Here is a 217,709-nt window from a genome sequence, read left to right as displayed (position 1 = left end):
GGAATCTAAATGTCTGACGCCAGAGGAATAGTTAAATAAAGTATGGTACAACCACATGATGAAATGATACAGCCATTGTCATAAGCATGTTTGAAAAATCTTTAATAGCCAAGAAAAATGTTCGTGATCAAATGTTAAATGATAAAGGAAGATATCAAACTGTACATCTCCATTTTTTATATATATAGCAAATTAGACTAGAGAAAAACATCCGACTATAGCAATATTTATCTCTGAACAGTGGATTACCAGAGATTTTTATTTTTTTGTTATACCTATCTGTATTTCCTAAATTTTCTACAATATATATGTGCTGTTTTTTAGAATCGGGACATGAAAATGTTTAATAAATGATCAAAACTGCTACAAGAAACTAGAAGTGTGAAAGAACCCACCTTGAATTTTCAGTTCACTTATAAATGTTTGGTTTGTTATATGTAATAACAGAAAGACAGTGCCCATGGACAGACTATTTCCTGCTTGAAAGTGCAAAATCTTGGTTGTAAGAATTTAGTTCCTGACAAGAAGGGTTCCACATCATAGTCTTAAAATCCCTAATTAAAGCAAATGCAGAGATGAGATCTGAGAGCTGAAGAGTGTCAGGAACAGAGGATATGTTGATGCATCAATGTATCTCAAAATGCATAGGATTTCTTTAAACTGGGAACTCTTTATAGTTCTAAAGTATATATATTATTCACTCATCCACTCAATAAATATTTGCATGATGCATATTTGGATCTAGACTTTAACATAATGTTGGCATTTTAAGAGAGATGAGTTTGTCGTGATTTTTGGCAAAAACAAATGCATTACTTCTAAGGTTTATGTTGTGACTTGGTCCGGTGTCCAAGCCCAGCGTATCCGCGAATATAATCACACCCACAACCTTTCTGGGGAATGTAACTCACTCCTCCTTGCCCTTGCAGCCAGGAAAGATTTCAGAGTATCCTTTTACACTTACGTGGAACTGCCTACCAAGATATTTTTATCGTATCCTCAAAACCACTCATCTCCTTTTCATTTGCCTTTTATACTTATAATAACTTTGACTCTTTCCTCTTTCTGAAAACAAGGAAGTTCCCTTGATATTTGTGTATTTATTTTGCTAGGAAACAAATTGGAATTAAGCCCACGTTTCTATTCAGTGTCAATAGAGCTCATAAAGAGACCAGTTTCCCCCTCGGTTTAGGCCTCTTGGTCAAATTTACTCAGCTTCCCAGTCAGCAATCCATCCCACTCACCAGTGCTGGGCTCCTCCAGAGAATAAATAACCTAGGCTGGGAGCTCTGTGACTAATCGTGTTTGCCTAGCCCTCACCATTCCCTCATTAAACAGCTTTTAAAATTCAACGTTCTCTGTCTACCAGTGAGTAACTGAAACACAGAGACTCCCCATCCCAAACTCCAGTCTAAAATGGCAGCTTCCTCTTCACCCGTTCCCCGGTGGTCTGCATGGATGCGTGTGCATGTTGTTGATGTGCTGTGTGTCCTCGCTCAGCATTTGCCCAACTGGACAGACACTCTCCTTTCTGTCTCCATCAGTACTGTGTACGTTCTAATGCAAACCCTCAGCCAGCAAGTACATAGCAAATAGGACTATGGAGGATTTTTATGCTCTCAAAAAATGATGAGGCCATTTACTTGAGGCAGCTAGAGACAGACAGTAGAATGGTGATTGCCAGGGCCTGGGGCTAGGGGGAATGAGGAGTTAGGGTTTTTTTTGTTTTTTTTTTTAAGGTTGGCACCTGAGCTAACATCTGTTGCCAATCTTCTTTTTTTTCTTCTTCTTCTTATTCTCCCCAAAGCCCCCCGGTACATAGTTGTGTATTCTAGCTGTGAGTGCCTCTGGTTGTGCTGTGTGGGACGCCACCTCAGCATGGCCCGATGAGCGGTGCCATATCTGGGCCCAGGATCCGAACCGGCGACACCCTGGGCCCAGAAGCAGAGCACGTGAACTTAACCACTCGGCCACGGGGCCGCCCCAGAGTTAGTGTTTAATGAGTGCAGAGTTTCAGTTTGGGAAGATGAAAAAGTTCTGGAGATGGATGGTGGTGATGGTTGCACAGCAATGTGAACATACTTAATGCCACAGAACTGTACACTTAAAAATGGTTAAAATGGCAAATTTATATTATGTATATTTTACAATTTGTTTGAAGCCAAGTTGATACAAGGTAACAAAAAAAAAATGAGGAGGAAAAAGCAGTCCTGTTTCTCTCGTGAAATCCAAACCTCTCTTATCTAGATGCTGCCGCTTAACATTCCAGATGGGTGAGCTCTTAGATTTTCAGAGTTCCACACCAGGTCAACTGGTGAAAGGAAGCTGTGAAGAAAGGGAGAGAAAGGAGAGTTGGATGCACGCGCAGCCCACGAGAGCCTATAAGGAAACTGCATAAAGGTGCACTTGGGCTCCAGAATTCCTGCAGGCTCGCTTTCCCGCCACTGGCTTCCCAAGTCCTTGCTAGGCAGATGGCTTTTTTCTGTGCTTCGTCTTGTTTTGGGATGAGCATCCCCCTCCCCAACTCCAAGAGTTGATTCTACTTGCCCATCAGCTTCACACTGCAACTCTGCGTGAAACACGTAGTCTGCCCCCTCCCCACCCCTGTCCAGCCCCTCGGAATCCCGCCCCAGCTGTGCCCTCCACTTGCCTAAATATCAGGGGAGATGGATGAGACAAGTAAATAGCGGAGAGCATTCGACTCTGCAGTTTTCTGAGCCTTCTCCCCAATTCCTAAGTAAAATTCCTAAAGTAAAAATGGAATTTTTGCTGGAAGAATTTTTAAGTCGAGCAAATCTGCCACATTCCTTAAACGACAGCTGTGGAAAGTACAGCTACTGTGTTGTTATGCAACATTCAGCCCATATTGGCACAACCGAGCACATGGATAAAGCATGAAATGCTTTCCCTGTTTTCCATGTTTTGCCACAAAATTCTGTTCAGAAAAGTCTGTGACTCTTCACTGTCTGTCATTTCTGTGGGCTGATCCGGAAATTTAGAAAGTGCCCTTTCAGTTAAACTTCCTCCCCAGTGTGATGAGAGCAGTCCCTCTCTCTCTCTCTCCCCTGAGGTAACACATTCCTTTCTACCTGAACTAATGTTTACCTGCGTATACTAAAGCAGCAAAGACTACTATTTTTATTTTGCATTTTCAAGGGATAATATGTAGGGAGAAGATTTTTCCATCCCAATTTCCGAGATAACCGAGCTAACTAAAGACCCACTAATCTATAAAGACCAAATTCTTCCATTCAATTAACATTTTACAACTTCCCTGCTCTGTGGAAACAGCATTGGTGACACTTGTCTGTATGTGCAATCTGTTTAGGTGTCACACTGCTGGAAATTAACAGTAAAGTGTTACTTTAAGTGAACTAAAACAACAAATTTTGGACCTGAAATTATAATTTATGCCATATAGGTCTGATATATCAAAAAAGGGAGAAAACATTCAGAAAACTACCCACAATGTCACGAGATTTACTCCAATGTAACTAGGCTATCCTCCACAACTGGAAAAACAAAAATTTTTGTTTGTAGGAAATCGACTTTTAAAATATTCAGAATGCCCCTTCCTTCTTGGAGAAAATCTTAATTGTTCTTTTAGTTATGGGTTTCTAACAGATTGAAAGAGAAAACTGGTAAAGAGAGTTGAAAAGATTTTTCAGACTAAAAACAAAAGATCAACAATGCCAAGCCAAAATATTTTCCAAAGCCAGGTTCTAAGAAGTGAACTACGTCTTTCAAGATCCCCAAGGATCATTCCAGATTGAATTTCATTAAAATAAGCATCATTTTGACAAAAATGTTTATTCAATAATGGGATTGCCAAACCCTAAGCAATACCCATTCACTATAACAAAATTTCAGCACAATAATACTAATACTTAAATGGTACTTGAAAATTCCATATAGGGTATGTGATGAATATGGGAGCAGCTTGCTTTATTTAATACACTAGATGTATTCCTGCAAAGATGAAGGTAATTTAAATTTTTGTAAGATTAAATCATATTTTTAAAACTGAGCAATTCTCCATCTAAAGGAACGCTTTGGTAAATCTCATAAAATGAAGCATTTTTTTTTTAAATCATAACCTCTTAACTTCTGTGCTTTTTATATCTATCATTTCAGACATCAGATTTTTGTAAAGGGAAGATTCCCCCGTAACACAACCCTCAGACCTTGAACATGGCCCCCGTAGGAAAGAGTTATTGTCCTTGAACACCTGACTACTAAAAATGTAGGACACCCACATTGTGGAGAATCATACTTATATAGGAAACTTCATGTGGTCTAACAGTTTCCAAAGTCAGATTGAAGCAAAAGATTGAAAATAACCTACATGGCCACGAATAGGGGCACTGGTTACAAAAACTGTGGTATGTCCCTACAGTGGAATCCTGTGCATCTGTAAAAGCGGAATGAGGATGCTCTGTATGTACACATATGGAAAGTCCTCCAACAGAGAGTGTAAAGGGCGGGGGGAAGCAGGTGTAGAACACTGGGGATGGAAAACTATCCTTTGTGTAAAAGGGATGGGGAAGGAATAGAAATCTGCGTTTGCTTGTATATGCATTTTTTTGAATCCCTGGACTAACACAGAAGCAATTAACAACAGTGGGGACCTATGAAAGGAAGGGAATAGGCAGACAAGGAAGGAGTTAGGAGAGAGGGTTTTCACCACATATTTTATACTTTTCAATTTTTGAAACATGTAAATGCATTACTATTTGAAAAAAATAATTTTTTTAACTCAAGATCAGATTAAGTGTTAATAAATCATGTATTCTCTACATATTCGTGTCCACCATGGGAGCCTTTTTGCAGCTTCGCAACATTAGAGTCATCTGCTTTGCCTAGAAGCAGAGCCTGAGACAGGGATTCAGATGCTTGTGCTTGAGTGGAGGACTGCTCTCAGGAGAAGCCTGTTATGGAGTGGGGGAAGCAGGATAGGGTGGGGAAAGAGTCAAGCAAGGATGTGATCTCAAGTAAAGTCCAGAGCATAAATCACACCACAAACTGTCCCTCCTCAAGACTAATGGGCCATCTTTTTGTTCCCCAATAGCAGTCTCTGGACCCTGGGGTGGTGGACAGGGGGCTGTAACCTCTCAGGCCATGTGACTGCTGTTCAGGCAAAGGCAAGTCTCCAGAGATGGGGCCAGCTGTGAGCAGTTAGCAACCAATATTCCCAGCAGCTGGCGGATGGGTGCACAGCCGGGGAAGGGACGTATCGGTGGGGCACTGGCAGCATCCACTGCATCAGGGGTTCTCAGCCTTTAGTGTGCATCAGAATCACATCGAGAGCTTCTTAAAACAGATCACTGGGCCCCAGTCCTAGAGTTTCTGATTCAGTAAGTGGAGGGAAAGGGCAAGAGGAAGAGAGGGGCTCTATAATTTGCATATCTAACAAGTTCCCAGGTAGTGCTTCGCTGTTGGTCCAGGGACCTCACTTTGAGAATCCCTGCCCTACATCATCTTTGACTCTTGCCTCTCATTTTCCTCTATAGCCAATCTCAGTACCCTCTTATCTTCCTTAGAATCATCTCCTCAATGTGCTTCCTCTCCATTCCCATTGCTGACATTCCAGTGCAGGTCCTTACTCCATCAAGACCTAGATTAGGGGGAGTTGTTACATAGACAAAAAAGGGCAGGACCTTTTGTGAGTTACCTTTATTGTCTGTCTACACTGATTAAAACCACAGAGTAATTATCCAACTCACTTTAATTGTCTGCAAGTGCCACAAGGAGGGCTTGACGTGTATAAAGAGTGGAAGAACTGCTGCAATTCCTTACCAACGATCCGCATGCTAACTCTATTCTTTTCTGGAAGGATTTATAGAAGTCATCTTGTTCTATAGTTTTCATGGGGTGGTGGCACTGTGGGGCAGAGGAACGGCTCTCAGAACTGGGTAAGGATGGGTCACTGATCTCCTCCAAGCCTTTTACTTTATAGATGAGGATACTGAAGCCCATTCTTAGGCATATGCTTAGAGTGATGCATACCCCCTTGTCCTGGGAGCATCCCGGCCTGGGATCCAGAATGAGGACTGCAAGTTGGGGCCTTTCACAGCCCAAAAACTTCAGCAGCAGCCAGTTCACCGACTCCAGCTCCATCTCCTGCTTTCCAGGTTCCTCATCCCCAGGAAACAATGAAGCTAACATTTATTGGGCCCCTGTTGTGTTCAAGACAATGTACCACAGCTATCATATATATTGCCTCTTTATCTCCCTTCCACATCTCACCAAACCAATGTCAGGACTAGAGTGAGGCAAGAGGAGGGCCTAGTCCCAACCCTGACCAGGACCACCACTTCAGGGTGGGAACAACCACCTCTGGGGATGCCCTGGTCCTGGTGTCCCTGAAAGAATCAAATCATCTCGAGTGACGTTATGCATGTGCTTATGACAGCAGTGTACACCTTGAAAAGTGATAGTGTTGTGCAACATTAGTCAATGAGAAATCGCCCTTTGGTTCTAACAGTCACAAACTCCTTTGTGAAAAAGAGAATGGTGGTAGCCACCCAAAAAAGCTGTCTGTAGGTTCATTTTCATCTCCTCAACCCTCTCCTTACGGTCATTTGGGAATGGAGGATTCTTTCTACATGGTGTCTCTCCCAAAAGGAAAGGGTGGGCGTCTTTTTCCAGTGGGAAGATTTCTTGCTCCTTTGATGGGGTGGCTTCCTCCAAGCAGTTCCCTTGTCTAGACCCGTGCCATCCAGTATGGTAGCCACTAGCCACATGCAGCTATTTCAGTTTAAACTTAAATCAATTAAACAATAAAATTAAAAATTCCACTCTTCAGTCTCGCTAGCCACGTTTCAAGTGCTCAATAGCCACATGCAGCTACTGGCTACAGTATTGGACAGCGCAGATGTCAACATGTCCATCATTGAAGAAAGTTCTGTTGGACAGTGCTGGTCTAGAAGCTTTCCTACACTTGTTTTACTCAAAATCTTATTTTTCCAAGTCACCTAAAAAAAATAATTTCCTCCTTTATACAGAATCTGGTTTTTCCTTTAATACCTTCCTTTAATTCCTCTGTGACTTTTAACTGCCTGAATTCACTTTAAAAGTAAGCTCATCTATGTCAGTGGTTCTCAAAGTAGAGCCGAGAGATCCCTGAGGGTCCCCAAGACCCTGTCAGGGAGTCTGCGAGGTCAAAACTATTTTCATAATAATAATGAGACATTATTTATCTTTTTCACCTTCATTCCCTCCAAATGTACAGTGGATTTTTCTAGAAGCTACATGATGTGTGACATCACAGAAGCAGATATGATAATTCATGTGTCTTCTATTAAGGTAGACATTAAAGAGATTTGCAAAAATGTAAAAACAATGCTATTTTCTCACTAAACGTTTCTTGTTTTGGAAAATAGCTATTTTTATTTTTAAAAATATTTATGTTGACATGTAATGGTTTATTAATGTTATCTTTAAATGAATTAATGAATAATTTTAAATATGTTTTAATATCTCATGGGGTAAATATTTAGAGTTATAACCCACACAAACAATAGCTCTTTGGGGTCCTCCATTATCTTTAAGAGTGTAAAGCGGTCCTGAGATGAAAAGGCCTGGGCGCTGCCAAGCTCTGTTATTGGTGTTAATGCTATCATTGCTCATCTTTATTTTCACTCTTGTTTCTGACATATACCCATCACCAGCTTCTCCCGTTGTTCCCAGCTTGTCTGTGGCAGCGTTAAGGAGGCAGTCAGCTCAAATCCCCTGTAGAATGAATAGGAGAGCAAGGGCCCTGCTGTCTCACTTGTGGATTAGCAAAATGAGCATCTTTCCAGGGAGCGGAGCAACAGGCAACAAGAATGAGCTGCAGAAATGTCCCTCCCACCCCCTAGCCCTTCTCTCTCCCAACCTCCCCTGCCCCTTTGACCTAAGAAAGGAGCTGGAGAAAAGTCCAAACCTGAGAAAGAAAAAAAGCTAAGCCCAAGGGGTATGATCCCAAGGGAACACTGGGGTGACCAAGGTTTGCATTTGAATCAGTGGCTGCTAATAAGATTGGTATTAAACTATTAAGAAATAAATTAAGGAGTGGGGAAATATACACTTGTATATTTTAGGGATCAATTCTTTTTTTAAAAAGTCTAAGGAAGTATCTTTTTCACAATGTTTAAGCTTCGTGAGATTTATTTTTTTACCAGAGTCGGAATCATACAGGAGGAAGCCACATGTAAATATACTTTCAACTGCTCTGTTCCTGTGAGTCTCAGAAGTCAGGAATGGTGGAGAGGTAAGGCCTCCTTAAAAAAAATAGTTGGTATCTGAACAGATAATAAAACTGAAGAGCATAACAAAGTAATGAATATTAATGACGTAGAAAAGAGAAACCTAGAGCCTGGAACCTAGTGTGCTGATCTGAGGGAAATTATCAAAAGATTGGATAAAGTTATATTCTTTTCTGCTTGTTTTTCTCTGCTGAGTGGGAGTAAGGAAAGGAACTAAGGAAGCTGGGAGGAGGGAGGGGTATTCTCCCGGTAGACAAGGTTCTCTGAAGTCCTTAGCTATGCCTCCTCTTCCTCCTCCTTCCTCCCTCCACCCAGTCTCACCCCCTCAAATAACAGCAATAACAATAACAGCTACCACGTATTAAGGCCTATTGAATATGCGAGGTACTGTTCTAAATACTTTTGATGTCACAACTCCTTTAGTCACCACAAGCCTATGAGGTGGGTACTCTCATGGCTGAGGCAACTGAGGCACACAAAGGTAAAGTAATTGCCCAAAGTCTTTGCACTTCTGAGCCTAAGAGTTCTAAGGACAAAAAAAAAAAAAAGCATAGGTTTTGGTGGGGCGGATGGTTGTAGTTTAAGAAAAATGTGCCATTTGAACCTAAGATTTTGTCCTTCTTTTAAGATTACTCTATAGTGTATTTAAAAAAATTAGGGGCTGGCCTGGTGGCACAGCAGTTAAGTTCCCATGTTCCACTTCGGTGGCCCGGGTTCACCAGTTCGGATCCTGGGTGGGGACCTACGTACTGCTTGGCAAGCCATGCTGTGGCAGGCGTCCCACATATAAAGTAGAGGAAGCTGGGCACGGATGTTAGCTCAGGGCCAGTCTTCCTCAGCAAAAAGAGGAGGATTGGTGGCAGATGTTAGCTCAGGGATAATCTTCCTCAAAAAAAATAATAAATTAATTAAAAAATAAAATTAAAAAATTAAAAAATAATTACTGGAAAACCATTTAATGTTTATACTATTTAAGGTCTTAATAGAAAAGGCCTAAATAGAAAGGAAAGAGAATGGCGTCTGTAGTTCTCTTTGCTGCCCACATTTAAGACGAGGCTAACTTCTGATGTTCAGTTGCCTCTTCTGTAAAGTTGGGGTAAAATACCAACTTCTTAAGGTTGCTAGAAGGATTCAATGACAAAAGTGCAAACAGTGCCTAACACCGCCTGGCACATAGTAGGTGATTAATAAGTAGCAGCTGTAGCAATGGTTCCCCACCCTCCCCTTAACTTCTATGCTTTACTTTCCTCTGTGTTGGGTCCCTTCCAAGGCAGACAAGCTCACCTCTTGTGGTGGCAAGATGGCTGCCAGCAGGTCCAAGCGGACACCCCATCTCCTCAGCAACTTCAGCAGGAAGGCAACTAAGAGTTACAACCAAGGTGTCAAGAACTGTGAAGGCTCTGAAATTTTACCACACTTGCAAGCTAACAATTTAGCTTGCCAGCTAACAATTTAGCTTGCCACGGATTCATGGATGCTAGAAGAAGACACAAGACCCCTAGGTCAGAGATGAAGCATAGTTTACTACTCACAGCAATAGCCATAGCTAGAGTGTCAGCATTTTTGTGTTGTTCTATTAGGTTCCATTAGGTGCTTCTGGGACTTGGAAGGCCTGATCCCTTATGATAGCACAGCTTCTCCCAGACCTCTCTTTTTCTATGATTATTTTTCCTGATTGTAAAAGAATCTTTCATAAGAACACCTGCAGCCTATTGTTCTGGTGTTCTGGGGTAGTGTATTTTTGTGTAGTGATCACCTGAGAGCAAGTAAGTTGAGACAAGAGAACAAAAAAATATATTTAAAATTTAATATATTTAAAATGTAAAAGACCCGGTTCCCACACAGCAATACAAAGAGGGCCAGGTGACACCTGTACACATATCGGATTGCGTTACAGGAGAGGAACCTTGAGCTCTATGAACCCAAATCTTTTATAATGGTCCAGAGATAACTGTCATCTTAATTATACTGGACAGCAAGCATGCCTGTTCTTTGCTCTGGAGGGAGACAATACCTCAGTCTTCCGAGATTGTTGGCTATACAGACCTCCTTGAAAAGGTAGTCTGGAACAAAGGGTATTCAGTGCCTCACTTGCAAGATGTGCAGAAACGCAAGAGACCCATGGAGAGTTGTCTCCCAAGACAGAATTCCAGAATTGAGTCTCATCGGCTTGCCTTGGGTCACATGCTCATTGCTGAATCAATTGCTGTGGTCAGCGGAAGGATTGCATTGACTGGCCAGGCCTGAGCCATATCCCAGAACTGGAGAGAGGGGTTGGCCCCAAGGCAAAAACAATACGGTATCACTGCACCTTCCATTTCCAAATGTGACAGGTGATAGCAAACATCACTCTGTGGCTACAGATCTGTGAAAATGCCTCTTGACTCATAGAGAAGGATTCTATTTTGGCACTAGGACCACAATATTGTAGCGCATTACAGATGTGCATCAACAATAACTCAGGGCAGCACGGTAGTAATACCAAAAACGTAAAGTTAAAACCAAATAACATGAGATGACACCTTGAAGACAGTACTCAAAAGTTAAGAATTTCTCAGGACAATCTAAGAATAATGTTTGACTGTAAGATAGTTTGAGGACAGTTACATTGATAAAATGCTAACGTTGTGTATTTAGCTCACCAAATTATTCCTTGTAACTTCATGGTTTAGGTGAGTTCTCTTTGAAGGTCCCAGTGGAATAATGAGCATCACTGTGTTGCTCACCCCAGTACCAAGGTCTATTTCTTTAACACTCTCTTTGAATTTGCCAAGGTAACCATCAAACAAAGCCTGGATGACCATATATCTGGCAAGGATTTTATGAATATGGTAAGAGACTATGACAGATGTATTCCCCAACTGTATAGAATCTTTGATTATCTCATTATGTCAACATGTTTTTGTAAAAAAACAGACAAAAAACAAATTTGATGATCAAATTTAAGAAGCATGTTACAAAGTTAAACACATTTCTTTATTGCGGGACTTCTCAATGCCTTTAAAGTATAAACATGTACTGTGAATCTCCACAAGAAAGATATAAAATGCAGGATTCGCCATACGTCTTTGACTGAAGAACCAGTCTTTTTCACAGAAAACCTAATAATAATTCAATGAAACACTGGACAAGATAAACATTAACAATCCTCAATTGGAGAATCATAATTCTATTACTTTAGCCTCCACTGAAGACCTAATAGAAATGTGACCAGTGATCCTTACTTTTTGATATAATTAAGTGACAATGTGAATGGGACTAAGTTTCCCCAGTGGATTACACAATTCTTTTTTTTTTTTCTTTTTTTTTTTAAAGATCTTATTTTTTCCTTTTTCTCCCCAAAGCCCCCCGGTACATGGTTGTGTATTCTTCGTTGTGGGTTCCTCTAGTTGTGGCATGTGGGATGCTGCCTCAGCGTGGTCTGACGAGCAGTGCCATGTCCGCGCCCAGGATTCGAACCGACGAAACACTGGGCCGCCTGCAGCGGAGCGCGCGAACTTAACCACTCGGCCACGGGGCCAGCCCCTGGATTACACAATTCTTGACAAATTACTGAAACTTTAGTTTGCCTCTTAGTTCTTTTACCATAACAGAGCTTCTAGGGTTTCAAGATGTCTAACTAAATGTCTCAAAATTAAACATGATTATTACAGACCAAGAGAGACAAAGTGAAAACTATCTGAGCATTGGCATTTTCTTTAGGCTAAAATGCACTTTTTACAGAGCGTGCAGCCATAAAACCAGCATTTATGTCAAACGAGGATTAATATTATCATATTGCAGATACACTGAGGTACTTTTAGCAATTTTGAAAGGCAGTTTCATATTCCAAACTGTAACAGAGTGCCTAAGAAATCACACCCATCTTGCTAAAACCAGTGTAATTATGAGAGTACAAACAACAACTAAATATCTTTGACACAGCCCTTTAGCTGTCTCGTAATACTGAGACATTAAGTTAATGCGGTCTGCTGCTCTGAAGAAATGTGGATTCTGCCCTTGCATTCTAGTTTGAGACCAAAATTGGTAGCATAAAATTGAGAAGTAAATGAACCAGAAAGATGTCCATATTTTTTGTAATAGCCTTGCCCTGGAGAATAAATCGCCCACTGAAACAGTAGTTAGCTATAGAAAATGAGCAAATCATAGGCTCTCTAAGGCAAAAAGGACCTTAGAGATCATCTGGTATTATGTAGACCACGTTGTACAATTTATTTTTTGAAGGCAATAAGTTTGGCAACGGGAAAAAGATGCCTCAAGGTGGATAATGCCTTATTACCCTTATTATTTCACATTACTTGCCAGTCTGAGACTACTCCAACGATCGCACGCACTCTTCCCAGACTTGGAGTTGGGAGCTAGCAAAACAAAGAAGCAGAGACAATGGAGAATCCATTTTGGTGGTGGTCGCAACGGCAGTGGCAGCAGTGACAGCCACATCTGGATAGGGCAGAATTCAATGTCACTGGTGTAGTGACACAAGCTGTGGCATCCAGCGTTCACTGGAAGCAGGAGGAATGTCACACCAAGGTGTGATTTTTGGCAGTCTTGGCTGCATCACCAATGTCTGAGCTGGGTTCCAGCCTTCCTGGAGACAGGTGTGAGTTAGCCAAAATCTTTTCATTCAGCCTTTTCTGCTTAAGTCATCCAGAGTTCGGTTTATTCTTCCAGAGAAAGGGAGTCTGAGTGACGGTTTTATAGGTGGTCTCATAGAGATGTGCTAGCCTGATGTTTCCATGGCAGGCACCACTTGTCAACGCCAACCTACTGATCAGATTTCAGTAATAGCCCTATCTTTCTTGTTTGCTTTACAAATATCACCCAACTGTAGGAGCGCCATGTTGCACCTTCGTATATTGACCACAGGAGAGAAGACTAGAGAGGTCTAGGGACCAGGTCTGAGAGGGCTGTGAATGTCAGGCATGGATTTTGAAAGTTGCCGAGCAGAGGGATAGTGTGACTACAGCCATGCTTTTATCAGCTAATGATGTATAGAATTAATTGAGAGGAGGAAGGCAAAAAGACCACTTGGGAGGTCATCACAATAATACACATAAGGTGCTAGAGGTCCAAATGTGCTACCGCTGGAATATCCTTCTCCCAGTCAGCTGAACAACTAGAATTCGCCCTCCAAGTCTCAGCTCAGATGCCAAATCACTCAGTAAGCCATTTCTGAACACCAAGCTGGGCCAGGTGCCTGTTTTTGTCTGCTGCCAGACATTCAGGTGCATTCCTCTACATTAGCTCTTAACACATTATCTTGAAAGTATCAATTTATTTGATAGTCTCTTCAATAAACCTTACTGTTTTTCTTTGCATTCTAAAAACCTAGAAGCTCATGGCATGGCCAGAAAGGACACCCAAATTTGGTCTAATTACAAACTTTCCCATTTCAGTAAATGGCTTCTGGCTCAAGCCGAAAACCTGGCAGTCATCCACGACTGATACATCTCTCTCCTTACCACCAACCACCTCCAGGCCCTCTCCCGCTCCAAGCCATCACTGAGCCATGCCTAGTCTACCTCCAAGATGCATCTGGAAAAAATTCACTCTTCTCCATTTCCAGTCTACCATTTTGACCCACATGACCATCATCTCTCACCTGGATGATTGCAATGAACTCCTAACTCACCTCTACTTTTCCACTTATGTCCGTCTTCCATCAGTTCTCCACAGAGCAACCAGAGAAACTTCCTTTAAAGCGTAAGCAGATCCAGCCAATTCTTGTTGTTAATGGTGGTTATATTCTGCAAAGTTGCTGTGAACACTGGATTAGCAAATACTGAAGCATTGCTCCTAGGGGAAATACAGACTTGGGTTCTTGCAAGCCTCGGGTCACAAAATTTTCACCAACTGATCAATACATAACCTTGTTTTATGTGCATTTCTGTTGAAAGACACTTCATTTAATATATAATAGTTGATTCATTAACACTGAACTCACAGCCAACAGCACTATAACTCATGCCTGAACAAAGCTTATCTGACACACATATTTTCTCCTTAAAGCACATCATAGTGTTTTTGCACTTAGGGACACTGGACAACGCTTCGGCACTATGCTTGGGAGCTATTATAAACAACAAAATCACCAACAAAAAAGCGCAAAAAACGTGGCACTAAATAAACTGCAAAAAAGACATTTGTTTAGAGTATGACAGCTGGAACAAGAAGGCAGAGTGTTGCCTTATTTGACCTCAGCTAGGAACGTGTACGTCGGGCAACCAAACTTTTCGCCACTCTGTGCTTGTCCAGGAATGACCAATAAAGCACTGTGAGTATTTATTTGAGGGTTACAAATAAATTTTAGCCACTATCAGAATTCGCAAATACAGAACCTATGAATAATGAGGACTGACTATATGTCACTCCCCTGATTAAAACACTTCAGTGGTTGCCAGTGGTGCTTAGGGGGAAAAAGCAAGGTTTTTAATATTCTCTACAAAGCCCTGCACAATTTGCCCCATCCCTACCATCTTGCCCACACTCCCCATCATATTGCTCAGCTTCCTTGTGGCAATGCCGTAATTCGTAACTAAATATGTGTTCACGTATTTGTTTAACATCTCTCTTCCCTACTAGCTCTAAGTTTCATGAGAGATAGGACTATGCAGTTTTGTTCCTCATTATGTATCCCGTGCCTGGCACAGAAGCCAGTACACAGTGGGCAGCAATATTTAAATGTCAAGAGGCCAAGAGAAGGTAGCTGTGGCAGACATTGTTTGTGCTCTGCACCATGTCCCCTTAGCCCACCTCTGATTTCCACTTCAGCCATGTGGACAGTTACCATGCATGCTACGAGCACCTCACCTCATGACCTTCTATGTCTCTCTGGCTTTTTATCTCAGGACTTTTTCCAAAGCTTTTCCCAAGGCTGTTTCTCCAAGAGCAGTCCGTCCAGAAACACAGTTGGGGTAGGGGGATGCAATTACTGTCCTGGAGAAAACCCTTAACCAATGGAGAATGAGAGTGGATAAATCCTCCAGAGTCCCCCAACCCTGGGAAGACATTTCTGAGGTGCATTCTACACAGTTCCTCAAAGGGTCTTCAGAGCCATTGAGCCCAAGTTGTCTGCAGGGATAAACAGCTCAGTAAGGCACAAGTAATTGGTTCTTTCTGCTTCCTGAGATCATCTCCCAAGAAAGCTGCCCACACACAAGTCCATTTTTCAGGGTCTACTTTCAAGGGAACCCAAACTAAGACAGTAGTGGACATATGTTCTGCCTAGCATCTTTTGAACAACTTCCTTATATTTGGGGAATTCTCACATTAGGTTCCCATATCCCACGTTGCTTTCCTGGCCTCCCTTGCAGCTTGGACACAGGTGTCTGTCCTAAGCTCTGCCAATCAGGTGCACCCACCTGAGACTTTGATTCAGAAGAGAGCAGGGTGAGAAAGCAGGCATCACATGGAATCATTGTTCAGGTGAGGATGGCAGAGGGTGACGGAAATTCATTGAGCAGTGTTGGCCATGACATCCCATGCAGCACAGCCATGATATGAACCTAGGGGGTCTGCACCCGGTGATGGCAGCAGTAAGAGAGCAAGATCTCTACTGGAGCAATCCAGTGGTATAATTTGGGTGTTGTTCCTAGCCATATAACCTCCAAACCAGATGCTCCAACCCTTCCAAAGGAGCTTCTCTGAGCTACCAAATGGTCTATAATAAATTATCATGGGCCTAAACTAGCTAGAGTGGTAGAGCAGAGCCTGGCTAGTTACTCACCAAACCTCTTCTTCCTAGTAGAATGCAAGACTACATTTCCCAGCCTCCTTTGCATTTGGAATTTGCCATATATCTGAGTTCTGGCAGTGAACATGAGTGGAAGTGATGCACCCATTAAAAACCTCCCAGGCATCATCCTGCAGCCTTTTTCACCTCTGCCACCTGGATCCAGAGGATGCTGAGGCACAAAACCACAAGGGAGAAGGAACCTGGGTCCTCAATAACATTTATAGGAAGTCATAGGAAGGCCACCTATGACTCAAGAACAGCCCCTTGGGGATTCATGGGAGTGATATCTAGGTTTCTATCGTTTAAGCCACAGAGACATTAGAGTTTATCTGTTACAGCAGCTGGCGGTACCCTAAGGATACAACTGGGTTCTATTGTTTCCAACAGAACTGAAACAAAGGCTATGGCAAATTCAGGACACTGAAGTTAGTTCAGTAAGCTAAAGAATAGAGAGCAAAGGAAAGGGTAGCAATAGCTCAGACTGGAGAGAGGGGCAGAAGTCAGATGAAGGGACAAGGCCTCATAGAGTTTGCTTTATTAACTGCAGACTCCAATGTCAGCCTCCAGAGAGTGCAGTAGGAGAGGCATATAATATGCTCATAGTATCCACAGGATTGTTTCCTCCTAAACTGCTGATTATACTTCTTGGCCAAATAAATTAATAAGAGACTCTCAGAGAAGTTGATGTAACTTCAGAGAGAAACCCCAGAAACAAATAATGAGTAGGTGACTAAGATCTTTGGAGTAAAGATACATTATTTAATGTGAAGAAAAAGAAACCTGCAAGAAAACTTCTGTGGTCTCGTGAGGCAATGACTAAGTCAACAGATACAAAAGTACATCATAGGAGTCCTTCCACATATTTGTGGAAGGTCTAGGAGGAAAGGCCTTCAGTGGACTTGCTAAACCCAGGCATTCCTATAGGTACCCAACTGTGAAAGTAGAGGAAAAGGCTTGAAATAAGCTAGAATTAGTTGACAAGATCTTAGGGAATGTGTGTAAATCAACACAGACTTGTTTCTCTGTGTTCCAGGCGGTGTATAGGCATTGGTAAAGGACAGAAAAGGCTGGTATTCAGCCAAGTAAAGTCATGTTATTTGGAAGCTCTTACCTCTTGTACGCCCAGCATGGATGCCTGGAGTTCTGACTTTTGATTGCAACAAGTTACTGCGACATCATTTGGCAAACACCAGTACATTCTCCTTGTCTGTTTGAAAATAAGCCAAATGTCAATGGTAATTTACCAGTGAGAAATGAAATAGGGGAAACCAGTAAATGATGGAAAAATAATGAGCAAATAGGACCTAAGGTATAAAAGACTTTTGCATAAGGAAGGGGAGGAACCTACTAAAGTGAGGGAAATTCTATTTAAACAGATTATTTGTAAAATACTATCTATGTCCTTCCTGTTCCCAGAATTAGGGGCTTCCCAGATATACCCACTGTGATATTTTTATCTTACTTGACTCTAGTAAAGCTGTGTTATTGCATTCTTTCTGTTATCACAGGCATCATCTTCCCTCATTAGTTCATTCACAGGTTTTCTTAATAGTACTATTGCACCACATTTGGAAAATCCCAGTGCATGGGCAGAACCATCAAGTCAAGCCTTTATATTTTGTGAAATCTTCATGAAATGCCTTCCATTAAACAATGTTCACTGAAAATTATACCATTATCAAGATCCCTTGAGGAAAAAGATAGTAGACATCCTGGTGAAAATGGCAGCCTTCCCTAAGATACTGAGATAACCCTATTATTTGCCCTTTGTGACAGTTCATGCTTGCACCAGGAGCAATTACACTCAGCAAGAGCCACTGCAAGGATTATCTCAGCAGACTTGCATTTTATGTAGAAGTGTGACTAATCATCCCCACCCTCCTGTCTCCTCTGGCAACAAAAAGTGTGACCTATACTTCAGGGAAAAGCTCATATCTAGCTGATGTCTGGTTTAAGGAGTGTAATTGGGATGATTGATTTGGAAATTGTAAGTGAAAAGTGTTAGTGTTTGGATTACATTTACTTCTTATAAGGTTCAAGTCCTCATTTTTTAAAATCTGAAATCCTCATGTCACACTCCAGAAGCAACTTCTTCTATGTCCTGTCCACATACCTTCCACCCAAGCCAGATGTTTATAACTCAGTGTTCAAGCTTGATTGGTCACCTGACATCAGCATTTACCTTCATAGAAGTCATCTGAAGCCCCTTAACTGGAGACAGAAAAATCACTTTAGAACTAAACTTCTTCCAAATTTCTTCCTCATCATCTCATTCTTTTTGACAATTCTATGATGCTGCACAGGTTTGTAAGAGCTTCCTATAAATTATTTCACTTGTTCCTCTCTACAGTTTGTAAGCAGGTAAGGTAGATCTTACTTTTGAGGAAACTGAGATATAGAGGGCTCCAGTAATTTGGCCAAAGGCTCACAGATAGAAGGTGACAGAAAAGAGACCCAGACCCAGAACTGCTGTTATCTAACCCAGTGCCCCAACCATTATTCCTCTCCTTCCTTGGCCATGATCTTCCATAAGAAACCACCCTTGTGGCTCCTGATCATTTCTTGGGCCTGAACTTTCTTGGGCCTGCTGTCTTTGAGGTTGATGTCTCGTTGGTCCTACCTGTCTCATCTCTGACCACACGTACAAGTGTGTAGCAGATGCTCTTAGAGCCTTGCCTATATCTCCTTGGAATTTACCATGCCTATACATGCTGACCCAATGATTCCAAACTACAAGCAGGTGTGACTCTGCCTGGGGGCTCTCTTGGACTACTGGAGCCCTCTCAGTCTGTGTGCGGGTAGCTAACATGCCAAGACACTCAGAAACAGCCCTCAACCATTGGCTGATGGAAGTTGGTGGATACATTCCTCAGCTCCCTTACCTCTGTGGTAGAATACGAAGCTATTCTACACTGTCTCCCATTGCTCTCCAGGTGGATTGAGCCCCACTGCCCACAGCAGTATGCTTCTCAATAACCACCCCTCTGCTGGCTTCTTTCCCTTCACTGTCTCACTTCCTACTTCCCTACCAGTGCTTCCTGGGATCACCTCCCACATAAAGTGCTTGCACTCAAATCCTTCTCTCAGGGGCTGCTTCTGAGGCAACCCAAACTAAGACAACCTGTATGTGTTGTCCCCTCATCTCAACTTGACTTCCTGGTTGGGATTTCCAGCCTTTGGTATGAAGAAGCAGTTCTACTCAAAAATATTCTGTTGGTCTCAAACAACTACTTCCACCTTGACTGCCAACTTCCAGATTGATCCTAAGTACAAACATTCCCATGCCCTCCTCATATCCTGTATACAGATGCTCTAAACACATCTGCTGTCCCTGTACCCTCAGCCAATAGTGCCTCACGCCTCCATCACCAACACCATAGCCCCATAAATTACTTGGAATTTGACTGGATGGATGGATGTGGTGACCTAGACAGATGAGGGTGTATTCTAGACAGAGGAACCTCATGAACAGAAGGCAGAGGTGCATGTGTGAATGTCGGACTATCAGGGAGTTCTGTATGTCTAGAGAGTTCTGTATGTCTAAGGAGAAGAGAGGGCAGGCGGTGACAATGAGGGGTGCAGAGATTACCTCTAGAAGGACCAAGCACGCCCTGTGAAGAAGTTAAAATTTTATCCTGAAGTCAGCCAGTCAGCCCTAAAATGTTTCAAGTAGGAGAGTGCCAAGTTTAGATTTATATTAAGAAAAATTACTCTGAAGATTCTGTGGAGGTAGATTGGAGTAAAATCTTATCTTAAATCAAATAATGGATGTGAAAGCACAATATAAACTGTGGAGATGATTTGCAAGTGAAATATTTTGAGTCCTGAGGTAGATTACCCTAGGAGGCTTTATTTGTACAATGTAATGCCCTCCTCTGTTCCCCCCTCCAGCCTGGTCTGGGATCCCTGACGTCAGGAGGCAGCAGTGGATTTATTCCATCCACATTTATTCAGTACCTGCTATGTTCCAGGCACTGGAATTGTGTTGGGGATGAATAATACACAGCCCCTTCCCTGGCGGAACGCACTGTGCAGCTTCTGAAACTTGCAGCCCCTGGAACCACCCACATGTCCCACCACAGGCCTAATTGCAGGATTTTGCAGTAGCCATTTCAAGGCTTTGATTACTCTGATGAAACTGGTGTGAGACCAAGAAGGGGGAAAAGATGGGGCCAGCAACACATGAGGAGAATATACCCGACTACGACAAGTGAGAAGAAACAGAGAAAAGAAAGAGGAAATGGTGTGGCCGAATGTGGGCATACTGCACACCCACAAGCACTCTACGTACCTTGTCTTATTCGGCTCATACAACCACCCTGACACTGAGGTACTGTTATCCCAGGTATAGAGCATACATCTGGGAAATGGCAGAGCTGGAATTTGAACCCAAAGTGGTCTGCCACCAAAGCGCATGCTGGGAACCACTACAGCTAATTTGAGATTCAAGCAGGCCTCTGCACCTAAAGGCAGAAGGACCAGATGGGAATGTAGGAAGAAAGAAGGGCTGATTGGAAAAGCTGAGGCAGGAGGTGTCTTGGGGCAGTCAACTCCAGAGAGGAAGCGTGGGGTGGGGATGGGTACGTATTGCCATAGACTACCTTTTGCATGAAGACAACAACATACTCGAGTATGAATTACCCAGCTGTCCTCCTGCAAAATGCCAAAATTCCTAAGACCACACACAACACTGGTGTCTATTAGTTCTCACTAAAATCAGTATTATTCCTTTAATTTTGCTGTACATTCTAGATTATTAGCCCTATATTTCCTAATAAATTATTGAGAAGTAGACATATACAAATAATGTTTGCATGGTTTTACATTAACAAGACTTGAGGATTTCATCATTAAAAACAAATGTTTACTGCACTTGTATCTCTTTTTCTTCTAAAATAAAACATAATGTAGCTGAACCTAAATGAGAAATATTTAAAAATTCAGTGACAGTTTTACCAACAGTAGGAATAATAACTAAATGATACATTGCTTTGAATGAAACAAGAGCATTTGCTAACTTTAATAATATGAAAAATAAGTTCTTTTTTTCCATGGATGATACTACTTCTCTAAATATAACACAATGCTTTTGCATTGTAATATTCTGTATAATAGCTACTTTATAGCTAATATTAATTTTCTAAATATGACTCAGGATACAATAGCTTTGTGTTTCAATATTCTTGGTAATGGTTGGTTTATGTCAGAGAGAATAAAGGTTATTATTTGATATAATCTCTGCATTATCATTTTACATACTATTTTTGATTAAACGTTCCCTTCCAATATCAGAACTGACCTTTTACAGAAATCTCTACACCAGAGCAGAAATTGATCCCATAAGGCAAAGGGATATTAAATAACAGAGCTTGTCAGGGATGTACTATTGCATCCAGGTCTAATGTTTTGCTGCCTGTGGATGTTGCTATCTTCCTAAAGTTATAATTAACATTCAAGTGTGACCTCATTAAAGCCACTGATAGGGAACACAAGTCAGTAAAGTCAATGAAAACCTAGACATATATCAATAGTCATCTTGGCACACTTTTCACAATTTGTGTCCAAAAAAGGGAAAAAAAATCAACAAGAGAGAGTTTCAAACTTAATCTTTGGCTCTACATTCTTAATACCCCCCCTCCTACCTTCACCCTACAATGGATTTGCCTAAAAAACAGTCTAGAAATGGAGAAGGAACTTGCGCTGGGTGTTGTCTCTGTGCGTTTTTCTCCTCTATCAATCTTCGCAGGCCTGCAGACCTTCATTTCCGGTGTGTTTCCCCAGGCTTTAGAATGTTTACATGGCCCATTCCATGTTTCTTGCTCTAGGGAGGTAGAGAGGTAGACTGACTAATTTTAGAATGGATAAGAAGGCTGTTGCACAAAATGTAGAAAATGAGAATATTTAAAACTTTTCTGAAGAAAAAATCTGAAAAACCAAAATTTGATCTCATATTGTAAAGTTTTTTAGCTAAAAAGCGTAAATATTTTCCATAACCTCCAGAGTGACAAAGAGGAAAACACTGTCTTGATTAAAAGTTTTTTTTTTTTTTAAATATTATTGGGGAAAAAGGAACTGTAGATTCTGTAGTAAATACAGATTGAAAGGAGTTGATGACATCATCTGCATGGGTTTCCCTCACCACTGACTCATCACATAAGCAGCGAATTTCTCCCATGCTTGTCTTTCCATCCTTGTCATAAGAATTAAGCCCTGTGTTGGCCATCTATGTAACAGCGATGTTTTCATTCTTCAAATGAGCCCAGTTATCTTTGAACCATCAAATGACTAAAGTCAGAAGGTCAGTCAAATCTTGCTCTGAATTGCAAATAAAGTATTCTTTTCTGTAACCCCGCCCCTCTCTTATATTTTGTGGTGCTTTCTATAGCCTGGTAACTAACGACTAATGTTTTTAAATAAGAGATGTATCCGGATCAATTTATGGGTTACTAAGCATTTTTGAGCTACTAATAGGCTCAGTGCTCTGAAAGATGATGTGAAATCTCACTACGCAAAGTGGGTCCACAGACCAGAGGTATCAGCATCCTCTGGGAGCTCATTAAAAATGCAGAGCCTTGGGCCCCTCCCCAGACCTACTGGATCAGAATCTGCATTTTGACAAGATCCCCAGGGGATTCTCATGCACATTAAAGTCTGAGAAGCTCTGGTATAAAGACTGAGTAAAAATAGTTCCTACACAGGCACCGGTGTGATGGGACCTTTCTGGAGGGGATCTGGGGGGAGCCTGGAGAGAGACTCAAAAACCCACCCATTTGCAGACGAATATCTTAAACAGGGGTCATGGCATTTCACTCCACAATCAGGGATAAGTTTTAAGAAAAGACAGCTCCTGGGAGAAGAAGGGTACTGACTAAATTCACACATGTACCTAGTTGTTCTAACTCCACAGCTCTGGTTTTTCCCACCACTTCCGCTTGTCTTCCTACAGAAGACAAGAAAGACCTATACTGGGCAAATAGGGACGAACTGCGGCGCCTGAGCATTAGGTCCCAGGGGCTGGGCCTGAGGTAGCTGCATCATCTACCTGCTCACTCACCCCAATCCCTTTTGAAACACATACCCCAAAACTGAAACCTAGTAGGGAAAAAATAAAATACTGCTTTCTGGAGCCTGGATTTCTACAGCTGAATTCTGAATCTATCCTCCAGAATATACACACATCCTCAACAGGATTGAGCATGCTTGCTAAGAGGACAGGCTCTGGGCTCAAGTGCCAGCTCCATCACTTACTGTGTGGCCTTAAACAAATGATTTAATTGCTCTAAGCCTCACTTTCTACATCTGTAAACCCAGTTATAGTTAGCTCCTATGTCACGGAATGATTGTGAGGGTTAAATAGGTTAACACAAGTAAAGCATTTCTAGCAATGCCTGGCACATAGTAAGAGCTCAATAAATAACGGCTAGTATTACCATCATTATTATTATCATTGCTATTATTACTAGAGGTCTGCTTCTGATTTAACATTAATTAGCACTCCCTGGGTAGAGTTGTTCAATCAGTTCCATATGCACACCATCCCCAAATGTTTTTCATCTAATCCGTAATTATCCGTGTTCTCAGGAAATGGATTTTTGTAAATCACTGTGACAAACAGGACTAAAATCCAGTTGTAAAGTCTCGATGCCAGAACATGCCCCTAGTCTGCCAGAGCACTAACGATCAAGGGGCTCACCCAGCATGACTTAGTGACTCCACACTGTTTGCTAGCCAACTCCTCTTCCCTAAGTACCTATAAACCACTCGATTTAATAATTCATTCTAGAATTTTCAGTGAACTCAATTTCCAGTTTTAGGTTGAAGTTTTTGGGAAATTTGGACAGTTTCCCTTTTCCAGTCTTTGTGCTCTCCTCTTCCCCACAATTCCTCAGAATTACCAGCAGCAGCTCACCAATTTCATCTGCATTTGTCTAAACTCTCTCAGATTGTCATTTTTCTGTGTCAGAAGATATAAATCCATTTATAGCAGCTTGTGGCCCTCTGATGATCCCCTCACTTATCTCTGCCTTCAATTTCTCTCGACCAAATGTGTCCTGACCTTTCTGCAATCTCTCTATTGCTCACCCACATGACCCCATCAGACTCAAGCAGTCAGGCTAATCTCATTTATATTCTTTGTTAGCCAAGGATAAATTGAAAAATGAGTTTTCTTTTTTTGGTCAAACTTCGATTCATTTGAGGTTAAAATAGTTCTGATAATAATTTTACAGGTCTGTGTTTGTTCTTTCATAAATTAGAGAAGGTTGGATATGACTTTGGGCCCAAAGCTGGGGACAGAGAAGTAATAAGTAGCTCCACATTCTAAAGAGAGCCATGAACTATTGGTGCCAGTCACCCCACAGAACGGGCCCCACCCCTGTCAATCATCACACCAGGGTAGGGGGGTAGGCACAATTTCCTCCAATTCCTATAAGTTGAATACTGGGGAAGGAGTCGAAGAATTCACAAGGTAATCAGTCTTCATGTGGGAACACATTGTGGTAAGTGGGGTACACCATTGCTTACCCCTAGGCAAGGCAAAGGGGTGCCTGCAAGAAGCATGGGCTGCAAAACCACGATGAGCTACCACTTCACACAGGATGGCTATAATAAAAAAGACAGACAATAACAAGTGTTGACAAGGAAGTGGAGAAATTGGAACTCTCATACACTGCTGGTTGGAATGTAAAATGGTACAGCCACTTTGGGAAACAGTCTGGCAGTTCATCAGAAGGTTAAACACAGAGTAACCACATGTCACAGCAATTCCACTCCTAGGTATATACCCAGAAGAAATGAAAACATGCTCACACAAAACTTATACATGAATGTTCACAGCATCATTATTCATAATAGCCAAAAATAGGAACATGCCAAATGTCCATCAGAGGATGAATGGTATGTTCATCCATTGATGAATGGTATACCAGTGGATGAGTGGTACATCCATATAACAATGTTATTCAGCCACAAAAAGGAATGAAGTACTGACACATGCTACAACATGGATGAACCTTGAAAACATATGCTAAGTGAAAGAAGCCAGTCACAAAGGTATATTATTCTATTTATATGAAATGTTCAGAACAGGAAAATCCATTAAAACAGAAAGTACATTAGTGGCTTCCTACGGCTGGTGGGAGGGGAAGGGGGGGGAATTGGGGGAATGATGGCTAAGCAGCACAGGCTTTCTTTTTACGGTGACAAAAATGTTCTAAAATTGATTGTGGTGATGGTTGCACAGCTCTGTGAATAATAAAAGCCATTGAATTGTACACTTTACATGGGTGAACTGTATGGTATCTCAAGAAGGCTGTTACCAAAAAAAAAAAAAAGAAGTAGCATGGATTGGCCTCCCCTTCTCCAACTGGATACTTGCTGAGGGACAGAATCTGCAGGCCCATCCTAGTGAACACATCAGAGCACGGTGAGGGAGTGTTGGGAGTTTGAAGACTTAGGCGAACACGAAAACTGGTGCCTGTTTCTAGCCTGGAGGTATAGAATGGGGTAGGGCAAGGTGGATGCTGGAACAGACCACCCCAGAGCAACAGTGAAGCTTGCTGGCAGTGGACGTGCCTGCGTGGCACAGTTTGGTAAGGCAAGAATGAGTACATTTCCTACAGGCCAAGGAGACATTGAGGAAGAAAGTATCTGGGCTTATTCATGCTTAATCATGCCAGCATCCCATTCAAGAGGGCTGCCTACTAGATAAAGGACCTGCAGCAGCAAGAGCTTTCTGGCCTGCACCCAACGGTAGTAGCTGAGGGAGAGGGAGGAAAAAGAGGCTGAAGCAGATCTCCGCCGAGGGGCACCATACAGTGGGGAGGCCTCCCAGGACTGGAGAGACAGTACTTCTCAGCCTTTACTGTGCCCCTGTGGATCATCTGGACATGTTGAAATGCAGGTTCTGATTCAGTGAGTCTGGGAGGGGGCTTTGCACTTCTATCAAGATCCCAGGTGATCCGGATTCTGCTGGTCCATAAACCAACTTGAAGCAGCAAAGCTCTAAATCACTAGTTCGCAAACTCTTTGGTCCAGGATCCTTTTGTACTCTTAAAAATTATTGAGGTCTCAAAGAGCTTTTGTTTACGTGGGATATAGCTATTGGTGATATTTACTGTATTCAAAATTAAGACCGAGAATTTTTTATATTTATTGATTCATTTAAAAATAACATTAAGCTCATTACATGTTGGTATAAATAACATATTTTTATGATAAATAACTGTTTCCCAAAACAAAAAAATTAGTAAGTGGCATTGTTTTACATTTTTGCAAATCTCTGACTTAGCAGAAGACAGCTGATTCTCACCTCTGCTTCTGCATTCAATCTGTTGCAATATATTGGTTTTGTTGAAGAATATCTGGCCTCACGCAGATAGGCAGTTGGAAAAGGAAGGACTATTTTAATAGCCTTTTCATGTAATTACGAATACTCTTCTTTGATACTACCCTAAAACTCAACAAGAGATCGTCTTAAAGCTTAAGAAGTTCTCAAAGGTTAGTTGCAATGTGCAATCTGAAACCATAACAATGAACTTGTCATGCTCTGCTCCATTAAAATCCATTGGTCTATCTTGCACTCTGAATGGATCTTTTACCCATACATGGTTTTATAAAATCATGCATTGATAATTTGAAAATATTGGTTCACCAAGTTATGCAGATGTTCCAATGTTGACACATTTCATTATATAACCCCCCAAAAGTCACATTTGTTTATAACATCACCACTGATTTCCCCCGTCAGCTCACCAGAAAAGTTTTTAAGAACTGGGAAACTTCCCTACTCACAATGGTAAGTACAAGTTTTACAAAATTTTAACTTTTGCTTTGAAATCTCAAATTTTATAATTGACAGCAAATGCTGTCAGTTGTTTTCCTTGAAGTGGCAGGTTTACTCCAATCATTTACAAGAAAATGGCTGCCAAATACCTAAGTCTAAAAAAACCATAGTTTGTCTGTCAGGCATTCCTTCAAGTGAAAATGATTTTCCATGAAAATCAGTGGCTAGTTCACCTCGCAACTCAAACAATCGTGCACAGAATGTTTCTTGAGACGGCCATCATACTTCAGTATGCAGCCGAACTGCTTTACGCAGACTTCCCATTTTGTCACACAGAATATGAAAAAGGCATGTACTCAAAGGTCAAGATTTAGCACAACTAGTAATTTTTACTGCTTCATTTAGGACATTCTTAATTGAAATTGGACTTTGTCTTGTTTTTCTGTTTTGGTACCAAGAGTGACAGCAATGAAGAATACCAAGACTGCTAGTACGGTTTGGTGCCACGGCTTTGAAATATGCTAAGGCACAGGCAGTTTGATCCACTGTTGCTTTCGCACTATCACTGCAAATGTCAACACAGTGAAAAATACAAATAACATCTTAGTATTAATATGAAAATAATTTTGATCTCACAGACCAAAGAAAGGGTCTCTGAGAACCACTGCCCTAAGGAACGCACCGTGTTCCCCATAAGAAAGTGAGAATTTGGAAGGCTGCCACCAGAGGGTACAGAGGCCTAGCAGAGTGCACCAAAGAAGTCACAGCAACCAAGACAGCAACAATAGCAGCCCATTAAGTAAAGAGACACTCGTCCCTGCTTTTGGAAGGATATATTTTAGAGCTGGACCAGGCCACTTGAACACAGCTCAACCTTAGGCTTGGGAAAGGAGAAGAAATGAGTTTGAGATCAAATTTGAAGTTGAAATGTTAAACTGGACTGAACTTCTAATAATCAAAAGTGACCAGGAAGTTATGGAATCTGCCCAAGATGTTATTAAGAAAACGGGAAGGGCAATAAGACAGAGCACAGTTGGAAGCAGAGATTAAAGCTAAATAAAACACTTTCATGTTTCTATCCCCACTGAGTAGCAACTCTTCATTAAACAGTTATGTCTAGTCCCTCTTCCATTTATAATGCATACATATTTGAGCTAATTGAAAAGCTCCCCATGTGACATGCCATATTCCTTTTCTCCCTTGTCAACATCATATCATTCATCTATTCAACAAAGTTCGATTGAATGCCTACTGTGCCAGGCACTGTTCAAAGGGCTTGGGAAACACCAATGAAAAAAACAGATGGATATTGTTGGTAGAGCTTACATTTGTAATCGTTAGTTTTTAAACCTTTTTTCAAGTAACCACGCAGGCTCAGCTGCAAAGCATGCTGGGATCTTGGAGCAACATAGTAGGGTTCAGTAGAGCTTGGCTAAATATTCTGAGTGGTCCATAAGGCTGATCTCAAGGAACATGGTCAGCAGTCTATATCACAGTGTTCCAGGACCTGTCTAGCTGGCTCCAACTGCCAAGGTTATCTGATAATCTAATGAGCAGTAGCCCAAGAGCAGAAGGCTCTGGGCAAAATTAATAAGAATGGCAGCATCTTTATTTCAGTGGGATCCAGGAGGAACTCAATCTCAGCCAGTAGCTGGAGGCACAGGGGAGAAAGTCCAACTCCTTCAAGGAAGTGGGCCTAGTGAGGGTTTGGCAGGATAGGGTCTTAGTCAAATGAGCTGTGTTCACTTGGGAACCTTAGGAGTTGGGAAAAACCAGCTTACAGGCTAGAGTGGACACACCAGATTAGATTCAGGACAAAGGGCAGTTCAATGAGTATGTGGCTACTACCTGCTGTGCTCTTTGAAGGGAGTGTTCCAGAACTGGTTTAAGACCATCAAAGGCTCCACAATATGAAAAGACATGTAATGTAGAATAAAAACAACACTAAACCAGAAAATAAGTATAAGGAAGTCCAACAAAGTTCTGCTTTTTCCCATGATGTCTTCTTCAAAGTTGTGTCACTATCCACTTCCTTCAAATGTGTGTGTGTGTGTGCGCATGCGTGTGTATACACGCGTGCACATTACAGTGTGTGTGCGTGTACCATAATCTCGTGTTTAGTCTGTCTGTCTCAGGAGTCACCTATACTGATCTGTCCCCAGCCTAATAAAGAACATCAAGGACATACAATGGAAACTCCAAAGTGAATCACAGACATTCGTGTGATTAACCTTGAACAGGCCTTCAATCACATTACCCCCTCTTATTATGCCCTCAGCCTATTCCTTCAGCTCTCTGACTTTATTTTGGCTCAGCATTTCCAGTGTGTGATCCAGCCACTCTACTGCTCCAACACTCAGTGGTCCTATTTCATTCCTTGACTTTCCTTTCTCCATTCATGGTGCTCCCTTGAGACAGCTCTTTCAGGAATGGTCCCCCTCAATTCCTCTCCAAGGCCCCATTCATATCCCCTGAATTTCTGGGGAGACCTAACTGGGCACCATCTGGCTTCCCACTCCCCACCTCGGCCTGGACCCTGGAGGAAAGAAGTCAAGCAGATAGGTCTTCCCTTTCGTTCTCTACCTCTCTCCCCAAGCAAAAGTCATAAGGACTTGAGGGAAACACAAAGGCTCTAGTAAATGGTAGACCAATAAAAAAGAATGCTAATAACCTTACATCTAATTATCATAAAAGTCACAGAGCAGGGCTTCTCAAACTGTTGTATGTTATGCCACGTGCATCCTAGGGTGCTTGTTAAAAATGCAGATTACTGGGCTCAACTCCAGGCTTTCTTAGTTTGAGCTCCCCCAGTAGCAGACCCTGAGACAAGGATTCGATTGCAGAAAGTTGATTTGGGAGATGGTCGCAGGAAACACTAATAGAGGAGAGTGAGGAAGTGAGACAGGGAAGGGAAGACAGTCAATAAAAGGTGCACTCTCACACCAGTTACTACTGTGGGCGACTGGAGCTTAATCCCACTGGGGAACTTTGGAAACTGTATAGTGCATGCGTCTCAGAATTATGCCAGTGAAGAGGAGAGGGAGTTGAGGTGTTTGGACACTAACTCCCCTCAGTCATTGATTGAAGCTGCACTTGGGCGGCGTTAATTCCCTGACACTTCTGGCCTGCAAAATCATAGCACTCTGGCAAAAAGAGGCAAGTGCTAGGAGTTGGGAGTCAGGCTGGGGTACACTGAAATGGTAAGTGTTGAAGACATATGGGCAGGGACCCGACATCATCAGCTACACCAACTAAATCAACATGTCTGAGTGTGGGGCTGGGATCTACATTTTGAACAAGCTCCTTGCACTACGGTTGGAGAACATAGAGTATTGAGAAAATGTAGTCCAAGTTAGATTGGATTTCTAATTTCCTAATGGCTTCTGTGAATAAGAAGGCACTTCTACCCTATCATCCTTTCCTCAGCAAAAAAAAGAAAAAAAATCCAATTTTAGTAAGCCCTCCTTTTCTTGTGATGAAAGCAGAAAACTTGAGTCTACCACTCACCATTATAATCACTGGGCTGAATTTCTATTTTGTACCAGGAGAGCTATTTTAGACAAACCCTGTGAACTTAAATAGGGAAAGTGATTCATTGGCATGTAAGGTCCATTTCATGTTGATGTCAGAATGAAGAAATCAGATGGTGCTAAATGTTCTCTCAGGTCAATACTTGATGACTTCATAGCTTTCACCAGCGTTTTTAATGGTTCGACATTTAGCACTCAAGTCTAGGAGCTTTTTGCCAGCTTTGTGAAGGGGGAGGCAGGAGGAGATGCTATTGAAAGGTTTTTTCAAAAGGTTAGTTAATGCACTAGGGCATGGTTTTCATTACATGATCACATAACACTGAGTGGCAGAACATATAGTGGGCAATCTAAAAATAATTACTGCTCAGATGTCGATTAACCAAGGGTTGGCCACAAGCCGGGCTTTGGAAATGTGAAGCTGGGGGCTGAGAGAGCAGGTTCCTGGGACCCCAGTCTTCGATAAGGCTGCAGGTTGGGAGAGGATAAAATCAAATTCCTGCTACTGAAGTTCTCACTCACTTTCCCTTCCTATTCTCCATAATCATAAGCTACTCCATGCCCACAGGAGCTGCAAAGGGCTAAAAAAGGGCCATCATAGTCCTTCTTTGCTACAGTCAAGAGCCCTCTTAAGTAGGTTAAATATCAATGTAGATTATCATTAATGCTTATCTGTGGTGGGTGCCATGCTCTTTCTATAATACTGCCCTTCCTAGAAAAGTGCAGTGATTGAGCAGAGACCAAGGGAAGAAAGAGAAACTAGCCCAGGGTGTGGAGCTGAAGGTTCTCCTAAGAGAATCAGTCACAAACTCTCGGGAGAGGCAGGGAAGTGGGTAATGTAACTGAGGCAGGCATCCTGAGCTTCCACTCACTGCGAAAGCACTCACCACACTGTCACGTCTTTGTCTCTTTTCTTGCCTGTGTCTCCTCCCTTCTGCCACGCCCACTGAGAGTTCCCTAAAGGCAGGGCTAAGTCCTAGCCACTCGTGAATCCTCTCTGCCGGGTATACAGTAAGCCTTTTGGTTAAGTGAATAAATGAATGATGGTTACTTTTAAAAAGAGACTTGTAGTGCCAGAACGTAAGGAAGAGCTAAAAAAGAGAGAAAGAGAGGAAGGAAGGGAGGGAGAGAGAGAGGGAGAGAGGGAGGGAGGAAGGGAGGAAGGAAGGAATCAACTGAAAGAACTCCCCATGGCCAAAGCTAGGACAGTTTGAACAACAAAATAATAAAGTAGTATTGGATTGGAACCCAAAGTATAAAATAAATATCTATGAGTCCACACTGATATCAATAAATGTTTGATTAAATTAATACAAGGGGGAGAAGAAACAAATCTTCCATGCAGAAGAATTCCAAGTAAATTTTGTAGGTACCCTCCAGGGGGTGGAGCATACCTCCCTGCTCCTTAAATGTGGGCTGCACTGAGTGACTTCCCCCCAGAGAAGACAGTATGGAAAAGGGGAGAAAGAAGAGCACCTTTGCAGCAGAGAGACCTGACAAACACTACTTTAGCCAGATGACCAAGATTAACATCGAAAGCCATCCATGATGTTGATAATATGTACCCAGGATACTATGTGATGAAAATGGCACTTCACCTCTGTGGCCTTCCTCGCCAAGCCCATAACTCCAGTCCAATCATGAACAAAACATCAGACAAATCCCACTAGGTGGGCATCCTAGAAAATACCTCATCAGTCCTCCTCAAACCTCTCAGGGTCATCACAAACAAGGGAAGTCTGAGAAACTGTCACAGCCAAGAGGAGCCTAAGGAGACATGACAACTAATGTAGTGTGATACCCTGGATGGGATCCTGGAACCGAAGAAGGACATTAGGGAAAAACCAAGGGAATCTGAATAAACTATAGGCTTCAGTTAATAATAACGTGTCAATATTGGTTCATGAATTGTAACAAATATATCTTGCTAAGGTAAGATGTTAACAATAGGGGAAACTGTGTACGAGGTAGTGGGGGAGGGGAGGGGTATAGGAATTACCTGTAGTATCTGATCACTTTTTCTGTGAATATAAAACTGTTCTAAAAAATAAAGTCTATTAAAAAGAGAGAGAGAAGGAAAGAAGGAAGGGAGGGAGGAAGGAATGGAAGGGAAAGAAGGAGATACAGGGTTTAACTCTGCTGTAGGCCATGGGCAGGCCTGCTACAGAAAACCTGTAAGTAACCACAAATGGAAAATTCCTAGGGCCCACTGTGCGGGCACAGATAAGAGGCAGTTGCCCCTGTGGAGCTCCACCAAGAATTTCAGGGACCAAACCTGGCCTTTAGGCCTGAGTGAGGGGGCTTGCTGAGTGCCAGACTACTGCTTTATATGGTCATACGGATTGCTTCTGGATGCTGACGTAGGTGGAGCTAAAAAGGCAATGGGCCCCCAACTCTGGGTTCCTCTGGTCTAGGGGACTTCTCATTGTTTTCAGGCTGCCAAGATCACTAAGCAAGAGAAGTGATAAGGAGCTGCATCTACATCCCTGTGTTCTTGTCTCGTATATATCATTTGCATCGCTTATTAGCTGCTTTGGGAGAAAACAGAAGTAAAAGCAAGTTCAATGTGAGCTCGTTGTCAGTCTCACCCGTCCTTGCCACCCAGACCAGAATCTGGCCTAGTTCCTCTGTAATCGTGGACTAGTGTGGACCTGGGGTTGCCTCACTCAGCGAATACTGCTCTCTTCTTCCATTCTGAACATCTGGCCTGCCCAGTGAACTATCTTTTGAGAGCCTTCTGGGTGCTGGCATGCTTTCCATGTTGTTACATTAATGCTACCATTTATGCAGTGGGAGTTATCTTTCCCCACCTGGAGATGAGAATTTGAAGTTCTAGGAAGAGTTGCGATCACACCGTTAAGGGCAGAGTTCATCTTTATTCTTCCCTATTGTGGGGACAGCAGAGTAGACAAGTAGTGATCACAAGAGACCCCAAGCCCCTGGTGGTCTGGGAAATTCTCCCATCCACAGTTCTACTTCTTTCTGCCCCAGGATCCTGGGTAAATCCCAGGTCAATAAAATAACCTCATACAGTGATTAGCATAACTATGGCCAAGAGTCAGAGACCCTCGGTTTTATTCCAGTTCTGCCATTGACTAGTTAGAACATTCCTCAGTGCTCACGCTGACAGACATTTCACCGTGGTAACAACACAGGAAGTGCTGACAAATTGGGCATGTCTTTGTTTCATTCATTTTGATAACAACTCACATTTATATCACAATTTGCGGTGTTCACACAAACCTTATCTCACTTGATTTTCAAAAGAATTCTCTGATATAACCAGAAGAAGAGTTGTTGTTGTTGTTGTCTCCTTGAAGCCAAGGCTCAGAGAAATTAGGCAACTGGCAAGAAAATAGTGTGGCAAGAAAGAGAGTAAGGGTGCAGGTAATTTAGTAAACGGCTCCTCCTGACACGTGTAGCAGCAGCTTAATAGTGTTTCCTAGGCTGCCCTTCCTGCTCCTCTTATAAGTTCCATCGATTGGATTTTTTAAAATCTCAAACTCTCATAAGTCTACAAATTGGGGTCACAGTTAAAAATGAAGAAACAGGTTCAAAGTTTCTTGCCCACTATCATACAGCTAAAAAGATCTCAGCAAATAAGAATCCAGACCTAATAAGACAAAAGAGCTCCTGTTCTTCCCTCTCAATCACAGTCCTTTCCTAAAATTACATTCTCCGTGGGTGACCTCCTTCACACCTATAACATGTTAACCATCAAATCTGTCTCCAGCCCGGACTTCTGAGCTCCAGATCCATGTATGCAACTTTCTGCTGGAAATCTCCACTTGAGTGTCCCATGCACACCCTCAACATATCCTAAAGTATACTCATTAGATACCTCCCAAACCTGCTCCTCCTTGGGGACTTCCAACTGTAGTTAATAGCACCTCAGTCCAGTCCATTGCACAAATCAGAAACATGGAAGTCCCATGACAGTCCTCCCTCCCTCTCACCCCCACACTCAACGGTGAGCCTTCTCCATTCTTTCTCCTAAACATGTCTCCAATCACCCTGCTGCTTCATCCCCCCAGGGCCACTCAACCCTTTATTCTTTATCCTTTCTCTTCTGCAACAGATTCCCCAATGATCTCCTCGCCTCGAGTCCCCACCCCCAAACTCCTCTCTGCCTGGCAAAGCGGCCTTCCTGTATCTGGCCCTGCTTGGCTGCCATTCCAGCCTTACTACCCTCGCTTTACCTCAGGCACACTGTGTTCCAGCAAATCCAAAGTACGTCCAGTCCACAAACTGCCATGCACCTTCTGCTTGGAATGCCCTGTCCCCACCTTCAAGACTGAGTTCAACAAGCACCTTCACTTTCTCTTTGAAGCCTTCCACTCCCCAGGGAAAGCTGCTGTCTCCTTTGTAACACCATTGTACCTTGAATTTGCCCTTATTGTGGCCCTTTTCGGAATTCTTTGCTTAAATGCCTTCCCTCCACCACTATCACCATGCTGGGAGATCCTTGAGAACAAAGACTAGGCCCTACTCATCCTAACCCAGTGCCCAACATGTAGTAGGCACTCCGTAGATGCGCGTGGAATGTGTGCTGGAATTCATCACTGAATTTTAGAATCACTGATGGAAACTTAGAGCGAGTCTAGTCTACTCCAAACCTTCATTCTATAGATAATGATAGCAAGGCTCCGAGAGGATGTGACTTGCTGAGCTACATAGCTACTTGGCAGCAAAGGTAATAAATAGATTCAAATCTCCTGAACAGATTCACTCCTTTATCAGCTCTCTTTCCATGATTTCTCACTGCCTCTCAGACTCAAAGTAGAAAAGCCATTATGCCTGTCAGTGTCTCTGTTTCCACTCACAGACAACGGAAATTACTAATGTCTTCCTTTTCCACAGCATAGGGATTTTATTTAACTATGGTTGAATGCTGTCCGTAAAAATGCTTTGACTTCAGAGATGAGATACACCACAGCCGAGACTCAGCGGCCCACCACTTTGATTTCAACTTCTCAGTTTACTCTCTCACTTCCTCTATTGACTTTTCCTTCCATGCAGCCTGCAGCACAGCAGAAGCTGGAGGAGAAAGAGATTTGTGATTTCCTCTTCCACTCCAGCTCCACTTAAATAAGGAGAACGGTATTGTAAATAAAATAAGTCAAAAGTTCCTGTATGGCAGCATTAAAAATATTGCCGTTGATTATAAGTTCAGAATGAGACTAAAGGGAGGTTCAGGTTTGGAGTCTTGCACTGGGAGTGACTATGACACTGCTCAGAAACTCCACAGCCATCCATATGTATGTATATAAAATAGCCTGCCAAAGCTATGAGATTTTTTAAATTCTGACATTCTTTAAAAAGGGGGAGGGGAGTTAACTTGAAAAATAGCAATGTCATAAAAGACAGAGAAAGGCTGTGGAAATGTTCCAGATTAAAGCAGGCTAAAGAGACATGACAACTAAATGCAACATCTGACTCTAGACTGGATCCCATATAGGAGGAGAAAGATTCCAGAAAGGGCATTAGTGGGTCAACTGACAAAATTGGAATGAGAACAAATTATTGATACAAGTGTGTTGTATCAGTGTTAAATTAGATAAGAGACTATCCCTATTCTTAGGAAATACACATTGAAGTATTTAAGAGTAGAGGCTCAGGATGTATGTTACTTACCCCCAAATAGTTCAGAAAAACATTGTGTGTGTGTATGTATGTATGGAGAGAAAATTAGAGAGAGAGAGAGAAATACAAAGGAAATGAGGTAAAGTGTTTATAGAAAGTGAATAAGTGAATCTAGGTAAAACATTTACAGATGTTATACTATTTTTATTCTTGAAACTTTTCTGTAAGTTTGAAATGATTTCCAAATAAAAGTTTTTTAAAAATCATGTGTGAACAAGACTTTTCAATTGTGATATGTAAGAAGTTCGATTTACTATATTTCTCTCTCTCTCTCTCCCTCTCTCCTTATCTTCAGTAATCATGTCCCTGGCACTAAGTTAAAAGTTATAGGGATTAAAAAGAGAAATAGGCATAATTTTCTCTTTAAACAGTTCATTTCTAGTTCAGAAGAGAGGACATAAACACATAAAGAGAGAGAAATAATAATGAGCAGCAAATGCTGAAGGCCAAATGGGTAGTAGCAACAAAAGCAAAGGCAAAATGGGATTTCAGGGCTTTAAGAGGAGAGGGAATTTGTATCAGGTCTGTGAGTGGGGGCTGGGTCTGGAAAGGACACCCCAAATGGAGGGTGCTGTGGAGCCAAGGTGTGGAGGTGGGAAAGCACACCCTGTCATGAGTAGTATAATTTGAGAGGTTCCATGTTGGGGTGGTGCAGGGGGCAGGCAGAGATTAGGGTAGGAATGTAGGTTGGGGCCAACAGGGCACACCTGGAAATGCCAAGGTAAGGAGTTTGGACTTTATTCCAGAGGCCAGAGGTCAGCAATCTCTTAGAAGAGGCTGACCCCTCTTTCTTCTGGACAACACAGATAAAGCTGGGAGTGGGCTGTGCCAACGAATACGCAAAGACACCAAGAAGCCTTCAATACTTAGGAACATCGCCCTCATAGATCCCACCAGTCAGGAATCCATTTGAAAACAGAACTATCTTTTGGGAGCGAATTTGATACTTATTGTTCACAATTAAGTACACTTTAATCAGATAATCGTATGTCTTGCCTTTAACACCTGGCTGTTTTCAGCCATGTTGTCAACCACACTGAGGGAATGGAAATTCTTAAAGGAGGACAGAGAACAGTAATTTTGAAGAATTGAGTGAGGGAAGACTGAGAGGGCAGGTATATTAGTCAGGGTAATTAATGCTAGCTGCTGTAACAAAAAAGGCTCAGTGATTTAACATAGTAAAGTTCTATTTCTCATTGATTCATGTCATGATCTGGTACAAGCAGGACAGCTCTCCTTACTAAGTCCCCTCCAAGTGGTGACTCAGGAATCCAGGCAACTTCTGTCTCATGATGCTGCCATCTTAAATACATGACCTCCAAAGTCAACATGGAAAGGAAAGATTGAGAGGGATGATCACACCCGGAGTGTTGTGTCCGGATCTGGAGGTGATGTATGTCACTTCTACCCCTGTGTCAGAGCCTAGTCACATGGGGTCAACCAGGCTGCAACAGCCACTGGAATATGTAGTTGTTTGCATGTGCCCAGGGAGAGGAAATGAGATGGTGAGTTTGGGTTCCCCCAAGGATATAGGTGCTAATAGTTTAGGTAAGAGATGATCTCAGAACACCAATAGGAGGGTAGAAAAATGAGCCAGAGGGAAGGAAGCCAATACAGAATATGTTAATGAGCATCTCTGGGAACCTCAGGCTCAATCCTACTGGGGCCCACTGGGAAACTATATAAAACAAAGCCCCGAGTTCTTCCACCTGAGAGATGAGGAAGCTGAGTTATTTATCCACCCACTTCTGTCTTTCATTGGTTGAGGGCTGTTCCCTGGGAAATTAATTCTCTGGCATTTCTGGCAAGAAGGCAAGCATGCTCCAGTGGCCAGAGAAAGTCCTCAGGCAGAGTCACACGTGCCTGTGTATGATGCCAGCAGTGTGTGCTGAATGCTAAATGCATGTGCAAGGGACATCAACAATGTCTGCTACAGTGAGCACCGACCCGTAGCTTCTAGCATCTCTCTGCCACACAGATAACCCTGAAAGAAGTGCCCCCGGGAGGTCAGAGTACAGCCTGAGGCCATGGCTAAGGGGTGAGTCCTAGAAATGCGTTTTCAACAAGCTCCCCAGATGGGTCCAAGGCAGTCCATTTATAAATGAGCTTTTGGAAATACTTCCCATTCTCTGCTCAAACTTCCTTCATCTCACTTCTCTTGCAAACCACTAGTGAAACCACTGTCCATAAGATCACAACTAGCCTCCCACTTAAAATCTCATTGTCTCCTCAAGTCCTCCACTTAGTCGTTTGACAAATGTTATTATTTCCTTGTTGAAACACTCTTCTTCTTTCTGGGACCACCCTCCCCAGTACTTCCCCTGCCTTCCTGGGTGCTCTGTCTGCACCTAATAACCAGAGTAGTTCACTCTTTCTTGGAGGCCCACAATTGTTCCTGGTCACCACACCTAGATTTTGAGAAGAAACCAGGAATGGTAAGTGGATTTATTGGCAATGGCTGCCTGAAGCCATGTGTTGAGAAGGGTTCTGAGGCTGTATGTTCAATTAGCTATGTCAGCCATGGGTGTTGGCATAGGGAGTGGCATCCTGAGTTTAGACATTAGTCAGCTCTGCTGTAGATCTTTCTCAAGTTTCCATCTTACATAATCCCCTTGACGATCTCATCTACTCCCAAGGCATTAACTATCATTTCTATATAGACACCGCCTAAATATATATTTCTATTCATGATCTCTCTCAGGCGTTCCAAACCCACATTTCCAATGCTTTGGAGGACATATTAACCTTGATATTTATTTTCTAATTGCAATCTCTTTCATCTGCATTCTCCATGTCACATGATGACTATACCATCTTTCAAGACACCTCAACTTAAAACCCTGGCAGCATCTTCACTCCCTCAGTATTTCCTCATCACCTTTCCCTATGGTGTGCAACAAATTGTATTAGAATTAGTTGTTTAGTCTCTGTCTGCCCCCAAAACACTGTGGATTCACTGAACAAAAGAACCAGATCTAATTCATCTTGCACCTTCAGCTTCCAGAACTGTTTCTGGTACAAAGAAGACAGTGAGTAAGTGGCTGAGGATGTATTACGTATTTACATATATAGAAACAATGTATGTGTGTGTATACATAAATTTAATGTATAAATTTTGTGTGTGTGTGTGTTTTGCTCCTTCTGTTTAACTCTCCCACCCTTCCCACCTCACATCTCTAACAGATCCCCAGACTCTATCCACTCAATTGCTCCACAAAGACATCCACACATGCCAGCTCCATCCCCATCCTCATTATTTGCCATAGGCTGAGTCCCCTGGAAAACAGACTCTGAGACAGAGATATGAGTGAGGAAGTTTATTAGGAACACCACCTGTGGTGGTGTGAGGGAGTTAGGATTGGGCAGAGGGAGGAGTTGGGCTGCGATACAGTCATAACAAAAGCCTCAGCTTCTAGGGATCTCTAGAGACAGAGTGGCCCTTCAGAGATTTCCCAAAGTGGGGAAGGTGTCTGGGCCTGTATAACCCCCGCTCCACTGACCAATCATTGGATGTAAGCTGCCGTAGAGAAAGAGCATGATTTGGGCTAGCGTGCTCTCTTCAGGTGCGGGCAAGGCCCAGAAGGAAACTCAGCTGACATCCATCAGCCACAAGCATTTCCTGCAGCTGGGCTAATGAGTGCCTCAATCCTGAAGTAGGGATCGAGGAAGCACACCATAGCATCCACTAGTTCATGCCTCTGTGACTTCGTGCCTCCCCTACTCAAGGCATTGCTGAGCAGTTTCACTGCCTGCAATCTCTTTTTTCCAATCCATCCTTGCCCTGCCACCTGGACTAATTTTTCACAAACCAATCTGATGTGTTCAAGAGTCAAGGTACATGTTAGAGAGTCGACACAGCTTCCTTTGCAGTATGTACAAATCCATTTGTGTGGGTAATGGGAGAAGCAAAAAAATATGTGCAAAAATATGTTTGCACATGTACACATAGAAAAGCATCACTGGGAAAATCCATAGAGACAGAAAGTAGGTTAGTGGTTGCCAGGGGTTGGGGAGAAGGGGGGATGGGGAGTGACTGCTAATGGGTACAGGGGTTTTTTCGAGGCAATGAAATGTTCTGGAAGTAGACAATGGTGATGGTTGTACAACCTTGTGAATATACTAAAACCTGCTGAACTGTACACTTTAAAATGATAAATTGTATGGTATGTGAATTATACCTCAATTTTTTTTAAAGTATCTCAGAGTTGACATTAGAAAGTGATGGCAGTGGGGCCGGCCCTGTGGCCAGGTTGTTGGTTTCACATGCTCTGCTTCAGCGGCCCCGGGTTTCACAGGCTCAGATCCTGGGCACAGACATGGACAGCTCATCAGGCCGTGCTGAGGCGGCGTCCCACATAGGACAACCAGAGGCATTCACAACTGGAATCTACAACTATGTACTGGGGGGGGCCTTGGGGAGAAGATTAAAAAAAAAAGATTGACAACAGTCGTTAACTCAGGTGTCAATCTTTAAAAAAAAAAAGTGATGGCAGTGATTATATCAGGTTTGTGTCCTTTGTGTTGAACGGGCTTTTCAGATTTTTCTGTAAGTGAACATGTTTTTGAATATTAATTTAGGAGGGATAACAGTTCTCCTTTCAAAATTACTCTTCTGCTTTAAAACCTCGAAACTTCATCCTTACCAGCAGAGGGAAAGACAAACTCCTTGCCCTTCTTTGTCGCCTCTCTCCTCTTTGTAGGCCCTACCTACAGAAATATTTCCAGGGCCAGATCAAATCTCACTTCCCCAAAGCTGCAGTTGAAATGTCGCTCTCTAGCTCTGCTAACACTTTGTTTGGCATCTGTTTTCATAGCATTTATTACAGGCTGCCATTTTAGAAATAATTAGCTGTGTATTTCTCATTAGGCCAATTCACCTTTGATTCCTCTACCATATACAGCACATGGAATAGATATTCAATAAAACTTGGCTTAATTTTCGGTTTAAATTTTTTTCTTTTTAGATTTTATTTTTTTTTCCTTTTTCTCCCCAAAGCCCCCCAGTATATAGTTGTATATTCTTCGTTGTGGGTCCTTCTAGCTGTGGCATGCGGGACACTGCCTCAGCGTGGTTTGATGAGCAGTGCCATGTCCACGCCCAGGATTCGAAGCAACGAAACACTGGGCCGCCTGCAGCGGAGCGCGTGAACTTAACCACTCGGCCACGGGGCCAACCCCTAATTTTTGGTTTAAATTTTTTTAAAAATGCAAATCCACCTTCATTCACTTGCTCAGCCAAGGAGTACTTACTGATGGCATACTGTGTGTCAGGCAGTAGTGCCCAAGTCAGAAAATGTCCTTACTCTCATGGAACCTATTTCTTGATTTTTATTCATGTATGACATACATAGAGTGTGCACAGCTCTTAAGTATACGCCTCAATGACCTTTTACATATGTACATACAAAGGTAACCACCACCCACAGCAAGATATAGACTATTTCCAGCACCTCAGTCACCCTCCCAGTCAGTATCCTCCCACCCTAATGTAACTACTATTCCAACTCCTACCACCATAGATTGGTTTTGCCTGTTCATGAATGTCATAGAAATGGAATCACATAATATGTTCTCTTTTGTGCCTGGCTTTTGGTCATCATAATTTCTATGAAATTCGTCCATGTGGTGTGTGTAGCAGCAGTTCATCCTTTTTATTGCTGTGTAGTATTCCATTATAGAATATCCCGTTGAATGTTCCACAATTTATTTATTCATTCTCTTATTGATGGACATTTGGTTTGGTCCAAGTTTTTGCCTATTATGAATAATAAACATTCTTGTATATGGCTTTTGATGGACATAAGCGCTCATTTCACTTGGATATAAACCTAGGAGTGGAATTGCTGGGTCACAGGTAGCTTTGGTACCTATCACCCAACAACCTTCCCGAAAGGATTGTGCCAACTTACACTCTCGCCCAAAACATGGAAACAAGCAAACAAATAAATAAGGAAAACATCTGATAATGAAAAAAATGACATTGAGAATGAAGATCAGATGATGAAGTTACATTGATTCCGTGGCCATGCAAAGCTTCTCTGACAGGGTGAGATTTAGCCCGAGGCCTGAATGACAAGAAGTCAGTGGTGTATGTGTCAGGAGAAGAGCAGTTCAGGTAGAGAGAACAACAACTACAAAGGCCATGAGCAGGAAGATGAGCAGAAAGGAGGCTAGTGGCCTTGGAGTAAGTGGGGAAGTGAGACAGGGAAAGGAAAGGAAGGCAGCAGATAAAGTGTGTGTTGTTAAGCCAGCTGCCACGATAGGTGACTGGAGCTTAATTCTGTGGGCAAGCAATGGGAAAGGTATAAAATACATGCTTCAAAATTATCCCACCCAATATTTATCCAAAGAGCCTGAAGTCAGCAATCCCAAAAGTCCTATGCACCCCAATGTTTATTGCAGCACTGTTTACAATAGCCAAGACGTGGAAGCAACCTAAGTGCCCATCAACAGACGAATGGATAAAGAAGATGTGGTACATATATACAATGGAATACTACTCAGCTGCAAAACAGAACAAAATCATTCCATTTGCAATAACATGGATGGACCTTGAGAGAATTATGTTAAGAGAAATAAGCCAGCGAGAGAAAGATAATCTGTGTATGACTCCACTCATATGAGGAATTTAAAACTATGGACCAAGAACAGTTTAGTGGATGCCAGGGGAGAGGTGAGGTGGGGGGTGGGCACAAAGGGTGAAGTGGTGCACCTACAACATGACTGACAAACATTAATGTACAATTGAAATTTCACAAGATTGTAACCTATCAATAACTCAATAAAAAATATATATATAAAACAACAACAACAACAACAAAAAATTATCCCACCCAAGAACCAAGAGAGCTGGAGTATTTATGTACCAACTTCCATGGTCATGGGTTGAGGATTGCTGCTGGCATGGTGGTGGTGGGGAAGTAAATGTTAATTTCCCAGCACTTCTGGCCTGTAAAATGACCTTCCACAATTCTGGAAAAAGCTATCAGGTACAGGGATGCAGATACTAGCTGTTGGAAATTATCCAGAGCCCATTAAACTGGATAGCTACAGACCAAGAGTGTACTGACAGCATTGCTATGCTTTCTTATGTTAATTTTACCTATTTTCTATTTAGATACTCAATCACACATCCACATATCTAATATAGGTATTTCCTTCCATAGCTGAGATCCAATATCTTCCTCTTTATCTAGGCTCTTAACTTCATCCTGTTGTCATTGTCCTTCTCCTTACCCTTTTGTCCCACCACCAGATCCTCGAATTCACCCTTCTCTACCATCTTAAATGTGACACGAAGCCCTTTGACCACCTTATTCCCATGGCCAGCCTCTCTGGAATATGTCTATCATTTACTTTTTCTTTTCTTGGATTCTCATTCACTATGCATTCTACCTAGCATGGTGTCTTACCAATAATAGACTCAGTATATGCGTGAGGAATAACTATTGGAGGGGGATCCATAACTGTGCTGATTTGGAAAGACTTCAAATTTGTGTTAAATCTCAGTTTGATTTTTGCTACTCCCTGCAATCCTCCCTATCCTTAGGTACTTCCTGGATGTTTTCCTGACGACTAAAGTCTCACTTTATGTATCAGTTATCAGTTGCCACATAATGCTGTGTAACAAAACACCCCAAGACTCAATGTCTTTAAACAATAAGCATCTATTTAGTTCACAAGCCTGTGGGTTGGCAGTTTAGACTAGGCAGTGCTTCTGATCTCAGTTGGACTCACTCATAGGTCCTGCACTTGGCTGCAGCTCAGCTGATCTAGGATAACCTCAGCTGCAATGACTGGGGCATCTCAGCTTGTTCCTCACATCCCATTTTCAAGCAGGATAATTGGGGTGTGTTCCCATGGCAAATACAGAAGAGCAAGCAATGAAAACATTCAAGGTCTCTTAAGGCCTAGACTTAGAACTAATCCACCATCACTTCCACCACATTCTATTAACCAAATGTCAGAAGGCCAATCCAGATTCAAGGGGAGGGAAACTATACTCTGCCTCTTTGGCAAAAGAAATTCCCAGGTCACATGGTAAAGGATGTGGATATAGGAAGAGGTGAAGAATCAAGGTCATAAAAGCAATCTGCCGTATTTTACTATTTGCCTTTTGACTTAGAAGCTCAAAGTTCCTGTGTCTTCAAACACCCAAATAAATATAAGCAGCAGTGCTTTTTTGGTTTGAATGGTTAGACGTTGCTTCAGTTCTCCGTTTCTGTATGTGTAGACATCAAAGAGAGAAATACAGAAAGTGTGATTTCAGTCATAAATATTCCGACAGACTTTAAAAACAGGATTGTCAGTCACCAACTAAAGGTCGATCTTGAACAGAAGTTAGATAAAATCACCTACAATCTTAGAGTTTCTTTCTTTTATTTTGTATTGGAGAGAGGGATGCTCTTCCTATGTCTGGTATCTTCATTGGAAGAGAGGCCGTCCAAGGAGTGCTTGTATTGTGTGTCATTTATCAAAGGGAACAAAGGAGCTGCCACTCTTACAGCTGTTGCCATGGCCATATCACATTAAACCAGGATAGAGGAGGTTACTGAATCAGCTTTTCAAACAGAGTGTCTCCTCGTGAGACGCCTCTGCCAGTGACATCAGCGGGAACACCAAGTACAGAGTGTCCACTGGAGAGAATGTACAAAATATTCAAGACGATGATGATCCTGTGAATCAAATGGCCCTGCTGTGCCCCGCTCAACACTATTTCTGTCCTGTGTGAGGTGTGTCCTGAATTTGATTTACTATCTTTAAGGCCATTCACCCACAGTGTAGTATGTGGCTGCAGTGATGGGCTCAATTAGGACCTGAAAATCCACTACAGTGCAATTGAAGCATAACTATTAGACACAGATATAAAGCTGTGGAGAGGGAGAAGAAAGTGAAGGCAACTCATTCTTAATTTCCTGCTTAGGGAAAAGGAACAACGCAGAATGGTGATTAAGAAGCCAGGTTTCTGAAAGTCTCAGATTTGAGTCCAGGCTCTGCCATTGCTGGCTAAATGAATTCAAGCAGATCTCTTGTCCTCTTTAAACCTCAGTTTCTTTATCTGAAAAATGGGACTACTGTTGAAACAACCTCAAAGGTTTAACAAAGGGGAAAAATCCATGTGTAAAGCAAGATGCCTGGCACAGAGTAAGTGCTCAATAAATGTGAAGTATACATTTTTAAACTGGAAGGGACTTAGGAAGTCATCCAATCCAAGCCCCTCATGAAAAGCAGCCACAAAGAAGCTAAAGGAGTCCCCCTCAGTTACACAGCTAGTGGCACAATCAGGGCTGAAAACCCAGGACATTCTAATTGCCGTGCCTCTGTGTTATCCCTCCACTAGCTCACCTTGTTGCGGCCTGCGGCCCTGCCTACCCTCTTCCACAAAGTGAGGCTTCAGTAAAGAGCTGGAGTTTTCCCCCTCTCTCCTGGATAGCCACATCTCAGGCACAGGAAACTCTGAACCGTATGGAATTTTCTACTGCAGCACTCACAGCCTGCTCACTTTAATCTGCTGCAAGTGTCTCTGGGAAATAAAATATTGGCAGGTTTGTCCAACAGCTGCTCAGCCTAGAGACCACAGCTTATTTTGGTCCATTTATGTTAACTCATCTGTCTTAAGCTCTTTGTTAGTGACTCACCGCATACTGCTACCAAAAATATACACCAAAATCCAAGAATCATTCATATGAAGGGCAAACCTCTTCCTTAAAATACCACATTTCTGCCGTCTTGTTTTTATGAAGTTTTTCCTTCCTCCCACCTCCACATCACATTTTCTTCTCTCCTTTCTTCCTCCTCCATCTTTGATCACCTTCAGTGATGTGGAAGCTGCATGGTGTGGTCAAGAGAATTCTAGAATGGACATTAGAAGACCTGGTTCTGGTACTGGCCTGGCATTCTTTAGCTGTAAAAGATGTAGCAAGTCACAACTGGTATGCAACTCAGTTTCCTTATCTGTAACATGGGAGGGTTGTATTCGCTTTACAGTTCCCACCAGCGTGAACGCCAAGAACTTCCTCATTACTTTTCCCTTCGAAAATTCAAAGCCTTGAAGGATTTTCATCTGCCTTGTAAACTGCCTTATAAAATTAATATTTCCAATTTTCTATTCATTGCAGGTAAAAACAACCTAATTAATATACATATTAGAATCAATAAACAACAACAATAAACAGGAAATAAAAAATTTTTAAGGATTAAATTGACTTCTTTAAGATGGCTGTTGTTTCAAACACTGTGCCCAGACTTATCACAGGAAAATATGCCGTCTTTGCTAGATTCGGTGAAATATTAAAAATGGTTCACATACTATGTCATATACTTAAAAATAGACAGAGGTGGGAAGATACACACCAACTTCAGGATGATGCTAATTTCCAGGGAGGAGGAAAAGGAAGGAGATAGAGAGAGAGTCTTCGAGTGCATCTGTAATATTTCACTTATTAAGATCTGAAGCAAATACAGGAAATTGTTAATGTGTTAAATCTGAGTGGTAGATATGAGGTTGTCCTCTATTAATATTATTCTTTCTTTTTTATATTTGAAATATTTCAAAATTAAATATTTTAAATTAAAAATAGGCTTACCAACTGAAACTCATACATTACTGGTGGGAGTGTAAAATGATATAACCACCTTGGAAAAGCGTGGCAGTTTCTTAAAAAGTGAAATCTACACCTACCACACGACCCAGCAATTCCCCTCTTAGGTAGAGGCCAAAGATAAATGAATACATACATTCACAAAAAGACATGTACAAGAATGATTATAATAACTTTATTCATAATAGCGCAAAATAGGAAGCAGCCCAAATGCCCATCAATAAGTGAAAGAATAAATAAATGGTGGTATAGTTGTACAATGGAATACTTTAAAAAGGAGAGAACTCCTTTTATCCCGTGATATGGATAAATCTCAAAAAACATGCTGAGCAAAGAAGCCAGATGAAAAGAATACATACTGCGTGATTCTATTTACGTGAAGTTCTAGACCAGGCAAGATGAATCCGCAGTGACAGAAGTCAGAATGGCGGTTGCCTATCGTGGGAGGAGTTTGCCTGGAAAGAGGCACAGGGAATTTTCTGGATTGAGGGACATATCTGGAAGAAATATCTTGATTGGGGTGGTGGTTACATGAGTGTTTGCATTTATGAAACAAAACTCTTCAAGTTGTACATATGAGATCTGTGCATTTCACTGTACATAAATTTTACCTCAACTTAAAAAAATAACTAAAGACTATAAACTCACATATGCTATCCTCATGGACTTGGAGCTCTAGGGACCTCAGGATAGGAACCAGCCCTGGCTTAAGGACCCCTGCAGTCATTTTCCTCTCTGAACAGTATAGGATTTTACTTTGTTTATTGCTCTTCACTCTTGTTACAGATAAAGTCTTTCTCTGAGGCTATCTTTCATAGGCGATGTGGTATGGTGGAAAGAATATGGGCTTTGGAATTAGCCAGAGCCCTGGGTTTGAGCCTTTGCTCCATGGCTCACTGGCTGAGTGACTCTGGGCAAGGAAGTGACCTCGCTGGGTTTATTTTCTTAACCGTACGCAGGAGAGGATGAAGACTACTTCCCAGGGTTAGTTGGCAGATTAAATTAGATCACACAAGCAAAAGTGTATTTCACACAGCCGGGCTCAGCGCAGATGCTCCATACATTCTGGTTTGCTTTTCTTCCTTCCTTTCCTTTTTATAGACCCTCCACACAACGGAAGTTTCATATCTCCTCCATCAGCACAGTTCAAATCCTGAGGATATAGGGAACAGCTTCCTTGTTCCTCCTCAAGCGTGACAAGCAAAAGCACCACCCTTAGGTCCTGGCAAAAGGGGCCGCTGCCCTGGGTCTCGTGATTTCGAGGGTCTTGTTCTGACCCTCCCCAAGCCACATCCTTCCCCACAGGGCAGAGTCAGAGCCTATGCCCCATCTGGACCACATTCTGGGTACACAGGACCCCAGATTATGCTGCCCAAATGGCTAAGAGCTGGCTTCCACTGCGAGCGTGGGCCCCTTCCTTGGTTCGTCTTCCCAAGAACAGACTGTGTCATAACTGTGCACATCCCTAGCTCCAAGAAGCCATCAGAGGGCAGCTATTTGGGGCTATGTGGACAGAGTTTCAATATGCAGGCAAGGGTGTCCGCTCACACTGTGCAAGACCCTTCGTGGTGATGGGAGGATCCCAGGGTGGGAAGACAAAGGGGGATTGACCTCTGGCTGGGACCAGAAGTCAGAAGCTGGCTCACCCTGTTCTACCAGGTTCTGGTACAGAACCCTGAGGAGTCCAAAAATTCTAAATCTAAACCTGACCTTCTGGATCAATATTGAGGTACGTTAATCAAGTTTGGATGATAGAATATCTTTTACAACTTTTAACGTCTAGACGTAGAGTTCATGGGCCTCCATTTGTACTCTTTCCCTGGGCTTCACCAATGTTAGGGACAGGCCTGCCGAGGCCATCCCCCTCCCCAGGCCTTCACACTTGCTGTTCTTATGCCTAGAATGTCCTTCCCCTAGATGTCTGCTTGGCTTCCTTCCTCATGTCCTTCATGTTCCCCGTCCTCTCTCCCCTTTTCATTTCTCTGACCATCATGTTGAAAATAGTTCCCCAGCCCCCATGCCTCTATGCCCTTGCTGTAATTTATTTTTCTTATTACAATTTGATATTATATTTATTTGTTAAATGTCCCACTCCTCCATTAAAGTATAAATTCCAAATCATCAAAAATTTTTCTGGCTTATTCACTACCATATTCCCAGCCCCTAAAATAGTGCCTGGCACATAGGTGGGGCTTAGCAAGGTATTTGTTGAATTAATGTATGAGCGAGTTAATGAATGGATTTCAATTCCCGCGCCTTGTTCTCTGTTCTGGTCCTAATGTTTTACAACATAAAGACCAAAACCAAAAAAAAAAACCTTTCTAAATAGGCCAATTCACTTGCATTTCAGATTTTATTTCAGTTTTAATAAACCTGCTGAGCACGATCCTCCATTCTTCCAGGTCTCCGGCTCTATTTTTGCCGGTACGTCTGTTCTTATTACAGAGACCTCCGGCTCCTTGACATCTCCTACTTTATCTTCATCTATCAGCCTTCTGTCTCCATCTCCTTCCCTTTTCTGTCTAGAACTCATGGCACATCATTTCAACCATTCTTTTGCCAACACCCTCAGGTACCTTGCCCTTTTGCCAGGCAAAACCCTAACTCTGGATCAAGTGAAGGAACTTTTCCATGTCTACACTTCAGCTATATCAGAGAATAATAAATTAACAGGGGTAGCAAAATGATCTAAAAATATAATCATTTCTTTCCTGGCCAAAACTCTTGCCTACCAACTATTGCACATTCTTTACATGGCTAAAATTAAATATGCAAGTCTTCTGTGGCATTTAATTAGCAATCTGGCAGAAAGCAAATGCTGCTCTACTTTCATTCACAAATTTTAGTTTAATTACATTCCATACCCTTTTCCAACCCAAGATAGTTGGGTTCAAATCTCTAGTTAAGACAATCTAAGGTAAATGTTACATCACTTTTGAAAAGCTTGACACAATCAACATGTTCTCTCTCTCTCTTTTTTTTTTTCGGCTAGAGTGACACAGCTTCCTTAGTCCTATTTTGTAATCTCTTTATAGAAATTCTAGATCTCTTTCCAAATACAGTTGTCAATAAAAAAGCAGAATATAATATCGTGTGTATACTGTGATTGCTATTATGTTTAAAAATATAAATGCGTATGGGCAAAGAGTAGAAGGCAATAAATAGAAATGATAGTAGTAGTAGTATTAGAAATTTTGTTTCTTTTCTCTTAATATTCTTAAATGTTATAATATTGGTTTTACAATCAAAAGTCAGGACAATGTAGGGAGGAGAGAGAGAAAGCTGATTTTACTGCAGAGAGGGTATGATATCATTGTAATATTCAAATTTCTTTTGAATTTCGAATCAGCATTGGTTCCATTGACACCTGGAATTGGCCATCTCTCTGACCTTTAATAAATGTCCTAAATAAATCAAAGTAGTCATAGTAGGACAATTATGACCCTGTGGTTTTAATGTCACATACATTCTACTTATTACAAATGTCTTGCCAGCCATTTTTTTCAATCTCAGAATACAGAGAATTTGAGCTATTTTGCATGATCCCACAGTCTGGATCAAGTTGCAAGAAAAAACTACTATAAACTCTTATGAAAAGACAACTATATTTTAAAGATTATAAATAATAAATGTATTACTAAAATTACCTCATAATATGTACATATTGCTTTTCCAAGGACAAAAATGGAAGCACAGAGCCCAGAGACTCCATTCTTGCAGGGGGAAACAATATTGCTAAAACTGAAGTAAGTCTCTAAACTTAGAGAAAAATTAAGAAAGGGCCCTACCATTCCCTTCGGGTCCGGGTCCAGGTCCACAAAAAAGTCAGCGTTTCAGTAAACAAATGAGATGAATGATCCATTTATGATAACACTAATTTCATGAGGTTACTTTCTAATAAGAACAAAAGTAAACCCTAACATAAATGCATCTTGCTAGTGGCTTCCCCATGAATAACACTGCAAATCAATAATTATGTTCATTTCCTAGGGAACACCTTAATTATCTTTCTACATTCTTGCATAGAAATATAGACACAAGCAAAATTAAATAGAGAACATTTCAGCATCCCAGTAGATTCACTTTGGATATATCTTTCTCAGCAATTCTACTACTGTTATTTAAAAAATTTTTTTTCAAAAAATTCCTCTTTTATTTTAAGGAATCCTTTGAGAGGCGGGAAGACTAATTTGGTACAGTTTAATATCACTATGCTTTTCTTTTCACTATGCTTTTTTTCCTTCTCCTTCTTCTCCCCAAAGCCCCCTGGTACATAGTTGTACACTCTAGTTGTGAGTGCCTCTGGTTGTGCTATGTGGGACGCCACCTCAGCGTGGCCTGATGAACAGTACCATGTCCACGCCCAGGATGCAAACCAGCGAAACCCTGGGCGGCCAAAGCAGAGCGTGTGAACTTAACCACTCAGCTACAGGGCCGGCCCCTGTGCTTTTTAATAAAGAATGATGGTAAACTATAAACATTTTAGCTGAATTATCAATAGTAGCATGCCTCTACTAGCGTTCAATTTACTCCAGGAGCAAGTTGTTTATTGTTTCATTTATTTATTATATTCCTTTATTTGCTACCAAAATTTGTTTACAGAAATAATGAAAAAAGATTGAAATAAAAATTAAGGGCATAGATCACAGAACAACATTTGTAGACGCAGAAGCAACTGAATGTGCCACCTCTTTAGCATGATACTGTAATCATTTCTTAGGTGGCTTGCTTAGACTCTGTTATTAAGTAATAAAGCACGAGCAGGGTGAAGGATGATGGAATAATTCACACTTACCATTTTGTGCTATTTGAGCTCAAGTCAAGGGACACCTCTGCCACTAAATGTGTTTTATTAAGCAACAATAAAGAGTCTTGGGAGATTCTTTTGTAATTCTTGTTTTTAAATAAGAGCCAAAAGAAAAAGAATCATTTCTAACAACACAGAAATCCACCAGCACTTTTTTACATACCTACCTTTAAAATAAAAGGTAAATCGTACGGAGGGAATGAAGCTAGTTCTGGGGGAATCATGATGGTGATTCTTCAACGATCTGTGGTGCGTTCCTAGGGCACTGGGGTTCAGTGTGGGCTGGTGTGTTGCTTTTGGGTTCTTGCTGCCTTTGGGTTTCTGTATTTGGAGGGCAATAAAAGGAGAATAACCTAAAGTGCTTTTATCAGAGCTCACCTAAATTGTTGAAGATAATATGTGGAACCTCACAGATGAGTCAGGGGAAGAAAAAAGGTTAAGGGCCACTGGTTTAACTGTTTCAAGTGCCATATGATTAAGTCTCTTAGGCCAATGTTTCTTAATTTACCAGCAAAGTTCCTTTAAAGGCACAACTCTTAAAACTCCACCATCACCCCACCCACCCTAGAGTCTGCAGCCTTGGTTCAGACCAGACTCAGTGTCTTGGGCAGGCTGCCCCAGAAGCAGACCTGGAGCCTAGAAGTTGAGTGGTTTATTTGGGAGGCAATCCCAAGAAGCACCAATGGGTGAGTGGAGGAAGTGAGTCAGGAAGAGAAGGGAGCCAATCCAGGGTGCATTAATGAGCAGGTTACTTGTTTGAGCATGGGGCTCAATCCCATTGGGGAACTTCAGAAGACAGTGTAGAACGTAAGTCAAAGTTTCCTCCTTCCCCTGAACTCCCCCACCCCTAACCAAGGTCAAGGAAGCTGAGGTATTTAAATTCCAACTCCCATTTATCATTGGCTAAGGACAGTTCTCAGGACTGTTAACTGCTACTCTGACCAAGAGAGAGTTGCAGGTGTTTGCAGTAAGACACCAATTGGCTTGTACAGGAATCGTGAGTGTCAAGGAGACATGGGTGAGACCTGAACAGTCAGCCGCACTATGCAAGCATAAAATTTTTCTCAACTCTCATAATTTGTTATAAAAATTCACACCAACGTTGCATCTAATTCCATTATAATCTCCAAGTTAAAGTGATGCTCTAGGAATATGAACCATATTTATCCTGTGGCTTCAAATACCTGTCCCTGACATGCTTTGAGAACCTAGGATTAGCACAATCCAATTTTGAGGAAATTAGGAGCAAAAATAATCAGCTTCCGGCTACATCCATTTGGGCAGAGATGGGGAGCAGGCAATCTTGGCAAAACTTCACTATACAGGCTTTTCTAGGGTATATACTGAGTCAATGCCTCCCACTTCAATTTTCCATTTCCCATGGAATTTTCCAATTCTTCATGGAGCCCCACAGAGTCTCAGTTTTTGCTGGGCTCTCTCTCAGAAGTTGGGACCTCCTCTTGACTGTGCACACACACTTAGACAGCCAATCTAGCCCATCCTTCAGTAGTTCTTGTATTTCAATTCAGGTACCTGATCATCCATCAGCCTCGGTCCCAGACTCCAGTTCTGACAATTATCTCATTTCCAAGACTCTGCCTACCATGTGCCCAGCTCTAATAGCCACATTCTGTCTTGGTCTCTCCATTTGAATTACTATCTTGGTAATCGGTCTCCTTCCCCAATTCCTTCCAGTACAAGGGCTTTGTCTTGTGCTCATCGGTCCTTGTTATGGGTTGAATTGTGTTCCCTTCCAAAATTCATGTTGAAGTCCTGATGCTCAGCACCTCTGAAGGTGACCTTATTTAGGACATAGGATCTTTACAGAGATAATCAAGTTAAAATGAGGTCATTAGGGCAGGCCCTAATCCAATATGACTGGTGTCCTTATGAAAAGGGGAAATTTGGACACACAGACATGCATAGAGGGAAGACAATGTGAAGAGATGCAGGGAGATGACAGCCATCTACAAGCCTCAGAGAGAGGCCTAGAAAAGATCCTTCCCCCATGGCCCTCAGAAGGAACTCTGTTGACACCTTGATTTCGGACTTCTAGCCTCCAGAACTGTGAGACAATAAGTTTCTGTTGTTTGAGCCCCCCAGTTTGTGGTGCTTTGTTGCGGCACCCCTAACAAATGAATACAATCCTGTTCCATACTCCAGCAGGCTGCCCTACTACCTGCTTACCCTAACTGCCTTTCTACCTAGATTCATACATTTCTCCCCTCCCCAGCTTCCTTCTAAATGCATTCAACTCATTCATTAGAACTCCCAGGTATCTCCCCTTAAACTCCTAGTGCTGGTTGCTTGCCTAGAATGACATGTTTTTGCCACCTCCTTTGGATGCTGTACTTTATCTGACAAACTTGATCTCTGTTTTCCCAACACTCACTGCCCTGCCCCTAGCAGGTGGGCCAAATCCCAGGTTCTAACCTTTCTTAATCTTCCCCCAAATAACATTGGCTAATGACATACGCCATATTCTATCACAGAATTCTCCCTCCATGCAACATTGACTATCAGAGAATACTGGCTTTCTATGATTCTAGATATTATTGCTTTCTCCCAGAGCTTTATATCTCTAAAATAAAGTGTTTCATGTTCATATCTTGACAAATTACAAGTTGCTTCCACTTCTTCGCTGTTTGGGTGACCCTCTCCTTTTTTTGTTGTTGATATGAGTTGATTAAGTAGACCTAAATCAATGTTGCTCTAAAATTAAGAGACACTCTGGGTAGCAAGTACCGTCACTAAAAAATCTTTATAGATATCAATGTTTTTTCCTCCAGTCATGAGAGTGAGAGAGAATGAAGTTACAAAAATGCTCCAAGAACATACATACCTACAAAAATAAGACATAAAGAAAGAAAACGTCAAACTGTGACTTCCATTGCCAATTTCTTGGCATACCACAGCAATGTTACTACTATTTATATACCCATTCATATAATACAGGGCTAGCCTTGAGATAGCACTCCCTTTGCTAAATACGGAGGGATTCAATAGGCCATAGTATATCATGGTTCCATCTTTGTATTTTTTCCATTCCTTTTGCATTCTTATCAGTGTTGTCCTTCTGAGATTTCTGTGTGATATTACAAAAAGTAGGATGTAGATTATTCAATGGTTTTTGGCTATAATACAATGTGCCAAAACCAATTATACCCTGCTTTTTCACTGCCCCTTCCTAAGGTACTCTCTTGGCGTTACCCAATGATAGTGTTCCCTAAGGATATAATGCTTTGAACTCAGTGTTCATCGAACAGGGGGGTTTATTGTCTCTTAGTGGCCCACTGAAATCTGTGATGAGGTATCCTAAGGGGAAAATTAGAAGATGCTTGAAATCATAATTTTAATTAGACTCTTGTTCTGAATGTTCTGAATGGTTTTTCTAACTCAGCTTTAAGGTTTTTATCAAGTCATTCTCAAGATTTCTGTTTGGGTGAAATAATAGCATCATACAATGTAGAACTGAATGGAAGCTTAGATCTTTAGACCAACCCTCTTCTTATACAGAGGATGAAACAAGCTCAGAGAAAAGAAATGATTTTCCCAAAGTGCCAGAACTAAGTAGCAGCAGGGATCCAGAACCTAGGTATTCTAACACCTGGACAAAAAATCTTTGGTCTACACGTAGAGTAGATACATTTGAACATAACCAACTTTAGGCAAAATTGTTACATTAGTGAAATTTATCTTCTGAACCTCATGCCCTAAGCCCTGAGATTCTCCTTCCTCCTTGAGAAAACTTAAATTTTTCTTTCCCTATCCTCCTTCCCAACTCCTATCAGAGTTTACTTGTCCTGGGTCGTAAACTCAGGAGCTTCTCTTCTGTGTTTTGGGTGTCATAATTTAATTAAGTCACACGATAGTGAATGTCATATGGCTTCATGCTAAGCTTTTAAAATATGGATTCCCATCAGCGTAAGGCCAAGTTCATGGGATAATTGAAGCCATGGATTAAATATTATGATTCATCTTTACCAACCATCAAATTATCTGAAGAAATCAGTTGTGGAAAAGAGTGATGAAATCTTTGCCCCTTCAGATCCACTCTCCATCCCTCTCTAACCAGCTCTGTGCTGCTGGAGGCTGACCTGTGTGGACTGCATCAATGGGCTCCCTTGTCTTCTGGCTTCCAATTGGGTCTAAAGAATGGGGAGCATCAACAGGAGATCAGAGTGCAGGAGCAGGAGGTTGGGGTATTGATTCCCTCAGCTCTGCCTCCACAGGATCTCTACAGGTTGGCTGCATCCCTCTGCTGAAGGCCACAGCTACTGTCAGATGGCCCACTCCATACAGCTGGGTCCCAATAGCCACTCCCTCCCCTTGCTCCTCCAGGCCCTAGAGGTGATAACAGCTTCTCAATACTACTACGTCCAGGGTAATGCACTATCCCTTTCTGGTTTCCCTAATCCCTGCTGATGCTTGATGCTTTTGTAAGTAGTCCCCCTATCAAACCCTCTGCAGTTACTCAGTTTGAATGTGCCATCTGTTTCCAGGTGAGACCCTAACTGATAGTCAAACAGGACATTAAATAATTTGACTAAGTAATTTAAATATTTTTATATTATCACAAACATGGATATATATTTTTTTTAGTTTTTTAATGCTTTTTGGTGAAGAAGATTGGCCCAGAGCTAACATCTGTTGCCAATCTTACTCTTTTTTTCTCCCCAAAGCCCCGTTACATAGTTGTATATCTTAGTCGTAGGTCATTCTAGCTCTTCTGTGTGGGACACCACCACAGCATGGCTTCATGAGCAGTGTGTAGGTCCACGCCCAGGATCCAAACCAGCAAACCCCAGGCCACCAACGTGGAGAACACGAACTTAACCACTCGGCCACAGGGCAGCCCCAAACATGGATATATTAAAGAGCGAAATACAAAATATGAATTTATTGTTCTCTGCTAAAGGGCATCTCTGGAAAATTTCAAGGCACACTGGCAAATGTAATCCTCTTTCCTTAGGGAAAATTTATGATAACTAGAGCTCAATTAGAACTTTTGCATTACCACTGTTTTCTGGTCATTGGCTCATAGTGAAAGAGGAAAAGGAAAGCAGAAAAATGAAGAGAATTTCATGGCAAGAAGTCACCTAACAAAAATGTTTTCAAATTATGCGCTGAGCTTATAACATTTTCCTTTAAAAAAAAATCTGGTATTCACATTTAAATTTTTTTCCTTTTTATATTCTACTCGCAAATACAATTTTACGAAAATGCATAAATGTGATCATACTATACTCATCTGAATTTTTGGTGCAGTCTTTTTTTCTTTTTTTCCTGTTCAGCTTGGCTTCCCTCTCCCTCTTTTACCTGCTTCTCTGGAATATATCCCCCTTCCAACTAATCCATGATAGCAATTTAGTCTCTATCCATACATGTTTTCTCCAACCTCACATTTTACACACACACACACACACACACACACACACACATAGCTGCACATATACATTTCAGGGGTTATTTCAGTCATTGTTTTAGAAAGATGGGATTATATTATACATGCTTTTCTTCATCTTGCTTTTCTCATTCAAAAATACCATTTGAAAATTTCCAAGTAAACTGGTATATCTTGCAGTCATTTTTCTTAGCTAATTGCACAATATGCCGTTGGCTGGATATATCATAATTTATTCAATCATTCCCTATTGATGGGCATTTACTTTGATAACCACCTTTTGCTACTACAAGCAATGTGTGTGCATGTATTCACAATTGTTGTTCTTGATTTCCAAGAGTCGGATACCCTGAAAAGGGATGACTAGGTCAAGTGGCATGGATATTTTTAGTTTTAATAGATGCTGCCAGATTGTCTTGCAAAAAGCTGTAGCAGGTCAAATTTCTTCCAGTAATGAATGAGAGTTCCCTTTTCCCTGCATCCAACCAGCAATAACAATTATAGATTCTTGTAAATTTTGTACCTGTTTCTTGAGCAATGTCTTATTGTTACCTTAATTTGCATTTCCCTTTGCTAAGAGCATCTTTTCATTTGTTGTTGACCATCTGGATTTGCACTTTGGCCTATTTTTTCCATTGGCAGAGAAATTATATGCATAAGATAGAAATACAGAAAGCTTAGGACATATAATTGCAATTTTTTGGTACTTATCTTCAAATTGCCTATTCTACAACGAACAGTGTTGCAACACAAAGTGTAAGCTGATCTAGATTTTTAAATGTTTTTCAATTGTTCAGGAAAAACATGTGTTCCTTCAAGAACTTAGGTTAATAAATTATTTTCGAGGGGCCGGCTCCCTGGCTGAGTGGTTAAGTTCGCGCACTCCGCTGCGGCGGCCCGGGGTTCGGATCCTGGGTGCGGACATGGCACCGCTCGTCAGGCCACGTTGAGGCGGCGTCCCAGATCCCACAACTAGAAGGACCTGCAGCTAAGATATACAACTGTGTATGGGGCGGGGAGGTGGGGGTGGGGGGGATAAAGCAGAAAAAAAAAAAAGATTGGCAACAGTTGTTAGCCCAGGTGCCAATCCTTAAAAAAAAAAAAATATTTTTGAGTGAGTTTTGAAATAATTGCTTCTTTAAATCTTTTGCCATTTTTACATTGAGTTAAAAAGTTCTTTTTATTAAGTATATTATAATGTCTGTCTGCTGTTGCTAACGTTTTTCCAAATATATTATTTTTTCATTAAAGTTACAGACATTTTTACAATTTTATGGAGTCAAATATACCCGAGCCTGGTTTTGGTTAAGAAGGTCTAACCCACCCCACCTGCTATGTGTAGTTTCCTACATTTTCTAACAGGATGTTTATTATTTTATTTTTAACATTTAAGTGTTTAATACATCTTAAATTTATTTATGTGTACAATGTATAAGGTCTAATTTTATTTTCTTCCAGATGCACAGGCCTGCCCCATGTATGAAATAATCTGTCCTTCTCCCACACTTCTGCCTTCTCTTCTTACAATTCTCCATTCTCTCCCACAATTCCCTGTCCCTCCCAAAATTCTCTAGTTTCTCCCACAATTCTCTGGTTTCTTTCTCAATTTCTTATCTCTCCCACAATTCCTTATGCTCCCATATTTCTCCATTCTGTCTCCTAATTCCATCTCTCCCACAATTCTCCATTCTCTTCTACAATTCATTGTCTCTCCAACAATTATCAATTGTCTCACACTTCCCTTGTTTCTCCCAGAATTCTGTCTCTCCTACAATCCTCCATTCTGTCCCACAATTCTCCATTTTCCCCACAATTCTTTGTCTCTCCCACAATTCCTTATATCTCCCACAATTCTTTATTTTCTCCTACAATTCCTTATGTTTTCCACAATTCTTTGTCTCTCCCACAATGCTCTGGTTTCTCCCATAACTCCTTGTCTGTCCCCCAATTCTCCAATTTCTTCCACAATTCCATGTCTTTGCTGCAATTCTCATTCTCACTCACAGCTCCTTGTCTCTCATACAATTCTGTCTCTCTTACAACTTTTTGTCATTGCCACAATTCTCAATTATCTCCCACCTTCCCTGGTTTCTCCCACAATTCCACGTCTCTACCACAATTCTTTATGTCTCCCACAATTCCTCATTCTCACTCACAATTCCCTGTCCCTCCCACAATTCCTAATGTCTCCCACAGTTTTTTGTTCTCTCTCACAATTCCCCCATTTTCTCCTACATTTCTCCATTTTCTCCCACGATTCTTTTCCTCTCCCACAATTCCCCATTCCCTCCCACAATTCTTTCTTTCTCCATAATTCTCCCATAGTCCCTTCTCTCTCCCACAATTCTTTATTCTCTCCCACAATTCCTCATTTTTTCTCACAATTCTTTGTCCCTCTCACAATTCTGGTTTCTCCCATGATTCTCTGGTTTCTCCTACAATTCTTTGTCTCTCCCACAATCCCTATATCTCCCACAATTCTTTTTTTCTCCACAGTTCTTTGTTTCCCATAATCATTTGTCTCTCATCCACAATCCCCTGGCTCTCCCACATTTTTACAATTTTCTCCCATAATTCTTTGGTTTCTCCCATGAGTTGCTAGTTTCTCCCACAATTCTTTGTCTCTCCCATAATCCCTTATTTCTCCCCCAATTTTTTTGTCTGTCCACAATTCTCCCTCAATTCCTTATGTCTCCCACAATTCCTTGTCTCTCCCACAATTCCTTTTGTCTCCCACAATTTTTTGTGTCTCTCACAATTCTCCCACAATCTCTTGTCTCTCCCACAATTGTGTGTCCTCTCCCACAATTCCCTGTCTCATAATTTTCTGTTCTCAAAATTCCCTCTCACATAAGTTCTTGTTTCTCTTGCAATTTTCTGTTCTCTCCCACAATTATTTACCATTACTAAATTCTTATACATCTTGGAATCTTTTTCTGGACTCTTTTTTTCCATTGAACTATTTGTTTATTCTTATTTCATTTACCACATTGATTGAGCCTTATAATACATTCTCTCATTGGGCAAAATCTTTCCCCTTCTATTCTGATATTTCAAAAAAAATGCCTTCACTCTTCTCAGACATTTATTCTTCCACTCAAGAAAAAAAAGATATCTTATTCAGTTTACTACAACACACAAAAATTCATCTACTGGCATTCTAACTAGAATTAATTGAATTAATACATTTAGTTGGAGAGAATCAATTTTTTTATATTGTCTCCTTCTCCAAGACTTGAAGTATCTTTCTGTTTGGTCAGATCCTGTTTTATGACCTTCAATTCAAATGTATAAGCTTTTTCATGGCAGCTCTGAACCTTTCTTATTAGTTTTCTGTTATGAATCTCATGGGATTTTTAAAAAATATTATGAATGGAATAGATATTTTTCAATTTCCTTTTCTAGGTACTTATTTCTAGAAAAGAGAAAAACTATTGATTTTTAAAATGTCTATCTTCTTATTTCCACGTGAGTGAATTGAAGGAGTGAATTTTGTAGAGAGCTGAGGAAATAACACTCCAGGTGGAATGAACAGTAAGAGCACAGACTGAGGAGGGGACACGCTTAATGAGTCAATAAGTAGTAAAAAAGATCACCATGGCTGGAGGCAGTGGGCAATGGGAACAGTGGTAGAAGACACATCAGAGACGTAGCCTTGGGCAAGATTATATAGTGCCTTATAGGCTGCATCAATTGTCTTGCTGCATAACAAATTACCTCAAAATTAGAAACTTAAAGCAGCAATAAATATTTATTATCTCATAGTCTCTGTGGGTCAGGGATTTGTCAATCATTTAGCTGGGAGGTTCTGGTTCCTGGTCTCTCTTGAAGTTGCAGTCAAGATGTTAGCCAGGGCTGCAGTCATCTGAAGGCTTGACTGGGGCTGGAGGATCCATTTCTAAAATGGTTTACTCACAAGAACCCTGCTACAGACATTTTTTATTTCAATCACTTCAATTCCTACTTAGTGCCTGAAGTAAAACCTTAAAATGTGTGTATAGTCACTTTTCTCTGACTATATTTCCTTGGCTCCTGTGCTCATTTTGAAAGATGTGTTTTGAATATGAACCCATCTAAATGTCAGACCCTGGCTACAAATGTCACAACCCATGTATATTTCTAAAGCCTCTAAGTGCTCTCTTTTGGAAACACAATAGCATTTATGAGATCAAGAGGACAGTGAGAAAGGAAGAATGAATATTTTAAAGCAGGAAATATGAGGAGCCTCCAGATTTTGACAGAATATCTTTGATGAAATACTGTGTGTAACTCCTACTCTGTTGCAAGCATAATAAAAGGCAATATCTCTCAGTCTGGAGACTCTATTGTATCTACCTACTTATAAAAGGGGAGGCCTCATGTAAATGAAATGGGAGCAGACTTGGCTGGAGAGAATTACTCCATCCTCCAAGAGCTTAGTCTCTTCTTTCAGAATTCGATTATAAGTTTATTCTCAGGCTGTGACCCTACAATTTGCATAAGTTGTTATTTAACATTTTTCTTTTAGTTTTGTTAAACGTATTCTTATTATGGGAAGTGGAGTTGCTCTCAATAGTCAACTTTCTGTGAACCTTCTCCTAGTCTAACCTGCTGGACCTGGCAAGTATAAAGAGCTCCAGGCCCAGGAGATAAAGGCAAAAGCCAGGAATCACATGAATAGTGAATCAGTCAAAAGTCAGAGAGAAGGAAATGTCTCTGATGAAAATTAATAAAATTCAAGAAGATATCCAGGATCCATCCAGCAGAACAGATGCCAAGAAAAAAATGTCCCTGCAATGAGAAGGATTTCTAAAACTTTCCCATCGACCACAATCCTGTTTTTGAGAAGAGTGGTTCATTAGGTTCTAGCAAAGCCTGCATAGTGTATCTCTTATCATCATCCGATTTCTTCTCTCTGTAATTGCATCCTCATCAGCATGACCTTCTGATAAATAAGATGGTTTATAGGTATACTAGGGAGGGAGTACCCTGGAGAGAAGACTCTGTGGTTCAAGTCACTAGAAAAGTCTACACTCCTCTATAAATTAATAAAATTTTCATTCTAGTTCACAAACCAGACTCCTGTAAATTTTATTTTATGGTTTGCTGGGACCTGACTGCTTCCTAGAGCAGGAGGAAATAAAGTGTCATGCTATTGTTTCTTTACTCTCTCATTTTATATTCAAAATGAAAATCAATACACTAATGTTAAAAGCACTTAAAACTTTTTTAAAATCTTAATAAATATAAATGGAGAAGTCTGAAATAGGAGAAAGTCTGAATTGTAGGACACTGCTAATGAAACAAAGTTTCGTTTCATACATATATACAATAATCTAACCTAACAAACTTTTTGTAAATATGAGACATGTTCAATTTACTTCATTTAATAGATGATTCATGTCTAATCAGCAAAATCCACTTGCTCATGAGTGATTATACTAATACATGGAGTTCTTAACCCCTGGTGAATCCCCTGGTATTGAAGGGACAATCTCACGTGTATCTGTGTGTTGTAGGTAGTACTCTCTGTGCTGCAAGTGAAAAATACTCAAACTAAATTTGTTCCAGCAGAAAGAGGAAGTTAGAATAAAGATTTCTCGCAGAACCCAAAGTCAGAAATGTGAGTAGCTGAGCCTTAGAAATTACTAGTCTAAGAGGCACACTTGGTGAATTCTATCATTCTTCTCTCTGCTCATTGTCTTTATTCTTCTCACCTGTTGCAAACTGACTTTCTCCATGTGATAGAAAACATGACTAGCAACTACTTCAGAGCTTTACATGTTACTTTTTCAAGTGTCTAAAGAGGGACTGGCTCCCTTGCCCCTTTCCAGTTCTAAAAAGTCTTGGACTCAGACTCTGATTGACTTGACTTGGGTCAGGTGATTATCACTAACCAATCAGATGCAGCCAAAGGTTAGCTCATGTTATACCAGTACTTGGGCTCCTATGATAAGCAAGTGGAGAGAAAGGCAGTTTTCAGAAGAAAGGTGCTAATGAGATAATCCCAATATATGTCTGCGACCTTGCGTATAGGTATTTTCTTGGGATAGATCCATAAATTCCATCAAATTCTCAAAGGATCCTGACCTCAAAATGTTTATGAACTGCTATCTTAGTGCAAATTATGTTCTTTAACATTCTCCCACACCAGGGCAGATGAACATATACTCCTCTCAATGTTTCTATACTACATTATTACTTAAACTTTCTTCAAGATTGTACAAAGTAAATACGATAAAATTTCCACAAATTCTAAATTATTAGAATCAAACCAACAAGGTTATCATGCCAGACAGACAGATTCCATAGTCAGTCTGTTAGCAATGTTTGATTGTTTTTCTAGTTATATTATTCAGTTTACTATATTTGGAGGTACCAATCGTGTCTTTGATTAAAAAAGAATCGTCATTATGTATCTTTGATTGGTGTCTGGAATGATAGTTCCAAGATTCATACTAGTAAGAGATGGAACATGAACTATTTCAGAATGAGAACCAAAACTCAGCTAAAGTCCCTTCCTCTGTCTTTGATTACTCTTAATACATTTGATAGTTAAGGATTTCTCCCAATACCTGAGCTTCTTTGTAAGGTAATAACCTCTGGAAACTGCATCAACTCTCATGATCTCCTTATTCAGCTTTTGTTATACAGTCCACAAAAAAGTGTGTCTTATTGATAAACTTGGCATACAGACTTGATAAAATAAGTAGGTATTTTTTTTGTATCCACCTAAAATTATGTCTAAAGAATATCCAAGTTAGGGTAGATCATATTATATATGACTACACCATTGGGAAGCATTATCTTCTAATTAGCTGTATTAGCCCAATTTAATGTCCTCATAAACAGACAGAATTCTGAGATTTTCAAGCATATAGCTAAGGGATCAGTAGATATGGAAGAAACATTTCCTTTTTCGCCAATATTCAAGACAATTCGCTAAAGATTATCTATTTGTGACTGGTAATACCTGTAATATTGTAACTAAAGTCAATGGAAAAATAGAAATCAGGTTGCAAACTGTTTTGATAGATGTGTATCATTAAATTGGCAACATGGAGTAGGAAAGAGAGATCTGAAGTGAACTTGATTTTAGACCTGGTAAATTCCATTCTACTTTCCTGACCTAGGTATATGCTTTAACTTCTTTGGTCACCAGCTCCAACTGAACCATCTTCCAGCTGTAACATCCTAAAATTTTATTTCTATCAATTAGATTAGATTTGGCAGCAAATAACGAAGACCCAAAATAACTGTGGCTTACACAAGGTTAAAATTTGTTTCTTTCTCATATAAAAGTTGAGAAGTAAGCGATCCGGGACTGGTATAGCAGCCCTGCTTCATAAAGCCCTCAAGAACATAAGCACCTTACAACCCTAGGGTGTAGCCCTTATCCTCATGGCCTAAAATAGTGGCGAGAGCACCAATCATCATACCTGTGCTTTAGGCAGCAAGATTAAGAAAGGGAAAATAAGATAAGAGGCAAAGAGCACACAGCAACCATCCTCTAAGGAAGATTCTTGGAAACTGCCACACATCTTTTCTGCTAATATCCCATTGGCCATCCTGAGTTGCAAGGGAAACTGGGAAATGTAGTCTTCATTGTGGGTGGCTATGTTCTCCACTAAAGATGGGGAGAATGGTCACTGTGGCACTGGGGAGCCACATACATCAGCTAAAATATCAACACTTCTAATAGGGTACCAGGAAATCTCATTGAATATTTAGCAGTAGAGTTATCCATGTCCATAAGAAGTTAAGACCTTTTCTATTTCAATTTACTTCAAGAAATATTTCATTGCTTCCCTTTGCCAGTCACTGTGCCAAGCTCTGGGGTCACAAAAATAAATAAAACAGGCTTAGTCCCTGTTCTCATGGGGCTTACATTAGGATGGGGAAGGTCAAAATAGTAATTATAAGTGTGACGATTGTTACATAAGAGAGAGAATGGGGTGCTTTTATATTTGTGACAATTTATCCACCAATATCTCTAGACTCTCTGGACAGGGGAAGAACATATCTGTTACCCATATTTGTCACAAAGACCAAAAAGGAGTTTTCTAGGACATTAACTAGTTCCATGCTCCCCTATCTTCTTTCTTACTCTTTCTAGCAATGCTGGGAAGTGGTCTGAGTTCTCCAGTTTTCCATGGAACTTTGATAAATTACTGGCCAGTTTTTACCCTGAGAGTCCAGCACATTAAAATCTGTGTTCATATCAACACCTAAGAATAGAGCAATAGTAGTGCCAGAGATCTTTAAGAATGGGTTTCCTGAGTTTATATTTATGGAGGGAAGCAGCCTTGGGAAAGATTGCATCAAGAACTTTACAAGTGGGACCGGCCCAGTGGCGCAGCAGTTAAGTGCACACATTCCACTTTGGCAGCCCGGGGTTCGCCGGCCCGGATCCTGGGTGCGGACATGGCACCACTTGGCAAGCCATGCTGTGGTAGGTGTCCCACATATAAAGTAGAGGAAGATGGGCACGGGTGTTAGCTCAGGGCCAGTCTTCCTCAACAAAAAAAAAGAGGAGGATTGGCAGCAGATGTTAGCTCAGGGCTAATCTTCCTCAAAAAAAAAAACAACTTTACAACTGATTGGACATACTTGGGAAATTTATATCGTATTGAGGATCCTTCTTTATTAAATACTATCCAATCAGAATTTGCTCTTTCTGTTTTTGCTTTCTTTTAACATAATTTTCTTAAAACCTCGCCAAATGTATACTTGCCATTGATCATTCACTACAAAGCAAGCTGTCTACAATATTCATGTAGTCTCACGCATGTATACAGATGTGTGCAAGAACATTATACAGGGAGTTGCTCAATACCTGTAATTTATTGAGAGAATAGAAAAGGAGCCCTTCAAAAATAAAATAGCAGGTTTAACAGAGCTGTATGTATAGGAATGCATTAAACACTTATATATGGAAGTATAATTTTTTAACAATGAGGAAAGTTCATTACAATGTTCTTCATATCACTTTCCTTCAGACAGGCTACTGACACTCCTTTGGAAAAATTCTTCTTTCTTTCCCCTTAAGCTGTCAAGGGTCACATGGGCCTAGAAAGCATTTAACCACTGTACTCAGTTAAATGGTGTCCCCCTAATATTCGTGTCCACCTGGACCCTCAGAATGTGACCTTACTTGAAACAGGGTCTTTGCAGGTGTAATTAGTTAAAATGAGGTCATACTGGATTAGGAAGGCCCCTAATCTAATGACGGGTATCCTTGTAACAAGGCCATGTGAGGACACAGAGACACACAGGGAAGAAGGCCGTGTTAAGACAGAGGTATGTGTTAGAGGGATGCGTCTACAAGCCAAGGAACGCCAAGGATTGCTGGCAACCAGCAGAAGCTAGGAGAGAAGCATGAAACAGCTTCTTCCTCAGAACCTCCAGAATGAACCAACTCTGCCAACAACTGATTTTGGACTTCTAGCCAATAGAACTATGAAAGAGTAAATTTCTGTTGTCTACATATGACAGCTGGAACTGTTGTGGACATCTTACAACTGTGATGGGACAAGCTTGAGGACCAAACTAATTCTCTGAGAATGGCAGAGCAAAACTATGGAAAAAGCCTGGGCTTTTAATGACATTGTCAAACCACTGAATTAGTTAACCTTGCTCTACCCTTAGTCCTCTTGTTATATGATATAACAAGTTCCCTTATTCCTTAAGCTTCTTTTAAGTTGGGTCTTCCTCTCTTTGCAGTCAAAAACATCCTAGTTAATAAGCCTCTCCTGGAACAAATATAAAAGGTCGATACTTTAGCTTCATTTCATGTTAACCAGACTTTTGTTTATTGCTCTAAAAGCTTAACCACTAGGATAAAAAGATGAATAGAACTGAAACTCTGAGAAGGGAAAAATCTCTTATACAAAATAACTTGAAGAGAGGAAAGATTATTCATCCTCAGTCAAATGTTTTTGGGTAGATAACAATGACATCAATGGTCTTGAATTATTTAATACTTTGTTCCACAGTGTCATTTATGAGCAATGTCTTTTGCAATTCAAGATTTAGAAGCATCTTAACTTTGCATTTCATTTACCTTGATCACATATATTTCAATCGTATATTTTTCCATGTTGGCTATGCTTCAATTTCTCTTTTCAATTTATTAAAACTCTTCTTTGTTGAACCTGAGCAACATACAACAGGACACATGCAAAATACAAAAGTAGACAAAATGGAAATAAGTAAACAATCACCTCCAAATAAATAATCCACGATCTAAGACATTAGTCTTACTATACAAAAAGTTAATAAGGGAAGTAAAAAGAGCTAAAAATGACCAACAAACTATGGCAATAAAACTTGTGAATAGTTTTATGAGAAGAAAAAATATATTAAAAAGTATTTCTCTCTGAGGTGAAGCTATTATGACATTAGCGGGCTTGGTGAATGAGTTTAGATGCCGAGAAGCTTGAAATAGTACCAGGGAAAAGCACAGTTGAACAGCAAGGGCTGGGAAACTAGAAAGAAAAAGTAAAATGTAGCCAAGGAGGAAAGTGAGATCATAAAAAGCAGTCTATTTAAGGTTCAGGTCTGAAATTTGTAGAATTAAAGTGAAACCTTTCCATTTCAGGGACTGGAATTATGCTGAAATGGATTTTGATAAAACTCACCATTTAAATTTTATGAGTATGACTCCATAATTGCTACCTATCTATTATATAGAATGTACGCACAGAATTCTGCTGGCTGAATTAGTCATGACTCACTGGTATGTTTTTAGAACATTTAGATACATTGGTTGCATGAACATTTCGGGCAGTGTTGTTCAAATGTACCTCAATCAGAATACTTCAGTAGCTTCCACCATTTCCAATTAAGCACTAAAACATTGTGAACTACTTAAAACATTTCATAAAATATACTTTAGTGAATTATGTTTCATGAATTCCAAATGAATTTAGCAATAGCCTAACTAATACAGTTGTTAGGCACTGTTTTTGTTTTGGGGCTTTTTTGTGTGTGTTTGAGGAAGATTGGCCCTGAGCAAACATCTGTTGCCAATCTTTCTTTTTTTGCTTGAGGAGGATTGTCCCTGAGCTAACATCTGTGACAATCTTCCTCCATTTTATATGTGGGACGCCACCACAGCAAGGCTTGATGAGTGGTATATAGGTCCATGCCCGGGATCCAAACCAGCTAATTCCAGGCCGCCAAAGCAGAGCATGTGATCTTAACCACTATGCCACCAGGCCAGCCCCTTAGTCACTGTTTTTAATGTTAATAATACTCCCCTTCAGTAGAAATAAATATTGACTTGGTTATTTATTCATTTGCTCAACATTTATCAGCATTGCTCTGTGCAAAGCCCTGTGGTAGGCCATGTGGAGAAGGCAGCGATTCTGCCCATTCTAATATCACAGCTAATTTGAGAAGATAAAACACATACACCAATGACTATTATATGAGACAGGAAGTGGTAAATGCTAAAAGAGATGTGGATGTAAAGTTCAAGGAGAGTGAGAGTATATTGCTGTCAGAGAGGTGTAAAAAAGGTTTTGTGGGGGCCGGCCGCATGGCGTAGTGGTTAGGTTCAGCACCCTCTGCATGGCGGACCAGGTTCGTAGGTTCGGATCCCAGGTGCAGACCTACACTACTTGTCAGCCATGCTGTGGTGGTGACCCACATATAAAGTGGAGGAAGATTGGCACAGATGTTAGCTCAGGGCTAATCTTCCTCAAGCAAAAAAGAAAAAAGAGGAAGATTGGCAACAGATATTAGCTCAGGGATAGTCTTCCTCAGCAAAAAATAAAATAAAAAATTAAATTAAATTAAAAGTTTTCGTGAAGAAAGTGCATTGATGCTGAATTCATTCCTTCTTTCCAGAAAAAGTTACTGGAAAGGTCCCAGCCCTCGCAGAAGTTGCAATCCAACAGGGAAGACAGATGATGAGCAAATAAAGATTTGAGAGTGGAGTGTTCCAGGGAAAGGGAAAGAGCTTGGCGAAATCAAGAAATAGAAATACGACCAATGTGGGCAAAGCGTAATGAGAAAAGGGGAGAGTAGTAGGAGAGGAAGTCAAAGGAGTAGGTAGCATTCAAATCATGTAAGACCATGTAGGCCATAGAAAGGAGTTTGAATTTTACTCTAAGTGCTTTGGGAAGCCACTAAAGGGTTAAGCAGGAGGGTAACATGATCTGCTTTGCATTTTTAAAAGATAATTGTGGCTGCAGGGTGGAGAAGGGATTGTAGAAAGGTAAGAGTGAGAGCAGGAACACTTCTCAGGAGGCAACTGAAAGAATCCAGGTAAGAGATCATGGTGACCCAAATACCAACGGTAGCCAGGGGGCTAGAGAGAAGTAGAGAGATTCAAGATCTACTGTGAAGATATAGTCAAAAGTACTTCCTGATGGATTGCATGTGGAGTGTAAAGTGAATAAAGGAATTAAGGATGACTCCCAGGCTTTTGGCTTATGAATGGTGGTGACCTTTACTGGAATTGAGAAGGGCTGAAGAGAGAGTGGGGCCGAGGGGAGAGATAACCTGATCATGTTAAGTTTGAGATATCCATTGGACAACCAAATGGAGATATCAAGTAGACAGTTACATATACAAATCTAGAGCTCAACAGAGGCATAAAGGCTGAGGATATAGATTTGTGAATTATTAGCGTATAGATGGTATTTAAAGACATGGACCTGGATAAGAGCAATTGGGAGAAAGCATTGATAGAGTAGGACAGAGACCTAGGCCAAAGCCCTGGGGCACCTGAAAGATGGATAACATTTTGATAGGCAGAGATGAGAAGGGCATTTAACAGGAAGGAACAAAGTGAACAAAAGGTCAGAGGCAGGAAAGTGCTTAGTAGGAGCAGGGAAGCATGGGTAATCCATTTAGGGAGAGCCTATAATAGATACGAAGTCCTAGGTTTGGTCCACAGACTTCGATGGACAATCATAGAAGCGTTTAAATCTATGGAGTGATTCTGCTCCTGATAATGTCCAAGCAGCTCCTTTGTGACCACCCTTCTCTAGATAACAACTATAAACCCTGGACAAGATTTTTCTTTAAATCAAACCTGAAGACACTGGAGAGCAAACAAAAGCAGGCAGATACTGGAGGGGGTCAACACTTGAAGGACAGTATCGGCTCTTTGTGAGTTTCCCATATTTATTTTATAGCTTTTTGCCTGAAAGCAAGTTCCAGCCTTTACCAAGCAGGGCAGCTAGACCTGCAGTCTTATTGACTTGAAGAACCAGAGACAGAATTTGGAGCAAGGTTGGGGATGGAAATCTCTGAACGGAGAAAGACAGAAAGGGAGTACTTTAAGTTCTGTATTTAAACTTTGCTTAAATCTCTGGCTGATCCTGGAAATACACATGTTCAGGGCAGACTCCAAGAAGGCCAGGTAAGGTTTAACAAAAGAAAACTGAACTAAGATTTCAGCTACTGCCCACCATGAGGGAGACACTTTGGAATTTGAGCTCAGCCAAGTTAACTGCCTGCAAAAACAAACAAAAAGTTCCTTTGGAGGAACAGAACATAATCCAGAATCTCTCAAATGTGTTATTTACAATATCTAGGATACAATCCAAAATTATTGGACATATGAAGAAATAGGAAAACACGACCCATACTCAAGAGAAAAAAACAATCAATGGAGAGAATCAATGGAGATGACCCAGATGTTGAAACAAACAGATGTAAGGAAAATACGCTTGTAATGAATAAAGCTGAGAAGTGAACTCATCGCTCTGTATCGTAGAAGAAAGAATCTTAAATCAATGTATGATATTAATTTGAGGATGCAGAGGCCAGAGATGGGAGAACAGTAAGGGAGCTTTGATGAGTGAGTAGTTCTATAGGTATAAAGAGAGGAAAGATGGCAAAAAAATTACTTTGAAAAGTATCATTTGACTGACTATGGGAAGAAGTGAGAGGAATCAGAGATGACACTAAAGTTTCAAGTATAGTTGACTGTACCACCAACAGAAATTGAAACGTCAATAGAGGATATAAGGCTTGGATATTGCATGACAAATTCAGCTTCTGAAATATTGAGTGTGAAGTGTTAACATAATATCTAGGTGGAGTAACCAACATGGAGTTCCAGATTCAAGATAGAGCTGTGCAAAAGATCAGAGGCAAGGCTAGGGGGAGCGTGATTTGGACTCATTCAATACAAAAGTGATCATTGAAGTCCCTGTGAAACTAGATTGGACTTCCAAGGAAAAATGCATATATCTATTGCTATTGCTGCATAGCAAATCAAAACTGCTTAAGACAACAACCATTTAGGTTAGCTCATAATTCTGTGTGTAGCAGTTTGGGATGGGTTTAGCTGGACATGTATATGGTCTCTTACGGGCTCACTCATGTATCTGCCATCAGCTGCCAGGTCAGATTTGCTGACAGTTGTTGGAATTATGTTGAAATGGATTTTGACAAAACTCACCACTCAAACTTTATGAGTATGACTCCATAACTGCTACCTATCCATTATACAGAATATGTATCTTTCAGGCCTTATCTGAGATGGCTCATCTCTATCCCATATGATCTCTCATCCTCTAATAGTCTAACCTAGGTTCACACGGGTTCCAAAAGAGCAAGCAGAAGTATGCAAGACCTCTTAAGGCTCAGACTTGGACCCAGTACCACATTACTACCATCTCATTCTGTTGGTCAAAGCTAGTCATCAGCCCATCCCAGATTCAAGTAGTAGGGAAATAAACTCCACACCTTGATGAGAGAAACTGCAAAGTCACATCACAAAGGTTCGTGCATAGAGAAAGGGGAAAAATTTATGTCCATTTTGCAATCTACCACATAGTCAAAGAACTTTGGATTTGTACACTCATGTTCATAGCAGCATTATTCACAATAGCCAAGAGGTGGAAGCAACCCTAACCATCCATCAACAGAAGAATGGGTAAACAAATTGTGGCATATACATACAGTGAAATATTATTCAGCCTTAAAAAGGAAGGAAATCTACATGTGCTACACATGAATGAACCTTGAGGACATTATGCTAAGCGAAATAAGCTAGTCACAAAAGACAAATACTGTATGATTTCACTTATATGAGGTATCTAAAATAGTGAAATTCATAGAAACAGGAAGTAGAATGGTGGTGGCCAAAGAGGAGAGGGGAAAATGAGAGTTGTTGTTTAATGGGTACAGTTTCAGTTTTGCAAGATGAAAAAGTTCTGGAGATCGATTGCACAATAGTGTGAATATGCTTAACACTACTGAACTATACACTTAAAAATGGATAAAATGGTAAATTTTATGTTATGTTTGTTATCACAATAAAAAATATTTTTTAAAAGATAAAACTTTGGACGTGACTCATATTTTGGGGAGTGGAGAAAAAAGAGAACCAAAGGAGACAAATTTTGCCCAGTCTGAAACTAATGGAAACCAACTTAGTAAGTGGGGTTTGAAAACGGTTCTCTACTCTTCTGTCTTTAAGGACTACTGTCAGATAAAGTGTTCTAGAATTATCCTTTCCTCAGTGGAAGAAAAAGGAGAGCAATCTGCTCGTCTAGCCCTCTTCTAGCCCTCTAGCCCTCTTCGCTCCAGGATTCTAGAGTTCACACAATTTCTCCAATTATCCAGGCTTATGCTATCATGGTAGAAACTCCAACCCCAGACCCACCTTCTTTTCTCGTTCATGCCAGCCCCATCTCCTGGTCCTGGACCACAATTCTGGTCTCTCGGCTTCACAGCAAATTGATTATTCCCTATTAATGATACAGTCTGCCTCCAATCCTCAGAACCACAGCCCCATCTTACTCCCAGAGAGCAACCATCCCTGGGAGAGTGATATATACCATAACTGGAGTGGTTCTAAAGTTCTGCTGCACTCAGGGATTTGTTTACTGTGGCCTGTCCTTTTGCTGCCAGAGAAGGACAACTCTTCTGCCATCCCAGATGTCCACATTTGCCTGGTTCTGTCTTGCTCCCTCCTTGCTCACTCATTACATTCAGGATGTCTTGTGGCCAAACCCGGAGTCCTTCTCAGTTGAAGCTGCTGCAGATGTGAAAGTCAGGGAAATGGGCATCTCAAGAGCCGAATGGGATCCCAAAGTTCAGTAAAATTTAAAAACCACCAAAATTCCGTCCATAATCAAATTTTCATGATTGTCTCAAAAATAGACTTATAATTGGTTTGTTAAATTAGGACCCAAATGAGGGCCATGCACGATATCTAGTCTCTTTTAATATAAAGCATTACCCTCTCCTCCTTTTTCTTCATCCCATTGACTTGTTGCAGAAACCAGATCAACTAAACCTGAAGAATATTCATTCTATACATTCTATATATTTGTCTATTTGCTTGCTTCTGGTGTCATTTAATTTCTTTCTCTAGCCCCCTTTTTCCCAAAAACAGAAGTTAGCTCTAGAGCAGCACAGTCCAATAGAACTCTCTGCCACAGTAGAAATGTTCTACAATGTGCACTGATACTGTTGCCACAGGTGAAAATTGATACTTGAAATGTGGTTAGTGGGACTGAGGAACTGAACTTTTTAATTTAATTTAATTTTACTTAATTTAAATTTAAGTAGCCACATGCGACAAGTGGCTACCATGTTGGACAGCACAGCTCTGGACGCGTAAATTCCACTTAGGTTTTTGGAAAGAATACTTCATAGGTAGTACTATGTGCTTCCTATTGTGTAACGGAAGAGGCTTAGTGTTTGGTTGGCCCACGTTTTTTGATGCTAAAATTGATCAGTAAGTTCAGGTGATGATAGCCTGATCCTTCCAATTTCAAGTTCCCCATCCACCTTTCATCTAATGGCTCATTCATTTACAATTGTTGCCTGATTCAGTTCTTTCATTATGAGTTTCAAAACGGTGCTTTTCTAAGGCTATCACTCCTTCTAACTTTATAAGTCAGAATTCTTCTGTAAAGAACTTTCATCAACTAACATTGTATGGTTGGCCTGACATATAGTTTATACAAGAAAAGGCATAATAAATTATTAATCATTTCTCTTTAATTGCCATTAATTGCTGGAGAAAAAGGCAGGTGTCTTGCATCTATGCAAAGGTGCTGGGATTTTATCCTGAGCTATGGAAAGCCATTGTGGGTTTTAAGCAGTGGATGTACAAGGTGAGAGTTTCATTTTTGGAAGCACCCTTTGGCCATAGAGTGGAGAAGGAGCAAAAACCAGGAAGGTTCTCAAGTGATCTGTCATAATCCAGGCCAGAGATGGTGAGGGCCTGAACACTAGTAGGGGTGTTGGAGTAGGAGAGTTTGACAGAATCCAGATTAGAAAGCAGAATCAACAAAATCTAGCTGTCAAATAATGTAGGGGGTTGGGGATGAGAGGGAGTACGGTAGGATGACAGGATGAACCCTAGATTTCTACTTTGGTGAGCTAAGTAGATGATAATACCACGAACCACCTTGAGAAATACGGGGAGAGAAGTAGAGAGAAATTGTTTTCTAAATGAAAAACTAAATCGGCCCAAACATGGACCTTCCTGACAGAAGAAAAGATTTAGGAAGCTACAGCATAATGTTTTTCATTTCAGTCTAATAAATAATAGTGCATACTATAGTATACTAGGGGGAAACTGCTCATATAGAATCGTCTGGATTCCAGAGATATATAAATAAAAATCAGGGATTATTTTGTTAGCATTAGTATTTAATCTGAAAAAATTAAATTCTAGGCTCTATTCCTAATTTATTTTTAAACATATTCCAAATTCCTCTCTATCATTTTTTTCCCTATTGCTTACAGAGACATACCTACTATTTCAGGAAATCCTTAATAGTAGATATAGTGTTTTCAGAAGTGAAAAACGCTATGCAAATGTATAAGCAAAAATCTTCTCAGTGGTTGTATTAGTTTGCTGCAGCTGCCATAATAAAGTACCACAAACTGGGTGGACTAAAACAACATAAATATATTGCTCACAGTTCTAGGGGCTGGAAGTCCAAAATTAGGGTGGCAGCAGGGCCATGCTCCCTCCAAAATCTATAGGAGAATCCTCCCTTGCCTCTTCCTAGCTTCTGGTGGTTTGCCAGCAATCTTTGGCATTCCTTGGCTTGTAGATGCATCATTCCAATTCTCTGTCTTTACACGGCATTCTCCCTGTGTCTCTGTCTTCACATGGCCGTCTTCTTATAAGGTCACCAGTCACACTGGATTAGGGGCCCACTCTATTGAAGTAAGACTTCATCTTAACTAATTATGTCTACAATGACCCTGTTTCCAAATAAGGTCACATTCTGAGGTACTGGGTGTTAGGACTTCAACATATCACTGTGGGGACACATAATTCAACCCATAACAGTGGTCTAGAGGCCCATGATGAACCATGGAAAGGAAAGGTTTCATTTGAAAATTATCTCCTTTAGCATCCTTTCAAAAGCCTCATATTGCTCTTTGGAGAAACTGAAACTTATTTTCACTTTTTCAAAATGACATTCACAGAATCTTGCTGTCTCCACCAAGGTGGAATAAAATAAAGAATAAGAAAGCGGTATGACATGCAGATATATTTAATAAAGATACTTTTAAGTACTTATTTAATTGTATTTTATGGTACATTTTCCTGAAATTTTTTGAAAGAATTAGAGTGAAAAACATTCATTCTTTGTCAGAATGAAACACTAACTTTTGCTAACAATACCTATTGTTAGAATGAGACAAGATAAGGTACGTAAACCATTTAACAGTTTGCAAGTACTCAATAGCTGTTAGCTGCTATTTATATATTTAGTATTCTTAGGATTGCAACAATGATTACAGAGGTTAACACATGTGAAACACTTATAATAGTGCCTGACACATAGTATGCACTCAATAAATGTCTAGCTGTTACTGTCAACATCAGCATCATTATATAGGATAGTAAAGTGTCCAAAACTGTCAATGCTACTTCAAATTGGTTTATTCTGGCTCACACATGAAGACAACATTTGCATAAAGTTTCATTAGGTGGGGTTTCTTAAAAGTTCATTTAACCTATAGAATTCATCCCGTATTTAGTAGGCAATTATAAGTTATTTAAATTCAATTTCTTTTTTAATAAAGAAATTCCTTGATATTTACACCCTCCCAAAGCATTTATTTTATTTACTAGTTACCAGGAAAATGGCTTAAAAATAAGCTACTGAACTCATAATTGATGCGTTGTTTGATGAAAATGTACTTCATTTACAAACATGGCATTGTTAATCCACAGCCAGTTTCTCCAGCTACAGACCTAACTTGACACTGCCTCATTCACACAATTTTTGTGACTAAAGCTGCAGATTTCCCAAGCATAGAGATTTGGGATTCAGTTGGTGGTCACGGAATAGAGTTCCATTTCATTCCATAGCTTTTCCCAAAGTCACTTCCCCATTTGAGGTCCGGTTATGGGCTGGTCTTAAAAAAGTCAGGATATTTTTTAAATTGTCTTTCCTAGCTGCAGACTCAAATCTACATTCAAAAGCATAAATATAAACTTAAAAAAAAAAAACAATGTAACCACAATAACAGCCATGTTCTAAAAGAACAGTTCCATAAAGTCTTGGGGTTTTTTTCATAGTGATGAGCAGGAACTGGTGGTCCTGGGGTTTTTGCTTCAAAATGGTTTGTGGACTGAAAAAATTTGAGAACCACTGCTCAAACCAACCAAAGTAAATTGATAGTTATAAAACAGGAATGTTTAGCCTCTGAAGGAATACTTTATATTGCTATTTTTGGTTAATGTTAAAACAGCCACTTTTAATATCAATTTGAGAATGAAATTTTAATATATTATCTCCCTCTTATGAATTAGTGTTTATAAACAAGAACATTTAGTGGGTCTTTTCTGTTCTAGTAAAATGAAAACTGAAGGAAAACAGTAGCTTATTAAAGCTCCAAGAATGGCTTCTCAGTTCCTTGTCAAGTCTCAAAGCCCCATAATTTTTCCTCTTCAAACAACTCTGAAACAAAATGACACCTCTAAGGATTAAACATTTTGGAAACCAATAAAAGAAAACATTAAAGCATGTCTGACACAGACCTCTTCTCCATACTTCCCCGTTCCTCCCATCCTCCCTACATGAGTCAGGTAATGTTAACTTTGAATCATACATTTGTTAGTTTCTTTTGAGCATTGCACAAACAAAGTTTTGATCATAGCCTATGAGGCAACTGACCTGTAATCATTTGCATTTCAACATATGTGGCTTGAAAACCAGAACAGTAAGTTACCCTACATGCTCTTTTATTTGAATTCCACAGGAAGTTACTCACACTATCATTTTTTGTGATACAAGAGTGCCCTAAAGAAATAGCTCATACCATAACAAAATGTTCATACAACAAATGGAAAGAAGTAACTTTCAAGAGTGAAGTATTTGAATTACCTTGTATATGCAGGAATACTCCTTTCTGAAGCTGATAACAATAGCTCCATTTATTGAGTGCTTCCTATGTGGCAGGCACTGTGCTTAATGCTTTACAGACGTTATTTCTATTTAATCATCGCAACAATCCTATTCGGCAGGTGTTATTATCCTTATTTCCAGATGAGGAAAACAAAGCTTATTTTGCAAATATTTATTGAGCAGCTACTATATGCCAGACCCTGTTCTAGGCCTTCAAGTTGAAGCTTAGAGATGTAAAGGAACCTGGAGTTTGGACACGGGCCTCTCTCTGCTCGTATCATGTTCTCATACTGCCTTACTGGGAAGAATGTTAAACATTTCAAGTATATGTATCATAGCATGTCTTCCTCTTAGTCTCTTATAGATTTTATTAGCATCTTTCATCACATGCAATTCTAGAATCACTGAACTTCATATCTGGAGGAGAACCTAGAGAAGATCCTTACATTTTCCAGAATTTGAATTCTCTCAAATAAGATATTCAAATAGATGTAGAAATTCCTGTTGTCTCTTAAGATGTGTGTCAATCAGGAAAACATTCTTAATAATTTTTATTTAGGAAATTTCAAAGAAAAGATGAAATTCATACACATGAAAGATATGTCACCATGTATTTTGTTTAATTTCTGTCTTATGTGAGATAAAATTTAAGCCTAAGTTTTATCGCTTTGGAAAGAAACAGTTAAATAGTCTCTAGTGATTACTTTTTCTTTTTTTGTGAAAAATAAATATGCTTCAGATAATGTAAAGGGAAAAAACGTTTTCAGAGAGGTGATGATGATTACGCTTCGTGTTCTATAGTGGTGACAAACCTATATGTAACAGAGCTGTGAATCTTGGATGTATGTGAGGTAGAGATTGTGCCATGAGCCATAGTTAGTCATCTTGTAACTTTTCCAGACTGATGTAACTCCATTTTTTGAACAAATGTTATTTTGTTAAGTAAATGCCCATTTAAACTTGTATACAAAGGTTATAATTATAGCAGGAAATTGTTGGGGACAGAGGAGGTTAAATCTGGTTGTCTGTCATACATCAGGAATGATTTCTTGGAAATCTAGTCCAGATTTTCGACTGAGGTTTGCTGTTGCCCTTTGCTGTAGTTTCAAGTAATAACTTTCCAATATTTTGGTTCTGACTGGAAGACTTATGTGTGTGTGTGGGGAGTGGGGGACATAGAATCAGTAGGTAACTGGATCGGCCCTTTCTGCTGATTTTGCACCCAGAAGCCCAAAAAGACAGTGTAATGTGAGGATATCACTGAACACTATAGGAGTTGTAGGAATACATAAAAGGTTCAGCGTTAAAGGAAAGCTCTAAAGAGTGCTGTCCTATAGAACCATAGTACCAATCTTGACAAATAAGCCAGATATATATGTAAGTATACATTTTATAGTAGCCACATAAAAAAGTAAAAAACAGGTGAAATTAATTTTAATGAAGTATTTTATTTAACTCAATATTCAAAATATCACTTCTACAGGTAGTCAGTATAAAAAAATTATTATGAGGGGAAGGGATGGGGGAGGGCAAAAAGGATAAAGGGGCACACACATATGCTGATGGATAAAATCTAGGCTATTGGTGGTGAGCACGAGGCAGTCTATACAGAAACTGATATATAATAATGTACACCTGAAATTTACACAACGTTACAAACCAATATGACCTCAATAAAAAACATTTTTAAATTATTAATGAGATATTTTACATCCTTTTTTTGTACTGTCTTTGAAATCTGGTGTGAACTTTACACTGACAGCACATCTCACCTGTGGCCAGCCAACCTTCTTTTAAGTGCTCAAGAACCACACGTGGCCAGTGGCTACCATATTAGTGCACACAGAGTGATCTCTAGAGGCAGCTGTTCTTTGAATAACTACACTTAGAGTTTTCGTTTCTTAAACAGGAAAAAATATTAATCCTGCTCAGGGCAATATCAGCTTCTATATTCAAATAACTCTTTTTGCTGCCACCTACAAGAAAAATTGATTTTTTGATTTTCCCAATTTCTCCCAGCCGGAGAGCACCACTCTTGGATTTAATAAAAGAAATAAACGAAAAAAGTTTATTGTTAATTAAAAGGAAAAAAATTGCTTTCTTTTCTGGCAAAAAAGGAGAATAGCATTTTTCTAAATCGATTCACAAATACTTATCAAGTTGATAAGTCCAAGACATCTGTGCTAGTGGTTCTTTAGCCCATTATTAACAGTTCGTTTAATGCTTAATTCCTGCAGTGTGGCCACTGTTCACTTTACTTTTACACATCAACTAACTTTGTTTTAAAAGTTCTTTCTCAAGTTCTTAAGGTAAAAAGAAATGAGTAAAAGTTGATACTGAAATCAACTTTTCAGTATACAAAATTTGATTTATTTAAAAAAGGTTAGTACACTCTTTGAGTGGAGTAATTAGCGCTGGACAGTGTTAAATACATAATCATCATCTCTTTTCAGCTATATATGATTTTACTAAAGCAAGAATATTAATTGGAATAATTGATCACTATTTGGGGGACTAATTTACCTTAAACTAACCAAATTGACTAACTTCTTTTCGCTATAAGTAATGGTAATGTGGCTTTGCAATGTAAATGAAAGATAAATTAGGTACTTTGTATGTAAATGCAAAAAACCCCACAACTCCTTATCTTCAAACTTTTGCAAGCTGCTTTTACCCTCAGGAATTACAGAGACGGTGCTGCCAAATTAGCTGAGTCTGGGTGCAGATTGGATCTGCAGCACTTGAATCAAGCCTGTTGGGGGAGGTGACAAAATCACGAGCTAAGTCCTCCCCACCCCCCAACCCACAGACCACGCTGAGCCTGCCCAGATGTTGCTCAACTCTGAGCTGTCCCTCCCCCCGCCGCCCCCCTCCCCCCCCCGGAGTCCAAGGCTGCGGGAGAGGGCGCGCAGCGAGGATTTCCGGCCGCCTCCTCAGGTTCCCTAAACAGATGGAGCCTCTTCAGGTGACCATGAGGCTCCCTGGCCTCGAGCCTGTGCCAAGGGGCGCGCCGGCAAAGACCGCAGAAAAAGCCCAACACCTGCCTCTTTCCGGCCCAGCGAGAAACCTTGCACCGCCCGCGCAGCCCTGGCCGGCTAGGTGTGGGGCTCTAATCTCATCCTCACACCTGCGTTAGGGAGGAAGGCGAGGGCTCTCCAGGTGTTTGGGTCCCGGGAGGATGAAAGGGAGCTGTTAAAAGGCGTGCACCAGGAGCGTAGCGGGGGACGCGATGTGGTGGCCGGGCGTGGGAGGACCTGGACGCCTGGGCCGAGGCCTGAGGGGATGAAGGCACTGGCCGGCCTGGAGATTTCCCTTTACTTTTGTCCTTCTCCTTGTAGAGGGGTTAGCCAGTGGCTGTAGTAGCTTTCCACTCAGCCCGGCGACTTTTACACAATTCTGCCCGGGCGCAGGGAGCTTGCCACCGCACCTGGCGCAGGGAACACGAGGTCGAACCCTCTCGGGACCCACTCCAGACGCCCAGGCCTCTTCCTACAAGCTCGCCTCGTCTTGGGCTCCGTCGCCGTCTGGGGATTGGGTTTCCCTAACCCAGGGCTTCCCTATCTTGGGCAGGAGGAGGAGTTAGAACCCCTCCCTCCCTCCCCCTCCTCGACCCATGGCCAGCCTGATTTTTTAAAATCTAATCTTTTATTTAAAGTCAACAGAGGAGCAGGAACCCCGGGTTCCTGCCAACAAGATATTTTTAAATAATTCCCTAACCTCTGCTGAGAGAGGCAGCCTTAAGGAACCTCCTTGTTTTCTCCTTCGAGAAGATTGACGCAACAGGGAGTGGGGGGACTTCGAGGGTCAAGGCTGAAGCTCGAGGGCTCTGAGGACTAGAGGGGCGACTCATGCAAGACGAATGAATTCCAAATATTAAAAATATAATACAAGAGCGTCAATTTGGAGAGTCTTGAATCAAATCGAGAGCCGAACCCCCAGGGTGCTCCCGGGCATGAAGCCTTCGGTGTCCCTGTCGTGGGGGGTATGGAGACAGGTCAGGTGAATGCCCAGCGTGTGACCCTGGAGAGGGCGGGTCCTGGTCCATTACGGGATGCGCCTATAGACTCCGCGCGCCTATACGCACCCACGTAGGACTCAGGCCGAAAAGACTCCCACGCCCCCTCCCGGGGTCCTTGGCACCAGACCGTGCCCCCTGCGCCTCGCTCATCTCCTCCAGCTGGGCGGGGACCCCTGTTTCTCTCCATCCCCAAGGAGCCTCCGACCAGCTGAGACCCGTAGCAGTCAAAGGCACCCAACCTTTCCCCACTCCTGCCTTTCCCCTCTTCTTTCCCTCGCCTCCCTCCGACACCCCCAGATCTCTCGGGTTCGCCCTTCCCGAAAGTAGGCGAGGCCCAGAAGCTGGGGCCCGGGCGAGGAAGGAGGGAGGAGCGGAGCGCGGCGGCCGGGGGCGTGTCCCCCCAAGCCCCGCCCCCGGGTGCGCGCGGCGGTGGCGGCGGCGGCCGAGCCTCGCTCTGAGAGACAGGTATCGCTTAGGCGCCATGTTGTGAGCGGAAGTGGGGGAGCGCGCGGCGGCCGCTGTTCTGCTGGGAGCGGGCGCGGGAACCGGCGGGGGGGGGGGGGGCGGAGCTGTAGTCCCGGCGGCGGAAGGAGGAGAGGAAGAAAGGGGCGAGACCCGGTGCCCGGCAGCGGCGCGAGGCTCTCGCTCGGCGCGCGGACGTCTCCAGCCGGGCACGCGGCGTTCGAGGGTCGGTGTCGGCGCCGAGCCCTCTCCCGGGCAGCCGCCGCTGCTGCCGTGGGGCTCGGGCGGCGACGGAGCGGGGCCGGCCGCGGGGCGGGCGGGGAGGGAGGAGGCGGTGAAGGCGGCGGGCCGGGGGGGAAGATGCCGCTGGCGCAGCTGGCGGACCCGTGGCAGAAGATGGCTGTGGAGAGCCCGTCCGACAGCGCTGAGGTGAGTGCAGCCGGGCGGCCGGGGCTGGCGCGTCCCCTCCCCTCGCCCCCGCCGGCGCGCTCCCCACCCGGGAGCCGGCCACTCGGCCCCTTCCTCTGCCGCTCACCTCTCGCCTCGGTCTGGGATTCCGGTTTGGGTAGTTGAGGTTGGTCTCTTTGCCCTTCTGTTCCTCCCACCCGCACCCACACCTCCCCTCCCTCGCTCGGGGGGCTGTGGGGTGGCGGCGCGTGGGATTCGGAGTGGGCGCTGCGCTGTGTAAGGAGCCGATTGTGATCAACTTTGCGTGGGGGGAGCGGCAGGCGGAGCGGGGGCCGGCCCAGAGTTGAGAAGTTTGGCCCTGCCGGGTTGGGGGCTTCCCTGGACCCGGGTTACTTGGGGCGATGAAGAACTGGGTGGGGATGGGGTTCACCGGAGAGCAGGGACTCCCGAGTCTGGCCGGGGGAGGGGGTTGCTGCGGGGGCAGGTACAGCCCAGGGCAGGGGTGGCGACCTGGGGGGGGGGGGTTTCGGGTAGGGGTTGCAGGACAGCCCAGGGGTTTTGCCTCCCCCCATCTGCCGCAGCGGTTTCTGCTGCTGCAAGGGAAAAAGTAGAAGCCTGAGGTCCCCCCCACCCCCGTTTCTGAGGTCGCTGAGCTCGAGGACCCCGTCCTCGTGAGTTTAACTTGAGTTTCCTGTCCATGGAGGTAAGAGGGTGATATTCAAGGAGACCAGCGGCCGCCGTAAAGGGCTTTCTGGTTCTCCTCGCCCGGGATCCTGGTGACTGTCCCTGAGACACCCTCCCGAGTGCCAAAACCCAAAGAATATACCCAAACAGGGCAAAGCAGAATTTCCCCGGACACCCCACGGCACCGAGCTTTTCGCAGCCGCCCCTGTCCCGGAACCAACTCGGGGTCTGCGAAAATAATCCAGACAAGACCCATTCCAGGGCATCAGCGCTCCTCTCCAGAGTGGAAAATCAATTCCTGATGGTGGCGCGTCTGTGATTCTTCCTCCTGGACTTTTTTGCTGTCTTCTATCCGCACAGCGGACTTTGGGGGATTACAGGATGATAGGCTGCGTGTGTGTAATAGTTACTGAGTGAGTGACCCCATTTCTGGAAAGCATGACTGAAACGCGGGGGTGGAATGGGGCAGGCTCCGATGAGTGGTGTACTTGGCGGCCGCCGCTGCCCTGCCGGCCTCCGCAGTGTGAGAGGTGGATAGGGTTACTGGTTACGTCAGTAAGACCGAGGCTCAGTTTGATCTGAGATGCGGGACACTTGCATTGTCGGGTATATAATGGAAGAGGAGGGGGATCCGTGCAAATCGCTTTTCAGTTTTTTCCTGCTCACCTCCACTGCTGTATAAAATGTTTACTTGCTCTCCCTAACGCAAGCAGAGTTGCAATAGTGCTTACAATGGGTGCTTAGTATTTTGCGACTTGGATCGTATTTTCCAAACCCAAACGAAACGCTGCTCTTCAATAGAAAAGACATTGATATATGTTACCTAGATTTTTTTCTTAAGAGGAGTCATGTTTTGAAGGCTGGCAGAATTAGGAGAATTTCATTTAAAATTATGTTAGCCGGTCTAATACTATAAATCTTTTATAAGAAACTCAAATTTAGAATGTTATTCATCCTTCGAATGGATAGTGTGAAAAGTAGTATGCCAGGGGGCTCTTTTCATTCATTTTTTTCCCCTCAGAAATTTTTTTGCATTAAAAATATAGCTAAAAGATTAATAAGATATGTTCTCAAAGTGCTGACCTTGTGGAAAGAAATTGAATTTGCTTTGAACCTGATTTTTAGATGCAAACCTTAACATTTGCAACTCATAATCATCCACATTTCTGCTTGGCACGTATCAATGTGCAAAAAAAAGTCATTTAAAATTCTACCTTATCCTTTTCTATGTAGCATACATTAGGATAAAGAAGGCACAAAACTGATATTTATTTAGCACTTATTATATGGCAGATACCGTGCTACATGCTATTTCATTATGTTTCCTTGACCCAGCAGAGTAGGATTATGATCCCCATTGTTACAGATTAAGAAACCGAATCTCAGAAGTTAAGGGCCCAAAGATTATAAATAGTAAATGGCAGAGCCATAATTCAAAGCCAGGTGAATATAATTCGTGTACTTTGCTTTATATTACAGTAACTGCTTCAAATCCTTTGTGGAAAAATACAGGGTATAAATAAATAAGCCAGTAGTTAGAGGTCATGTATTTTTCAGAAACAATTGTGATATTATAAGAGGTCTCATTTGTTAAAGCAGTTATTTTGGTTACTGTCATGGTTTCCAGAACCTGGCAGATAGGACTCCACACTTTGCCATTTTCAAAGAATTTTCTTGATATTCTGCATGAGGTATGTCAAACTGAGCCAGTGTTGCCTAGATTTATTAAAACTAGATTTTAACAAATTGCCTTTAGATATTTTGTTGCCTTTGGTTGTTCAAGTGTTTCAAGTAAATTGCTTCTGATACAAATTTGGAAATATTGAAACCAGTAGGGAAAAAGTTGAGAATTTTCATTCAAAAGTCTAACATTGGGCTTAATATTATACCTCTCTCTCTATATATGTATATAGTATGTAAGATTATACATTTCCTCCCCAGTAAGTTCTTATCAGAGAATAATTGTATTTTACGAGAGTCAAATCATTTTTTAAAATAGTCATTTACTTGAGTAAATACATCAAAAATTTTCTCTCCAGGCTAAAATATTTCAAGGTTGGTCTCTGTAGGAATTTACATTTATGGTCTCACCCCAGTAGACTGTGAACTCTTGAAAGCAGAGACTTTTTTTTTTTCCTCTGTATCCTCAGCACTTAACACAGTACCTGGCACATACATATTATGGACCCAGTGGATGTCCGCTGAGTGAATTATGAAGGTCAGGAATAGGGTGGTTATCAGTCTTATCTCTGTCCTTATCATTTTATTCTTACATTGAAATATGAACAATCTTAAAAGACCTGAGGACCTCACCAGAAGTACAGGCAGTTTCTTCATTCCTTTATATGGCCTTCCTGCTTTAAGACCTCACATGAGTCTCATGGTACTCAAAACAAAAAAACCCTTGTGGTTGAACTCAAACATGGGTCAGAACAAGATAGGTTAGAAGTAGGCCAGATGTTTAAAGAAGCAAGTTTAGAATAATAAAAGAAGTACTATGTAAGCAAAGTCAAGATTGGTACAAGATTAAAAAACAAAGAGCTTCCTAAATAGTTCAGGTGAGTTCAGAACTCTTTATTGAGTTATCCAAAGATGCTGGTATGTTTTTGAATATTTGTCTGTTGAGGAGATTGATATCAAGGAATTGTGGCTATTCTGTTCTACAAATTCCTTGCCACTACTGTCAGGGACAACATTTACTGGATCATAAGCCTGACCTAAAGTGACACTTTTTTCTTAGTTTCAGTAGAGTAAGGATAAATGATAGTAAACATAACTAGGAACAATTTTCAAAAGTAATAAAATTAAGGATGTTATTTTGCTTTATAGAAATGTGTTGCATAAAAATAGCCACCTCAAATTCCTTTAAATAACAAGTACTCATAATGCATTGAAAAATAACTATATAAATATTTTCTTTATAAAATATGAGACCCTTGTGTTGGAAACCATCTTCAGTGGATGTGCAGCCATCTTTAACCTCAAAGATTATATTGGATTCTATATTACTTCTACTATATCAATATTAACTTTCTTATATTTCATCTGTAGGGAAAAACATTCTATTAAAGTATGATCATTGATTTTGAAAAAAATGTTTTATTAAGTTTCTTTTCCTTTTCCTGTTTCATTTTTACCACCTTTCAGGTTTTTTTCTTTCCCCCAATTGAAGATCTGAGGAGAGGACAGGTATTGTTACATGTCAACTGTCAAGTAACTGTGACACATTACTGAACACTTCATTGTTTTCAGTGATTATGATATAGGATGTCAGTTTTTGTTAAACTGAAATTTAGGAAAGTTTGCTTAATTTTGGCAGCTTGGTCCTATACTAATGGGTTGATCCCAAATGTGAAACTTCTTTGGTACATTTAAATTTTAAGATAAAGAGGTAAACTTATCTAATGAGAGAAACAAGTATAGGCAGACTTTGCCTTTTCTTTAGTATGTTTCTGGAAATCACAATGAGTATATCTGATTTTTATATAAGAAGAGTGGTATAATTGGGATGTGCATTCTTCACCAAGGACATGACATTTAGTAAATTATAAAATGATCAAAAATATAGCAGGTCATTTATCAAAAGTCCAAATTGCAGAAGAATTGTTCTAAAGATTTTTTAAAAATTTACTATCCACTAAAAAATTCATGCCATTGTGATCATTGACAAGACTTGCTCTAGAGTTCCGTGCTCAGGGACCTGTGATCTGCCAGGCTGTGAATGATGGGTGACGTCAAGTGGCCCGATTTGCCCGGTGCAAACTGGATGATGCTTTAGAGCCAGTGGTTAAGCTTACGGTGTACAACAGTGACATCTTGGTGGTCTCTTGGTAATGCATGAGTGTGATAGTGTTCAATTGTTTATATGTTTTGGTGGATAACAAGTTTTAAAGAATTGAAACGCAATTGTGCAAATATGTGTATTACATATCCCATTCCCCAATTCACATAGAACAAAACAAGCATTACTTGACGTAAGATTACTACTTGACATTAGATGCCCCCCCCTTTCAGAGTTGATACAATTTCTTGTGTCATTAATCTGGAACAATTACCAGGTCTCAGATATACTGGTTTATTATATTAAATAAATTGGTTATTTAATACCAAATAGCATGAAAGCAAAGATAAAACAACTATAAATCTTAATTTTTAAGTTAAATGTGTCGAGTTAACAAAACGAACACAAATACACAGTCATGTATTGCTTAACGATGGGGATATGTTCTGAGAAAGGTGTTGGCTGTTGTGTACTACACACCTAGGCTCCATGGTACTAATCTTAGGAGACCACCGTCGTATATGTGGTTTGTTGTTGACCAAAATGTCATTATGCAAGCATGACTGTATACATTTTATAAAACAGATTCAGGATAAAATCTGTCCATATAGAACATAACTATTATTTAACACATTTGGCCTATTTTGACTAAATACATTAGTTACTAGCAATTAAATATTTCAATTTTACTTATCTCCTTAAAATTTAGGAGGCACTTTGTTGGATAATTTGGATGTATGGCAAAGTGTTAAAGAACATAAGCTTTGGAGCCATAAAAACCTGGATTTGAGTCCTGGCTCTGCCACTTAATAACTCTGTAATCTTATGCAAGTTATTTAATATCTCTATGCTTCAACATCCTAATCTGTAAAACAGAGGTGAAAATAATATCTATCTCATGGGGTTGTGGTGAGAACTAAATGAAATGATAATATATGTAAAGCACTTGGTTCAGCACATGGTTTGTTTAATAAATAATAGCTATAGTGAATCATCTCTCTAACGGAACTGTCTGAGGAAGTTCTGTGTTTTTCCTCTGGGGTGACTTGTTCAGAATCAAGCAGAACAGTTAAAAATGATTTGCTTGATTGATCTGTTTAAACAGAGCCATTATAATATCTGAATATAATTGTAAGAGTAAGGTCAACAGAGATCTCTTGAATCTTGTCCTTTTTTGTGTTGTTCCCCTCTTCGATATTGTCTTTAAAGGGGGAAAGCACATAAAGAACATACTGAAGAATATATGTGGAAGAAGGAAGAGAGGAACGTATGTTCACATTTCAACATTGCTCAAATTGGAAGGTGTCTCACAATCCATGGCATGTTGTTGTTTAATTAGCAGTGGGTTTTTTCCTTAGTGATATTTAAGATCATAGTATATCTTACACATGATGTCGTCTTATAATTAATGAAATATGGTACATCCTGTAGGTCAACTTCATGAAGGAAGTATATCCCTGAAGAAATGGACAAAGTCAATATATAGGGCCAATAAGTACGATTTTAACTTATTTTCTGAAGCATACCAAAATAAAATGTGCACACCTTTTTAGATTTTAGGATCAGTTCTGTTAATTTCATTTTTAGGGACAGAACTTATTACGGCACACCTCCTTCCTCATTACTCTAAACACATTTGTTCTTGTTATTTGAATATGCCGTGAGTAACTGGGTTTTCCTGTTCAGAAATATAATCCTTTGGATTTGGTCTGTTATGTGTTATTGGTACTTAAGGAACTTTAAATAGTACATACTATTTTTAACTGAGAAGTCTCTGGAATGTTAAAGGTGTATCTGTGCCCCAACAACCATCTCCCTCCTCCAAAAAAAAAAAAATAGGAGCGTGGCATAATCAAGTAAAATTGGGAATTGTGGAGTTAAACAAGATTTGACCAATTTCTTTACTGCATAACTTCTTAGAACTTTCAAGATGATGATGTACATGATGAATCTGCAAAAAGGATATAGCCCACAGCAGTTGAGACTTGATGTCAGAACCCCTTTTTCATGAACCATCTATTGAGGTCTCAAAGGACACAAGTGCTTTGCAGAACACAGTTTTGGAAAGTCTGATAAATACAGTAACATGATCCAGTATTGCCTGGAAATGAGCTATTGTGTCTAATTGTCTGTATCAAAGCTTCTTTTTTTTTTTAACTGTTGAGAGTTTTTATTTCATTTTGCATTGAAATCTTTCTAAATTAAAATTGTATGGCAATTTTCCATGTGAATAGTGGACAAAAAATTTAAGTATAATAATTTAAATAAAAGTTTAAAATAATTTAAGCTTTTTAATTCAATGTTCTGAAAATTGATGGTCATATTCTACCTTAATATAAGCTAATTGCCCCTACTAAATGGCCCCTACGCTGACTTGCTTTGTACCTTATACCTAATATTCATAGTTTTTGAAAACTCTCTTTTATCATCTGCTACTTTATGCTGCTGTCATTCTGCCTACCTCTCCCATTCTCCTTTTTAAATTAATTGCTTCTAACTTGCACTTACTAGAAAACAAGTAGCTAGGGTTAATGATATTTTGATGCAACCATTTCTAACTTGGGAACAATGTTACTTCATCTTAAAAAAGCAATTTACACTTACAGTTTACCAAATAATGTAAAATAGCATCCTCCCCCTTTTTCTGATCTCTGCCCGTCATGTACACATACCTCTGGAGTCAGTGGTATTTGATGGGCATATTACCTACTCATAAACAGTGATTTTTATGCTTCAGCATACCATAACAGAATGGCTCAATTACTAGCGTTGCCTACTCTGCATCGTTACCTTCCTATCTCAAAGGTGTCAGCTAGAAAGGAATGCGAATGAACTAAAGAACAGGCAGCCACAAGACCAAAAGCTGGCCTACTGCCCCACCTGGAGTCAGGTCTCCACATTGTCTTTTGGGGGTTTTTTTGTGGTTTTTTTTTTTTTTTCATGTGATAGTTCTAGTTTCCTGAATATTAGATACCCTACATTTATGTGTAAATCCAAAGGCACCTTTATATTTCCTGTTATTCTTCTACTCTATTAATATAAATTGAATTACAGCAACAGCATAACAAATCAGATTTACCCATCTTAACTAATATATTCATGTTTTCTTACATACCTTAAAAACTAATAATGTTTTATCTACCATGTAAATTGATTTTTATAATCTTGCATATGACGATGACCTCATCTTCAAATCTGACCTGGTCATCTAGATTTCTGTGAGCTTGCCTGTAATCCTTTGGTCCACAAAGCTTGTTATAGGAAACTTGGTTCAGTCATTTGATATGTGTTAGAAGCAGATGTCAAATGATAGCCTGAAGCAAAAGATCATTTTGACATTAATAGATTGAAGTGCATCTCAAGCGCAGTGTTCAGGGAGAAATATTCACTCCAGAAATCTTGTAGAACCTATACTAAAAACCTAATTTACCTAGAATGTTATTTCAGTTCTTCACATTTAGAAGCAGAGGAGTCTACCTGAAAACAATAGAAAATAGTGGGAAAGATTTACTTAAAAAAAGCAACTTCCCTTTTAGCACCATTCAGTAGCCACTAGTCACATGTGGCTATTGAGCGCTTGAAATGCGGCTAGTGTGGCTGAGGAACTGAATTTTAAATTTAATTTTAATTTAAATAGTTACATGACTATTGGCTACCCCATTGAACATCACAGTTCTAGATTATAGGATTAGTACAAATTGAACCCTTTTTTCCTACACAAGTGTTTTTCAACCCTACCTTCTGTTATTTGTATTTTGAAATTAATAGGCTAAAGCTTTTTGTAAATTAAAAATATATTTAATATGCTTTTAAAAATTATGTTTAATCAGCTTTGCCTTGTCCCTCTTCTACCCTGAAGATTTTGATGAGCCCTCCTGGGTGGTACATGCCCCTCAACTCACCATTCTGTACTCTCTATAGCTTTACTAGTTTTACAGTGACATTTCTCATTCAAGTGATAACACTGAAGCATTGGGGATATTTAGCTTTACATTGCATTATGTAAAAAAAGTATTGCATTACGTTCACTATACTGTGCTGATTAATACTAGAAAAGTAGATTGGTACATCTTGGAAACTAACATTTAGTGAATGCCCCCTCTGACTAGACACTTTGTGTATATCAACTTGAATGAGGTAGATGTAATTATCCTCAACTTACAGGTGAGAAAACTGAAGCCTAGAGAGGTTAAGTAACTTGCTCATGGTTGCACAGCTAGTAAGTGAAGGAGACAGGATTCAAACCCAAGTCCAACAGATTGCAAGTTCCATTGACTTTCTACTAGACTGCCCTGCTTGAGTTGAGAACAGCATATAGGTGAGTGACTCAGTCTGGATGAAATCTCCTGCAGAGGAGAAAGGTTACAGGTGGTTTGTATAAGTAGATATTTTTATGGGAATGTATAGGTAGAGTTAGAAAAGTTAAATCAATATTACTCTCCAAATACAACATGGGTTAAACAGACTTTTGTGAGCTAGCCTGAGAAACAGCATTTGTGACATTCTATAGGAAAATGTTTTGAGATTTATAAACAGCTATCTAACAAATGAACATTTGAAACAAAAACTGCAGTGTTTAGGAAAGGGAGGCTGCCTAGGTGTTACTTAACAGCTCTCCGTACGGAAGCCCCTGGGTGTGTGCTTGAGTAACTGTGCTGTTTGTTAATTGCAGCTTATTAAATCATTACTTCTTTATATTTGCATCTTCTTTTCAGAAAAGTCCATTTAACATTCCCTCAAAGTGCCAGAAAACAGGATCTGGTTCAACCTGAAAAGTTGCCAATTATCTTGCTACAGTATCAGAAAAGGAAATTTAAAGAAAAGTTACACAATCATTGGTGTTTTTTTTTTTCTTTGGGTTTTTAAACTGTTAGGTCAAATAGCCCTAATTAATCTCTTTTAAAATTGAGATAAGATATACATACCACAAAATTCACCCTTGTAAGGTATACAATTCAGTGGTTTTTAGTATATTCACAAGGTTGTGCAACCATCACCACTATCTAATTACAGAACATTTTCATCACCCCCAAAATAAATCTCATACTCATTAGCAGTCACCCCGTATACCCTCCTTCCCCTAGCCCCTGGCAACCAGTAATCTACTTTCTGTCCCTGTAGATTTGCCTGTTCTGGAATTGCATATTAATGGAATCATACAATATGTGGCCTTTGTGTCTCACATCATTAACATGAAGTTTTCAAGGTTCATCCATGTTATGACATGTATCAATGCTTCATTCCTTTTTATGGCTGAATAATATTCAGTTGTATGGATCTACCACATTTGTTTATACATTCATTGGTTGATGGACATTTGGGTTGTTTCCACTTTTTGGCTATTATGAGTAATGCTGCTATGAACATTCATATACAAGTTTTTATGTGAACATATGTTTTCAGTTCTCTTGGGTGTATACCTAGGAGAGGAATTGCTGTGTCATATGGTAAGTCTATATTTAACATTTTGAAGAACTACCAACTTGTTTTTCAACTTGCTTGTACCATTGTACATCCCCACCAGTGGTGTATGAGGGTTCTAATTTCTCCACATGCTCACCGACACTTATTATTGTCTTTTTCATTATAGCTGTCCTAGTGTGTATGAAGTGGTATCTCATTGTGGTTTTCATTTGCATTTCCCTAATGACTAAGGATTTTAAGGATCTTTTCATGTGCTTATTGTCTACTTCTGTACATAATTAATTATTGTGTTTATTTCCTTACTGAGTTTGGAGGCTTGACTGGAGTTTTGCTCTAAGGCTGTTATAGAAGATCCTTATCTATGTTATGTTATATACATAGTTCTTCTCTGAAAACTTGGTTTCAATTTGTGCTTTTAAAAGATTGTCTTCATTTTTAGGTGTGATAAATACAAAGCTTTTCCTAGAACAGTGATTTTTCCAACTGGGTTAATAGAGTCCCACCTTCTATGGAAGTACCTTAGGATACCTCATCACCTGGGCCACTCCTTCTCCCAACCAGAGCAGAGTTCCTAGACAAACAGAACAAGGGGTTAAAGGTTAATTATGGAAAGTTATAGAAAGAAAGCAAAGATTGAGGCAGTGATAATTTTCCTTAACAGTCTCCTCAGTCTTGTTATACTATTCTATAGTTTCTTATTTAAAGCAAGAGTGCAGGAATTAATTGAAGGTCAATACAAACAAAGGGTCTAGAATCTTTGAAATTAAATATAAGTCAACAGGTAAATCAATTCTTTTCAAGAATCCATCTCTTAAATAAAGTGAGATATATAGGTGTTCCATTTAAAGAAGTAAAAATGCAAAACAAAAGCCCTGTTTGCCTCCTTTCTTTCAAGTTCCTGCTGGCTATTGGTAGAATTCAAGAGGAATAACTATCACAGTGGATGTTGATAGCAGTAAAGGGGGTTTCTTAAAGAGAGAAATGTCACAGTCAAGTTAAAAATAAGATTTGCCTTGGATTATTAAGAAAAGGAGCTCCTAAATGAGTTTTCAAGTGATCTTCCCCCCTGGCTGTTCTGAGTGTGTATAGTGTAGTATTAGGTGATAATGAATGAAATAGAGTTCTTTCCTTTGGAATATTATAGTCTAAAAGTACTGAGGTGGACAGGCAGTTGAATAACATGAAGCAGGCTAAATTAGCCAGGAATAACATAAACAACCATAATTGAATCTTTAGGGGAAAATTATGATCCATGATGTTACGGCAGTTTTTCATAGTGCATTTTTAACCATAATGTGGAAAACTGGAAAATAAGTGTTATTACCTCTGACACTCAATTTAGTTCCTTTTAACACACACATACACACACACAAAGAAAATAAATGTTATTTTCAACATAATAATGAGTCACTGGGAGGACACTTGTGATTCTGCCAAGATGGAGGAGCCCTACTTCTCCAGGGTCCTCCTTTGCAACTAAAACACCTTAGACATAACACAACAGATAAGCACAGGAACACCCTGAAAGGTGGAAATAAGAAGGCACACTGCACACAGACTCTAGGACTCAAGGAATGACACAGATAGTGTGTTCCATGAGTTTTCTTATTGTCTCCCATATATCCTGGTCAGGGTGCTGTTAAAGCCTCCAGCCTGGGACCACCAACAGGCATAGACAGAAAGGGCTCTAAGAAAAGCCTGTTTTCTTTAGCCAGATGACTGGGGAAAGGGTAGCCTAACAATAGTAAACCTTTTTGGGAGTACCCACCCTCCTATAGCCAAACGCCAACAGAAAAACCCCACCCTACTCCAAAGAAGCAAGTGGCAGTGCTCTGATTCCGCCACCCAGTGGAGTTGGCTGGACACATCAGGGACCTAATCTCTCATTCCTTGCCTAGCAAAAGCAGACAGAACTTTGATTCCCCCTATTGTGGGGGCAGGTGTGTTTAGCAGGTTGAGCAGGGACCTGATCTTCCCTCACTCCCCCATCCCATCCCTTGCAGAAGGAGGTGATACTCTCACTAGGGTAGTGTGAGTGGGGTCCAGCATCCAGTCGAACTTCACCCCAACCTGGAAGCAATGAGACTTAACAAGGTGGTATGAGGCAGGGCTAGTCCCCAGTAAACCTCCCCCTGCCCTATGTCATGAGCAGCTGAGCCTCCACCCTCACCCCAATATCAACAAGGCAAAACAAGATGGTTGGAGGTGGGCTAGTCAACACTGCTTCCTCCTTCCCCTAATGTCAGTGGGGCCCAGTGGGGAGCTGAGCCTCCATCCCCATCTGGCATCTGCAGGGTGGAACAAAGTGGTGGATGGCAGGGCTGGTTGGCACTCCACTTCACCCTCTCCCCTTCCCTGTTGTCAGCTGGGCCCTTCAGGGAGCTGAGCTTTCCACCTTACCTTGCAGCAACAAATCAGTGTGAGTCAGATCTCTGCTTGCCCTCTCCCTGTTGTCAGTGGGGTCTGTCAAGGGGCTGAGCTTACACCCCTCCTCAGAGGCAATGAGGTGGTGTGGGTTGGTGCCCTACTTTCACTAGGACCAAGAGTGGAGCTGAACTTCCATCCCACCTGTCTGCAAAACAATGTGAGTCATTGTTCCACTTTTGCCAGGGTGGTGTTGGTGGGACCCAGCAGGAAGCTGAACATACACACTCACCCTGCCCTCACACTACACCTCAGTTGGTGGACTGCCTACTAAAAAAGATTAAATAGGATCCAGATTCTTAGGATCTCCAAAATGTTCATTACACAATTGAAGATCTCTTATACTAAGAGCCAGGAAAATCACAACACGAATGAGAAAAAAGTCAACAGATGCCAACACTGACATGCTTCAGATCTTGACATTATCTGGCAAGGATTTTAAAACAGCCATCATAAAAATGCTTCAATGAGCAATCACAAACACATTTGAAACAAATGAAAAATTAGTCTTAAGAAAAGAAGTAAAAGATACAAAGCAGAAAATGGAAATTTTAGAACTGAAAAATACAATAACTGAAATAAACTTGCTACATGGGCTCAACTGAAGAATGGAGATGACAGGAAAGAGTCAGTAAAATTGAAGATAGAGCAATAGAAATTATCCAATCTGAACAACAGAGGAAAAATAAACTAAAAAAAAAATGAAGAGAGCCTCAGGAGCTTGGGGAACATTAACAAAAGATTTAACATTCATGTCATCAGAATCTTAGAAAGCAGAGAAAAAAGGTGGACCTGAAGAAATAATGGCTGAAAGTTTCCAATTTGGCAAAAGACATAAACCTACAGATTCAAGAAGCTGACTGAACCCCAAATGAGATAAAGCCAAAGTAATCCACACTCAGACACATCAAAGTCATCCTTTGGAAATGAGAAGTTGTTTAATGGGTATAGAGTTTCAATTTTGGAAGATGAAAAAGTTCTGGAGATTGGTTGCACAACAATGTGAATGTATTTAACACACTGAACTGCACACTAAAAAAATGGTTAAGGTGAGGGGGCTGGCCCCGTGGCCGAGTGGTTAAGTTCGCGCGCTCCGCAGCAGGCAGCCCAGTGTTTCGTTGGTTCGAATCCTGGGCGCGGACATGGCGCTGCTCATCGGACCACGCTGAGGCGGCGTCCCACATGCCACAACTAGAAGGACCCACAACGAAGAATATACAGCTATGTACCGGGGGGGCTTTGGGGAGAAAAAGGAAATAATAAAATCTTTAAAAAAAAAAATGGTTAAGGTGATAAATTTTATGTTACATGTATTTTACCACAATTTAAAAAATTTTAAATTGGACTAAAAGTAAAAACAAAGAATCTTGAAAGCAGCTAGAGAAAAATGAGCTATTACCTATAGGGGAACAGTGATTCAAATGACAGCAGATCTCACATGGGGAACCATGGAAGCCAGAAGGAAATGACACACTGTTTCTCAAATGCTAAAAGAAAAGAACTGTGGTCCCAGAATTCTATACCCTGTGAAAATATGGTTCAGGAATAAAGGTGAAATCAAAGCAATCTCAGCTGAGGGAAAGCTAAGAGACCTGATCTATAGCAGATCCTGAAAGAATGACTACAGGTAGTTCTCCAAGCAGAAAAGAAATTATAAAAGAAGGATCTGGAACATCAAGAATAAAGAAATAAGAATAACATGAATTCTAGTCTCTTCCGGAAAATAGAAGAAGAGGAAACATTTCAGAACTCATAATTTAAGGCCAATATTACCCTGATACCAAAACCTAAAGACAGTACAGAAAACTACAGATCAGTATCCCTCAAGAACAGTGGGCTCACAGAAGACACAGAATCCTTGACAAAATGTTAGCAAAACAACTCCAGAAATGTATAAAAAGAACTATACACCATGACCAAATGAGTTTTATTCCAAGGATTTAAGACTGATTTAGTATTAAAAAAATCATTTGATGTAGTCCACCATATTAAAAAGTTGAGGAGAAATCATGTTAATAATGCAGAAAACATTAAACTAAACACTTATTCATAATAAAAACTCAGCAAGCTAAGAAAAAAAGGGAACTTTCTAAACTTGATAAAGAACATTTACCAAAAACCCACAGCTAACGTCCTTAATGGTGAAAGACTGAATACTTTCCCCTTAATATCAGGAACAAGGTAAAGATGTCCACTCTTAGCACTGCTATTCGACATAGTGCTGGAAATTATTGCCAGCATATTAAGCAGGAAAAGGAAATAATGAAGGACAGACTGGAAAGAAAGACATAAAACTGTCCCTATTTGCAAGTGACACGATGGCCTCCAATGAAAATCCCAAGGAATCTACATAAAACAAGAATAAGTGAGTTCTGCCAAGCTGTAAGATACAAGATCAGCATACAAGAATAAATTGTATTTCTGTATACTAGTGATGAATGTGTGGGAACCGAAATGAAAAAGTACCATTTGTAATTGCTCAAAAAAATACTTGGGTATAGCTCTTGCAAAACGTGTAGGACTTCTATGCTGAAAACTAAAAAATGCTGATGAAAGAAATCAAAGGTCTAAATAAATGGAGAAGGGTGCTGTATTCATAGATTGGAAGACTCAACATAATAAAGATGTTAATTCTCCCCAAATTCTTCTATAGATTTAACACAAGCTTATTCTAAAAATTATATGGAGAGGTAAAGGAACTAAAGTATCAGAAATAAGATTAAAGTGAGAGAATCACTCCACCTGATTTTAAGACTTACTATATAGCTTCAGTAATCAAAATTTTGTGGTATTGATGAAGGGCTAAACATAGATCAGTGGAATAGAATAGAGAACTCAGAAATATATCCATACAAGCACAGCCAACTGATTTTTGTCACAGGTGCAAAAGAAATTCAATGGAGGAAAGATAACCTTTTCAACATGGTGCTTAGAGCAATTACACATCCATAGGTCAAACAACGAACCTCAACGTAAACCTCACATCTTATACAAAAATTAATTCAAAATGGAGCATGGATTGAAATATAAAATGTAAAACTATAAAACTTTTAGATTCTGGATCAAGGTGATGGAGTAGGAAGATCCTTAGCACACCTCATCCCATGGACACATCAGAACTACAACCACATATAGAACAACTATTGGTGAGAGCAACCTGAGGACTAGCAGAACAGATTTTCTACAACTAAGAATATAAAGAAAGAGCCACATCAAGATGAGTAGGAGGGACAGAGATGCAGTCTAGTCAGAACCCACACCCCTGGTCTGGCAACCCAGAAGTGGGAGGATATCACAACCACAGAGGTCCTCCTGAATGAGAGGGGCGTGAGCCCCACATTGAGCTCCCCAGTCTGGGAGACCTGCACCAGGAAGACCATCGCCCATAACATCTGGCTTTGAAAATCAACGGGGCTTACATCTGGGAGAACTGGAGGGCTATAGGAAACTGAGACTCTGCTCTTAAAGGGCACACACACAAACTCACTCACTCTGGGTTCCAGAACAGAGGCAACAGTTTGAAAAGTGCCTGGGTTATACACGAAGGAGATTCATTGACTAATTTTAGAGTGTGTGCCAGAAGGGTGGGGATCTGTTGGAGCTTTCTCCAGGGGTGGAAGAGCTGGCAATGCCTTGTTTTGTTTTGTTTTTGCTTTCCTTTTACCTAGCTGGCCTGACCCCAGCTGGCACCATTTCTGACACTCTCCATCTACCTTGTTAATACTACTCACCCTACTCTGATGTTCCTCTGCAGACCCACCCCGACCAAGACTCCTCCAAAGTGGCTCCTGCCCCACCCCATCTGGTGAGCAGCACCAACTGGCACTGGAGCCCCTCCAAAGTGGCTCCTACCCCACCCCATGCAGTGGGCAGCCCTGGCCAGCGCTGGACCCCCTCCAAAGTGGCTCCCACCCTGGGAGGCCGGCCCCACACACCAGTGCACCTGCAGCAATCACAGCCCAGGCATAACAGGAGGCTGCACACAACCTACATAGGGGACACGCCTGGAGTACCTGGCTTTGGTGACAAGGAGCAATTGCACTACTAGGCCCCACAGGACGCCTTCTACATAAGGCCACCCCTTCAATACCAGGACATGGAGCTGATCTACCTAATACATAGAAACATACACAGAGAGTTAGGCAAAATGAAGAGATGGAGGAGTATGTTCTAAATGTGAAAGAACAAGACAAAAACCTCAGAAAGATAACAAAATGGAGATAAGCAGTCTACCAGATAAAGAGTTCAAAGTAATAGTCATAAAGATTTTCACCAAACTTGGGAGAAGAATGGATGGACACAGAAGTTCAAGAAAGAGATAGAAAATACAAAAAAGAAGCAGTCAGCTGAAGAATACAGCAATGCAATGCAATAATAAATGAAAAACACATTAGAGGGAATCCACAGCAGATTAAATGATGCAGAAGAACAGATCAGTGATCTGGAAGACAGGGTAATGGAAATCGCCCAATCAGAACAGCAAAAAGAAAAAAGAATTTTTAAAAAATGATGATAAGTTAAGGGACCTCTGGGACAATATGAAGCATACTAACATTTGCATTATAGTGGTCCCAGAAGGAGAAGAGAGAGAGAAAGGGACAGAAAACCTATTTGAAGAAATAATGGCTGAAAACTTTCCCCAGCCTGGCAAAGGAAACAGACATCCATGTCCAGGAAGCACAGAGAGTCCCAAATAAGGTGAACTCAGAGAAACCCACACCAAGACACATTATAATTAAAATGTCAAAAGTTAAAGAGAGAACCTCAAAAGCAGCAAGAAAAAAACAGCTAGTTACATATAAGGGAACCCCTACAAGACTATCAGCTGAATTTTTAGCAGAAACTTTACAGGCCAGAAGAGAGTGGCATGATATGTTCAAAGTGCTGAAAGGAAAAAATTTACAACCAAGAATACTCTACCCATCAAGGTTATCATTCAGAATTGAAAGAGAGAGAAAAAGTTTCCCTGACAAGCAAAAGCTAAAGGAGTTTATCACCACTAAACTGGCCTTACAAGAAGTATTAAAGGGACTTCTTTAAATGAAAACAAAAGGCCATAACTAGAAATAAGAAAATTATGAGAGAAAAAAATCTCACTGGTAATGGCAAACATCATAAAGGTAGTGGATCAACCATCTGTATAGCTGGTTTGATGGTTAAAAGGCAAAATTAGTAAAATCATCTATATCTACAGTAATTAGTGGATACACAAAAATATGTAAAATATGCCCAAAACATAAAATGTCGGAGAGGGGAATAAAAAGGATGAAAGTCAAGAATTATCAGAAGACTTCACTGTATAGTTTTTTTTATTTGAAAGTTAGGGGTTAGGATTATGCTGAGAACCAGAGGAAGCAGATGAAAGCTGGTGTTCGAGTTAAAGAGATGGAACTGGCTTAGTCTGGTGGGGCGACAATAATTTCCTGAGCCTGGGAAGAGGGTAAGAATCCTGTGCTTCCAAAAGTCTGTATCTGCATTCAGAGTCCCTAATGGAGGGCATCTGTGGGATACTATGGCATGTGGACTCTAAGCACTGCCGCTTGGAAGCAGCTTTCCCGATCTGAAAGACTGCTGAGAGGAGCCATCTGGGGAGAGGAGTGCCCATCAGATGGCAGAGGACCAGCTCTATGGGACTTTTGGCAGTGATGGTGCCCACTGCAGACTTGGGACGAGGCTTCTCCCATAGTCTGGCACTAGATTTGTCAAGGATTCTTATGTGAGCTCATGGGTTGGATGCCACAGAACCCTAATAATGACTGAAATTAGATTTATGTACTCTGAGACAGGTTTAATTTATCTAGGAAAAAAAATTTTTTTACAATGTTGCTCAAATTTATTTCCACCATGTGGGAAATATCTATGCATGTGAACAAGAGCTGGAAGGGTGTATTAGTTTGGTATGATGGTAGATGATTTTCCCCTCTCCAAAAAAAAAAAAACCTTTTAGAATTTATACATAGGAGAAAATCTTCAGGACTGTGGACTAAGAGTTCTTAGACCAGATACCAGAAGCACAATCCATAAAAGAAAAAAATCAATAAATTTGGCTTCATCAAGGTTCAAAACTTTTGCTCTATGAAAAAGACCATGTTAAAGGGATGAAAAGACAAGCTACAGACTAGGTGAAAATATTTGCAAACCAAATCTGAGACAGGACTTGTAGCTAGAATATATAAAGAACTCTCAAAACTTAACAGTAGCAAAGACAAACAATCCAATTAGAAATTGGGCAAAAGAGATGAACAGACATTTCACCAAAGAGGATATATGGACAGCAAATAAGCATATGAAAAGATGTCAACATGGTAAGCTATTAGAGAAATGAAAATTAAAACTACCATGAGATATCACTACATGCCTATTAGAACAGCCAAAATAAAAAATAGTGGCAATACCAAATGTTGATGAGGATGTGGACAAACTGGATCTCTCCTAGATTGCTGATGGGAATGTAAAATGATACAGCCCTTCTGGAAAATAGTTTGACCGTTGCTTACAAAACTAAAATACACTTAGAATATGACCTAGCAGTTGCACTCCTAAACATTTATCCCAGAGGAATGAAAATGTATGTCCACACAGAAGTCTAAACATAAATGTTCATAGAAGCTTTATTTGTAATATCCACAAATTAGAAACCAAATGTCCTTCAGTGGGTGAATGGTGAAACAAGCTGTGGTGCATCCACACCATGGAATACTACTCAGCAACTAAAAGGAATGAATTGTTGATATACATAACAACTTGGATGAATCTAAAGGGAATTCATGCTGAGTGAAAAATGGTTACATACTCTGTGATTCCATTTATATAACATTCTTGAAATGACAAAATTGTAGAAATGGAGAGTGGATTAGTGGTTGCCAGGGTTGGGAAGAGGGGAAGGAGGGAAGTGGGTGTGGTTATAAAGGCAATATGCAGGATCCTGGTAGTGATGAACTGTTCAGTGTCTTTACAGTGGTGCTAGATCCAGGAATTGAAACATGGGATAACGTGGAGAACACACACATGAGAACCTGCAAAACCAGTGAAATCTGCATAAGGTCTGGGCCATTTGTACCAGTATAAATTTCCTGGTTTTGACAGGAAGTTATGTAAGATGTAACCACTGGGTTCAGAGTATATGGGACATCTCTGCATTATTTTTGCAACTTCCTGTGAATGTATGATCATTTATAATTAAAAAGTTAAAAGTCAGAAAGCATTAGATAAAATTTAATGTCTATTCTCAATTAAAAACTTAGTAAAATAGGAATAAAAGTGTGTCCTTAATATTATTAAAAAATAATCTCAGACCAATAGCCAGCACCATGCTTTTTTTTTTTTTTTTTTTTAAGATTGGCACCTGAGCTAACAACTCTTGCCAATCTTTTTTTTTTTTCCTGCTTTATCTTCCCAAATCCCCCCGGTACATAGTTGTATATCTTAGTTGCAGGTCCTTCTAGTTGTGGCATGTGGGGTGCTGCCTCAACGTGGCCTGATGAGCAGTGTCATGTCCGTGCCCAGGAGCCAAACTGGTGAAACCCTGGACCTCACAGTGGAGCACGAGAACTTAACCACTCGGCCACAGGGCTGGCCCCCAGCACCATGCTTGATGGGGACATATTATAGGCAATGTCATTAAAACTATACCTGCTGTTTTCATCTCTATTTTACATTCCAGAAGAGTTTGCTAATGCAATTAGACAAGGAAATCAGAGAGTATCCAAAAGAAGGTTAAAAGATTACTATTCATAGATGATAAAATCATCTACTTAGATAATCGAAGGAAACCACTAAAAAGGTTTGTTAGAACTGATGGTAGTCTAATAAGGTGGTATCAGAAATCAGTAAATCACTATCCTAGTTAGAAATGATAATGGAAGAAAGATCTCATTCAAAATAGTGAAAACATAGAGGCTGGCCCCATGGCCGAGTGGTTAAGTTCACGCACTCCATGGCAGGCAGCCCAGTGTTTCATTGGTTCGAATCCTGGGCTCGGACATGGCACTGCTCATCAAACCACGCTGAGGCAGCGTCCCACATGCCACAACTAGAAGGACCCACAACGAAGAATATACAACTATGTACTGGGGGGCTTTGGGGAGAAAAAGGAAAAAAAGAAAATCAACATAGTGAAAATGTTAAATGTCTGGAAATAAACCTAACAAGCAGAGGGCTGGAACTAAATGAAAAAAATTTCTCAGTTGAATTAAGGAATAATTTGAATAAATTGAGAGAAAAGCTATGGTTCTTTAAATTACTTTCAATAGGATTTGAGGTTTGTTTTTTTCTTATTGTTTATTTTTTAAGAATTGAGGATAACTTTTCCTCCTGTCTTGAATGAAATTCCCAGATTTTTAGTTTTTTTAAATTTCTTTAGGTTTCTTTTCATTATTTTATAACTTATCTGAACAGTTAATACTAACAATTTTTAGTAAAATGCTCTATTAATAGTGTTTATGCTTAATACATATGTAGCTAGAATTAATCATGGAGCTTTAATTAGAGACTATATTTCTGATTATTTTTTCAGAAATAAGCCTTGCTGCCAGGTTGTGTTTATAACTATGGTAGTTTTTAAATATATCTATGTACATATTTTTTAAATGAGTGAGTAGTTTGGATTGTTTTTTTCCTAAGTAAATTCAACTTCAAACTTGTGCTAAAACACTTTATGTTAAGATACGGTTAACACTACACAAATGGGAATTTTGATTGGATGTTAAGCTCTGATTTATTGTGCTTGAGCAAGCCCCATTCTGTCTCATTTCACTTACTTGCAAGATATTACTGCTGTCTTCTTTTGTTCATAAGGATGTTTATAAGACTGTGTATAAGTTCAATTAGTTTAAGTGATTGTTCGTTAACAGTTATGTTATCAATAATGTATTGGGTTCAGTTCAGCAAACATTCAAGCACCGCTTGTTTTACTGATGAGGAAACAAGTTCAGGTAATTTTGCCATAACCACATAGCAAATAAAAGCTTGGGCTTTGAAGCCCAGCATAATGGTGTATCTGTTTTAGACAGAAGGGCTTCATTAAGCTTCTGGAAACCAGAAATCATTAGACTTGTTCCTGAGACTCTTAAATTAGCCAACCCAAGTAATGCATTAAAGAGTTATCTAGTACTCAGGCTTTTAGCCCTAGAAATGGAAGTGGACGTATTAGGGTAAGGGACTCATCAGAATCCTCTCAAATATTTGTGTTTGTCATTTCCTCTGGCATGTACAGGAGGAAAGAGAAGCTAACACTGAACACCCAAATAGCTAGGCATACTGAAGCTTACCACAACCTCAGCATAGCTAGTATCCAAATTTTGTGGATTAGAAAACTGAGATTCGTGTTAAGTAATTTGCCCTAAGTCACACCTATAATAAAGGGCAAAGCCAGGTTTTGAAATATGGTATGTCAGGCTCCAAAGCCCATGATCTTTTCTCTACACTGTGATTTCCTGGACTCATCTAATCACAGGAGTCCTCTAAGGTGCCTGTTTAAAAAATGAAATATGGAGCCACGGGGTTTCTGGAACTTATGATTCAGTTTCGGTTTGGGGTGAAGCGAGGTAATGTATCATTAACAGGAGTCTTAGGTGATTTTGATCAACAGGTCAGTTGGGGAAATACTACCAACTCCGTTGAATACTAAGAGGTGGGGTTTGAAGGTATTAGAAAGTCAGGAATAGGATTGAGAGTAGATAGAGGAGCTTAAAAAACAAGTTAACACTTTACTAGTTTTCAGTACCAGTAAAATAAGGATAGTAAGATTGGATTGTGGAAATTATAAAATTGCTTTAGTTTCCTTAAAAACAGAAAAACAATGTTTTTGTTCTGTCTTTGTTTGTTTGTTTTGTTGCTGAGGAAGATTTGCCCTGAGCTAACATCCATTGCCAATCCTCCTCTCTTCTTTGCTTGAGGAAGATTTGCCATGAGCTAACATCTGTGCCAGTCTTCCTCTATTTTGTATTTGGGTTGTTTCCACGGCATGGCTGACGAGTGCTGTAGGTCCATGGCCAGGGTCCGAACCCACAAACCTGGGCTGCTGAAGCGGAGCACACCGAACTTAACCACTACGCCATGGGGCCAGCCCCCTGAAAAACAATGTTTTATGTATTTTTAAAATTAGTACTTCTTTTTCAGGTGACGACATTTGTACAGTCCATTCTTTGGCATGATCTTTGTTTACACTGGGTACAAAGGCACAACTGAAGGATATAGATAAAACTGTATTTTGGATGCAGGAGAGAAAGAAGGAATTAGAAATAACATTAAAACCAGCTTTAAATACAGAATCAGTAATTTCCTCAGGTGTAAAAACCCCACAAAATCTTAAATTTAACTTTACTCCTTAAAGTCACAGGATTATAACATTTTCAAGCTGAAGAGCTCTTAGATATCCACATATTTTATGCATGAAGAAACCACAACTCAGAGAGGCTTACAGGCTTACCCACAGTTATTGGCAGACTTTCAAATCCATGTTGGCCAAGGTTCCATCAAACTCTTACGGATTGCAGATAAGTACTAGAAAATAGTGACTTTTCTAAGGTCACATTTGCTTTTTATAAGTAAATTTAGTGGCAAATCATGTTTACTTTATAGTCTCTATCTAACTTTATAGTTTCTTTCTCTTTTAATTGCCCTATTGAGAATATGAATATATTCAAAGGAATCTCTTTTAGGAGATTATACAATTTGAAATATTATATCTGATCAATGACATGTTATAAAAATGAACCATTACCTTCTTAGAATAGTTTATTTAACAAATGGACACTTTCAGAACATGTTGTGTTGAGGAAGAACTCTAGTTTTCTCCACTTTTCATTACAAAATTTTGTTTTGTAAATAAGGAAAAATTAGTGTAGCTAGATGCCTATACATGAATTCTAGCAGTAAGATGACAGTATTACTGTGTTGCAATATGAGCTTTGGATTCAGACTTGCATTCATTTACCTTATCTGCAAACTTAATAGCTCTGTGATCTTGGACAAGTTCTTAACTCTCAACTTTTTTCCTTCTCTACTATACATAATAATGTACCTCATGGTTTATTAATGATTAGTTGGGATTAAATGAGAGAATGTCTGTAACATGGCTAACACTGTACTTTGAACAAAATAAGCATTGCATAAATGATGGCTTTAAAAAAATTTTTTTAAATTTTTTTTTAATTGTAGTAACATTGGATTATAACATTATATAGCTTTCGGAAGTACGTCATAATATATTTCAAATTCTGTGTAGATTACATCATGTTCACCACCCAAAAACTAGTTATAGACCATCCCCTCACCTGTGAGCCTAATCACCCCTTTTGCCCTCCCTCCACTTCCCCTATGGTATTCCGCTGAGTGAAATTAGTCAGAGGGAGAAAGTCAAATACTGTATGATCTCACTCATAAGTAGAAGATAAAAACAATGACAAACAAACACATAGCAATGGAAATGATGGCTTTTATTATTTATTTCCTTGAGCCAGTGGTTATTTAGAAGAATATTAATTTCTGAATGAGTGCTTTAATATATTTCCTTACTCGGTTTTTTTATTGTAATCAAAAACTATGATTTATATGATTCCTGCTTTTAAGAATTTTTGGATTTACTTTATGGCCTAGAACATGGTCAACTTTATAACTTTTCATAGACACTTGAAAAGAGCCCATATTCTTTTTATATTATAAAATTCAATATCTACCTATTCGAGTATAAATTACTTGAAATGCTTTATCCTTATTTTGTTCATTATACTAGTTGATGTTAGTGTGCTAAAATTTCCCCTTCCATTTTGTTTCTGTTTATTTCATTTTATAGTCCCCAAAAGCATCTCCTTTTGCGTTTTGTGGTTAGGTCAATCTGTGATTAAATGTTCAATACTATTTTGCATTTATTATTTTTAATGACTTGTTTGCAAAAATAACACGTTAATTGTAGAAAGTCTGAAAAATAGAGAAACATACACAGAAAGAAATAAACATCTTTCTATTACTCTTATCACTATTAAAAGATTTAAATGTGATTAAGAGTAGGAGTTTTAGAATCAAATTTGGAGTTGAATTTAGTCTCTGCTTATTAGCCTTATGCAGACTATTAGACTTTTTCATTTATTCAACAAATATTTATTGAGCACCTACTATGTGCCAGGCGTTTTGCTAGGAGCTGAGGATACGGTGCTTCAGAAGACTGGTGTACCCATCTTGGCTTAATTTCCTCGTTTGTAAATTAGTGATAATGCCTCACAGAGTTGTTAGAAGCATCAAAGATAATCTATAGTACTTAGCACTTGCCTGGTGCGTGGTAATTGCTCAGTAAATGATAGCAATTATTATTACTCTATGTAGTAAGTACTAATTATATTTTTAGTCCAAATCAAATGACCTTTTTAATCGGCCTAAGGTTTTTGCCTCACATTTTATTTTTGGCCTTAATATTACAAACACTTGCTTTCTTTTTCTTTATGCTTTTCTATACTTATCTGTTCTGTTTGGGTTTCTCTTTAAAGCAGTAAATAATTGTGTGGTGTTTTCAGCCTTTTTAAAAATAATGACCCAAGACACTTGAAGTTTTTATAATCAAGCATTTCAAACACATGCCAGAGTGGAGAGAATAGCATAGTGAACCACCATATTCCCATAACCCAACCTCAAGCATGATCAAATCATGGCCAATCTTGTTGCATCTGTACTCCCCTCTGCCCCCCCCCCCCCCACACACGTACTCTCTGTCTTCCCTTTCCTGGTTCCAGTGGATTATTTTGAAACTAGTGCTACATACATCAATTCAGACATAAATATTTGCATTTATATTTCTTAAATGATAAAGACTTTTTGAAACACGTAACTGCTATACCATCATCACTCATAAAAATGTCAGTAATTCTGTAATAACATTGACTATCCAGTAAGACATTTGGTTTTAATTAGACGCTTTAAACTTTATACTTCTTACATTATTACTTTTGGAATGATTTCTGTCATCTTATTTTAAGTTTTTTATTCTTTCCTTATGGGTTTTTTCCCTTTTCCCATATGGATTGTTTTGTTTGAGGAGGTTATGAAATACTGAAGAAAGAATTATGGAGCTGGAAAGGCCTGGGCTTGAATCCTGCTTCCGCCATTCACTAATTAACTTTGCTGAACCTTGGTTTCCTCATCTGTAAAATAGGGGTAATTATACCTACCTCATGTTCTTAGGGTTAAGTGTGATACCTATTCCCAGTCTTTGCCAGTTATCTCCTCTAGTGATTTGGGCTGCAATAAATAAATAAAATTCTTGGTTATTGTATGGTTTTTCAAAACATCTAAAATTTATATTTATTAGCTAATTGCTGAAAATAGTGGTTTTTAAATATCCTTTTAGGAAAGACAGAAAATTTAGAATCTTTTTTTCTCCTTTCTTTCACTACCTCTTTTATTTTGAGTCCATTAATTTAGCCTGAGGTTACAAATCTTACCTTTAACTTTCTAAAGTTTTATATTATTTATGTACTTATATCATTTATTCTTCATTATTGACCCTTTCTCAATTAGGGGGGTTAATTATTTTATTCAGTTATTTGTAGATATTAGGTTGGTGTCGGTATACTTCACCAGTTCTTTCCTACCTTAATGTTCTTGCATTCTTATTTTGATTCTTTTTCAATGGTCTAGGACATATGTTTGAACAGTTTATGAAAAAAGATACTACCAGGATGGTGAAATTTTATGAGACTTTGCAGATCTAAGAATAATTTCCTGTGACCTTTGTATATGAAAAACTAGGACAAAGTATACAATTCTTAGATCATAACTTTTCCCTTTCAACTCTCCGTAAGTCATTGCTTCATTGTCTTCTGGCATTTTATTGTTACAGAGGAGAAATCTGACATCAATCTGATTTTAGTTCCTTTGAAAATAACCTATTTTTTTCTGCTTGTATGCTTGTAGGATTATATCTTTATCCTTGAAATTTAAAACATTTGCCAGGACATGTCTTGGTGTTGATGATCTCTGTTGAACCTTCTCAGTCTCCAGTCTCAGGTATTTTTTTTCAGAACTGGAAAGTATTCTTATACTTTTGATTGATTAAACTGCTCTGTTTTTATTTTTTTTAGGAACATCTGTTATTCATAGATTATTTCTACGTCTGTCCTCCATAATTTTTTAATCTTTTCTTTCATTTTTTTTCATTTACTCAAGTTTGTCCTTTGTGGCATGGATTCTGTTTTCTGCAGTGTCAGTTCTAATACTTGCTTTTCACAATGCAGATTTAATTTTGGCTACTGTGTTTTCGTTTCTTTATTCTTATCTCAACATACTCTGTTTCATAAGCAGAATTCCCCTTAGGGGTACACTCCAAAAAACATGAGGCCTAAAACGTACCTCTTTTCTGAGGCCACAACCACAGGACCAGAAAGGAAAAAAAAAGCTACTGAAAGGGTCCTCTAAAACTTAAAAGAGTAGATATAACCAGAGGTCATTCCTACCTTAGTCTAGAAAATAGAACAGTCTTGAGTACTAGCAGGGCTTTAGTTGCTAGAGCAATAGCAAAGCAGGCATAAGGGCTCCTTAACTAGAAATAAGTGGATTTTTCTAATTACACTGTTTTTTCTCTTTTTAAAAATAATATATAATAAATGCATATAATTTTGAAAATACAGTACAAAGAAGAAAATCCTATGACCCAGGTAACTACTGATAAGATTTTATATATGTTTTGCCAGTTACATGCACACATGTTGGGAGGGGGGTACAAACTTGGGGTCATACTATGTAGTTTTGTATCCTTTTTAATTTAATATATTGCAAGCATATTTTTGCATCATTAATTTTTCTTTGAGGCCCTGATTTTAACCATTGCATAGTATTCCTACATATGAATAGATGTATTATGATTTCTTTAACCAGTCCCCTGTTGGTCATTTAGATTGTTTTCTATTTTTCAGTATAATGAGTATGATGAATATCACTGTACATAAGTCTTTATGCACATCTCTGATATTTCCTTAGGATAAATGAGGAGCTGATTCTTAATCCTGTCACATTGGTAAGGATTATATACATTCCTTATTAAGAATATAAAATGCTTGTTATTGTTTCAATGTAATTGCATAGAAGATTCTTTGGATTCTGAACAATTTGTTGGTATCTCAACTGAAGTTTGAGAGAGGTTTCTAATGCCTCATCCTCAGCACCTTCGTGGAACTCCTATTGCATCCGCTTTAGGCAGGAAAACCACTGCTGATACCAGGGAGTTTGGAAGGCAGATATACTTGTGGAAACTTGAGGGTGGTAAAAAAAAAAACAAGTGTGATCCTTGCTTATTCCTACAACCTGGGTCTCCAAATTAATACACTAGGGCTCTGGACCCTTTCTTTTTTTCCCTCCCTTTCTGTTATTTCAGCTGTTGTTCTCTGTGAGGAATTCTTTCTCTCCCAATGTTCATATGTACATTTCATTTCTAGGTAGAAGGATGTCAGTAGATGATATGTCCTACTAAGTTCAAGGTAGCATTTTATCAGTCACAGTTCATTTTTTTAGTCATAGTGTACTTGTACATGATGATCTCCTGCTGGACTCAAAGCATTTTTTTTAACTTATTTTACATTTTCTTTGGAGGTATCAAACAGCAGCCTGGAAATGTGCGTTGTTTTAACATGCCATTACAACAAAACAATCTATTTAATAAGGTTGCTTAAAATGAAATTTTTCTTATAATTAGTAAAATATTTTATGTTTAACATTTCAGAATTTTCCTTAAAATACTTGAGAATACTCTAGAAGTCCTGAAACCTAGATTCAGAATCACTGATTTGAGTTGTTCATCCTCTTTAAACCAGGAAGATGATCTTCATTGATAATTTTATACCACAACTTTTGAAGTAATTTTGAAAACAGTTCCTACTGAAACTCAAGCTAACAGTCTCCTTTATCTGATTTGTTCAAATGAGAGCTATATTGTACGTTATTCTGATTTTTGACTTTTACACATTTCAGACTAATAGAGTAAAGCATGATTAGCATTTCCTAACCTTCTCCAGTATTTCACACAATATTTGCATGTGTATAATCTGCCACGCTCTGCAGGTTTTTGGCTGAAAGGCATTATGGTGGGATGAGAGAGGACAAATACTTTTGCCTCACTTTTAAACTATCCTTTTTTGTCCATACTAATTCTTTAGCCACATCGTATAAAAATATACCACACATGTGAGTGATCTCTTCCACCCTGCTTTGCAGGAAATGGGCTGTAGTAAGTGGTGAAACAGGTATCTCAACACGCTCCTGTACTTCTCCATTGCATTACTTCTTTAGAAGTTAACTGTAGAAATGTAAATATTACACAATTGAGGCAAAAGAGGGGACAGGAAGTAGCATTTACTGAGCATGTACTGTCCCTTGGTAGATCCTTTTAATTATAACATCCCTGTGAGGTGGATGTTATATGCATCTTACAAATGAAGAAATTGAGGCTCAAAATGTTAAGTAACTTACCCAAGGTCAGGTAACTACATCAATGAGTGACAGAGCTGGGGTTTAAACCTGGTACTAGCCAGATTCAGACAACATGTTTTTTCTATTCGTTTCTTAAAATTAGAGAAATAAGTTTTCTTGTTTAATAGGTACTATTCCTTGAACTTTTGGAACTATAGAAATTACAGTATAACTTAATCGCCAGTGAAGCCAAGGGTCATTTTTCAAAAGGGAAACTTCTTAGCTTCGGAAGTAATTTTATGCTCATTTCTAATAGATAACATTTGAATCCTTGTTTTGATGAAATGACACAAAAGGTTTGTCTAAGTAAAGGTGCTTTTTGGGGTAGATTTTTGTGACGCTTCACTGGTATGTAGAATAACATTGGCTTTCATATTTTCCTGCTTTAAAAATTAAGTTGTTCAAAATTTTAAATCTTTGCTAAACTCAAAAAGGAAGTAGATATTTTTGCAAAAAGTAGAGCATAAAATATGTTTAGATCATGTTTCACTTAATTTTTTTTCTCAGATTGCTTTGTCAGTATATTACTGTTAATTAGCTGGGTGAGGAGTTCAGAAAAGAAAATATATTGTAAAATTTATGGATTACATGAAGCTGAAAATAGTGAAGAGGCTGATTGGCACATTTGGAATCCAATCTATAGAGGCTGTAGCAATGGATCAGAACTGGAAAAAGATGCATCAAAAATTTAAAATATGGCTTTATTCCTGAGACTAAGTATAACAACAAATAGAAAGAGAGAATACAGGGCTTAGTTTCAGTGTAAATAAAGAAGAGAAGGATTTAATCAACAGAAAACTTAGTATGACTCAGCAATGTTTTGTGGCCATTCCAAAACTAATGCATATGTGAACTGCATTAATACAAGTTTATTATTTAGGACAAGGGAGGTGATATGCCCTTTATTCCACATTGGTCATATCAAGAGTGAAATGTTAATTGCATGCAATTCTGTATACCACTCTTTAAGATGAATTGGATGCATGCTCAGGAAAGGAGATGGTCTCCTCTGTCTAAAAGGAGTGCTTGAAGGAACTTGAGTTATCCAGAGAAGAACAGACTTGGGGTGGTTTGTAGTCAGTCGTAGCTGTAGATTTACTTTCAGTGACTTAGCAGATAGAGTACAGGCAAGTTAGTCATCATGTATTAGTAATCTTCTTAAAGGAAATTTGTGGCTGAAGAAAGTTACTGTATAATGAAGAATTTTATTTAGTAGCCAGTGCTTTTTCTGAGATAGTGTGGTAGTCTGCCTGCTGAGGTAGTACAATCTTGTCCTGATAGTATTCAAATATAGGTGAGAATGGGAGAGAAAGAATTGTATGTGTATTTAGAACAGAGGACTTTCAAGATCCCTTACCAATCTTAAACATTTTTTGATTCTAAGATTAAAAGGACTTTGTGGAGTATTGTTTTGTCCTCATGAAGCTACCTCACCTTAATAATTTACATTGGTATAACCCTTTACAGTTTATAAAGTGCTTTCTTACGAGTTATCTCAGTTTTGAGCCTAACAATAACCCTTTGGGTAGACAGGGCAAGTATCCCCTTTTTGAACAGATAGAGTAATAGGCTAGGAGAAAGTCTGATTTGCCCAAAATCGTAAAGCTTATAAGTGGCAGACCTAGGACCCTACCCCTGGTCTACCAATTCCAAGTTTAGTGCTGTTTCTTCTGTTCCAGTTTGCCTTAAAAGTAAGTTATAAGTTGTGGTTCTTGCTTTGCATACACTGAAAATCGCAAGGAGCAGATGGTTCTCAAATTATATTTCCAGGGAAGATGTAAGTATTGCTCAAATTAGACCAAAGATTCTAAAAGCCAAATAATGGGGAGCCATTGAGCAGATCTCTGTTGTGGAAAGAGAACTCTATGTACAATTAATGAGAAAATCTAGTTTGGGCTACTAGATGAATGATGATACTATTCACTAAGATAGCAAATACAGCAGAAGTAGCAGATTGGTGGGGCACAGAGCGGGAGATTGAATTTTGGACTTAATTAAAATAGCTAACATTGATTGTTCACTAGGTGCCAGGCGCTGTGCTTAGGGTTTTATATCATTTATCTCATTTAGTCTTCACAACAACTCTCTGAAATAAGACTTTTTAATCTCCACTTTCCATGTGAACAAACTAAAGCCTAGATAGTTTAATAACTTGTCCAAGGCTTCATAATTAGTGTAAGAGCAGAAATTTGAATCTAAGTGTCTGACTCCGAAGCCAGTGTTCTTGAGAGCTAGTTTAAGGTTTGTGTGGGATGTTTGGATAAAAATGATCGGTATTCAGGTGAATAAATGGTTGTGGCTTTTAGGAGAAAGATGTATCCTGGAGTTATTGGAGTCCTTATCACAGAAGTGGGCAATACCATAGCCTCTGAAAGTGTCTTAGGAAAATAAAGATTTTATACCTGCTCCCCCATTTTCTGCATTTTGGCACCATTTCTGTGCTTTGTAATATTGTATAGGCATTCCCTAACCTAGGAACATAATCTATGAGTGTTTGAAAATGAAAGGGGCCCTTTTTATGGGTCAGTAGACCTGTAAGATCCTTGGCCATGTTTTATTAACCTTTCCTCTCCAGTTTGGTGCCTAGAACATAGCATGAATGAAATGAAATGGATGGATGAATGGATGAATAGGGGAGGGGAGAGTAGAGAGAGGAGTTCAAATTCAGAGCAGCTGCCTCATGTGGGATATGGAGCAATGGATGGACTACCTTTTATTTCCCAGTTGATAATACTCCAAAGATGGTTAGCTTAGATCCTTGTAAATTTGTTGAATTAACAAGTGGTCAGGGGCATTTGCTCCTATTTCCAGTGAGGGAACTAGAGAAGACACTATGTGTTCCTGACTTCTGGTTTTGTTTTGTTTTGTTTTTAATTACGCAAATAATACATATTCATTGTAGACATTGTAGACACATTAGAAAATTCAAATAAGCAAAAACAAAATTTAAATCGTCTAAAATTTTACCACCCAGAGATAGCCACTGTTAACATTTTGGTGTATATCCTTCCAGAGTTTTTCCCATACAAATATATACATTGAAACATGTATATATTTATTTTAAATGGGATCATTATAATCCATATTGTTTTGTAAACTGCTTTTTCACTTATTACATGTGACTGTCTTTTCATGTCAATAAATTTACATCTTTATCATCATTTTTAATGACTGCATAGTATTCCATTATATGGATGTACCATAATATATTTAACTAGTTCTCTATTGTTAGGAATTTAGGTTTCCAATTTGGAGTTCTTTTTGAAAAAAGTGATGGTGAGCATTTTTGTATGTATATCTTTGCACACTTGTCCATTTTTTAAAAAAGTCAAAATGATGGGACATTTCAAAGTTTTATGTCTTTTTTTTAATACAGACTTAGGTTGCCCTCCTGAAAGGTTGTGCTGATTTACACTTTCTCCAGCAGTATATCCTGGATGCTCTTTTCCCCATACCTGTGTTAGCACTAGGTGTTATTTTCTCTGTAAATCATTACCAGTTTGAAAGGCAAAGGTATCTTTGATTAGTACTAAGGCTGAACTCTTCTCCCTTATTGCTCGTTTCTGTTGAGGTTCATCGTTTTTTCTTACAGGTTTGTAAAACAAAGCTCTTTATGTATTGAGCATAACAACCCTTTGTCATGTTGCTTTTATTTTCTTTTGTTGTAATCAATTTGTTTTTTTATCTTTTTCGTGTCTCACAGAAGACGTTTTGAACTTTTATGGATTCAAATGTCTTTTTTTTCTTTATGATTTCCACCTTCCTTACCTGTAACATAAGTATTATTCACCTATATTTTCTTCTAATACTTGTATAATTTTATTTTTTGACATTTAAATGTTTAATCCGTCTGGAATCTATTTTGATGTAGAGACCTAGCTTAATTTTTCCCCCAAATAATTATCAGTTGCCCTGATTAATTATCAGTGGAGTTGGAATTTAGAATGTGTTTTGCCCTAGAAAGTATTAAAAACAATGTTTGGTGAGGTTTAAATAAGACGATTAGTAATGTATTTAACTGTTAAACTGAAGGGCTCACCTGGAAAGGTAATCATTTATTATATCATTTCCATGGACAAATGTTTTAGTTTCAAATAATCAGTTTACATATTGAAAGCACTTTTGAAGCACAACCTGTTGCAAATTGGCAACTGCATACTTACATGGTGGTTTTGTACTACTTGATTAGAACCCTTTAGGGGTGAAAATATTCCTCTGTGATTTTTGTTTTGTCTGCCTTCATTTAACTTTAACTGATGTGAGTTTTATTTTGGTAACTTTCTACTTGCTGTGCTTTTCACAGAATGGACAGCAAATTATGGATGAACCTATGGGAGAGGAGGAGATTAATCCACAAACTGTAAGTAAAATATTGTATCATAAGGGATATGCATAAATCAGATACCATAAAATTTAAGTATTCTTATTTTTAAACTGAGCAAAGTAATGATTTTACGGTATTAGAAACTTGTTGATGCTTTCACATTGATTTTACCAAAATACATTCTTGAATATGCCGGTGACAATTTTAAAAACCATTTCATGAAACTGATTTTAAGAGAATGACAAAACAAATTGCTTTATATTGTTAAAAGTTTTTCATCAGTACCTTAAAGCGTATTTTTTTTAAAAATCAAACTAACCGTAGATTTATTAGAGACAAAAATATAAAGGTCATACTTTACAGAGATATTTAACATAGAAAATATACCATCACCATTTCCTTGTCTTGTTTTTTTGTTCACTCCTGAATTCACAGCACCTAGACCAGTGCCTGGCAGATAATAGACATTCATTAAGTATTACATAAGTGAATTAATAAATTGTCTTCCTCTGCAAGATAATCATTGTTAGCAGCTCAGTTATTATCTTCTTTTTGTTCTGTACGTAAGACGATTACTATTGGTGTCTACAAAATATATATATTCTGCAACTTGCTCTTTTCACTTACTATGTCTTGAACATCTTTTTATGATGATACGTGTGGATCTACCTCTTTTTAAATGGTTGCATGAGTATTCTGTTTTATGCATGTCCTATACTTAATGTAATTTTTCCCCTATTTATTTTTGTGAACTTGTGTTTCAGTAGAGTATAGTCTTAGAAAAGGACGGTGCTGGAACAAATGGTATGAAGATTTAAATCTCCATAGACAGTGCCAAATTGCCCTCCAAACCAAAAAGCTTGTAAAAATTTCATTGTATAAGAGCACCTATTTGGCCATACCATATTCACCACTGGATATTGTCAGAAATTATTTTTAATTTGAGCCACTCTTAATAAATAATACTTTCTCATTTCGTTTTGCATCTCATTTGATTATTAGTGAAGTTGAGTGTCCATGCATTATTGGCCTTTGTATTTTTGTATTTGCCCGATTTTCTTTTGGGTTACTTGTCTCCTTGTGGTCTGTGTGATCTCTGTATATGTTGTGGATATTAACTCCATGTCTATAGTATATCTTACAAATATATTCTCCCTGGTTTTTTTAACATTGATTATGTTGTCTTTCATTGTGTATGTACAGAAGTTTTCGTTTTTAAATGGTCAGATCTGGCTTCTGGGTTTTATGTTTTCGTTAGAAAATCCTTCCTTGCACCAAGGTTATAGAAATATCCTGTTACATTTTCATCTGTCGCTTTTACGGTTCTGTTTTATGTATTTAGATCTGTGATCTGCTTGGACTTTTGATAGCTGTTGTGACGTAGAAATCTAGCTTATCTTTCCTAGCAGATAGCTTGTTGTCCTAATCTCTACTTATTGAATAAATAAAACTCACTTATTCCCACTCATTTGAGAGCCCTCTTTTATCATATATATAATTGCCATATACTCCTTGTATTAGTTTTCTGGGGCTGCCCTAATGAAGTGCCACAAACTGGGTGGCCTAAAACAACAAATTTATTCTGTCACAGTCTGGAAGACTTGATGTTCGAAATCAAGGTGTCAGCAGAACCATGCTCTCTCCAAAGGCTCGGGGGGAGGATCCTTCCTTGCCTCTTTCAGCTTCTGGTGACCACTGGCAGTCCTTAGCATTTCTTGCCTTGTAGACACATCACTTCAATCCCTGCCTGCATTGTCACATGGCTTTCTCTCTGTGTGACTCTGTCCAATTTTCCGTCTTCTTATGAGGATACCAGTCACTGAATTAGGGCCCACCTTACTCCAGTGTGACCTCATCTTAACATTATTACATCTGCAAAGACTCTGTTTTCAAATAAGATCACATTCACAGGTACCAGAGATTAGACTTGAACATACCTTTTGGAGGACATAATTCAATCCACAACATCCCTGAATGTTTTGACTTTACATACATTTTCAATTACTGTGCTTTTATTATATGGGTTTTGTTTTTTTGTATGTGGCAAGGCAAGCCCTCCCACCTTTTTACTTTTCAAAATTGTAATCTTACACATCTTCCAGATGAACTTTACAATCGAGTTATCAAGTACTCCTGAAAAATTTTTTGGGATTTTTGTCAGAATTGCAATAAATTTGCAGATTAACATGAAGAACATTATTTTAATAATATTGAATCTTCACATCCAAGAACATTCATTTGTTCTGATTCTTTTATATCTTTTATCAAAATTTTATGATTTATTACATATAGTTTTGTACATTTCTTATTAAGATAATTCATGAGTATTTTATAGTTTTTATTATATTGTAAGTGAGATTTCTTTTCTGCTGTGTCCTCCATCTGGTTATTGCTAGTACATAAAAAATTATATGTTTCTATATACTTTTTAACATCTTCGGAAAGTTAACTTTTTAGAACTCAAACAAATTGTCATGAACATTATGTCAGTTATGGAATAGTGAGATCATTTTACTCTTCTTAAAACCCTTCGGTAGTTCTGTGCTTCCTTTAAATAAAGTCCAAACTCCGCAATGTGACCTACCGGGCCCTGTGTACTTCTCTCTGTCATCTCCGGCCACACACCTCTACCCTCTCCTGAAAGTCCAGTCACTTGAATGTATCAGATTCTCTTTTGCTCCTGGGCCTTCATATGTGATATTCCCTCTCCCAGAATTTTTTTCCCTTACCACCCCTTTCAGTTAATTGCTGATCATCCTTCAGGTCCAAATTTTGATATTACTTCAGCTGAGACGTCTTCCTGATACAACTACCACTTCCATTTCTACCCTGAGTTAAGTGTTTTTCCTTTGTGCTGCCATAGCAGCCTTTGCATGCCCTAAATGGCAGCACCACACTAGATTCCACTGCCAATTTGCTTGTCTATATTTCCTACTAAACTGTGAGCTGCATGAGGCAGTGACCAGGTCTGACTTATTCCTTGTTTCATATCTAGCACCCAGTACGCAGTAGGTGTTCAATAAGGTTAGGGTTAGAGGTTAGGGTTTGGTTTAGGGGTTACTTGTTAATTAAATGAGTGCCTGAATTAAGTTTTGGCTAACACAGGGACCTGAGCATGGGGCCTAATGCCTGAGACTGCCTTCATATTTGGTCTAGATTTCTGCACCTCCCAAACCATTTGAGGCATTTTACTTCATTGGTCTATAGTATATATTTATTAGCATTTAAGCAAATGTGAAAATAATCAGTGAGTGCTATTATTGATTTTTTTTTCTGCCACCAGCTATCTTTTTTTCTTTATGTAACAATTCCTAAACCTTCAGATTTTTTGTTCTCTCTAGTCTAAAGTCAAAGCATTTTCTATTGTGGTATTATATGGTTCATACTTTCCTTCAGAGTACTCACAGCATTAGTAACATTTACATCTGGAAGAAAACTGCATTCTAGAGATAGGTTGAAAAGGTACAGAACTAAGATGTTACCAGCAGTGTGGGTGAAGCTGTTGAGCAGGTCATTCCAGATTATAAGAATTAGGTTTAAGTATAAGATAAAAGCCTAATATTTAATTTGTCTTTAATGGTGTTAAATCCAAAAGACTGTCAAAATATGTATTAGCCTTATACTTTTAAATCGTATCTGCCTTTAATGTACAATTTAAAGTTTTCATTTTGTCAATTACTGATAATTTAAATGGTGAAAGTTGAGATGTTGCATTAGTTGTGTATTTGATGCATAACAAATTGCCCCAAACTTAGTAGCTTAAAACAACCTACATTTATTATCTCATAGTTTCTGTGGGCCAGGAATCTGGGCACAGCTTAACTGGGTCCTTTGGTTTAGTCTCCACAGATTGCAGTCAAGGAGTTGACCAGGGCTAGAGTCTCATCTGAACCTTGACTAGAGAAGAATCTGCTTCCAAGCTCATGTGTTTGTTGGCCCAGATTCCTGTCCATAGAAACTGCAAGATAATAATTGTGTGTATGGAGCTTGTCGACTGGTAGGCTTTGTTGTAGATTCATTGGCCCCTTTTCCATGGGCCAGAATGCAGAGTGTGATGATAAGCCAATTTTGACCGTGACAAGACCGTAGGATGGATGAAGAATACCAAGAGAGAAGAAACGTGGGTCCTTTGATGGCCTAATGATCTAGCGACATCTCTTCACCTTAACCTACCCACTTACCTATGGACTGCTCCATGAGAGAAAAATAGACACTTACCTTGTTTGAGCCATTGCGTTTTGGGCTTTTCTTGTTACAGCTGCTTAGACTATGGCTACATCTAATCATTCATTAACCAAGTGGTTAACCAAGTGGTTAATGAATGTCTATTAAATGCCAAGAACTCTGCTAGGTTGTTGGAGACACAAAAGCATACAAGGGAAACTTGCAATTTTAAAATGGTAAAATAAAGCTGTTTTTGTCCTCTTCTCTGGGAAATCATCACCCAAAACAACAAGGAGAAAAAGGAACAGAAACGTGGTCTTTGAAATTAGAAGACTTCTGTAATTTGAGCAACAATATATAAATATGAAAAGCAGATAAGAGAGTTGTCACAAGAGGAAGTTATCCTTATAAAGAGGATCCAAACTTGGGGAACCCCAGGTATAGTAGGAAGTGGGATGAGGCACTGGGGTGGAAACAGGAAGATCAAGTGCAAGCCTACTACAGAATGGTGATATGGTCCCTTTCCCTACCCATTCCACCAACTAGGACCATATTCTCCAGACAGGAGAGTGGAACCTTCTTTTCTGAAGAAGTTGAATGGTCCCTGATAAGAGACCTTCAGATACAGACATTTGGGAGATCTTTCATGTAAAGGCTGACTACTTGGCCAGTTAACCTATAAGAAAGCCTACCAGTTAACAAGCTCTGGAACATTTGGTCTATTTCTTTCCTTTTTTTTTTTTTTTTTAATAAAGATTGGCACCTGAGCTAACAACTGTTGCCAATCTTCTTTTTTTTTCTTCTCCTTCTTCTCCCCAAACCCTCTTAGTACATAGTTGTATATTCTAGTTGTGAGTGCCTCTGGTTGTACTATGTGGGACGCCGCTTCAGCATGGCCTGATGAGCGGTGCCATATCCGCACCTAGGATCCAAACCGGCGAAACCCTGGGCCACCGAAGCAGAGCGTGTGAACTTAACCACTCAGCCACGGGGCCGGCCCCTGGTCTACTTCTTAGTGTCTCACTCTTAAATATGAGTGAAAAGCCAGATATCACCAGACATTTGAGGAAGGCTTCCAACATGAAAGAATAAAATCTTGGAGGAACAGACAATGCAGGAAAAATGAAAGGTAAATTAATATCCTCTGAGCGTTAAGAGATTAAATAGATTCCCTAAAACAAGAGTAGGATGCTATTTAAAAAAAAAAAAGATCAGAAAAAGAACAAACTGTTAAAAATTAAAAATACGATAGGAATGTTTTACATTTTAGTAGAATATTTAGAAGCTAAAATTGAGGAAACCTCCCCCAAAAATAGAACAAGACAAAGAGATAGAAAATAGGAGAGAAAAAGAAAGAGGAGCAGTCTAACATCTACCTAATAGGAATTCCAGAAAGAGACAAAAGGGAAATGGAGGGGAAGAAATTAGGAAAGAAATACCATAAGATACATGTTTTTTTCCTCCACATTTTAATATCTCCAAAATTGGAATGTTTGTTATAATCAGTGGTGTGACACATTTTAATTGGCAGCATTTTTTCTTTCATAATGGTAGAGTGGTAATCATGCTCTTAGATTAGGTGGAGTACTAAAATACCAAAAAAACTTTTTCCCAACATGAGGACCATGAGTCTCCAGATTAAAACAGCCTACTGAAAGCTTATTAATAAAAAACAAATCCCTACCTTCAAGAAGGATCATTATTATGAAATATCAAAACACTGGGGATAAAGGGAAGACCCTAAAAGTTTTGCTGTGGACTAAATGTATCCCCCTAAAATTTATATAGTGAAGCCTAATCCCCAGTGTGATGGTCTTTAGAAGTAGGGCCTTTGGGAGGTGGTTATGTCATGAGGGTGGAGCCCTCATGAATGGGACTAATGCCCTTATAAAAGAGATCCCAGAGAGCTCCCTTGTCCCCTCTGCCACGTGAGGACACAGTGAGAAGATGGGCATCCATGAACCAGGAAATAGATCCTTACCAGACACTGAATCTGCTAGCAAATTGGACTTGGACTTCCCAGCCTCCAGAACTGTGAGAAATAAATTTCTGTTGTTTAATATAAGCCACCCAAACTACGGTATTTTGTTGTAGCAACCCAAATGGACTAAGACAAGCTTTTAGAGATTTTTTCAAATATCATATATAAAGGACTGGGTATAAGAATAATATCAGACATTTCAACATGGGAAGTTAAAAGACAAGGAACAATGCCTTTGAAATGCTTGGTGGAAATGATTTTCAACCAAGATATTTTTTGACATGTGCCTATTCTTAGTAAGTTGCTGGAAAATGGTCTCTGCAACACTAGAGGGTTATTAACTAAGAAAAAGGGACATAGCATTCAGGCAACAAAGAATCCAACATTTACAAGCACAATGAAGGAAGTTCCTTCCCACTATGATGAATAAAGTGTGGTTCAGAAGGCTAGTTCACTCAGTAGGCCTAGTGAGTACTCAGTCCTGATGGAAACAGACAGATGATTCCAGGAAGGCTGTCTCCAGGAAAAATAAAAAATAAAAGTGATGAATTATCCAATAGGGTTGTGTATTGGAAATTCACTTGAGAGGCAGAGTTAAACGAATTTGAGATAAGTACAAGGAAAAGAAAGCAAATTTAAAAACAAAGCAACTGTAAACTTAAGAAAAAACAGAAGTTTTATACAAGAAATGTAACTAGAATATATTCCTTACATCAGCAGTGAACACTGCTTACATAGCCATAATAATTGTAAAGACTAAATATTGATTTAAGCAAAACTTGTGAGAGTTAAGTCATCCATAATAGGATGTCTAAAGGTAATATCTGAAGTTGATGAATCAAGAGAAAGTAGTATAAAGTTATTATTTATCATACAGAGATAAATACCAGGGGGAACAACCAAAACAGCTAAAAGGATACCGTGAGTACTGGGTACCGCTGCTTTTTTGTTGTGTAAGCCTTGTGGTACTATTTGACCCTTTAACCTTTGATAAAAATTTAAGTAGAATTTAAAATAAAACTAATTGTGACTGGCATAATCAGGTAAAAATTCACAGAACACATGAAATTTTAGGTATAGAATTTTGAGAAGTAAATGTCAATATTTGGGTGAAGGCATTCTCATGTGAAAATAGTGTAAACAAAAGCCAAAAGGGGGAAAAAGTGAGATGTGTTTGAGGTAGCTAAATCAATTTGACTGGAATGATAGTCATAAAGAAGAGCTGAATTTTGCCTAAACATAAAATACCTTCGCTCAGCCTTTCTTGCCATATGAAGCTGCCCCTGTGATGTCTCTTGAACATGTCCCCTGGTTTCTATTTGCAGTAGAGCCATTTTATTCTGGCTGGATTTTTCCCTTCTTCACACCTCATCTCTCCCTCATTTCTCTTTGTGCTTTGCCCTGCAGTCTGCCTCCTTCCCTATCCTAGATCTGCTTCCCTTCCCATCTTCTGGAATTTTAACACTATCTTCCTTTCTTCTGGCTTTCTAAAGACACGATCCTTTTTTGTCTTTACTCACCTAAAGTAAAAACTTTAATTTCCTCCACGTATCTCATAAAATATAAGAAAATTTATCTGATTAAATTGATTCATACCAGAATATAACAGATAATCATCACCTTTATCTATCTCCCTCCCCTAGGAATGTTTGCATAGTAATCCATATTTATGTGTAATTAGTTGAATTTCTCACCAATTAACTTGCTCTAGCCAGTGTCTTTTGTTCTCCCTTCCCTGTTGGAGAAACTTGATTATTTTTATCCTTTATTCTGGTGGGAGAGAGACTGCCTTCATAGCAGAAGGTAGAGTGCCATAAAGCACCTCAAGCCAAGATATCTCCCTGGACCCCAGAATTTTCCATCCTTTCTCAGGTGGCCAGAGGCCTCCATGCTCTGCATGATCCATACTGAAGAAATAGGGAATCTTGACTGTTTAGGTCTCCATAGTCGTCCAAGAATCATTAAAGCAGTTTCTTGCTTAGTGGGGAAATAATTCTCTTAATGATTCTTGCAGTACCAGGCAAAGGTTCTTCTGAGGCTTAAGAATTAAAGGAGATAAATAAGTACCTAGCACAAAGTAAGAGGCCAGTAAGTGTTAATTTTCCTGTCCTCTTCCTTCCAGAGGCTGATCCTGCTCTCTCAGACTATTCCCCAGGGATAAAGTGTGCCCCTTAGTAACTAGGATGGTATTCAGTTATTTTGTAGTGACAATAGGCCTGGCCTCAGACAAAATTATGAAATGAATTGACTTTCTCTTAACGTGGTCCTTTGACCCTTCTGTCCCCGTATCATTTATTTCTAATGACCATGCATACATTAATTGCTCATAACATCAACTTTGTACATATTATATTACTACAATCCTAAACACTGTATTTATCAACTCAGTCTTTGTAGCTGTTTTATCATGGTCACATTCATGATTTTCAAGAATTGGAGAAAGCTTGTTGACAGTAGTAGTGATAAAAATGGTTTAAAAAGATAAAGTGAAGATAGGTCGTAGATGACTTTAAATGCCAAGTTGAGGAGAGGCACCCCTATGAAGGACACAGGCAGTGCCTTGTTCTTTTCAAATCCCTTGAAGTCATGATGGGTCTTTAGCAGTAGTTTCTTCCAACTTCCACACATGCCGTTATTCCAGCTACCATTCATGTGGTAACCCTAGGGCTGCAGTGATGTGTATGATGGCCTTCACAATATCCAGGGAATTTCATCAGTTCCCAGTTGTCTGCTGGTTTCCTCTTTCCTTAAACGTTCCCTTGAGCTGCCTTAAAACTTGCATTTGAACATCCAAAATGATACTCATAGCCGTGAGTCCAACACACATTTGCGCACCTCTTGCAGTTATCCAGGGTCAAACACAAAATAAACTATAGAAAGAGAAGCCCTAGCAGAGGAGACAAGAGACAGTGAAGGACCCACTCAACACAGGAAAGTACAATGGAGTGTTCATTGGCAGGGAACATTTGTGGAGTGGCACAGTAACGACCCTTACTGACTAATTGTGTATTGTCTGTTGTTCTAACCCTCATTGGCTGAGAGTACATTTTAGCACTCAGAGCATGGGAAAAATATACTTTAGTAGATTTAAGTATATAGCACTTAGAAAATATTTCTAAGATAAATAGCAGCATAATTAGCACTGCATGGTGGCATTAAAATGGAGTATGTGTATAATAGACAAATTTTCCAGCCATGTAAGGTTTTCCTTTGGTACATTTTTGACTCTCTTTCAGGGCTAGTTTTTTAGTTCCTAGTGTCCCTTTCCTCCACCTGTAAGAGCTTTTTCAAAAATAACCCCCCACTTTTTTTTTATCATGGCTTGCGTAACTCATATGCTGCCTCTGATCCAAAATTGCTTCTCCTCTCTCGAGTCAGTGCATCACAATACCCATTTTTTTGTTTGAGTGATCTAATCCGTAATGGGAAAGAGTGCAAACTCTTTTGATTAAGTTCTGTTCAAGTATTAATGGGTTATTGAGTCAGCCTGAGATACTGGCATATTGAAAGTTATAACCTCTTTACCTAAATGAGTCTTCTTAACCATTTTAGACAAACATAACTAAGTAAAAACAACTCCAGGCTAAGCATAAAAAAAAATATGTGGGTAGGGAGGCGAGCAATACCACCTAGGGTATTTTGCTGCTTACTGCAAGATTCCAACCTGGGCAACATTAGTGCTGCTGCCCCCTCACCCTCTCTCCTTGCTCATGGGAGATATTGCAAGTGGAGCATAGCTCACTTTCCATTGAGACAGGACCTTAGAAGCAACCTCTCTCAGTTACTCTAGGAAGCCACTACCATTTGGTTCAAGTTAATGACCATGCAACTTATTTCTCATCCCTGATTTAAAACCTCAGAACCTTAACACTTTATAACATTATCTATTGATGGATGTGTGCTAGAGAATAATTCTCCTGTACTTAAATGGAAACCCTTAGAGATTAAACCCTTTAGTGTCTGAAAAATTGAATGATGCATACAAAAAAATATACCCAAAGGAATCAGTTAAGAACATGTTAACTGTAAGTTTTTATCATAGGGATGGATTTTTCTCCAGCAGGATTCAGCCATCATGGAGCCATGAAGATGGTTGATAATTGGATTTGACCAGGGTGAGGGTTTCACCAGACAAATATAATGCATGATGCAGAGAAGTGTTCAGGAACTCTGCTATGGACCCTCTACTGAGCTGTCTTCCTTCAGAGTCTTATCAGAAGGTTTAGCCCCTCCTGATTTCTGACCTAAGTCAGCCACTGGCCATTCATATACACACTCCCTCCCCAGATAGAATTGCCTGGTCATGCTCCCACCACCGTCACAGCTATTCCCACTTCCAAACTGTATGAACTTGGGCAACAGGTTCCTTAACTTCCCTCTAAGCCTCAGTTTCTTCATCTGTAGTGTGGATAATAGTACTTATCTCATTGTCATGAGAATTAATTGAAATAATTGCATGGAAAGCATGGTGCTTAGAATATAGTAGTATCTTAAATGATATTGTTAGAATTATACTTAAAAGAAAAATTTATTAATAAGTGAGAATTCAAATTAAGGAACTAAGGACTCAGTGAAAGAAGCTAGAAAAAGAAGTACAAAGTAAACCTATAAAAAGAAAGAGGAAAGAATTAAATATAAATTCTAAAATCAGTGAATTAGAAAACAGGAAAAAAAAACCAAAAGCAAATGCACAACATTAGAAAAGCAAAACAGGGTATAACCGCAGATAGGAAGGAGATTAAAACATCATAACAACTGAAATATTTACAGATGAAATGATATAATGTCTGGGATTTGCTTCAAAATAATTAATTATGGGAGTGGGGGGAAGTGAGTGTATGAAGCAAGATTGGCCATGAGTTGATAATTGTTAAAGCTGAGCGCTGGGTATGTGAGGGTTTGTTATACTATGCTGTCTACTTTTAGATATGCTTGAAATTTTCCTTAGGTGTACTTTAAAAGACAGAATACTAAGTGTAACTATATAGTAATATGAAAGTCTTACTGAAATACATGGTTTTCTAGGAAAATCTAAATGATATCATTTAGGAAGGGGTATAAAAACTGAATATAGCAATAGCGAGGGTGAAATTAAAGTTATTAAAGAACAAGCACCACCACTTCCACCCCTAACTACAGTGCTGGACCCCAGTGATTTTGTAGGAGAAATCTTTGAAACTTTCAAGAAATAGATCATTCCTGTGGTCTTTAAATTGTCCCAAAGCATAGAAAAAATTTGCATTGCCTTCTGGTTTGTTTTATAAAGTTAGCGTAGCCCTGAAAATGAAAGTTAGCACAGAAAAGGAAACTCTGCCAATTTAATTTATGAATATAGATGCAAAAATCCTTTAAAAATTTACAAATCAGATACAGGCTTATATTAAAACAATGAATTTTTCCCAGAAATACAAGCATATTAAGACATCTGTTGATCCAAGTTATCAAATCAGTAGGTCAAAGGAGAAAGCTTAAGTAACCGTGTTAATAGATAATAAAAGGACATTTTATAAAATTGAATGTTCATTCCTCTTTTACTAAAGAGGAAATAGTCTGATCTTAACATGATAAAATATATCCAAAACCAAATATCGACATATCTGAATGATTTAGTGAGTATATTCCCAAGTCAGGATCAAGGTAGGATTTATTAGTGCTTGCTTTATGCTCCATAGACTATGAGAAGTTTGGGTTTTCTTCTGTGATGGGAAGCCATTGAAGAATTTGAGGTAGGGGCATGACCCGGTCTGATTTCTGATTTAAGATTATTCTGGCTGCCATGAAGAGAAAGGATTGCACGAGGAAGATTTAGAAGCAGGAAAACCAGTTAGGTGGCACTAGATAATGATAGTTTGTACTGAGAGTGGCAGAGGAAATAGAAATAGACAGATTTGAGGTTTATTTCGGAGATAAGTAGAATTTGTTGATGGATTAAATATAAAGGGAAGGAAATTAGATAAGAAAGAAAGAGCCAAAAAGGACTTACAAGTTTTGGGGATTGGTAATGATGCAGTTGCCTAAAATGGGAAAGATCTGCTTCCTGTTACACTTGAAATAAAATCCAAATCCAAACTTCTTGATAGTCTGTAAGGCCCTACTTAATGTGGCCGCAACCTACTTCCCATCTCCTCCCCTTTCCTCAGTGTTCACCGGTGTCCCCCACATTCTAGCCACTGAGGTCTTTCCTTTGTGTTTTGAATTCTTTAAGCTGATTCGGCTTTTTGCATTTGCTGCTCATTCTGAGTCAGCAAGCTTTCTCTATAAAGAGCTAGGTATAAATATTTTAGGCTTTGTGAGCCATATGATCTCTGTGGCAACTACTCAAGTCAGCCATAGCCATTGTAGGGCAAAAATAGCAGGAGCTCATATGTAAACAGAGATGAGCATGATCAGATTTGGCCCTTGCCTGGCCGGGCCTGGCTGTAGTTTGCCCCTGCCTGAGGTCTTAGTGTGGTTCCCTCATTATTATTTAGGTTCTTCTTGGATGACAACTTGGCAAATAAGTTAGGATCAAAAAACTTTAAAATGCTGTACACTCTACTTCTAGAAATGCAATTCCACTTCTAGAAATTATTTCTAAATGATTGTGAATGGGCACAAAGAATGGAGACATCCCAGTGGTAGAGAAGATCAAATACCCAACAATAGAGGATTTGTAGAGTAGAATCCTCTGCAGTCATTATAATGCATTGAAGCTTGTTTAATAATAGAAAATAAGGGTCAGCAAACAATACCTGAGGCTTGCTGCCTGGTTTTGTAAGTGAAATTTTATTGGAACACAACCTCACCCATTCCTTTTCTCATCACAGTGGCAGGGTTGACAGAAACTGTATGAACTGCAAAGCCAAAAACATTTACTGTCTGGCCCTTTACAGAAAAAAACCAATAATATGTATAGTATGGTCCAAATGTGTGCATATATGCATACAGAAAAAGGTGGAAAGAAAACCAAAATAGTGGTTTTTTTCTTTATTATTTGTTTTCTATAATGAACATGCATAATTTTTATAATAAAATTTACTTTTTAAACATAAAGATACATGATAAAACCAATAAGATATAAAAATGAAGAAAAACTAGCTGAAAATTTAATAAGATAAATTTAAAGAAAGTTAAAAGAGTCAGGAAAAGTATAAACAGTAATATGTGATTTCATGTGCACAGCCATATAAGTAGTGTCCATTTCAGTTTTCAGCATGATACTTATTCAGGCAGTCATTGTTTGAATTCCTACTGTGTGCTATTTGCTATGGGAATAAAGGTAAGTATGTTGCCTGTTCTGAAGATTAATCTGGTAGGGGCAATAGGATGTGCTTCAACAGTAATAAATGCTATAAGCAATGTATCAACAGACCTTAAGAGCTTTGGTTCTGGTTAGGAGATAGCTCACACCCAAATAAAGCAGTTGCTCAGTGATGAGTTGTAACATGACTATAAGGGATTCCAATCACATGAGTTAGTCTTTTAACTTTGTTTATGGTGCCTTTTGATGTAGAGAAGTTTTTAAGTTTTATAATCAAATCTACATCAGTATGTTCCTTTATGGCTTCTGCATTTTCCAAACTGGTAGCCAAATGTCCTAACATCTCCCTCAGATGTAAAGTGTGTTACATTCTTTTCTGTCGCTCTGTTTATCTTTTATACAGCAGTACCATGCTGTTTTAATTAAGGCATCATTTCAACTCAGAGAAACTTATTTCAGATTTGGGTATCTGAAATATTGCTTCGTTTTCTTAGTGTCAATATTAGAAAGCACAACACAGAGCATAGTGTAAATTGTTGACCTGAGCATCAGTAGTCATTAAAGCCAATTTAGACTAATCCTTTAAATTCAAAAAAGGTTGTTCCTGTTCTGAAGTATTACTGGATAAAGTTGATGACTGCTCTGTCCAGAGATGCTCCTGTGTTGTTTTGTACGTCATAATCGGTTGAGCAGTAACCATGACGTTTGCTGCTTCTTGACAGTCTTAAGAGGCACCTCATGTTAAGACTGCAGTTCTGTGTTAGGTGGTTGTCCTAGCCTTGCTGCCCCTTTGTAGCATTGTAAGGAGCCTTAAGTAATTCCTTTGGGGAGATAGGAGGGTTCGTGTTCTGATGAAAAACTTTCTAAGTGCTTTCCTTACTGAAAAATTTAGGCATGCATTTTTAATCAAAAAGCGTGCACAATTTCCCAGGAAGAATTCATAGTTTTATCTTGGATATTTATTTGAGTCCCAGTTGATTCTAATGTATTTGTTTACATAGGATAATTTTTTAACTGGGCAGTTTTTTTAATTCTTTACTTTCCATTAGGTCATTTATAGGACATTGCCATAAAAAATTTGATATAGCAGGAATGTTGATAAAACATTGCCATAAAAATTTAATATAGCAGGAAGAGCCCTGGCCTTTCATATGGTACCTGTAGCACCTAATGGACCCTCTAATGTTTGCTCAATACAGGAGTGCTGAACTGAGTTCCCATTATAGATAGCTCCATCATTAAATATGTGCCTACCTTGACCATAGTTCCTTCATTCAGAAAGCAAGGTGATTGTTTGTGGTGTTTTCTAGAGGCTCTTCAGGTTTTGAAAATTCAGTGATTTTATTAAATTCGTATAGGATATGTAGTTTAACACTTGAGGGTTTTGATGATTCCACATAGATTAAATAAATGTTAAGTAGAGCATTTTCCCACAGCTCTCAATGCTTCTGTCCTTTGGTTTTGTTTAAATGCCACTATCTTGGTGATCACATTCTGAATACTGTCATACTTTAAGAAAAATTTTCCAAAGCAAAAACACCTTAGAAGAACTTCTAGAACCTATTAGAGGATGAAATGGAGTAAGAGATTGTCTGGTAGTTTGACCCTTCCATTTCCAGGTTGGCTTCTTCAGTGTGTTCCTTTTGCTTGCTAATAACCAAGGGACTGGACTTTTTCTATTTTTTTTTAGACTTTATCAACTAGGAATGAGAGTTTTAGCTGTGGATCTTGACGTCTGTAACTTGATTGATAATTGATGTTTATAACCAGTGTGAATTTAAATGTAATTTACTTTCATTTAAGAAAGGAAGAAATTTATCCTTACATCACAATCAGAAAGTTTCTTGCGTGTGTTCATTTTCTTCCCGTAGTTATGAAACTCTTCCTCGTTGATAGGGAACACCCATGGCATGTCTATATATAACCTTAAAATAGTCTTCAGACTATCCTTTGGAGTGTGTATATAAACATTACGAAGGGTAAAATTTCACTTTGTGCATCAATGACTATTATGATTTTAATAGTGCTGCCTAGTTTCAGTTGCTTTTAAAGAGTTGTCTGGTTAAGAAATACTGGCATTTCTCAGGACTCTGAAATAAAATAATGTTCATTTCACTCGTGAAAATTGTCTGGATTGCTGGGAACCAGGAGTAAAGAACATTTCAACAGGATTTTGCTATCAGCAAATCTGTTTTGGTTTCCTGTTCTGGCCTCCCTACCTATCAGCTACATTAGTGCCCCCGCCATTACGTTTCTCCTTTCTTTTACCACAGGAAAATTGTCAGGCCTCTTTTTCTAGCATTTCAGGACCCGCCTGACAGGAAATTTTTTAATTGCCGGAACAGCTGGTAGGAGAAAACTTTGCAGGGACTTGGCCTTCCCTTTCTAACTTAAGTTTTACGGTCAGAAATTCTTTTGTTACCATCATGGTTTCGTAGCCATGTTTAAATTTTTATCTTTTCGTGTTCGCCCTATACAGGTAAGCTTTGTTCAACTTCTTTAAAGACTAAAATGTTTTAGTTGGAGCTAAGTATAATTATCCTAATTAAACAATTATTTCATTTTATATTTTCTTTTAAGAACCTTTTCAGAATTCAAAGCCAGTTTTTATAGAACTTTTAAAGGATAATATTTCTGTTTACTAAAAGTAAGCCAGTTATGTGTATTATACATTTGAACTCTGTATATTTTGTAAAGTTATTTTTACATTGGCTTTTTAGTGCTACAGTAATTTTTATCTTGCTAATGTTTGTAATTTTGTATATAAAACGAGTGACTAACTCTCAGTATTAAACCAGGCATGAGCAAAATTGTGAACTTACTAATATTTAGAAGATTCCCATAATGTAAGCAATATTTTGACGGACAGGAGAATGTATTATTTTAAACAGTCAAGAACTTAAAATCGGATTTTTGTTGAAATTGGTTCCTTTAAAAATTTGAAGTTTTTAATCAACTATATAAGTAACTTTAAGCAAGTAATTTTATCTAACTTACGGTAGGCAAAATTTTCAAAGCATTACTGTGTTAAAGTGTGCTTAGTAAATGATAGTTTGCATTATATTTAATCTAAAATCCTGAAATCACTTGATTTTTGCCATGAGAATGGTGCTATCCTGCTGCTCTTTAAAGAGAATTAAATTTGTTGATTGGGATTCTCGACTGGGAGAAAACTCTGTGCTCTTCACAGCACTGATTGAGAATGTTAGGTTGGAGAACCAGCAATGCTATTTTCTCAAACAGATACAAGAAGCTGACTTGGAACAGTCTCTTAAAGAATTTGGCTAAAGGAAAAATGCTGAGCATATTTATCATCTGTTAACAAATCAAGTAAATTGGATTTGGTCGAATTGTAATCTAGAATAAATTAAAATGTGGTTTCTCACCATGGCTTGATAACCAGCCTAATTATGTGTCACAGCCAAGTAGTTTTTATGTATCTTGATCATCTAAAAAATTAATATATCTTTTTAAAATAAAAAGCTATGTATTATAGAACTATAGGTATCTATATAGAGAGTGATACTTTAATTTGGAGTTACATTTAAGAGATAAAGTATACATTTTTCATTTGTAAGATCATTTTTATGTTAGGCCAAATAATGGTTACATATCCATGATTAGAAATACTTATTTGTTGGCTTTTACCAAGGAACATTTAAATATTTTACTTCAAGCCTCAACAGTATTTTCTGACATTCAAAACAATTTAGAAAATACAAATGCCTTAAGAACACATTTCCTGCCTCAAGGGAGGGGAGGAAAAAGGAAATTATGTATACAAGGCAGGGCATAATGCCAAATGTTGAATCATTCTTTAAAATCAATTAATATCACCCAGTTTGTTTTCTTAATATTAGCATGTTATAATATTAGGTTTTATATAACTCAAATAGACAGCATCGATTTCAGTAACTTTTCTTTAATCCTTTTTACATTTTAAGAACAAAGTTGTATTTTTCCCCTCTCAACTTGAAAAGGAAACATTAATTTCTTTCCCATTAAAGAGTGAACCTTAAAGACCATTTAAGAGAGAACCTACGAGCCTTTTCTTGGTCCTGGGAAACAAATGAGATGGCTTTCTGTGTGCCTGAAGGAACACCAAAAGATCTACTTGTCCATGAATTTTGTTCTGCCATTTTTCTGTGATGTCTAAAATGGCACTCTTTACAGAATTCCTAAAATTATATATATATATATATATATATTTATATATTTTTAAGATTTTATTATTTCCTTTTTCTCCCCAAAGCCCCCCCGGTACATAGTTGTATATTCTTCGTTGTGGGTTCTTCTAGTTGTGGTATGTGGGACGCTGCCTCAGCGTGGTCTGATGAGCAGTGCCATGTCCGCGCCCAGGATTCGAACCAACGAAACACTGGGCTGCCTGCAGCAGAGCGCGCGAACTTAACCACTCGGCCACGGGGCCAGCCCCTAAAATTATATATTTTTTAACTGAACTAACCTTGTTTATCTGTCAGGGCTCATCCAACAGATATTTATCCAATAATAAATCTTTGAAACTGTAAGTAAATTCCTAGAGGGCAGATACTCTTTATCCTAGTATCTCTAACACCTAGGCCCATGATCTGTGTTACCTTCTAACGAAAAGGAATGGGCTTAAGAGACTATGTCATAGATCAGAATCATGTCCAGTAGGACCAGGCAATTGGGAAGAAGCAAAAGCACAAGAGCCACCTGAGGTTTAGTCCTCTCTTGGACCTGTTCTCTTCCTCCCTTCGCACTCTCTGATACAAACACTGGTCTCCATGTGTGCTCCCACACTGGCCTTTGCTCTGGCTTGTTCCTTTGCCCTGGCTTATTCCTTTACCTGGAATATTCTTCCCCCAGATGGTTGGCTCCCTCACCTCCTTTGGGTCTTTGCTCAAATAGTACCTTTTCAATAAAGCCTACCCTGCTGCCTTTATTTGAAATGGCAAATCCTCCTTTCCATCCCTGCACTTCTGATCCCTCTTACCCAACTTAGAATCTTTTTTCCTCCGTATTTATCCTGTTCTAACATGAATTTACCTATTATTATTAGGTCTCTCCCCAAAACGGCAGAGATTTTGTTCTGTTTATTTATTATATATCTCAGGCACCTAGAAGAGTGCCTGGCATGTTTTAGATGCTCAATAAATAAATGTTTCAATGGATGAATGAATGAATTCCCATCCATAGCTTGAGAATATTGAATGCCTAGGAGGGGGTGGCAAATGTCTGAAAGTGGTGGGAGCATAGACGAATAATACAGGGCTGTGATGTAGACCAGCTGCCAGCCTCACAATTCTGCCTACAGTTAGACCTTTACTTACCAAATAAACATAGATTTTGTAAAAATAACAATATGGAATTTATTATAATTGTGTTTTAAATACACTAAGTTTTTTTGTGGTAATGAATGGACAGATATCCATGTGTCATTTTAAAATACAGTTGTGCCAGAGAATGTAAAAATATGTGAGCCTCACAGAATAATTATTATGGATATAATTTATATCTATGCTCCCCTTCATTGACAAAATTCTTTTTCCATAAAATTATAGTTGTTCACAGCATACGGGCAAAAACACAATTTTACAAACTACAAGCCATAGTTCTGTGTTTCCATGTGACAGATTTATTTCAGTAACAGGTGATTTAGTGACATAAGATAGGTTTGTCACATGCAAATGTCAATCTGTTCTTGGGTTATCAGTGCCTTCAGAAATTTGATATTCCTCTCTGCATCCATCTTGTTGGATTCTAGGTATGAGCTAGAAGAGCACATTGTGGCTTTCCTACCTGTTATCCAAGATTGTTTAAGTATTAGTAGTATGTCCTAGTTGAACCTCAGATTGATTTCTAAAATAGTCACACTCTCATAACTTGGAAAACTGGTGACATTAAGCACAATCTAGGCATCAGGCTACCAACCAAGAACATTTTGCCTGTTATGCTACTGTGACTTCGCCTATACGTAAAAGATAGAAAATAGTTTACTGATGTGACTATAAAAATTTAGGTCTTAGAAAATTTAAACCTGGAAGGAGCAGAAAATGTGTTGAGGATAAAACAGCAGCAAGTTTTTGGAACTTGGGCATAGACATTGATTTTTCCTCTCCACCACCAAGAAGATTTTCTGTACTCTCTGAGGCCTAATTTAGAAAAAGATTTTTAAAATTCTAATTTGCATCCTCAAAGAGGTTTGGAATGATTGCATCCATTTTGGGGAGAGAGGACAGGGAGTGGAAGAAGTTGCTATTCAAAAAAAAGAAACATTGAGAAAAGGAGCACTTAAATTTATTTAAAAATAAGATTTGCCAGAATAAAAAATTCAGTATGAGGTTGGAAAGATAAAGTCAAGAAAGTCTCTTAGAAAATAGAGACAGAAAATAGGAGAGAAAAAAGATAAGTAACATAAAAGATTCCGTTCCAGACATACAATATCCAACTAGTAAAGGAGTTGCAAACAGAGAAACCCTAAAAATGGATGGAAGGAAATTATCAAAGAAATGTTAGAATTCCCCCAAAGAAGTTGAGTCTTTAATTATAAAGATTCACCAAGCATCTAGCATTCTGAAGGAAAGAAGACCCATATTTATCTCACTAGTGTGGAATTTCAGAAGTACAAGAACAGAGAAAATTCTTAAAGCTTCTGGAAAGAAAAACCAGGTCACCTACCAAAAAGTGTGTATCAGCTAGCATCACCCATCTCATCAGCAGCCCTGGCCGCTAGAATGCAATAGACCAGTGGCGTCAACATTCTGAGGCAAGATTGTTTTTATTCCAGAATTTGGTACCAAGCCAAACTATGCAAATATGAAGACAAAATAAAGACATTTTCAGATGTGTGAGGTTCAGAAAGTTTTCTTCCACATCACCTTTCTTAGGAAGTTACAAAGGAATAATCTAAGAAAGAGAGAGACATGGGAAATTGAAAATAATGGATTCAACCAGGAAAGCACTGAAGAGATATCCCGAGGTAATCGCTGTGTAGCAAAGCCAAGAGAACAATCAGTCCTGGTGGGAGGGTGAGAGAGGGCTCTCAGAGGAGTGGAAAATAGGGTTAAGGGCTAAGAAAAGATTAAGAATAAGGGTCAAATTAACCTCTCCCTCCCCCCCAGAATGATGGGGGGGCTGTTAGAAACAGGAAAAACTGCAAACTACAAGAAATTCATGGTCCAGATAGGAATCAAAATAAAATGTATCATGAATTTAAGCATTTGATCAAGTGGGTTTCTTTTTTTACGTTCCTGTGGGTTGTACTAGAAGTCATTGTTATGGGCTCATGTAAGAGGAGATTTAATATACTACCTAGCATGCATTTGAACAATATATTCTTGGGAAAATGTATAGGCTTTCAGCTTTTAGAATCAGGCCATGGAGACAGTATGAAGGATTTGGTTGTGAATACAAGAGAGACTATTAGTTTTCTTAATATTAATAGCCTTAAATTAATAAAAATGTAAAAATAAAGCTAGCAGCAAGTGGGAGAAAGTTTGAGAGAAAGAATATGGGCACTATTAGCCTCCCTTTACAAAGTGGAGAGTTAGGAGTCTATCTAAAACTGATAGAAAAGACAAGAGGTTTACGTAAAAGTAATGTAATTATCAAACAGTGCAGGGAGGAAGATGATGGAAGGAAGGGGTATAATATAAGTGAGACCCTCATCTTTCTTATTTTTAAATCGATAGACATTGTCTTAAAGTTGATAAACTAAGAAATTATCAAAGTGCAGAAAGAGCTAATTTTTTTTAAAGCCTAGGTGTAGGAATGAGAAGAGACTTACTTTTCATCATAAGCTATTCTGTCACTATTTGAGTTGTTACCCATGTGCATCTATTACTTTGATTATAGAAACAAAAAATTTAGGGAACAGGAAATAGCCCAAAGTGACAAAAGGCTATGTATAAAGGAATGTTGGGAGATAATATTGGAAAAGTAGGTTGAGGCCATATCGTAGAGGGCCTCAGATACTGAAGTGAAGCAGTGCTTTTAATGTGGGAAAACTTGGAGGAGTTTTTGAGCAATCTGGTCATCTGACTAGAGCTTTCTACTTTCAGAAAATGAATTTGTCAGGAAGATGAATTGGAGTGACAGTGGCAGAAAGGGGCATTATGAGTAACCAAGCTAGTTTCAGTTTTGTACAGGAAAGGTAATGAAAGATCATACCTGGATGATGCTATTGGAAATAGAAAGAGAAAGAAGAAACGTATTCCCAATACCATGCTTGAGACATAGTAGGTCTTTCAGTATATGTTTATTGAGTGACGAGATCAAAGGGAGACTCTGCAGTTTTTAGTAACTTGTTTGACAAGAGAAGAAAGGAAGGGTAGTCATCAAAGATGAAATCTTTCTTGAATAGTAACTGATGTTTATTTTGAGATCCATGGCCTGATCGTAGCTCACACTATGAGGGTAAGACTTGATCCTGTATGCCTGCTACAGAATGCAAAATGTTTGTAATTAAGTGATCCTTCCCTGCCTGTGTTGTGCCTTTATTTGTGACAGACAGTTGTAGTAGGTATTTGCTATGAAATACAAGACAAAAAAATATTGCAGCCTAATAAATCACATACCACTTACCCAAGAAAGAAAAGTGGTAAAACATATGGAACGCAACAGAGTATAGTTCTTGACAGCCTCATGATTTAGGGGCATAAATGGCTATTAGATTCCAGTGAGGCTCTTGAGCAGATTAGTTTTTTCCGTAGGAAGCTAACTGGCGCATGCTGGAATCCGCTCCATGAAGTTGGCTGCATGAGTTCAAGTCTGTAATCTACTAGTCTTCAAAGTGTGATGTGACAGCACTTTAAGATACAGAAAGAGGAGAACCTCTTTGTAGTTTCATGTCCATGTAAAATGTATGTCATTTAGTAGTACAAAAAGTACATGTATATAATTTATAAGCCAATAAGTATGCAAATATTGGATATATGCTAAATTTTTATTTTTTACTGATAAAGATGTGCTACCAAAAGTTCAGAGACTGCTTCTCTAATCAATTTAACTAACTGACCTAAGAGATACAGACCAGTTACAAAGACCAGGGGAATAAGTCTGTATGTTCCCATTTTTGATCTTAGACAGGGAACCACCAGGAGCCTCTGACAGTCTGTGTGGTGTAATGGTAAGAGCCTTGTTTTAGAAGTCATCAGAAGTCAGAACACCTGGAATTGAGCCCTAAATCTGCCACTTACTGGCTTGTGATCTTTACTTAATCTCTTCAAACTTCAGACTGTAGAGTATTCAAACCATTTTGCCTTTAAAAGATCTGTCAAATTTCTAGTGGTAAATGGAGGAGTCCATAGAGAATTCTGAAATGTTTTTGCTTGCTCTGGGGTATACTTCACTCTATGTTATCATCAGCCCTCTCTAATATTGATAAGTAGTTGAAGATTTGTTGTGAAGCATGAATATAAGATAAAAGGTGAGAAAGCACCTAACCCAGGCTTGATACATGGTAGGTACTTAATAAATATTTGCAGAGTTTTAATCTAAATCCTACTTAATCAATCCCACATATACATGGTTCTTTGAAAGTTTTTTTAAAAAAAGAATTTGGTAATTTGCTTCCGGCCTTTCCTAATGTAGCTATGAAGGGCTATCACTCTCAAGCCCTGGAAACGTCTCGTTTGGAGAGAAGGAGTGCCCAGGAAGGGGGTAGAATCTTAGAGTCAGCTAATGCTTGATTCTACCCTAGTGCCTACTGCACACAATTGTTGTGAGAATTAAAGGAGATAGTGCATGTAAAATTACAAAATAAAGGACTAAACTATCTTAGAGGGTTGTTTTATTTTTGTTGCCAAAATTCCAAGAAAGTCCAAAATGATTAAACTGCCTCAGTAGTAAGACAATCTACAAACTATAGCCTCCGTTTTACGGAGTGAAATGGTGGGCCTGGATTTCTTTTTTGTGCTCTTACAGAAACTTTTTTCTTTTACTACTCATTTTTGAAGGCTACCATGTTAGGATTCCCTGGTATATCTTTCTGAGAAATCTTTGTAATTCCCTGTATTGCCAGCATTCTGTTAGTGTCTCCGAAAATGTTAATTGGGCTCAAACATTTATATGGAATACAATGGTAGTAAAAATAATGAATTATTTATGTTTATATAATACATTTAGATTCTACTAATAGTCCTTATGCTCTAGAAAAAAATATAACATTATAAGCCAAAAAAAAAGAAAGAAAGAAAAGAGTCTTTGACAGGCTTATGTTTTCTGGTTTTACTGGGTTTTGTTTTATTGTTGTAGTTTTTGGCTGTAAGATATAGTACATGTCTTGATTAAATAAGGTGTACTTAATCTGCTGATCTCAGGATGAATAAGTAATTGAAATTCTATGTATATTTACATATATTTTCAACCTTTCTCTCTCTTCTAACACTTTCCCTCAGATATACTAGTGTCCACTATCTTTAAAACTCCTTCTCTTAACCCCAAGACCTTCCACAGTTCCATCATGCAAGATAGTCTTTTTTTTTTCCTGTGTCTAATCCTCCATCCAAATGTTGGATCTTTTTTGATTTTGTGTTTTAGGGTTATTCCTTTCTTCCCTCTCAGATCTCAGGTAGTCCTGGAAACAGAAAGTAACTTAGATATTTCAAACACAATAAACTTCAGCATACTAATTCAAACAGCCTTGCCGAGGGTAGAAATCTCCACGTTTACCCTGGAATATCTTTCAACCCCTCTCCCCAATAAACAGGGCTTTTTTATGTATAGCATTGGTTCTACCTAATACAACCACATTTCAGAGCACAGCAGATTACTCTGATCTATTTTCAGACTTCTTTACACCCTCTGCTCTCACCCATGAAACTGTTTATTCTATGTATCTCCAGTAGGAAGAATAAAGACTTGGAAATACTCAGTGGTAATCTTATGTAGAGGTTAAGTTGGCCTACATGGTAGGCTGGTATTATTCTGTCTCTGACATTTAACTTGAAAGTGTATTTACTTGGCATGTGTTTTCTGTTTACTTGGTGGGTCAGTAAAGGTGATTTGTGCATGTTAATTTGAGGATTTCTAATATGATACGCTAAATTTATATTGCTTGATTTATAGCTGGAGAAAGTAACTCCGACTCTGTTTTCTCCCCTTCTATTTGCATCAACAGGAAGAAGGCAGTATCAAAGAAATTGCAATCACACATCATGTAAAGGAAGGACACGAAAAGGCAGATCCTTCCCAATTTGAACTTTTAAAAGTATTAGGGCAGGGATCATTTGGAAAGGTAGGTCGTGAGTGTGTGCTTTTTAAAAAGTTGTTTTTTGGAATTCATGTGTATTTCATAGAGATGAGGAACAAAAATATTTTATGAAATACTACTGATCTCCCTACAAGCAGTGTTTTCTGTGTTTTTACATTTCTCACTAAGTGTGGGAAAATGAATAAAGTCACTCAAAAGTACGTTGGAAACTCTCATAAATTGGCAATATTCACTTCATATTCATTTTATCTTCAAGACCATATGACCTTTCTAATTGCACTCCCTGAATCACAAAAAGTAAAAATCACAAAATATTCCCTTGATACACTGACCTCTTTTTGAGTCTTCATGTAGAATTGGAAGGTGATCTTGCAATACGTTATAGCAGTGCATCCCAGTCTTGCCTCGAGTATGCCTAATTCCAGAAGGAAGTGAATGGGTGCTCCCAAGGAACTAGGGTGGGGGGTTGCCACTACAAGTATGGGGTTTGGGGGACTTACAGCTTGTCTTTAAAATGAATGCAAAGGTTTCATGCTATTCAATGATATCTGTGTTTTTGTTTTTTGTTTTTTTTGTGTGTGTGAGTGTGAGGATGTTTGGCCCTGAGCTAACATCTGTTGCCAATCTTCCTCTTTTTTTGCTTGAGGAAGATTGTTGCTGAACTAATATCTGTGCCAATATTTCTCTATTTTGTATGTGGGATGCCACCACAGCGTGGCTTGATGAGCAGTGTGTAGGTCCATGCCTGGGATCCAAACCCTCGAACCCCAGGCCGCCAAAGCAGAGCGTGCAAACTTAACCACTACACCACTGGGCCAGCCCCTCCATGTTTGTTTTTAATATCAAAAAATATTTCCCAAAGGCACCAACTAAACATTGCTCCAGAAGATGCAACATCTTTATGATTTTCCTTTGAGTATTCCTTGTCCCTCTGCTCTACACCTCTGGAGCCCATCCTGTACTCCATTTTGAGAAGTACAGCATTATCATTACTACTACTAGATCTGTCTAGTTCATTTCTCAGCAAGAGGAAGGTTCTAAGATTGCCTTCAACTTTCACATTTCAGTGCTTCCTTACCACCTCTCTGTAAGGAAACATTTGAAGATATCATGCTTTGCAAGCTTCAAAACAACATCAGTTTAGCTTTCTCGTGTATTTTAATAGGACTATTTAGCAGTTCTTGGCTAACACACGTAATTTGTTACAGCTGTTAACCTCTTTCAAACCAAAGTGATGCTTCTAATCCAAATGTAGATTAAGTAGCCAGCAGAACATGACAGCTTCAAATTTGGGCTCTAGGTCAGCCAGACTTCAATTTTCTTTTTCTTCTGCTTACTTGCTGTGTGTGCTTGAGCAAGTTACTTAAGCTCTTGGAGCCCCATTTTCTTCTTCTAGCCAGTCATTAAGTATTGAAATTCCTCAAAGTTCCATTCTGGGCTACCTTCTCCTCGCTCTATACTCTCTACTAATTATTTTCTCTATGCCCACTATCTTAATTACAACCCCCATACTGCTGACATAACAGATTTATATCTCCAATATAGATCGCACCTCCAAACTCTGAACTCTGTGTGCAGCTGTTTATTTTTTTCTCTTCACATATCTCAAAGGCAGTTTAAACTCAACATGTATAAGACCAAACTCATGATTTTCCCCTACCTCCTAAACCTGTCCTGTTTCATTTTTCTCTGTCACTGTGAATGGCATCCAGTTAAGCAAGCCAGAGACTTGGGAGGCATTCTTGACATATCCTTCTAGTCCCCACCCCACTCCCCCCACCAATCTGATCTGTCAGCAAGTTCTGTTGATTTAGTGAAGACTTTTCAAATGTGCCCATTCTCTCCTCTTCCATTGCCACTCCTCCAGGCTAGCCACTAACATTTCTCCCTGGCCTATTGAAAGAGGCTGTAACGGGAGCTTCCCAAAGTTATTCTTGCCTCAAGCCATTATTTACATGACAGCCAAGAGGAGCTAATCTTATACTCTACCCCCTTAACCCTTTAGTAGCTCCCTTTGCTTTTGGAATAAAGTCAAATTCTTAAGGTGGCCAAGGAGCCTCCTCAGTCTGGCCCCTAACTACCTCAGCAACATCACTTTATATACTTGTCACTACCTGTATTCTGGCCACATTGGCCTTCTTTTTTAGTCCTTAAGCACCAGGCTCCATCCTACTAGAAAGCCTTTGCACATGCAGTTCCCTCTGCCTAAAACACTCCACCCCACCCCCTACCCCTTCCTCATCTGGTTTGTTCCTCTCATGCCTATGATCTCAAAGAAGTCCTCCTCGCCATCCTGACTAGGTCATATTCCTCTATTTTACCCTCTCAGAACGTTATTATACCTCATCTTCACAGCACTCACCACAATTGCAGGTTTTCGATTATGTAACTGTTTATTGGCCGTCTCTCCCACTAGACTATATGTTCCATGAGTGCAAGGGCCATGCCTTGTACCATGTCTCAGCATTGAACCAGTAGCACAGTACCTAGCATCTAATTCTGGAGAGAATTAATGAATAAATAATGGTCCTGACCTCATAGGGTAATAGTGAGCATTAAATGATATAAGGCCAAGCATATAATATCTGCCATGAAATTGTATTATCATGTAATGTATTATGGATAAACCCAAGTAGATGGGTTTATTTTTATACATTGGATTTTCAAGGAGCACAGTATTTAGTTTCCAGGAGTTAACATGCTTCTCCCTTTATTTCTTTAAAAGTAACTTAAATACTTTACTATAAATAGCAAACATTAAAAATAGGGCGTCTCCTTTCTTACTCATCCTAAAAAGCCAGTCTAAGCCAAGGAAACAGGGATGACCTGTCAGAGCCTAGAATAACTTCATGGGGGAGTTCGAAAGGTCAGAAACGCTCTGATGGGGGAAGATCCAATGGCATCTGGGACTGCTGCTGCTCCTGTTAGGCTTGACTGGTGACCAGCCAGAGGGAGCGGATTAAGAGCACCCTGAGCAGGAGCACAGAACTGGGTGGCTGGCCCCGTTCTTGTCGCAATACCTCCACTGTGACGCTAGGCAAATTATTTAAGCTCTCTAAGCCCTAGCTTGGGCAGCTGTAAAATAGGCATTGCTTAGTAGGCCTGCCTCCCAAAATTATCGTGATGTTTTACAAATGCTTGTGAAGGTCCTTTGCAGACTAAGTAGTGCTGGAAAGTGTTAAGAAGGTGCTTTCAAAGAAGGGTGAAGAAAGTTTGAAATCTACAAGGAGAATTTTTCTCGTATAATGGCACAAAGAAGCTTGATTAGGGAATCTTAAGAATGAATAAATATCAGATAAATCCTGATTATCTTTACCTAATTAGAATTTGTTTCTAATTATTAATTATTTCAAAAATATTAATAACCTTTAACATTTGAACATCATTCCACCTTAGGAACCACCCTGATTAAGAATGCTTTTCTCGGGGCTGGCCCCGTGGCCGAGTGGTTGAGTTCTCGCACTTGGCTTTGGAGGCCCGGGATTTCACCACTTCGGATCCTGGCGTGGACATGGCACCACTCGTCAGGCCATGCTGAGGCAGCGTCCCACATGCCACAACTGGAAGAACCCACAACTAAAAATGCACAACTATGTACCGGGGGGCTTTGGGGAGAAAAGGAAAAATAAAATCTAAAAGAAAAAAAAGAATGCTTTTCTCTCCCTAGGTTGGCTCACTGCTAACTGGCTGAAGGGAACTAAAGGGTGGGGCATGGTGAAGGGGGGTGAGGGGCATGATTTGGGGGAGAGGAACATACCCTACATCAGGGTTTCTGAGCAAGTTACAGTGCTCTTCACTTGAGGTCATTGCCCATCGCCTTTAGCACGGTTTCTCTAACTGAGGAACTCTGCCTTGCCCTAGAATCAGTTGAATGAATCATTTTTTTATTTTGTGCTAAGCCTGGCATGCTAATGCTGATAATTGAGAATTGACCTTAAAGTTAATTCTTGATTGTAATTGTATGTCTTCTTCCCATCTGTGGCAGCTCAATAACACTGCTAGGAAATAATGGGTAGGAGAAAAAGAGTTGAAATTCAGGTCCATTTAGCAGGTCTGTTTAAAGGTTTGATGGAAAAGATCATGAAACTGATGGTCAAAATGAATAGAAGGGATTTATTGATAGTTTTGTATTAGCTATGTTATATAACATGACCGTGAATTATTTAGAGCAGGGTTTATTCGTTTTGCTTAAGTCTCACACTATATTTTGAAAGCAGCTAAAAGTATTCGGAAAATCAAGATGCTCAGTGACATACCTGGGAATTGTGTTCTTAATGTTTAGGTATGTGTGATAATTTGATTTTTAAAAGGTAGGGAGGTAGGGTTCCAACTTAAGTCACATTAAATATTTCTGAATAGGCTTCTTCGATGTAAGTGTTTTGAATTGTTCTGCCCTGCAGTGAGAAATTTTTTTTTCCTTTTTCTCCCCAAAGCCCCCCGGTACATAGTTGTATATTTTTAGTTTTGGGTCCCTCTAGTTGTGGCATGTGGGACGCCACCTCAGCATGACTTGCTGAGCGGTGCCATGTCCTCACCCAGGATCCAAACCGGTGAAACCCTGGGCCTCCGAAGCGGAGCGCGAGAACTTAACCACTTGGCCTCGGGGCTGGCCCCCAGCAGTGAGAAATTTATGTGCAGTTTTCGTATATAGAAAAGACCATTTATCAATGAATAATTGTATCAACAGAAAATTGTGGTCAAGCAGACTCCTGTATAAATGGAATCAGAAGAATGTTTGTTATGCTTTAAACATGTTAGGCTTTTCTCTAGTTGCGACATAGTTTAAAGTTTTTTGTTTCTGTCTTGTGTGTTACCTACTCTATAGGAATTGGCAAACAACAAAAAGAAAGAAAAAATTTATAATTGATACATTATAAGCAAAATAGTTGATCTAGGAGGTATCAGAATCTTTCTAATAATAAACTATATTATAGTAGGGTCTTATTTTAACAATGGCATAGTTTGTGATACTTCATAAAACTTATTTTCTCTTATTTAAATACAGGTTTTCTTAGTCAAAAAAATCTCAGGCTCTGATGCTAGACAGCTTTATGCCATGAAAGTATTGAAGAAGGCCACGTTGAAAGGTAAGTGCTGCTGCTATTTGTAATGTTCGTGTCGTATAAACAAACTGAAAAGTCTCAAAAGATCTCATGTGACTCCTAGGCCAGTTACTTACATTCTGAATCTGTTCCTGTTACTGTCTTCAAATTTAGCCTTTCTTTTAGTGAATTTCTCCTACTGAGCTAGGAATCATATGACTAGTGAGAATGGGAGTGGCCATGTTATAAAAGAAGTATTATACAGTCATCTTGAGCTTTAGGCAAGTGGAAGTTTAGAAGATTAAAATTGGGTTTGAGTCATCTTCAAATTAATATAATTATTTTAATGTTTTGAAAACTTACTGATTGACTGGATGCAAAATAGCTTTTATTCTAAGGACTTTATCATCTTGACTTCTTGTTTCCAAATAAGTTTTTATTCCAAGCCTCTGATTTTGAAAAATCTAATGTAGGACTTGGCTCTTACAGGTAAACAGTCATTTAGAAGAAATTGTACATAGATTTTAAAATACCTAAATCTTCCTTTTATTTAGTAGTACTAGTTATTTTACCACATAACCTCTAGTTGTTTTATGTATTGATTCCTAGCATCATTTTTTCCTCTTCAATTTACCTGTAATTTCTAAAGCTTTTGAAATATCCTGGATGGAATATTTTTGATGATCGTTTATTATTTCTGATGTTACTCTTCCCAGTTAGTCGCCCACCATGGGTATTTTCATCATTCCAAGAAATTTCACCTTCCTCTATAAACACCATCCTGTGCTTTGTTCTCTTGCTCCCTTCCTGAATGTATTTTCTTTCCTATCCAGTCTCTACCTCCTTGCACATTACTTACTTGATTCTTGCTAGGACCAGGGAATTAAATTATATCCTCAGTGCTCTACTTTATATCACTACTTTATAACTTTATACTCATGAATCCCATGTTATAAAACCTCATAGATGGAACTTACATAAGACAGTTTGTTTGCATAGGCAACAAAAATAGTTTGTTTTCATATATTTAACAGGATTTGTATTGTGCATACTATATGTAAACTGTGAAGCTCTGAGAAACCTAAAAGATAGCAGGAAAGGAAATAAATGCTGAATTGCTTTTAGAGAAGGACAACTGTTGTTAAGAATCTCAGTATTCCTCTAGCCATCCAATTACCTCCATATCCTCAAGATTCCAGTTTCATTTTCCTTGAAATATTCAGAATTTCATTTGAAAAGCATACGCCTCAAAGACTATTCTAAAAAAGAAGACTAATGAGAGAGGAACAAGCTCTATCAGGTTTAAGGCTTATTTAAAGCAGTAAGAATTCAGTGTGTTATTGGGAGAATAGTATAAACATATAAATCAGTGGAACAAAACAGTACAAATTATTATATATTAAATTTTAATGTATTACAAAAATATTGAGTACTTGCTGTGCAAAGCAGGTAATATAGTTCAATGAGAAATTAAATAATGATTTCATAAATTTTGTTTGAAATACTCCTGAGCAACCTGGAAAAAAATTAGTCTTCTCTTAAACCCAAGCCATGATAAACAGCAATCTAACTGAATTTTACAACTTAACACATCTAGGAATGTTGTGAATCACATCTTGTAAAGAGATATTGAGCATATTACAAAGAAATTGACAAAATGAAAAATTTTAGCCTTTTATACAATGAAAAATAGTATAAATAGAAAATCAGAAAGTTATTTTCCTCAAATATTACAGAATATTAGTATAAGGAGTTGATTAAAGGGTTCGTACTGGCCAAATCCAGGACAATTTGAACATTACAATATTATGTAATGATAGTGATAGATTACAACCCATGAATAAAATAAGAATCCTTGAGTTAATCCATAAATTAATTAATGGGGAACAAAGGAAAGCTCTCCCTTACAGTAGAATTCCAACTAATAAATGCAAAAAGAATGATTGAGTTAGGAGTTGCTAAGAAATAACATTACAACCTCCACCTAAAGGATTTCAGAATAATTTTGTACTAGGGGTTAAAAGAAATAATCTTTGGGAAAATGTTCTGTTTTGCTGATAAATAAATGCATATAAAATAATGAGTTATTTCATGTGATGGTAATATAAATTGGAAAGCAGTTTTGCAATAACTACAAAGAGCCATTATTGCTGCTAAATTAACCTGAGGAAATAATCTCAAAGAAGGAGTTCATGTGCTTGAAAATTCTCATTAGAACATTATTTATAATATCAAGAATTTAGAAATCACGTAAATATTGAAAAATAGAGGGATGTTTAGAAAATTATGATATACCATTTAATAGGGTGTTATTTAAATGAAATATTTAAAATATCAGAAAAATGAACTCAATGAAAATATGTAAATGAGCAATTATGACAAATTTGGCTACCACAAGTGTGTAAAATTATATAGATATAAACTATAGAAGAGACTACAGAAAAGTGAAAATATTTGATGTATTGGAACTGTAGGCTGCTAGATAATTCTTAATGTGGTCTTAAATTTAATTTTTATTTTTATCAAATTATATGTGTATAGAGTCTTATAAAATAGCAGTGCTTTACCTACCCTCCTCCCTATCCCAGTTCTTGACCCCCAGAGACAATGACTTTCATCCCTTTAGCTGCTGCTTCTACCATTTACCTCCACATTCCATACTCTTATGTTGCAATACTTTTATTATTTTCATTTGGAGACATAATCTATTGATTTCCTAACATGGAAGATTAGGATTTACTTCTCTTATACTACCTCCACACGCGATTTTCCTTTTTATGTCCTCCCAGTAATGTTTTCGTTATTACAGCTTTATAAAAATTGTTCCTAGCTGAGCCAAATAGTATACTGGAGTCACATTTCCTTCACATCTTTGCTGTGTTAGATCTCCTTTCCTAAATTCTTCGTCTACCTTTTTCTCAGTTTACTTTCTAGTTTTGGTGCAACACATCTTCTAGTAGCTACCTCAGAAGGAGCAAATGGATGGTAAATTTTTTGTGACCTTACATGTCTAAAAATGCCTTTATTCTACCCCCTCACTTAATTTATAATTTGGCTGGGCATAAAATTCTAGGTCAGAAATAATTTTCCCTCAGATATTTGAAGGCGTTGTTCCCATTGTCTTCCAGTTTCCTGTGTTCCAATTATGAAGTTTATTGCCATTCTGATTCCCAGTCCTTTGTGTGTAAGCTGCTTTTCCTCTTTGGAAGTCTATAGAATCTAGTCTTTATCTCTGGTGTTCTGAAATTTGTATAGTGGTATTTCTTTAGTATTGGTTTTTAAAATTCATTATACCAGATTTGGAATGGTCTCTTTCAATCTAGAAACTCATTTCTTCAGTTTTGGGAAAGTAGTTTGTCATTTCTTCTCCATTTTGTAACTGCTACTCTGTGAATATGTTGGACCTCCTGGATTGTTCCTTAATTTTTATTTTTTCCCTCCTATTTTCTATTTTTGTCTTTTTTTTCTATTTTCTAGGAAATTTTATCAACTATCTTCCAACTCTTCTATTGACCTTTTTGTTTCTACCATCATTTTTAATTTCCTGGATTTTCCTTGTTCTCTAATTATTCCATTTTTTTAAAGCTTTTTATTATGGAAAGTGTGAAACATTTACAGAAAGAAACAGAATATAGAGAACCTCCATATACCAGTCTCTCTGCTTCAACGAGTCTCAACCCATGATCAGTCTCTTTTCATCTATGTTCTCACCTTCCCCTCTTTTGATATTTTTAAGCAAATTCTAGACATTGTATAATTTCTTCCATAAATATTTTAGTGTGTATCTCTAAAAGATAAAGACTCTTAAAAGAAATAGTACAAGTCTTTCATTATACCTAAAAAATTAATATACAGGGGCTGGCCCCATGGCCAAGTGGTTAAAAAATTCCACATGCTCCACTTCGGTGGCCCGGGTTCATGGGTTTGGATCACAGCCTCAGACCTGCTCCACTCATCAGCCATGCTGTGGAGGCATCTCGTATACAAAAGAGCGGAACACTGGCACAAATGTTAGCTCCGGGCTGATCTTCTTCAAGCTAAAAAAAGAAGATCAGCAACAGATGTTAGCTCATGGTGAATCCTTGTCACCAAAAAAAAAAAGAATTAATATACAGATATTTAATCAGTGTTCAATTTTCCAGTTGTCCCTGTTGTTATAGTTCATTTTTCCTTTTGCAATTTGTTTGAATTGGGATCCATATAAGGTCTATATTTAGCAATTGGTTGATATCTCTTTAGTCTTTTAATCCATGAGCTCTGTCTCCATTTCTTTCTTTTTCTTTGTGGTTTATTTGTTGAAGATTCTGGTTCCTTCCTCCCTACCCCTTTTAAAGCTGCTTGTTTCATGGGTGCCATATGGTCTTTGCTCTCTCAGTAGATATAAATTACAAGGTTGATTTTTGTTTTAAGTTTTCTTCTGTTGTTGGTATTGTCTCTTTCCCTTTATTCCTTTTTTTCTGTTGATTTTGATAGCTGTTTTTCACATTTAGAGCCTTTCCTCAAATGTGTGGGGATCCTTTGCTATCTTTTCCTTGCTTAAGAGCGAGGTACCAAAAAGCTAATTGGAAGGAGTCCTATGGCAAGAATTTGCTTATTGCTCATTGACTTCCTTCCCTTAGGCTTAGATTTTAGCTTTCTCTGATCTGCTCTGTAAGTTACCACTTACTCATCTCTGCTTCCTCACCTGTTCTTTGTCCTTGTAAGTTTATGCATAATTTTTTCCATCATTGTAATTTCAATGGAGTTTTGGAAGAAAATAGAAAGTAAAACATCCATGTTTAACCAGAAGTCTCTTTCCATTTTAAAGATCCTATTAATACAACAAATGGAGTCAAATAGAAGTCAGTAGCGTTAGGTTAAGTTTATGGGGATTTTTGTCCTAATAAAGTAGTCTGCGGGCTTAGAAGGTTTTGTAAACCATTGCTTAAAAAGGCATCTTAATACATAATCCTAGAAACATAAACAGCATTTCTTCTTTTTCACTCTGATGTTCAAGTCAAGGAAGGTTTAAAATCTAATAACTACTATATAAGAAAAATTATTTCAGAGGAATGTAGTTGCTTTGCCAGCATGAGTCAGTATTAACAAATTCTATTTTAGGATTTAGAGTTTAACCAATATAAAACATACCTTCTTCTGAACCAGTGTATCCTAATCAAAATTCCTGATTGTAGAATGATTTACATTTGTCACAAGGTATTTACATAAGTAAAAGAAACCAGATTAGAATTATCATAATTCTACCTCAGACAAAATGAAGAAATTGCTCAGTGAGTGACTCTCACTGCTTATTTTCAACTAAACAAGGTCTCATCAGTGTTACATATGAGGAAATTATCTTACAAGATAATCAGAAAGGAAATCATTGTGTTCTAGCCTCTCATTTTATAGAAAAGGGAGCAGGAAGTCCCTGAGCAGTGAAAGGATTTGACCAAGGTAACTCATCTAATTATTAGCGTAGCCACTAAACTATAGCTCTTGACTCCTAAATAATTCTTATTTTCATTGTGGTAGAATAATAGAAGAGGGATATGCAGTAAATATAGTGATGGATATTTTTGGTGCTTACTGAGCAGAGGAGTGATTTTAAATGATAAGCTTTGTAGACATTGTATAATTATTGAAAAAGGTAAAAATTTGGAATCCAGCTTTAAAGTAATAGGAACCTAATCCAAGATTGTATAGGTAGCAGTGGAAAAAGAGTGGATTTGGGCTAGACTGGAACAGAATTATCAGCAGGCCTAGGTGATGAACTTCATTCATATAAATAATAGAGAGGGCCTGTTGGATATAAGACACTGGAGTTGTAGTGATAGGACAAGATAATGAAATCAGAGACTGATACTGAATTTGGTACACCAGCTAGACAAGTCAGTTAAAAAGACAGAGCTGCATAAATATCAGGAGCAATCAATTCCTATTCCTGGTTTGCCCATTTTCAGTCACTGGCACCAAAATCTCCCAGTTGGAGGTGGAAAACTGGTAAAATGGGAAACATACGATTTTTTTTAGCTGCTTTGTTTATTTTTCCCAGAGGTCTTATTTCTGTATTTTAAATATCTCTGGTCACCTTCAATTGTAGAGAAAACCAACTCATCTTTCCCTCTGTCGCTACCCTCCCTCCCAGAAAGGACTCTTTTTCCCATTCTTTCTATTTAATCTTTGGCACAACCATTCAGTCACTCTGGCCTGAAAAATAGAAGTCATCTATTATCTATCCTTTATGCAATAGAAAAAAAAATAAAAACTTTAATGATCATTTCACCACTGAAATCCATTGAGATACCAACACAATCAGAGTACTTATCAGAATGTATTCTAATCATTTATTTACCTGTCTGTCATTCCCGCCAGATTATGAGCTTCTTGAAGATTATTTTATTTTTATTTGTATCTCACAGTGCATGACACATAGGATTTGCTCAGGAAATGTTTGCTTGGTAAAAGAGAGCTTTGCCTACAGGGTCAAATGTAAATTTATACTGACATTCCAAATTGTCAAGAATCTGGATCCTCCCTACTTCACCTCCCCAGTTTCCACATTGATTTGGTTCCTTCCTGTTCATCATACATGCCTACATATCCTTGCTTGGACTGGTGTTTCATATCTGGACTTTTCTTCTCCAGGCCTGATCCTTCCCATTCATCTGAATTCCACTCTAAATGTCCCTAACCCCATACCTCTTCCCTCTGGCCTTACCATGCAAGTAAAACTGATCTTTCTCTTCTCTGAATTCCTGTACTACTTATTGCTAGTAATAAATCATTTTATCCATTTATCATATTTGTGATGCTATAGCTACCATTTAATTAAATGTCTCTTACATACCAGGCTCTGGGATATGCAACCTTATCTCAGATGGTCACACAGTCCCCAAAGGTACAGTGGTGTTACCCCATTTTATAGATGAGAAGTAACTGAGGCTCAGAGATTCTAAATAAGTAACTTGCTCAAGATTACACAGATGTGAATCCAGATCTTTCTTACTCCAGAAAGCCTTTGCCCTTTCAGCTGCCCCATGGTATTTCCTCTCCCACTTCCCTCTCCCTCAAAATAGGCCTTTTTTGTTGTATCCATCTTTTACTTTATCTGCCACATTTTATAAATGCTTAATGAATATTTGTTGAATTGAGTTAATAGAGGTGGTAGGGGTATTGAAACCTATTCCATTTTTTTGTTTTAACACTTCATTGGTATGCCTTGTTTTTAAAAAGTTATTTTTTTGGCCATTTTTAATAACTTTAATTAAAATACTTGTAAATTTGATGTTAAAGCCAATATCCAATATGTTCTCTGTATTTTCTTTAGCTTAAAGCACAGATTTTATAAATATATACAGTGTCTTGTTATAATTTAGTGAAAAATATAGTTATTAATTTTGAAAATTCAAGAGTAATAGTTTTATTTATATGTATAGTTTTATTTATATGCTTATATGTATAAGCAAAATTTTATTTAAAATAGGCACCAAAGAGATTTTGTTTTAAAGATTGTCTCTGAAAACTATTGCAATGTAGCCAAATGTGCAATATTTTATAGTTCGAGACCGTGTTCGGACAAAAATGGAGCGTGATATCTTGGTAGAAGTTAATCATCCTTTTATTGTCAAGTTGCATTATGGTAAGTTATGTACCACCTCATCTCTTCACCTCATTCCCCACTCCCTGTGTGCATTCAGATATATATAAGTATTTATTTGTGTATATTTATATGTGTTTAGCAGACACATACAGTAAAGTCATGGAAATTAAACCGTTACTCCTTAGACAAACTTTAGAAGCTTTTATTGCATTTAGCTTATACTTCTTTTAAGCAGTATAGTTTCTGAGCGGTAGCCAGAGGAACAGGTAATAATAATCAGCTTTTTACTATAATAATTAATAATAGTGTACCAGCATTTTATAGTCCATTTCTGTTAGCCCAACTTATAAAGCAAGAAAGATCCCTAATGTCAGTGTCCTTAAACTTTTATTGCCTTTCTTTTCTCCGAAGGCATATATGCTTTTTCTCAGTGGGTAAAGGTGTGGTGATTCTTATTATGTATAACTAAAGCTTAACCAATCCACATTTTTTCTCTAGTTAAGTGACGTGGTTTTTGTATTTTTGTTTTATGGTTAAGTAAGTCTTTTTCTGTTAGGGATTTTTCTTATTGATCACATGTTTTAGAACTACTGTATTCCTGAAAGACTGTTGCCTGAAGAAAATCTAACAAATGTTCTGGTGCTTCCATAATAAGAAACACTGTATTTAATATTTCTACGTGGAAACTAAGAGAAATCAGTGGTTATCTTCTAAATAAAAATCAGTTTAGATCTATGACATAATCATTAATTTGCTAAAAATAATATTAATTTGTAAATGAGTTGACCTAATGTAAGCTTAAAACAATAAACTGTGATGGATTAAACGGAAATTTTCATTTCTTCATTCAGCTTTTCAAACTGAAGGGAAGTTGTATCTTATTTTGGATTTTCTCAGGGGAGGAGATTTGTTTACACGCTTATCCAAAGAGGTATATAATTAATCTCTATTTTTAATCTATTTATACACATCCTGTTTCAACTAAAGCTTTGTTATATTTCAATATTATGCTTATTGTATTTTCTCTACTGGCATTAGATTCTTACATTGAAGAATCAGACCCAAAAAGAGTTCTTTTCCTGCCTTTTGAGTTTATTCTGAAAGTAGGACTTGATAAACTATCTTTGTCTTTTGTCCTGCTTCTTTTGGTTATAGTTTTTTCAGAAGCTTAATATATCAATAAGATATCCTTGAACAATTAGTAGTGGAAATTCAGCATGCATTTTAAAGATCACTTTTCATTTCTAAGATTTTGTGAGGCAACAATGGCACAAACTGAATATAGTTGTTACCTAACTAAATGTAAAATTATTTTCCCCACAGTGCATATTTAGCATTTAGTAAGTGATTAGTTGACTAGTTGGTTCATTTTTGCAAATTCCTTTCATAAGTAGATTGTGGCTAAACCTACGTGTAGTTAGCATATTTATAATTTTTTGAATATTTAAGCTCTAGGGTAGAACTTTAAATAAAAATCATAGACACAAAAAGAAAATAAAAACAGAAAAATTATTATTTTATTTTAGGTGATGTTCACAGAAGAAGATGTCAAATTCTACTTGGCTGAACTTGCACTTGCTTTAGACCATCTACATAGCCTGGGAATAATCTATAGAGACTTAAAACCAGAAAAGTAAGGAATCTTGCTACTAAGTTGAATACAATGTAATATAATTATTTAGGAGGTAATAAAAATAAAATTACTTCATAGAACTACCATGAGCATTGCATGAGAGTGCCTGTGCTTCACATTTCTGCTAATACTGTGTATTCTCATACTTTTTAAATACCTGTTCATCAAAATCTCTGTTAATGTTATCTTGCTTTCATTTGCATTCTTTGATTTTTAATGAGGTTGAAATCTATATTCATATGTTTATTGGCAATTTGTGTTTTTGTGTGATTTTTCTGTTTATGACCTTTGCTCATTTTTCTTTGAAATGTTCTTATTTCCCATTGATTTGTAAGAGATTGTCACAAAATTAAAAATTTAATCATTTGACATATATTGCAAATACATTTTTCTAGTTTATCTTTTAATTTTAACTTTATTTATGTTATTTTAACCTACACAAGTATTTTTTTCTTAGTTGGACCTACCAATCTTTTCTTTTGTGATTTCTTCCATGACTTTTATTCTTAGAAAGGTTTCCAATCCCCTGATCAGATATTTTTCTTCTAATTTTCGGGTTCCTTTCATTACTTTTAACTTCATCTAGAAATTTTTTGGCATGAGGGATGGCATAATTTATTAAATAGAGCTAATTTTCTCTAAATACCATTTATTGAATATTTTCTTCTCCACATGATTTCATATTTTAAGTGTGAGTTGAGCAAATTTCCCGTTGCTTTTATAGTAGCAGTTATCAAGAATCTAATATTATTTAAATTGTACACACTTCTGTGTTTTAATTTGTTAGTGTTTACTATCTACCACTTTGAATAAGAAAGGGTTTTTGCCCTTTTTTAAGGATATAAACAAGAGCCTACTCAGCTGCAAAACAGAACAAAATCATTCCATTTGGAATAACATGGATGGACCTTGAGGGAATTATGTTAAGTGAAATAAGCCAGCTAGAGAAGGATAATCTGTGTATGACTCCACTCATATGAGGAATTTAAAAATGTGGACTAAGAACAGTTTAGTGGCTACCAGGGGAAAGGTGGGGTGGGGGGTGGGCACAAAGGGTGAAGTGGTGCACCTACAACACGAATGACAAACATTAATGTACAACTGAAATTTCACAAGATTGTAACCTATCATTAACTCAATAAAAAAAAGTTTTTTAAACAGCTTTATTGAGATGTAATTCACATACTATACTGTCTATCCTTTTACAGTGTACAATTCAGTGATTTTTAGTATACTCACAGATATGTTGTACAACCATCATCTTTATCAAGAATTTGGATATGACTTACATTAAAATGTTATAGGAAAATTTTATATTATAGATTACAGCAGGAAACAGAGGAAATGCTCCTTTGGAATCTTGTTAAGTGATTGTTTAGAAATTGTTATACTTCCACATTTTACGTTTGTTTTCCATATATTTTGTTTTTAAATAAATTTCATATGGTTCGGTTTTTATTCCCCAGATAATTGCTGAGTTTTTCTCATCATTTTCCCAATTTCTAACTATCATGACATAAAATATAATTCCTGGTGAGAATAAATATTCAAGCATATAGTCCTTAGAAGGAAAAAATTACTACAAACATAAGATTAAACATTCATAATAAAAATATGTTAGTGTTTTATATCATTTAACTGAATGTATTTATTGTAGACCATTGTATTGGCATTGGTCATAAGATTATATATAAAGCATGGGCCCTGTCTCAAAGGTCAAATAAGATCAAATGTAGGTAAGATTACTTATAGTGAGATCTTTCACGTAGATGTCTATGATGCTGTTAAATTGAAATAACGTTTAATTGGTAAGTGATCCAAGTAAATACCATCATATAGAGACTTGCAGAAACTTAAATTTTTAGGCCAATTGTTTTATGCACTCTAAGGGGTTTTCCAGATTCTTTTAAACTAGAACTCTGTTATAATAAATATGGCTAAAAATAATTAGTAGTAGTTGAAAGGGAACTTTGCTTATTGAAAGTAATACAGATGACTTTTTCTTTCAAAGATAAAGGATAAGCATGGTTATCTTAAAATTACGTTTGCTATAGAAGGCATAAGTAATGCCATTGTAGCCGTGTTTTCTTTTTTCCTCAAAATTACCAAGAATGACTTAAGGTTTGTTTTGTTTTGTTTTTAGAAGTGTCTTTCACGTGTTTATTAGACAGAAGGGAGAATGATTTCCACCATACGTAATAATTCCCTTTATATTCCCTAAATCTGTTGGTCTGCTTCTTAATCAAGCGGTCTGCTTCTTAATCAAGCATAATCAAGATGAGTATTTTTTTCATAACCAGTCCCTTGTTATGAAAGAGACTTGAAAAATAGGTCCCTACTGAATTACCCTCAGTGGTAAACTTTATTGTAATCATAGTTGAATTGATGACATAGGAAGGTTCGTAGCATTTTTGACATAGTAAAATTTTATCATAACAAAACTTGGCTTGTACTTTTTTTAGTTAGAGTTGAAAGAAGTGCCTATATTATGGAATAGCTTTGAATATAAGAGAAGCAGATGATTACTTGACCTTTCAAGTCAGTATACTAAAATACCTATCCAGAAATACAATTACTGGCTTACAACTTAGTACTTAGCCCTTTCCATAACTCCTTAATCAATGACATTACTCTCCACTCAAGTATCTGCTAAAGCCAGAAACCTGAGTGTCTTCATTTGTTGTTCTTCATCGTGACCCGTATTTAAGAGCTCACTAAATACCTTTTATTTTTCCCTATAAATTGTTTCCTAAAATTGCAGATCTGATTATTTCTACCCTCTATGCATGTAAAACTTTTCTGGTCTTCAGTGCCCTTGAGAAGCAGCCCAAACTATTTGGAATGCCTTATTGCCCTTTGTAGACTGGCCCCATTCATTCAACATACATTTCTTATTTTTCTGTGCTCTTCCAGGCACTGAGCTACAAGATGAATAAGGTCAAACACTGTAGGAGCTCACAGTTTACTGAGAAAGAGAGAAAACACTGGAGAATGTATACAGTGAAGGGATGGGTCAATGAAAAACAAGGAGTGTGAGCAAGGTTTGTTGACGAGAAGAGGATTGTGTAGGTTGTGTCAGAAAGAAAGCTAGGAAAGGGGCCAACCCAGTGGCATAGTGGTTAAGTTCACGTGCTCTGCTTTGGTGGCCCAGGGTTCACAGGTTCAGATCCTGGGCACGGACGTAGCACCGTTCATCAAGCCATGATGTGGCAGCATCCCACATAAAATAGAGGAAGATTGGCGCAGATGTTGTGAGCTCAGTGCCAATCTTCTCCACACACACACACACACACACACATCCTACAACCATTTGCAGTCACTAAATAGAGTCTTAGTTCAGTCCCCCTAAATGGTCACATCTTCAAGTTGGACTGAAAGTTGAGCCTTCTCTCTGTGGCCTGCTTGGGTATGTGCAGGTCTGTATGAAGCCTGTGTCAGGGAGGGAGCATATCTGGCTTCTGAAAAAAAAAAAAAGAAAAAATGCTAAGAAAGAATGATTTAGTCAGATGCCTTAAGAATGACCAAGAGAATCACAACTCTAACACATTTGACTTAAATATGTAGACCATCTGTCTGTTGTGCAAGCACTAGAGAGTTTAGTTAGCCCACCTCTGCAGACAGGCATTAGAAAGAGCAACTTAGAAGAGTATGGGTTTTAGTTCTTTTCTTCATAGTTTTCAAATGCCCCTGGCTCGTTAATACAAGTTTATAAGGCTTTGCCTTTGGGATTTGTTATATATGTGTCCAAAAAATAATTTTTTTCATCTTTTACCTTTGCCTTCTTATTCACAGTCTAAAACAATATTTTAGAATCAATGTGGTGATCTGATGCTTAACAAAGTAATTTCAGTTTTTAGCTTCTATAAATCTCTACTTAGTGTTTGAAAAGATTTTCTGACTTTGTTTTCTTTCAGCATACTTCTTGATGAAGAAGGTCACATCAAGTTAACAGGTAAAAATCCTCATTTTATTAAAATATTCTCTCCTATGCTATATAATTTCCTTTAAGGTTGATCATGGTACAAATATTGAGTAACGATTGTGTTAAAAACTTAGATTATAATTTTTTATTAATTAACTATTGGAACTCAAAGTTTAAATTTTGTGTGCAAATTATTGTAGGATATTTATGAATTCGATATTTATTTTGGCAGATTTTGGCCTAAGTAAAGAGTCTATTGACCATGAGAAGAAGGCATATTCTTTTTGTGGAACTGTGGAATATATGGCTCCAGAGGTAGTTAATCGTCGAGGTCATACTCAGAGTGCAGACTGGTGGTCTTTTGGTGTATTAATGGTAAGGTTTGGGGCATTTTTTTGAGAAGTTCAGTAATGAATATTGTAGAAATATAAATCACTTGTTTTATTATATAGCAATTTTAGATGATTTGGTTGTAATTAAAATGATGCTTTTTTACCTTCTGGCCTTGAGATTTTATACTTATTGACTAATACCTCTGTTTGCCTTTTTGCAGTTTGAGATGCTCACTGGTACACTACCTTTCCAAGGAAAAGATCGAAAGGAAACAATGACTATGATTCTTAAGTAAGTAGTCCCTAGTGGATATGTTTTGATGAGATTTTTTTAAAAATCTTCAAACTAAAAAATGAGATTTTAGACCGTTGGCTATAGTACAAGAAGTAACTAAGAAATTCATTGATACAACATCAATATTATGTGGTTTAAATACGAACAAACCCCATAGATTTAGAGTATTCATATTCATCTTAATGGTGAAATATTGAAAGCTTTACCTTTGAGATTTGGAATATGACAAGGATGCCCATTATTCCACTTCTCTTCGCATTGTCATGGAGGTACTAGCAAGTACAGTAAGGCAAGTAAAAGAAGTAAAGTTTAAGGTTTAAAAAGAAGAAATAAAATTGTCATTATTTAAATAACACGAATATGTCCATAAAAAATCCATATCTTCATATAAATTCTTGGACTTAATAAGAGTTTAGCAAAGTTGCTGGATAAAAGGTCAATAAATAAAATCTATTTCATGTCTGTGTATTAGCAAAAGAAAATGGAATTTTTGAAAAAGACACTGTTTACAATAGTATAAAAGATATCAAATGCCTAAGGATAAACCTAGCAAAAGTTATTCAAGAACTCTATGCAGAAAACTAGAAAATTTTATTTAAAGAAATTTAAAAAGATCATAATAACCTGGAAGGTTGTATTGTATTCACATTATGACAGACCCAGTTTTGTAAAGATGTGGGTTCTCTAGATCAACGTTATTGAATAAAATATAGTGTGAGCCACATATGTAATTTTAAACTTTTTAGTAGCAACATTAAAAAAGTTTAAAAAACACCCACAAAATTAATTGTAATATATTTTATTTAACCAAATATATCCAAGATGTTATCATTTCAACATGTATTCAAAAATAAAAAGTGATTAATGAGATATACATTATTTTTTTCATGCTTATTTGAAAGTCACTGTGCATTTTACACTTAGAATTTGGGCTAGCCACATTTCAAGTGCTCAGTGCCTGTATGTGGCTAGTGCCTGCCATATTGGACAGCATAACTATAGTTTCAGTGCAAATCAAATTTAAATCCTAACAAGTTTTTTCTGTGGAGCTTGATAAACTTATTCCAGTATGATAATATAAAGGACCAAGAATAGCTGAAACACTCCTGAAGAAGATCAGGATAGGAAGACTTGCTTTACCACGTATCAAGTCTTACTATAACTGTAATTAGGACAATATGGCATTGAAACAAGTATAGAAAGTAGACTTGTGCAATAGAATAGCAAGCCCAGCAACAGACCTATACATCTATGGACACTTGATTTACAGCCGTTGGATATTGCAAAGCAGTAGGGAAAAAACAGCCTTTTTTAAAAAAATCCTGCTGGAAAAGTTGGTATTCACGTAGAAAAAGATAAAACAATCTCGACCTCACACCGTACACAAAAATCATTTCCAAGTATATTACAAATAAATATATATATATATCTTTTTACATATATATGTAAAAAGGCAAAAAAAGATTCTGGAAGAGAATATAGGAGAATGTCTTCATGACCTTGGGGTAGGAAAAGTAGTCTTCGGACACAAAAAGCACTAGCCATAAGGAAAAGATTGATAAATTATTACTGCATTAAAATGAATAACTTAGGCTCTTCAAAAGATGCCATTAAGAGAGAGTAGAAGAAATCTGTGACACATAACCAACAAAGGGCTTTTATCCAGAATATATCAAGAACTCCAGTCAATAAGAAAAAAGTGTGATAGAAACATGAGTAGGAGATGTAGGGACTTCACAAAAGAGGATATTCAATGGCCAATAAACTTATAAAAAGATGCTCACCCTCATTAATCAGAAAATGCAAATTAAAACCACAATAAGCTACAACTGCATACCCACCAGAATGGCTAAGAGTAAAAAGACTGACAATATGAAGTGCTTGACAGGATGTGGAGTAGTGGCAACTTTCATACATAGCTGGAAGGAATATAATTATTCATATAACCACTTTAGAAAGCAGTTTTTGGCTTTATCTTCTAAAGTCAAATATATGTATACCCTCATCCATTAATGCCACTCCTAGGCACGCACCAAGTTTATATGCATCAAGGTAGTTGTACATCAAGAAACAAGTACAAAGATGTTCATAGCAGCATTATTTCTAATAGCCAAAAAGTGGAAACGGTATCATTAATATTAGAATGGATTAGTAAATTATGGTATATTTATACAATGAATGAATACCCAGGAGTTGACAAACTATCTGTAAATATTTTAGGCTTTGCAGGCCACACAAGTCTCTGTCACATATTCTTATTGTATATTGTTCATTTCCAACACTTAAAAAAATGTAAAAACCATCCTTAGCTTGAAAGCCATACAAAAACAGGCTGAGGCCTTTGGCCCATCGGTGTAGTGTGCCGTACAGCAAAGAAGATGAACAAACCACAGTGATATGCAACAGCTTGGGTAAATCTCACAAGAATGTTGAGCAAAAGCAGTTCAGACACAAAAGAATGAATACTATATGATTCTATTTATAAAATTTTAAAACTAGACAAAACTAAAGCATGGGTTTTAGCGTCCATATTTAGATGGCAAAAGCCTGAGGCAAAATAAGGAAAGTGGCTACATTGGATGAGGGGTTCTGGGAATGTTATATTTCTCGGCCCGATGACTGTTCACTTTGTGGTAAATCATTGAGCTGTGTACTTTTGTTTTGGGGTGCTTTTTTGTTTTTTTACACTTCATGTTATTCTTCACAATAAAAATGGTTTAAAAATATGTGCTGTGTAAATGAATATTCACTGAACTTTCATCACTCCATCTACTCTGGCCCCTTCATTTCAGCTAACAAACACACTCTAGTGTTGGAAAAAACAAACCCTTTCTTTGACCTGGCCTTCCTTTGAAGTTTTTGCACCATCTTCCTGAATCCTTTCGGCACAAACCCTCTTTAAAGAGTAGTCTCCGTTTTCTATTACCATTTTTTGGCTACTTTTATTCCACAGCTTGTTTGTTGTTCATTCCCACCACTCTATTGAAACTTCTCTCACTATGGTCATCGGTGATCTCCTGGTTGCTTACACCACTGTTGGAAGGGTGCCTCTGTCCATTTGTTCACACAGTTCATTCAACAGATGATTGAGGTCTTGCCACATGTACTTAGGATGCAATGTGAACAAGACCAGCAGGATCTTCTCTGGTCTCACAGACCTTGCATTTTAGTGGGGGAGGCAAGTAATTAATATTTAAACAAAAATATAATAATTTCAGATAGTAATAGGAGCAATAGGGGTAATAAACCAGGGTACTCTTGAAGTATGAGGGAAGAGGCCAGAGCAGGAGCCATTTTAGATGGGACAGTTAATGAAGGTCTCTCTGAAGAGTGTTTGACATCGTTGGCTACTCCCTCCCCGCTTAGTTTTTCCTACTCTCATCTCCTTCTGCCTCTCTAACCATTCCTCTTTTGGTCTCTTTTTACTTGACCATTCCTTTTCTGCCTGCTTTTCTCTTTTTAATTATGAAATTTTTCAAACATAAATTCACAAAAAATAGAATAATACAGTGAACACACATATAGCAATCACCCAGATTAAACAGTCATCAAGATTTTGCCACATTTGCTTCATCTATTCCTTTTTTCTTTTTTTCTTCTTTACTGAAGTACTGGAAGCATTCCAAACGTGTCATTTCTCACCTTCTTCAGTTTGCATTGCTAAAAAGTATGGATGTTTTCTTACATAACCACATCTAACAAAACTAGTAATGCTTAGATATCATCTAATACCAATCCTTAACCAGATTTTTCAGATTTTCTCCAAAACTGTGTCTTGACTGTCCCAAATCAAGTCTGCATATTTCGTTTGGTTGTATTTTTTAAGCTTCTATTCGTCTAGAACAGTCTACTCCTATTTTTCCCCTGCCATTTACTTGTAGAAACCAAGTCAGTTTTATAGAATTCCACTTTCTGAATTTATCTTGTCAAAAGATGAGACCACCTCTCAATATCTGAAACAAGGGGCTGGCCCCGTGGCCGAGTGGTTAAGTTCCCGCGCTCTGCTTCTGTGGCCCATAGTTTCACAGGTTCGGATCCTGGGCGCGGACATGGCACCGTTTGTCAGGCCACACTGGGGCGGCATTCCACATGCCACAACTGGAAGGACCCACAACTGAAAAAAAAAAATACACAGCTATGTACCGGGGGGCTTTGGGGAGAAAAAGGAAAAATAAAATATATATTTAAAAAAAAGAATATCTGAAACAAAAAGTCTGAAGCTGATTCTGTTGCTTCCTACAGTAAGGGAGAGCGATGCTGGATCAGTAGTCTCTCCAAGCAAAGTAGACTACTGGTGGTGGTTTTTTTTTTTTTATTGAGGTCATATTGCTTTAGAAAATTGAGTAATTTCCGGTGTACATTATTATAGATCAGTTTCTGTGTAGACTGCATCGTGCTCACCACCAATAGTCTAGTTTTTGTCCATCACCATACATATGTGCCCCTTTATCCCTTTTGCCCACCTCCGTCCCCTCTGGTAACTTCTAATCTGTTCTCTTTGCCCATGTGTTTGTTTATCTTCCGCATATGAGTGAAATCATACTGTGCTTATCTTTCTCTGGCTTATTTCATTTAACATAATACCCTCAGGGTCCATCCATGTTGTTGCAAATGGGACAATTTTGTCTTTTTTTATGGCTGAGTAGTAGTATATGTTTTGTTGTATATATTGTATATATATACCACATCTTTATTCATCCATTGATGGGCACTTGGGTTGCTTCCACAGCTGGGCTATTGTGAATAATGCTGCATTGAACATAGGGGTCTATAAATCTCTGTGTATTGTTGATTTCATGTTCATTGGATAAATACCCGGTAGTGGGATAGCTGGATCCTATGGTAATTTTTTGAGAAATCTCCATACTGTTTTTCATAGTGGCTGCACCAGTTTGCATTCCCACCAGCAGTGTATGAGGGTTTCCTTTTCTCCACATCCTCTCCAACATTTGTTGCTTTTTGTCTTGTTAATGATAGCCATTCTGACTGGTGTAAGGTGATACCTCATTGTAGTTTTGATTTGCATTTCCCTAATAATTAGTGATGTTGAACATCTTTTCATGTACCTGTTGACCATCTGTATGTCTTTGGAAAAATATCTGTTCATATCCTCTGCCCATTGTTTGATTGGGTTGTTTGTTTTTTGTTGTTATGTGAGTTCTTTATGTATTTTGTAAATTAACCGCTTGTCAGATATATGATTTGCAAATATTTTCTCCCAATTGGTCAGTTGTCTTTTCATTTTGTTCATGGTTTCCTTTGCCTTCAGAAGCTCTTTAGTCTGACGTATAGACTACTGTTCTTATATAGAGTTTTGGAGAAGGGTGCAGTTCAAGAATTGGCAGATTTTCAGGGCCTTAAGTGGGTTGACATCCTCTGCAAGAGTGTGGTTACTTGGGTGGGACTGTTGTCGATCACTTGGCACTCAGGTGTGGTTATTGGAGTCAGTCCATTCTTGTTTGACTAATTTTCACAGATGAAGAGCAGTTACTGATTGGTTGGTTTGCAACCAAAAAAAAACTATGTTCACCTAGTTCACCTAGGCAAGTTGTCTTTGATCAGCTGAATGGATATAAAACCAACAGAATGGATTTAAAAACCAGTTCTGGTGGCTCTCTTGTTACCATGGTTACGTAACAATTAGTATTTTCCTAGGAATGTGGAAATATTTTTATTCTCCTTGTGATATTGTTTAACTTGTTCCTTTATCCCATTTTTGGTTAAACTTTTTTAGCAAAATTTTCATGGCTTGTGCTCTTGTACCCTATTGCATCACAACAGGCATCAAGAGGCTTACAACACCTGGTTGCCCCCCTTTAAGCGATGAGTTCCCATGGTTACAGCTGATCCCTCCATTGAAAAGTTCCCTGTAAGGCTTTCATCTAATGGTTTCATCTATTGATAATCATTACTTGAAACAATTATTTTATTAGGGATTCAAAAATGGTGGTTTTCTATTACTATTATTCCTTCTTCATTTATTAGCTGGTATTTTCTGAAACAATGAACTATCACTCATCAACTCGAGCTATTTAGTTACCTTGAAATAAGGCTCAAATAAAAACGTAGAGTAAACGTCTAATTCTTTTCTTAATTATTTCCAATTGTCAGTTACTTCCAGTGGGGTTGGTGTCCAATGAGTTGGGTTTTTATGTTTTGACTTTTTTTTTTACTATAATGAATTTGTGGGATTTAATAATCAGTGTGATTCAGCAAATTGCGTTCATTATTTCTAATGTCTAAATTGTTCTTTTTCTGACCACCTTTTAAATATGATTGTTCCCTAGGGTTCCATCTCTGATATACTTTTCTTCCGCTCTGCGCTCACTTTCCTGGCTGACCTCAGTCTTTCCTATAATTACTCTCAACATTTTAATTATTCCCAAATCACTCTTTTCTTACCTTAACTTACCAGACTCCAGACCTGTATTTTCATTTACTTGCCTGCATGGCTCTCCCAAAACTATAGCATATGTGACTTAACATTTTTAAACTGAATTTATCTCTGTTTGTGGTTCTTTTCCTCTTCATGTATTCCCGATTAGCAGCATTTCCATGCACCCTATTTCCCAAGCCAGAAACCTGGAAAGTCATTCTTGATTTCTTCTTCTCTCTTGCATATGCAGGTATTCACCAAATTCACTCTCAGAAGTGTGTCCCAGCCTTTCCTCTGCATTGCACTGCTCAGATCATGGTGATCTCCTACCCACACTATTGGGCCAGGCTCCTAAGTGGAATGCCTACTACCTACCACTGCCTCCCACTCTCCAGCATTCTATACTACTCTTAGAGTTACCTTCTTGAAAATAAATCTGATCGTGTTAGTCCACTGTTTAAAGACTTCTGCTATATCCTTTTTACCTAATGTGGCACCATTTCCCCAGATTTGTTCAACAGAACCCTAATTCTACAAGATGTCAATAGGTGGGGCTGGCCTGATGGTGTGTAGTGGTTAAGTTTGCATGCTCCAGTTCGGCAGCCGGGGTTCCTGGGTTTGGATCCCTGTGCAGACTGACACACTGCTCATCAAGCCATGCTGTGGTGGCATCCCACATGAAAAATAGAGGAGGATTGGCACAGACGTTAGCTCAGGGCCACTCTTCCTCAAGCAAAAAGAGGAAGATTTGCTACAGTTGTTAACTCAGGGCAAATCTTCCTCACACACACACACAAAAAAAGATGTTAATAGGTATTCTCTGACAAAGAGGTGCTGGAAACAAATGTTTAAAAAAATGCTGATTTCTTTACTCTAGATTTCTCAGCCTTTTATATATGCAATGTATTTTATTCTATGTCTTCAATGAGGGGGACATGTTAAATTAGATAACTCCTACAGTTCCCACATGTCCTTCTGAATTTGTCTCTTAATCTACTAAGGTTGTCTGTATCTATCTTGCCCACTTAGCATGGGGGCTATCTTTATCTCTGTATCCTCAGCATCAAGCAGTGTCTAGCACATAGTAGCTCAATAACAACTCACTGAATAATAAATGGATCTATTTCTGAAATAGAAATTTCTCTGCTAGCCGTTTTCCCCAGCTCTGTTATTATTTTCATACTTAGAGGATCATTGGTTTCCTTAATTTGTAGGTTGGGGAAAAGAATAAAATTATATATTAGAGCTAAAACAGACCTTCAAACTCATCCAAGCTAGTGCTTTTTCAGACTGTGTGCCACAGACTCTTAGATGTGCCACAGACCTCTTTCCTACCAGCTCCTCTTCTCTGCAGGGCTATAAAGGGGAATAGGAGGAAAAATAGACATATGAAGCATGTGTTCTTTTAGCAGTTTTAAATGTTGGATTTCTTAAGTTCCTTTTGTTTTTGTTTTTGTTTTTGAGGAAGATTAGCCCTGAGCTAACTGCTGCCAATCCTCCTCTTTTTGCTGAGGAAGCCTGGCCCTGAGCTAACGTCTGTGCCCATCTTCCTCTACTTTATATGTGGGACGCCTACCACAGCATGGCTTGCCAAGCGGTGCCATGTCCGCACCTGGGATCCGAACTGGCGAACCCTGGGCCACCAAAGCAGAACATATGCGTTTAACCGCTGCGGCACCGGGCCGGCCACTTAAGTTCCTTTTGAAAAAGGATTCTAAGGCTACAGTTTGGGAGCCATTGATCTAATGTCCAATCCCCTTGCTTATGAAGAAGTGGTCACAGGCCCAAGGGGATTGTCTTTCCTAGAGTCACAAAGTTCTTAGTAACTAAGCCAGAACTAAGATTCATGTGATCTTACTCTCACAGTAGTGCTTTTTGAAAAATTCTGAAAAAGTGAAAAAGTTTATTAGATTATGGACCAAGATTCTATTATGTGTTCACACAAAAACCTATACACAAATGTTCATAGCAGTTTTATTCATAATAACCCAAAACTGGACACAGTCCAGATGTCCTTCTACAGGTAAATGGATAAACAAACTGTGGTACATCCATGCAATGGAATACTACTTAGCAATAAAAGGGAACTATTGATACGCACAACAATTTGGATGAATCTCAAGGGAGTTATGCTGAGTGAAAAAAGGTTACATATTATATGATTCCATTTACATACATTCTTAAAATGACAAAATTATAGAAATAGAGAATAGATTAATAGTTGCCAGAGGTTAAGAATTGGAGAGGGAGGGGAGTGGGTGTGGTTATAAAGGGAAACATGAGGGATCCTGCTGGTGGTGAACTGTTCAGTATCTTTACTGGGGTGGTGAATATAGAACTTACATATGTGATAAAATGGCATAGAACTAAACACACACAGATATGCAAATAAGTGCAGTTAAAACTGGAGACATCTGAATGAGATCAGTGAATGTATCAGTGTCATTGTCCTGGTAGTGATAGTGTACTGTAGTTTTGTAAGATGTTACCACTGGGGAAAACTGGGTAAAGGGTAACCAGGATCTCTCCATATTATTTCTTAGAACTGGGTGTGAATCCGCAATTATCCTAAAATAAAAAGTTTAAAAAAATCTCAAAATAAAATACAGATACCTCCAAAAAATAAAATGTTATTATGTGGATTTATTATTTAGAGCCAAACTTGGAATGCCGCAGTTTTTGAGTCCTGAAGCTCAGAGTCTTTTACGAATGCTTTTCAAACGAAATCCTGCAAACCGATTAGGTAAAATTTTTAATTAATTTATATCTTTGCTTTTTAGGAGGGGAGGTGGGTATTTTTATTGTCGGATTATAGAATATTAGGATAAATATTAAAAGTGAAGACAAATAATATATCTCCTTGAGATAAAATTACCATTTAATCAAAACTAGCTAATTTTTGATAGGCGCAGGACCAGATGGAGTTGAAGAAATTAAAAGACATTCATTTTTCTCAACAATTGACTGGAATGTAAGTATAGAATGAAAACTTGCCTGAAATATTTTTTTATAATTAACGCATGTCTAAGTCTCTGTTCTTTCCTCCAGAAACTGTACAGAAGAGAAATTCATCCACCTTTTAAACCTGCAACTGGCAGGCCTGAAGATACATTCTATTTTGATCCTGAGTTTACTGCAAAAACTCCCAAAGGTAAGGAGAAAACGTGAAAACCCGAATATATAAGATAATACATATTTTTTCTCTTGTTCAATCAGAAAATCTTTTCTAGTATAACTCTTTATTCTATCCTCATATCTCCCCTTCATACCATATCCCTACCACAATAACTAGACAATTAGTAGATCCTTTACAGCATTTTATAGCAGTTAAGATCCTTGTAAAATCTTTTAGCAAATTATGCTGTGCCTTAAACTTGGATACTGTTTATATGGAAAAATTATTTGGTTGTGCATTTATTTACCTGTAACTATTTTTACATGAAATATTCTTCAGTATAAATAGTGCTCTTTAAAACTCTAATATTAGGTAGTATTCTGGAAGTACTTGTAAAGTTCAAATCCCAAACATAACTTAAGCTTTATATGAGGTGTGATAACTTCAAAATGATTCATTTTCTGTATCATGCTTTAGTCTAAAGTTGCATAAACAGTGATGATTACAGAGAAGTAATCTTTGAAATGGTAACCTGTATTTTATTAATTAGTGTATGTATATACATAATGATGTGTTTTGCACTCTAATGCTCTCTCATTTAGGTGTACCAGACCCCAGGTTTATCATTGACAAGCAAATAAATAGAACGTCTACTTGCATATATTTTCCATAGAGTACATTATTCACAATCCTCGCAATCTAAATTAAGCATTGATGGGTGTTTATTATTTTTATAAGACAATCTTAGAAATTTTGATCAATACGTGAACAAAATTTTATCAAATACCTGGACAGTGACATGCATAGAATTGATGATACGTGGTAATATTTTACTTTCCTTTCTCAATACAATTTGTCCTGATAGGGGAAAAATCTCAGAATAGAGCAGTTCTACATTGCATTCTGCCCAGATAGGTTCTCTTAGCAGAAGTTTTCAGTATAATATTGTCACATTGATTTAAAATTCACTAAACATTATGCATTGCTGAGAATATCAAGCTGATGTTAAAAAAGAACTTTATCTGGAGTTGATGTTTAAGTAGATTTGCCTATTTGTTTTTTGCTTCCCCTAGCCTTTAGAGTATACTTATAAATATTACTATGCTTAATTGTGTGTCTATGTTTATGAGTAACACATTTATTATACTTTTGTTTTTATAGTGAACATTAACTATATTGTAAAAATATTTTTCTATTTTTCTTAATGCCAATAGATCCCACTTAAATAATTTGAATAACAATACATGTCATGTCATAAAATATATTTTAAGGACTATATACCATGATTGTCCTAGAAGTTACTTTTGATCCTTAAATATGTATATAAATATAATAATTTTTAACATGTAGTTTAGGTTTCCAGATTCTCACATATATTGGGACCACTGGACTAAATTCCTTCCTCCTAAATTATCTGTAGTTCAATCTTGTATCTCCCCTTAACCAGGAGCCATAGCATTGTTAGGTTATCATTTAGGGTTGCACTGTCAAATATGGTAGCCAGTAGCCACATGTGGCTATTTAAATTTAAATTAATTAAAATTAAAAATTTTGTTTCTCAGTCACACTAACCGCATTTAAAATGCTCAGTAACTGCATGTGGCTGGTGGCTCCCATATTGGACAGCACAGATAAAGAAAATTTCCATCACTGAAGGAAATTCTATGGGACAGTGCTAGTTTAGAATAGCATTAATTCAGTAATTCATTGATTTATTATATCCTTCAGTAAATTAGCTCTTTTCTGGGCTCTGAGGGACTAGGATGTTAGAGGCAATAAGCCATCAGGACAGATCTGATACAGTGCCTCATTGAGTTATCCTGGAAGCACTGGGTGCCTGAAGAGTAGAATTCCAGAATAAGTGGGAAAGGTCATATTGTCAACAATTCTTCCCTTAATTACCTTTCAAAGTAATTACCTTCTTAGTAATTTATTATTCTTTTCAGATTCACCTGGCATTCCACCTAGTGCTAATGCACATCAGCTTTTTCGGGGGTTTAGTTTTGTTGCTATTACCTCAGATGATGAAAGCCAAGCTATGCAGACGGTTGGTGTGCATTCAATTGTTCAGGTGAGTAAATGTCTAATTTTAAATTTGAAATGTTGTTAAGATATAGTTCATTGTGTGAATAATTAAATTAGATTTGATCTGCTGACTTTAAGTGAGCAACTTAAAATACATTTTATATCATTGACATTACTCTTAGAAATTTTCTTCATATGCCTTTGAGAAGGTTGTGTACACCAGAATCCTGGATTCCTATCTGACTTGAGAGTGGAATTCTAAGAGTTGAGATAAATGTCACCATCTTGTCTCTCCCTGCTCCTGTGCCTCAAAATGTTTATTAGGCCTAGATTCTTTCATCCTCTGCCTCTGTCAGGTCAACTATGATCAACTGAGATCTCTTGGTGCCCTGATGCCTTAGAACAGGGGTCAGCAGACTTTTTCTATAAAGGACCAGATAATAAATAATTGAGGCTTTGTAGGCTATATGATGTCTGTTGCAGTTACTCAACTCTGCCATGGCAGCACAAAAGCAGCCATAAGTAATACATAAATGAATGAGCATGACTGTGTGCTGATAAAACTTTATTTACAAAAAACTGGTGGTGAATCAGATTTGGCCCACGGGCCATATAGTTTGCCAACCTCTGCTATAGAAATATATAAGAAATAAAAATGAACTTAAGTTTTCCAGGTTTTGTGTCCTTGTTCTTTTGGAGCCCCCTTTGTTGTTAGGAAAAAATGGTTGTGGGTACTGCCTGAGTGTACCCCCTGCCTCATTAACCCATCTGTTTATCAGAGTTGGAGAAAAAGGAGGTAAAAGCCATGGAAGCAGGTTTCTAGGTGTGTGTGTTTGTAACAGGAGATTGGACTAGTAAATTAAATGTTATTAGAGGAACACAATTAGTACAAACCATTACATTTATTTCTTCCCATCCTAGTATCATGGAAAGATTAATTTATCTTCCTAGTCATAGAGGGAACTAGATATATCTTCTGAAGTGTTGAATTGTTTTCAGGGTATAATTAGTGTTTGAATTTGCTTGATGATTAAGTTGCTTTTGCTCTAAAGTTTTTTCACAAGTTAGCCATCTTGCTTTCCACTTTCTAGAAAACCAATTTAAACACTGGTTTTCAAACAAAGTTCATGTTAAAATAGTCTGTCCCTTTTACTATGACAAGCATGTGATGTATGGCAAGTTTTTAAGTTATAATCTCTGTACCTAACATAGAAATCACAAACATATGCTACAGGATTCAAGTTTTAACCTATACAAAGCTTAGAGGCATGGAGGGGGGTGGTCTCCTATTAGTGTAGCCAAGGGTAGCACAACTTCCCCCAGTAATTTGCTGTTCATCATCTTACCACATGTTATAACCCATTAATGGCTTCTCTAGCAACTTCTCTAGAAGTTGTATTGAAGCTGTGACTTGAGGGTGGAGAAGGGAGGGCATGGCTACTGATAGTCCAAAATGACAGTAATAAGTATCACTTTCAAATACGTGGTTTTATTTAATCCTCACCATTATCCTCTGAGAAAACACAGGTTCAAGGTTACCCGACCTACAAGTGATGCATCTGAGACAAGAATCCAGATGTTCTAGGGACTGGCCTGGTGTTGTGGCAGTTAGGTTTGCGCACTCCACTTTGGCAGCCCGGAGTTCACAGGTTCAAATCCCAGGTGCAGACCTAGCACCACTCATCAAGCCACGCTGTGGCAGCATCCCACATAAAATAGAGGATGATTGGCAACAGATGTTACCTCAAGGCCAATCTTCCTCACACACAAAAAAGAATCCAGATGTTCTGATTCTGAATCCTCCTAAATCTTTTCTTCTATATCAGAAGTTTCAAACTTCTCCCCATTTGCAAAGGTATTTCGAAGACCTTTAGCCAGTTGGGGAGTATAATGGGGCTCCATCCCAGGCAAGGCTGTCAGCCGCTTATCAAGGAACTCTGTGTTTTCTGTTGTACATACTCAAGTTTTTCTTTTTAACATAAGCTTTTTTTAAAGGCATATTTCTTGCTGTACATTTTATTGTAGACACTTCTAAAATATGCAGTTGTAGAAGAATAAATGCTGTAAAGAGTCATTTTTATTTCTACTGATATTCATGTGTGTTTATAATTAACAACAATAGTGCATACTGAGTAACATATTTCCCTATTATGAAGTGTACCAAAGTCATTACAGAACTCTTCATCAATTTATAATTGTGTTTGTAGCAGCTGCACAGGAACAGCATTCAGTTTACTGATGGATATGAAGTAAAAGAAGATATTGGAGTTGGCTCCTACTCCGTTTGCAAAAGATGTATACATAAAGCCACAAACATGGAGTTTGCAGTGAAGGTAAATGTTTTTAGATTTAAAATGCAACTCTAACAGTTCTTATTCATGCATGTCAGTAGCAATTAAAAATTACACTCTTCTTTGGTAAATGTGCCTTTCGTTATAAAAAGGTAAGGTAAATTTAAATATGTGGCTAGTGATCTTCAGGGATCTTCATCTGGAACCATGGATTCCTGGGTGAGCTAAAGGTAAGGTAGCATACATCCGGTTTGCTAGGACAGTACCAGTGTACACCTGACCTGATTTTTAGTTACACCCCTTTTACTCTCAGAGTCTCTCATTTTATGGTCAAGGTGTCCGGGAATTCCTTGAAATCGTATGCCAAATTTTGTATGTTTACATTTTTCTGGCAAAAATGTTGATGCTGTCCTTCACATTTAAAAGGATCTGTGAACCTATGAAAGAATAAGAATCACTGTCATAAAATTTATTATCATTAGCTTTTTTAGTTTCATCAGGTGTCCTAAGAAAATAAGAATTTTCTATGCCAAAAACCAAGGCATATGTCTCTATGATCAAGTTTGAGTTGCAAACCTTTAGTTATAAGTGAACAAATATTATATTCAAATCTCTGCGTTTTCACTTCTTGGTATGGTAGCCTCTGCTTTCCCATCGCAAGCACTTCAAGTAATGTCTCAAGCTTTCAACTTACCTTGAACCTTAGAACTAGTCTATAAGTATGGGTAGTTCATGTTTAGTTAGTGGGATAGTGGCATTAATTCTTATTACTTCCATCCATCTGTCTTTCTAGATCTAGTATGATTTCACTGTGTAAAAATAAAAATGAATGTTTTATATATGCATAGCAAATATCTGGGAAGACACACAAAAAAATTTTTACTATTCTAAACTTGGATGTAATTGCATTAAAAAGTCTTCACTGTCCATAAGGCTTTCTGTCAGATGTAAGGATGAACCATAGAAATACATTTTAATTTGCTCTTGTGCTCATTGCTCGTCGTGAAATCTTGAGTACATAGACATTTTCAAATTGATTACATGAAAGGAGAAAAGATGAATAATGTACTTGCTAGGCAATTTAAGGATGTATCTTGCCTCCATAAACACATCAGAAAAAAGCAGAAATGTCCTGAGGCCCCCTTTGAGTTATAGAAACCAGGAGCATTATACCAAAATCTTGAGAATTTCTTCAAGCTATTTGTGGATTCTTGCGACTTAAATTAGTTTCATAAAACCAATCCCAGCACAACTTGATTCTACTGCAATTACCACAGATCTAAGATCCACAAGCACAAGTGTGGATACTGTGTAAGTTGGGCTCATATTAGCAGATCAGAGAGAATGTTGCCAAAAATAGCACCTCCCAGTGTGTTCTGTTTTCAAAAGACTAGCCCCAGATCATCTCCCTTGAATTAGCATGTCTGTTTCATATACCTTTCCTCTTAATCATCCATTTGCTTAATTCCACACTATCATTTGCAGTTCATTGCAGTGAACCACCTATATGTTTGTCTTCCCTGTTCTTCAAATACAGAACTGTTTTACAGCTAAATCCATTTCAGATATTAGATTTGGCTCATATTGAGAGCTGCCATCTCTTTCCTAGATTGCTGGAACATTTGGGTATTTATTGCATACATTAATTACTAAGCTGTTTTAAAATTGAAAATATGAAGGTCACAAAATTCATTTCAGACTACCTTTTGCATGAACTGAAAGCAAAACTTGTCTTTTTAAAAAGATAATATTACTTTAACAGATTAAAACATTAAGGAAGTATTTTTAAGAAGCAGCTGTCATAAAAGGGTTGGAAAGCTACATTAGTATTTTAAAGGGCTTTATTATAATAATTAAACTTAATTCTAGCCAAGTAAAATTCTAGGTGTGGTTTTCTGCTTAGCTTTCTGCCTAGCTTCAAAAATAAGCTTGTTCTACTTAACTTAATTAATTTTTTGTAAGTAGCTTACAACTAATGGGATATTCCATCAAAGCATTTTATTAAAGTTAATTCAGTAAGCAGATGCTAGTGGTGGTATTATACATACATCTTGCTCTTAATTATCTGTATTGATAGGGGTTAGAAATTGACTGAGTTCCCAAAGGTTTAAGATATTCAAGGATAGAAGAAAGATATCTTAACTATGTTCTTGGTGCCTTTTCTTGAGGCTTTTGAGTTTTTAGTAAGTCCTAAGCTTACTACAAACTTAAACTGGAGAGACCTGGTGGAATGTGACTCATGGCATAGAATTTACTTTACAACCTTTCTGTCTGTATCAAGACTGGCTTTTGAATTTTGATTAAACAGTCTGGCCAGGTACTTGAATAAAATTGGTTGATAAATGGCTTATATATACAGTGTTTACCTAAGATAATACCCAGGGTCTGTAGCTGTAAATATTTAAGTTTTATGACTGTATAATTCGTAACGTTTTGTGATAAATATTTGCCTTTTAGATTATTGATAAAAGCAAGAGAGACCCAACAGAAGAAATTGAAATTCTTCTTCGTTATGGACAGCATCCAAACATTATTACTCTAAAGGATGTAAGTAGATTCTTTAACAGAGATCATTTGAATCAGTTGTCTAGTTCACATTTGGAGTGTTTTCAAATATCATGTGGTAGACAAAGAACTCGATATAGTAAGTAAAAAAAAAATAGATTAGAAGATAACATATATAGCATAATTCCAATTATAAAGAAAAATGTTTATATAAACAGAAAATATGTTTATATATGTGTTAATTTTTCTACTTTTGCTTTAAGAAAAAAAGTATTGCTGACATTATTGCTTTTAATATCTGTATTTACTGGAACATGGGTATTAACTAATATTCAGGATTGGCTAGTCTCACGCTCCGTGGACTCCCCAAACTGTCTTCCACAGTACTACCAGAGAGAGCTAACACTCATATCTTACCATGTTACTTCCCTGCCTACAGTTCATGGCCCCCATCACCTCTGGTCCCCTCCTTCCTCCATCCATAGTAGTTTTCACACTTCCTCACACACCCTGTGCTCCAGCCATGCTCCAGTATGTACAAATTTTTGAACATGCCTCGTTTTCTTATGCTGCTCTGTCTTGAATTTATGGTTCCCTCAAGTTGAGAACACTGTTTCCCTTCTTTGCCTAGCTAACTACCTCACATCTAAGGCTTTGCTAAGGCATTACGTCTTCCAGAAAGCTTGCCCTACCCCATCACCCCCTCCCCCAGGCAAGTGAAGTATCCTTTCCTGCTATCTATGACTTTTGTCATAACAGAGCTGTTGGCAGAGGATGTGAACTCCCCAGGCAGCATTAAGTCCTCTCTCGCTGATGGTGCTCACATAGGCTCAAAAGCCATATCTGGATGTTGTAGACCAGATATGTCACGTGGCCAGTTAAGCCAGAGGACTTCTAAGGTACCTTTCACCTTTCATCTCTGAGATTTTGTGAATTGCAAAGTTTACCCTCCCTTCTCCTTCCTAACCCAAACTCCAGTTTCCTCAGATTAATTTATCACTGCTCATTGTTAGAAGGAGAATGTTAACTTAGTCCCGTTAAAATGAGAAGCTGTTTAAGTGACTAATTAATATAACCTCCAAGAATCCAGCCAAGTAAATTAAAAAGGAAGTGTAGAAAGTATTTTCTCTCAGCCTTGCCTTGGAAACTCCCTAAGCTGTCACTATTTTTTACATCTTTGCTCCTTCCTTTATTTCAAATTCCAAAGTCTCTAAAATTTTCCCCACTTTTATTACAGCATCTCCAACACTTGTTTAACTCTTATTTCTATGTCTGTTTGTCCCTACTAGAGTAAAACCTTTGAGGACAGGTACTGTATTTTCTCCATATTTGGGACCCCACACACGGTACCTCTTATGCAGCTAAAGAAAGGTGTGCAATAACTCCATGGTGAGGGGAGAATGAAAGGGACTGAAGGTTAATAAAGGGGTTATTTTAGTTTGAGATTGCCTGGAGTACAAATCCAAAATTACAGTGAGCTTTCTATTTCTACATTAGAGTAAACTGGTGTGCTTCTGTGTGACTGGATGACATGTCTCTGTTAATCTTCCGTCTTAATTCTTGCCACAACTTGTCTTTCAGTTTAATCAAAACCAGAGTAATTCACTGTACCATGTATATAAATATAGAAGTTCTGCCATTGCAGAAGTTCCAGAAAAATCACAGGGGGGTGTCTTTATACCTTACCTGCCCTCATAGGTAGATAGAAAGATAAGAGGAGTGAACTCTAAGAGCAAAAGTTGACAGCCCCTTCTTAGACAATGCCCATAGTTACTTTGATTGCCATGAATTAAGTTTCACTGGAGGAAACTGCAAGTTATTTTTCTGACATTCAATTTCATCAATTCCTGTTTTAATACTATTTGTGTATAAAATTGTTTGCAAATTTTATATCCTCCATTGGTTGTGATAAGTAAAATTTTCCTTGAATATAAAATGAGTTTTAATTTCTCTTTAATATATAAACTTTGTTCTGAGCACACATAAAGCTTTAAATAATGTTTTACATTTTGGTGTTGAATTTTATAGGTGTATGATGATGGAAAATATGTGTATGTAGTGACAGAACTTATGAAAGGGGGTGAATTGCTGGATAAAATTCTTAGACAGAAATTTTTCTCTGAACGAGAGGCCAGTGCTGTCCTGTTTACTATAACCAAAACTGTTGAATATCTTCACGCACAAGGGGTAAGTCTTTTTAACATTTGTAATATATTTATATGTGCATATATATACACACACACTTACATACACACACATAAATACCTTTTTTCTTATCTTTTCTTAACGTTTGAGCTAAAATTACAAAGGCTTAAGTTACTTTATACGTGTAATGGAAAATAACTACTATTAGCTTAATTATCCTACTTTCTTCCTCGACATAAACTTCTCCCATTGAGCTTGAAATGCTAGCTTTGAAATCCTAGTTTGTTTATAGTAAATTCTTATGCTTCCCAAGAAAAAGTGTGATTTTTGTGGCCTGGAAGACATAGCACCATTTTTGCTAGGCCACTCTGTACACTTGAGAACTGGGCCCATTTCAAGTTTAGAAGCAGAGCCAGAGAATCATGGGTTGTATTCATTTACAAAAGGAAATCTTTCAAACAGATGAGGCCAGATTATCACCTGGCTTCTGGCTGGTGGGTGCTCTCCTTATTTTTTCCTGCATACAGATTTTAAGTAATTGGCAAAAAACAAAAAATCATATTTTTGAAAGAAGAGAAATCTGAGAGGGAAAGGGGGGTAAAGGTGAAAATGGGAGGAGGGAGGGAGGAAAGGAGAATAGCAGAGAAGTGGAGAGGAATGGGAAGCAAGAAAAAAAAATAAGAGATCACTTCTTAAGGAGTTTATTTGCAATATATTATTCTTGTTTTGTTTGTCTTTGCCCCTAGAAGCTAACAAGTGGGATGTGTTAATTTAATTCTAGAGTTTCTTAACTTCTAGCTGGTCAAGATACACCTAGTAATGTAGCTAGAAACTAGCAGAACTCAATATTCACCAAAGAGTTTATGACTCTGCAGTCATCTGAGTCTTCTATGTTCTTTTCCCAATGCCTCAGCAGTAATTAGTTATTAAAACGATCTGGAGAAGTAACGTTCTGGATGTTAGGAATTAAACTGAGGTGATTGATTAGAATATAGACTCAGAATTTGGTGATGGAAGAAACACATAAGTCTAATAAAGTGTGTCAGAGGGGCTTATGATAAAAGAAGTATTCAAGTAAGTGATTAAAGGAGGAAAATAATACAAAACTCTAAAGGAGTATTATCTTTTTGTGTGTGTGGCATTGTCACTTAGATATCAAATAAGCAATACTTAAAGTCTGGATTTTTTTTTTCCTTTTTACTCCTAAACCCCATGCCTGTTCCATTGCACCTGTCAGCACATTTTTATTATGTACATCCATTCTACATGCCGTTCCCTGTACTTAGAATGATGGTCCCCCACGGTTCTGGCTTGTTTATTTTTTTCAGGTCTGAGATCAGATGTTACTTCCTCTAGAGACCCTCCCTGACCTCCCTAGTTATGCCCCGTCTCTCACCTATTTATTCTCTGCCTCCCCTACAACTGTGTAAGCTCCTAGCTTGTAAAGGTGAAGATCTTCTGGGTCTTGTTCACCATAGTATCTGCAGCTCCTTATATAACACCCTGGCACGTAGTAGGCGGTCAATAAATATTTGTTGAATGAATGAATAACCTGGAGACAGATATTGGTATTTGCTTTTCTTCTTAACCCACTTACTCAATTGGACAAAGAGAGGCAAGGTTAATGCCATTCTTTCTTCCTCCTCTCCTTGCCCTAGTTTTGTGTTAGAGTTATACTTACATCATCAGCATTTTATAATGCTAGAGTAATTTAAAGGTCAGCACTCATCATCTTGTTAAGTGCATTGCTTGACAGTTTGTGAATAAAGAATTTTGTGTAATGGAAATGTATTGTTAATGTATCTCTTTAATTTGTATTTCAATTAGGTGGTTCACAGAGACTTGAAACCTAGCAACATTCTTTATGTGGATGAATCTGGCAATCCAGAATCTATTCGAATTTGTGATTTTGGATTTGCCAAACAGCTAAGAGCAGAAAATGGTCTTCTGATGACTCCTTGTTATACTGCAAATTTTGTTGCACCAGAGGTAATTGTGAAAGCATTTGCTTGTGGTATTTCAGTATATTTAAAAACTCATTTGCTGCGTTTAATATAGAATAGTTATTTGATTGAAGACTTACTGAAAAATAATTAGAATAATATGTCAGCCCTTTCTCTTCATTGGTACTTCATTCTGTCATCAGCCCACTACTACCCATAATACTTTTCCTGCCCTGACTTCTGTTTTTCTGCATACTCACATATCTGTAGCTTCTGCTATCACTAACACTTTTGTGCTTGTCAGTGCATGGAATTAGATGGAAAGTAGCTTATTCTCCTCCTTTTCGAATACCCTTCTAATTTCCTGGTTTTGTCACCATCTTCCTGTATTTCCGAGACTAAAACATCATGGTCTCTTCTTGCCTTTAGCAAAAAGGTGGTAGCATAACTAGTTACCATCTCTCTTATCCCCTAAAACCAGTTTGGGGTTTTTCTGTTCACAGAACTGCTATCGCAGCCCCTGCTTCCCTCACCACCCCAGGTGGCTGCCACAGCCTCGGTGCACATTGCTCCCTCTTGTCATTCTGTGATCATTCCACAAAAGAGCCACAAAGCTACTGACATCTTTAAGCACTGCTTTGATCAAGTTGTTTCTTTTCCTAAGAAATTGCAGTTCTCCACTGCTTTGCCGCCAAGATTGCTTGCCTATTATCACTATGTAAAAAAAATGTAACTATGAACAAGATAAAAAACAATCATTAACCCTCATATAGGGCTTATATGCCAGGCACATATATTAACTGATCTCATCCTCACAACATAGAATTTACATAAAATGATTCCTTCTCATTATAACTAGTGAGGTGAGTACTTTTATTTGCGTTTTATGGGAAACCAGGTACACAGTGAGAGGTTATGTCATTTGCCTGTGCTCAGATCCAGATTTGAGCCCAGGCACTCTGGCTGCAAAGTCTGTGCCTTTACCAGGTGCTAGATATTTCACAAAAATGATAATAGGTGGTAATGTTAGGATGGTTGAATTAGAGAGTTGGATTTCCCTCCTGTGTTTTCCAAACTTTTTGTGATTTTGTTACTTTTTAGATATAAAATAATACTTTTTAAAAGACTGCTTGCATCTGCTCTCCTTATGGTACTAGAACTGATGAGGGACAGATTTTGTTTGTCTGTCTCCATATCCACAGCCTCTGACACATCTTGGTGTCCAAGCATGGTCACTTAATCTAGCCATCTCATTTTTCCTCATGAGTGTTTCCTGCATCGTACAAGCAATCTGCTTCTTGAAATCACCATGTAGCTGTTATGCCTTGGCACATTGGAATGTTTTTGGCTTTAAAGCCTACCTCTAAATTCATCTTCTTCAGGAAACCTTCCACGATTAAACTCTCCTTAAATTGACCTTTTAACTCTTTGTCTCCTATTTGCCATTTAGTTGTCCAAGTTAAAACTTAGAAGTTCCTGGGGGCTGGCCCCATCGCCAACTGGTTAAGCTCGTGTGCTCTACTTTAGTGGCCCGGGGTTTGCTGGTTCAGATCCCGGGCGTAGACCTATACACTGCTCATCAGGCCATGCTGTGGCATCATCCCACATAGAACTAGAATGACTTACAACTAGGATATACAACTATGTACTGGGGCTTTGGGGAGGAAAAAAAAAGGAAGATTGGCAACAGATGGTAGCTCAGGGCCAATCTTCCTCACCAAAAAAAAAAAAAAAGACCCACAACTAAAATATACAACTATGTACTGGGGGGATTGGGGGAGAAAAAGCAGAAAAGTGGGGGAAAAAACCCCTTAGAAATCCTTCTGAAATTCTCCTTCTCTATCATCATTTCTCCGTATCCAGTCTGTCACCAAATCCTTTCCATTCTGATTCCTGAATATTTAAGACCCCTCTTCCCTTACGCTATACATCCAGTCTCTACTAAGTCCTTCCTGTTTCTCTCTGTGTCTTTTCCTCTTCGTGTCCTGCCTTAGTTCAGATCCTCACAGCCTTTCACTTAGTTTGCTACAAATTGCCTCACATCAGAGGGCCTTGTCTCCAGTCTCTCTTCTTGCCAGCATTTACTCTATACCTTGAGTTATCTTTCTAGTATACACATCTACTTCTTTATTTCTCTATTTAATGCTTAAATGATATCTGATTGCTTACAGGAAAAAAAGTCTAAATTCTTCACAAGATTTTTTTTTTTAAAGATTGGCACCTGAGCTAACAACTGTTGCCAATCTTCTTTTTTTTCCCCACTGCTTTTTCTCCCCAAATCCACCCAGTACATAGTTGTATATTTTAGTTGCAGGTCCTTCTAGTTGTGGTATGTGGGACGCTGCCTCAACGTGGCCTGATGAGCAGTGCTGTGTCTGTGCCCGGGATCCGAACTGGCAAAACCCTGGGCCGCCGAAGTGGAGCGCACGAACTTAACCAGTCGGCCACGGGGCTGGCCCGTCACAAGATATTTTTTAAAGCCCTTCAGTCTTTCTAGTATCCCCTACCTGGAGAACTGGCCACACTGAACTCCTTGCCGGTCGCTAAGTAGGCTCTACTCTCTTGCCTCGGCCCTTTGAGTGTCCTCTGCCCTCCCCCACCTCCTCCCTTTGCCTCCTGAATTCTTACTTACAATACAAGGCCCAATACAAGCAGGCTGCTCCCTGGTCTTCTCTCCCCATATGAAGAATGAATTGCTTCCTCATCTTTATATCCATGGCACTTTAGACATAATTTTGTTGTAATACTTATGTTGAATTGTTACCTATATATCTTTATTTCCCCTGCCAGATTCTGATTTTCTTAAGGAAACCAGAGTTGTTTTGTATTTGTCACAGTTCATGCCTGATAATAGTTGGTGATTATTAAATGCTTGAGTGAATCAAATTGTATACATATATAAAAGTACAGTTTTACACTATATCATCTGTGCTGTTATATGTGTTCTTTTTTTTTTTTTTGAGGAAGATTAGCCCTGAGTTAACTACTGCCAGTCCTCCTCTTTTTGCTGAGGAAGCCTGGCCCTGAGCTAACATCCGTGCCCATCTTCCTCTACTTTATATGTGGGACACCTACCACAGCGTGGTGTGCCAAGTGGTGCCATGTCCGCACCCAGGATCCGAACCAGTGAACCCCAGGCCGCTGAGAAGCGGAACGTGTGAACTTAACTGCTATACCACCAGGCGGGCCCCGTGTTCTTAAAAGTAGTTTTATGTAACCATCTCTGCAGCCGCATGGAAAATATAAATTTTTTAAAATAAGAAACTTACCTTCAATTTATTTTATAGGCCTCTGTGTGCCACAGCAGCACTCAATAAATGTTAATTCATATACCAAAATTTAATTTTATATATATGGATTATTAGTATAAAGTTCTAGAATAGGATTAATATATTGCCTTGTTTGTTAATCATGTTTTGTTCAGGTTTTTCTTATATGCAGTGATTTAGGAGATAAAATTCAGTTCACAGCCTATCTAAATCTATATAATAAACAGTGTGTTAATACTAATTTTTACTTTTTCTAGGTTTTAAAACGACAAGGCTATGATGCTGCTTGTGACATATGGAGTCTTGGTGTCCTCCTCTATACAATGCTTACTGGGTGAGTGTGTGCCATGTGTTGTAAACATTTATTCATCAATATTTTGTTTAAAATATCTAGGTCTGTTTTTTTAATCTCTATGCTGTAATATCTTTCTTTCCATGTTTTCTCATATATAACACATTTATAGCTGTATCATTACTGATTTTCTATAATGTACTATTTATTAATGCCTTGTGGTCTTAAATTGATTTTTTCCATACCTTTTTTGTATTCTTGTTATATCATAAACATACACTACTTTAAATATTTTATTCTATAATGTATCATATCTTAAAAATATATTATTGTATATTAAGTCTAATTAATATTTTATAACTTATTCCTTGACCTGGTACTTTATGGAGCTTCACGTTGTTGATATTCTTCAGTTTAGTAGATTGCAATAAAGTATTATATTAACTGAATTACTCCAGAGTACTTTTGGATACTGCAAATAAATATAGATTACCAACCAAAAAGAAATTTTATTCATTAACATTTTAATTTTATTATTAATTAGTTACACTCCATTTGCAAATGGCCCTGATGATACACCAGAGGAAATATTGGCACGGATAGGCAGTGGAAAATTCTCACTCAGTGGTGGTTACTGGAATTCTGTTTCAGACACAGCAAAGGTAAGTATGGCTTCCTGTTATAAGCTCTTGAGAAAATAATTTTCCTAATCCGTGGTAAGAAGAAATAATATCAGTTAGAAACTTTCCTTTATAAAGTAGTATTTTGAAATGATGTTACCAAATAACTTGAACTCAAAAATGTACCAATTATTGTGTTTCTTTTCCAGAAGGCATTGGTTTGGCTTTATTATCTATACATCTAAAGCTACTTCTGCTGACAAACATGAGTAATAACGGTGGTAGTCTTCATGATTTGTGTCTCCTCTGTGCCTCACATTGCATTTTACCTAAATTATCTCATTTAATCCTCTTAACAACTGTGTAAAGTAGGTGGTAGTATCCCCATTTCATAGAAGGAAACCAAGGCCCAAAATTTTAGTGTGAACCTGTCTGTGTTTACACACCAGGTACATGTGGGCACTTCAAACTAAATAGCTGATTCCAAAGCCCTTGTTCCCTAGAATAACTATACCATGTTCTATTTTTCTTCCATATTTTGAAGAAAGGGGTCTCATCTCTTTCACAATAGACAGTAGTATAGTTTTGTAATGTCTGCTTGAAATCCATTTGAAAAGCCTTTCTCACTGGAAGATCTGCCATCCCCTGACTAGCACTGACTTGCTTCTCAACTCTGCTCTAGTTTCACTTTATTCATAGAAAATTCTCTTTTAAAAAGAAAAGCAAAGTTTTCCACTTTAAAATAAGAAAAGCATAGAGAGATGAAGAAGATACAGACTGGTAAAAGTGCTTGCTGACTTTTCTTAGAGATGGAAGCTTGAGTTGAGGTAATTGCATAAGTAAATCAGGCATGCCAAAAATATATAGAGATACTTTTGGCACAGAGATGAAGCCTCAGTTAACCAGTTTAATGTCTATGTAGATAATACTTGGTTTTATAACTGCATTTAAAATGAAATGCTGGGGCTGGTCCTGTGGCCGAGTGGTTAAGTTCGTGCACTCTGCTTCCGCAGCCCAGGGCTTTGCCAGTTTGGATCCTGGGCGTGGACCTGGCACCGCTCATCAAGCCATGCTGAGGTGGCATCCCACATAGCAAAACCAGAAGGACCTACAACTAGAATATACAACTCTGTATTGGGGGGCTATGGGGAGAAGAAGGAAAAAAAAAGAAAGAAAAGAAAAAGACTGGCAACAGATGTTAGCTCAGGTGCCAATCCTTAAAAAAAATGAAATGAAATGCTAGCGTTTCTCTTTTTTTCCACAGTAGAATTTCTTTAACCAGATAATTCATTTTTCTGGGCACTTGTTTCCTTTTTAATTCATGTGTTAAGCACCTGCAATGCGCTTAATAAGTGAAGCCTCCAGGGATAAAAGATGTGATTCACATAGAATTCTTGATCTCAGGGTGCTCACCGTCTAGTTGGGAGATGGCCAAAAATATACAGTACAGTGTCACATGTGCTGTGAAAGTGGTTTGTTTTCTGTGCTAAAGAAGTTCACAGATGATGCTTGGTCAGAAAGATTTCAGGGGAGGCTCTCCAGAAGCAATGAAGGGATTTGCCAGGCAGCTTGGGGAGCAGAAGGATGTAATCCATCCCAGGCTGAGGGAACAGCACATGCTATTCATGGTCATGGTGGCCTGGGAATGGCAGAATGCCTCCAGAGAGCTGCAAGTAGTTTGATATCACTGGTGCAGGATACATGTGAGAGGGTACCCAATGAACTGGGATTAGGAAAGGCTTTGTAGATAACGTTCAGCATTTGAGGTGTACTCTAGGTATTGAGAACTTTTGACAAATAGTAAGCATTGTAGTGATCAGGTTTTCCTTCTTCAAATTCACTCTGTGGAGCAGTAATTTGTATCCATGGAGGCTGCCACAAACTTGGTCATGATCAGTTGGGAGGCATATCAAGCAATGTTACCATATAAAGTATCAGAGCTTACACACTGCCTGCTTTTTCAATAAGTTAAAGCAAGTCAAGGTTCTCTCTCTAATTTCTATAATTTGGTTCTCATTCACTTTCATTCCAGTATGCTTTTTTGAGTGAAAGAGAAAGACAGGTGAGGACAAATAGAGCACAAAAAATTGCATCCAACTCACAGCCAGTCTTATAAATGCCATGTTATTACTAATAACTTTTACTAATTTGTCCAAGTAAGACTTGTGATTACAAGCATGACGTAATACAGTAAATACCCACAAAATAGGGAGGGAGGGCTCTATCATCTGGTGTGTCCCCTCCAGAGCAAGTTGTACATGTGTCATCAGTCTTATGGGCCATATGTGTCATATGTGGCTTTGAGAAGAACATTCACTGAGCACTTACCTGCCAAGGACTGTGCTAACACTTTTACCTACGTTATTTCATTCAGTTCTCACTGACCTAATATTAGGAGCATTGCTTGTAAGATTTTGCGCTATTTCAGGTCATGAATGGTGAGGACCTAAACTAGAGCAGTTATAGCGGGATTTGAGCCAAATGGAAGAGAAATTTAGGAGGCAGAATAGACTCACTGGTTTATTGGACATAAGAAGCAAGGGAGAAGCAGATCTCAAGCGTGCAGTCCACATCTCCACCTCGGGCAAATGAGTCGGGTAATGGTGTCCTTCACCAAGATGTGGAATACAAAAGAAGTAGTTTTGAGAGGAGTGATGATTGCAGATTTGGACGTTATGAATTTGAAATGCTTCTGTGATATTTAATTAAGAGATATGTGTCCATTAGGCAACTGGCTATATGAATGTAGATCTTAGGAGAGAAGTCTAATGTGGACATTGAAGTTAGGAGTTCTCATCCATAGTAGCTAAAGCCATAAGCATGAATGAGCTTATCTAAGCAGAGTGATAAGAGAGCCATGGAAGGAATTCGGGGGAGCATCACCATTTAAAGAGAAAGCTTAGGAGGAGGAAGCATTGAAGGGTAGCAGTAGAAGGAGAAGTGGTTCTAAGTGACTTGGCCAGAAGTGCACTGGTTAACACACAGATTTGATTAAAATTATAATTGAGTTTTGTTGTGCCTCTGGGCAGTTTTGCAACCTTTTATGCATTTGAATCACATTTGCCCACTTTCAGAATTTGGAAGGGGAAGTCCCTAATTGTTTCTTTTTTTTATTTCTAATTCTGTTCAGTAGCTTATTCCTGTTCTTAGCTGTTAATGATAACTAAAAATAAGAAACAGTAAATATCTAGTAGCAGCGGAGTACTTGGAATAACATCTCCCCAGTTCCCAACCTCCAGTCAACCACCAGGTTCTGTCGGTTCTTTCTCTTAAGTACCTCAATTCCATCCATATTTCTCCATCTCTTCCACACCCCCTCCCCCAGGCTATCATCTCTTGCCAGTCTCAAATTGGAGTCTCCAGGCTTGCTCCCTCCGATCCATTTCCCCCCCACCCCCCCAACACTAAGTGAGTGCAATCTCTCTAAAGTGCAAACCTGACCACATCACTCCTTTGCTTTAAATGATTTATCACCTCCAAAAAAGCCCAAATTTGCTAATATGGCTTACAAGGGCTTTCATGGTCTGGTCCTTCCTCACTTCCCCCACTTTAACTGCTGCCATGCTCTCCTTTACAACTTATGCTACAGCCACATTGCACTCCTTTCAGTTCCTTAATTGAGGCATGTTCTCTCACACCTGAGGACTTTCCTCCAAATGCACTCCATTCTATCTCCCTGAAATGTTCTCTTTCCCCCTTCCCTTCTCTAATCCAGTTCCTCTTATCCTTCAGGTCTCACATTCCTCTAAAGAAGTCACTTCTAAGCCACCCTACCCTGTTCAGTTCAGAACTCTCTTTGTGTTCTTCTAGCTGCACCTTGTATTTATTTGTCCCATCAAAGAACTTACTCTTTGCTTTGTAATTCTTTGTCTCTCCCTCACTGGGCTGACAGCTTAATGAGGTCAGAGTTCATTTCTGCCTTGTTCACTGCTAAATACCCAATGCCTAGCAGAATGCCTGGGCTTTAATGGATACTCAATAGATATATTTTGAATGAAAAAATTAAACAAGTGGTAGATAACTTTTATAAATCAACAATTGTGTTATTTTGGAGAGTATAAAATTATATAGCAATTATATGGATCTTTATTCCATGCATAGGAAGGCATTTGTCTCTGGAAGAGTGGGTTTCCGGGTGTTCTTCATGTTCTTTTGCTTCTATGTATTTCTGATTTCTCTATAACGCCCATGAGTTGCTTCTGAAGTAGTGAAAAATAAAAAGAACTCTGTAATCTTTTGGAGGGGCATTTAGGGCCCTCCAATTAAATTCCTATTATTGAACAGTTACGTTCTGCTTTTCCAATATTACCAGCAGCACAAAAAAGTCTTAAGTAGCTGAAAATTACTTAGAAATTAACCTAAAAAAATGCAGAAAACTCAGAATATCTGAGGGAAAAAAAGAGCCAAATCACTTAAAGATACATAAAATGTGGTCAATTAACCCTTTGTAATGCACCCAAATTACAGTAACTCACGGAGGAGAAAACAGAGACTTAAGTTTTCGCCTTTTTTTTTTTTTTTTAACAAATTGTCATGTTGACCAAATTGCTTTGAGCCCAGAGGTCTGCTACTGGGAAAAAAATAGTGTCTTATAAACTAAGTAAGAATGTGCAGCAGTATTGAGTGCTATAGGAAAACAAAAAGGTTTAAGCTTGTTTTCTTCTTCTTCCCATTACAGGACCTGGTGTCAAAAATGCTTCACGTGGACCCTCATCAGAGACTGACTGCTGCCCTTGTGCTCAGACACCCTTGGATCGTCCACTGGGACCAACTGCCACAATACCAACTGAACAGACAGGATGCACCACATCTAGTCAAGGTGAGCAGTCGCATCCCGGCGCTGTTTTCCACATGTCCTCCAGAAGAGACCAGGAGACACCTCTGTGCCCAGCACCTTTCCCTTTCCCTTTCCCCTCAGCCTGCATCCATTTCCTGTGTGGGATTCTCATACAGTGGGTGATTTAGAAAAGAAAAATCAAGGCATGCCAGAATATCACAATAAAACTAGTTTAAGAATGACTTCTGAATTTATTAATCAGATAAGCTTATGGATTTCCTAACTTTTCTTTATACTTCTCTTTCTTATGCACAACCTAATGCAGACTCTTTGGCAAAACACAGGTTCCGAAAGAGCATGCCTTGCTGCCTCTTACAATAAAGGATTGCAAAGAAAAAAAGAGTGGGGGAGTCCTAAGAAAAGTTCAACCTCCCACACAGACCTCGTCAATTTCAGTTAAATCAGAGGATTTGACTAGTGTGGTTATTTTCATTATGAGCCTAATAAAATCTATATAAATTTGCATATGAAGAAATTATCTGAGGGAAAAAACCTTCATTTCATATTCTGTGTACATGTGATTCCTCTTGTCATTTTTCTTGTGACCTTTCTTTCCTGTTTTCAGGGTGCCATGGCAGCTACATATTCTGCTTTAAACCGTAATCAGTCACCAGTTTTGGAACCAGTAGGCCGCTCTACTCTTGCTCAGCGGAGAGGTATTAAAAAAATCACCTCCACAGCCCTGTGAAGTGACCTCAGTGGGATATTTGGTACCGTGGTGTAAGCTGATAGCACAAGTTCTGGCGACAGGTAGCACATATCTGAGAGACACCTGCAAGCACACACTGTCCCAGCTGGTACCCATAATGCTGCTGCTCCTGCTGCTGCTCCTGCTTTCGTCTCTTCTCGCTTTAAATGATTGTTAGCCAGTTAGATTTTCCTGGAGCTTCGGATGAAATGAAAATGGAAACATGACGAAGATATATTCACTGAATCAACAAGAAGAATAATGAACATATGAATACCACCTAAAAATACACTGAATAAAGTACTCTACACCATATAGCATTATTTTTATAGGAAATATTTCATGTCCCTTAAATATTCTTTGTTAGTTATAGGGATGGACAGTTTATGTTAAGCACTTAGCTTAAACAATCCGTTTATATTAGCACTGTATCCCTTGTGCCATCCAACATTTTGTATGTTTTTGTAAACAGTTCATATACAGTACATTTCTGTACTGCTTTCTTTAATGTATACATGCCTTGTTTAACTTGGAATCTATTATTATTAATCAATTGACTATTAAATTTGGTTAAATAGTTCACCTGGATTAACAGTATTGTTGGACAGCCCTAAAAAAGGCCAGATTGTGGAACAGCTGTTGAATGTAATACTTCCAAAATGTACATATCTTTCCCCATGTCTGTTTCACTGGTTCGTTCATTCGTTTGTTTCTTAAAGTCAGGTGCTCTGTCAGACTAACCTAGAGAGCTGTTACGGTAGAGAAAGTTATCATATGTGTGTGGCATGACATCAAGAGTACACCTATGAAGTTAGTCCATATACTTTGCAACTCCTTAAGGTTCTTTTTTCCTTAATAAAGGAAGTAGTCCTTGCACTTTTAAATAGTACCCCTGCTTAGTATTTGGCATATAATTTGGGATTTTGCCAGTATACATCAAAGGCCTTTAAGAGTCATAGTGAAGAGATTGGCGAAGGAAAATTTAGCAACCCGTCATTCAAGTCCCATTGCATATTTCATGTTTAAATAAATCAAATTACAGAATTTAGCATATGAATACAGGATACTTGTTCTTGTATACCTGCAAGAAAAGTATGCTTTTTTGGAAAAAAGGTAAATCATAATGAGTTCTATCCCATTACAATGCTCTATATTAAACACTAATTTGAATGTAATAAAGGCCATGGGCCTCTATATGAAATTGGACTTAAACTTTATTATTCTAGGGAATAAAACATTCTTGATCAAACAATATCTGTTCTAACCTGAAATCATAGCTAAGGTAGCCTAAGTGAACGTTCAGCATTAAGTGTTTTCTGAATTCCTCCTGATGATTTATAGCCATATAATGCTTTCTTTAACTTCAGAAATGATCACTTTTCATAATGGTCACTGAATCTGCTTAGATTACAGTATTCATTATCTACATCTAATTTAGTAGTTTGCACAATTTTTTTCAATTAAAGAAACTTCTGTATCCATCATACCTGTATCTTTGCAAAGTTCCCTACATACATCAATATGTAATATGAAAAAATATGAGCAAGGAAAAAGTGATTTAACTTACCTCATCAAGAATGTGCCCAAACAGATCTTTCTTAGTCATGTATGAAGGCATTTACATCAGAAATCTTTTTTTCCTGCCAGAGGCTTTAAATCTTCCCCTGAAAGTACAAAGCCAAGAAAGCATGGTTTATCTAAATGTCTTGGAAACCACTTGTTATTCCTTAATTTCTCCTCTATGCAATTAAAGAGAAAGGGAAAATCTATGGCATTCCTTTTGCCCAAGTGACACAAAATAATTATTGCATAGAAATCAAATGTATGTTTATCTTCTAAATAAAAAATGTATAGGAGGAGGGATTTCAGAAGATCTACATAGAGTAAGTGTTTAAAAATTTTTGAGTATGTGGATGCTAACTATTGAAAGCCACTTTCCATTGCCTGGAAAGAAGCTTTTTTTTTCCCTTTCTCTCTCCTCTCTTCAGCATTTCAAACCATGGTCATCGCAAATTCTTGTCACTTTTAAAATGTAAATGTAACTCTAGGCAGAAAAAAGATATATTTTCAGATTTTTGACACTGATGCTATTCCATAATTTCTTAGGTGTATTGTGTCTCATAGTCTTTTAGAACCAGAAGTAACTGTGTAAATCCTTATAAATTATCTAGTCCAACTTTCTCATATTGCATGTAAAGAACCTGAGACTGAAAGACTAGAATCCTTAACTTCCCATTCATTTTTTTTTTCTTCGTAACACCATGCTGCCTTCCCTTCATATTATCACCTGACCAGGAGCTGAGTTGTTCAAAAACTACATATTTCTCGGGGCAGTCCTCTACTGGTCTATGAATGCCAAGTTTACTGCTTTCAAAGATATTGCCTTCTTTGCCTAGTCCATCTGCCAGTTTTATTGGAGAAAAGTGAGTTATATGTTCACAAAACTGAAGGCTTTCTGCCTAAAAAGCAGTTCATAAGCATAATTTCTTTCATCTGTGGTTCTAGTGTTCCTATTGCCTTTGACGTACAGCAGACAAACTTGGCCAACAGTGTGCTCTGAATATAGTGCTTGTGCTGGGATAACCTTTCCATTAATTTCTCCAAGTCCAATTCCTCCAGGCCCCTATCGTTGTGGTAGTGAAGTCCTTCCCCAGTTAGTGCTGCTGGTTACCAGGGCTTGTCCCAAGACGTTTTAGTTCAGTCTTAAAGATATTTCAACGTGAAAGAAGGAACTAAACTATCAGGTCACTTTTGCAAACCTCCTCTTAGCTTATAATCCAGAATGGTAGATTGCATTTAACATTGCCAAGCACATACTGGAAAATATGGATTACACTACCATGTGTCTTATATCTTCCCTTTCAAGTGATGATGTTAAGGTAAGTTTTCTATCCTTTTAATTTTTTATATAAATTATTTCAGCTCTTTCTAATTTATAGAGATGTCTTTTTTCATATCAGATTTGATATGGATTCATTTATTCACAAGCAACTCCAAAATTCCAAAAATGTAATAATTTGACAAGGCACAGAGTTGAGATGCTGTGAGGTTGACTTGGGAAAAGTCACTTAGCGAGTGTCTGGAGAGGGTGTGGTGTGTATGTGGTAGAGATTCCACATTTCACATGCGGTGGGCTGCAAAGAGCAGGTTTGGGTCAACCATTTCCCATCTATTTTTAAGAAGTGGTTGCTTTCGGGGCAAGGGGACATTGAAGGTGGGGCTGGCCTGTTAGCTGTGCCCTGTACCCTCAGTCCAGGAAAGACTTGAAGTGGGAGAGGGGTGCAAAGGCTTCACGAGTAGGCAGAAGGGGTTGGATAAGAAAGGGGCTAAGGTAGGTCCAGCCTGGAAGAGTTAGCAGAAAAGCATTCAAGATTTGGGGGCCTTGGTACAGATGTGCTTAACCACCATGGAAGCCAGCAATACACATCTCAACATGGTTTTGATATTCTCTATTTCCTGGCCTTTATAAATGACCTAAAGTTTTTCAGCTTGCTTCACTATATTTTATAGAGAAAATTTTCTCTTATGGTGGTATCGAGTTTTATGAAGGCATTAGGACAGATATCTCAGGAATGTAAAGTGTCAGGTCTGTTTTCTGTGATTAATAAATACGATAGGTTCCATGGCTGACCCTTGGTGCTTAAACCAGGAGGTTCCAATCTAGTCCTTGAGTTCTGTCCCTCTGAAAGGTCCAACTCCATGTGACTAACAAACTGGATGTGTCCTTTGAGCCTTATTCAATTCACAGATAAGTTGACTTAACTCAGTACTGTTATTTCAATTAATGAAAATAGTCCTCTTTTCACCTCCAGATTGCTTACATTTTGCTGGTTTCCCCAAGTGGCCATTGGTGGAGACCAATTAATGAAGGAATGAAATTCGCTTTCTTGGGACTGTGGTATTCTGCAGAGCCACGCTTAACCACTTTTTCTAGTGAAGAATCTACAGAATGACAATACCTAAATATGGATGGCCAAGAAGAATTTGTATCTACAATGTGCTTTATGTATTCTTGACACTGCTGTATTCTGTGTGATTGAGTGACTTGTAACTGGTTCCAATGTGACTGAGTGTTCTCAAAGAATTCTAGTAACTAAGTCGACTTAATTTTCTTAAGCCTTGTATTACTATGAGTCTCACATTTACCACTTCGATTCCAGTCTTTTAACTGTTCATAATAGGGCATACCAAGGGTTGGGATGAGAGCCTACTTCCTACCTCTTAAGGCACTTTCCTCATTATTTTGCCATGTAACCTTGAAGTGCATGATAAGCTGTTTAAATGTCCATGACTTCTCCCAGAGCAACTAGCAAAGTATATGACATTGAATAGAGATTAGTGGAAAGGAAAATTTAGAGACTAAGTTCAGAGGTGCAAACCTCAAGAAACCTCTTTAGAGCACATACCATTTGAGTACAGTATATGTAAACGTATGTGAGAAGAGAGTCGCTATAGTAGTCCTAAGTAGATTAGTTCAATATCTAATGGAAGTGAAAATCTTTACTCCTATTATCACTATAGTACTGAATGAACTGTATACTGAGTTTTTCAAACAAGTATTTAAAGTAGAACTTTTAATACAAAGCAAGGGCATAAGGATAAAGGTTTTGGTGTGTTTCTCTAAGTGTAGTTTACCACCTAAAGCTTTGTTTTTTAATTTAAAAAAGCTTCAAGGTATTGCCATTCCTTAGCATCCTTAATAATTATGGGTGATGAGTTTTTAACTCTTAAAAATATGTACGTGTATTAGGTTTATCTTAACTCTTACCCTAAGCAAAAGGGAAGGTGTACACCTAAGGGATGTAATTATTTTGCATTTTTGGCCATGGGTGGGAATGGGGTGGGTATCTACTTAAACAGTTTTTAAAAAAGAAAAAAATCACAAATATTTTTCTACTATGACATATGATCTTACTTTGTACTAGTTTCTCTCTAGTAAGGCATGCCAGAAGCCCAAGGTACCATATCATGAGTTCATATGTATTGTACCTTTCATTGGTGGTTAAATCGCATCAGATGCTTGGCCCTGCTGCCATAATCATGAAGTGCTTGTAAAGGATTAAGTATCACTGAATACTTTAAATTGTTTTACTTAAGAGTTTAATCTGGGAAGTTTTCAAATCATACTATTAATGTGTAATCTAAGCTCTTTCAGACGTATCCATGAATAATCCTGGAACAATATTGCTTGTATTCCTGTCACAGAACAGGTTTTGTAATCTTTAAAAGAAATGAAAATTTATATAATAAAGTTTCAAATAAATGCATGTATGTCCCTTTATCAGATTATTTTAATTATATGATAATTAATCCTTCATATTACCAAATTATTCTATCCAAAGTATAAATTTATCAAATTGGATTGATAGAACTTAAAACAGGAATGTTTCTGAGTTAATAAGAACTGCGAAATAATTTTTCTATGCAAAGTATTGGTAAGCCCAGAGTTTGTCAAATCAGACTCACGTCAGTCACGGATCTCACTTAATGCCAAACTTGATTAATGATTCAAAGGATACGGGGTGATCACAAGGCACAGATGAAACAATCTTTTCTTGGAGAAGTCCAAAATTATCAGACTTAATTCCAAAATGCCGTTTTTCTCCCTCATTACCATGCATTTTAGATTCAGAATTAAAAGACAAGTTTCCTTCTAAGCAGTGTAGGCAGAGACGTTGTTTAAACAAAGGGAGTAATTTGGTTTTGCAACATCCCCTTTTTATACCTCATTAGTTACACAATTTAAATGATGAAGCCCTGTTCTCCAGCCAACCATGCCTCATAAACCCATAAATTCCAGCTTTTATAATAAGCCATCTCTATAGACCAAGTGTATCTTGCTAGAAGCATTTTAGAGATAAGGACTTCATTTTCTTTCTGCTGGTAAATATTATTAGCACATTTAAAAGGAAATTTGCTTGAGGGCATTGATTCCTGGTAGAGAGGGAAGGAGCTATAGGCCTGCAGTTAGCCCTTTCCTTCCCAGCTGACATTTTTAGTTTTATATTATGATGGTGTGTTAGTTTGCTAGGGCCACCCTAACAAAATATCAGACTAGGTGGCTTAAACAACAGAAATTTATTTTCTTACGGTTCTGGAGGCTGGAAGTCCAAGATCAAGGTGCCGGCAAGGTTGGGTTTTCCTGAGGCCTCTCTTTGGCTTGAGGATGGCTGCCCCATTGCTGCCTCTTCACGTGGTCATTCTCCACCCCCCACCCCCCCCCCACCCCACCGCCCATGTCTCTTCCTCTTCTTATAAGGATGCCAGTCATATTGCATTAGGGCCCCATCCTAGCAGCCTCATTTTTTTTTTTTTTGAGGACCATTAGCCCTGAGCTAACATCTGCTGCCAATCCTCCTCTTTGCTGAGGAAGACTGGCCCTGAGCTAACATCCATGCCCATCTTCTACTTTATATGTGGGACGCCTGCCACAGCATGGCTTGCCAAGAGGTGCCATGTCTGCGCCTGGGATCCAAACCGGCGAACCCTGGGCCGCTGAAGCAGAACGTAACAGCCTCATTTTAACTCAATTGCCTCTTTAAAGACCTTAACTCCAAGGTACTAGGGGTTAAGGTTTCAACATATGAATTTGGAGGGAGACACAATTCAGCCCAAAACAGATGGTTTAGGGGCTATCCACTTGGTTCAATGTGGGTACATCTTCAGCTTAAGATGGAGAGCTTCAAGGTCTACTTGGTTTCATATGGAGGCAATATAGGAATGTTACTGTATGTATTTGTTTTCTACCGCTGCTGTAACAAACTATCACAGACTTTGTGGCTTAAAACAGCACAAATCTATTATCTTACAGTTCTGGAGATCAGAAGTCCAATATGGATCTCAGTGAGCTAAGACCAAGGTATTGGCCAGGCTGTATTCCTTTCTGGAAGCTCTAGGGGAGAAGTGTTTCCTTGCCTTTTCCAGTTTCTAAAGGCCACCTGCATTCCTTGACTCGTGGCTGCCTTTCTCCATCTTCAAAACCAGCAATGGTGGGTAGAGTCCTCTTCACATGCATCTCTCTGACCACCCTCTTCTGCCTCTTCCACTTTTAAGGACTCGTGTGATTATATTTGACCCACTCAGGTAACCCAGGACAATCCCCCCATCTCAGGGTCAACTGATTACCAACATTAATTGCATCCGCAACCTTAATTCCCTTTGCCATGTAAGATAACATATTCTCAGGTTCTAGAGATTAGGATGTGAGATCTTTGGGGACCATTAGCCGGCCTACCATGATTATCTAGAGAAACGTCTGGCTCCTCAGACAGGCCAAGATGGAATAGCAGTATTTGCCCTGGTCACTCTTCTGCAGCTTTGTAGATCCAGATATTAAACTCTGTTAATGCACCCTAAATGGATAGAATTGACACACCCTAGCAAAGCTAAGTAAAGGAAGTGCAGGATGCTGTAGGAATGTGTAGCAGAGTTGCCTAGGGATCAGGGCAGACCTTCTAAGGAAACAATGATTATGCTGAGACCTAAAAAAAGGGGAAGGAAGGGTAACACAGAATGTACAGAGAGTCAGAGTTAGAGGCACTCAAGAACATAAAAAATCTCAGGGGGCTGGCCCCGTGGCCGAGTGGTTAGGTTCGCGCGCTCCGCTGCAGGCGGCCCAGTGTTTCATTGGTTCGAATCCTGGGTGCGGACATGGCACTGCTCGTCAGACCACGCTGAGGCAGCATCCCACATACCACAACTAGAAGAACCCACAACGAGAAATATACAACTATGTACTGGGGGGCTTTGGGGAGAAAACGGAAAAAATAAAATCTTTAAAAAAAAAAAAAGAAAAGAAAAAATCTCTACGAATGGAACTTAAAACATAAGAAGCAAGACATGAGGCTCAAGAGATAGGCAGGGCCGGACCATCAGACATAATATTAAGGAATTTGAATTTTATTCTTTTGGTTTCCCCCCCCAGTCTTTATTTCCTCTGCTACCAGACTGAAACTTGTGGCCCTATAGTTGATCCCCTGAACTTTTCTCAGAAGCACCCTGAACTTCCTTACGTCCTCACCTTTATACAGCACCCATTGAACAGTAACTGATGTGTTGGAGGAAACCATACAATTATGCAAATTGATACCACTGCAAGTTTGTGTTTTCTAATCTCAGCTAAGCTGTCAGTACCATTTGTCAATTCTTTTATTTTTCCTTGGTCAGATCCATTTTCCCATTTCTTTTTTTTTTGAATAGCTTTATTGAGATATCATTTACATACCATAAAGTTCACCCATTTAAAGCATACAATTCAATCTTTTTTAGTATATTTACAGAGTTTTGCAACCATTATCATAATCTAATTTTAGAACATTCTCACCATCCCACAAAGAAACCTTGTACTCTAGTCCAAGCTATCATTGTCTTTTGGGGCACTATTGCAGTAGCCTCCTGCATGGGGACTGTTTCCTCCCCTGCCCCCTACAGTCTATTCTTAACACAGAAGCCAAAATGATCTGTCCAAAACCTACTAAGAATTGTAACAAGTGATCTGGTCTCCGTACCTCTCTGATCTCATATCCCCAATCACCGCCCCTCCCCCGCCCCCTCCAGCTCACTGCATTCTAGCCACACTGGCCTTCTTACTGTTTCTTGAATACACCAAGCATGGCTCCCACTCAAGGTCTTTGTCCTTGCTGTTCCCTCTGCTAGTACACATTTCTCCCAAATGTTCCCATGACTCACCTCCTTCCAAGTTTTTCTGATAATCAGTCAGATGTGGGAACCATCCTATAATAGAGAAATAAAGCCTGATGGTTTTTCCTCCTTTGGGGTTTTATATTGGGTAATTGATGGAGACTTTTGATTTTTAAATATTTGAACTTCCAGATACTTGGAGTCTAACTGATTACTTATCATGTGCTAGGCATAATTATTAAACACTGAATGCGTTATATCAATTTAATTCCCGCAACAACCCAATATGGTAAGTACTATTCCTAAACCCAATTTACAGATGAGAAAACTGAGACTTATAACTTGTCCAAGATCATAGAGAAACAAGTTGCTGCAGAGCTGAATTTGAATCCAGATCTCTCTCACTCAAAGAACAAGTTCATAATCATTTGGCCTTGAAGCAAAATTTAAATAAATTTCATAGACATCCTTTCATCCTCAATTGTGTAAATTGCAAAATATTGCAAATGAAAAGAGAAACCTAGAACTTTAAGTCCTCATCATCTTCCAGTTTCCCTCTAAGAAGTACATCCGTCATTGGTTTCTCATCATCAGCTCTATTAATGCTTTGAGCTGGAAAATGCTTTGTTTGGGGGGTGGGGGGCTGTCCTGTGCACTATGGGATGTTTAGCAGCATCCCTGGCCTCTGCCCACTAGATGCCAGCAGCAATCCCTTCCTTCCTCAGTTGTGACAACTAGAAGTAGCTCCAGACACTGTTAAACGTCCCTGGGAGAAAACCACTGTGTTGGACGATTGTACTTTATTTCTCTGTCGCTTGGGTATGTCCATTTCCCTAGAAAGAAAATGTTGAAACCCTAATGTTTGCAGAAAGGTGATTTATTTAAAATAAGCTTACTTAAAAGTGAAGCTATTTGTCCTGCAGAGTGAGCTGTATTAGTTTGCTGGGGCTACCATAACAAAATACCAGAGATTGGCTGGCTTAAACAACAAAAATTTATTTCCTCACAGTTCTGGGGGCTATAAGTCTGAGATCAAGGTGTCCACGTGTTGGTTTCTTCTGAGGCCTCTCTCTTTGGCTTATAGATAGCCACCGGTTCACATGGCACTCCCCCTCTGTGCCTGTATCCTAATCTCCTCTTCTTGTAAGGACACCAGTCATATTGGTTTAGGGCCTATTGTAATGAGCTCATTTCAACTTAATTATCTCTTTAAAGACCCTATCTCCAAATAGAGTCACATTCTGAGGTATTGGGGGTTAGCAATTCAACATATGAATTTTGAGAGGACACGATTCAGTCCATATCTTCTCCCCTCCCTCCCTTCCTGTGTGTATTGAGCGCCTACTATGTGGCAGACATTCCCCTAAGTGCTGGGAGTAGTAAGCAACAGATGTGGTCTCTGCCTAATAAGGTTTACAGTGAGCTAGGGAAGACAGATATTTTATACAGTAACAACAAGTGTCATGCAAAATATTATCCTTTAGTAATAGGGATGACAGGAAAGCCTTGCCCTTCCCCTCAGACTCCCAACCTGGTTGGGAGGGTGAAAGAGCCAAGTTAAAATTGAGCCGTGAGTTCCTGAGTCAGCAGCTCAAACCCCACACGCGTCCGTCGCAAAGCGGCAAAATTGTGGCGTCAGCCATCAGCGGGCGCTACCTGAACCCGCCCTTGAGTATGACGCCGGGGTCTCGGCCCCTCCCTCCCTGACTCCGCCTCTTCCCTGGCCACGGCCCCGCCCCCGGCGCGACTCTGCGAACTGCGCGGACGCTCCGGGAGCACGTCTCCCTCCGCTCCCTGCGCAGTAGGGTCTGGGGCGGGCCCCGTCGGCGTTGGGAGGCGGGGAAAAGCGACGCAAGCCGCCGCGACGCCATTTGCTGCGGCCGAGCGTGGGCGCAGGCGGATTTCGGAACTCGGTTGTGAGAGTCCCGCGCACGCGGCCCGTCCTCCCGCCTCTGCTTGGTCCCGCGCGGTCCCACGCGTCGGCCTTCACGCCCCTCGGAGGAGTCGCTGCCGCCGCCGCCGCCGCCACCCGGACAGCAGTCGGAGACGCCGCGAGGCCGCACTCACCGCCATGCCTAAGAATAAAGGTAATGCCGCCTGGTCCCCGGGACCACGACTCCTCTCGGCCCGGTCTCCCCGGCCCTGCCCGCCGCCTCCGCGTCGCCCAGGCTGCTGTGTATTCCTGTCTGCCCTGCGTGCCCGCGGCTGGGCGATCCGGACGCTTTTCTGCGCTCGGGAGAGGAGCTGGGGAGTTCCTCCTGTCTTCCAGTGTGGTCACATTGGGGTGGAGCCGACGCCATTTTTGTGGGGCCTCCTGCGGGAGGATGAGGGCTTTTGCTCCTGATTCGCGCCAGACCGGCCGCGGCGCGATGGGAACCTGTGGGGGAACCTCCCCCGGGGCGGCGGGGCTTTGCAAATAGACTCCTTTGGCCCTCCCGGGCAAGGGGAGTTAAGCCCTGGAGGCAGTTCTTAACTTTCAAAGGGTGATGCCTGCTTTAGTGGCCATCAGGTACTCCAGTATGGGCTTCTTTATGGACAGTTGTCGGGTATTGTTGAGACTACTCCCGCTCCCTGATAAACAGTGGACGAAACCTGGATGCATTTTTAAGGTTCATCTCTAGAGATTTATTCTTCCCCATCCCTTTACAGGATTTATCTTTCTTTTCTTTCTTTCTTTTTTTTTTTTAACTCCCGCAGAACAGTAGTTCCGTATTTAGCCAAGTTTTCTCCTTTTGCTTCAGGTCATGTATATATTGTGGTGGAAGGAAAGACCTTTAAGTTCTTTCCATTCTGAAGCTAAACGTTCACAAATTACCAGACTTCAGGATAAAGTAATTTGGAATTTCCAAAATAGAAGGCCTAAACTAGGTAGAAACAGAACAGTCCTAAAGAAATTCTCCTAGTTTTGGACTTAAGGATGTTTCTATCTTTTTAAGTATCCTTATAATTTCTCAAAGGAAATTGTGCAAGTAGAAACAGGGAAAACATTTATTTCCTACAGGAGAGGAGCATGTTTCACAACCCGCAAGAAATTCCCTTTGATTATTCATCCTTGAGACCCCCAGCCTGACCCAGGCCTACTTCTTTTCTCTTTTCTACTTCACAGCTGGCTCCAGGGATGCTACCTCATTTCCTCTTTGTAGCTGTCACTACTCATTTTTTCCCTCGGGGTATTTGCTTGCAGTTCTGTGCAAGATGTGGTGCACTTCCCCTGGGGCTCTCCATCTTACTGCCCTCAGAAATCTAACTTGCAGGTCCCTTTTGTAGCAAGGGTTTTACTGTTGAATATTCTGGGAAAGATGGAGTGATAAAATAGGGTTTTAGAAGTCATAGCTTTCTTGTAACCTATATAATTCTTTATTTCCCTTGAGATGGTAGCTGGATCACTTAAGTAGGCTTCTTATTGTCACCTTTATTTCTAGCGATGAGATTTCCAATTCCCTCACTAGACTGTAAGCTCTAAAGGGCAGTAATAGTATCTGTCTCAATCATGTTGGGTTGCTAGCACTTGTCACTTAGTAGATGCTCAATAAATATTTGTTGGCTTAAGTCACCTCCCTTCTGTTGACTCCACCCTCAGGCGAATAATAGGTTCCCCTTTGGTTCCAAGGGGACGGGACTCCTACATTAAGTCACGTCTAGTTCACTAGCCTCCTTTAAAGTTCATTTCATGACATGGCAATAAAATAGAGAAGGGGGTGATCAGGGTATCATTAATTCTGGTAAATTGACAAGCAGCGAATCATTCTTCTATAAATAACATTTGAGGCATACAAAAAATAGAAATAATGCACTGAACACCTGGGACGCCATTACTGTGAACTTGAGAATTACAACACAGATTCAGTTAAAACCCTCTGTGTTCCCCTCCCCCATCCTCTTTCCCTGTCTTCCTCTCTTTCTGGAGGTAACTACCATTCTCAGTTTGGTGCTTATCGTTCCTATACATGTGAAACCAATCTGTTGTCTTAGTCGTTATCTTAATTAGAAGGACAGTACTTTTCAAGATCCCTGAGTTTTATGAGATGAGGTTTACTAATGTAGGACTAAATTCCTATTTTTCCGTTTTTGTTCATTGGAAAAGCCGGAAGCCCTGTGAATATAATCTTGTGATGATTACACAAGTCAGGATATAAATTGCCATGAACTGAGTATTGAATGACTTTGCTTTGGACTGATTTTTACCAGCTTATTTCCTCTAGAATCCTCTAGATTCTATCAGTGTATACCTCAGGAAAAAGAGTATCTTTTGACCCACTCAGGAAGCATTTAGGGTAAAGTACTCTCGCATTTTGGGAAAGTTACTACCTTTAATTTTAAAATTGTCACTCCTTTCGGAATGTAGGGGCTACTGTTGACTGATTCATTCAAAGAATTGCCTAATTCGGGTGTGTAACTCAGTAGACATAGCAGGTATGATCCTTGCCCTGATGGAGCTTGCACTCTGGTTTGGAGATCCAGCGTGATTAATGGCTTGAAGCAGAAGATACTTTTCTCCTCCTGGGAAATTAGTTTGGGTGTTCTCTCAATAATGCCTCAAATGTTGAACTCTAAGGACTCTGGGTAGTTCGGGAAATTGTAGAGGCCCACCTAACACTGGCACAGAGCATTGTGAGACAGCCCCCAGTAAGTGCACTTGATTCAAGAAGTTACATGTCGGCCTTTGCAGGGGCCAGGTGCACACCCTTTACCCTGGGCTGTGAACCTGCTGCTGCTGCCAGGCTCTTCCCATGAGGCCCTTGGTATCACTACCACTTACAGCCTTTCTCCTGTCTTTTGGAAATGGCTGCCAATGTGCTTTAGGTTCTGGAATGGGAACAAAATGCTGGGGAGAGATACCCTAATGTGGGGACCAGGGACAAAAAATTAGGTTTGAATCTGGTCACCCCCACTCACTGATTAATGTTAAGTGAGTTACTTCTCTGAGCTTCACTGAAGTCACTGGTAAACTGGGGATAAATGACTATTATTACCTCATGGGGTGATTGTGACAAGTAAATGGGTGGCATTATTTGCATAGTGGTTAAGAGCCTACTCACTGGGGTCGTAGTGCCCAATTCAAATCCTAGATCTCACTTCACGTGCTGTGTCCTTGGATAAGCCACTTAACCTTGTGAAATAAAGACAAAATAGTACCTATCTCATATTCATAGGCGTGTTGAGGGCGAGTTCCTGGGACAGTGAGAAGTCAACTTTGGATTGAAGCATGAGGTAGTGGAAGAGAAGTATTGAGAGGTAGATTGGTGTCGTGTTCATAGGTTGAGAGATTTATATTCTTTAAGGTAGTTATGTTACCAATAACAGAAACAAGGATGTTGATTAAGAACCAGCTTTGTATAAAAGTAAACTGAGTTTTAAATTATTAGCATAAAAGTGATAGATGAGAGAAAAATAAATTTCCTTAGAAAGTGGGTGAGCAGAAGGTGGGAATTTGGGCTTACTGAAGCTTCAAAGGGATAGACGTAAGTGGGGGAAACTGACGAAAGGTCAAAATAGTGCAGGTGGCCCTTTAAAAGTCAGAAAAATCGTTGAGAAATGAAGTGATCAGCAGTGTCATTATTTAAAGTATGAAAAACAAGGGGAGGAGAATTACAGATTTTTAAGGACAACAGTAGATAGAAGAATTCTAGAATCCTAAATGGTGGAAAGAATAGAGAGGTGTTTGGATCTTCTGTTCTAATGCCTTCATTTTATAGAGGCCGGAACTGAGATCTTGAGAGGTTTCTGTAAAAGTTCCATATATTCTTTACTCCTCCTTCCCTCTCCATCTAGTCTCAATTCTCTTGTTAACATCTCAGAAGTATTCCTGTTATTTGTCCCTTCCTCTTCTTGGCTAGGCTAGGCCTACTTCATTCTACGTGTAGTAAGGACAGTGACCTTCTTACCAGGTTTTCCCACCCAGAGGATCATGTCACACTTCTGCTTTTTGTCGAAGTATTAAATTTTTGAATAGTAAATATATTCACAATTCCAATTTTGAAAAGTGTAGAAATTGAAATGTCATTCCTACATGTGTCCCATTGCCAGCTAGTTCTCCTTCCACCAGGCAATCATTGTTAACCTTTTTCTATAATGCCCTTCCAGAGATTATTTTATGTATATATAAGAAAATATGAATAACGTTTCCTTTTTTTACACCAATGGTAGCTTTATACTCTTCTTCCTCTATTTTTAAACTTATATTATGAAGAATTTTGAATATATTACAAAGGTAGACTAGTATACAGTTATGTGTCGCTTCATGACAGGGATATGTTCTGAGAAATGTTTTGTTAAGCAATTTCGTCATTGTGCGAACATCGTAGAGTGTACTTATATAAACCTGGATGGTATAGCCTACTACACATCTAGGCTCTGTGGTACTAATCTTATGGGGCCACCATTGTGCCCCATATATGCCATCCTTTGTTGACCAAAACGTCATTGTGTTGCACATGACTGATGAATCTCTATGTACTCATCTCCTGGCCCTGGACACCATCAATTCATGGCTAAACGTGCACCATCCACACCAAATAAGGATCTAGATGTTGTCTACACATTGCCAGTGATTGATGTGTCTTTTTAAGTCTCTTTTAATATGTAGGTTCCCCATCCATTTATGGTTTTTTTCTTCATAATGTATCTATTGAAGAAAATACATTTTCTTTGTCATGTAGAATTGCCCCCCAGTCTGGATTTTGCTGATTGCATCCCTGTTGCACCTTGCTTTTTATTGTTTTTTTAAATGGGCTTTATTTTTTAGAGCAGTTTTACATTTACAGAAAAATGAGCAGAAAGTACAGAGTTCCCATATACTCCCCACACTGGTTTCTCTATTTTTTGTTTTTTTCCTTGAGAGAGGTTAGCCCTGAGCTAACATCTGCTGCCAGTCCTCCTCTTTTTGCTGAGGAAGACTGGCCCTGAGCTAACATCTGTGCCCATCCTCCTCTACTTTATATGTGGGACGCCTGCCACAGCATGGCTTGCCAAGCGGTGCCATGCCCGCACCCAGGATCCGAACCGGCGAACCCCAGGCCTCTGAAGCAGAACATGTGCACTTAACGGCTAAGCATCTGGGCCGGCCCCTGTTTTCTCTATTACTAACATCTTCGTGAGCCAATATAGATGCATTATTATTAACTCAAGTCCGTAGTTTACATTAAGATTCATTCTTCGTGTTGTACGTTGTATGGGTTTTGACAAATGTATACTGGCATATGTCTACCACTATGGTATCATACAAAATAATAGTTTCCACCGCCGTAAAAATCCTCTGTGCTTCACCTATTTATCTGCTTTTCCTTTCCCCCTTCCCAGCTCCTGGCAACTACTGATCTGTTCACTATCTCCATAGTTTTGCCTTTTCCAGAATGTTATATAGTCAGAATCATACTATTCAGCCTTTACAAATTGGCTTCTTTACCTTAGCAATATGTATTTAAGGTTCCTCCATGTTTGGGGGCTTGAGAGCTGATTCCTTTTTATTGCTGAATAATATTCCATTGTATGGGCATACCACAGTTTATCCATTCACCTACTGAAGGACATCTTGGTTGCTTCCAAGTACAGGCAATTAACACCTTGCTTTTTAGTTTCTAGTATCTTGCTCAGTGTATCCCACAGCTGTAGGATAAAATTCAAACTCTTCGGGGTTGCCAGAGTGTTGCTTTCCCTTCACCACCACAAAATCAGTGTGTCCCATTCCAGTAGCTGTAACTTTACCTTTTTTCCTTTTTTTATTTTTCAGTCATCTCCTACTTGTACTCGGGCCTTTGGCGGGGGCGGGGGTCAGGTATAGGAGAGACAGGACATTTTAATAAAACATATCAAGACCCATTATATCTCCCACCTTGGCCCATGTAGGCCACTGTAGGAGGGGTTCAGTAAACAGTGTACTCAACCAAATGGTCATTATCTTTATGATCCAGGGCAGTTTGGTCATTGACTGCAGATGTCCTCAGAAAGGGATTTGTATACTTGTGTATAATACCTGCTTTTGATTTGTTTGTTTGTATTTTATGTCAGAAATATCCCAAAAAGAGTTTTCAAGAAGGGTAGGGGAGTGGTGATATGTGTATGTAATATGATTGCATGACCAAATTAGGTGAAGTTTTAAATTTAAGTGATTTTTGAAAAATATTTTGTAAGCCTTAATTTAGTTTAGTTTCTTTTCCTACTGTTTTGCAGATAATTAATGTCTTTCTTTAAAACCATTAGGTAAAGGAGGTAAAAATAGACGCAGAGGTAAGAATGAAAATGAATCTGAAAAAAGAGAGCTGGTGTTCAAAGAAGATGGACAAGGTAAGTGTTTTCATAAGTTATGTTTCTTTGAGTAATAGTTTTCTTTTTTAAATAAAGAATTTCAATTTCTGGATATAAAAGAGATACTATTCATAATCCTGAGCAATAAATCACATGTCCCTTTATGCTCTTCTCCATTTCTCCTCCCCCACACTTCTCCAGAGCCTGTCTTTTGGTAATCATTTCTTGGTATGTTCAGGCTGCATTAAGGTTGGGTGGCATTTCTTTAAACATATAGGTTTCATTGTTTTGCATGAACACTCGTGTTGTAACTGAGAGTAAATTGTACAATTCAGAGAGAATTAAGCCTCAAAAGCTATGGCTGTTAATTCCATGATTTAGTAGACCTTTTTTCATGGTAAATGGTGCTACATAGTATTTTCAGTAGACCATGGATATTTGAGGGACGAATCCAGGCCTTTCCCTCACTTCTCCAGTGCCACTAGCACATCATCTCACAAAATAGAATAAAATGAAATTGAACAGTTGATTGACCTTTTCAAACAAACCAATTAAGAGTTTGTAAGTGCCAGATCAAGGTATGGAACACTAGTTGCCTATATTTTTATTTTGCATAATTTCAAACCTTCAGAAAAGTTGCAGTTTTAGTACAATGAACTCCCTTAAACCCTTCATCTGTGTGTGTGTTTTTCCTGAACCATTTACAAATTAGTCGCAGACATCATGATACTTTTCCCTTACTGCTTTATCGTGTGTCTCCTAAGAACAAGTGTAGTCTCTTATATAACTGCAGTAGAATTATCCCATTCAGGTAATTAAACATGAATGGATTATTTATCTACTATCTAGTCCGTATTCAAATTTGTCCAATTATCCCGATAATTCCAGCACTTTTTAACAAAAAGAACTTTTTTGGATTGTCTTTCTGTACAACTTTGGTGGCTTTGTTTCATGCTGTATGTATAAGCTGTTAAAAATGAAACATATTTTCTGGCTAGAAGGCCTTGTTGTTTCTTAGCCTTAGTCATTCTTGCCTCCGTTAGCAGTTGACTTTATTTTGACCGCCACTACTTTTTCTTTTTCATATCTTTTCCCCACTTTGGAAGAGAGGCTGCCTTTGAAGTGACTGGCCATGTTGAGGCACAAGGTTCACTGTAGCCTGAGTAACTCACTTCCACATGTCAGCCCTGCACTTGAGCCTTTCAAAGTTACATTTGAGTGTATTTACAAGTTAGTGGATATCCTCTTTGGGGGTCAGTCTTCCGTACAACTTGAGTGAGCTAAGGGGTTCTGAAGTGATGTGCCCACCCTTCCCCTGTGTTTTCTGTCATTTAATGACAGAAGACAGGCCCACGTGCAAGCTAATGCTTGTAATCTCCGCCTCCTCTCAGTTTTGCAAGTGGCACTGAAACCAGGTCGCTTCCTGGGTACCCTTTTGGAAAGATTTTGATTAAAAGTTTGGCATTTTGCCTGAGAACATCTTTCTGGCCTTTAGAATAATCACTAAGGTATTCTAATTTAACAAATACATTATTAACATTTAAGCTACTGTTATTTGCCAAATGTACCAAAAATTGTGTTGAGATTAGCCTCTAAAGGTTTTGAGGGAAGAGAGATCCAAATTGGGCGAGGATCCAGATGTGAGAGATTAATGAGAGGTAGTGTACATTTTGAGACAGGTCACCTTCATCTCCAAAAGTAGAGCATGTAATCATGAAGACAATAGTCGGTCTGCTTATGCAAAGTGAGTAGATAAGGCATTTCTGATAGCAGAGATAGCTTGTCATAGAAATGGCATTGCAGAGTTTTGGTTCTCACTCTGCTATTAACTAGGTTGGTGTCTCTCCCTTGTATTTATTTTACTGCACATATTTATTTCCAGCCAATACACCTATGTGTTCTAGTCAATTTATGTGGACTTTTAAGTTGCTTTTATCAAAATTGAATAATACTCTATACCCTTTTCTTTTCCCTCCCCCAGAGTATGCTCAAGTAATCAAAATGTTGGGAAATGGACGATTAGAAGCGATGTGTTTTGATGGTGTAAAGAGGTTATGTCACATCAGAGGGAAATTGAGAAAAAAGGTAGGTGTAGAGATTTGTTTGACTTCAATAAAAAATTGTGATTAAGAGGGAAAAACGGCTCAACAGTTTTTATGGACCAAGGACCTCACTTTTGTAAGCTCCCAAAAGATTTCAGTAGAATGATAATTGACCTATAATAAATCAAAACAGCAAGATCCTTGATGGTAATGTTATACAAATTCTATTTAAAGACTCACTGCATCGCCTATGTTGTATTCCTGCCAGAAATGTTTAACGTGAATCTAATCATGAGGAAACAGTTAACAAATCCAAATTGAAGGACACTCTGCAAAACAAATGGCCTGGCTCTTAAATACAGTATTTTAGTGTCATGAAAGGAAAAAAGCCTGGGGGGGGGCTATTCCAGTTTGACAGAGGTTAGAGAGACCTAATGGTCACATGCAGTAGGTGGCCCTTGTTTGGATTCTGATTTGAGAAATAGCTGTAAAGGATGTTATTAAGAAAATTTGAATATTGTGTTAAATAAGTGTTAAATTTTCTGAATTGTGATTATGAATGGGCTGGCTTGGGGAAAGTAATGACTAATTTCCCATCACGGTAGATGTTCAGGCAAATTTATTAATCAAGTTGGTTAAAAGTCCCCCCAACTCTGATTGTATGATTTTTTTTTCAATTTGGTTTGTTAACCCTTCTGATACCAAACTAAGGGGGTTTTGCCAGCTGTCTGTATGTGGGTGGGTGGGTGAGCAGAAGGAAGGATGAGAGGGAGGGAGATAAAACCACATTTCTGATTTTCTATTCTCATATGTAGTGGATGGATAACTAACCACTTGAATTGGTTCGCTATTAAAAATCCCTTAATTTCTAAACTAATCGTTCCTCTGGGATTATTAAATTGTCAAGTAGTTAAATAAAATTATTTTTTTTAACATCGCAAATTACAGAAAATTTGAAACAGGCTCAGTTGCTTGCTATAGGTTTTTTTCCTAATTCTAAATACAGGTACTTCACCCACAGTTGGATGAACAGTATGTGTAGTTTATGGGAGGACTGACTCAATGTTGTTCCTGATTCTTTATTTTTATTTTAAATATAACATGCAGTAACTTCTTTTATAGGTTTGGATAAATACCTCAGACATCATATTGGTCGGTCTCCGAGACTACCAGGTAAAAACAAAATTAAAATTTTCGTTAGTCACTTGCTTGAATTTGATGAGCCGTTAATGTTTAGAACATAAGTCATAACCATATTTGACCAGTTCCAGCCCGGTATGCTGCTCACCATTGTGTCAACAAACATTTCTTAAGAGCCAGTTATGTCTTTGGCATTGTGTTAGGTACCCCAGGGAGTGTGGTTCCCAAATGCCAGTCTGTGGAGTCCACATTTTCACTATAGAAGAAATATAGACAGTGTTAATTTTTTATGAAGCTAAATGGTGCTTTTTCCTATTTTTGATATTTAAAAAGTTCCCTTTATTTTGAATGAGTGGTATTATGTTTTTATAGAAGATACCACTCTGCATTTTTTTTAAATTTTTTTATTTTTCTTCTCCCCAAAGCCACCTAGTACATAGTTGCATATTCTAGTTGTAGGTCCTTCTGGTTGTCCTATGTGGGACACTGCCTCAGCATGGCTTGATGAGCAGTGCTAGGTCCGCGCCCAGGATCTGAACCAGCAAAAACCTGGGCTGCTGAAGCGGAGTGCGCAACCTTAACCACTCGGCACAATAAAAATGTAATCTTATGTCTGACCTCCCTCCCATCCCTTTTTTTTTTTTCCCCTTAGTTTCTGCATCTTGAAATCAAAATCTAGAAACCATTTTTCTAAGAGATACAGCTGAATGAGTCAAGCTCCCATCCCGCAAAATGCTTATGGCCTGGTAGTGGAGAGAATAAGACAGGCACACAAGTAGTTACAGTACAAACCATGATAGAAATGTGTGCTCTAAATTTAGATGAGTATTTAAGGGAAGAAATTGAAACAATCGGCTTCAACCCTTTTTCTTAACTGAGGCAGATTCTTTTCAAATGGGGAAATGTGAACATTCTAAGGCAGTAGTTTTCAGGGGGACATTGGCATCAGAAACACCCAAAGAGCTTTTAAAAATACAAATTCATGGGCTTCACATTTACTGATCTGTCTTCAAGAGATGCGAAAGCTCCACGGAGATTCTGATCAACTCATACCTTAAGAACCACCGATACATGGAAAAGTGTGTTAATTTCCTTAGGTCATTATACCAGTCTTAGTTTTTTAATTAGAGTGTTTAATCACCCTATAAATTTCAGTTGCAGGGAATTTTTGTATTTCAGAAGACTTATAATCAAAGGGTAATAGTAAATAATCTAAAAGATTGGGTCTGCACAGTTTTGCTCTGAGATCTGTAAATATCTTCCTAAGCTTGTTGATCAGTGTTCGTTTATTCATACAAGCTGCTTCATACTGGGTTAAATCCAAGGATGTTTTTCAGAAGGTAGGAGAAAACTTTAAAATTTAAAAAAAGAAAAGTTTGTAACAGAACAGAGAGATTTAATTTTTTATCCAATTTGAAAGTAATTTATGAAATAACGTAAGATTTTGGCATAATCAGTTCTAAATGTTACTTGTGTCTTTTTAAGGATAATAAAGCTGATGTAATTTTAAAGTACAATGCAGATGAAGCTAGAAGTCTGAAGGCATATGGCGAGCTTCCAGAACATGGTAATGTCTGAGTTATATCAACCTATCATGGTGGTATTTGGGTGAAGGGATTTTGATAGAATTTTGTGGATTTTGCATATTTACTTTTGTGCTTACATGATTTGTTTTAAGTATGCCTGCTTATATTTCATAACGCTAGATACCTTAAGAAAAAAGTAACTGGGATTCTGTTCCTAATAAATATACTTGTGTCACATTTGAGGAGTTATACTTTCTAAGCCCCAGACTTCTGCATAATACCAGTCAAAGGAATAATTTTATTATAGTATTTATTTTAAAATTCCTTTGTCAAGGGACTATCAATATTCATCTACTTTAAATGTGAAGCAAGGATAGTAATTGGATACTGTTGTTTGTTTATTAAAAAGTCAGTTTTTAGTTCATCTTATCCTAGTAGCATAGTATCCTATAGGATTTTTTTAAAACCAGTATTCTTTGCCCACCCCATACAGAAGTTATGTGTTCTTAATACAGAAAATTTAAATAAAACAAAAATAAGTCCCTCGTAACCTCATAAAAAGAGATATGTACTTTATGTACTACTGTTTTGTAAGTCTACATTTTTCACTTGGAAGTAATTTTTTTTTTTGGCTCTGTTGCATATTATCATGAAAACAGTATAATTTTACATAAGCCTGAAAACCCTGCTGAAATTATTTACTTGGCATTTCCAATCTAGGAACTGCTAATATATCTGGAAATAGAACATAGGACTAGCACTTCCTGGTTCATTTTCATTGCTTAGGGATAAGCATGATTTGACCAAATCTTTCTGATTGATGAGTCTATCTGGTGATTGGTGAGTTGTTAGCATGTGCTCAAACCTTTTTTGAAGCAGAGCTGGAATGGCTTCAGAAGTTGTAGTAATTAGAGCTTGCCTTAACTAGAAATACCTTTGCAAGCAAAAGAAAATTGTACACACGCTTTCCATCTTGACTTAGCAGTGACTTTGTCAGAGATTTTGTTGTATAAAATACTGTTCTGTATAGTAGGGTTGTTAGGTGGGAGTTAGGATCTTTATGATAATGAAACTTAGGTGAAATTAAATTACAAGTTTGACTTGTAAGAGGTCTCCTTTTATAGTTCAACATTTGGTATCAGCGCACTTCTTTTAGTGAGGCAGTTATTCATTTTAATAATATTTGGTTATGAGTATATTATTGTTTCTTTAGCTAAAATCAATGAAACTGATACATTTGGTCCTGGAGATGACGACGAAATCCAGTTTGATGACATTGGAGATGATGATGAAGACATCGATGACGTAAGTAGATGTACCTTGCATTTTTCAACTTTTGTTTGTGGATTATCCACAGAGAAACCAGCTCTTTCCCCTAGCATCTTTTAACGTAAGACTATTGAACACTTAATTAAGGGTATATTTTGAGACTTCTCCATGAATTAAAATATTCAGTACTTAGAAGACAACCAAACTGTTTATACTTTGAGAATTCTTTATAATCTCATTCAACACTTCTGCCTGAAAAGATCAATATTTGCTTTGGCAATATGAAGTGCTAGGCATTGGAATCATAACTTTTAAATTGAGTGTCTAGAGAGATAGCTATGAGGAAAGTTAGCAGAGAGTTGTGAGAAATATAAGATCTTATCAAAGAAATAGGCCTTCTCAATTGAATACTAGTATGTTAAAAGAAGAATCTTGTTTGAAACAGCTTGAGATGAAGCATTGGAATTAGAACATACATTAAAGGCCTTCTCAGTGGAAGCCTTTTGCCAATTATGTTACTTTATCTGTTGGATATACACTATTGGCAGACTCTTGGTTTGGAGTTGGTGTGTTTATTTTGAGGGAAATGTATTGTTTTTCCTAACAATAAAGCAGTGATGTTCACAAGAGTAAATGCCTCATTGCCCTTTTGCTGTTACAATGTTTAAATGAAATTCAAACTTAGTTTTTGGCAGTATAAATTTATTTAATAATTGGGGTGGTATTATAAGTTACTCTTAAATCTGGTTTGAATTCTTCTTTTCAACTCTGTTTAAATAAAAATGTAGTTGAGAAACCACTCATGTATATAAATCTGAAAATACTACTACTAATGTTCGATTTTATCCAAAGGTGAAATTTTAGTATACCTATGGCAATTGTTCTTGACCAAGACTGTGCAACAGAATTACCAGAACTTTTCAAAAATACAAAGGCTGGTCTTGGGGAAGTCTGAGTTAGGCATCACAAGTGATACCCACCACTGATTCTACAGTTCATTTTTTTATGCTTGATTTATCACGTCTGTCTATACCTTTATTCATCCATCAATCCAGCTTCTATTTTGATGCATCTCCAAACCATTTAGAATACTCACACCGTGAATTAAGGAAAATTTAAGTACATATCCCCAATGTGTATATGTGTTTATGAATTTTTAAACATAGAGTATTACTCTACTAATGCTATGTACATTTCAAAGCATACCGTGAAATAGAAAACAAAAAAGGATAAGGAATAAATACATCATTCTATTATTTTGTTAATGTACTTTCCTTTGGAGACCCTGAGCCAGAGGATTCTTGTGACTAAACTGTTAGTGATACTTTGACAGTAGACTTATGGATTATATTCTGTGACAAGAACCTGACATGGAGCTATTGTGTTGTAGGTTAAGGGGTAATCTGAACGTTTTAACTGAGCTGGGGTTAGGTCTGTTTAGGAAATTAAGACCCTAACCACAGATCATGCCTGAATATGAAGCCACATACACAGAGGGGATAGGTCAAGTAGAGTCAAGATTTTCTAAGAAAAAATGTTCTGAATTTCTGCCAGCACTTTTCAGAACTGGGCCCAGCAGACTGGCAGGGAAAGAGATGATAAAGACAGTGGTTATTAAAGGAATTTGACTTATCTTGAACATTGCTTTTGTAGAGCTTGCTTTGTCTGTCACCTAAGAACCCTACTCCTTCCTAAGACATTTCTCCAGATGATATATAGGTGTTCTAGCCTTCATTCTTAGAACCAGGTTGACTCGGAGGAGGGGAATTGGGTCAGTATCACGCTTGTCCCTTCCTTAAAGAAATAATGCTCCCTGTGTCTGCTCCCACCCCCAAAATAAAAAGTCTCTAATCACTAGCACAAAAGGAAGGAGACACTAAACTTGATTCGAATATTTTGCATGACATCTAACGTTCTGAAGGAGGTTGTAAAGATTTACTGGCAGCAGACTGGAATTGAGAAAAACCAAGTGTACACAATTTTCTCTTCAAACTAGATTTGTTTCTCAGATAACCTAAGGGGGTACAAGTTCCCTTCTAAGTCGTAGACTACTGGAATATCGGAATTCTTCTTTTGTTTGATCTACTGTTCTTTTCCCTTCCAGATCTAAGTTGAACTCGACATTTTACATTCCAGTTTCTCTGAGGATTGTTCAACAATTTGGATTTTGGCTGTGATCTGTTGAAGATTAAAATTTCATTAGCATGAGTGCAATTTGTTAAAGCAGACTGATTTGTTTCTAAGGTATTTCTTTAAAAACTGGTAATGCTGAATTCTCTTAAGTAAAGTGTTAAGCCCACTTTGTTCTTTTAATGTAATGGAGTTTATGGGTAAAAGACCACATCTGCTGTTTTAAAAAAGAGAAAAAAATGCATTACTGCCTTTCCTACTTTGACCACTTCCAGTAAGTAAATATATGTTTTGAATAAACCATTTTGCCCTACACTCGTTATGAGTTATGATTAAGCCCTAGTTTTGACTAGCCTGTTGTCTGTACAGTGACTTTCTGTGTATTCCAGTTACCTAGATGTTCCCTTGAGATTTTGATACAATTTAAGAAAGGCAGAAATCTGCATTTGAAGTAAAAAATGATTAGGTCTGTTTTTCATATTCAAGTAGCATGTGGCTATTTTTATACTAATTTTGATATCATATACATTCTTTTCATCATCTTTTTGCCACTATAAACATATCAACAAAAAAGCATTTCCAAAATGCAGTTTTTAGAACCTGGGTTTTAATAGCAATTTTGAATTTGTATGGTTAGTAGTTGCAGAAATTGAACACTAGGTGGCACCCAATTATCTTAACATTGGAAATATTGTCAACTTTTTTTTTTTTTTACTTTGCAAAGGAAATTTCCCAAACAAGAAAAGATTGTTTTGACCATATGCATGTATGTAGAATATTTTTACAGAAAAAGATTGTCATTTTATTTCAGAAGTCATAATACATGTAAGCTACAATTTTAAGTGCTTTATAAATGCTTAAATTATATATAAATGAAAATTTAATTTCATGACAACTTGTACAAATTGAGCCTTTTCAAACTCTCCCTAAGCTGGGGAAAGAGGAGGGAATAACAACTTAATGAAAAGATGGTCTCCAGTTTCTGAATGCAAGAGCTACAGCTGAGAAATATAATAAAGACAATGTCATGCTGCAGAGTATATTATACCCTTACTTTGTGTTTAGGATGTATTTTATTGTTTGTACAGATTTTTTTGCTTGTATTCTATTGGAAATTTAGATTTACTCTTCCTTATTTAGTTTTTCATTATCACCTCTAGCAAGATGAAATTAAGGGTTGAGCTAGTTAGACCTCACTAGCCACATTAAAATCATATGCAGCTTTAAAAGAAGAGATCCATCATGTAACGTGTGAAGCCTTTATGCTACTGGTCTCCAGAAAACTTGTCAGTGATGAAAAGTAATACAAAGGGGGATAAACATTAATGTGGCTTCAAAAAACAAGCAAATCTTCTCTAATCCCACACTTAGTGTAATTTCCTTTTCTAAGTGTGCACACTGGAGTCAAAATCTGAGGTACGATAAAACATTAAATCGAGGAATAGAAAAGTGAGTGGACAGTTGGAGTTCATGTTTCTTACTCAGTGGAGTTCCGGAACACCTACCTAGGTGGAAGACATCTGAAACTGTGGGCTGGTTTTTAATACTTGTAAGAAACCAACCTTGAGGAGTTGAGTTAGTGGTTGTCTTCATCAGTATTCTAAATCTCCTGAGATGTAGGCTTCTGTACATAAAAGTGTTTTGCTAAATTTGTAGTATATATAGATCCTTCTTTCACGTTATTTTACCGAGAAACGTTTTAACTCTGCATCTGTGAGACAACTCATGGTAGGGGTGGTGCAACTCAAACATTAGTTTTCTACTTCTCTGACAAATATGGTTTGTCTACAGGTTCTGTAAAAATTACAACTATGGCCCCAGTTCATGTGTTTGCTAGTGATTTTTTTTTTCTTGGCCTAGGTAGTAACAGCTCTGTTTACTCTTGTTGCCTCCTGGAAAATCTCGAATCATAATGATTAAAATAGTTAGGGCAAAGTGGTAGCTCATATGCAACACTACTTGGAGGAGTTATTTTACTAACTTGTCTGTAATGTGGAAATTGTATAGTTTCATTGATTTGATTATATTTCAAATGAGGAATGGAAGTGGTCCTCAAGAAAAGGTTTTTTGTTTTGTTTTAGTTTGGGTTTTTTTTTTTTTTTCGTTATTCTCTGATTCCTATAATGCAATGCTATAAGGTGTACCCTGAAAAAAATAAAATGTTTGAAACCCAAGAATATTGGTTCTTACTGCTAAGAGGGTATAATAGTTATTACTAGTGAATTTAATAGGCTTATATTTTTCATGCAGTGTTTATTCCACTTCCAGTTAGAGAGAGTTTAAATATGTTGTATTACTAAGGTGGCTAAATAACCAAACCAAGCATTCGTGTAAAAAAAGGCTTGCCAAGATTTAATTGTTTGGCTGTTGAATCTTTCTTGAACATCCAGCCTCTTAAACAGACCACCTCTTAAGGAGCCTGTAAACTATGCATGATGAAAATTCTTGTATTTTGTTATGGAATGGCCATTGGTTTACTCACTACATCTGTGGAATCATGGCTATAAATACAAAACTCCTTGTGACTTGTAGTTTAACTTAATCTCATTTATCTTGTGTAAATATTAAATTATAGGATGTTGAGTGACATCTTTAATAGGTATAAACTGCTGTCAGTATTGACTTCAGAGCAACTGAGTAATCAAATAGGTAAAAGCATGTTTCAAATAAAATACCTAGCTGGGTTTATACTTTATTTGTATTGTGTACAGATTTAACAACATTCAACATTAACTGTGGCCTGACAGTTCAAGCATCAGAATGAAAGTGAGGTTCTTTGTTACTTGGCTCTCATAAAGATTGAACAGATTTGTGTTGGTACGAGACGTTTAGATCTTCATCCTGCTTAGTAAGGGGAAGTTTCATTTACACTGTTCAGGCTCCCATGAACTTTCACACACCACTTTGTGTTTTTGATTTACCTTAAGCTACCATCCTTTTTCTCCTTGCTTTTTTCTTCCTATTCAGAAAAGAACAACATCTGAATTAAGTCTTGCTACAAGTGTGATAGGCACTAGCCTCTCAGGTGTAGAGTGAACCAAGGAATTTGGAGAGTGTATTGGCGGAATTTGGAGAGTGTTCTCTCTTCCCCTCAGCTGCCAGGTACTTAGGAGGCAGTGGGATGGAGAGGGATGAGCATGGGTCCTGGGCTCAGGTGGCCTGTGCCCCAACCCCCACTCTGCCTTTTACCTGCAAGTGACCACTGGCACCTTCTTCAGCTTGTCTGAGCTTCAGGCTCCTCACCTGTAAGATGGGGCCGATGAGAGCACTACCTGCAGAATCGCAGAATTGTTGAGAGGATTCATAATTTATGTGTTCATACGTGTAATGCAATTAAAGTAATGTCTGCCACTCTTCACTTGATACCCAGGACTGTGTAAGATAGAATATGCACGTCTTTTATATTCTCTAGTTAACCATTTCTTTTACTTGCAGTCTTTGGTTCCTATAAGAAAAGAAATGTGTGGAATATATATTTGTATATTCATGTCAACACAGTATTTAAAATAATTGCTATCACCCTCATTTAATTCAGCATAAGACTAACAGACGAAAGTCTCTAAATTGCTTTAAGATGTCTGTCAAAATACCGACTGCTCTATATTTCTTTAGAGAAAGTTTATAGTTATTAATGTGGATAGCTCTGGTCATATTTCATTCTTAAGTCTTTAATGAGTCCCTTTATGTCCTTTTACTTTAGATTCATGACAGTTAATTAGTACTAACTGATTTGGAGGTTTCCTTTCTCATCATTTGGAATGATGTAAAGAAATCAGATGCAAACTATTGCAATTAGAAAATAAAATATGAAATAACTTTGAACAGTGTATGCAATTGATTCTTTTCAAACTATGACATTTTTTCATGATTCTTCTGAAAATTTTTTTTAAGAGTGATATATGAGGGAAATGTATACTTTTTCTGTTTTTATTTTTGTGGTTTTGGTTGTTTGATTTGAATGAATCCATTTGGCCAGACTCCAAATATAGGGGTTGCATTTTCTGGGTGAGTGAATTTGTTACAAATCTGTACTGAAGATGATATTTTCTAATGGTAAATCAGTTGTCCAGAATGACCTCAAATTGCCAAAATCACATTCAGCAGACCTTATTTTGTACTGTGCAAAGACATGTAGGTGAAGTAGATGTTTATCTTCTGGTCAGCT

General features: G+C 38.5%; 2 protein-coding genes across 9 annotated transcripts; both read left to right on the top strand.

The window, feature by feature from the left end:
• Nucleotides 1–81,524: 81,524 nt before the first annotated feature.
• Nucleotides 81,525–193,820, top strand: RPS6KA3 (ribosomal protein S6 kinase A3). Of its 8 annotated transcripts, none has more exons than XM_070502210.1 (24): nucleotides 81,525–81,565; nucleotides 108,189–108,281; nucleotides 109,251–109,287; nucleotides 115,039–115,095; nucleotides 139,549–139,665; nucleotides 144,647–144,728; nucleotides 152,224–152,304; nucleotides 153,117–153,196; nucleotides 153,792–153,898; nucleotides 157,813–157,850; nucleotides 158,053–158,195; nucleotides 158,374–158,444; nucleotides 167,478–167,566; nucleotides 167,730–167,794; nucleotides 167,872–167,974; nucleotides 169,885–170,009; nucleotides 172,171–172,296; nucleotides 174,712–174,801; nucleotides 176,788–176,946; nucleotides 178,732–178,893; nucleotides 182,374–182,450; nucleotides 182,953–183,070; nucleotides 187,707–187,847; nucleotides 188,431–193,820. In XM_070502210.1, the coding sequence occupies exons 4-24, from the start codon at nucleotides 115,054–115,056 to the stop codon at nucleotides 188,551–188,553; spliced, it is 2,139 nt and encodes a 712-aa protein (XP_070358311.1). In that variant the 5' UTR covers nucleotides 81,525–81,565; nucleotides 108,189–108,281; nucleotides 109,251–109,287; nucleotides 115,039–115,053; the 3' UTR covers nucleotides 188,554–193,820. The 8 variants fall into 8 exon arrangements, with proteins under 8 accessions (XP_070358311.1, XP_044619030.1, XP_044619026.1 ...); XM_044763093.2 differs by lacking the exon at nucleotides 81,525–81,565 and adding an exon at nucleotides 81,863–81,991; XM_044763092.2 differs by lacking the exon at nucleotides 81,525–81,565 and adding an exon at nucleotides 81,863–81,991 and having other exon boundaries at nucleotides 109,187–109,287.
• A 5,119-nt stretch (nucleotides 193,821–198,939) lies between these two features.
• On the top strand, nucleotides 198,940–217,366 carry EIF1AX (eukaryotic translation initiation factor 1A X-linked). Its single transcript, XM_014847911.3, has 7 exons — nucleotides 198,940–199,280; nucleotides 205,393–205,476; nucleotides 207,419–207,522; nucleotides 208,602–208,652; nucleotides 210,105–210,186; nucleotides 211,359–211,450; nucleotides 213,519–217,366. The coding sequence occupies exons 1-7, from the start codon at nucleotides 199,265–199,267 to the stop codon at nucleotides 213,522–213,524; spliced, it is 435 nt and encodes a 144-aa protein (XP_014703397.1). The 5' UTR covers nucleotides 198,940–199,264; the 3' UTR covers nucleotides 213,525–217,366.
• Nucleotides 217,367–217,709: the final 343 nt, after the last annotated feature.

The sequence above is a fragment of the Equus asinus genome, chromosome X (assembly GCF_041296235.1).
Source record: "Equus asinus isolate D_3611 breed Donkey chromosome X, EquAss-T2T_v2, whole genome shotgun sequence".
In the NCBI taxonomy this organism is placed as follows: domain Eukaryota; kingdom Metazoa; phylum Chordata; class Mammalia; order Perissodactyla; family Equidae; genus Equus; species Equus asinus.
Note: the sequence above shows the minus strand (reverse complement) of the source record. Positions and strands in the feature narration are given on the sequence as shown.

Coding starts and splice junctions, on each gene's coding strand:
- RPS6KA3 (XM_044763091.2), top strand. CDS start 81,923: ATGCCGCTGGCGCAGCTGGCGGACCCGTGGCAGAAGATGGCTGTGGAG. Junction 153,197..153,791: donor TTACACGCTTATCCAAAGAG/GTATATAATTAA, acceptor ATTTTATTTTAG/GTGATGTTCACAGAAGAAGA. Junction 167,567..167,729: donor AAATCCTGCAAACCGATTAG/GTAAAATTTTTA, acceptor AATTTTTGATAG/GCGCAGGACCAGATGGAGTT.
- EIF1AX (XM_014847911.3), top strand. Junction 205,477..207,418: donor GTTCAAAGAAGATGGACAAG/GTAAGTGTTTTC, acceptor TCCCTCCCCCAG/AGTATGCTCAAGTAATCAAA. Junction 210,187..211,358: donor TGGCGAGCTTCCAGAACATG/GTAATGTCTGAG, acceptor TTGTTTCTTTAG/CTAAAATCAATGAAACTGAT.